The 282190-nt window shown below is 35.7% G+C and overlaps 8 protein-coding genes, 1 long non-coding RNA gene and 1 pseudogene across 9 annotated transcripts; 5 read left to right on the top strand and 5 right to left on the bottom strand.

Annotated features, from left to right (window-relative positions):
- Positions 1-33541: 33541 nt before the first annotated feature.
- On the bottom strand, positions 33542-42942 carry LOC144348124 (solute carrier family 28 member 3-like). The gene is made up of 10 exons (XM_078007618.1): positions 42811-42942; positions 42185-42468; positions 41629-41770; positions 39992-40183; positions 39598-39759; positions 39044-39297; positions 35984-36152; positions 35137-35313; positions 34363-34543; positions 33542-33645 (listed from the first exon to the last, which is right to left on the bottom strand). Exons 1-10 carry the CDS (start codon positions 42940-42942, stop codon positions 33542-33544), a joined length of 1797 nt encoding a protein of 598 aa, XP_077863744.1.
- Positions 42943-44326: 1384 nt separating this feature from the next.
- LOC144348128 (uncharacterized) lies at positions 44327-51727 on the bottom strand. The gene is made up of 2 exons (XR_013419784.2): positions 51548-51727; positions 44327-44378 (listed from the first exon to the last, which is right to left on the bottom strand). It is a non-coding gene; the product is annotated as an uncharacterized LOC144348128 (long non-coding RNA).
- A 6769-nt stretch (positions 51728-58496) lies between these two features.
- LOC144348125 (solute carrier family 28 member 3-like) lies at positions 58497-67305 on the bottom strand (annotated as a pseudogene).
- A 28918-nt stretch (positions 67306-96223) lies between these two features.
- On the top strand, positions 96224-99778 carry LOC146741516 (uncharacterized). Its single transcript, XM_085500569.1, has one exon. The coding sequence runs from the start codon at positions 96224-96226 to the stop codon at positions 99776-99778; it is 3555 nt and encodes a 1184-aa protein (XP_085356695.1).
- A 152-nt stretch (positions 99779-99930) lies between these two features.
- Positions 99931-101511, top strand: LOC146741515 (uncharacterized). The gene has a single exon (XM_085500568.1). The coding sequence runs from the start codon at positions 99931-99933 to the stop codon at positions 101509-101511; it is 1581 nt and encodes a 526-aa protein (XP_085356694.1).
- Positions 101512-112876: 11365 nt separating this feature from the next.
- Positions 112877-152538, top strand: LOC100375065 (kinesin-like protein KIFC3). Its single transcript, XM_006814044.3, has 19 exons — positions 112877-113024; positions 123392-123530; positions 124227-124344; positions 134003-134068; positions 134674-134762; positions 135270-135462; positions 135645-135889; positions 136352-136498; positions 137275-137475; positions 139047-139232; positions 141834-142112; positions 142391-142502; positions 142941-143122; positions 144597-144701; positions 145023-145153; positions 145540-145787; positions 146927-147124; positions 147278-147456; positions 148159-152538. Exons 2-19 carry the CDS (start codon positions 123510-123512, stop codon positions 148252-148254), a joined length of 2796 nt encoding a protein of 931 aa, XP_006814107.1. The 5' UTR covers positions 112877-113024; positions 123392-123509; the 3' UTR covers positions 148255-152538.
- A 4236-nt stretch (positions 152539-156774) lies between these two features.
- Positions 156775-165734, top strand: LOC100375208 (uncharacterized). Its single transcript, XM_002732796.4, has 5 exons — positions 156775-157021; positions 161860-162147; positions 162568-162804; positions 162977-163039; positions 164214-165734. The coding sequence occupies exons 1-5, from the start codon at positions 156979-156981 to the stop codon at positions 164243-164245; spliced, it is 663 nt and encodes a 220-aa protein (XP_002732842.1). The 5' UTR covers positions 156775-156978; the 3' UTR covers positions 164246-165734.
- A 3835-nt stretch (positions 165735-169569) lies between these two features.
- Positions 169570-227346, bottom strand: LOC102809630 (uncharacterized). Its single transcript, XM_085500567.1, has 45 exons — positions 227233-227346; positions 226060-226215; positions 225644-225729; positions 223674-223721; positions 216874-216993; positions 215670-215728; positions 215403-215491; positions 213064-214853; positions 212812-212907; positions 210849-210999; positions 210373-210561; positions 209708-209842; positions 208840-208941; positions 208632-208676; positions 207877-208068; positions 207349-207477; positions 202076-202196; positions 201662-201801; positions 201094-201246; positions 196860-196924; positions 196665-196746; positions 195839-196114; positions 192857-192946; positions 192052-192114; positions 191793-191854; positions 191225-191354; positions 190741-190877; positions 190222-190329; positions 189943-190053; positions 188720-188846; positions 186876-187010; positions 186262-186411; positions 184160-184264; positions 183459-183514; positions 182980-183108; positions 182697-182757; positions 182130-182194; positions 180083-180211; positions 179727-179799; positions 178819-178910; positions 178058-178288; positions 177511-177624; positions 176957-177113; positions 170584-170689; positions 169570-169763 (listed from the first exon to the last, which is right to left on the bottom strand). Exons 1-45 carry the CDS (start codon positions 227344-227346, stop codon positions 169633-169635), a joined length of 6900 nt encoding a protein of 2299 aa, XP_085356693.1. The 3' UTR covers positions 169570-169632.
- A 3636-nt stretch (positions 227347-230982) lies between these two features.
- LOC102808083 (M-phase phosphoprotein 6-like) lies at positions 230983-258471 on the top strand. The gene is made up of 5 exons (XM_006814046.3): positions 230983-231116; positions 249000-249112; positions 250348-250438; positions 252573-252667; positions 253785-258471. Exons 1-5 carry the CDS (start codon positions 231033-231035, stop codon positions 253906-253908), a joined length of 507 nt encoding a protein of 168 aa, XP_006814109.1. The 5' UTR covers positions 230983-231032; the 3' UTR covers positions 253909-258471.
- An 8011-nt stretch (positions 258472-266482) lies between these two features.
- Positions 266483-267421, bottom strand: LOC146741514 (galactosylceramide sulfotransferase-like). The gene has a single exon (XM_085500566.1). The coding sequence runs from the start codon at positions 267419-267421 to the stop codon at positions 266483-266485; it is 939 nt and encodes a 312-aa protein (XP_085356692.1).
- Positions 267422-282190: the final 14769 nt, after the last annotated feature.

Below are 282190 nucleotides of genomic sequence, written 5' to 3'. Positions count from 1 at the left end.
TGTTCAGTGCAATTAAAATGGCGTTCTTATAGCAAACTACACAAAGTGTTTTGTTTGTTAGCCAAGCCATGCTGAGAGGAGAACACGAGGTCATATATAATAGAGTACCATAAAATAAAATATTTCTGGCTTTGAAATCTACCACAATATTGACAAATGACATGAATTATGATAATGTTTATAACATGACTCATTTTTCCGTGCCACAGGAAATATCTTGTTATCTAGATATTAAAATTGTGATGTATTTTAGTTATTCACTTGGTGTATACATTTTAAAAATAAATTGAGAATAGTTTCCCCTACAAGCGATCACAATCGACTAAAATAAAATCTCCAAAATACAAAAGAATGTCATTTTTACCAATTTCATCTAAAATTAATATTCCATATATATACAAATTCATACTGTCTTATACGGCGATATCTACAAATGGCATTCATGGCCAATAACTGGAGCTAATAACCGAACGCCACCGCCCTATAATTGAACAAAGCAATTCCAACTGAATACAACAAATTCAATTCCCCACTAAAATCAGATTCACATGACAAGCCAGAATATACCCAGACTATAAAATCAAATGATATTTTAATTCAAAATGGCCACCCCAACACACTGCCTTGTCAATAAAATAAAAACGCCTAAATATAGTTTACATGATGAAGACAAGCCCCTCCCACTAATACATGTAGCATTTTATATGCACTAAATTATGGATTATAATAACTGCTCTAATTTCGTCATTATATTTGGGAATATTTACAATACAATACACAGAAATGAAGAAAAAATGTCAATTCTAAAAAGCTGCGTACATCATTTAAATGAAAATAATTCAACAGTTGCATCATTTACGCACTCCTACGATATTTTATTTTTTTGAAAAGAACAAAAAAACAAAACAAGTGACTGTATGCAAGTCTACTCATTAATCAGTGAGAAAGTTATCTTTTTAGCTAAACAATTGTTTAGCTTCCCGGTATAGCATCTCGTGACACAATGACACGTGTTGTAAACTCATAGAAGTAAAACTATGTTTTCCCTTTGACACCGGTTTCATTGTTGCCTTGAGGCAGTGAAATGACAGGTGTCTGTGGTGAACCCAAAGATTTACCCAAATCGGAAAGTTACGTTTTTCAAGTATAAAGTCTTACGTAAAAACACAACACCCCTGTTTTTGTACGATAGCCGATACTCAGCAAAAGCTCACCAAAATTCTTAAAATAAAGCAAGTTGTTAAATAGGTGTTAATAAAACTAAGGGCTAATTAATCATTAACTGCGACTGCGAATGAAAATTTACGAGTACACCGACCACGACGTTGAGTACACCGACCACGACGTTATTGGTGTGCAAGCCGCAGACAATGTATCATATGTGATTCCAGAACCGAAATGTTCTCTGAATATAGTCTCCTTTCATAAGTCGAGCGTCCTGAAACACTTCCTGTTTCAGATTGACTGAAAGTTGGGTCAGTAGGTATGGAAAATACACTGTCTCCATAGACAGGCACAGCAACTATCCATATTGTGTTAAAGGCAAAATTTTGATTTTGACCCAGTGCTATGTTGACAGATTGAGTCTGCACCATGTTTATGAAGTTTTCATGATTGGTGCATTTTGGGAGGGGGAAAGTCAATTGAAAAAAAAAGTTGTTGACCACTTTCTGCCATAAAGTAACTATCATTAACACGTAGTGCAGACTTCGTCTTTTAGCATAGCACTGGGTCAAAATTGAAATAAATATTAATTACCAAACTTGTTGTTTGAAAGGCTGATCTTCAATGTTGAATTAATTCTAAAGTGTCTCCAATAAACTCAGCACTCGGGAGTTCTTTCTAAGCCTTCTTTGATAAGATAATATTTGCTGTCACCTTTATGATATGAGCTTTTTTAGGTATATAGAGAAACACAATCATTTATTTATATATAATACCAATTATAATTGGAATATTCTTATTTACAAATCTGAGCATTTGTGATTCGCAAATCATTGATTACCTTGATCCTAGAAAATGAATGATACCAAAAAAAATAAATCAGGCATTGCTCTAAATACCCGAAAAATTGTATAAAATAGATATTTTACAGGTGAATCTTGATCTGAAGAGTGCTTCGTTGTTTTTGATGGCAAAAATGGCAAACCACAGAAAATGCCCGGATGTATCTGATTCAATATATATAATTTAAGAAAATACTTGTCTTGTTTGAATGTGTGTATTAAATTAAATATTTTGTTAAGTTCAAGTGCTGGAACTTAAAGTTTCATGAGGTCTGGTTATCTAACTGCTATTATGATTTAGTTGCGCACTAACTATATAAAGAAGTGATGCCATTTTTTAGCAAGTTTTACATAATAATTTATATCATTCTCAAAAATATGACTAAAAACCTTTTTGGGAATTGTATATTGTCACTGCCCAGCTATAGTATGAGTCATGTGACCTGATATATTATCATGTTTTCAACAGTAAATGTTGGCCAATGATGTTTTTATTAATATTTTGATTTTTCAAGTGCATTTAATCAGTATAATAAATGAACCAACAATAGTGTCCGTGGTTTTCACAATTAGATGTTCTGTCTGGCCTGGGACATACGCAAATTAACTGATTATTACGCATAAATAAGTATCAACACATCAGAATATGAGGCCTTTTTGTTATGTAGTACAATATAGATAAACTGATTTTTTTATGGTTGACATCATCACAAATACACATTGTAGGTATGTATGCCTCACTGTAATCAAATACAATAACAATTAGCGACTCTACCAAATAACAATACATGGTCATATACAAATATACCACAGTCATCGATATCTAAGGCTACGGTGGTAGACATACCAGTACTATGTAGTTGGTGTTAGTCGACACTTATGAAAATCAGCGCCTTGAATGATGGTGCTAATTTCTCTCTCGTACCTTATCACCAAGGGATGAAGTAGCGGGATTAACCATATATTTATAATGAAAATATTTCTCACATAGTGGTAACTAGCTTCGTTGATGAGTTGTTTTCAGTACAGAACATTTTCTGAGAAACATAATATATATCAGTGGTTACATTTTAAGACATATTCTATTGTCAGCCTTCAAACGTTTTCCTGTCGAAACTGCCCTGTGCCTTTAATTTGTCTGTGATTTCGTCCAAGGGATACAAACTTCAAATAAAGGCGACAATAGGATACTAATCGTATGTGTTTTAGAAGAAAAACACAATATGTTTTGTTTGTTGTTAGCTCCTTCTGTGGGTGATGTTTCGTAAAATGTTCAATATATCAAAGCTGAAAGAATGTTTGGGAAGAATACAGTGAATCAGAAAAAAGAATAGATCAAATGGCTGGAAAACAGAGTATACGACGACAAAAAATTGCCAACTCAGTGGAGGATTCAACACGTGATTCGGAGGAGTTGGCCAACAGTCACGAGAGTGTTTTGCAACGCATCGCCGATTGGATACACAGTCGGTCGCCTGGAATCTCGATTGAATTAAGTTTGCGAGGAAAACCTATGCCTTCAAAGGTAAAAATTGTGTGCAGCTATATGGTATTCACGGGTTTGTATTACAAATTATGCCGAACACTGAAACGTTCTGATCACATCGTGATTACTAATATTATAGCGCTGATTAAAGATTATTTAGTAGATTAAGACTGTTTTTAAAGGGTTAGAGCTGTTTCGTCCACCGAGTATACGTTCGATACTTATGCGTGTGGGAATTAGGATGTTTTTTTTTTAGGTTTGTATTATTGTTGTTTTTTTTTGCGTGTAGGGGAGTGTCTTTTCCTACTCCTTGGGTGGGTGGGGTTTTAGCGTTGTGTTTTTGCCGGGATGGCTGTTTTTTTTACTTATGTTAAAAAGAGAGTTTCAACATTTAGTCTGGTGATAAGGAAAATAACTAAACAGCTAAAATGCCAGAAATTAAAAGTATGAGGCCTGGGTGGGTACAAAAGTGGAAAAAGAAATATTTAAATGGATAAATGAAACAAAAACAAACATGCTACAATTATGCTACAGAAATCCATCACAGCTCCAAAGGGATGTAGGAGGAACGTCCCGGACAAATGCCCCGTAGGACAAATCAACCCCACCCACCCCCACACACAATAATTATTTGTTACTTTTCGTAGTGATTTTGACTATTATTATGAGGTTATTATGAGGATACCTCAAAGTATGCACGGAGACAGTACAGCGGAAGTATTGTCCGATGCGCAGCGGAGGTCAAACCCTTGTGGCAGCCATGTTTGTCTTTATTATTAGAGGACGTTTACGAGCGTAATCATTCTATATTTGGAATTCGGATTTCCTAATATGGTAGGATGAAAATACCCCCTAAAATACCGCAAAATTGCGGCACGCTGTAGCTTATGGCGTTACGGTGACAGATGTATAATAATGATGCTTATACACACTTTATTGTGAGTAGCTGTAGTTTTTGTATAAGCAGAGTACTCAAACTGGAGATTATGGGCTATTCCCCTCAAAAAGTCCAACACATGATGACGGTTCTCAAAATCATTCACAGTATCTCTGATTTTGCTGGCCGACTCACAGTATAGCTTTCGCTGAGGAGGCGCTGGTTTACCAGCTATTATTTGGTTAATTGTCACGTCATTTATCGCCTGCTCCCGCTTTAATACGTCCAGAAGATTGAATGGGGACTGGGTAAAATACAAAATTAAAAAATTCGCAATGAAATTTAGCAAACAAAGGCTAAACTAATGAGGGAGATAATTTTACGGTTAAAAAAATATGAACTAGAGGAAAGTTGACTATCAAATCTGAAAGAACTATGACGAATAAATGGCAATGTGCTGGGGATGATCTAGAAGCAGAGCTCGGTTATAAAATTGGTTAAATTATTGTAATGGCAAGGTGTAATTGGTATGAATACGGTGAGAAAAATAACAAATATTTCTTACAAGCAGAAAGGCTCAACCATAAAAATCACAAACTATTCAACTAATTTAAACAAAAAAAAATACTAAAAAATAAGAACAAGATTAACTATGAAATAAAGTGTTTCTATGGTAAATTATACACATCTAAATTTCAAAATAAAAATACCAAACAGGTCAATGTAGACATTTTATAGTAAACCCAAATATGCCGAAACTAACTACAGATCTGTTAGAAAGATGTGAAGGGAGGATAACAGAAAAAACAAGCAGATGAAGCTTTGAAAAAACGCCCGAAAATGATGGCATCAAAGTAGAATTCTATATAAAGTTTTGGTTAGTTCTCGGACCTGCTCTTGTATAGTGAGTGGATACTAAAAGAGAGAATTATTACCCTCACAGAAGCAACTCCATTGGAAAAAAGAAAACGATCATAAATTTATAGAAGATTGGAGGCCAGTTTCATTACTTAATAATGATTAAAAAATTGGTACAAAATGTTTGGCATTACGATTAGTGGAAGTAGTTTCTAAAATAATACATATAACACAATCAGCATTTGTCAAATATATAGGGGATTTAATTCGATTGACAGAAAACAATGAACCTACCCGGTATTCTCTTGACTTTGATAGCCTTGAGTGAGATTTTTCGTCAAAAACCATCTTTTATATTTTGGGAATGCTTTATCAAGTGGATTATCGTGTGTATAATAATACATACTGTGTTTTGAAAGAATATTTATTATGAGTCTGGAAATGGTTTCCTTATAGCTCTTTGAGACAGTAACAGGAATAACAATAGATGCAGTATTCACTTGCTTCCTCCAAGATGTAACGTCAACAAATCAGTATATTTCCTAGCATTTTCCCAGAGTTTATAATTATAATTATAATCACAAAATTTAATGGAATGTAGTACATGGTAGGGGTTTTCCACAGTCTTTTATATCTTAAACTGGTTTGGACTTACAATGAGTGCTATACCTGAGACTAAGAACGAGATGGGTCTAGGTGACGGTACACAATCTTTCTTACTTTTGGTAAGGAACCAGCCAGACTGGCGGATTGTACGACTTAATTCTTAACTCAAAAGTAATTGAAAACCCTCGATCTGAAATTCACTACATACACCAATATTTAACATCATCATTGTCTGTTAGGGATCTTTTTACCAACTACCACTAATAGTAATTATCGATACAAAGCTAAGAGAATTCCAGTTTAAGACCCTGCATAACATTATAACATTTAACATTTACAATGGCCTCTGGTCTCTTTTAATTGGTATTACACAAAAGCAGTGTTTGAATTTGGCATGTATTTGAATTTGGTATTTGAATGCTGTGGGGGTTAGTGGTAAGCTGCTGAATTTAACTTGTAATTGAGTGTAAGCCATTTAATTTATTACCATTTAATGTAATGTATTTCGTGACGTCACAATTTTGCCATTATGACCAAAGTAAATTGTTATTACATCAGAATGTTGTGAAAAAAGTTTCTGTCATACTTTCTTGGAGTAAATGTTTGCCATTCGGATTGTTGTATGATGGGCTTTGGTGACTTGAATGGTGGGTATGGAACATTATCCCACACAATTCGATATTGAGGTATCATTTTTGTACAATGTATATGTACAGTGCTTTATTACTACTAGTATATATTTTCACATATATATCTTCACTTTGTTCACATATACCGTACGGTACAATTTACAATCTACAGCAATTATAATGCTTATACATATACTCGTGCTTTATTACAACTTATTGTTGAATGGTCTTTCTACTCTTATTGTGTCATTATTCCAAACCTTTATAGAGGTATGTTACCTATGTTATTTTGAATTGTGTTGCTTTAATAGATCGAGGCCAAACTCAAAATTCCCCATAGTCATTACGTATGTAATATTACACTGACGGCCTTGTGATTTTAACACTGCATCATTTTTTTGTGAAATTCGCTGTCACAAAATTGAAGTGTTCTTGTCTTACTTTCGGAGAATAAAGAAATGCCATACAGATTGTTGTATATTTGTCTTTGCTGGCTTTAATGAATCGCATGGAATGCATAGAGATTTGGTGGAAAGATGACATCATCGCCATCACAATATAATTTCTCTTACTATTTTGTGTTTCCTTGTTGCACAGATTTTGACAATGCTACCAATATTTTGATTTCGGATTTGATAGTGCTGAACATACCTAATCGCCAAATTACACTGTCAATTTTTTACTGTAAATAGTTATAATTTATAATTGGTTACCTTTCCGCCAATTTAAAACGGGTTACATTTTCACCATTTATACTGTGAGTATGAAGAGTTGGTGTCGATGGTAACGTGTTCACAGTTTATACTGTGAGTATGAAGAGTTGGTGTCGATGGTAACGTGTTCACAGTTTATACTGTGAGTATGAAGAGTTGGTGTCGATGGTAACGTGTTCACCATTTATACTGTGAGTATGAAGAGTTGGTGTCGATGGTAACGTTTTCACAGTTTATACTGTGAGTATGAAGAGTTGGTGTCGATGGTAACGTTTTCACAGTTTATACTGTGAGTATGAAGAGTTGGTGTCGATGGTAACGTGTTCACAGTTTATACTGTGAGTATGAAGAGTTGGTGTCGATGGTAACGTGTTCACAGTTTATACTGTGAGTATGAAGAGTTGGTGTCGATGGTAACGTGTTCACAGTTTATACTGTGAGTATGAAGAGTTGGTGTCGATGGTAACGTGTTCACCATTTATACTGTGAGTATGAAGAGTTGGTGTCGATGGTAACGTTTTCACAGTTTATACTGTGAGTATGAAGAGTTGGTGTCGATGGTAACGTTTTCACAGTTTATACTGTGAGTATGAAGAGTTGGTGTCGATGGTAACGTTTTCACAGTTTATACTGTGAGTATGAAGAGTTGGTGTCGATGGTAACGTTTTCACAGTTTATACTGTGAGTATGAAGAGTTGGTGTCGATGGTAACGTTTTCACAGTTTATACTGTGAGTATGAAGAGTTGGTGTCGATGGTAACGTGTTCACAGTTTATACTGTGATTATGAAGTGTTGGTGTCGATGGTAACGTTTTCACAGTTATACTGTGAGTATGAAGAGTTGGTGTCGATGGTAACGTGTTCACAGTTTATACTGTGAGTATGAAGAGTTGGTGTCGATGGTAACGTGTTCACCATTTATACTGTGAGTATGAAGAGTTGGTGTCGATGGTAACGTTTTCACAGTTTATACTGTGAGTATGAAGAGTTGGTGTCGATGGTAACGTTTTCACAGTTTATACTGTGAGTATGAAGAGTTGGTGTCGATGGTAACGTTTTCACAGTTTATACTGTGAGTATGAAGAGTTGGTGTCGATGGTAACGTGTTCACAGTTTATACTGTGAGTATGAAGAGTTGGTGTCGATGGTAACGTTTTCACAGTTTATACTGTGAGTATGAAGAGTTGGTGTCGATGGTAACGTGTTCACAGTTTATACTGTGAGTATGAAGAGTTGGTGTCGATGGTAACGTGTTCACAGTTTATACTGTGAGTATGAAGAGTTGGTGTCGATGGTAACGTTTTCACAGTTTGACTGTGAGTATGAAGAGTTGGTGTCGATGGTAACGTGTTCACAGTTTATACTGTGAGTATGAAGAGTTGGTGTCGATGGTAACGTTTTCACAGTTTATACTGTGAGTATGAAGAGTTGGTGTCGATGGTAACATGTTCACAGTTTATACTGTGAGTATGAAGAGTTGGTGTCGATGGTAACGTGTTCACAGTTTATACTGTGAGTATGAAGAGTTGGTGTCGATGGTAACGTGTTCACAGTTTATACTGTGAGTATGAAGAGTTGGTGTCGATGGTAACGTGTTCACAGTTTATACTGTGAGTATGAAGAGTTGGTGTCGATGGTAACGTTTTCACAGTTTATACTGTGAGTATGAAGAGTTGGTGTCGATGGTAACGTGTTCACAGTTTATACTGTGAGTATGAAGAGTTGGTGTCGATGGTAACGTTTTCACAGTTTATACTGTGAGTATGAAGAGTTGGTGTTGATGGTACAGTGTTCACAGTTTATACTGTGAGTATGAAGAGTTGGTGTCGATGGTAACGTGTTCACACTTTATACTGTGAGTATGAACAGTTGGTGTCGATGGTAACGTGTTCACAGTTTATACTGTGAGTATGAAGAGTTGGTGTCGATGGTAACGTGTTCACAGTTTATACTGTGAGTATAAAGAGTTGGTGTCGATGGTAACGTGTTCACAGTTTATACTGTGAGTATGAAGAGTTGGTGTCGATGGTAACGTGTTCAGAATTTATACTGTGAGTATGAAGAGTTGGTGTCGATGGTAACGTGTTCACAGTTTATACTGTGAGTATGAAGAGTTGGTGTCGATGGTAACGTTTTCACAGTTTATACTGTGAGTATGAAGAGTTGGTGTCGATGGTAACGTGTTCACAGTTTATACTGTGAGTATGAAGAGTTGGTGTCGATGGTAACGTGTTCACAGTTTATACTGTGAGTATGAAGAGATGGTGTCGATGGTAACGTGTTCACAGTTTATACTGTGAGTATGAAGAGTTGGTGTCGATGGTAACGCTTTCACAGTTTATACTGTGAGTATGAAGAGTTGGTGTCGATGGTAACGTGTTCACAGTTTATACTGTGAGTATGAAGAGTTGGTGTCGATGGTAACGTGTTCACAGTTTATACTGTGAGTATGAAGAGTTGGTGTCGATGGTAACGTGTTCACAGTTTATACTGTGAGTATGAAGAGTTGGTGTCGATGGTAACGTGTTCACAGTTTATACTGTGAGTATGAAGAGTTGGTGTCGATGGTACCGTGTTCACAGTTTATACTGTGAGTATGAAGAGTTGGTGTCGATGGTAACGTGTTCACAGTTTATACTGTGAGTATGAAGAGTTGGTGTCGATGGTAACGTGTTCACAGTTTATACTGTGAGTATGAAGAGTTGGTGTCGATGGTAACGTTTTCACAGTTTATACTGTGAGTATGAAGAGTTGGTGTCGATGGTAACGTTTTCACAGTTTATACTGTGAGTATGAAGAGTTGGTGTCGATGGTAACGTGTTCACAGTTTATACTGTGAGTATGAAGAGTTGGTGTCGATGGTAACGTTTTCACAGTTTATACTGTGAGTATGAAGAGTTGGTGTCGATGGTAACGTGTTCACAGTTTATACTGTGAGTATGAAGAGTTGGTGTCGATGGTAACGTGTTCACCATTTATACTGTGAGTATGAAGAGTTGGTGTCGATGGTAACGTTTTCACAGTTTATACTGTGAGTATGAAGAGTTGGTGTCGATGGTAACGTTTTCACAGTTTATACTGTGAGTATGAAGAGTTGGTGTCGATGGTAACGTTTTCACAGTTTATACTGTGAGTATGAAGAGTTGGTGTCGATGGTAACGTGTTCACAGTTTATACTGTGAGTATGAAGAGTTGGTGTCGATGGTAACGTTTTCACAGTTTATACTGTGAGTATGAAGAGTTGGTGTCGATGGTAACGTTTTCACAGTTTATACTGTGAGTATGAAGAGTTGGTGTCGATGGTAACGTGTTCACAGTTTATACTGTGAGTATGAAGAGTTGGTGTCGATGGTAACGTGTTCACAGTTTATACTGTGAGTATAAAGAGTTGGTGTCGATGGTAACGTTTTCACAGTTTATACTGTGAGTATGAAGAGTTGGTGTCGATGGTAACGTGTTCACCATTTATACTGTGAGTATGAAGAGTTGGTGTCGATGGTAACGTGTTCAAAGTTTATACTGTGAGTATGAAGAGTTGGTGTCGATGGTAACGTTTTCACAGTTTATACTGTGAGTATGAAGAGTTGGTGTCGATGGTAACGTGTTCACAGTTTATACTGTGAGTATGAAGAGTTGGTGTCGATGGTAACGTGTTCACAGTTTATACTGTGAGTATGAAGAGATGGTGTCGATGGTAACGTGTTCACAGTTTATACTGTGAGTATGAAGAGTTGGTGTCGATGGTAACGCTTTCACAGTTTATACTGTGAGTATGAAGAGTTGGTGTCGATGGTAACGTGTTCACAGTTTATACTGTGAGTATGAAGAGTTGGTGTCGATGGTAACGTGTTCACAGTTTATACTGTGAGTATGAAGAGTTGGTGTCGATGGTAACGTGTTCACAGTTTATACTGTGAGTATGAAGAGTTGGTGTCGATGGTAACGTGTTCACAGTTTATACTGTGAGTATGAAGAGTTGGTGTCGATGGTACCGTGTTCACAGTTTATACTGTGAGTATGAAGAGTTGGTGTCGATGGTAACGTGTTCACAGTTTATACTGTGAGTATGAAGAGTTGGTGTCGATGGTAACGTGTTCACAGTTTATACTGTGAGTATGAAGAGTTGGTGTCGATGGTAACGTGTTCACAGTTTATACTGTGAGTATGAAGAGATGGTGTCGATGGTAACGTGTTCACAGTTTATACTGTGAGTATGAAGAGTTGGTGTCGATGGTAACGCTTTCACAGTTTATACTGTGAGTATGAAGAGTTGGTGTCGATGGTAACGTGTTCACAGTTTATACTGTGAGTATGAAGAGTTGGTGTCGATGGTAACGTGTTCACAGTTTATACTGTGAGTATGAAGAGTTGGTGTCGATGGTAACGTGTTCACAGTTTATACTGTGAGTATGAAGAGTTGGTGTCGATGGTAACGTGTTCACAGTTTATACTGTGAGTATGAAGAGTTGGTGTCGATGGTACCGTGTTCACAGTTTATACTGTGAGTATGAAGAGTTGGTGTCGATGGTAACGTGTTCACAGTTTATACTGTGAGTATGAAGAGTTGGTGTCGATGGTAACGTGTTCACAGTTTATACTGTGAGTATGAAGAGTTGGTGTCGATGGTAACGTTTTCACAGTTTATACTGTGAGTATGAAGAGTTGGTGTCGATGGTAACGTTTTCACAGTTTATACTGTGAGTATGAAGAGTTGGTGTCGATGGTAACGTGTTCACAGTTTATACTGTGAGTATGAAGAGTTGGTGTCGATGGTAACGTTTTCACAGTTTATACTGTGAGTATGAAGAGTTGGTGTCGATGGTAACGTGTTCACAGTTTATACTGTGAGTATGAAGAGTTGGTGTCGATGGTAACGTGTTCACCATTTATACTGTGAGTATGAAGAGTTGGTGTCGATGGTAACGTTTTCACAGTTTATACTGTGAGTATGAAGAGTTGGTGTCGATGGTAACGTTTTCACAGTTTATACTGTGAGTATGAAGAGTTGGTGTCGATGGTAACGTTTTCACAGTTTATACTGTGAGTATGAAGAGTTGGTGTCGATGGTAACGTGTTCACAGTTTATACTGTGAGTATGAAGAGTTGGTGTCGATGGTAACGTTTTCACAGTTTATACTGTGAGTATGAAGAGTTGGTGTCGATGGTAACGTTTTCACAGTTTATACTGTGAGTATGAAGAGTTGGTGTCGATGGTAACGTGTTCACAGTTTATACTGTGAGTATGAAGAGTTGGTGTCGATGGTAACGTGTTCACAGTTTATACTGTGAGTATAAAGAGTTGGTGTCGATGGTAACGTTTTCACAGTTTATACTGTGAGTATGAAGAGTTGGTGTCGATGGTAACGTGTTCACCATTTATACTGTGAGTATGAAGAGTTGGTGTCGATGGTAACGTGTTCAAAGTTTATACTGTGAGTATGAAGAGTTGGTGTCGATGGTAACGTTTTCACAGTTTATACTGTGAGTATGAAGAGTTGGTGTCGATGGTAACGTGTTCACAGTTTATACTGTGAGTATGAAGAGTTGGTGTCGATGGTAACGTGTTCACAGTTTATACTGTGAGTATGAAGAGATGGTGTCGATGGTAACGTGTTCACAGTTTATACTGTGAGTATGAAGAGTTGGTGTCGATGGTAACGCTTTCACAGTTTATACTGTGAGTATGAAGAGTTGGTGTCGATGGTAACGTGTTCACAGTTTATACTGTGAGTATGAAGAGTTGGTGTCGATGGTAACGTGTTCACAGTTTATACTGTGAGTATGAAGAGTTGGTGTCGATGGTAACGTGTTCACAGTTTATACTGTGAGTATGAAGAGTTGGTGTCGATGGTAACGTGTTCACAGTTTATACTGTGAGTATGAAGAGTTGGTGTCGATGGTACCGTGTTCACAGTTTATACTGTGAGTATGAAGAGTTGGTGTCGATGGTAACGTGTTCACAGTTTATACTGTGAGTATGAAGAGTTGGTGTCGATGGTAACGTGTTCACAGTTTATACTGTGAGTATGAAGAGTTGGTGTCGATGGTAACGTTTTCACAGTTTATACTGTGAGTATGAAGAGTTGGAGTCGATGGTAACGTTTTCACAGTTTATACTGTGAGTATGAAGAGTTGGTGTCGATGGTAACGTGTTCACAGTTTATACTGTGAGTATGAAGAGTTGGTGTCGATGGTAACGTTTTCACAGTTTATACTGTGAGTATGAAGAGTTGGTGTCGATGGTAACGTGTTCACAGTTTATACTGTGAGTATGAAGAGTTGGTGTCGATGGTAACGTGTTCACCATTTATACTGTGAGTATGAAGAGTTGGTGTCGATGGTAACGTTTTCACAGTTTATACTGTGAGTATGAAGAGTTGGTGTCGATGGTAACGTTTTCACAGTTTATACTGTGAGTATGAAGAGTTGGTGTCGATGGTAACGTTTTCACAGTTTATACTGTGAGTATGAAGAGTTGGTGTCGATGGTAACGTGTTCACAGTTTATACTGTGAGTATGAAGAGTTGGTGTCGATGGTAACGTTTTCACAGTTTATACTGTGAGTATGAAGAGTTGGTGTCGATGGTAACGTGTTCACAGTTTATACTGTGAGTATGAAGAGTTGGTGTCGATGGTAACGTGTTCACAGTTTATACTGTGAGTATGAAGAGTTGGTGTCGATGGTAACGTTTTCACAGTTTGACTGTGAGTATGAAGAGTTGGTGTCGATGGTAACGTGTTCACAGTTTATACTGTGAGTATGAAGAGTTGGTGTCGATGGTAACGTTTTCACAGTTTATACTGTGAGTATGAAGAGTTGGTGTCGATGGTAACGTGTTCACAGTTTATACTGTGAGTATGAAGAGTTAGTGTCGATGGTAACGAGTTCACAGTTTATACTGTGAGTATGAAGAGTTGGTGTCGATGGTAACGTGTTCACAGTTTATACTGTGAGTATGAAGAGTTGGTGTCGATGGTAACGTGTTCACAGTTTATACTGTGAGTATGAAGAGTTGGTGTCGATGGTAACGTGTTCACAGTTTATACTGTGAGTATGAAGAGTTGGTGTCGATGGTAACGTGTTCACAGTTTATACTGTGAGTATGAAGAGTTGGTGTTGATGGTACCGTGTTCACAGTTTATACTGTGAGTATGAAGAGTTGGTGTCGATGGTAACGTTTTCACAGTTTATACTGTGAGTATGAAGAGTTGGTGTCGATGGTAACGTGTTCACAGTTTATACTGTGAGTATGAAGAGTTAGTGTCGATGGTAACGAGTTCACAGTTTATACTGTGAGTATGAAGAGTTGGTGTCGATGGTAACGTGTTCACAGTTTATACTGTGAGTATGAAGAGTTGGTGTCGATGGTAACGTGTTCACAGTTTATACTGTGAGTATGAAGAGTTGGTGTCGATGGTAACGTGTTCACAGTTTATACTGTGAGTATGAAGAGTTGGTGTCGATGGTAACGTGTTCACAGTTTATACTGTGAGTATGAAGAGTTGGTGTTGATGGTACCGTGTTCACAGTTTATACTGTGAGTATGAAGAGTTGGTGTCGATGGTAACGTGTTCACAGTTTATACTGTGAGTATGAAGAGTTGGTGTCGATGGTAACGTGTTCACAGTTTATACTGTGAGTATGAAGAGTTGGTGTCGATGGTACCGTGTTCACAGTTTATACTGTGAGTATGAAGAGTTGGTGTCGATGGTAACGTGTTCACAGTTTATACTGTGAGTATGAAGAGTTGGTGTCGATGGTAACGTGTTCACAGTTTATACTGTGAGTATGAAGAGTTGGTGTCGATGGTAACGTTTTCACAGTTTATACTGTGAGTATGAAGAGTTGGAGTCGATGGTAACGTTTTCACAGTTTATACTGTGAGTATGAAGAGTTGGTGTCGATGGTAACGTGTTCACAGTTTATACTGTGAGTATGAAGAGTTGGTGTCGATGGTAACGTTTTCACAGTTTATACTGTGAGTATGAAGAGTTGGTGTCGATGGTAACGTGTTCACAGTTTATACTGTGAGTATGAAGAGTTGGTGTCGATGGTAACGTGTTCACCATTTATACTGTGAGTATGAAGAGTTGGTGTCGATGGTAACGTTTTCACAGTTTATACTGTGAGTATGAAGAGTTGGTGTCGATGGTAACGTTTTCACAGTTTATACTGTGAGTATGAAGAGTTGGTGTCGATGGTAACGTTTTCACAGTTTATACTGTGAGTATGAAGAGTTGGTGTCGATGGTAACGTGTTCACAGTTTATACTGTGAGTATGAAGAGTTGGTGTCGATGGTAACGTTTTCACAGTTTATACTGTGAGTATGAAGAGTTGGTGTCGATGGTAACGTGTTCACAGTTTATACTGTGAGTATGAAGAGTTGGTGTCGATGGTAACGTGTTCACAGTTTATACTGTGAGTATGAAGAGTTGGTGTCGATGGTAACGTTTTCACAGTTTGACTGTGAGTATGAAGAGTTGGTGTCGATGGTAACGTGTTCACAGTTTATACTGTGAGTATGAAGAGTTGGTGTCGATGGTAACGTTTTCACAGTTTATACTGTGAGTATGAAGAGTTGGTGTCGATGGTAACGTGTTCACAGTTTATACTGTGAGTATGAAGAGTTAGTGTCGATGGTAACGAGTTCACAGTTTATACTGTGAGTATGAAGAGTTGGTGTCGATGGTAACGTGTTCACAGTTTATACTGTGAGTATGAAGAGTTGGTGTCGATGGTAACGTGTTCACAGTTTATACTGTGAGTATGAAGAGTTGGTGTCGATGGTAACGTGTTCACAGTTTATACTGTGAGTATGAAGAGTTGGTGTCGATGGTAACGTGTTCACAGTTTATACTGTGAGTATGAAGAGTTGGTGTTGATGGTACCGTGTTCACAGTTTATACTGTGAGTATGAAGAGTTGGTGTCGATGGTAACGTGTTCACACTTTATACTGTGAGTATGAAGAGTTGGTGTCGATGGTAACGTGTTCACAGTTTATACTGTGAGTATAAAGAGTTGGTGTCGATGGTAACGTTTTCACAGTTTATACTGTGAGTATGAAGAGTTGATGTCGATGGTAACGTGTTCACCATTATACTGTGAGTATGAAGAGTTGGTGTCGATGGTAACGTGTTCACAGTTTATACTGTGAGTATGAAGAGTTGGTGTCGATGGTAACGTTTTCACAGTTTATACTGTGAGTATGAAGAGTTGGTGTCGATGGTAACGTGTTCACAGTTTATACTGTGAGTATGAAGAGTTGGTGTCGATGGTAACGTTTTCACAGTTTATACTGTGAGTATGAAGAGTTGGTGTCGATGGTAACGTGTTCACAGTTTATACTGTGAGTATGAAGAGTTGGTGTCGATGGTAACGTTTTCACAGTTTATACTGTGAGTATGAAGAGTTGGTGTCGATGGTAACGTGTTCACAGTTTATACTGTGAGTATGAAGAGTTGGTGTCGATGGTAACGTGTTCACCATTTATACTGTGAGTATGAAGAGTTGGTGTCGATGGTAACGTTTTCACAGTTTATACTGTGAGTATGAAGAGTTGGTGTCGATGGTAACGTGTTCACAGTTTATACTTTGAGTATGAAGAGTTGGTGTCGATGGTAACGTGTTCACAGTTTATACTGTGAGTATGAAGAGTTGGTGTCGATGGTAACGTGTTCACAGTTTATACTGTGAGTATGAAGAGTTGGTGTCGATGGTAACGCTTTCACAGTTTATACTGTGAGTATGAAGAGTTGGTGTCGATGGTAACGTGTTCACAGTTTATACTGTGAGTATGAAGAGTTGGTGTCGATGGTAACGTGTTCACAGTTTATACTGTGAGTATGAAGAGTTGGTGTCGATGGTAACGTGTTCACAGTTTATACTGTGAGTATGAAGAGTTGGTGTCGATGGTAACGTGTTCACAGTTTATACTGTGAGTATGAAGAGTTGGTGTCGATGGTACCGTGTTCACAGTTTATACTGTGAGTATGAAGAGTTGGTGTCGATGGTAACGTGTTCACAGTTTATACTGTGAGTATGTAGAGTTGGTGTCGATGGTAACGTGTTCACAGTTTATACTGTGAGTATGAAGAGTTGGTGTCGATGGTAACTTGTTCACAGTTTATACTGTGAGTATGAAGAGTTGGTGTCGATGGTAACGTGTTCACAGTTTATACTGTGAGTATGAAGAGTTGGTGTCGATGGTAACGTGTTCACAGTTTATACTGTGAGTATGAAGAGTTGGTGTCGATGGTAACGTTTTCACAGTTTATACTGTGAGTATGAAGAGTTGGTGTCGATGGTAACGTGTTCACAGTTTATACTGTGAGTATGAAGAGTTGGTGTCGATGGTAACGTTTTCACTGTTTATACTGTGAGTATGAAGAGTTGGTGTCGATGGTAACGTGTTCACAGTTTATACTGTGAGTATGAAGAGTTGGTGTCGATGGTAACGTGTTCACATTTTATACTGTGAGTATGAAGAGTTGGTGTCGATGGTAACGTGTTCACAGTTTATACTGTGAGTATGAAGAGTTGGTGTCGATGGTAACGTGTTTACAGTTTATACTGTGAGTATGAAGAGTTGGTGTCGATGGTAACGTGTTCACAGTTTATACTGTGAGTATGAAGAGTTGGTGTCGATGGTAACGTGTTCACAGTTTATACTGTGAGTATGAAGAGTTGGTGTCGATGGTAACGTGTTCACAGTTTATACTGTGAATATGAAGAGTTGGTGTCGATGGTAACGTGTTCACAGTTTATACTGTGAGTATGAAGAGTTGGTGTCGATGGTACCGTGTTCACAGTTTATACTGTGAGTATGAAGAGTTGGTGTCGATGGTAACGTGTTCACAGTTTATACTGTGAGTATGAAGAGTTGGTGTCGATGGTAACGTGTTCACAGTTTATACTGTGAGTATGAAGAGTTGGTGTCGATGGTAACTTGTTCACAGTTTATACTGTGAGTATGAAGTGTTGGTGTCGATGGTAACGTTTTCACAGTTTATACTGTGAGTATGAAGAGTTGGTGTCGATGGTAACGTGTTCACAGTTTATACTGTGAGTATGAAGAGTTGGTGTCGATGGTAACGTGTTCACAGTTTATACTGTGAGTATGAAGAGATGGTGTCGATGGTAACGTGTTCACAGTTTATACTGTGAGTATGAAGAGTTGGTGTCGATGGTAACGCTTTCACAGTTTATACTGTGAGTATGAAGAGTTGGTGTCGATGGTAACGTGTTCACAGTTTATACTGTGAGTATGAAGAGTTGGTGTCGATGGTAACGTGTTCACAGTTTATACTGTGAGTATGAAGAGTTGGTGTCGATGGTAACGTGTTCACAGTTTATACTGTGAGTATGAAGAGTTGGTGTCGATGGTAACGTGTTCACAGTTTATACTGTGAGTATGAAGAGTTGGTGTCGATGGTACCGTGTTCACAGTTTATACTGTGAGTATGACGAGTTGGTGTCGATGGTAACGTGTTCACAGTTTATACTGTGAGTATGAAGAGTTGGTGTCGATGGTAACGTGTTCACAGTTTATACTGTGAGTATGAAGAGTTGGTGTCGATGGTAACGTTTTCACAGTTTATACTGTGAGTATGAAGAGTTGGTGTCGATGGTAACGTTTTCACAGTTTATACTGTGAGTATGAAGAGTTGGTGTCGATGGTAACGTGTTCACAGTTTATACTGTGAGTATGAAGAGTTGGTGTCGATGGTAACGTTTTCACAGTTTATACTGTGAGTATGAAGAGTTGGTGTCGATGGTAACGTGTTCACAGTTTATACTGTGAGTATGAAAAGTTGGTGTCGATGGTAACGTGTTCACCATTTATACTGTGAGTATGAAGAGTTGGTGTCGATGGTAACGTGTTCACAGTTTATACTGTGAGTATGAAGAGTTGGTGTCGATGGTAACGTGTTCACAGTTTATACTGTGAGTATGAAGAGTTGGTGTCGATGGTAACGTGTTCACAGTTTATACTGTGAGTATGAAGAGTTGGTGTCGATGGTAACGTTTTCACAGTTTGACTGTGAGTATGAAGAGTTGGTGTCGATGGTAACGTGTTCACAGTTTATACTGTGAGTATGAAGAGTTGGTGTCGATGGTAACGTTTTCACAGTTTATACTGTGAGTATGAAGAGTTGGTGTCGATGGTAACATGTTCACAGTTTATACTGTGAGTATGAAGAGTTGGTGTCGATGGTAACGTGTTCACAGTTTATACTGTGAGTATGAAGAGTTGGTGTCGATGGTAACGTGTTCACAGTTTATACTGTGAGTATGAAGAGTTGGTGTCGATGGTAACGTGTTCACAGTTTATACTGTGAGTATGAAGAGTTGGTGTCGATGGTAACGTGTTCACAGTTTATACTGTGAGTATGAAGAGTTGGTGTTGATGGTACCGTGTTCACAGTTTATACTGTGAGTATGAAGAGTTGGTGTCGATGGTAACGTGTTCACACTTTATACTGTGAGTATGAAGAGTTGGTGTCGATGGTAACGTGTTCACAGTTTATACTGTGAGTATGAAGAGTTGGTGTCGATGGTAACGTGTTCACAGTTTATACTGTGAGTATAAAGAGTTGGTGTCGATGGTAACGTTTTCACAGTTTATACTGTGAGTATGAAGAGTTGGTGTCGATGGTAACGTGTTCACCATTATACTGTGAGTATGAAGAGTTGGTGTCGATGGTAACGTGTTCACAGTTTATACTGTGAGTATGAAGAGTTGGTGTCGATGGTAACGTTTTCACAGTTTATACTGTGAGTATGAAGAGTTGGTGTCGATGGTAACGTGTTCACAGTTTATACTTTGAGTATGAAGAGTTGGTGTCGATGGTAACGTGTTCACAGTTTATACTGTGAGTATGAAGAGTTGGTGTCGATGGTAACGTGTTCACAGTTTATACTGTGAGTATGAAGAGTTGGTGTCGATGGTAACGCTTTCACAGTTTATACTGTGAGTATGAAGAGTTGGTGTCGATGGTAACGTGTTCACAGTTTATACTGTGAGTATGAAGAGTTGGTGTCGATGGTAACGTGTTCACAGTTTATACTGTGAGTATGAAGAGTTGGTGTCGATGGTAACGTGTTCACAGTTTATACTGTGAGTATGAAGAGTTGGTGTCGATGGTAACGTGTTCACAGTTTATACTGTGAGTATGAAGAGTTGGTGTCGATGGTACCGTGTTCACAGTTTATACTGTGAGTATGAAGAGTTGGTGTCGATGGTAACGTGTTCACAGTTTATACTGTGAGTATGAAGAGTTGGTGTCGATGGTAACGTGTTCACAGTTTATACTGTGAGTATGAAGAGTTGGTGTCGATGGTAACTTGTTCACAGTTTATACTGTGAGTATGAAGAGTTGGTGTCGATGGTAACGTGTTCACAGTTTATACTGTGAGTATGAAGAGTTGGTGTCGATGGTAACGTGTTCACAGTTTATACTGTGAGTATGAAGAGTTGGTGTCGATGGTAACGTTTTCACAGTTTATACTGTGAGTATGAAGAGTTGGTGTCGATGGTAACGTGTTCACAGTTTATACTGTGAGTATGAAGAGTTGGTGTCGATGGTAACGTTTTCACTGTTTATACTGTGAGTATGAAGAGTTGGTGTCGATGGTAACGTGTTCACAGTTTATACTGTGAGTATGAAGAGTTGGTGTCGATGGTAACGTTTTCACAGTTTATACTGTGAGTATGAAGAGTTGGTGTCGATGGTAACGTGTTCACAGTTTATACTGTGAGTATGAAGAGTTGGTGTCGATGGTAACGTGTTCACCATTTATACTGTGAGTATGAAGAGTTGGTGTCGATGGTAACGTTTTCACAGTTTATACTGTGAGTATGAAGAGTTGGTGTCGATGGTAACGTTTTCTCAGTTTATACTGTGAGTATGAAGAGTTGGTGTCGATGGTAACGTTTTCACAGTTTATACTGTGAGTATGAAGAGTTGGTGTCGATGGTAACGTGTTCACAGTTTATACTGTGAGTATGAAGAGTTGGTGTCGATGGTAACGTTTTCACAGTTTATACTGTGAGTATGAAGAGTTGGTGTCGATGGTAACGTGTTCACAGTTTATACTGTGAGTATGAAGAGTTGGTGTCGATGGTAACGTGTTCACAGTTTATACTGTGAGTATGAAGAGTTGGTGTCGATGGTAACGTTTTCACAGTTTGACTGTGAGTATGAAGAGTTGGTGTCGATGGTAACGTGTTCACAGTTTATACTGTGAGTATGAAGAGTTGGTGTCGATGGTAACGTTTTCACAGTTTATACTGTGAGTATGAAGAGTTGGTGTCGATGGTAACATGTTCACAGTTTATACTGTGAGTATGAAGAGTTAGTGTCGATGGTAACGTGTTCACAGTTTATACTGTGAGTATGAAGAGTTGGTGTCGATGATAACGTGTTCACAGTTTATACTGTGAGTATGAAGAGTTGGTGTCGATGGTAACGTGTTCACAGTTTATACTGTGAGTATGAAGAGTTGGTGTCGATGGTAACGTGTTCACAGTTTATACTGTGAGTATGAAGAGTTGGTGTCGATGGTAACGTGTTCACAGTTTATACTGTGAGTATGAAGAGTTGGTGTTGATGGTACCGTGTTCACAGTTTATACTGTGAGTATGAAGAGTTGGTGTCGATGGTAACGTGTTCACACTTTATACTGTGAGTATGAAGAGTTGGTGTCGATGGTAACGTGTTCACAGTTTATACTGTGAGTATGAAGAGTTGGTGTCGATGGTAACGTGTTCACAGTTTATACTGTGAGTATAAAGAGTTGGTGTCGATGGTAACGTTTTCACAGTTTATACTGTGAGTATGAAGAGTTGGTGTCGATGGTAACGTGTTCACCATTATACTGTGAGTATGAAGAGTTGGTGTCGATGGTAACGTGTTCACAGTTTATACTGTGAGTATGAAGAGTTGGTGTCGATGGTAACGTTTTCACAGTTTATACTGTGAGTATGAAGAGTTGGTGTCGATGGTAACGTGTTCACAGTTTATACTTTGAGTATGAAGAGTTGGTGTCGATGGTAACGTGTTCACAGTTTATACTGTGAGTATGAAGAGTTGGTGTCGATGGTAACGTGTTCACAGTTTATACTGTGAGTATGAAGAGTTGGTGTCGATGGTAACGCTTTCACAGTTTATACTGTGAGTATGAAGAGTTGGTGTCGATGGTAACGTGTTCACAGTTTATACTGTGAGTATGAAGAGTTGGTGTCGATGGTAACGTGTTCACAGTTTATACTGTGAGTATGAAGAGTTGGTGTCGATGGTAACGTGTTCACAGTTTATACTGTGAGTATGAAGAGTTGGTGTCGATGGTAACGTTTTCACAGTTTATACTGTGAGTATGAAGAGTTGGTGTCGATGGTAACGTGTTCACAGTTTATACTGTGAGTATGAAGAGTTGGTGTCGATGGTAACGTGTTCACAGTTTATACTGTGAGTATGAAGAGTTGGTGTCGATGGTAACGTTTTCACAGTTTGACTGTGAGTATGAAGAGTTGGTGTCGATGGTAACGTGTTCACAGTTTATACTGTGAGTATGAAGAGTTGGTGTCGATGGTAACGTTTTCACAGTTTATACTGTGAGTATGAAGAGTTGGTGTCGATGGTAACATGTTCACAGTTTATACTGTGAGTATGAAGAGTTAGTGTCGATGGTAACGTGTTCACAGTTTATACTGTGAGTATGAAGAGTTGGTGTCGATGGTAACGTGTTCACAGTTTATACTGTGAGTATGAAGAGTTGGTGTCGATGGTAACGTGTTCACAGTTTATACTGTGAGTATGAAGAGTTGGTGTCGATGGTAACGTGTTCACAGTTTATACTGTGAGTATGAAGAGTTGGTGTCGATGGTAACGTGTTCACAGTTTATACTGTGAGTATGAAGAGTTGGTGTTGATGGTACCGTGTTCACAGTTTATACTGTGAGTATGAAGAGTTGGTGTCGATGGTAACGTGTTCACACTTTATACTGTGAGTATGAAGAGTTGGTGTCGATGGTAACGTGTTCACAGTTTATACTGTGAGTATGAAGAGTTGGTGTCGATGGTAACGTGTTCACAGTTTATACTGTGAGTATAAAGAGTTGGTGTCGATGGTAACGTTTTCACAGTTTATACTGTGAGTATGAAGAGTTGGTGTCGATGGTAACGTGTTCACCATTATACTGTGAGTATGAAGAGTTGGTGTCGATGGTAACGTGTTCACAGTTTATACTGTGAGTATGAAGAGTTGGTGTCGATGGTAACGTTTTCACAGTTTATACTGTGAGTATGAAGAGTTGGTGTCGATGGTAACGTGTTCACAGTTTATACTTTGAGTATGAAGAGTTGGTGTCGATGGTAACGTGTTCACAGTTTATACTGTGAGTATGAAGAGTTGGTGTCGATGGTAACGTGTTCACAGTTTATACTGTGAGTATGAAGAGTTGGTGTCGATGGTAACGCTTTCACAGTTTATACTGTGAGTATGAAGAGTTGGTGTCGATGGTAACGTGTTCACAGTTTATACTGTGAGTATGAAGAGTTGGTGTCGATGGTAACGTGTTCACAGTTTATACTGTGAGTATGAAGAGTTGGTGTCGATGGTAACGTGTTCACAGTTTATACTGTGAGTATGAAGAGTTGGTGTCGATGGTAACGTGTTCACAGTTTATACTGTGAGTATGAAGAGTTGGTGTCGATGGTACCGTGTTCACAGTTTATACTGTGAGTATGAAGAGTTGGTGTCGATGGTAACGTGTTCACAGTTTATACTGTGAGTATGAAGAGTTGGTGTCGATGGTAACGTGTTCACAGTTTATACTGTGAGTATGAAGAGTTGGTGTCGATGGTAACTTGTTCACAGTTTATACTGTGAGTATGAAGAGTTGGTGTCGATGGTAACGTGTTCACAGTTTATACTGTGAGTATGAAGAGTTGGTGTCGATGGTAACGTGTTCACAGTTTATACTGTGAGTATGAAGAGTTGGTGTCGATGGTAACGTTTTCACAGTTTATACTGTGAGTATGAAGAGTTGGTGTCGATGGTAACGTGTTCACAGTTTATACTGTGAGTATGAAGAGTTGGTGTCGATGGTAACGTTTTCACTGTTTATACTGTGAGTATGAAGAGTTGGTGTCGATGGTAACGTGTTCACAGTTTATACTGTGAGTATGAAGAGTTGGTGTCGATGGTAACGTGTTCACATTTTATACTGTGAGTATGAAGAGTTGGTGTCGATGGTAACGTGTTCACAGTTTATACTGTGAGTATGAAGAGTTGGTGTCGATGGTAACGTGTTCACAGTTTATACTGTGAGTATGAAGAGTTGGTGTCGATGGTAACGTGTTCACAGTTTATACTGTGAGTATGAAGAGTTGGTGTCGATGGTAACGTGTTCACAGTTTATACTGTGAGTATGAAGAGTTGGTGTCGATGGTAACGTGTTCACAGTTTATACTGTGAATATGAAGAGTTGGTGTCGATGGTAACGTGTTCACAGTTTATACTGTGAGTATGAAGAGTTGGTGTCGATGGTACCGTGTTCACAGTTTATACTGTGAGTATGAAGAGTTGGTGTCGATGGTAACGTGTTCACAGTTTATACTGTGAGTATGAAGAGTTGGTGTCGATGGTAACGTGTTCACAGTTTATACTGTGAGTATGAAGAGTTGGTGTCGATGGTAACTTGTTCACAGTTTATACTGTGAGTATGAAGAGTTGGTGTCGATGGTAACGTTTTCACAGTTTATACTGTGAGTATGAAGAGTTGGTGTCGATGGTAACGTGTTCACAGTTTATACTGTGAGTATGAAGAGTTGGTGTCGATGGTAACGTGTTCACAGTTTATACTGTGAGTATGAAGAGATGGTGTCGATGGTAACGTGTTCACAGTTTATACTGTGAGTATGAAGAGTTGGTGTCGATGGTAACGCTTTCACAGTTTATACTGTGAGTATGAAGAGTTGGTGTCGATGGTAACGTGTTCACAGTTTATACTGTGAGTATGAAGAGTTGGTGTCGATGGTAACGTGTTCACAGTTTATACTGTGAGTATGAAGAGTTGGTGTCGATGGTAACGTTTTCACAGTTTATACTGTGAGTATGAAGAGTTGGTGTCGATGGTAACGTGTTCACAGTTTATACTGTGAGTATGAAGAGTTGGTGTCGATGGTAACGTGTTCACCATTTATACTGTGAGTATGAAGAGTTGGTGTCGATGGTAACGTGTTCACAGTTTATACTGTGAGTATGAAGAGTTGGTGTCGATGGTAACGTTTTCACAGTTTATACTGTGAGTATGAAGAGTTGGTGTCGATGGTAACGCTTTCACAGTTTATACTGTGAGTATGAAGAGTTGGTGTCGATGGTAACGTTTTCACAGTTTATACTGTGAGTATGAAGAGTTGGTGTCGATGGTAACGTTTTCACAGTTTATACTGTGAGTATGAAGAGTTGGTGTCGATGGTAACGTTTTCACAGTTTATACTGTGAGTATGAAGAGTTGGTGTCGATGGTAACGTGTTCACAGTTTATACTGTGAGTATGAAGAGTTGGTGTCGATGGTAACGTTTTCACAGTTTATACTGTGAGTATGAAGAGTTGGTGTCGATGGTAACGTGTTCACAGTTTATACTGTGAGTATGAAGAGTTGGTGTCCATGGTAACGTGTTCACATTTTATACTGTGAGTATGAAGAGTTGGTGTCGATGGTAACGTGTTCACAGTTTATACTGTGAGTATGAAGAGTTGGTGTCGATGGTAACGTGTTCACAGTTTATACTGTGAGTATGAAGAGTTGGTGTCGATGGTAACGTGTTCACAGTTTATACTGTGAGTATGAAGAGTTGGTGTCGATGGTAACGTGTTCACAGTTTATACTGTGAGTATGAAGAGTTGGTGTCGATGGTAACGTGTTCACAGTTTATACTGTGAGTATGAAGAGTTGGTGTCGATGGTAACGTGTTCACAGTTTATACTGTGAGTATGAAGAGTTGGTGTCGATGGTAACTTGTTCACAGTTTATACTGTGAGTATGAAGAGTTGGTGTCGATGGTAACGTGTTCACAGTTTATACTGTGAGTATGAAGAGTTGGTGTCGATGGTAACGTTTTCACAGTTTATACTGTGAGTATGAAGAGTTGGTGTCGATGGTAACGTGTTCACAGTTTATACTGTGAGTATGAAGAGTTGGTGTCCATGGTAACGTGTTCACATTTTATACTGTGAGTATGAAGAGTTGGTGTCGATGGTAACGTGTTCACAGTTTATACTGTGAGTATGGAGAGTTGGTGTCGATGGTAACGTGTTCACAGTTTATACTGTGAGTATGAAGAGTTGGTGTCGATGGTAACGTGTTCACAGTTTATACTGTGAGTATGAAGAGTTGGTGTCGATGGTAACGTGTTCACAGTTTATACTGTGATTATGATAAGTTGGTGTCGATGGTAACGTGTTCACAGTTTATACTGTGAGTATGAAGAGTTGGTGTCGATGGTAACGTGTTCACAGTTTATACTGTGAGTATGAAGAGTTGGTGTCGATGGTAACGTGTTCACAGTTTATACTGTGAGTATGAAGAGTTGGTGTCGATGGTAACGTGTTCACAGTTTATACTGTGAGTATGAAGAGTTGGTGTCGATGGTAACGTTTTCACAGTTTATACTGTGAGTATGAAGAGTTGGTGTCGATGGTAACGTGTTCACAGTTTATACTGTGAGTATGAAGAGTTGGTGTCGATGGTAACGTGTTCACCATTTATACTGTGAGTATGAAGAGTTGGTGTCGATGGTAACGTGTTCACAGTTTATACTGTGAGTATGAAGAGTTGGTGTCGATGGTAACGTTTTCACAGTTTATACTGTGAGTATGAAGAGTTGGTGTCGATGGTAACGCTTTCACAGTTTATACTGTGAGTATGAAGAGTTGGTGTCGATGGTAACGTTTTCACAGTTTATACTGTGAGTATGAAGAGTTGGTGTCGATGGTAACGTTTTCACAGTTTATACTGTGAGTATGAAGAGTTGGTGTCGATGGTAACGTTTTCACAGTTTATACTGTGAGTATGAAGAGTTGGTGTCGATGGTAACGTGTTCACAGTTTATACTGTGAGTATGAAGAGTTGGTGTCGATGGTAACGTTTTCACAGTTTATACTGTGAGTATGAAGAGTTGGTGTCGATGGTAACGTGTTCACAGTTTATACTGTGAGTATGAAGAGTTGGTGTCCATGGTAACGTGTTCACATTTTATACTGTGAGTATGAAGAGTTGGTGTCGATGGTAACGTGTTCACAGTTTATACTGTGAGTATGAAGAGTTGGTGTCGATGGTAACGTGTTCACAGTTTATACTGTGAGTATGAAGAGTTGGTGTCGATGGTAACGTGTTCACAGTTTATACTGTGAGTATGAAGAGTTGGTGTCGATGGTAACGTGTTCACAGTTTATACTGTGAGTATGAAGAGTTGGTGTCGATGGTAACGTGTTCACAGTTTATACTGTGAGTATGAAGAGTTGGTGTCGATGGTAACGTGTTCACAGTTTATACTGTGAGTATGAAGAGTTGGTGTCGATGGTAACTTGTTCACAGTTTATACTGTGAGTATGAAGAGTTGGTGTCGATGGTAACGTGTTCACAGTTTATACTGTGAGTATGAAGAGTTGGTGTCGATGGTAACGTTTTCACAGTTTATACTGTGAGTATGAAGAGTTGGTGTCTATGGTAACGTGTTCACAGTTTATACTGTGAGTATGAAGAGTTGGTGTCCATGGTAACGTGTTCACATTTTATACTGTGAGTATGAAGAGTTGGTGTCGATGGTAACGTGTTCACAGTTTATACTGTGAGTATGAAGAGTTGGTGTCGATGGTAACGTGTTCACAGTTTATACTGTGAGTATGAAGAGTTGGTGTCGATGGTAACGTGTTCACAGTTTATACTGTGAGTATGAAGAGTTGGTGTCGATGGTAACGTGTTCACAGTTTATACTGTGATTATGATAAGTTGGTGTCGATGGTAACGTGTTCACAGTTTATACTGTGAGTATGAAGAGTTGGTGTCGATGGTAACGTGTTCACAGTTTATACTGTGAGTATGAAGAGTTGGTGTCGATGGTAACGTGTTCACAGTTTATACTGTGAGTATGAAGAGTTGGTGTCGATGGTAACGTGTTCATAGTTTATACTGTGAGTATGAAGAGTTGGTGTCGATGGTAACGTTTTCACAGTTTATACTGTGAGTATGAAGAGTTGGTGTCGATGGTAACGTGTTCACAGTTTATACTGTGAGTATGAAGAGTTGGTGTCGATGGTAACGTGTTCACAGTTTATACTGTGAGTATGAAGAGTTGGTGTCGATGGTAACTTGTTCACAGTTTATACTGTGAGTATGAAGAGTTGGTGTCGATGGTAACGTTTTCACAGTTTATACTGTGAGTATGAAGAGTTGGTGTCGATGGTAACGTTTTCACAGTTTATACTGTGAGTATGAAGAGTTGGTGTCGATGGTAACGTGTTCACAGTTTATACTGTGAGTATGAAGAGTTGGTGTCGATGGTAACGTGTTCACAGTTTATACTGTGAGTATGAAGAGTTGGTGTCGATGGTAACGTGTTCACAGTTTATACTGTGAGTATGAAGAGTTGGTGTCGATGGTAACGTGTTCACAGTTTATACTGTGAGTATGAAGAGTTGGTGTCGATGGTAACGTTTTCACAGTTTATACTGTGAGTATGAAGAGTTGGTGTCGATGGTAACGTTTTCACAGTTTATACTGTGAGTATGAAGAGTTGGTGTCGATGGTAACGTGTTCACAGTTTATACTGTGAGTATGAAGAGTTGGTGTCGATGGTAACGTGTTCACCATTTATACTGTGAGTATGAAGAGTTGGTGTCGATGGTAACGTGTTCACAGTTTATACTGTGAGTATGAAGAGTTGGTGTCGATGGTAACGTTTTCACAGTTTATACTGTGAGTATGAAGAGTTGGTGTCGATGGTAACGCTTTCACAGTTTATACTGTGAGTATGAAGAGTTGGTGTCGATGGTAACGTTTTCACAGTTTATACTGTGAGTATGAAGAGTTGGTGTCGATGGTAACGTTTTCACAGTTTATACTGTGAGTATGAAGAGTTGGTGTCGATGGTAACGTTTTCACAGTTTATACTGTGAGTATGAAGAGTTGGTGTCGATGGTAACGTGTTCACAGTTTATACTGTGAGTATGGAGAGTTGGTGTCGATGGTAACGTTTTCACAGTTTATACTGTGAGTATGAAGAGTTGGTGTCGATGGTAACGTGTTCACAGTTTATACTGTGAGTATGAAGAGTTGGTGTCCATGGTAACGTGTTCACATTTTATACTGTGAGTATGAAGAGTTGGTGTCGATGGTAACGTGTTCACAGTTTATACTGTGAGTATGAAGAGTTGGTGTCGATGGTAACGTGTTCACAGTTTATACTGTGAGTATGAAGAGTTGGTGTCGATGGTAACGTGTTCACAGTTTATACTGTGAGTATGAAGAGTTGGTGTCGATGGTAACGTGTTCACAGTTTATACTGTGAGTATGAAGAGTTGGTGTCGATGGTAACGTGTTCACAGTTTATACTGTGAGTATGAAGAGTTGGTGTCGATGGTAACGTGTTCACAGTTTATACTGTGAGTATGAAGAGTTGGTGTCGATGGTACCGTGTTCACAGTTTATACTGTGAGTATGAAGAGTTGGTGTCGATGGTAACGTGTTCACAGTTTATACTGTGAGTATGAAGAGTTGGTGTCGATGGTAACGTTTTCACAGTTTATACTGTGAGTATGAAGAGTTGGTGTCGATGGTAACGTGTTCACAGTTTATACTGTGAGTATGAAGAGTTGGTGTCCATGGTAACGTGTTCACATTTTATACTGTGAGTATGAAGAGTTGGTGTCGATGGTAACGTGTTCACAGTTTATACTGTGAGTATGAAGAGTTGGTGTCGATGGTAACGTGTTCACAGTTTATACTGTGAGTATGAAGAGTTGGTGTCGATGGTAACGTGTTCACAGTTTATACTGTGAGTATGAAGAGTTGGTGTCGATGGTAACGTGTTCACAGTTTATACTGTGATTATGATAATTTGGTGTCGATGGTAACGTGTTCACAGTTTATACTGTGAGTATGAAGAGTTGGTGTCGATGGTAACGTGTTCACAGTTTATACTGTGAGTATGAAGAGTTGGTGTCGATGGTAACGTGTTCACAGTTTATACTGTGAGTATGAAGAGTTGGTGTCGATGGTAACGTGTTCATAGTTTATACTGTGAGTATGAAGAGTTGGTGTCGATGGTAACGTTTTCACAGTTTATACTGTGAGTATGAAGAGTTGGTGTCGATGGTAACGTGTTCACAGTTTATACTGTGAGTATGAAGAGTTGGTGTCGATGGTAACGTGTTCACAGTTTATACTGTGAGTATGAAGAGTTGGTGTCGATGGTAACGTGTTCACAGTTTATACTGTGAGTATGAAGAGTTGGTGTCGATGGTAACGTGTTCACAGTTTATACTGTGAGTATGAAGAGTTGGTGTCGATGGTAACGTGTTCACAGTTTATACTGTGAGTATGAAGAGTTGGTGTCGATGGTAACGTGTTCACAGTTTATACTGTGAGTATGAAGAGTTGGTGTCGATGGTAACGTGTTCACCATTTATACTGTGAGTATGAAGTGTTGGTGTCGATGGTAACGTGTTCACAGTTTATAGTGTTAATGGTTGTATTGTCATTCATAATTTGTGTTGTTACACTTTTGCTTTCATTACTGTAAACGATTTTATTATCATAGTTAATAATCTTGTTAGTAATTACATTTTCACGGAGGTGAAATAAAGTCTCTGTAACTTCCTGTTTCAAGAACTAACTAAGACATGTTTGTGGTATACTAGTGGTATACAAACATAATACGAATAGCCACACACAAGTCAATTCACGAATTGTCTGCTCTCCCACACTGCGCCAAGTGACAGTGTTCAAAACATACCTAGACTGCCAAACTCGCAGATGCAGCAATACTCTTCTGTTTCAAACCTAACCATCTCTTTTATTCCAACTTTCTTCAAGGTGGGCATTGTAATCATTAAGTCTCCTCAGCAATCTAGAGGCTCTACTACCTCGACAACAGGTATACAGAGAATCATATCTATATACATATAACAATGTAAACTATATTTAAGCGTTCTAGTTTTTTTTGACAAGGCACTGTGTTTATGTTACGATGGGCATTTTGAATTAATTAATAGATAGTCTGGGTAAATTTGGCTTGTCACGTGAAAGTGATGTTAGTGGGGAATTGAATGTGTTGTATTCAGTGGAAATTGCTTTGTTGAATTACAGGGCGGTGGCTTTCGATTACGAGTTCCAGTTATGGACCCATGAATGACTGATGTACCAAATACATTGAGGTCGTGCCATTTGTAAATATCGCTGTATGACACAGTATACTAACCAGAATATACTATGTATGTATCAGTATGAATTTGTATAAATGCAATACAAATTTTAGACTAAATTGTTAAAAACTACATTCTTGTAAGTTCTGGGAAATTTATTTTAGTTCATTCTGATTTGATTTTTAAATAAATACAAGAATTGAATATTTGAAGTAGTTTGTTGTATCCACCTGCCTACCAATTTGGCAAAACACTTGTAGTGCTATATTTTCTCAAGTCTGAATTTACCAAACCCACTCTTATTTTTAAAGCATGGCAGAGTGTGCTGCCTGATTGATGGCAAGTACAATAATGAAACGTTTGTATTGTACTTATCTAGACCCTAAAAAGTACCATCTCATTGTGAGACAAAGGTGGTCAATATACTAGCAACTGACGACAATTTAACCTAAATGCAGCTATGTTATGTGGAGTCTCAAGCCATGGTGTCCTATTAATTTCAAGAATATGTGCAATGCAATGCCTGCTTATTGCTATGGAGAGGGGCACCCACAGAACTCAAATTAGACATTCTATCACTGCTAAAACAAGACAATAGTGCTGGAAATGAAATACACATACACCAAAATATCAAGTTAAACCTCTTGGTTTAATACATCTCAAAATAATTACAAGAAACGCACAGAAAAATACAATGAAAAAATTCACTAAAATATGGGGTTGCCTGGGGAAGTGTGCATTGTGCAAGTGCACTGAGGGTTCCAGGGTGTGGAAATGGATGACAGTCAATGGTTTCTGCAACACAACGATGAAGAAATACAGGAGTCTTGCTTGCAAAGGAACGCTGGAGGACACTTATTACAGAATAAGACTTCTCTCTGGCTAGCAATTTACGACTGGCATATGCCACTGGAAATTTTCCTTCCTCATATTATTGCAATAAAACTGCACCAAGCCTAACTTTTGGTGCAACGCTTCTCATAATAAAACTCTCAGTAAAATCAGGCAACCTTAAAATTGGTTGCTTACTCAATAAAACTTTCAAGTGATTAAATGTACGTTCCTGGCGATCTCCCCTGACTATTTTTTTTTCTTGGCTGACCTTTTCTGGTCAAATCACTGAGAGCAGCTGCTATGAAAAATGCTGAAAAATGACCTTACTTGCTTCACTGTTTCCGGCCGGGCTGCATACTATATGGCTTCTGTTTTATCTGGTAATATTTGCAAAATACCGTCACCTAACTGATGACCAGTACACTATACATTAGTAAAACCAAAGAAACATTGAAGGTTTTGTGGTTAATTCTGCCTTTCTTAAACGAGCCAACACGTCCTGTACTATTGAATAAATGAAAATGTCATCAATTAAATTCTCAACTTTACCATCAAGACCTACCAACAAAATTCGCATCGTACGGAAAAAGCGGCTGGTGCATTGATAAGCCCGAAATGCGTTCACATAAACTGAAATAAACCATCAGGTGTGAGAAAGGCTGTCTTTCTTTAGCCGCCTTTTTTAGATCAATTTTACCGACCCTCTTTTAATCGTGAAAATATGTCTTCGGGTGGTGGCATTGGTATTGCATCGAACACTGTGACGCCATTGAGTTTGCGAACATTGCAAAACCCAACAACCCCTTCTTTCTTATTTACCAAAAGAATGAGTGTGGCATAAGATGAATTTTGTGGTTCTTGTCGAAACAGTCTAAAGCCATGGTGTCCTTTGAGTTTCAGGAATATATGCTCTGTTCACCAATTACATACACACATACCATATACATTTACAATAATCGGACACAAAATATACTATTTGGGATATCATTTTAGAACTAATAGAGGTGGTTTCTACATGGCAGCATTACGGTGCGAGTTATTATTTACAGTGACATCGGTGTTACAGTCGTAAGCTTCCAGGTGACAGTGTGCAGTTATTTCTAAATGACAGTTGTAAGGCCCTGACTGTCCGTATTATTGGTAGCATTCAAAGTAATATTCACTATCACTGGAATAATGTCCATGTTTTCCTGATAAAGAATGCCTACAATTGATAATATAAACAAAATGTTATTAGCAGGTTACAAAGGTAAAAATCAATATTTTTAGCTTTTTCGCTAGCACGCTTAGACCGATTTTATTCAAATTTGGAATGAATATCATCCAACATCACCGACATACATCAGTTATTTTCAGATTTAATTTTATTTTAAAATGACTGACTAGTAGCATTTGTGATTTTTATTTTCATGTGTCTTGGTCCATTTATCTATATTAGTTTGATTTATTTTGTACAGAATAAGCACAAAACACAACATAATAATTTGTATATGCACACTTGCTTCAACTTGTTTCACAGGTGTACCTGGCCCTGTTGTCAGCACTACTAAACAAGGCTAACGCAATAGGAGTTGTATTTGACCATTTGCAAATGCCACAAATCAGACCCAGATGAACAGACTTCACAGATGGGGGCACGACAGTAGGGTGATGTTGTTAATCGTGATGCCCAATTGCTGAATTTATTTTTGACGCTCAACATGGATCACTCTTCGCGTGTTGACAGAGCCCGTGGCACTGAAAGAACCATCACTACATATTTGGACATGATTCAGTAGATGTACCAAATCTAGAATGTGCGAATTGACGATATATTTGACATAACAGAGCGCCCCATCGCCTGAGGATGGATTCTCTAAAAAAATCGACTATTGTAAGTACTAATATTCATTCATCAATATGTATTTCCGTCTTTCCTTACCTGCTATGCAAGCTGTCATAAAGTTGGCACAATTCCCGGCAATAAGTGCCCTGACAACGATGGCATTGATATCGTTCTTGCGTTCAGGACAAATGCTTATGAGCGTCCCCAATGCAATACCAATACCAGCCAGATGAGAATGCCCACACATAGCATATGTAGCGATGAGTTCAGAACGAGGCTATAAAGGCATAGTACATGTTATGTTAAATAATGGAGAAGATACAGGTAAACGTATGCATTTACAACTCGTGTTGATCCATTGTTATATCCTACTATGGGCTGGTCAGATGGCAGTCCTCCGCCGACCTGATTTCTAAGAAATAGTAGTTTATAAATAAATAAACGCTGCTCGGACTGATAAATATGATATATAGAAGAAAGTGTACACTTTCTTCTATGCTATCGATAAAGAGCCATTGCTCGAAACGTCTAGCTATTGTCAATAGTTATTTAGGACTACGATTACCAAATATTATCTTCTATATATCTGATTTCTGAGAAGGTGCATTGATAACCCAGGCGCATAAATTATTACCTATATGTGGTAAACATTTCATTGAAAAAGAGAGTTCTTCTTTTTTTTAAACATAGCATTAGCTTACATTAGATGAGGTAATTTCCAATTTAAAAATCACTAGTATGCGATAAAATGTTTTGTTATTTGTCTTACGTCTAGCTCGGTATCAACAGCGCTGTCAGAAACATGTGAATTTTCAAACGTATGAATGTAAATATCCCCCACCAAATGCTGTCCATTTTACAACAACTTACCGATATTGTCGGAGTCAACCCAAGATCACGGTTTGCTACTATGACAGAAAGTTTATCATATGACACCAATACACTGGTAAAGATCTTAATGCCGATGAGTTCAGCCACGATAGCACAGTCTTCCCAGTCAACTCCCATTACAAACGCTAGTGGTATGAACACCCATGAGCAAATTACCTAGAATACACATTTAAGTTAATTTAAGTTATGTACTACATACATACTACCATTGTTTTTTATGGAAAATCAGAAAAGTATTAATAAGAATTTCATCTTACAGTCAAATCGAAAATAATGAATTGCCTATAGAATCTCTTCAGTGGCAACTTTTACATTCAGTGACCTCTTTTATGAGTTCCTGCCTTTCAATCACTAAACAATTACTTGCACAATTTTGTTGCCAATGGTTCAATTGTTACTACATGGTGTGCAGTACATTTTGAAATATATTCAATTTGTAGTCACACAGATCAAAGGTTACACTGGTTCATTTGAATATTTATAAAATTGTGGGAGCATCATAATCATTTGTATTCCCACTCAAAGGTTTTGCATTTCTTCTGTCTGAAATGGACGTAATTTTATTCTTTCCAGTTTTCTAGTTGTAAATTTAGTTTACCATTATTACATCGCTGAACCTCACGTTCCCTTTACCTATACAAATCTGAGATTAACACAACTCACTATTATCGGCGGTGAAAATCTTTATCAGAGACTCTGCTTTATGAAACAAACCCTTAAGGGCACAGACAATAACCTAATGTTTATAGTTTGACGCGTTCTATTTTTTCTTGACTCAATGGTTGGCTTGTACCAGTAATAAATTCGACAATGAACTAGTACTAACCTCATAGCTCAGCTCTGGATAACCCACCATTCCACCTGCCCATGACAAAACAGCATTCAAAAATGCGAGTATGGCCAGAAACACAATGAAATTACAAGCAATGTTGACAAGAAGCGTGACTGCGGCCAATCCACCACTCGAAATAGCGTCGAGCACATTCTGGTGTTTTCTGTGATGTGAACAAATATAGTCTTGTCATAAGAGTTATGTATATATAATATGAAGAAAAGAACTTAATTTATTGATAATTGACAGTAAGTCGGCAAGTAAAGCATTCATGTACATGAGTGTTCAGTTCACTATTTTCATACTTTATATTTCTACAAAACTGTAAGGTATGTAAAGCAAAGCATGCAATACAGGTGTAGATAAGTCATTTGTATATAGCGCTCGTGTTTCATTTATTTGTAGCATTATTTATGGCAGAAAATTGTTACTCATAACTACAATCTCTTAATGAGACAGGTAATTCAAATCAAATGTTCATATGTGTGTCAAAAATATGATATCAAAACGGAGTCTGGAAAACATGCAGAATTTTATGTCAAATTTAATAATGTTTCTATGAAGCATCTTAAACGGAAAAAAGTTCGGAAAAAAAAATTCTCTAAAAAACCTTGGCTAACTAGAGGACTATTGAAGTCAATCATCACAAAACACAAATTATTTATTAAAATGAAAAATAACCCTAAAGATCTCCAAAATGCACACGAATATAAACAATATAGAAACGTCTTGACTAAGTTGCTAAAGTCGGCTAGAAAAGACTTATTACTCAAATAAATTTGTTGTTACCCGCGGGAACACAAATAAAACATGGCAGGTTATAAATGAGGTTCTAAATAAAACAAAAACAAAATCAGCCCCCCATGAATTAAATTCATCCAACGACAAACTCTTAACGAAAAGTTCTGATATCGGTGAAGAATTTAATAAATATTTCACAAATATTGGTCCGAGCCTTGCCGCTAGTGTAACGAACACGTGTGACTTTCGACAATATCTCACCGGGAGTCAAATAAACTCGTTATTTTTCCACCCAGTAAGTGAGTCCGAAGTTTTCAATCAAATCAAATCCCTTAATCCCAATAAATCAGCAGGACATGACAAAATACACCCTAAAACATTAATTCATTCAGCTAAAATTATTGCCCGACCCATTGCTCACATTATCAATTGTTCGTTAAGCCAAGGTGTTTTTCCTGATGACTTAAAAATTGCTAAGATAACACCCATTTACAAAAAAGGTACCCAGTACCCAGTAACTATCGCCCTATTTCAATCCTACAAATCCTTAGCAAAATATTTGAATCGATTGTGAATAAACAATTTATAAGTTTCCTTGAAAAAAATCACATACTTTCAAACACGCAATTTGGTTTTCGCAAAAAAAAATAACACTAAACTCGCCCTAGCTGACCTGGTCACCAACATCGCAGATAATATGGACACTGGCTGCATTACTTTCGGAATTTTTATTGACCTGAAAAAAGCATTTGATACAATTAATCACAAAATCTTATTCCACAAACTTGAACATTATGATATCAGAGGTCTTCCGTTACAATGGTTTGAAAACTACCTTTACAATCAGTCAATATTGATAACACACTATCTTCTTTCAAAGAAATAAAGTGTGGTGTTCCACAAGGATCGATTTTAGGCCCTATTTTATTTCTAGTTTATATCAATGATATTACAAATTCCAGCGATGTTTTCGATTTTTGTCTTTTTGCAGACGACATAACTCTGTTTAAATCTGTCAAGGACAACACAATCTATTTCTCGGACATTAAAGACGAATTCCAGAAAGTCTGTGAATGGTGTAATGCTAACCAACTAACTATTAACAGAAAACAAACTACATGATTATAAAGTCACCACAAAAAACAGTTACTACAGAGGGCAGTTTGATCATTAATGGGTCACCAATAGAGGGCGTTCGTTCCACAAAGTATTTAGGCGTGACAATTGACTGTAATTTAACGTGGAAACCTCATATAGATTTTCTAACTAAATTAATCTCCAGGAAAGTGGGTATTATCTCACAGATTCGACATTATGTTCCAAGATCAATTCTTCTTCTTCTGTATAATTCTTTAATATTTCCCCATATTTCTTACTGTTTAGAGATTTGGGGAAACACATACTCGTCTTTCCTTGAACCAATCTTGCGCCTCCAGAAAAAAGTCGTACGTCTCATCACATTCTCCGACATGCATGCTCACACTGCCCCCTTGTTTAAAAAACTTGGAATATTAGATGTTTACAAGTTATGTAAACTTCAAACATGTCTATTTGTTTTTGATGTAAAAAATTGTCGTTTTGCACATACAATAAATCATTATGCAACACGTTTAGCCATGGCTGATAGTTTTTATATCCCCAAAAGGAATCTAATTTTATGCCAAAAAACAATTAAATTTACTGCAACACGCCATTGGAATTCCCTTCCTAGCACAATCAAAAATGAAATGAACAGACACACATTTAAATTCAAATTAAAAAATGCTCTCCTAAGTCAGTGAAACGACGAAATGTCTACTATAATTTCATTTCATATGTTTTGTTTTGTTTTTTGTATATATATATATTTGTTTATTGTTACTATTCTAACTTTAGATGATTACGTTGTTCATTTTCTTTCATCTCTTTTGTTAATTTAAGATTTTGAATCTATTCAATTATTTAAATGTACAACTATGTACCTGTATATGACTTATTAATATTATTATTTATTGTTTATTTTGTTCATTCTTTATAAGGGTCATGGACTAGACTAGTTCCAGGGAACTATTTCCATGATCCTCACTATAAACAATTTATAAAAATATCTAAAAAAATACATATATCTAAAATTCAAATTATAGATTTATTTATTTAATTTTATTTACTCATCTGTTTATATATCACATTTATTTGAATATTATTATATGTATATATGTTTATAGTGAAATAAACTTCATTCATTCATTCATTCATTCATGTGACCAGATAATTCAGCGTAGGCCATGAATATTATACGATTGCTACTGTTGTAAAAATTATCCAGTCACTTACGGTATACTTGTTTGAATGGATATGTTGTCTGATGGTGATTTCTCTGTTTCTGGATAAAACAGCTTAGATATAGCTAAAGATGCAGGTGCTGACATAACTGAGGCAGTGATTAGGTATGAAGGACTGAGGCCAAATGCAATAGCAGCACCCATGACACTTCCAGAGATAGTCGCATACCCTCCAGTCGCCACAGCATGAATTTCAGATACCGACATTTTCTTTATGTACGGTGCTACCATGAGAGGTGCCTCTCCCTAAAAAAAATATTTTTAGTAATAATGACTTAGTATCCTGTATGCAACATATTTTAATGCAAATATTTTAATGCAACATATTAATTATTTGTCTATTAAAATTGTGGAAACAAACACGGGTTTTATTTTGAGTGAGGTTTAAAATATTCCATTGGCTATATTTAATTTCATTGGAATTTTTAGCAAAAATTTTACCTCTTACATTTCCTCAAAGCTACAACATCTTTACAATACATAAATACATGGACAATGGCTATAACATGGATATATAATTGAAATTTCTTGTATTTGGATACTAACTCCACTGAGAAAGATGTTCCCAGTCGCGTTTATAGATTCCGTCGCTGATGATCCCATTGTGAACTGTAGGAACCACGCCAGTTTACTGATAACCACCTGCATTATGCCCACGTGGTACAACAATGCAACCATGGAACTTAGGAACAGCATGATGGGTAGTATCTTGGACAAAAAAAAACAAAACAATGGACGTGACAACGCCATCTGTAGATTTCTACCGAATTCGTTTATTTGAATGATCTTCCTTTGAATTGTTTGTTAAAGCGTGGTTTGTTGTATCATTATTCGAGTTGCCGCTTGTTGAAAGTTTCTAGTGTTACATACAATCTTGATGACGTTAACTTCATCGACAAACTTTCAAATCAGAGAAAGTCAACCTAATACCGCTACTGACCTTGAAGGCAAATCTGTGGATATAATACTGCGGTCCAAATACGAACGTTGTCCCAGCGTCTGTGTAATCGAGGAATACACGAATTTCTTTTCCAAGGAAATTAAAAGCGTCAAATCCCCACTGAGTGCGTAAGATGATTATAGCCAGACAAAACTGGATCACCAGTCCCCATATCACTGGCCGCCACCAAATCTACAATTAAAGTGTATGATGTGTGGTTAATTTCGTAATTTGTTGAATGAAATAAACAAACAATAATATGCCTTATTTAGCATAAAGCATTGTTATGACGTCAATATTACGTATATCACAAGTGATCAGTTGCTACGTTAACGTTTGAGATTTCGGCACGTGCCGACATTGTTAATCATTCGTATTTGCAGAGGGTCACATCAGTTTCGTTCAAGTTAGTCGGGATCCAATCGGAAACAACTCGAATCGTGTCAAATTCGCGCCCTATTCGTTGATCTGTTATTTGACCCAATCATGAAAAGCATTACGCATGTGATGATAATATTAATTGCTATACTAGTACTTAAATTATATCCATTTGCTATTATGGTATAATTCATTACGTCAAATATATATTGTTATTCAATACGTCAAAGGAAGATTCGAAAAACAGTTATTTTTAACGTCGCTGTAGCATTATAAGAAAAACGAGTTGCAGCCTATACACATGCGTCACATACAACGTTGTGCATTTCATTTCTTTTCAACCATTAGTGTGGACTGTCGACAGTCCCCGAGCCTATTGTTTCCAGGAATTTCACGCGAGGGAATTTAGTCCCGAGAGATTGTCCCCGTCTACAGGCTTCTAGTTGATATGAATAGTTGATGCAGACGTCACGAAATAAATGATATTAACATAATGCATGCAAACTGATTCTTAATGACCTCTTAAATGCGTTGGTTGTTCACGTCAAGATTTGTTTGTGACATCAAAAACTGCTGTGGAAAGTGTCGTGACCGCGTATAGTACAGTAAAAACAAGCTTCGCATAATTCGTGGGCGATCCTAGTAGCCGGCGACCCCTGACCCTTTTCACGATTGGCCACGATAAAATGATAGACATCTGCGCGACTATTCATTTGCATATGAAAGTACCCGGATCTGGTAAGAAATCTTACCAGTGAATTGCAGCGACAGTCGTTCGTGCCTAACAGCACTTCATACTTCCTGCCCGGCGTTGGCAATTTATTCACGCCTATTACATTTATACAAAATATGTATTAATAATAACAGATTAATATTAGGTACGACCGACTGTCGACAGTCTACCGTTAGTGCAGCATCTGAACACATCTAGCTGCACTTCCCTAAATCGTCATGTCATACTAGTAGGAATCAGTATACGTTCTCTACAATTCACCACAGAGGCGTGATTCCGGTTCGTGTCAATTGTCCAGGCAGTACATTTCGGTACGTGCCGCGTTTCGGTCCCGAGCATCGATCGGGACGTGATCGAGTTTTTTTCAGCACGTGCCGAGATCTCAAATGTGAACGGTACTTGTATCAAGGCAACAGCAGTGTAGTTTTGTAGTCCTTTGTTATTTAGTTTATACTAAATATCAAAATTGTATCTCAGTGAAAATTACATAGGATGATTTGATAGTTTTTCGTTCACATATATATACCTTAGAGGGATGCTTGGAAAATATGAAACAGAATAAAATGATGGTAACTAGTCCGACTAGTGACAGCATATTTGTTGGATTCTTGGACGTGTCTACTGCAATCCAAATTATAAGTAGCACTAACACGACAATACCGCTCAACCTGCGAATGAGAACAAACTGATTTGTTACAAGTCATCGCTACTTTAGACGATCCGTCCCGGTGTTGTCACTTAGATAACACTAGGACAATGGTCTGGGGCAGGTCAGTGTGCACAATACACCAAAGACGACCGAGGAAAACCTTTCTTTCCGATTTCTGCTATAATACTGTACACATTAATGAAAAATTTGAAAAAGAAAAAGACTGGTCACTGCACCATCTTTTTAAACAGAATTGTTGTTTAGTCTTACATATGGTTTGTATTTGGGTTTTCCATTAATATTTTAAAAATAAAATGGAGTTGCTTTACCTTTATCGTACAAACAAATTGTTCAAGAATACAAACCTCTCAACCGACGCTAATTTGAGTCAACTGACACAGGACACACGTGACGCATTGCAGAAGCTACTCACCATCTCACTATGTTGTAATGTTGTATGATGAACCGTCTGATTGGCTTTATACATACACGGTACACGTTGTCACCGCAATGGTCTCTGATAAGAGCGTACATAACACAACATATCACGCAGCTTGTCAACACGACCAGTGACATGGCATTGTTTATATCATATTTCAGGGCAACCACGAAATAAACCACGAACATTGCGAGGAGGAGAACCTTTGTAGTTAACCACAGACAACGTCTGTATTTTGTGAACCACTTGTGTAGTGTGTCCTGGATCCTTTCTATTCCCTGGGGAAAAGGTGAGGGAAAAATTATTAAGGAATCTGCACGCCATAACTGTCCGTCAACCGATTCGATCAATGATTGATAACTTTGTGTATTTGTTACATTGTTTATGTAACTGTGTTTGATATTGTATTTTTGAAAAAAAAATATTTCTTGCTGTTAAATAAAAAAAAATCACAGAAGCATTTCTTCATCGCACGAATATAGATATGTTTGCGACCAATACATTTTGTATGGAATTCATACTGCTGTTTTTATAAAGATACAGAACTAAATAAAATAATTAAACAAATATTTTTATCTGTAGTAGCATTGTATGTCCGTGGATTTGATTTAAATGCGCACCCTAGTACAACAGTTTTCGGCTGGCCCATCGTCAAGCCTTTCTTCAAGCTCGAGTTCCATGTTCTCCATGACGTTCTCTATGTGTGCTCCAGTGTCGTTGATGCGTGTATCGGTTTTGTGTCCTTCTTCCATACTACGAATGTCTCCATCAGGTTGGTTGATATCCTAAATTCAAATACATATTCAACAATGTAGCGCAATAATCAAATCATATCACTACGTGTATGAGGGGACTGACAATACTAATATAATAATAACAGCAACGAAGCACCTATGTGGCATAAAATCGGCGTAGGAAGCAATGCCTTTTAAAACTATGGTCGTGATTAATTGTGTTTTCATTTCTAGTAAAATATAATTGATCTCTAAGAACATTATTTTATGGGCGTATGACCACACATCAAAACACTATCATGCTTTCATTACCGACAGTCATTCACAGCACAAAGCTAGGTGGCGCAAATGTTATCAGAATGTATCACGTTATCATTGTGATAATTGGTACATGCTCCAATAGTTAAATTATACATATACTAGTATAAGCCACTGTTTTGACCTCCAGCTTATCTTTTTTTCCTATTTGTTAAGATTTTGTGGTCAAGTTTAGGTCATTTTGGCAAAAACGTCCTTTTAATCTAAATAGTGACCAACGTAAATCGTTTGCAGTTTAGTTTTCAACTGGCTGCTTAGCACTTCCGCCAAAACTATAATGTTTCCTATATGTGAGTACAATGTAAGCGCTTCTGTATCCCATGTAAGCTCCTTCTGTATGCTGTACTTGAAATCTAGCAATCAAAGTATAATATTAATAAGTCATTGGGAATGTCACAGCACCCTCTGCAATGTCAACAATAATATGTCCCTTCTGATCAAGTGCATGTACCAGCTCTTCACTTGACTAATGACTCGGACTGCCTGACAATTTAACATTCATTGTAAATTATAGTGCATTGTGGGGTTAGATATGTTAGGTTGTTGGAGAAGACGCGCTTTATAAGTGGTATTGAATTGAATTGTGCCAACTATATCAAAAATCCACATACACATTCGTGAAAAATTATACTGCCTTTCTACCAAATCTGAATAAACCTATTGATCGTATATGAAAATGAACATAAATATGTTTTTTGATGAACAAAATGGCGCCAGTCGGCAAATTTAGTGAAAAACTGAAAGATAACTGATGTGCCTCAGTATCCAGCAATGCTAAGTTTGAACAGAATCGGCCAACACAGTCTGCAGAGTCTGCAGATAATGTTCGGCACATATAAAATGTTAGTTTTTAGGCTATTTTTGGGTCAAATATGGCCGGCAGTCGGCTTTTTGTATCTAAACAGAACAAATTTGAGGCATATGTATACCATCATGCATTAACCATGTACAAAAGGTTAACAAAAATATATCAACTTCTAATTCGGACAGATGGGCCAAATCCATAAGGCCCTGGAATGAATATTAGGGGTGCACGTAACCCAGACTTACTTGACCGATTTGTACATTCGCATTTCCCTCTATCTGAGGCAAAACACCATATCTTTCACTTGTCTTCTTCATCTCCATGTTAACAACTGAAACAGAAAACAAATGCAAATGAAAGTAACTGACATTGATGGAACAAATAGGCGAATATTTAATTAAGACTTCGAACAGGCTTGTGTCATTTTGCGTGTATCGCCCTCCCACCGAATCTAGTACACCATACCCCAAGTCTGAATGATTGGTCTCGATGGTCAGAGTTTGGTTGAATAAATGGTTTAAGTACACTGACAACATACACTTATTCAATATAATGATTCGTTCTATTCGTGGAAAGAAATTGAGAAGGTTTAAGTTTTGTTGAGAGCAATGTCCGAAACAACCAGTGTTGGACCAGGTCAATATAATTCCCATATTGACATATCCATATACTTGTACGTATACGTAACGTAATTATGGCCAGTAACACCATGGCCTTTCTCTCTTTACTGCAATAAATCACCAGTTGCAACACAGTCACTGGTTGGCTACTCACGTTGTACAATCCATTTAATTATATAGCCGACGATAATGTTATTGTCTGTCAAAGACAAAGTTACGATACCGTCCCCCAAAAGTTGACACAGACAAGAATATACAATGCCTTTTGCAGATTAACAGCTCTGTTCCTGACCAGGCTAATCAACGTTTCCCACGCTAATGAAAAATCCATTTGTCTTGTACTGACTTCCGTTCAGTCTTTGAGAATATGTAATTGCGATGTAGCGTAATTGACCATATATCGAAAATTGAAAGAATAATAATTATAATAGTGTCCGTCATTCAACGTGTTAATGCACAGGCCCTGGGGGTGTCCACACATAACTATTTTGTATTTCAAGAAAATAAACTGAAATAACGCATCAAATGCAAAACAAAAAGTAAATTTGAACTAACGATTATTATACTATGCAATGTATTGTTCATGGGGAAAATGTATTTATTCCCGATAGTTTGTTGTCATCACTTTGATAGGTAATTTATTAAATAGTCTTGCATATGATTGATTTTTTCATCATATTCTAGTGATACCAGAAACTGGTTCTATTTTCTTATTTTCGTCGAGGTGGGTAGGTTTTAACCACATATCATATAGGAACGCTGCATATGTTGGAAAGCTATATAGTTGGAAAGTTAAGTTGCCAACTTTGTTATGGCCCTGCATAATTTGGAAAACCATTTAGTTGGAAATTTGGTTGCAAAATTGTGGGTCCTTCATAAGCTAACTATGGGGTTAGTTGGTTGAAAAGTTGACGCGCAATGAGTGTTTGTTTCACATACTAGTCTTTCACACATCAATATGTCCGACATGAGGTCACGCTACCACTTTGCAAACAAGCGATTCTTGCGTTTTTATCTGCCGATTTTTACCGAAATATAGCCAGACTATGTACAAGCATAACATATTTATTGTCAGAAAATGATATAGTTTGCTGGGTATTTTTGTAGCCATATAATCACAACCAGAAGATGAAAACAATTATGCAAATAATGTTCTCGAGACCTTAAATCAGTTCATTAAAAGTGACTCCTCTCATTTATAATAATACAATGTCAAGATAAGCAATCGTGTTTACTCACGTTACATCAAGACTCTCGTGTTTATATAGGTAAACTAATTACATAACGATATACAGGTTTTAAAAGGTTTGGTAGCGCAATTAAACAAATAACTAATGCTTCATGCTTTGTTTTACCATTCACAACTTTCTTCACAATGTAGCAGGTTTTATAATTTTAATTTACACAATAGCTGAATTCACCGGGATCATTCTTTTAAAAAATGACAAATATATCAAAGTACGTTACTTAAAAGGAAATATTTGCAGGTCCATGAATGGGCCTGGGACCATCACGTGACCCCATCAAGTAACGAAACTGTGGTGAAACCGCATATACTGTATTGTTCTATCTTCCATGGTTGAAAGTTGTTGAAAATGAAATGAACTGAACAGAAATACAACATCAGTAAACATGATGATTTGGATCTTGAATCGCCCGCCAGTTGACAAATATGGGCATGTGATTTCTTAATTATTTAAGTGACTTTTGGTACTTACATACTGTCTTACATGATTGGATGCAAATTTATAGTTGGCTCAGGAATCGTATAGCAAATGTCAATCATTAGTATGTCACTAAGCCTATATTATTATTGTTATGTACTGATCATGATCTATAAACTAAATGTACAAACAATACATCATACTAACCCGGAAGGTTTTATGTTTTGCAATGCATTGCGTTTTTGTCACGGGCAGCCTGCCAAACTTAAGTTGGTGTAAAAACTACTAAACCCATATGCTTTCCCAAACGCAGTACATTTCGCAGTGTGTAAGTTACCTCATACCATATGCTGTTCTTGAACGAGCTATTGTATAATATATACTATATGATTTTTTTTTCATTTTCTGTAATCGCCATCTGCAAAATCATACAATAAAATGTCAGCATTGATATATCCTAATATTTAAATGTTGGTGTTTAAAAAACAAAACAAAGTGGTGAAATATTCCCATTTCATTATTTGCTCTCACCCTTTATGATATGTGGTTTTTATATGTATATAAATAAACAAAGTCATTTATTTATATACTAATACCGTCATTATTGGGATATACTTATTTATAAATCTGAGCATTCGTGATTCGCGAATCGTAGACCTTGATCCTACAAAATGAATGATACCACACAGAAAAATGTACATGGGACATTGCTCGAAATAACCGAGAAATTGTATAAAATTGTATGAAATAGACAATACAGGTGAATCTGGATCTAAATAATGTTTCGTTGTTTTGACCTAATTGGCTGTAACATTGGTTTGTGTCCTCACTAAATATTCCCAATCTCAATATATTCAGAAAATTTGGCTATTCAAAATAACAAATCACGGAAAATACTTCCAAGTTGACATATATTTCGTGATGTACGCTATCACATGAAAGTATATATTTAGTTTTTATGATTCACACAATATATCATATTTGCTCTTTATCGTGTGTATTAGTAGTTGTATTCTTGCAATTCAATGGTACATCATATGCTTTTACAGTGTTTTGCATTGAATGATGCATCATTTTGACATGTGTGTGTTCAACATTGTTTTTTTATGGCGACTATGCACTTTTTCATTGATGAAAAACAAAGTATCATCACCTGCACAATCTGAAAAATGTCTTTAATAATCAAAACTGTTTTGAAAATCTGAAAATTTCTCATGAACTTTTGTCTTCCTGATGCCATAACGTCACCAAATCGCTAGAATTCCTCGCAGTGAAAAATAATCAGTTTACAGTATATTAACCAAGTTAATCAGACACGAGACAATGTTCAATTCGTATGTTATCTTCCTTGGTTATTAATTATCCACGCATCAACTAAGTCAAAGTTTGTGAAGGACAAGGTGGACACAGCTTAGTCATGTGCATACTACTAAACTGAATATCTATTATTATTCCTCCATTCATACATATATACTGCATGTAAACATCATAATATTCGTTGTCAGAAACGTTTGCTCTTTTTGGGGGAAAAAATTGTAAAAATCACTGTGACTTCCTGGGGCTCATGCGTCTCAATGAAATATTCAATGCTTTAAAAGTCACTACATCCTCTTGTCTCAAAGAGCTCAGTTAATTATTCACTGTTAACATTCATTTTGATATTTTCACTAACTGTAACAATTTGAAAAAACTTTGTCTCTTGCAAAGTTAAAAAGGTTTAGAGTAATTTAATCAACATGAGGAAATTATTGAATTTACTGGAATAGTTTAAGGTAGAGGAGATTCAGTTTACCTGACAGATATTTAATTAGTTAATTAGGAAACGAAGATGAACTCCCTTGTCCACAAAACTATATATTTTCGAAAAGTTTATTGTATGAATTTTATGGACACTGTAGCTTGAAATATGAACAAAAATGTGCTTTTTTGGTCAAAGGTGATTACAAAAAATACCTTCTAAAACATGCTCCTGTTTCTTGTCAAAATTGGTTTACTGGTACATCTGTTTACTATGAAGAAAGTGTCGTATTGAAAACTGTCTACCAGTTGTCAATTTTGCAGGGCAGAACCTCACATTTCACTACTTCAAGTTTATGCATAAATTAACACTCAGGCTTGTTGTCTGTACGATTGTTGTAACACTGTTCAACCAAAAACAATGCTCCGACGGCGTTTTGAAGATAAATTTCAAAACAAAAGGTCAAAGCGTCTAGGAGGTATTTTTTAAAGTTCTGGGATGTGCACTAAAAAGAAGCTGAGATAATTGCTAATTTGCATAACAATTCACTCAGTGTGAAGTTTGCTAATGCTCATAATTAAAATAGATGTAACAGTTCCAAATTTAAATGTATTATCATTTTGTCAAATATAGTGCATCATATAGAGATCCGGTCATTTTTTTTCACCATCTTTCTTTTTTATTATTAATGTACAGCCTTGCTAAATCTAGCTAAGCATTCAAAAGGGAGAATGTTTGCACCTGTTATCTATATTTAAAATCGTCTTTTGAGTATGTTCCACTATTCATAATTCTACAAAATTGTAACAGTCTATAGCCAAGATTCACTCCCAAGTTCCTACGAACCTGCATCTCTACCTTAAGGGATGAGTTCTTTGTGAAGAAAATTGATTGATTGATTGATTGATTGATTGACTGAGATATAAGTATCTGGGTATCCAAACTCTTATCATGCGTTGATAAATTGACTTTCAGTTTACCCTATTTGTTGTTAAGAGATTCTACTCTACTACAAACAACACATATGGAGAATCCTAATATGGCACGTCATATACATGCAGTCATGCATCTAAGTAAAAACATCATTTGTCAGTAGTGATGTTGTGTGGTGCACAATAAACCTCTAATGCGATGCTGATATAAATAAATTAATTCTTTATGTGCTGTTCCACAAAAACCTTAATATTTGGATCAACCTTTCAGTATTTTGCCATGTTATGCGTAATCTAAGCATGTTTGTGTTTTCTTTGTAGGTTTTCAAAACGCGTGTGTTAAATACACTAATGGTAATGACATTTTAGTCCCAGATGGGATGGACGAGAAATGTTCATGGAAGAACTTGGATTAGACAGTGACTATGCAATTTAAATGACCTCCTATCTGAAGGTGGGCCACTATTATAGTCTGGTTTATATTCCGAGATCTACCTGAACCTCTGAAAACGATTTTAATATGGTTTTGCCGAGGGTGTACATGTAGGATAGTGATCTATAAATAGAACTCGTTTATATGTTTAATTATTTTAACAGTAATTTCATTCTACAAACCTTGCCCAGACTTAACACCAAGACCCCTATACTTCATAGACCCCTAACCCTCACTCAACCCCTTCTACCTCAGAACTATCGTAATTATTGTAATTGTTTCCAGTGCAATTGAAAAAAGCGTTCTTATAGCGTGTATGTATGTTAGCCATGTAAATAAAATACCAGCCATGTTAGCCATGTACCATAAAATAAAATACACATAAATTATCTTAGTAGCATGACACATTTCTCGTGCCTGGAAAGCCGGAGGTAATATCTTGAGATTTTAAAATTGCTTGACACGTTGGCAAAATAAGGACAACGAATTACATCAGAAATGCGATGGTATGCATTGAGATTATGGATCCAATAAATTATTGACCGGCATTGTGTGGGTGCCGTATGTAATCAGCTAGAGCGGCCCTGAACAATGTGAACAACCACATTATATATTCACCAGACAGGTTATATTGTTATTAATACCAGTTGCTCCCACGGTAAGCTTAACATTTCTATCTCTTTACATGTACGTACATTTACTACCAGCATATCTGAACATGTATAAGTATCTAAAATACACCCGGACAATGTGTTGACTAAGTGTTGTAAATATTCGTAATTGCTGTTTAGATCAGGGGAGGTACGAAGCCAAGTACAATACAAACGTTTCATTTTTAAAGGTGTTTCTTTCGTTTTATTTTATTTTATCGGTCATAAGTCAGGCAACAGGCGACTACTATGCTTTAAAAATAAGAATTTACTAAAAAACAAAAGTGGGTTGGGCAAATTAAGAGTACAGAAAATGTATCGCTAATATGAGTTTGGTAAATTGGTAAGCAGGGCTGATACACCCTGGCACATTTTATCCTATTCATGATAAATCAAACAATAGCTAACAAAAGAAAGTTTTCCACTTATTGGTAGAGGGAACTATACATCCATTACCCGAATCCAAAATTAAATGTGTGCCAGTCAGTTTCGATCAACAAAACTACTTGTATTTTAAAATAATATAAGGAATAGTTTTCCCTTACAGGCGATCACAATCAACTAGAACAAATAAGAATGTAGTTTTCAAGAATTGCATCCAAAATTTCATATATGCAAATACAAACATGAACTAATTAATACCATGTATATATTTTGGTTAGCATACTGTGTTATATGGCGATATCTACTAATGGCATAAACAATGACCCACACTACGACCTACATGTATTTGGTACAGCAGTCATTCATGGGTCAATAACTGGAGCTAATAACTGAACGCCACTGACCTGTAATTCAACAAAGCAATTCCCACTGAATACAACAAATTCAATTCCCAACTAAAATCACTTTCACATGACAAGCCCACCATACTATCAACTCAAATGATATTTTAATTCAAAATGGCCACCCCAACACAGCGCCTTGTCAAAAAAAATAGAACGCTTTAATATAGTTTACATGAAGTCAAGCCCCTCCCTCTAATACCTGCTGCATTTTATATAAACTATATTATGAATTATAATAACTGCTCTAATTCTCCATTACATTAGGGAATATTTGCAATACAATATAATTATACTGAAATGAAAAATATATTAAAAAATATATATAGGTGCGTTCATCATCCAAATGAAATTAATTCAACAGTTTGATCCAGGAGGCCCAGGTAAAGGTTTTTCCGGTGACCCGTGAGAAAGACATCTATTTCGGTATAGTACTCGTATAGTACAATGCGACATATTTTACCCATACTACAACGCTTGAACTTACCTTGATTGGCGTAACAATCCGATGACACTATGAAGATAAACAAATGTTTAGCTTCCTGCTGTAGTATATATCATGACACAATGGAACAGGTACACGTGAAATGACAGGTGTCCGTGGTGAAACCAAAGATTTTCGCAAATTTGAAAGTTATGTTTTTCAAGTATAAAGTCTTACGTAAAAATACAACATACCTTTTTTTTCGAATATTGTTAATACTCAGCAACAGCTCACCAAAATTCTTAAAGTAAAACACGTCGTTACTTAGTTGTAAGTTGGTGTTGATAAAACTAAAGGCTAATTATCATTAACTCAGACCGCGAATGAAAATTGACGAGTAGGCCAACCACGACGTTATCGATGTGCAGGCCGCGGAAAATGTTTCAGTTGTGATCCCTGAACCAAAATGTTTTCTAAATATAGACTCCTTTAATAAGTCGAGCGTCCTCAAACACTTCCTGTTTCAGAGTGACTATAGAAACTCTGCTGTCTACATAGACAGGCACATCAGCCGTCCATATTGTTTTAAATGTAAGATTTTGATTTTGACCCAGTGATATGCTGACACATGAAGCCTGCACTGTGTTAATGAAGATTTCTGATTAGTTTTTTGTGTTTTAGGGGGAAAATGAAAAAAACATTGTTGACCACTTTCTGCTATAAAGTCAAGAAAACGTAGTACAGACTTCATTTTTCTGCATAGCACTTGATCAAAATTGAAATAAATATTAATGAAAGGCTAATCTTAAATTTTGAATATTTTTTAAGGTGTCTTCAATACACTCAGCACACAGGAGTTCTTTCAAAATTGTCTTTGATAATATTTGCCCTCATCTTTTATGACATGTGTTTTTTTAGGTATAAAAGAATATACAATCATTTATTTATATATAATACTTCCGTTATAATTGGGATATACTTATTCATATATCTGAGCTTTCGTGATTCGCTGGAATTAATTTTCTGTGTTTTGTATGAAATTTATTTTTCACTGAATTTTGATTACCTTGATCGTAGAAAATGAATGATACCATCAAAAGAACAACTGTACATAGAATTCGTGCATTGCTCTAAATAACAACACGAACGTATGAAATAGATAACTTTCAGGTGAATTTGGATCTGAAGAGTGCTTTGTTGTTTTTGGATCTAGTAGTATGTGACATTGGAGATTGGTTTGTGTCGTTACTAAATATTTCCAATAGTGTTTTTGCTTGTACCAGTAGAATTCTGAAAATGTGGCTATTCAAAATTGCAAACCACAGAAAATGCCCGGATGTATCTGATTTAATATATATAATTTCAGATAATACTTCTTTGAATGTGGTATTAAGTTAAATATTTTGCTATGTTCATGTGCTGGGACTTAAAGTACAGAATGTGAGGTCAGTTGGTGAACACTTTGAAACATCTGGCTATATAACTGTCATTATGATTTAGTTGCGAACTAACTATATAAATAGGTGATGCAATTTTTTAGCAAATTTACATAATACTTTACATCATTCTCATAACTATGACTAAACAAATTAGCATTTTGGGCATTGTATATCGTCACTGCCCAGCGATAGTAATATTCATGTGACCTGATATATTACCATGCTTTCATATCGAGCCAATGATGTTTCTATTAATATTTTGACCTTTACAATTGTATTAATGAAGTTCGTAGCTTTTACAATTAGAGCTTCTGTTTACATTGGCTTGGGGCATATACAAATTAACTGAATATTATGCATAAATAAGTACCAAAACATCAGAACATGAGGTATGTTTGTTATGTAGTACAATATAGGTAAACTAATAACAATTCTCTAAAGAAAATTAGTAAAACTACAAAACAACATTACATTGTCATCTAAAATATACCAGATACATCGATATCGAAGACTACGGTGTTAGACATACTAGGTCTATGTAGTGGTTAGAAGTCAGCGCCCTGCATAATTGTGTTAATTTCCTACACGTACCTCATCAACAAGGGATGAAGTAGTGGGATTAATCATATATACAATAACATACAGTAAATTGTGAATTGAATTGTTTGTCTAAATTATATTTCTCAGAGTGGTAATTAGCTCTGTTAATAACTATTGACATTAATGTCATTCAAAGGCAGTAACGTGTATATAACTTCTATAACTTCTTCTTGCTTGCAGTACAGAGTCATCAATAGTTATAAAAGGTATTTATTCGGCAAACACAAATGGGCCATTTGTTTCTTAAAAGTGATGTAACTGGTCAGCTGGATATTTGGCATGTAGCATATAAGGCAATATATATATATATATATATATATATATATATATATATATATATATATATATATATATATATATATATATATATATAGGAAGGTAGTCGATTATTCCAGGTGAGAGTGCTCGATACTAAACGATGAGTTTGTAGAGCAGATTTACATACGTGGACAGAGAAATTAAGACACGACTACATGAGTAAAGTTCACTCTACAGTACTGTTTCGTAAGGTACATGGAGAATATCAAAACTAAAAGATGAAAGAATGTTTGGGAAGAATACAGTGAATCAGAAACATTCTGGTCGGAGTTGGTTGGCTTCCGTCCCTGTCTTCGTAAAAATCCATTATGACGGCCTGTCAGAGGTCACGAGCTTGAGCGTGGATCTCTGCGAGTTTGGCTCCATATGATCTGTAAAAGTTAGTAATTTACCGCAACTTACAAGTTACAAGTCTGTAAATCGCTTCATGAAAATAAGTCGAGTCAGCTAAAAAAAATTATATGTATAACGAAACATTTGTCAAATAAGAAACCAACAAAACAGGCGTCAAGCAGTCAAGTTGTTTTGTTAGCCAAGGTACACTTGACAAAAAAGCGTATGGAAGCCAGGCCACGACACACGGGAAAGAAGACTTCAGACAACTTCTAAGAACGACCATAGACGGCCTAGAAGAATGAATAGATCAAGTGACTACAGAACGGAGTGAAGCTCAAATATGACTATAAAAAGTTGAAGGAAAATGTGCAAACTCAGTGGTAGATTCAACACGTGACTCGGATGAAATGGGTAACAGCCACGAGGGTGCGCTGCAACGCATCGTCGATTGGAAAACACAATCGGTCGCCTGGAATCTCGATTGAATGAAGTTTGCGAGGAAACCCCATGCCTTCTGAGAATCGATGATGTCAAACAAAAAGAAAGGTAAAAATTGTGTGCAGCTATATGGTAATCACGGGTTGGTATTACACATTGTGCTGAAATCTGAGATTACATCGTGATTATTAATATTATGGCGTTGATTGTAGATTCTTTAGTAGATTATGACTGTTTTTAAAAGTGTTAGAGCTGTTTTGTCCACTTAGTGTATATCAAATGATGATGCGCGTGGGAATAAAGGTGTTTTTTTAGGTTTGAGAGAGAGTGTCTTACTGTTGTTTTTTCCAGCTCACTAGTGTGGGTGGAGTTTTGGGGTTGTGTTTTTGCCGGGATTGATGTTTTTTTTTACTTATGTTGAAAAGAAAGTTTACCAACATTTAGTCTGAATGATAAGGGAATTAACTAAACAGCTAATATATAAGTAATTAAACATAATAGGCCTTGGTATGTACAAGAAGTAGAAAAAGATATTTAAAGCGGGGAGTCATCACCTACGCCTGCGTCAGGTGGCCATAGCGTGTCATTGATTACAAACAAGCGTCTATCCATGAGCCTTTGCGTAATTGGCGTGTGTTGTTATCGTCGCTTGGGACTCAATTCCCGCGCGTGTGCAGGTGACGACACTCCCGCTTTAAATGGATAAATAAAACAAAAGCAAACATGATTAGTCTACGGAAACCCATCATAACCACCAAAGGGATCTAGGAGAAACGCCCCGGGAATGCCCCACACACATTATTATTTGTTACTTTTGGTAATAATTTTGAATATTAATAACTATTAGGAATTGTTGGCAAACACTCGTTTACAAGATTAAGAAATAAAGTGTTTCTATGGTAAATTATACACATCTAAATATCAAAATAAAAATACCAAACAGGGCAAAGGGGACATTTTATAATAAACCCAAATATTCTGAAACTAACTACAGATGAGTTAGGAGAAGAAAAGAAGTTTTGAGAAAACTACCTAATACAAAACGCCCGGAAATGATGGTATCACAGTAGAATTCTTTATAAAGTTTTGGTCAGTCTTCGGACCTGCTCTTGTATTGTCAATGAATAATGGGTACTAAAGGGCAGAATTATCAGCCCCACAGAAGCAACTCCACTGGAAAAAGGGAAACGATCACAAATTTATAGACGATTGCAGGCTAGTTTCACTACTTAATAATGATTACAACATTGGTACAAAATGTTAACATTACGATTAGTGGAAGTAGTTTCTAAAATAATACATATAACACAATCAGCATTTTTCAAACACATATATATATATATATATATATATAGGGGATATAATTCGATTAACAAAAAACATACGTAAACTGAAGCAATGAACCTACCTGTTATTGAGTGGGATTTTGTTGTCAAAAACCATGAAATCTTTTATTTTTGGGATAGCTTTATCAAGTGGATTATAGTGTGTATAAAATGCATACAGCTATGTTTTGAAAAACATTAAGACAGTAAGAGGAATAACAATAGATGCAGTATTCACAGATGATGTCACTTTTTTCCTCCAAGATGTAACGTCAGCAAAATTTCCTCAAATTTCCCAAGTGTTTTGTATATTTGGAGCAATTATATGGGGATGGTCACACAATTATATGGGGATGGTCACACAATTATATGGGGATGGTCACACAATTATATGGGGATGGTCACACAGTTTACTGGAACGTGGTACATGGTAGGGGGCTCCGCAGTCTTATATTTTAAACTGGTTCTGACTAACAATGAGTGTTATACCTGAGACTAAGAACGAGGTGGATCTAGGTGACGGTACAGAATCTTTCTTACTTTTAATAAGGAAGCAGTCAGACTGGCGGTTTGTACGACTTAACTCTTAAATCAAAAGTAATTGAAAACCAGTTTAGAAACCCTCGATCTACATATCTACACACCTATTAGAATTGCAACGATGCCCCACAGGGTACCGGTCAGTATACTATAAATCTTTTCTCTGCCTATTTTATTTACAGCTAACTAATTGTCATGCATGTACTATGTATTGCTCGTTTAATGATAGGTGGTGATACATATAAATTTTTATAACTAGGAAATGGTGTTCTATTAATTTCAAGAACATGTGCTCTGTTCTGTGTAATCTCAAGCCATGGTGTCCTGTTAGTGTCAACAATATGTGCTCTGTTCTATGGAGTCTCAAGCTATGATGTCCTATTCATTTCAAGAATATGTGCATGTAAGGCCAGTTTATTGCTATATAGAGGAGAACCCACATAACTCACACTGGACAGGGTGTTCTTTCACTGCTAAAATGGGTAGACAAGACAATAGTACTGGAAATGAGATACACATACACCAAGATGTCAAGTTAAATTTCTGGCTTTAATACCTTTAAAAATAATCACAAGAAACAAAGCACAGGAAAATACAATGAATAAATTCACTAAAATAGGGGATTGCCTAGGGAAGTGTGCATTGGTGATATTCGCAGTCCAGGATGTATAAATGGATGGCAGTCAATAGCTTCTGCAACACAACAACGACGAAATACAGGAGTCTTGTTTGCAGAGGAGCGCTGTTGTTCTGGAGTACATCTGCTGATAGCAGGAGATCGCAGAGTAGTTCATACAAATGACACAGAATTATGATTGAAGCCTGTATCACTTGTCTCACACTATCGCAGAAGCAACACACACACACACACACACACAAAGTACTCAGTTGAAATCGCAGAACACAATGGCACAGATTCAGGTACACAACCTGGGTTTCCACATGAGCCAATCAGAATGTTGTCTTCCTAACAGCTGCCTCGCGTAGGAAAGTCAGTAGTTCGTAAACATACTTGGTTATGTAAATCACAAGCACCCCTGGTAGATTCCAAAAGTCCTTCAAGAGTTGTAAATACCTTTTGTTATATAAAACACAAGCACGCCTGATAGATTCCAATTGTCCTTTCAGGGTTGTAAACAAGTATGACCTGTCAATCATCTTCATGACAGTTATCACACGGCAATGCACACGATTTCTTCTCATGATTCCATGCACACTTCTATTTGTAGGGTTTTAAGTAATATGAGTAATATGAGTAAAGAATGATGACATTGCCCCCTCATCAGTCCAATCATCAGAATCAACTGCCAATAAATTTACATTTCTCAAAATTGGAAAATATATTGTAACAATAATTCTAAGCATTCTCAATCCTGCTTAAATAGTGATTACAATCGTGTTCCTTGGGATCTCCCCAGACTATTTTTGTTGGCTGACCTTTTCTGAACAAATCACTGAGAGGCTATTTGGCACAAATTTGCGATAGTATCCAGCCATGTCTAAACATTACTCTACTCGCCTTACTGTTTAAGGTCGGGTTTCATGCTGCATGGCTTCTATATTATTTGGTAATACTTGCAAAATACCGTCACCGGCCTGGTGAACAATAAACTCTAAACTAGTAAAACCAAAGAAACACTGAAGGTCCTGCAGTTAATTCTGCCTTCCTTAAACGAGCCAAAACGTTATGTACATGCTCCTCTCAAGATGTTGAATAAATTAAAATGTCATCAATTAAATTATTAAAATGTCATCAAATGTTGTTCTTTTAGCCCCCTCATTCATAAAGTTCTGTCAGTACCCATTGGTTGGATCAATTTTGGTGAAGTGTCGGGCCTCTTTTAATCGTGAAAAAAGGTTTTCAGGTCATGGCATTGGTTCTGCATCGAAAACTGTAATGCGATTGATTTTGCGAAAATCCATGCAAAACCTAACACCCCCTTCTTTCTTATTTACCAAAACAATGGGTGAGGCATAAGATAAATTTGATGGTTCTTGTCGAAACAGTATAAAGCCATTGTATCCTATTAATTTCAGGAATATATACACTGCCTTGTTCACCAATAACATACACACATACATATACATTTTTAATAACCTGATACAAAATATACTATTTGGGATATCTTTTTAGAACAAAGGCAGTATTAGGATGCGAGGTAGTATTTACAGTGATATCGATGTTACAGACATAAGATTCCAGATTTTTACATGAAAGTTGTAAGGCTCTGATTGTTCGTTACAGTGGTAGCATTCAAAGTGATATTCGCTATCGCTGGAATAATGTCCATGTTTTCCTGATAAAGAATGCCTAAAATTGATAATATAAACAAATTTATATTAGCAGGTAACAAAGGCGTAAGGCAAAAGTCTTCCTCAGATGAATAATTCCAAAAATAATAATGATAATTGTTGATTATATCCTACAAAACACCAAAAATCAATATTTGTTGCTGGCACGCTTTGGCCGATTTCATTCAAATTTGGAATTTCCGACACACGTCATTTTAATTATAAAATGACTGTCTAGTAGCATTGTGTATTTTCGTGTGTCTTGGTCCATTTATCTATATTAGTTTGATTCATTTTGTACAGAATAAGCACAAATCGCAACATAATAGTTTTCATATGAACATTTGTTCCAACTAGTCTGCAATTGTACAGGAGTACCTGGTCCTGTTTTCAGCACTACTAAACAAGGCTAACACAATAGAAGTTATATTTGATCATTTGCAAAGGCCACACATCAAACTCGAATGGACAGACTTCACAGATGGATGGGGGGGGGGGTAACTGGATGGAGGGTAACTACCTTAGGGTGCTGTTGATAATCGTGATATCCAGTTGCTGAATTTATGTTTGATGCTCAACATAGATTACTCTACGCATATTAGCAGATCCTGTGTCACTGAAGGAACCATCATACCATATTTGGACATGATTTAGTTGATGGGCCAAATCTAGAATGTTAGAATTGATGATATATTTGATTGAGACTTAAACAATAAAAAGTTATAAATAATTGTTCAGCAATGGTAAAAAAAACTTCAAAACAACATATTCAACAACATTGCGAGTAAAACAAAATTAGTAGTCAACTACATAAACGCATCATTTTTTAAGTCATGATTTAATGACCTCAGTGTATGACAGGAACACCTTTCACAGCGTCGCTATTGTTTTGATATGTCTATTAATTACAACTGTCAACGTTATTTTGACGCACAGAGCGCTCACCTTAGGCTGGATCCCACATGATTCTCTATAGAATCGACTATTGTAAGTACTAACATTCATACATCAATATGTATTTCCGTTTTCTGACAACGGCTTCTTTTCGTACCTGCTATGCAAGCTGTCATAAAGTTGGCATAATTCCCGGCAATTAGTGCTCTGACAACGATGGCATTGATATCGTTTTTGCGTTCAGGACAAAGGACGATGAGCGTCCCCAATGTAATACCAATACCAGCCAGATTAGAAAATCCACAGATAGCAAATGTAGCAATGAGTTCAGAACGAGGCTATAGAGGCATAGTGTATAATACATAATGTGAATTGTTGTGCATATATTGTCAAATAATGGAGAACACGCGTTTGATTAATTATTTAAATCCTACTATGGGCTGATCAGAGGGCAATCCTCCGCCGACCTGATCTCTGAAAAGGTGGATTTATGACTCTGGCGCATATGAGGAAAGCATTTCATTGAAAAGGAGGGTTTTTCTTTTTTTAAACATAGCATTAGTTTACCATAGATGGCGTAATTTCCTATTGAAAAATCACTTGGGGAAAGGCCATGAAGTATGCGGTAAAAAGAAATGATTTTTTCACAGCGCTGTCATAAAAAAAAATAGTATTTTCAAACGTATGAATTTAATAAATATTCACCTCCAAATGCTGTCAAATTTACAACAACTTACCGATATTGTAGGAGTCAAACCAAGATCACGGTTCGCTACTATGACAGAAAGTTTATCATATGACAACAATATATTGGTAAAGATATTAATGCCGATGAGTTCAGCTACGATAGCACAGTCTTCCCAGTCAACTCCCATTAAAAACGCTAGTGGCATGAACACCCATGAGCAAATCACCTACAATACACATGCAAGTTAATTTAAGTTCTGTACTACATGCATACTACAATTATTTTTCTAGAAGACGTGTTTTTATGGAAAATCAAAAAAGTATTAATAAGAATTTCATCTTTCAGTCAAACTTAAGAATTGCCTATAAAATCTCTACAGTGGCCCCTTTTAACTTCAGTGGTCCCTGTTATGAGTCTCTGTCTTCCACCAACTGAACAATTATTTGCACAGTTATATTATGTACAAATGTTGCTACAGGATGTGCAGTACATTACTAACATTCATTGAGAAACATATTTAATTTGTAGTCACGTCACACAGATCAAAGGTTACACTGGTTCATTTGAATATTTATAAAATTGTGGGAGCATCATAATCATTTGTATTCCCACTCAAAGGTTTTGCATTTCTTCTGTCTGAAATGGACGTAATTTTATTCTTTTCAGTTTTCTAGTTGTAAATTTAGTTTATCATTATTACATCGCTGAACCTCAGTTTCCTTTACCTATACAAAACTGAGATTAACACAGCTCACTATTATCAGTGGAAATCTTTATCAGAGACTCTGCTTTATGAAACAAACCCTTGAGGAAGTGCACAAACAATAACCTAATGTTTATAGTTCAACGCGTTCTATTTTTGCATGACTTAAGAAAAAACTCAATGGTTGGCTTGTACCAGTAGAAAATTTGACAGTGAACTAGTACTAACCTCATAGCTCAGATCTGGATAACCCACCATTCCACCTGCCCATGACAAAACAGCGTTCAAAATGCGATTATGGCCAGAAATACAATGAAATTACCCGCAATGCTGACAAGAAGCGTGGCGGCGGCCAACCCACCACTTGAAATGGCGTCGAGCACATTCTGGTGTTTTCTGTGATGTGAACAAATATAGTCTTAGGAGTTATTTACATATAATATGAATTTATTGATAATGTCAGTAAGTCGACCAGTAAAGCAGTTCACTATTTGCATACTGTATGTTTCACCATTATATTCATGCAAAACAGAGCATGCTATACTGGTATAGAAGGTTGAGACCAATCTGTAATCAAGAAACGGGATAAGTCATGTGTATACACCGCTCGTGATTCATGTATTTGTAGCATCATTTATGGCAGAAAATTTTATCTCATAACTACAATCTCTTAATAAGACAGGTAATTCAAATGTTCATATGTGTGTCAAAAATATGATATCAAAACAGATTCTGGGAAACGTGTGACCAAACATTTCCGCTTTGGCTATGAATATCGTACAATTGCTACAATTATCAGAGTTGTGATATCGGTTACTTACGGTATACTTATTTGAATCGATTTTTTGTCTGATGGTGATTTCTCTGTTTCCGGGTAAAACAGCTTAGATATAGCTAAAGATGCAGGTGCTGACATAGCTGAGGCGGTGATTAGGTATGAAGGACTGAGACCAAATGCAATAGCAGCACCCATGACACTTCCAGAGACAGTCGCATAGCCTCCGGTCGCTACAGCGTGAATTTCAGATACCGACATTTTCTTTATGTACGGTGATACCATGAGAGGTGCATCTGCCTACAATAATAATTGTCATAATAATGACTTAGTACCCTGGACGCAACATATTTTAATGCAAATATGTTAATGCAATATATTAACCATTTGTCATAAATATCACCTCTTACATTTTCTCAAAGCTACAACAACTTTAAAATACATAAATATATGGACAATGGCTATAGCGTGGATATATAATTGAAAATTCGTGTATTTGGATACTAACTCCACTGATAAAGATGTTCCCAGCCGCGTTTATAGATTCCGTCGCTGATGATCCCATTGTGAACTGTAGGAACCACGCCAGTTTACTGATAACCCCTTGCATTGTGCCCACGTGGTACAACAACGCAACCATGGAACTTAGGAACAGCATGATGGGTAGTATCTTGAACCAAAAAAAAACAATGGATGTGACAACAATCTGCAGATTTCTACCGAATTCGTTTATTTGAATGGTGTTTCTTTCAATTGTTTGTTAAAGCGTGATTTACTGTGTAATTATTCGAGTTGCCGCTTGTTTCTAGTGTTACAAACTATCTTGAAGAGATTAACTTCATTGACCAATGAAACCTTCAAATCAGAGAAAGTCAGCCTAATACCCCTACTGACCTTGAAGGCAAATCTGTGGATATAATACTGCTCTCCAAATACGAACGTTGTCCCAGCGTCCGTGTAATCAAGGAATACACGAATTTCTTTTCCAAGGAAATTAAAAGCGTCAAATCCCACTGAGTGCAGTGCGTAAGATGATTATAGCCAGACAAAACTGGATCACCAGCCTCCATATGACTGGCCGCCACCGAATCTACAATTAAAGTGTATGATGTGTGGTTAATTTCGTAATTTGCTGAATGAAATAAAAAAAATAATAATACGCATTATCTAGCATAAAGCATTGTTGTGATGTCAATATTACATATATCACCAGTGAATCAGTTGCTACATTCACCTTATGGGATTTTGGCACGTGCCGACATTTTTAATTATTCGTGTTTGCAGAGAGATTGCAGTTGCGTTCAAGTTAGTCGGGACCCACTGGGGAACCACTCGACTCGTGTCAAATTCGCGCCCTATTCGTTTATCTGTTATTTGACCCAATACGCATGTGATGATGATAATAATAATTGCTATACTTGTACTTAAATTATATCCATTTGTTATTATGTTATTCAATACGTCAAAGAAACTGAATACATATATCCTTGCAACATTTGTGTTAATTAAACCCACATAATCAACTTGGATGCATAATATTGCAATAAAACTTACTGCTTAGGATGGCAGGAATGAGTTAACAATTTATCTGTGATTCAGACATTCTCTAATAGTTACTAAAAGCACAAGTAATTAAAGTAGCATGCTCAGTTTTATTTTCTCCTGGTGCTAAATCTAAACTTAACACCCAGTAAATATACTGAAAACATCAAAATTGTATCTTACATAGGATGATTTGATATTATTTCGCTCATATATATATATATATATATATATATATATATATATATATATATATATATACCTTAGAGGGATGCTTGGAGAATATGAAACAGAATATAATGATGGTAACAAGGCCGACGAGTGACAGCATATTTGTTGGATTTCTCGAAGTGTCTACTGCAATCCAAGTTATAAGTAGCACTAACACGACAATACCGCTCAACCTACGAATGAGAACAACAAACAGATTTGTTTCAAGTCATCGCTACTTCAGACGATCCTTCCCGGTGTTGTCACTTAGATAATACTAGGACAATGGTCCGGGGTAGGTAAGTGTGCACAATAGATCAAAGAGAACTGAGGACAGCCTTTCTTTCCGATTTCTGCTATAATACTGTACACATTAATGAAAAATTAGTTGTTAGTTGTTTAGCCTTACATACAGTTTGTATATTGGGTTTTCCAATAATTTTTAAAATAAAATTGAGTTGCTTCAACTTAATCGTACAAACAAATTCTTCAAGAATACCACCCCAACCGACGCCAGTTTGGGTCTACTGACATAGAAAGCACGTGACGGACTGTACGTAAAAGCTACTCACCATCTCACTATGTTGTAATGTTGTATGATGAACCGTCTGATTGGCTTCATACATACATGGTACACTTTATCACTGAAATGGTCTCTGATGAGAGCGTACATAACACAAAATACCACGCAGCTTGTCAACACGATCAGCGAAATGGCATTGTTTACATCATATATTAGCGCAACCACGAAATAAACGACGAACAATGCGAGAAGGAGAACCTTTGTTCCCAACCACAGATAGCGTTTGTATTTTGTGAACCACTTGTGTAGTGTGTTCTGGATTCTTTCAATTCCCTAAAAAAAGTGTTGAAAAAATATTAGGAAATCTACACGCCATAACTGATTCGATCAATGAATTAGAACTGTGTCTATTACAATGTTTAAGTGACTGTGTTTGATATTGTATCTTTGAAAGAATTATTTCTTGCAGTTATTTTCACAGAAGCATTTTTTTCATCGAACGAATATTGATATGTTTGCGACCAAGACGATTTGTATGTAATTCATACCGCTGTTTTTATAAAGATAGAAAACTAAATAAAATCATGAAATAACTATTTGATTATCCGTAGTGAATTTAAAGAAAGATGCATTGTATTTCTACGGATTTGATTTAAATACGCACATTAGTACAACAGTTTTCGGCTGTCCCATTGTCAAGCCTTTCTTCAAGCTCGAGTTCGATGTTCTCCATGGTGTTTTCTCCGTGTATTTCTGAGTCATTGGGGTGTGTATCGGTTTTGCGACCTTCTTCCATACCACGAATGTTTCCATCAGGTTGGTTGATATCCTGAATTCAATTACATATTCAACAATGTAGCGCAATAAGCGGACCATATCACTACGTGTATGAGGGGACTGACAATACTAAAATAATAATAACAGCAACGAAGCACCTATGTGGCATAAAATCGGCGTAGGAAGCAATGCCTTTTAAAATTATGGTCGTGATTAATTGTGTTTTCATTTCTAGTAGAATATAATTGATCTCTAAGAACATTATTTTATGTGCGGATTACCACAGATCAAAACACTGTCATACTTTCATTACCGACAGTCATTCACAGCATAAAGCGCTACATTGCTAGATGGCGCCAATTTTAAGAGCATGTAACAGGGTATCATTGTGATAATCGTTACAGGGGTACCCCGATAGTTAAAGTATGTTTTGACCTCCAGCTTATTATGTTACCCCTATTTTTTAAGAATTTGTGACTAAATTTAGTTTTTTTGTTGTTTATGCAAAAACGTCCTTTTAATCTAAAAGCGACCAACGTTAATCTTTTGTGGTTTAGTAATCAACTGGCTGCATAGCACATCCACCAACACTGTTATGTTTCATATATATATAGTATCAAGTGAGTAAATGTAAGCTCCTAAGTATTCCATGTAAGCTCCTTCTGTACTCTGTACTTGAAATCTAACAATTGAAGTATAATATTATTAAGTCATTAAGAATATCACAGCACCGACTGAAATGTCAGCATTTATATGCCCCTTTCTGATCAAGTGCATGTACCACCTCTTCACTGGACTAATGACTCAAACTGCCAGACAATTTAACATTCATTGTAATTTGAAATTATAGTGCATTGTGGGGGTAGTTATGTTAGATTGTGGGAGAAGGCGCGCTTTATAAGTAATATAATTGTGCAGGAAAATCGAAAATTGATAACTTTCGTCAAACAAAATGCCTGCTGGCCAGCCACGTCGTATACAATCTAAGAAAATAATCCACTTACATAGTGGTGAAACATTATACTGCCTTTTTACCAAATCTGAATAAACTTATTGATCGTATATCAGAACGAATAAAATTTGTATTTTGATGAACAAAATGAATAAAACATAACAAATGTGCCTCAGTATGTATTGCAGTCGTTTTAAGTTCAAAATGGACCTTACTGGAAATAAATTTGTACCAAGTTGAGTTTGGTATCATTGGAAGCGCAATTTTAAGCTGAGTAACATATCTAAAATCCACCGAAATCCACCGATGGGAATTTTTTTTTGCCTAAAATTAAATACTGGGTACTGAAAAATGGATCGATTTGAAGTTCAAGTTGGAAAAATATACAAACATCTGGTTGATTTTTTTTTTAAATGACTCTGCTGTTATAACTGTCTATTATTTGAATTTGTCAGCTATTATAAATTTTATGCTATTCCGCGCATGCGCAGTTGATGTTCTCACCCTTTAGCTGGATACCATCTTTTACGGAGCTCATAACACTAGAATTATTACAGTAAGTGGGCCCATTGTCGGAAAAGATGATCCATGGGCCTTTGGATTCTCCTTAGAACACATAGAATAGATTTAAAGGGCACCAGTCGTCCTGCAGCGCGCATTCGACTTTTGCACACGTTGTGCACGTAATAAGGGACCCACAACGCATGCATAAATTCTTATTTATATACACGTAATTTGAACGCGTGCTGCGGACGACCGTCACCGTTTAAAATATGCAACTGTAACCTAATCATGGCATACTAACGTATAGGAGCAGTACTGTGTCATTCTGTTTGTTATATTCTCTCAATTTTTATTCACACAATAATTGTGTTACTTTTTTATTCACAAAAAAAGTATTTAGTATTCCATCTCTATAACTGAAGTTATTATTTTTGCAGCTCATTGTGATGGCGTGCAATACTGAAGAAGAGAACTGCGTCATATGCCATGAGGAATTTTATAGTGTAACTGACAAAGTTGAACTTTTAAAAAAGGGACTTGCCACCCTCATCGAATATAGTCAAAAACGTAATGATACATCTCTGCCTTACATCTAAAGCTCATGATAATAGTTCTGTAGTGCAAAATACGAGGAGATGAATGGGCAACAGATGTAGAAACAAGGTTGAATGGATGTTTCGATTTACCTGCAGCAGATGCTGTCTATCATAAGCAGTTTATGCTAAATAGGCAGCTTCCTTCATCTGGGCAGGTTTCTGAGAGTAGCAGGGGAAGAAAACCAGATGCTACCATGCTACAATACTTCAATATGTTGTGCATTTGGCTTAAAAATGAAGCAGAATAGAAGCTTTACACATTAAATGAACTTGCGGTGAAGATGTCTGAATTTGCAGATGGCGAAAGTGTATACTGTGCTAAATGGCTAAAGCAAAAACTTATTGATCGATACAAGGATTCGGTGTACTTTGCAGAAAAAGAACATCGTATGTTTCAGGAGTACAACAATTTCGATTATCAATGAGAAATGGTACAGTGATAGCAAGAAAAAGGTGCAAGATGAGGCAGAACGTATTGTGGAGACAGCTGCTAAGATTATTTTGTCTGAGATGAGTGCCATGGAGTACAACAATGATCAATACCCTACCGTAGATGACATATCAAGGCAAGAAACACAGGAGTCATGCATACCACTGTTTGCTGAAGTTTTTGAAAGTTCTTGTAAAATCACCTGTGAAACAAAAACGCATTGGGCAATGTATTGTGTATTCTGTACGGCCAAGATCTATCATACCTTCAATATTGTTTGGTTTGGGTGTTGAAATGGACCATGTCATTGCTTAACCTACCGAAACTCGATCTTCCGATGTTCAGCGGCGATGTTATGAAATGGAAGAGTTTTGAAGACGCTTTTATCGCCGCTGTGGACAACAATATACACCTTGGTGAGGTTCAGAAGTTCCAATGTCTTCGCGCCAAACTGTCCAGTGACGCCCCACTGACAATTGAAGGATTACAGTTAAGTAATGATAACTATACGCATGCACTCGAACTTTTACGTAAACGATACGGCCAAGAACACAAAATTACCTCAGCGTATATGAAGTCATTGTGCGAGTTACCAAAACCGATAAATACCCGAGATAGTCTCCGTACCTTTTACGACAATTTAGAAAGTAGCATACGCGAACTGGAAGCGTTAGGGAAAACGGAGAACTCCTATGGTGATTTGCTTACGCCACTCATTATGGAAAAACTTCCTGGGAAACAGATGGCACGGGACCATGGCGATAATGAATGGACACTTCCCGACCTACGCAAAGCTTTGTTAAAAGAAATCGTAGCAATACAAGCCGGGTACGCGATCGACGAAAGCCAGGACGATTTTCCACTTGTAAACATCACGCCTACCGAAGTTCTCAATAATGACACTCACATGGACGTAACACATAAACAGCGAGGCACTACTCTACGAAGATCAACGCGAAATGCAGCAGCTATAGCCCGCTGTAAAATACAAGATTTGAACAACGTGTGAACTTTACGATGTGTTGTGTTAGACTATATAACGAACATTATTATATTAGTAGTTTTAATCTATATTATTTCGATATCCAAGTGATTTCTTTATTCTATATTCGATATTTACTTACTCATTACTTTGCGTGTTATTTGTTCTATGTTATGACTTTATTCGAATTCGTTATTTATCTATATCATTATATACGTATATCTATTGATACTGTCGCCGCCGGGAGAATGTTGGGAACAGATTTATGTGATTAACATATTTGGGGATACCGTATGATATTCTTTATCTTACATTACGTCACTGTAGTTTATAGCCTATCACGTTAATGTAACTTGAGATTGCCCGCCAGAATGTAAACTTGTCACATGTGTGAGTCAAGGCTAACACGAGGCTGTAGTGTTTAGACCACGGAATAAAGTAGTCGTGCTTTTCAACTCGAAGTAACTGACTTGTTATCTGATTCTGTAAAAGATCCTATACCCCACAATTGGTTCAAAGTAGGCCATTAATGAACTGAATAGACTAGGATTTTCCATTTCCTACAATGAAGTAACACGTTTTAAACAAAATGTTGTACAAAACATAAATGTGGAAGACATTTTTAGCTGCCATCCTTCCGGTAGTTTTACTCAATGGATAGCTGACAATGTTGATCACAACATTGTTACAATCGATGGTAAACATACTTTCCATGGAATGGGTATTGTGAGTGCCACATCAGGCACATTTGGGATTGAGAGAATACCTCAACGGCATTCCATACCTAGGCAGAAATTGTTGAAAGCAAATGAAGCTGTTGTCAACAAAAAGAGTCAAGATAGTCCAATATATCAGTTTCTGTAAGCCTGGCTTGTCAGAACCATATTTAGGCCCCTTGAAAACCTTGATATATTATACAGTCATCCAATTGGCCTTAAGTACGACCTAGTTTGGCATTCTGGAAATTACTTCAGAAATATGAAGGATCTGAGACCAGGTTGGTCTGGATTCATGCAAGATGTAAGCATTGGAACATATCCACCAAAAGCAGATGTCCATATTCTACCAATAATAGACCTGAATCCATCTGACCAAACATGTCTTTACTCAACACTGTTGTTTGTCGAATCTCAAGCCAGGAAACTAAATATTACTACACCGTGCATCACATTTGATCAACCACTTTGGGTTCAAGCTATTGATGTTATAAAAAAAATCAATGCACATCGTGTGCCGATTGGGTTGATTTCACACTTTAATGAGTTTCATGGGCAGTATTGGTACAATGATCAGAGGATCAGGATTGGAAGAAGCATTGGAAACTGTCTATGGAGAAAATGCTGTTCAGCATATGATGTCAGGTAAAGCCGTTTCAAGAGCACTAAGAGGACACTTTCTGGTGGAGGCTGCCCTCACCAATAAGCTTGTATCACATTTCCTACCCCAGCAACTTAAAGACAACCCTGTTCCAGAAGACGATACAGAACACCAAGAAGGTTCTAGTGCCAAGAAGGTTCAGTTTTACATTGGTTATTGATGATTCTGTAGCTGACAAGAATCAACTTTTCAATGAGGAAGAGACCGAAAATTTAACTCAATTATATGAATTAGTCAGAACTGGGAAAGCCACAGATGCTGATATTTTGGGATCTGCTGCACTAAAAAAACTGGAGACAAATTTGAGAGCTCTGAAAAATGACCTAGCTGGGAAGTCGCGTACTGCAAAACTCTGGCTTCAGTATATGGAATATGTTGAGTTGTTGAGACTCTTCATTCGAACTGAGAGAACTGGAAATTGGGAACATCATTTGATTGTAGTCAGGAAGATGATAAACCTATTTGCTGCTACAGGACACATCAACTATGCCAAAAGTTCCCGGCTGTACCTGCAAAAGAATACCAATCGCTATACTACAGGTTTGCAGAGCTTGGATATCACACGGTTCGGCGAAGTGACAGGTTCTGGGCAGGATTATGGACTGATTTAGTCATTGAGCAAGTGATGATGCGGTCAATAAAAAGTAGAGTTGGTTTGACTAGAGGTCGTGGATTTACTGCATCTGTGCGATTGATGTGAGTACACAGTGTTCATGCATGTGGTGAAATTCGTAATGCCATGACAATCCTCACAGGTTTCCAACAAACAACGAGTGAACAACATATTGAGCTAGGAAAATCACGGATAAAGCGAGACAATAGTGGTTTATTGAAGATCCAGAACTGGTTTGATAAGTTTGAACCTTTTGATTCCAATGAACCAAATTTGAGAAGTATATCATCAGGAATTGTTGCCTCGATTGAAAGTGGGGTTAATTGTGATAACATTGAGGAAATAGGAGAGACCATTCAAAAATCACTTGACAACATGGCTTTGCAAGATGCAACAATAAACAGAAATAAACTTGCCAAAACACTAGAAGGTCTTAAAGTCAGTATTACAATTGACAACGAAACAGTGCACATATATCCCATGGTTCTCTTCACTAGACTGATGCTTATACTTCAAAGGAAGGCTGATCCTTCCCCGTACTTTGCTTATGAACTAACATCTGTTCCTACAGCTCTGTTCAAAGACAACATGATGAGAAAAGCCAACAAAGCACTTCTGACAAAAGCTTTGATAAGTACACACTACCCGAAAATGCAAATACAGTAAATATGCTCCCGATGGTGGAGCCCTACTGCATAGAGTTCGTTGGCTACCAAACTTTATCTACAATGATATAGTTCAACAGTACCAAGCATATATTGACATGAAATTTGGCCACTGTTACATTGTATTTGATGGGTACGAAAGTGGAGCCAGCACTAAAGACCATGAGCACCCGGGCAGAGCAGAACAAACATCTGCAGATATCCAAGTACGCAGTAACTTACCAGTTTTCAATAGTCAGGGAGCATTTCTGTCTAACACTAATAACAAGGTACAGTTTATTAAATTAATTGGTCAAGCCCTAGCAAATGCCGGTCATCAAGTGGAATACAGTAAAGGTGATGCTGACACCTTAATTGCATCAACAGCATTACAATTAGCTGCTTCTGGTAAAAGAACTACTGTGGTGGTAGATGATGCCGATGTCTTAGTCTTGCTCTTGTGCCACTGGAATAAAGAAATGGCTAATATCTATTTCCGTTCAGAAGCTAGGAAAGACAAAAATTACATTGTTCCAATTTTCTCCATCGAACCATATCAGATTCTCGTGGTAACAATCTGAAGTCTTTCATTATTTTTGTTCATGCTTGGTCTGGGTGTGACACGACATCTTCAATTTTCGGTCAGGGAAAAACCAGTATGTTAAAAAGGCTAAAGAAATCAAAGCAACTACAGGAGACATGCTCTATATTTGGCAGTGATGCTGCTACACAAGGACAAATTTCTGAAGCAGGACTGGCACTGTTTGCGCTTAGCTATGGTGGAATTGCTGGAGACTCCCTGAATTAACTGCAGTATAAAAAGTATATCGATATGGTTGCTTTAAGTAAATCAAAAATTGAGCCACAGAGGTTGCCGCCAACAGAGAGGGCGGCATATTTCCACTGCCTGCGGATTCATTATCAAGTTCGAGTGTGGAAGACATTTGACAGTTTCATGAAAATCCATTGGAGTGGGGCTGGAGACAAATTAACAATCGGTTGATGCCAGTAATGACAGATAAAGATGTAGCACCGGAGAATCTGCTGATAATTATCAGATGCAAGTGCAAAATTAACTCGAAAAATGTATGTAATACAAACTTGTGATCCTGTCGCAAAAGTTGGCTAATATGTGTTGCAGCATGTGAAAGGTGCAGAGGTGATAATTGTCATAATGCTGAAGAGCCACTTGTTGAAGAAAATGACATTCAATAAACTATTGTATGACTAGATATTTTAGACATATTTGTATTAGAAGAATTGGTTGAGCTAAGGCTTCTATTTCTCAGGCATGTTGTTATTATCACTATACATCTTAAATAATTTTGTACACTATGATGTCGTGAATTCGGATCTCTAAAATATCATATGTCACATGATTTCTGGTTTAATTGTATGAGCTGCCAGCGATAACAACTTGTAGAAATGACATAAGCATGTTTCATCATTGTATATCTGTAACAAAACTTACATCCAGAGCTTTTACATGGATGACATGAAAATCAATCTCGCCACGGCATATATCTCGGTTCTAAACTTTGAGTAAAACGGGTGCCTTCAGTAAAATAGCCGTCATTTTTTTCCGTGGGTGGATTCCGGTGGGTTTTGGATATGTTACTCGCCTTAAAATAGCGCTTCCAATGATACCAAAATTCCACCCAACGACTACACTAATGCACCAATACTAAATTTTAACAGAATCGACCAACACATCCTCCAGATACTGTTCTGCACATATAAAATGTTTTTAGACATTCGGCCATTTTGTATCTGAACAAAACAAGTTTGAGGCATGTGTATACCATCATTTATCAATCATGTACCAAGGTTGACAAAAATAAATCTATGAACTTCTAAGGCGGACAGGTGGAACCAAATACATAAGGCTCTAGATTGTGTTAAAAACTCATCAGTCTACATATAAATGAATACTAGGAGTGCACGTAACCCAGACTTACTTGACCGATTTGTATATTCGCATTTCCCTCTATCTGAGGCAAAACGCCATACCTGCCACTTGTCTTATTCATCTTCATGTTAACAACTAGAACAAAAACAAATGTAAATGAAAGTAACTTACATTGATGGAACAAATAGGCGAATATGTAATCAAGACTTCGAACAGGCTTGCGTCATCTTGCGTGTATCCCACTAAATCCAGTACACCGTACTCCAGTCTGAATGATTGGTCTCGATGGTCAGAGTTTGGTTGAATAAATGGTTTGAGTACACTGACAACATACAATAATTCAATGTAATGAGTCGTTCTATTCGTCGAAAGAAATTGGTTAGTTTTAAGTTTACTTGTGAGGGCGAAGTCCAAAACAACCAGTGTTGTCTCCTCATGCACTGGCTAATTTAATGTGAAGTACTGGACCAGTTCAATATAATTCCCTATTTACATATACATATAAGTATACGAAACGTAATTATGGTCAGTTCTTATTTATATAGCTGCTGATGATGTTATTGTCTGCCAAGGACAAAGTTACGTTACGATCCCCCAAAAGTTGCCATAGACAAAAATAGACAATGTTTTTTTGCAGATCAGATTAACGCCTCTGTACCCGACCAGGCTAACCAACTTTTCCCACGCTAATGCAAAAAACTTTTGTCTTCTGATGACTTCGGGCCAGTCTTTGAGAATATGTGATCAGCCGTTGCGATGTAGAGTCATTGACCATATATCGAAAATTAATGAATAATAATTATACTATAATTAACTAATTAACTATTTTGTATTTCATGAAAATAAACTGAAATATCGCATCAAATGCAATGTACACAGTAAATCTCAACTAACGATAATAATTAAATATAATATTTATTGTTCATTGGAAAAATGTATGTATTCCCGATAGTTTGTTGTCATCACTTTGATAGGTTTTTTATCATATAGTCTATCATATGATTGATTATTTTCATCATATTCTAGGGATACCAGAAACTGATTCTGTTTTCTTATTTTCGTCGAATTTCAACGCGTTCGTATGTTCGTAGGTTTCAACCACATATCAAATAGGAAAAGTCAGTTTTCAACCATTGATACTTCTTAGATATGTTTCCAGACAGAGGTTAGTGGGACTGTGATTTTGTGCAGTTACACGGCTAGGTACAGTTATTAAACTTTATCATATCTCACTGCTGTTACGCATGCTTGATTGTGATTGTGATTGGAGATTCGGTCACATGATATTAAATAAAAATGAATATTACATGGTATATTTCCCGCCAAGTGGATGATACATGGGTATATCACATGGATGACGTCACTGAAACTACTGCGCAACGATACTGCGCATAACAAATTGTCGTTTGCTGCACTGGTGCTGCTTCGGCCGCTGTTGTTTTCGGGGTTGCTTTCAAGGTTTTGAAAGAATTTTAGACATCCGAAATAGACAGTGAACGTGCCAGAATGGATATTAAGTAAGATACTCTGTTTTGATGTTTAGGGTATTTTTATATGCAGCAAAAATGTACGGCAAAGCCGCCACTGAAACGTCGCTGTCGGGGCCGCTGCAGTGCGTTCTACGCTGTAAGCATTTCTACGCGTTCCATACCGATGCTAACTGAAAACGCTTTAAAGCTGTTTGGCTTGTGAATAGGTGTGGTACGTTCGTGAGAAGATAATTTCAGTCATTTCCACGGCACTATGACATTTTTATCTGTAGAGTGATCAAATAACTTGCGTTTGAGAATTTCTCAATTCATTTCAAAAATGTTATTCTCGATAATTTGAGTGGTTCACACTGCTGAAACATGGTTCAACTAAAAGAGTATTGGAAACAACATTTAATGTGTATTTCGTTTTTTTTTAGCAAACAATGTATGTATGTATGTTATTGAGTAATGTGAAACTTGTTATAATAGATAGAATAAAATATTGCATACTTCAAATATATGTGTTGTTATTTTGTGGGAGAGCGGGTGTGAATGATGTATGGTAGCTGTGATTGTCATGATGGATGTCTGTTCGATGTCATAAAATAAATAACACATCATCAATATTATGGTCATGACCACCTTCCCTTGGGCAGGCAATAAATCGTGATATTACCCTCACAAACATTATTATTTAAAGATAAAGGTAAAACAAATAGACAGTAAATATAACCGGAAATGACATGCAAAATACATGCAAGTAAAGAAGTTGAAAATCAAATTGCATAAGTTAGCTTTCTTAACCTGTTTCAATAACCCACCAACTTTGTTGGAACGCTGCATAAGTTGGAAAGCTAGTTAGTTAAAAAGTTGAGTTGCCAACTTTGTTATGGCCATGCATAGCTTGGAAAATTGGAAATTTTGGTTGCGAACTTTTTGGATCCTGCATAAGCTAACTATGGGGTTAGTTAGTTGGAAAGTTGACGCGCAATGAGTGTTTACAAACACTTCGTGGATAGTCGCCGCCCGTGTTTGTTTCACATTTTCACATTTCACTACTCTTTTACATATCAATATGTCCGACTTGAAGTCACGCTACCACTTTGCAAACAAGCGATCCTGGCAAATCTGCCGATTTTTACCGAAATATAGCCAGACCATTCCAATAGCTTCATACATTTATAATATTTATATATGCTCCTACAAATGTTATTATAGATTTTTACGTGAAAACGAATTGCATGAAAAATATAAGGTTTTAACAAAATATAAATTATGTTTATGATAGTCTGACCAAATTTTCACAGTTTTAAGTTGACATTGAGATGAACTTATATACGTGCGGGTATACTATTTCGTAAATAGTTTTTCAGCATCTGACATTTTATGCGAGGCAATGCTTTTAAAACTTATTCTTGAATTCAGCAGGTTACTTTTTACAATGCATCGCATGGATACAAGGTTTGGGACTCATTCACTTTAACAGACTACTGAACTACTTATGCACAAGCATAACTGTGTAACTTATTTATTTTCGGAAAAAATATTTAGTTTGCTGGGTATTTTTGTAGCCATATAGTCACAACCAGAAGATGAAAACAATTATGCAAATGATGTTCTCGAGACCTTAAATCAGTTCAATAAAAGTGACTCCGCTCATTTATAATAATACAATGTCAAGATAAACAATCGTGTTTACTCACGTTACATCAAGACTCTCGTGTTTATATAGGTAAACTAATTAATATAACAATCTACAGGTTTCGAAATTATTCATTAAAAAAATTACAAATATATCAAGGTACGTTAACTAAAAAAAAATATTTTATCTTCTATATCTAAAATTCAGTAAAATTGATAAACGTTTATAAGAGCAGCCATTTTTGAGGCCCAATTTTCCAACTAACTTCTCAAATGATGTAAGATCATAATGTCCCAATGCGCCCCAACTCTTAATCTACTGTAACTAACTTTTCAAAATGCATACTATTCAATTTTTGTGTGCCTGTCAGCATCCTTTCTCCTTTGTTTTTGTCATATTATCTCAAACCCTCCAAATATAAGTTGCATGGAATCATGGGAAGAATCTGTGTGCATTGCCGTGTGTCGCATACGACTTATTTACCACTCCCGTGTCACTGAGAATGTTCGTACTGTGTCTGGGTGGAATATTCTAGATTTTGTTTAGAAACTGGTTGAATAGGTAATAGAACACTGTAGGAGGCAATAGAAGGTAATGAAACATTCTAGAAATTTATAGTAAATTCCAGACTCATTATGTATGCTGATGTAATGGTCTATTTATAGACAGTGTGGGTATATATAGGAGAGTTGTTCAGCACTGAGATCAGATCGGAGATCTCGTTGAATTGTATTGGAGTTTAAGTATCTAGTTAGTGGAGTAGTGGGGTTTTACCGCGTTATTGTACTTGATGTTTGCAGAGTATAATAATACCAGTACCAGTTGAAACCTCATCTGTTGGCTCCGTGTTCGTATTTTATCATCGCCGCCAGGGAAGTCTTTTTGTTACTGTTGCTATTTTGGTATTTGAACCATCACACCTGTACTATACCAATTACGGTAATATTACGTTGCGTGTGACATCTGGGGGCTCGTCCGGGAACAGTGAAGACATATAGAAGACAACATGGCCAGCGAGATAAAAGACATGTCGAAACAAGAGTTGATGGAATGGGCGGATGAACTGGGAATGACTGGAGAAGACAAAAGGAAATATATTTTGGAACAATTGAGTTCTCAGCGGGCTGACAGACAAGCGGTGAGGGAAGAGAGAAAGGCAAAAATGGAAATAGAAGTAGAGGTGAGGAAAATGGAGATTGGGGAAAGAAAGGAAAAATTACGGCTAGAAGCGGAAGCAGGCGAAAGAGAAAAAATGCAAATGGAAGCAGAACAGCGAGAAAGGGAAAGGGAAGCAGAGGTAAAGAAAATTGAGATTGAGGAAAGAAAAGAAAGTTACGACTGGAAGCGGAAGAAAAGGAAAGAGAATTTGAGTTGAGGAGATTAGAGCTGCAAGAAGCAATGCCGGGGTTCCAACAGGCTGATTTTGGCGGTCAACGAAATGTGGTCAGTGATGCACAGTCACCAAAGTTGCCTGCATTTGTTGATGGTAAGGACGAACTTGATAGTTATTTATTGCGGTTTGAGAGGTTTGCAACGAATGCGAGTTGGCATAGAGATGGATGGGCCACAAAATTGAGTGCGCTGTTGACTGATAGAGCACTGGAAGTATATTCCAGGATGTCCGACACTGATGCAGTTGACTATGATCGTGTGAAGGTGGCGCTGTTGACAGAATACGATTTCACAGAGGATGGGTACAGGAAGCGATTCCGTGAAATTAAACCTGAAAGTTCCGAGAGTCCTGACCAGTTAATTGTGCGGCTGAAGAATTATTTTGTTAAATGGGTTGAGTTGTCAGGCACTGCAGCAACATATGATGGTGTTACCGACTTGATGGTGAAGGAGCAGTTTATTGGTGCCTGTACAAAATATCTTGCAGTTTATCTTAAAGAAAGAGCACCCAAAGATTTAGATGAGTTGGCAGTAATAGCAAAGCAGTGCCTAGTGGCACATGGTCGACAGTTATCCACAAAGGACCAGGTGAGACGTAACGATAATAAGACTGCCATTAGAAATACTGATGTGGGACAGGGTAGTAGTATCCGGTGTTATGTATGTCAGGGTGTTGGTCATCGAGCAGCACAATGTCCATCCCACGTTACTGATGTCAACCATGACAAAGGTGAACAGTGCCTTCAGTGTGGTGCCATAGGACATGTGGCTAAGTTCTGCCGTAGTGGACAACACAGGGGTCAAGAAAGAAAGAGTGTCAAATCCAGCACTACTACTGATGCAGCTGCAGTGGTTAAAGAGGAGTCTAATATCAGTGCTAGCTGTGCTGTTCAAAATAACGGTGATGTGCCTAAAATGGTTGAGAAGGACCATTTGTTGTTAGCATCGGGGGAGCAGTTAAAGGTTGTGAATGGTGCATGTATGGATCGAAGTGGCGCTGTGGAGGACAGGACTTTGCCTGTGCGTCAAGGGAAGGTTGGTGACACAGCTGTGACCATGTTGAGAGACACTGGGTGTAATGGCATTATAGTCAAGAAGAGCTTGGTACCAGATGACCAGTATACAAAAAAGAAGGGTCATATATTGATGGTTGATCGTACTGTAAGAAGGATTCCAGTCGCCATGGTGGAAATTGATACGCCATATTTGAGAGGCACGGTTGAAGCATTATGTGTGCAGGACCCAATCTATAATTTAATTGTTGGGAATGTGCCCGGAGCAAGACCACCAGATGACCCAGATCCAGTGTGGAACGTGAGTGGAGCAGTAACAACCAGAGCGCAAGCAAAGTAATCTGGTAAGGTGAAGCCGCCCTAAGTGTGTGATGTAAAGACTGGAGCACATGTAACAAAAGAAAAATTAATCGAGATGCAGCAAGCAGACACATCGTTGAAGAAATATTATAATAAGAGAGAACCAGAAGTGAGAGGACACCATACAACCGAGTTCCAGGTATATGGAGGCTTGCTATATCGTGTGTATTGGGATCGTTCAGTTCCAGGAGGCAAGACGGTACGTCAAGTGGTTGTGCCGAAACTGTTGAGGACTCGTGTTATGGAGATTGCCCATGATTCAATATTTGGTGGACACATGGGGATAAAGAAGACAGAAGACCGGATTGTGACTAGCTTTTATTGGCCTGGGCTACATCAAGATGTTACCAGTTTTTGTAGGTCGTGTGATGTGTACCAGAAGACTGTTTCAAAGGGATCAGTTGTGAAGGCCCCATTAGGTAAGATGCCTTTAATTGATATGCCATTCAAGCGTGTGGCTATAGATTTGGTTGGACCAATTACACAAGCCAGTGACGGGGGTCATCGATACATCTTAACTATGGTGGACTATACTACACGGTATCCAGAGGCCGTTCCACTTAAAAATATAGATACGGAGTCTGTAGCCGAGGTGTTGATTGACTTTTATAGCCGATTGGGGATTCCAGAAGAAGTATTAAGTGACATGGGGACTCAGTTTGTGTCAGAATGCATGCAAGAAGTATCAAGATTGCTCAGCATTAAGAGACTGACGTCTACATCCTATCACCCCATCTGTAATGGACTGGTGGAAAATTTTAATGGTACTTTGAAGAAGATGTTAAAGTGGTTGTGCCATGAACAACCAAGGCAATGGCATCGGTATATTAGTGCTTTACTCTTTGCGTATAGAGAGGTACCACAGGAGTCAGCTGGTTTTTCCCCATTTGAGCTGTTATATGGTCGAACGGTTAGAGGCCCAATGAAGATCCATTGAAGAGTTATGGACCGAAGAGAGCGATACTCCTGAGATAGTTAATAGTTACCAGTATGTGTTTGAGTTGAGAGATCGGTTAGAACAGACTTTAGAGATTGCTCGAGAGGAATTACAAATAGCACAGAACCGATACAAGTGTTACTATGATCGTAAAACGAAGAAACGAGTGCTTAAGGAAGGAGATAAGGTGTTAATTTTGCTGCCAACTGACAACAACAAGCTATTGATGCAGTGGAAGGGTCCTTATGTGGTGGATCAGGTAATAGGCGAAAACGATTATCGAGTGAGGGTAGGTGATAAAGTGAAGACGTATCATGTAAATATGTTAAAGTTGTATGTTGAGCGGGAGATGTCACCTCAACCAGATGGAAGTGAGACAAGTTACTCACCAAATACGGCTGTGCTGTGCGCGCAGCTACAGCGGGGTGCAACGAGTCAGATGAAGAGAATGCTGTAGACGAAGATGATCTTCTGGAGTTAGGAACTTGTAAACCAAAGGAGTCAGGTAAAGATGTTCAAATTGGTACAGACCTGACAGAACACCAGAGAAAAGAACTGGTGGGTTTAGTCAATACATATGATAAGGTGTTTACTGACTTGCCAGGAAAGACCAAGATAATCAGTCATAAGATTGACCTGACAAATGATACACCAATACGATCTAAGCCATACTCACTACCATATGCAATAAGGGAGAACCGTAGGCAAGATATTGAAGATATGTTAAAAATGGGAGTAATCAGGAAGTCCACATCACCCTATGCGTCACCAGTGGTGATTGTAAAGAAGAAGGATGGATCGAATCGCATATGTGTAGACTATAGAAAATTAAATAAGGTCACTGTAACCGACCCTGAGCCAATGGTAACAACAGGGGATATATTTCAGAGGCTACATAATAGTAAGTTCCTGTCAAAGATTGATTTAAGTAATGGTTATTGGCATATACCAGTAGCTGAAGAAGATATACCAAAGACAGCATTTGTTACTCCCGGTGGAACTTATGAATTTTTAGGAATGCCATTTGGAATGAAGAATTCGGGAGCTACTCTGGTGCGGGGAATCAGGAAATTATTGTCAGATATGGAGGGATTGGAAGCTATATAGATGACCTGATAGTTTATTCAAGCTGCTGGGATGAGCATGTTCAAGTATTATCTGAGCTGTTACGAAAACTAAGGGCAGCGGACATAACAGCTAGACCATCCAAGTGTGTTCTGGGTGCAACATCAGTAGAATTCCTGGGTCATGAAATTGGACACAATTGGGTGAGTCCGAGTCACGACAACATGGAAAAAAATCGAGAAGCGCAAAGACCAGCGACCAAGAAAGGTGTCCGATCATTCTTTGGGCTGGTCAATTACTACAGAGACCACATCCCCTTATTCGCAACTATTACAGCACCCCTGAGTGATCTACTAAGGAAAAGACAACCCAACAAAGTTGTATGGGGAGAGGCCCAGGAGAAAGCACATAACACTTTGCGGGAATACTTATTGGGCAAACCAATTTTGAAGTTGCCAGACCCACAGAAACTATTTGTGTTGTGGACGGATGCGTCTCAGGTAGGAATTGGAGCAGTACTTATGCAGAATCATGGTGAGAAGCTTCATCAAGTTGCGTATGCAAGTAAGAAGTTATCTGATGCAGAAAAGAAATATTCAACTGTAGAAAGAGAATGTTTAGCCATTGTATGGGGCGTGAATAAATTTCGCCTATATTTAGCCGGTGTGAAGTTCATTTTGCAGACGGATCATAAACCATTGTCTTATCTGGATAAAGCCAAGTTTGCAAATGACCGAGTGATGAGATGGGCGATGACTCTGCAAGGATATAATTACCGTGTTGAGGATATTCCTGAACGGGACAATGTGGTAGCGGACTACCTGAGTAGATTGATGGACTGAGGAACTTTTGAACAGTATAGTAGAATGTTATTCGTTTATATATATTTTATATTTTATTATATTCTACTGTATGTGATTTTCGAATTTATGTACTCAGAGCTTTATTCAGTTCGATTTGATATATTGTATTTGAAATTGTTATCGTATTCGTATTATTGACGTCGTTGCTAGTCATGTAATATTATATATTATAATATTCTTGAGAGGGGAGGCATGTCGCATACGACTTATTTACCACTCCCGTGTCACTGAGAATGTTCTAGAACCGTACTGTGTCTTGGTAGAATATTCTAGATTTTGTTTAGAAACTGGTTGAATAGGTAATAGAACACTGTAGAAGGCAATATAAGGTAATGGAACATTCTAGAAATTTATAGTAAATTCCAGACTCATTATGTATGCTGATGTAATGGTCTATTTATAGACAGTGTGGGTATATATAGGGGAGTTGTTCAGCACTGAGATCAGATCGGAGATCTCGTTGAATTGTATTGGAGTTTAAGTGAAGCGCTGCTTTGCAAGGTGGTAAGATACTCATATCAACTCCATTATAGTTTGACAAAACTGTACCCTGCTTTGGACTGAACTTTTGCATGAATAACTCAAGTCGAAGCTTGTTTATATCACATGATGCATATGTTCTCTTGTACAAAATACACGTGAAATGCTCCAAACTTTCAAATACACAATCACCTACATCAGGTGTGGTTCCTAATGTTATGAATGTCTCAATAAATTCTGGATGCTGCTTTAGAATTTTCAAGGGCAACAGTTTTCCTTTGCGAACAAAAGCACTGATTGTGTCACACCCAGAAAATGCATGAAGTGCGGGTAAAGCTGAACATATGTCTTTCCCTGTTTCTGCAATGACTTTATGAAGGTCTATAAGTCGTCTTTTGTTCGACACTCCTGTATCAAGTAATAGTGAATTTGTAATACATTGCCCAAATTTGAGTAACATTACAAAGATATCCGTATCAGGGGATCTTACAACAATTGTTTTATCTGGTGAACTTGAGGCAATGTGAAGGCAGTGCAAGACTATTCGACTATCAGCTTCTTCTTGTGTTGAGTGCAACTCTTCTACCTCTGCTACTTCAGTAGTCAGTCCATCTGTAGTCGACAAAGATATGCACATCTTCTCACACACAAACAGTACTTTTCTTCCCAGTAACCTATTTGCATATTTGTCCTTCTTCCATTCTTCTAGAAGCAGTTTAATCAATTGTCGCTTGTTTTCTGCATTTGACAAGAATGTCTTCCAGTCTTGTGGTATTTTTGTAAGGGCACCTTTGATCATGTATGATTTTGATATGCCTCTTCGGGTTCTCTCTGCATCTTTTATGGACATAGGGAAATATGTGTCGGTTACAAAATCCACACGTTGTACCTTTGGAAGCTGGGAGAACAATGTTTCCGGTAAGTCTCCAAACGTGCTTGGTAGACCTGTTTGGGATTGGAAAATTGCATTTCCATCAATGACATAATCTGTAATACTTTAATTTGGTCGTTCTGTTAAGACTACATTCTCCTCAAGTAGTGCATTAGTTTTGACTTGTCTGTCTTTGCAGGAACCCATCAGATGTGACAAGAGACCATGGTACAGGACCTAGTGGTTAGCTAAGTGCCTTTCCCAAGTTGATGTTATGTCTAGTTGCAAGCAATGCAAGTTGGCCAAGAACATTTCTTTCTGCTGTGATCTGTTTTGTTTTCTTCTGTGTTCCTTTCACTGTCATAGTTTTGGCAAGTGACGCAAATGTCTTCAATTTCAACTTCTTTATTGGGTCATTGAATTGCTTTGTTTTATTGACCATTCGCTCTTCAACAAAGGAATTATATGCTGTTTTTCCAAGACTTGAAGCTGAAAGGAGGTCCCGTTCTACATCAGTCGGTGCTGGTGCACCCGAGGAAAGACAGTAAAAAACATTTTTATTGTCAACTTCAAAGGGGTTGATGAAATCGTCAATCACATCAATAACCTTACTAACAGCTTCTTCACTGTGAAGTATTTCTGACGTTCTAACATCCTTGTGTGATGTGCTCTCAGGGCTATCCATCTCAGCTATTTCCATTGTGGCCTGAACATACGCTGCTCTAGTATGCCTTGTCATACACCATCTATAATAAGCTGAATAATTCCGACTGAAACCTACAATTCCTCCATGTGATTTAGCATGCCGGTTAATGATCTGTTCTATAGTAATGTCTACTGCATTCCTGGAGGATGGAACATCTGACTTATTCACGCTAAATACATTCTGCCTTAGAAGTTCTTCAGCACCAGGATGTGACTTGTCCAAATTAAGGAGTATAATCAAATATACTGTAGCATATCGGGTATAATTTACATGATTATAGCTCAAATACATTGGAATGAGCTCCTGGAGACAATTACAATGAAGATCAAAGTTGTTCTCCTTTGTTGCTCTGATAAATCGTAGGATGAGTCATACGTTATTCATATAAGTGATTCAATATTGAGCTGTTTTTCCAAGCTCTCCTCTGCGAATTTTATCTTTGAATGTTTCATATTGTGAAATCATCGTCAAACAGGTGTCACTGGCCATAACTTCTGACAGTGATTCATGGTTTGGAGCTTGAGCTAGAGTAATCAAATTAGCTTCCTTGTTTAGTATTCTACCCTCAGTTTCTTTATATGCTCTTAGAAGCAAACGTTCAAATGCTTCAAGCATTATTTTATGAACACACATGGATCTGTTATAATGCTTGCCTGACATCTCCTTTGCAATTGACCCACTTGCACAAATGTCTGCTTCAACCATAATGTCTTCAAAGCCACTGCACCGAAGGTGTTGACCAAGAGCACCAAGATATGAACATAGTGTGTGTAATACGCCTAATCTTACTAGAACATCACTGCAAAGCACTGGGTTCTGCCAGACAATTGTATAGGCCTTCTTGGCTACAGCCAAATCAAAAGTGACAATTGTATATTGTTGTCCAACTTCTCTTGATAAAGCCTGTGACAATCTGATAATGTGTTGTACTGTTGAATTCTCAGTAACAGGAGCATTTATGGGAGCCATATAATCTACAGTGGTTTGTCTATTTGCTTCATCGTTGTTGCTTCCTGTGAGAGTTAACCATCCTGCCCATCCAGGCACTGTTTGTGAAGAGTCCTTTAACAAAGTCATACAGATCACCTACAGACTGTCAAAAACATTGGCATAATTTACTGCCTCTGGGTGTGTTGCACTAGTTCTACCAATTCCCACGTTTGGATCTGTTTTTCCTTTTGCATAGCATGGTTCTATTGCAGTAGAAATGTATGCTACAGATCGTTTCTTTGTTTTTGCCAAAGAAATCTGGTCATGTAGAAAACTAACACTTGTGTCAGAAGAAACCTCTTGCATGATGATACAATGTGTTGAATGCGTTGTACCTGAACCGGTTGGTATTTCTTCATTGAGGTCAAAATTGTCCCAATATGTGTCACAATATTCTTGTCACGTATCACACTTGGCGGAAGAAGGCTTTTTCTTTCCACTATAGCATTACACATTGCTGTTTCAAGTTCAAGTATGAAGTGTGTATGAAGCACAATGACCAAATCTATTCAAAAGACTAATTAACTCAGCACTACCTGTGAGATGCCTAAGTGTCATACCAAGAAGAAGATGTTTTGGCATCACCCATTGAGACCTGGTAACAGCTTTACAAAGATCCTGTGAAAGGGAATTGACCAATCTCTCCTTTTTGCCTGGACCTTTTTTACCTGTTATCAACCATGAGAGAAATTCATATAAAAGAGGTGGGGGTTGAATGCTACCACTAAGTAGGAAACTTTGAGATGGTGGCCATGGCATCACAGGAGATTCTTTTTGAGCACCAATAATAATCCTACGTAACACTGTTGCAGCTTCTTCTAATCTCTTTCCATTGGAGGCTGCAGTTTCAAATGCGACCTGAACAGCCAAACCTTGTGGAACATCTGAACAATAAACGAGGTCACTTCTATAGTTCGGCTGCCAAAATTTCAATTTACTACCAAACTTCCTCGTGAGTTTTGCTTTCAACTTATCAGTTTTGTATTGTGGGTTGTAGAATTCTGGACTTGTCTTTAACATGAACTCCAAGTACTTCTCCTTTAGCATGGTTATTCGTTCCACATTGGAACCTTTGATAATACTATCCTCAACATACTGGCACAGGTATTCAAATGCCTTGTCATGAGCTTTTTGTTCCTCTGTGGCCTTTCTATCCTTAGTATTCCTTTCATGTCGATCCCCTGTACGAGTATAATCTCTACGACAAGAGGGATGATAGTGTGCTTCTTTGGCAATTAGGTCAACATCCTGCACTTTGACCAACACAAGTTCGTCTTGCTTTTTCATTGTAGCATCTTTAATGGACATCTCTGCACTCTCTGTTACACACTGAACCAGCTTTTCCTCTTTGCCTTGTTTTTTTATACGATTTTTGTGGCAGAACAGGCATTCATTGGCAGGAAACAATACTCATGGAGACTGTGTTGTTCTTCGCCTCTTTGAAGTACTTGACTCACCTTCATCCTCATCAGAGATCGTCGTTTCAATATCTTTGATACATTTATAAAATTGCTGTAGCACCACTTATGTGTTCCATGTAACGTCTTGTTGAAATTGGTTGGTACATTCGCGCAAATGTCATGCAATTTTTCATTTGCTGTGCCTCTTTTCTGGCAAACTTCAATAGATTTTTTGATTTTCTGAAAACTTGTTTTAGTCAATGATCTAATTTTCTTCTCTGATTTGTTTCTGGAATAATGGATTATGCATTGCAGAGCCTTGTTCTGTGTTTGTTTAGCTCTCAATCTGGAAGATTTCAAGTTGACAGGTTTTTCATCAGTGTTGTGCACATTAGACATGTTGAACTATTACTGACTGGCAAACTGGGAAGTAATGAAAGTGAATTGAACTTTACAATGACATTCAATTTTTTTTACTTACAATGAATGTTAAGAAAACACTTATATACTTATAAATATGTAAAATAATAAACAAAATAAAAATATTGTATTAAAAGTAATTCCATGCATAAGGGAAGTAAATATCACTTTTATATAACTGAAACAAATTACTAAGTAGATGAAATAATCATATCACTGAAAGAAAAATTAAATACATTACACATGAATGAATGAATGAATGAATGAATGAATGAATGAATGAATGAATGAATGAACGAACGAACGAATGAACAAATGAACGAACAAACGAACGAATTAATTAATTAACTGATTATTTAATGAATTGATTGTTCAACTTATAACTATTTATGCACAATATATGTACCTGACCGCGAATATTAGCTGTTGGCTTTGATTTATCTTTGTATTTTGACCAATGTCTTAAAAGGTGCAAACACAGTAACTACTACTACATATATGTATACTTTTTCCATAAGACTTTCAAATCTGTAAATATAAATAGATATGCAATCATTATTAAAAGATTTGCAAAGTAAATGACATCGTTTTTTTCTATTTAGAGTGACTACCATGAAGCTATAATTTAGCAGTGTTTAAGCGATTGTTATAAGGTGTTGGAGATAAAATGAGTGCCAGAGGAAGTACACTGACACATTTTTCACATGCATGTGGTTTGCATTAGTGTTACAACATAATTATAGAACAAATAAATCATGTGAGTTGATATATATCCCTCTACAATTCATCTTAATCGCCTGCACACACGTTTTCTCATTATAAATTCAAAATGGCGGTCGTGTGGCCACGCCTACCATTGGGCAGATGGCAGACAACCTGATTCTTGTCAGACACACCCTAAGGTATGTAAAAAACATCACCTTGAAAAATCCCCATAGGGGGGGAGGTGGGTCAAAGGCTGGCCCATGGTCTATATGTCACTAAGCCTATATTAATATTGTTATGTCCTGATCATGATTTATAAACTAAATGTACAGACAATGCATCATACTAATAGTAATTCTACTTATAGTAAATCAAAATACTCGTAACATAAAATACACCAAATATCACATCGACATAAAAACTCAAACCTCAACTCGGAAGATTTTATGTTTTTGCAATGCATTACGTGTTTGTCGCGGGCGGCTTGCCAAACTTAAGTTAGTGTAAAAACTGTAACTAAACCCAAATATTCTCCCAAATGCAGTGCATGGCAGTGTGTAAGTTATCTCATATCATATGCTGTTATTGAACAATTATTGTATAAGATATACTACATGATATTTTTTTCATTTTCTGTAATCGCCATCTGCAATATTATACTATAAAATGTCAGCATTGATATATTATAATATTCAAAGGTTGGTGTTTAAAAACCAAACAAAGTGGTGAAATATTTCAATTTTAATATTTGCTCTCACCCTTTATGTGTTTTTTTATATACTAATACCGTCATAATTGGGATATAGTTATTTATAAATCTGAGCATTCGTGATTCGCGAATCGTATATTACCTTGACCCTACGAAATGAATGATACCACACACAAAAAATGTACATGGAACGTTGCTCGAAATAACCGAGAAATAGTATAAAATTGTATACAATAGACAATACAGGTGAATCTGGATCTAAAGAATGCTTCATCGTTTTGACCTAGTACGTTGTGACATTGGTTTGTGTCCTCACTAAATATTCCCAATCTCAATAAATTTGGCTATTCAAAATAACAAACCACGGAAAATACTTCCAAGTTGACATATGTTTCGTGATGTACGCTATCACATGAAAGGCCTTATGTAGTTTTTATGATTCACACAATATATCGTATTTGCTCTTTATCGTGTGCCTGGATTTTGACCTCAGTCACACCTTTTTCATTTGTCATGTATCAGTAGTTGTATTCTTCCAACTTAATGACATATCATATTACCGTGTTTCTCATTGAATGATGCAAGTTTTTGTTGTTCATTCTCTGTAAAGATTTGTGACATTTCATTTCATTCCTCGCAGTAAAAATTAATCGGATTACAGTATATAAACCAAGTTAATCACACACGAGACAATGTTCAATTTGTATGTTATCTTCCTTGATTATTAATTATCCACGCATTAACATCAACTAAGTCAAAGTTTGTGAAGGACAAGGTGGACACAGCTTAGTCATGTGCATACTACTAAACTTAATATCTATTTTTTTACTCCATTCATATATATACTGTAAACCGCATAATATTCGTTGTCAGAAACGTTTGCTATTTGTGGAAGAAAATAATTGTGAAAATCACTTCGACTACCTAGGGCACAATAGTCTCAATGAAATATTCACTGCTTGAAAGTCACTACATCATAATGTCTTAAAGCGCTCAGTTAAATATTCACTGTTACAATTCATTTTGATATTTCCACTGACTGTAACAATTTGCAAAACTTTGTCCCTTGCAAAAGTAAGAAGGTTTGGAGTAATTCAATCAACATAAAGAAATAGATGTTTCCATAAAAAAATAAGTTATTTAATTTACTGGATCTATTTTACGGGATGAGTACTTTGTGTAAATGTATTGACATGAGTGTCTGGATCCTCAAACCTTTATCATGCGTTGACAAATTTACTTTCAGTTTACCCTATTTGTTGTTAAGAGATTCCACTCTACTACAAACAACACATATGGAGAATCCTTCCTAATATTGCACGTCATATACATGCAGTGATGCATCTAAGTAAAATACATCAGTTGTCAGTAGTGATGTTGTGTGGTGCACAATAAACCTATAATGCGATGCTGATATAAATAAATTAATTCGTTATGTGTTGTTCCACAAAAACCTTACCTGTGTAAATCAACCTTTCAGTATTTGGCCATTTCATGCGTAATCTAAGCATGTTTGTGTTTTCTTTGTAGTTTTCCAAAAAGTGTGTGTTTAGGACACCAATGACATTTAGTCCCAGATCGGATGGACAGAAAGCTAGACCGTCACCTTCCAGACGAGAAATGTTCATGGAAGAACTGAGATTAGACAGTGAGTAGGCGATTTAAATGACCTCCCACCTAATGGCGGGTCACTATTATTGCCTGGTTTATATTCACAGCTCTATCTGAACCTTTGAAAACAATTTAACATGGTTTTGGCGATGGTGTACATGTAGGATAGTGATCTATGAATTGAACTCGTGTATATGGTTAATTATTCCAACAATAATTTCCTTCTACAAACCTTGCCCAGACTTAACACCAAGACCCCTATACTACACAGACTCCTAACCCTCACTTAACCCCTTCTACCTCAGAACTATCGTTATGATTGTAATTGTTTCCAGTGCAATTGGAAATGGCGTTCTTATAGCGTGTATGTATGTCAGTCATGTAGAGTACCATAAAATAAAATAACAAGTTACACAAAAGTGATGTCAATAGCATGACACATTTCTCGTGCCTGGAAAGCCGGAGGTAATATCTTGAGATTTTAAAATTGCTTGACACGTTGGCAAAATAAGGACAACGAATTCCATCATAAATGCGACGGTATGCATTGAGATTATGGATCCAATAAATTATTGACCGGCATTGTGTGGGTGCCTTATGAAATCAGCTAGAGCGGCCCTGAACAATGTGAACAACCACATTATATATTCACCAAACATGTTGTATTATTATTAATACCAGTTGCTCCCATGGTAAGCTTAACATTTCTATCTGTTTACATGTATGTGCTGCACTACGTACATTTACTACCAGCATATCTGAACTGTGTGAAATAATCTAAAATGTATAGGTATATCAGGCATGCCATGCTTTAAAAATAAGAATTTACTAAAAAAAACAAAAAGTGGGTTGGGCAATTTAAAGAGTATAGAAAATGTATCGCTAATAGTAGTTTGGTAAATTGGTAGGTAGGGCTGATACACCCTGGAACATCGTGTCCTCATTCATGATAAATCAAACAACAGCTAACAAAAGAAAGTCTTCCACTTATTGGTAGAGGAACTATACTTCCATTACCCGAATCCAGAATTAAATGTCCACCACTCAGTTTCGATAACAAACTGCTTGTGATTTATTTCAGTTATTCAATTTTTTGTAGTTATTTTAAAATATTATAAGGAATAGTTTTTCTATACAAGCGATCACAATCAACTAAAACCCAGAACACATAAGAATGTAGTTTTCTAGAATTTCATCTAAGATTAGTAATCCATGTAGACAAATACAATCATAAAATTAATTAATAACATGTTTATATTCTGGTTAGTATACTGTGTTATACAGAGATATCTACAAATGGCATGAACAATGACCCACACTACAACCTACATGTATTTGGTACAGCAGTCATTCATGGGTCAATAACTGGAGCTAATAACCGAACGTCACTGTCCTGTAATTCAAAAAGCAATTCCCACTGAATACAACAAATTCAATTCCCAACTAAAACCACTTTCACATGACAAGCCCGCCTTACCAAGACTCAATTCAAATGATATTTTAATTCAAAATGGCCATCGCAAGGGAAACACAGTGCCTTGTTCAAAAAAAATAGAACGCTTAAATATAGTTTACATGAAGAAAAGCCCCTCCCACTAATACCTGCTGTATTTTATATACACTATATTATGAATTATAAAAACTGCTCTAATTTTTTCATTACATTAGGAAATATTTGCAATAGAATACAAATACACTGAAATAAAAAATAAATTAAAAAAATAATATACAGGTGCGTACATCATCCAAATGAATTTAAGGTAGCGGGACTATTATTTGCATACTTGTTTTCATCCTCTAATTGTGACTAAATGACTACAAATAGACCCAGGAAAGTATATATTTTTAGAATCGCCAGACTTCACGCTTTTCACAAGTGTGTTTTGCATGCCCGTATCTGCATTCTACGACGCGTTACTCAACCAAAAGTGAAAAATTACTTTTTCTGTAAAAAAAATAATTACGCATTGATGCTGGCGATAAGAAATATTTTTTTCACTTTTCCTAGTTGTTCAATAGTCTGGTAAATTGAATGTGTCTGGTCAGTTTTATTCAAGCAACGCGTTTTAAAAAATAGTGTGCTGAATTTCAATTACTGTTTTAGTCGCATTGCCCCCAACTCAAACCACAACTCGTTGGTAAATAATCGATGAAATAGTTTGTCTGGACACATTCAAGTTCCTCTCACTGTCACCTTAAAGCTGTGAAAATTTTGGTGTTAATCTGACGACAATAAGTATACGTTATTTTTTGTTAAAGACCTTGTATTTTGAAAAAACATAAACTCCTAGAAAATGTCCATGAAGAAACAGCAAAGATTTTCAAGCTTGTTTATCGGCACAATCAATTTGTTTTCCCATCAAGGTCTGTTTTAACATGTGTAGGGACATCCAAATGTGTAAGGCTATTGGAAACCAAAAAAATAAAGGAATGGGATAGCTATAATTGGATAAATTAGGCATATGAAAACACCAAAATCAATGATTTTTTTCAGTGGCTGTGTGACCTTGTGTCTGACACATTCATATGCAAATGACTAATCTTTGAAACAAATAGGGGCGGAGAAAAAACACTCAAATGTTTGGAAACACTAATTGTGTGTCAGATAGCTACTGATAACACATCCTAACATTGCTTTGTCTTGAGTTTAACTTTGAAACTTATATGCACACAGATTAAACCTGTGTTGTTGATTTTGGAAAACACTACTGAGGCTGCCTTGCTTCCCTTCAGAAAATCTACATTTTAACCAACTTACATGACATTCTATGTTATGTTGACTTTATCACATGAAAGTTTATAGTGCATTTCATCAATTAATAAATAAATGTGAAAATCGTAATTTTCAACACAAATAATATTCTCGCTACCTTAAGAAGGGAAATTTTCACTTTTTTCTTGATTTTTCAAAAATTGATTAAACGTTCACTTTAGACCTTGATACATCATCCCAGGTTTACAAAAGATCGAAATTGCGAAACAACGTCGCTCAAATCAGTGTTTTAAAACGCTAGCAGAAAAGACTACAACTGCCGTTTCGTGGATATTTGCACATTGTTTATCTTTGAAAGGGTTTAAATGATAACATCTTATCTGTATACTCTGTTGTTGACGATTCTGATATAACGGGTGATAAGCTTCCCGTCGCAAACAGTGCGTGTTTATCTAACGTCCATTGTCAGCATTATTGTCAGTCGAGACGTCGCCGGAGAAACATGGTCATACAGTACCCATTTCGCCCAACCTTTCGCTTTTACATCGACTGCTTAACGCTTAATTTCCGACCATGCGGTCTTGTCCGACCGGAAACCGACCGCATTTTAATCGCGTTTTTTTGGGGGGGGGCTCGCTCTCTCATTGAAAACACTGACCGCTCGTCCAAACACTGATCACTGGCGCAGAAGTGGTCGAAATGGTGGTTTTGATAGTAAAGTGTGAACATACAACTAACTCGTATTAACTATTATTAAATTCTGAACGGCACTTCAAATCTAATAGTTGTATAACACTTGTATCGTGAAAGCAACTGAACTGGGACCTCTTGTTACGTGTTTTGGGTGCTTGTTCTAAATGTAATATGTTATTTTAATGAGACAGTTACGTGAAAAAAACATAGGTAACTCATTTTGACAGAGCAGAGAAACGAGGAAATGTTAATGATTAATTCCAAAAATAACGATACCGAATCCACGTCGGTCCATGTCTGGTAAAATTTGACATTCAATTTTTAAAATTAAGTCACGATCATTGAATGACTTCGGTCTAAACCGTATACGTATACGTAAAATTGTTCCCACAAAAATATTTTCGACTAAAAACGGCCACATGCCCTGAAAAAAATCGAACAGAGCTTGACATGTATGAATAATTTATTGGGCTCAAAAATTTAGTTATAGCCATAAATATTTGGTGGCCTGTCGATGAACAATTTCGAAACTCAAGATTCACACGGCTGCGAAAGTAGAACATTCCGGAGGCGGTGAAACGGAAGAGCCAAACTTAACGCATAAAAATAGAACGCGTATTTTGACCTCTGTGTGGCCAACCAATGGCTGGATACGAAAACGTTTGCAGTCGTTGCCAAAGAACCCCGCGCCCATCGCCTGGCGATGCTCTTCACCCCCTCCGGAATGTTCTACTTTCGCAGCCTAATCGCAGGTTTTTCGAAAAACGTCGAAAAAACACAAGAATTAGTAGAAATGTTCCTATTTTGGGCGGATTATTGATAGAAAATAATGTCTTTATTACAAAAATGCCGTGAGTTTTTCCCTTAGTTATTTTTTATCGGCGAAAAACTGCGAACTCGGCAAATTTGGTTGCACAACTTCCCTCTATCCACAGTGGAGGGACTGTGCTCTATCATATACACCCAGCGACACCGATGCCAGCTGACTGTGGGAGAAACCAACGGGGATCGACATTCCAAACAAATTATTGGGACACGGTGTACAGACATTCCAAACAATCGAAATTATCAACGAAAGACGAGGTTTTATTTTAGGCTTAGAAATATTTTCTTTCCGTCAGCCCATGCATGGAACTGCCATTTAGCTTCATTGTCCTTCAGCTTGTCTTCGCCTCGGAACACATCGCGAAGACTCAATAATCAGGAAAGAAAACCCAGACAACCATGTCGTACTTGTGTTGAAATACATTTTGTATTTCACGTCAGAATATTGTTTAAAATAAAATATTCAGTCCAAGCCAAATCGAGGCCAAAGGGTCAGGTTGCGTGCATATAATTATAGATAGTTAAAACGAAAAGTATTTGAACTTTTGTCAGCTGTTCAACATCTATAAAAACCATAAAGACAATTATAAGACAATGTGAACCTCGGAAATTTTTCTGTTAGTCCGAATTTTAAATGCGTGCGAGCGAGCGGTGATATTTCGGAGTTTGTGCGGTCGAAAATAAAGCGGAAATTGTCCGGTCAAATTCAACAAGCGGTCAAAAAAGCGAGAAAATAGGTGATTGGAAAGCGGGAGCGGGCGGGAGGTAGTGCGAAATGAGTGCTGTAAATTTGCGCAACTTTTTTTTAAATCGTTTTATTTTCCAAGTCTATATTCTATTTTACTAATACCATGTTTTCTAACGCAATGGCGAAGAAAAGAAAGAAAGCGTCGACAGATGAGGCAAAGAAAAATCTGTCACTCAGTGTCGCACTCTGACACAGCAATTTTTTTTTCAAACATCGGCCATTTTGTTTCACCATGAAAACCGTTTTATTAGATCACTTATCAGAGACACTTGAAGGATTAGCTTGTTTGTAAACTGTCAGCGTGTACAGTGGGACAGTAATGTTTGTCAGAGGATTATCCCTCGTTGTTCGTTTGCATAACAATGGAAACCCGAAACGTTCCTGGAGTGGGGACTCAAATGCCAGCAGTTTTCTTCATTTTTCACGCTCGAGCTTGAAATTATTCATTATCTGACACTCTTTATGAGCTCTATGATATCAGTGGTTAATATGTTTGGCCATTTTTAGTGTATATATATAATAATGCAGCAAATCTACAGTGTTTTATTAACCAAGACTGTTTTTCGCGTTTTTCTCGAATTGAAGTTTCGATTGAGTACGACTCATTGGGACCGCCGCCAAATCAAGTGCGTTCGGACTAGGACATTCAAACTCGCAGTTATCGTTCAAAAGATAATGATGGTGCGAAATATGTCTGGGTTTTTAAAGAAAATGCTTTGTCACAGAATAATAGTCTGTTAAAGGTGCCAAGTATGAAATAATTTGAGGACAAAAAAACAAACCTGCATAGAAAATCGGAATAATAGGTCTTTGATTATCGGAGACGCATTTCAATGGACTTGATTACGGACAATGCATAACTTAAATTTCACCAGGAAATTCCGCAGTGTGCTCTCGCAATCGCGTACTTAGTCATTTTTACAAGATTCACCATTTTTGATGTCACGTGATAATTATGTAAACAATGACCGTCCAGTTTGTGCGAACTTGTACCTCTATACCTAGTCTTTTGAAATATATAAGCTAAATTACTCTTCTGAACAAGACAACAGACAGAGAATGATTTATTCGAAAACGTCACAAAACCCTGTGGAAAACCTGCTATGTAGTGCTGCTAATTTAAGTGGCTATTTTAGTAACACTGATGACCTGGGGTCACGTTCACCAGGAGCCGAGAACAAACTTCTTATTTATCGATTTTTATGTTGACATTTGTTCCAAAAGTCTAGTTATTATATTAGAGTCTCAATTATTGTTATGAACATTAGCGAAGTTCAAATATGAGAAATAATTCTTAGTTAGAACTTTCGGGTTTTCAGAGCGCATTACGAGAGTTGTTATGAACATCGTGACTGAATTATTATTATCGAACAACAAACATTCAGGATATATCATTGTACAAGATTCGTGATTTATTTGTGTATACACTCTGATATCGGGAAATCGTTTATTACAAAATTTATGCACCAGCTATTCTACAGTTATTGTCATTCGCGATGATTTCACTCTGATTTGTAAGATAAATTCTCCATACTCTTCCATTACCCATGATACTGTTCGAGCCTCGTTGGTAGGTTTTTCTAGAATGTTCAAGATGTCGCTGGTGTAACAAGTGTTTGTAAACCGTTCCGTTGAAATAAAACGGAGTTTGTGTTCATCGAGAACCGTGAGTTTCTTCAGTGTCACTGGGAATGGGCGAAAACCTGTATCAGAACATTAAACGTTCCCCACACTGAAAGGTGGCGACCACGAAGGGACTTACTGCACAATAGCGTTTGTGTTATACAGAACCGTGTAATACAACAGTGAGTATTATTGCCAGCTTATATAAAAAGAACTGAAACATTTGATGCGAAGTTAAAGAATACGTGAACTGTTCATACTACGCCACACAGAAATACACCAAACATGGCATTTACGGAAGAGAAATTTGCAAGGCAACTAACAATAGCCAAACTCAAGCTTGAGGAAATTACTGAATTATCACAGAGTGAATGTACTGCTGATATAACAATGGCGTATGAACAAGTAGGCGAGTTACTGAAACGGCTGGAGCATTCGAGAGATCAAACAACTGAATATCTGTTAGACAAAGAATCAGAATTAGAGTATGTGAAGCAGTGGACAACAACGCAGAAAGCGTCCATGCAACCAATCAGGGAGTCTCGTCAGCATATCAAAAAATTGGTTGATGATGCAACAGAGCGAGAGACACAAGGGAAACTAGAAAAGGAACTACATATCCAGCAAAGGGTGAGTGAAGAGCAATCCAAACACCGACTACGACAACAACAAGAAATTGAAGAGATAATTATTCGTCAACAAAAACAAGAGGAGGAGTGGTATTTGAGAAAACTTGATTATGAAAAACAAATACAAGCTAGACATGCTGAACAGGTGAGCAGTGGACAGTCTTTAACAGCGCCCTCTACACAAGCAGTGAAACTACAAAAGTACACTATTACTCCCTTCTCTGGTGATTACAAAGACTGGTTACGCTTTTGGAATCAGTTTACTGTGGAGGTGGATGGGTCCAATATTGCTGAAGTCAGTAAATTTAATTATCTAATTGAATTGGTGAAAGACAAACCAAGAGAGGACATCTTGGGACTGCCTCACACTGCTGCAGGTTATCAGGAAGCTAAGAAAATACTTCTACAAACATACGGTAAAGATATTAAAGTACACAAATCACTGATAAAAGGCCTTGAGGAAATTCCAACTGTTACTAACATCCACAAATTGAATGAAGTACATGACTTTTATAACAGGCTATCAAGAATTGTGCGTACACTCAAAACAATGAATAAACTGACTACAGCACAAAGTTCAGTATATACATTAATGGACAAACTAGGTCCTGTACGTGAAGTGCTTGTACAAAAGGATGACAACTGGGAAGAATGGGGTCTAGAAGAGCTTGTTGAGAGTCTGCGGAAATATGTGGAAAGAAATCCACAGAGAGTTACTGAGGAGAATAATACTACAAAATGGAGAGATGATAAGAAAAGAAAAGATGAAAAATTGCTGCTTGGGAGTAATGGAGATCACACATCGAATCGTAAAATTAAGTGTGTGTATTGCCGTTCTGAAGATCACTCCAGTTATAGTTGTGTCAAAGTGCTCGATTTGGCCACAGGGAGAGCCATACTCCGTAGAAATCGAATGTGTTTCAACTGCACAGGAGTTGGACATTTTGCGATTGACTGCAGATCAAGGGGATGCAGAAATTGCAAAGGAAAGCACCACACATCAATTTGTGACAGGGCAAAATCTACACTTAACGTTTCAGAGAGTGCAAAAGTAGAAAAGGGACTGAGTATCACTACACAGCATACAAGTGCGATTCATGCTACAGTCCTGAGCAAAGTTGGAACAGAGACAGTTCGAATCATGTTTGACACAGGTGCTGGTAGTTCATACGTGTGTACTGACTTGATAACACAATTGCACTTGAAACCTATAAAGAGAGAACAACGCTGTATAGAACAGATGTATGGCACTGTCATGAAAACTGTCGAACTGTACACTATTACAATAGAATCACTAGCAGTAGGTGGGTTTTCATTTGATGTCACCTGTGTAAATGCAGAAAAGGGTGTTTTAACCCACTTACCAAACCCAAACATCAAATCACTGAAGAAACGACATGTTCGGTTTCGCAGACTGCAGTTTAGTGAGGAAGAAACGACTGAGAATCTACTTGCTATTCACATCATCTTGGGAGCAGCCGACTACCAGAGGATTCGAACAACAGAACCGCTGGTGTTGGGCATAAATCCAGACAAGGATCCAGGTGCTGAGTTCACTATGTTGGGTTGGACAATTTCAGGAAAACAGTCATCAACAGAAAGTCAAACAGAGAAGCAGTTCTTCATGAAAACCGGATATGAAGAATTTGAGAAGCTGTGCTCACTGGATGTTTTGGGAATTAGGGATGTGGGTAGCAAAGTAACTTCAATGATTCATGAAGAATTTAGACAACAGTTGAGTATGACAGAACAGGGATACTACGAAACCAAACTGCTATGGAAGGAAGATCACATTCCTCTTCCTACAAACAAAGGCTTATGCACAGCTCGACTGTACAGCACATCAAAGAAACTAGAGAGAATGGGGAAATTAGAGGAGTACAATGACATTATGAGAGAACAAATAAATGAGAGAATTATTGAGCCTGCACCATTTCATCAAACAGGGGAGGTCATTCATTATGTGCCACATCAGGCTGTTATCAGAGAGAAAGCAGAAACAACAAAGATGAGGATAGTGTACGACTGCTCAGCAAAAGCCAACACAAAAAGCCCCTCACTCAATGACTGCTTAGAGACAGGCCCCTCACTACAGCCACTACTGTTTGACATTATGATAAGGAACCGCATGCGAAAATATTGCATCAGAGGAGACATCCAGAAGGCTTTTCTTCAAATTCGAGTACACGAACAAGACAGAGATGCAATGAGAATTTTGTGGTACAACAATCTACAAGATCGTCAACTGATGGAGTACCGTTTTACACGGGTGATCTTTGGAGCAACTTCAAGTCCATATATCCTAGGAGTAACACTGCAAAAACACATTGAAAACTATAGGGAAAACTATCCAATAACAGTCCAAACCCTATTGGATGATACATATGTTGACGATATTCAAGGAGGAGAGACAGAACGTGATGTTGCAGTATTCAAAGAAGAATCTACCAAAATACTATCAGAAGGTGGGTTTTCACTTCACAAATGGCACAGCAACATCACCCATCTTAGCTCCAAAAACAACATAAAACATGAAGGGACTGATAACACATCAACCAGTGACACAAAGATTCTCGGTATCCCATGGAACAAGATGGAAGACACACTGATTCTTGACTTTGAGCCAGGCTTAAAAGGCAGTGAACCAACTACTAAACGGAAAATGATATCGGATATTAACAGCATTTATGACATACTTGGGTGGAGTTCACCAGTAACTATCACTGCAAAATTGATCTTCAGTGAAGTTTGTCTCCTTCAGTTACATTGGGATGAAAGGGTGCCAGAGGGAATTCACAAAAAATGGTGGATGTGGATAAAGAGCTTGCAACTAGCACCAACCATAACCATACCACGCTGTGTGTTTACCGACACACCCACAAGTTTTGAGATTCATGGATTTGCAGACGCCAGCAAAGTAGCTCTCTGTGCTGCAGTCTATGTTGTGGCATGCCGGGACTCAAAACCAGTCAGTCAGCAGTTGCTAGTTGCCAAGTCCAGAATCGCACCAAAAGACAGGAGCATCCCAAGATTGGAATTGGCAGCTGCTCATACTCTAGCTAAATTGCAGAATAATGTTTCAAAGGCACTAGCTGCATTTCCCATCACAGCCTGGAATAGTTGGGTAGACAGCACAACAGTTTTGTATTGGCTTCAAAACCACGGTGAATGGTCAACATTCGTTCGCAATCAGAAAACCCAAGCGACTTAGGGACCAGAGGCACAACGCCAGACCGTCTTGGTACACTTTTGTTCAATGGGCCAAAGTGGCTTTCAAGTGAGATAGACAGACCAGTTCAACCAGAGATTTCTGAATCAGCAGGCACGAAAACAGAAAAGAGGTCAACGAAGTACAATAAAGCTATGCTTCTGACAGAAGATGAGAACGACTTGAATAAATGGGTACAAGACCTCCTGAGCCGATTTTCCTTCTGGAAGCTTTTGCGCATAACGACACACATAAAGCGTTTTGCAGACAGCTGTAGAGGGATGAGACGGATTGGGTCTCTCACTAAATCTGAGATGTCAGCAGCGAAAACAGTATGGATTAAAATGACACAACAAACAAACAGAATGACAGTCGACATTGCAATATCAGTAGATCATGACGGGATACAGAGATGCAGCAGTAGAATCCAAGGTTACAATCCAATCTACATTCCACGAAAGACAGCCTTAGCGAGACGGATAATTGAGCATTGCCATATTCTAACATTACACGGGGGAGTAGCCACAACAATGAGTAAGGTGAGAGAGAAATACTGGATTCTAAAACTGAGATCCCTAGTCAAATCAATACTACACAATTGCAACCATTGTAAAAAGTACCGTGCAAAAATGTTGGATGCACCTGTGACATCAGTTCTGCCTGCCTTCCGAACTGAATTTACTGAGCCCTTCGATGTGACAGGTGTGGACTTTGCAGGACCACTTCACTACAAATTAGGCAAGAGTGAAACGAATAAGTCTTACATCGCTCTCTTTACATGTGCAACTACCAGAGCTGTACACTTAAAGCTGTGCAGAGATATGTCAACGATAGAATTCAAACGTGGACTGAAGGAGTTTGTTGCACGGAGAGGATCACCAAGTTGTATGGTGAGTGACAATGCCAAGACATTTGTTGCGACCAAGATGTGGCTAACTAAGCTTCAGAATGATGAAGATATATTCAACTACCTCACAACAAAGGGCATTGAGTGGAGATTTAACCTGTCACGCTCTCCATGGTGGGGTGGTTTCTTTGAGAGACTCATTGGCATCACAAAAAGAGCCCTTTCCAAAACTATAGGACGAGCGCTGCTGACGTTCGAAGAACTTGAGGAAGTACTGCTGGATGTAGAAGTTTTCATGAACAACAGACCATTGTGCTACATGGAGGAAAACTTAGAACAAGTAGTTATCACTCCAAATATGTTGTTACGCGGACAGCCAGCACGTTACCTAGAGGACAATGTTCATGACTTAGATGATGACATATGCAAACGTCTAAAATACCTTAAGACCTGTAGAGAACATGTACGTAAACGTTGGTTGAATGAATATTTACATGCATTACAGGAGCGTAATACCAAGGGGTTAGAAACCAAAAAGCATGAATTGCCAGGAAAGAACTCTGTCATTCTACTGAAGGACTCAACAAAGAACCGAGCAAATTGGAAGATAGGACGCATTGTAGATACCATTGTTGGTAAGGACGGAGTGATCAGAGGATACAAAATCAAGACAGGCAGTGGCTACATCGTTGAAAGGCCACTCCAATTGGTTTGTGACCTAGAAATCAGCAATACAAATGATGAAACTCCAGTGGGTGATGATATTAAATCAGAAGAACCAGTTGGGACCCTCAAGAACCAGAATGTGAGTCGTCCAAGTCGAAAGGCAAAGACTGCTGCAGTGAACCGCTTAGTTGGTGTCATTGCAAACGAGATTGAGGACGATTAGAAAACCATGATATTAAAGTTAAGGTAACTTTAATAGGGGGAGGGTGTGGAAAACCTGCTATGTAGTGCTGCTAATTTAAGTGGCTATTTTAGTAACACTGATGACCTGGGGTCACGTTCACCAGGAGCCGAGAACAAACTTCTTATTTATCGATTTTTATGTTGACATTTGTTCCAAAAGTCTAGTTATTATATTAGAGTCTCAATTATTGTTATGAACATTAGCGAAGTTCAAATATGAGAAATAATTCTTAGTTAGAACTTTCGGGTTTTCAGAGCGCATTACGAGAGTTGTTATGAACATCGTGACTGAATTATTATTATCGAACAACAAACATTCAGGATATATCATTGTACAAGATTCGTGATTTATTTGTGTATACACTCTGATATCGGGAAATCGTTTATTACAAAATTTATGCACCAGCTATTCTACAGTTATTGTCATTCGCGATGATTTCACTCTGATTTGTAAGATAAATTCTCCATACTCTTCCATTACCCATGATACTGTTCGAGCCTCGTTGGTAGGTTTTTCTAGAATGTTCAAGATGTCGCTGATGTAACAAGTGTTTGTAAACCGTTCCGTTGAAATAAAACGGAGTTTGTGTTCATCGAGAACCGTGAGTTTCTTCAGTGTCACTGGGAATGGGCGAAAACCTGTATCAGAACATTAAACGTTCCCCACAACCCTTCTCGCTACCTTAATTCAACAGTTGGATCAAGAGAGACCCAGGAAAAGGTTTTTCCGGTGACCCGTGAGAAAGACATCTTTTTCGGCAAAACCATGGACTCGTATATTAAAATGCGACATATTTTACCCACACGACAACGCACGATAGGTTCGCTAATATCTTGCTTGAACTTGGCGTAACAATCCGATGACACTATGAAGTTAAACAAATGTTTAGCTTCCTGTTGTAGCATATCTCATGACACAATGGCACAGGTACACGTGCTGTGACCTTATATAAGTAAAACTATGGCAACGTTTTCTCTTTGACACTGGTTTCACTGATACTTTGAGGCAGTGAAATGATAGGTGACCGTGGTGAAACCAACGATTTTCACAAATTTGAAAGTTATGTTTTTCAAGTATAAATTCTTACATAAAACACAACATACCTGTTTTTGTACGAACAGCTCACCAGAATTCTTAAAGTAAGGCAAGTCGTTGCTTAGCTGTGAGTTGTTGTTCATAAAACTAAAGGCTAATTGATCATTAACTCAGACCGCGAATGAAAATCGACGAGTACGCTAACCACGACGTTATCGATGTGCAAGCCACAGACAATGTACCAGATGTGATCCCTGAACTAAAATGTTCTCTGAATATAGACTCATTTCATAAATCGAGCGTCCTGAAACACTTCCTGTTTCAGAGTGACTGAAAGTGAGGTCAGTAGGTATAGAAAATACATTGTCTCCATAGACAGACACAGCAGCTATCCATATTGTGTTAAAGGCAAGATTTTGATTTTGACCCAGTGCTATGCTGACAGATGAAGTGTGTACTGTGTTTATGTTTGTGTGTTTTGTTTCTGCTATAAAGTAACTATCATGAAAACGTAGTGCAGACTTTGTTTTTCTGCATAGCACTTGATCAAAAGAGAAATAAATATTAATGAAATGCTAATAAAAAATTTTGAATAATTTTTAATGCGTCTTCAATACATGTGAATCTGAATCTGAAGAGTGCTTTGTTGTTTTTGGATCTAGTAGTCAGTCACATTGGAGATTGGTTTGTGTCGTTACTAAATATTCCCAATAGTGTTTTTACTTGTACCAGTAGAATTCTGAAAATGTGGCTATTCAAAATGGCAAACAACGGAAAATGCCCGGATGTATCTGATTTACTACATACTTATAAAATACTTTTAATGTATTAAATTAAATTAAATTAAATTACATTAAATTAAATGCCATTATGTAGCGAGTTTTACATAATACTTTACATGATTCTCATAACTATGACTAAACAAATTAGCATTTTTAAACATTGTATATCGTCACTGCCCAGCGGTAGTATGATTCACAGTATACCATGCTTTCATATCATATTTCCAATGATGTTTCTATTAATTTTTTGATCTTTACAATTGTATTTAATCAGTATAATAAATAAACCAACAATGGAGTTCGTGGCTTTTACAGTTGGAGGTTCTGCTTACATTGGCCTGGGACATATTAGTATGCAAATTAACTGATTATTAAGCATAAATAAGTACCACAACATCAGAATACAAGGGAATTTTGTGTTATGTAGTACAATATAGGTAAACTGAGTTTGTTATTGTTGACATCTGTGAAACAAGTCACAAACACGGTATGTATGTCTCGTTGTAATAAAATACAATAACAATTCTCTATAGACAATTAGTGATACAACAAAGCAAAATTCATTGTCATATAACAGTATCGATATAGAAGACAATGGTGTCAGACATACTATGTAGTGGGTGGTGGTCGAAACTCATTTTCTAGGACACTTGTGGAAATCAGCGCCTTGAATAATGGTGTTAATTTTCCTCACGTACCTCATCGCCAAGGGATTAAGTAGTGGGATTAACCATATGTACAATAACATACAGTGAATTGTGAATTGAATTGTTTGTCTAAATAATACTTCTCACCGAGCGGTAATTAGCTCTGTTAATAAAATATTTACATAAATGTATTTCAAGGGAAGTAAAGTGTATATAACTTCTATAACTTTTTGTGAGTTGTTTACAGTACAGAATCATCAATATTTATACTTACCAGTGCGGTACAACTCAACCACCTTGATCGACCATATGAAAAAAACATGTTTTCACATGCAGTCTGCGAATTTCAATTTCTACAGACAAAACAGATAAAAGGAGAATGATTTATTGTGACGTGGCAAATACCGCTGCAGATTTACATATCATTGTTTGTTTGTTTGTTTGTTACTTATTTACGATATTCTTTACAAAGACAGTAAAAATGTTGGAAATACGTTTAACTAAATCTGTTTCCATATATGATTTTCAAAAAGTCTGTTAAAAGCTTATCGTGGCGTTCATGGTCAAGAAGTGCTCTCACAATATACAACTCGGAAAATATATTTTTTTAAACTTATTTCTATTTGCTTGAAATCTGAAAATGCAATATAATAATTGCTTACGCGAAGATTGTTCCATCGATAGATACGAGTTAAGATTCGCTGTCACAATCGCGGTTGCTTATGTTGGAAACTAGATTTAGATGGCAACCGCCAAAGTATGATTGTTGAACCTGGATATAACTCGTTGTGTAGAAGGCCCTGTTCCTCTCCCGTACATTTCCTCATACATCATACCAAATAAGTACCAGACAAAAGGGTAAGGATGCGTCGCCATCATATTCATAAAATCGATTTAGCTTCCTTCAGTGAAGAAAAGAGACAAACTTCACCCTCATTTAATATGCAACTATTCGGCGCAATACAAACTAACTAGCAAAGGTTTGTTGTGGTGACATTTCAGGAATATGTGCTCCGTTCTGTGCAGTCGTAAGCAATGGTGTCATATTAATTTCAAGAATGTGTATTAACTTTAAAACTATACCACCACATATTACATACACACATAACGTATAACTTGTATACAAAAATACTCTAATAATATTTTAGGACAGATGAAGGTGATTTCCACAGTTGTATGGTTCCAAATGACCGTGGTAATTTTCACGATGTTTGGTTCCACGTGACACGTGACAGTCGTAAAGTAACAGCTATCCATGGGAGCGTGCAGTGGTTTCTACATTTGGCTTTGGCTTTGGCTGTTCGTCACATTGGTAGCACATTTTCTTGATAAAGAGTACCTAGAATTGAAAATAAAATAAACAGGTTCGTTCTATTCAAAATTGGTGTTGTACATATTTGTTTCAAATCATCAGCAATTGTTTCCTATGTGTATCTGGTTCTAATTTCAGCACTACTAAACAGATCTAGCACAGTTGGTGACATAACAGATGGAAACACTGCAGGTGGTTACTGATGTTGATCGCGATGTCTAAGTGAGATGACACTGCACTGCAATATATTTGGAGATGGTTTAGTTGATCGACCAACACTAAAATGGCGGAATTGATATTATATATGATTGACAATTGGACAAATATAGTATTCATTTTTGTACCAATGCTAAATGGCTCTAAATTACTATTTGTATCAATGTTTTGTGAACAGCAATAAATAAATCCACGTCATTTGATTTAAAAGTGGTCAACAGGAATGCTGCTCACATTTGTTTTCGAAATGTAGTCTATTGATTACAACATCTATATCATTTTGATGTCATCGCCAGTGGGTGTGATATGATTTTCTAATACTAGATAATCCATTCTTTACACATATACACGTTACTATATATTAAGTACTAACATTCATTCATCGATATGTATTTCTATTTTCGATTGCATTGATATCTCTCTTGCGTTCAGGACAAAGACCGACGACCAGGCAGATTAGAAAATCCACACAGAGCATATGTAGCGATGTCTTCAGAACGAGGCTATAAAGGCATAGTGTATAATACATGTAATCGTCATGTAATTTATTGTGCATATATTGTCTAATAATGGAGAAGATGAATGTCAGGTACACATATGCATGTGTAACACGTGATTGATACATCATTACATATTACTGCTGAGCTGGTCAAGGGACATGCATTAAGTAAGCGTTTTCTTAGAAGAAGGGGGAAGGCGTAATTAATAATTTAAAAATCATTAGGAAATACACCCATGAATCTAGGGCTATCATATTTGTAAATAACACCCATTCCCTGACAGAAAGGTTGTGGTTTTGAACAATGCTATCTGTTTTTTTACTTGACAACTTGCCGATATTGTAGGAGTCAAACCAAGTTTACGGTTTACTACTATAAAGTTTATCGTATGAAACTAATACACTGGTGACAATCTTCATGCCAATGAGTTCAGCTACGATAGCACAGTCTTCCCAGTCAACTCCCATTACAAACGCTACCGGCATAAACACCCACGAGCAAATCACCTAGAATACACATGCAAGTTAGGTTAAATTATGTATTACATACTACAAATGTGTTCAAGAAGGCATGTATTTTTATGATAAATCAAAATGTATTAATAATAATTTCATCTTCAAATAGTTTTTCATTGCTAAAGAATCTTTTTAGTGGTCCCCTTTCTTTCTTTCACCCACTAAACAATTGCTTGTTTAAGTATTATATTGTTTTTGTTTGAATTGTTCTGACTTTTGAAACGGTGCCTAAAACAGAAAAGGCAATGTTTGATTCTATATTAGCATTATGGTAGTTGGTAGAAACTATTAATAGCATAGGACTTTTTATTTTGTGAGTATATTTGACTGTTGTGATTTATTTGAAGGTTTGATAACGGTATTTGCTTATTATAAATCCTGTCAAGGCGTTGCAATATGTGTCAGCTATATCAAAAGTTATTGTATTACATCCACATACATTTCCCACACCATTACAAGTATTGCATCCACATACATTTCCCACACCATTACAAGTATTGCATCCACATACATTTCCCACACCATTACAAGTATTGCATCCACATACATTTCCCACACCATTACAAGTATTGCATCCACATACATTTCCCACACTATTACAAGTATTGCATCCACATACATTTCCCACACCATTACAAGTATTGCATCCACATACATTTCCCACACCATTACAAGTATTGCATCCACATACATTTCCCACACCATTACAAGTATTGCATCCACATACATTTCCCACACCATTACAAGTATTGCATCCACATACATTTCCCACACCATTACAAGTATTGCATCCACATACATTTCCCACACCATTACAAGTATTGCATCCACATGCATTTCCCACACCATTACAAGTATTGCATCCACATACATTTCCCACACCATTACAAGTATTGCATCCACATACATTTCCCACACCATTACAAGTATTGCATCCACATACATTTCCCACACCATTACAAGTATTGCATCCACATACATTTCCCACACCATTACAAGTATTGCATCCACATACATTTCCCACACCATTACAAGTATTGCATCCACATACATTTCCCACACCATTACAAGTATTGCATCCACATACATTTCCCACACCATTACAAGTATTGCATCCACATACATTTTCCACACCATTACAAGTATTGCATCCACATACATTTCCCACACCATTACAAGTATTGCTTCCACATACATTTCCCACACCATTACAATTATTGCATCCACATACATTTCCACACCATTACAAGTATTGCATCCACATACATTTCCCACACCATTACAAGTATTGCATCCACATACATTTCCCACACCATTACAAGTATTGCATCCACATACATTTCCCACACCATTACAAGTATTGCATCCACATACATTTCCCACACCATTACAAGTATTGCATCCACATACATTTCCCACACCATTACAAGTATTACATCCACATACATTTCCCACACCATTACAAGTATTGCATCCACATACATTTCCCACACCATTACAAGTATTGCATCCACATACATTTCCCACACCATTACAAGTATTGCATCCACATACATTTCCCACACCATTACAAGTATCAGTCAATGCTCGCCACTGCTGATGAAGAATGACAGCGTTGGGGGCCAAAACCACTATCCTCCCACAACTAGATTAAATTTTAATTCTGTTGAAATACTGTCAAAATGAAAATAGCAAAAATTAAGAAAAGAATAACACTAGTCACTGCACCATTTTTAGTCAGAATTAATGTTTAGCCTAACACAAAACTTACATTACGTTTGGTAATATATTGGGTTTTGAAAATAACATAATTTGCTTTAACATTTTTACACATCCCCACCCGATGCCAATTTGAGTCCAATGACAGAAGACGCACGTGGCGGACTATACTAAACTCAACATTCAACTACTAGTATGTTGTAATGTTGAATGATGAACCATGTGAATGGCTTTATACATATACGATACACTTTGTCATCAAAATGGTCCCTGATTAGAGCGTACAGAAAACAGAGTATCACGCAGCTTGTCAAGACGATCAACGATATGGCATTGTTTATATCATATATAAGCGCAACCACGAAATAAACGACGAACAATGCGAGGAGGAGAACCTTTGTAGCCAACCACAACGTTTGTATTTCGTGAACCACTTAATAAGTGTGTTCTGGATTTTTTCAGTTGCCTGAAAAAAAGAACAATGATGAATCTACATGCCACAACTGTTCCGTCAACGTCCGTCAACCGATTCGATCGGAGATTGATAACTTTATCTTTTTGTTTTGGTAATGTATCTTCTAAAACTACTATTTGCTGTTATTACATTTTTAGATTTTCGCAGACTCATTATTCCATCGAACGAATATTGATATGTTTGCGGCAAAGACAGTTTGTATTATACTCTTTATATTAGAGAACTAAAATTATTTTAAAATATTTAATTATTTGTATATAGAGAAAATGAAAGAAGGGCGCAATGTATGACAGTGCATTTAATTTGCTTTGTATTCAACTTGCTGCCAGACAATTAAAAATGTGAGTCTATAATGTCTTTACTGGCAAAATTTAAAACGTATATCGCAATTCTAAATTATAGTGCATTTTGGGATAATTATGTCAGATTCCGGAAGCAAAGACACTTTTTGATGGACGAAGTTGTGTTTGATTCAGTCATACCTATCCCACAATACACTGTGATTTGCAATAGCGATATGGTCTATGGCAGCCAGTAAATCATCTTGGGTTGTGTTGTGATACAAATCGACTGTTATGCTAGATATAAGTTTCGATCTAATTACACAGTTTGAATATTAAAAAAATCAAATTGAACTTGAACTGTAACATGACATAATAAACTTTTCTTGATGTGCTAAGTGTCAGTTTCTATTCTCATAATAATTTATATATTTATGTGCATAACACCAAATCTCACATACACAACGTATGTAAAAGTCCGTTTTTCATGAATTGACAATTCACAAACTGACGAAGCCGGCGAAAATATTGCGTAAACATCGTCAAGGCTCTCCGCAATTTATGTAATATGATTGGCGAATCTACTGTCACTAGAGATCGTGTTGACATTGAAAATGATACTAGATCAGAGCTACGTGCGGAAATGCGCTCACTTGGGTTTATCGTCCATTGCCATACAATATTGGGCGATGCATGAGACTTGTTTTTATAAGGAATATAGTGAAACGTATTTTGGGACTTGCATTGATGTAATATATAGGGACACAGTCCCTTACTCAATTTCCGGTTTCAAGACGGGGTCGGACTGTAATGCGAGTTTCAATAACCGCCCTGCCAATACTGGTTTTGTATTAGGGTAGAGATGCAGTTTATTTGTGAATTTCAATCAAGATAGTTTTTTTCACTTTTATATTGATTTTTATCTAAAGAAAATTCTGTGAAAATTTGACTAATCAACTCTTATTGGAACACCGTTAAAATTGATGGTTATTTTCTGGTTTAAAAAAAACACTCACACGTGGTAATGTTTATGTCCAGTTGCCTAATTTGCATAAGTACGCAAATAACAGGACCTTTGATTGACAATATGCAAATCGAGATTGTACGGGTCATAGTTCATTCAATCAAGCACATGTGCAATTATTCTCAAATCAGTTCTTGCTCGCTTGCAAAGCAAACATTATATTTCCTCTGCGTTTTTCCTAATTTATATCATTACATTATGCGTGGTCTGAAAAGAAAGAGAGGTAGAAAGACGATTCAGATTCTTATTCGAAAAGTTCGAAAGATGGAAAACAGATGCTTATTGTGGGGCTACATTCTGGATTCGAACAAACTAAGTTGAAATGAGACCTCCATTTGTGACTCGATGATTCGCCTAATGTAGCTTACCGCACCTATACCGAATGACAGAGAACTCGCTTCGACAGTTCTGTATTAAGAATGTCGAGATCCACAAATCTCAAGTACTCTCAGAATAACAGGAATACTAGTAGTACATAGTCCCTAGATGTACTCGCCTTGATTGTAATGTCAAAAATAGCATGCCGAAATGAATAATTATGAATATAATAGTGAATCGTCCAAATGAACATTAAATACATTGGCTTTTGGGGAGCTTAGTCCAAGCTAAGGGTCCTAAAAACGGGCCGTATTTAGCCTTTCTTAGTCCGTGCTAAGCGTTCACGCACCTTTTCTTAGCATGGGCTAAGTTATCTGAATGAATACTAAAACATCAGAACATGAGGCATTTTTGTTACGTTGTACAATATATATATAAACTGAGTTTGTTATTGCTGACATCTGTGAAACAAGTCACAAATACACATTGAAGGTATGTATGCCTCACTGTAATCGAATACAATAACAATTCTCTAAAGAAAATTAGCGACTCTACCAAACAACAATACATGGCTATCTAAAATATACCAGAGACATTGATATCGTAGACTACGGTGTTAGACATACTAGTTCTATGTCATGGTAGTGGTTGTTGATCGAAACTCATTTTTGTGGATACTTATGAAAATCATACATTGACTAATGGTGCTAATTTTCCATGTGTACATCACCAAGCGATGAGGTAAGTAGTGGGATTACCGTGACCCATAAATGAAATAACGTACAGTGTATTGAGAAACAAAATGCCCAATAATGCAACTCTTTTGAAATAGATACAATGGGTTGTCTAAATTATATTTTTCACAAAGCAGTAACTAGCTTCATTAAAGTCTATTGACATAAATTTCCTTGAAATGCAGTAACGTGTGTATAACTTCTATAACTTTTTGTGAGTTTTTTTTTTTACAGTACATGATAACGATAGAAATCATCAATATCGTTTTCATGAAAAAATAAAAATAAACTATACTCACATTCAGTCTGCGAAATTTAATTTCTACAGAAAAAAAAACCCAGAAAAAATAGCAAATACCGCTACAGACGCACATACCATTGTTTGTTGCTTACTAGTATTTAAGATATTCATTTACTGGCTCGATAATTACAAACTTGTTTTAAATAAAAAAAAATAGTTCGGCGAGTTTTATTAATATTTATTTGCCATATAGTATCGACAAAATCACCAGAGGGAATCAAAATAAAACATTGTTTTAATTTGCATTTAGCGCAATCCGTTGATACAGCCATATAAATTTCTCAAGCAAGTAGATTGTATCACGGAGCTCCATGACTTCACTGACATCTTCTCGGTTTTCCCGACCACAGGCCGAACTTTCGCATTTGTCCAGTGTACTATCTGGATAGCCATTGGTTTCAAGGCTTCGTTTGCCCCCCCCCCCCCCCCACTCAGGATCCATAGGGGGCCGCATGCGCGTTCCCATTTTCTCGGGAAAGGGGTACTTTTTGACGATCTGTCTCGGGAACATTTTCCCGAGAAAATCGTAGAAAAGGGGGTATTTTTTGCTTGTTTTCCCGAGATTCTCAAAATAGGGGGTGTATTTCAAAACACTTCCCGAGATATACAAAAAAGGGGGGTTTAAAAGGAGTTCTAGACTGAAAAGTTCCCTAGATAGGGGGTGAAATTCATCGGAAAAGCCCGTGAAAGGGGGGGGGGGGTAAATTTTCTTCTTTTCCCTAGATAGGGGGGGTCAAAAAAATGAGGGAACAAGCATAGCCCCCCCTAAATATAGGGAGTGGGGGGCCGGGGTTTGGGAGCTTCCGTTATGACCTGCTCCCGCCATAGGACAATCTGCTCAAACCTATTAAAATATATAGACATTTGTCATATTTAGGTACTACAAAATCTCGACATGGTATATACTATTTCAGAAAACTATATTCTAGTAGGTATCTGAAATACAAGCAATATTCTGTACTCTACGAGAACGCCACCAACGGCAAACCTGGTCGATGCTTTAAAGGACTAATTCACTTGCCCTCTACAGAATAAATTATCATGAGTGCTTCAACGGATCAATTGGATATTCAAGGCCGTAGGAAGAAACAAATATGACCATGTCTGCTAGGGGGACGTGCAGAAGTGGGCCGGCCATAGCCGGTAAGGCCGGTACGGTCCCTACGACCTTGATATTTGGCATGTAGCATACATGACGATAGCTTCAGTTTCAACTGTCAGCCTTTAAACGTTGACCCCTTCTCATTTCAAATAAAAGCGAGACCAGGATACTACTTGTATCGTGTTTTTAGGAAAAGAAAATAAAAAACATTTTTTTTTTGTTTCTTCTGTGAGTGATGTTTCATAAAATTGCCGAAATATCAAAAATACGAGAAGAAAGAATGACCGAGAATGAAAAAGAATGTAAGTAGTATTGAAAAGCGACACCAAGCGATAACTGGAGTCATGCCTTTTGTTTTACTAGTATGTGACGTCACACATTGATTTGAATTCAACCGCGGCGTGCAGTGGTTTGTTGAGAGGCCGACTGAAGTTGTTGTTGTGATCTGCGTTTAGCTCGGCAAAAAAATCAGCCAAGTACAGTCGACTATTGGATTTTAAGAGCCTCGGGATCTGTATTGATGTCGTAAGGGTAAGTATAGCTTACGGTGTTGTTCTTGTTTGGGAAGAATACAGAAAATCAGAAAATTTCTGTCGGAGTGAGTTGGCTTTCGTTCCTGTCTGCGTAAAAATCCATTATGCTTGCAATCACTCGATGCGGGCCTCTTTCCCAAGAATGGATTGTACTGTGTCGGACGATGTGAATTGGTTTGTTTTCGTGTCTAGTGTTCGAGGTCGGATAGAGGATACCACAGTTTCAGTTTATAATTCATAATTCCAATTCCTTCCTTTGACTACGTCGTTCTTTATGGTCAAAATCGTCAATAACGCTACAAATGTATCCAAAGCTGGCAACAATCTCTTGGATTTAAAATTTATGTTTTGTTTTTTAAATACGTTTATTTGTATTCGATATATTGAAGGTTCCGCAATCCAGTGGAAAAAAATGCTTGTTTTTAAACTCTTGGTAAAAAACAAACAAACCGCTTTTTCTTCTGTTTTGTATTACTAGATGTACTGGTAAACTTGTTTCTTGGTGTGTACACTGTGGAAAAAACTGGCCCTTAAAATTAATTCATTTTACTTCCACCACAGGTACAGCATATCACTCTTGACTGGGACAGGAATATTCCTCATAATTCACTGGGGAGATGAGATTGATCGGTTTTAAAATTTTTATTGTGAACTTTACCATACTAGCTCCACCATGAGTTGACCCAAAATTTGACTTGTGTCCTAATGTTGCTCTCTAATCAACCATTCAAATACCTTAATTGGATATATCTTGAATCCGGGTTTTGTCACGTTCAACGGTCAATGTTAAAACATCAAATTAGTCGCTATTATTATCGTCACATATTCTCATACAACTGTATTTGACACTGCTGGGAAGATTGTAACCATCTTTGACAACCTGTCTAGTTCACTTCATTCAGCCTACAAAAGACTTTAAAAGTATATCAAATACGCCGGCCACCTAAAGAATACCCCTACCATAGAATGTTGAAAAGGTATTTTGTTTGTTGACAACTGGCATTCAATAGACAAATGTGACCCTGTGCAAAAGTGGTAAGGTACGGATAGTAGTTTATGTGATTAGATGTGGCCATATACTTGACTTCACACTACTACTAAATTTTGTATCTATAAGCTTGGACTGTCTAGCAGTTCATGGCCTATGCACAAAGTAATTCAATTCTCTGTATTGCAGAGTGTTTGCATATGTTAATACTTGGTTAAGGAACATGGTGTAGTAGTGCACTACAAGTTTCACCTAAGATCACTGGAAGAACAATCTGGAAACTATTGCACTGTCTTTTTCTGTCCTTTGCCTAGGGTTTTTTTTCCTTTGTCTAGATTTTTTTTTTCACAATTAAAGTCGACAATTTGTTTATGTGACAGGATAGTGTAGAACAAAACATGCCTGAAGATCCCCTCCCCAATATTGGTTGAAGTATAACCACCACTCCCTCTCTCTTATGCTCTGTATGTACCGGTATATTAACATGTACTCCTCTTTGACAGATTTGTTGATATCTCAGAATGTGTAGTACAATGATCAATATCAAACAGTTGTTTAATCCTATATTCAGAACACATAAAATATATGCATTTATAAATGTATGTCAAGGTACATGTGTATTGCACGTGTCGACTTTTTCTATTGTTATAATTTACTAGTTGTTATCCTCCCATGGTATTGTTTTGGATAAAAGCCTCTCATTCTGTTTATCAGTAATGAGCATTTAAATCATGAATCATTGTACCTTTAAAAAAACAAGTACACACATGAAAATGCTTAGTGAAATATCACCAACATAATTATAACTTAGTTCTAACAGGAAAAGTTAATTGCACTAACAAAACAGAACAGCAAATAAAATAACACTTGCATAAAGTAGAACTACGGTACAAAAAAAAAATATGCAGGTATATCACAAAGTAAAATACTCAGATCAAATGTTTGAAAATAATTAAGTTCCCCTTGAAAATGTTAAATGAAATTAAATCAGGGAACAGGTTTATTACTGCTGTACATGTACTAGGAAATTCACATGCCACACTTTTTTTTTCTTCTACTGTAAAATACTTTATTTTAGCTGGAATTAATTCTCACTGAAAAGACTTTTTGGGTGTTTTGTATGGAATTTATTTTGACTGATTTCTGATAAGTTGAATGTAAAGTATAGAAAAATATGGATATTCACTGCATTTTATTTTAATTTTTAGCGAAAATAAATTCCAAGCGAAAATATTTTGCACTATATTGTATTTGCTCTATTACAAGTGCATCTCTAACAGAAGCGCATATAAGCAAAAAATCTTTGAAATACTACTTACTTTCACCATAGAAAATTCTGTAATTTACGTAAGCACATGCACTACTAATAGAGCAAATACAGTAACTGGTTTTAGGATTCTGAATGACCAACAGAAAACGAAGTAGTGTTAACTTGTGTATTAAAAATAATAAAAGGTTGTTAAATCAAATTAAAACTTTATTATTTAGAAAACTCAGGATATTATCAAAATGCTGTGTAGTCTATAATAGCAAAAATAACACCTGGACACACCTCAAAGTGTGTGACAATTCATAAAGTTAAAATTAGTTGAACTATGTTAGTCGCTAGCACACCTGGCAACAAGATTGTGACAATTCCAATGTGCTATTGTATACAGTACTTCTAGTCATGGTCTGATTATGTGAGTTATAATAGTAGGGGGCCTATCTGCCATCATGACATAAATGGACACAGAAATCTACAATGGGTTTATGCTGCAGAACAAGGGTATTCAAATGCATAATGTCTCTCTATTGTCAAAACATTTTCTTTCACACACATGTTGTACTCAGCTGTACTCTGTTATTATTGGGGAGTAGAAATATGTGAAGCTGAAAAATAATCGTGCTTCTGCAGTTGTGTGGTTTGGTTCATGAGACAGGAAGAATTAGTTTTTTTTTCAAACAGTTTTATTGTTATAAATTACATCATAGTCCCTGTATATTGTAGGGTCTATGATTACATTCACTCAGACAGAACCATTGGAGTTAGCACAGAATTTTTTATTTGTTTTTTATTGTTTTGCAATTTGATACTTACTAGCTATCGGAACTACTGGTAAACTTGTTTACTAGTATTTGCCTAGACCTAAATATAAGAATACAAGATACAGTACGAAGGAATCGTTTGAGGCACTAAATTTTGTAGTAATAAAAGTTTCATGGCAGTATCTTTACAACAGAAAATCACAGCAACTTTTGTGAAATTTTATATTAAGGAATGCATTAACATTTCCAAAAACAATTCAAAAAAATTTATATCGACAAAAATAAAGCTAATTATAAAATTGCACTCTGAAATGATACGTTAATTTGTCGAGTGGACCACCATAATTATTCTTTTAGTGGTGCATGTCAAAATAAATGATACTTTAATAATCCAGCATATAATATAATTTTTAGCTCTTGTGAACTTTTATTGAAGATGCACTTAAAAAAAGTTCTCTGTCAGTATGTGATATATTGGATGATACACATGTACAAGAATTTCCCATAATTCACTCATATTGATATCCAATGTACCTGTATGTCACAATAGTGTTGAAACCTCAATAAATCTGAACATGCCATTTTAAATACATGTACACTTTAATAAGCTGCAGCAGTGTTATCTCTCACTTTCATCAGTTTCCAACGGTAACAACAAAAATGTCACTGAATTTTATACTTATCTCTTGATTCACTAATGAATATTATAATATCTGGTATGACAGTGCTTTAGGGCACATTTCTAGCCCCAAGGTGTAAAATCATTGGAGCAAATACAAACTTCCACTGACTACCTTAGTGACCATTGTTAACGTTTCCATAGTAACACAAAACAGGAAGAAACTTCAATAGTTTGTCTGCTTGTATACTCTATGGCTAAATGGCTGGATATTGAATTATACTCATTAAACATATAGTGGTATATCGCTGGGGTTGATTTAATAATTCAACTTGGTGTGGTTAAGGTGAGGAGGGTTTTCTTTCTTTATATTCCTTACGAACATATCTTCTACATGCTGTTGTAATTCCAGTCGGTGGGAGAGCAGGTTGTCTGATCATGGTGCATTAGGCATAAATCTAAAAATTGATATTGTATAATGTCTTGTTTAGCCTTTTGCGTGCCATCATTTTTCCAGTCCAGATTTTGCCTGCTTTTATGTATCTTTTTATTAGCTCTGCTGTCGACAAAGTCGACACAGCGGAGCTGTTCATATTACTGATTGTCCTTCGTCGTTGGCGTCAACTTTACAATTTCAACTTCTTCTTCGAAACCGCAAGTCAGAATGTTTTCAAATTTGATATGCAAGTACCTTGGATGGTTCTTTCTCAGATTTGTCAATTTCATGTCAAAATCTCCAATTCTCTAATTTTAGTGAATATTTTTGGTAAAAAATGATATTTTCGACTTCTTGTAAAAAAAAGGCAAGTCCGATTGCTTTGATATTACATATATAGGTACTACATGATTAAAAGTTGATTTTGACTACCGGTATATGCTACTATATTGAAATTGAAAGAAGTCAAAATTGTCAGAATGGACAGAATTTCATGGATTATGTACTCTATATCACTGTCTGATGTAATATCAACTACTTTCCAAATATGCTTGCCCAAGAAGGTGAATAAATTTGGCAATGTCATGAAAAGAAAAGAATACTATTTCTGGCAATATTAAGGTTGCAAAGACTTTTAAGGATGCTGTACACGTTTTTGGTATTGATTTTTTAAACTGATATTTTCAAATAAAATATTTACTGAACCACAGAAAGCTATATGGAAAGCCTATTTCACACTGGATATCGACAAGATCGTGTGTGTATAGTCACGTGATCTCACACAGAAAGCCATTTTCGGTAAAAAAAATAATTGAACCAATGAATAAACAAATTTAGTTAAAACATTGGCAACAAAACAGTTTTTCAGATGACGCTCGCCACCATTCCGCGTTGATTGAGATATATATCTACATGATAGTTGGAGAAGAAAATAATAATTTAGCTATCTTGAAAAAAACAATGTGATCTGTTTCTTTTCGGTATTCAGAAATTAGAACGTAATTTCGAAACAGATAGAAAAATAGAAAAATCCCAGCGCCGCTTGAAAGGGAACATATCGAAGAGTGTCTGTGCGAAAAATTAGTATAAATGCGTTCACTAGAACTCAAGATCAAAGGCCTGCAGTTGCCGTGATTCGTTGTTTTGTTTATTTGAGAAAACGACAAAAACAACTTAGCATCAACGTATCGTCGGCTAACTCCAATTGTCCTATGATTCAAAACAAACTCATAACGACTAGTCATGGTCAGGGTTCTCCCCAGAAAAAATGCATAGCGCCGGGGCTAATTTGCATAATAATTTGCATATCATTTACATATCTTTCCTTCATTGATTAACAGAACTTATTTACAATTATGAATATTAGTGAGCTCAGTCACAGGGCAAATATTTTTTTTAATGGAATCAACACATTATGTTTCACAATTTAGAAGAGTTTGAAACATTCTCGAAATACAAATGCTGCAGACTAAAAACAAACACAAATACATTATTGTTGCAATTTAATTGTTTTGTAAAACGTTGAAGGAAACGCATTCAAAACGTTAAGCCAGATTTATGTTCACGAATCTCATAATTTTATTCACTCCAAAAACATTCTCCTTCAAAAAATCGATCACGTAATTAATTGACGTATTGTTGTAATTTATTATTCGTACCATCAACTTCTAAAACGTTTACAATTACAGTAATGAGCGAACAAATAAAGCTTCAAAACGATCATCAAAGTTACGACGTGACATAACTTACTTGGCCATGTTATACACCAGTTATAGCAATAATTCCTCAACAAATTTTACTTCTTTTTTTTTTGATATGAAATGTAAGTAAAATCAGACTTATTTTTATCGGGAGCGATTATTTTTGATCACTTGATCGCTTTGGTAAAAAAAAAAACAGACCCGCCATGATGTTTGTGAAACATTAGCATGTGTCCTTTGACCCGATGGGTCAAGAATTCCATTAACCAATCAAAATGCTGCATGGTAATGCCGGTAGAACCCGAAGTTTTCCGAATGGTAGTGAGCATAAAAATTACATTGCGGAAGTAAAGCGATGTCGTAGCACGATGTGTTGGCATCGATTTCAATTGAAAACTGCATGACAGCTTTCGAAAGAGGTGATTTGCAATTTTTAAAAGGTAAATTAGGTCTTGAAAGAATAGTTTTTACATGATTCGCAATGATAACAGTTCAAATGTATTTTACCAAATCACGCAATAAACACATTGTTTTTTTCTTGAGTAGCGTGAACTGATCGTGAACTCCGATTTGACCATGTTATATCAAGGTGGAATTGATTTTGAAATAATTTTAGCTTTAAATCTAAAGACTGTGTCTATCGCAGAAAGTATTTACTTACAAACAAAGAGGTGCTAATTCCACAAATTTGACTAGCCGCTACGTATCGTGCGACTAGGTCTATTGTTTATAAATTATAATCCACGACTGGCAGGATGCGTGTCGGTCGGTACTTAATTATACCAACAATCAGACAATAGTCCTCGTCGGAAGCATTTCCGTGGTGGTCACTAATTTTGAGTGACGGTCGGGGCCGACCGGCGTGGCGATCAAAGCTTTTTCACATCTGATATTGGCATGTCAAATATGAAATCAAGCGCCGAGGTGGGAACACATAGCGCCGAGGTCCCAAGTGAAGCGCCGAGATTCACAGGTATAGCGCCGCGGATCTCGGCGCTAAAAAGCCCTGGGGAGAACCCTGATGGTATCTGTCTGTCATAATCACGCAGATGTGTCAATATACGTGGTCGCAATTGGTTATAAAGTACAAAATTATGCTCCCGAATCCAATAGGAAACACTGTTTCACGGCGTGACAAAGCCGCACCAAAATGACGTCATGATTTACATATTCATTATTAAGTTGTGGAGGAGACACTCCTTTTCTGGAAGATTCATTACCATACATTGCCCTCCATGGAAGGCCATTCTCTTGCTCCGCTGCTGAACCAATAACTGTGGCTGAACGCACCACCAGAGTCAACTACATGTAGTTTTCTTTCCAAGATTTTTTGTTTATATTTGCTATGGGTGGTGACTATTATGCAAATTATCTGTCTATTATGTCTTTTGCTGATTAATTAAACATAGCTTTCAAAACAATGACATGTGCTTTTGTTTTTAATTAAAAAAATATATATTTTTACACCCTATAAAAACATCCAATTCACTTTTTTCCCTACTGAGTGTTTGCTCCTTGTAGTCCAGCATTGAAAAATACAAAAAAGTAGAATTTTGTGTTTCAAAGCAAAAAAACGTGTACAGTATCCTTGTGTTTTTTTAGTTGTGGTCCACAGATGTTTCAATGTTAAGTTAGCCACTTTTGTTTTTTCAAAGATTTTTTGGATATTCACTTGAGGAATACACTATTCATGTTTGACATTCCTGATTTTATTTTAACACATCTTTAATAGTTTTGCAATTGAATTTTCCTAACACTGGAATGTGACTGGTGCCCCCCCCCCCCGACAGGTTTGTATATACAACAGGTTTGTATACACTACTGTCACAATAATATTAATCCTAGATGTGAATTCTCTACACAGCCTTGGCAAACTCTCTTTAATCCATTAGTGTTCCAGGGATAACAACTGAATTCTCAATCCCATTGTCATAGAGCACTATACTTGGTGAATAATCAAAGAATAATGTTAACTTTTGGTTGCAAAGCTCCTTTCACATTCCAAAGTTGCATCATGTGGTTCCAACGAAACATTCCATTTGCCAGACAAATAATTACCATGGCGATGGCTTCCAGCTGTGGGTACACACAAGGACTAATTATCATTTTACATGTGAAATGAACACTGGTCTCTTTTAATTGGTATTACACAACAAAGTAGGATTTGAATTTGTTTAGCCACATTCTCAAGCATTTCAGTCAAGGGCGCAATAGGACCCAGGTAAATTGTCACTATGTATATCAACATTTTGTGAAATTTGCTCTCACAAAATTGAAGCATTTTTTGTCATACTTTCTGAAAGTAAATGGTTTGCCATTCAGATTGTTGGAGTGGCTTTAATGATGGGTGTGGAATTCATAGAAAACATTATTCCACACAATTCGATATTAATAAGGTATCATTCTTATATGTACAGGGCTTCATTACTACTAGTATAGATTTTCACATATATATTATTGAGTCAATATTCCAAACCACTATAGAGGTCTGTTACCTATGTCTTCTTGCTGTTGCTGCTTTAGTAGATCAAGGCCAAACTCAAAATTAACCATAATCATTACATGTGTTATATTTCATACTGGAGTCCCTGTGATTTACTGTGAAAGACTGGTATATATACACTGCATCCAAATTTTGTGAAATTTGCTCTCACAAAATTGAAGTTTTTTGTCTTTCTTTCGGAGAGTAAATGTTTGTCGTTGTTGTATGTTTGTCTTTGCTAGCTTTAATGAATGGTATGGAATGCATACTAGTAGAGGGTTGGTGGAAAGATGACATTACCACCACAATCTATTTTCTTTGATCATTTTGTTGTTTACTTGTTGCACAGATTTTGACAATGCTATCAATATTTTGATTTGGAGATACAGAGATACATGTGTATTACTGTAGATCATTATGTGTGGGACATCTCACACTGGAAGACTTGTGATGTACCATTAAAGATTGCTATACAGCTGTTTATACAGTATTTGTACATTTTTATCATTTATATTTAAGATAACTTTATTAGCTCCGCTGTCGACTATGTCAAGCAGAGCTTATCATATGAGTGATTGCCAGTCATCGTCCGTGTCAATGTTTCATTTTTTCGACTTCTTGAAAACTACAAGCCTGAATGCTTTGATACCTGGTGTATATGTACCTTGGGTAGACCTCTCTCAAATTTGTTCATTTCATGATGATATCTTCAATTCTCCAATATTGGTTAATATTTTTGTCATTTTTGGTAAAAAGTGATATTTTCGACTTTTTGTTAAAAAGCGCAAGTCCAATGTCTTGGATATTACATATATAGGTACTACATGTACATGTTTTTTGTAGGCCTCTCTCAGATTTGTTCATTTTGTAATGATATCTTTAATTCTCTAATTTTGGTGAATATTTTTGTAATTTTTGGTAAAAAGTGATATTTTCGACTTTTTGTTAAAAACCACAAGTCTGATTGCTTTTATATTACTTATATAGGTACTACATGTGGACCTCTTTCAGATTTGTTAATTTTGTGGTGATATCTTTAATTATTTAATTTTGATGATTATTTTTGTCTTTTTTGGTGAAAAGTGATATTTTTGAATTCTTGTTGAAAACAGCAAGTCCCATTGCATTGATACTATACATATTGTTCATTTTCTAATGATATCTTCTGTTATTTAATTGAAATGTGCATTGCTAACAGCAGAGCTATCTCAGCCGACAGGCTGCTTGTAGGTTATATTTTATCGATAGTTAAATTTTTATTGTTATACTTTTGCCTACAATACTGTAAACAATTTAATTTTCATAGATAATCTTGTTACATGTTACATTTTCACCATTAAAAAGGTTTACAATTTAATAATATGACCCCGCTTCAAGGATGAAATTATATGAAATGTCTCTGTAACTTCCTGTCTCAAGAACCCCAGTGAGGCATTTTGTTTCTCAAATTTAAATAAATTGTTCTTAAAAATTACAGTACAGTAGTTTGGACTCAACAAGTGATAGTCATCAGGGTTTTTTTCTAGAAAAAAACTGCAAGAGGGAGCACTGCAATTCAGTGGCACCACTAAGTGGGGGAGATAGGGTTCTCCTTACCATGGTGTGGAGTTTTTGATAATTCTAAGTTAAAATGGAGCATTCTATGGCTTCCTTGGGGCCAAAATTACTGTCAGACAGGTCACAGTTGAAGACTGTGGCCAAATGTGATCCCTGGTCAATCAGAATTTTATGGTTGCCAGAAGATCTGCTCCCCAGGGTAAGGGGGCACATGGCCATGGCATGAGGGCGCTGCACCCCTGTTCCATTTAATCTAATTACAATAGTTTCTGTGATGTCAATGATTACTAATGTAGTAGATAGTTGTGAACTTTCCATGCAGCCAATGATTCATGTGAGTATAATGTGTTAGCAAAGCAGTATGGAATGTCCTCCCTAATGGTATACAAACACAACACTTATAGCTACACACAGACAAGTCAATTCACCAATTTTCTGCTCTCCCACAGTGCGCCAAGTCACAGTGTACAAAACTTACCTAGACTGTAAACTCTCAGATGCAGCAATATTTTTCGGTTTCAAACCTAACCATCTCTTATTTTCACTTTCTCCAAGGTGGGCATTGTAATCATGAAGTCTCCTCAGCAAATTTAGAGGCTCTATTACCTCAACCACAGGTATACAGAGAATCATATCTACGTACCTATAACAATTACAACGGGAAATCGCCAATATGATGCCCCGCAGAGTACCGGTCAGTATACTATAAATTTGTTATCTTCTCTCTTCCTGTTTTATTTACTGTAAATTAATTGTCATACATGTACATCACTTGTACATACAAATGTATGTTACTGCCCTTTTCACCACCAGACTTTATTGACAAAATTTTTCTTCAATATTTTTGGAAATGAATCCCAATTTTTGAGCCAACAGACAAAGTTTGAGTCAATTTTCTGTTTTGAATTTGGCTATTTGAAACAATTTGGCTATTTTTCTCCCATTCTTCTGAAGGAAAGTAGAGACTATAAACGGGACTATTTTGTGAATTTGTAATGTAAAGAGGGAACTGGTGGTGATATTAATAAACAAGCCTTAAATATTCTATATCACATGCCATCGCTTATTCCTTTTATGACAACCCCATGGTGAAGATAACTTCTGAAATGTCTTCAAACAACACATAAAGAGAATTCTTATCTGCATGCAATCAATGATCTAAGTAAAATGTTTGTTTGGTCGTTTGGATAAACAAAAGATCATTTGTTAGTCATGATGCTATATGGTACACAATAAACCTCTGATGAATGCTGATATCTGATAACAATATCGATAAATTATTTAATTTTTTGTGCGCTGTGCTGCAATTACTGTTGCCGTGTAGATTAACTTTTCAGTATTTGTCCATTTTGTGCTTAATCTAATTGCATGTTTGTGTTTTCCTTTGTAGGTTTCCAAAGAGCCTGTGTTCAGGACACCAATGACGTTTAGTCCCAGATTGGATGGACAGAAAGCTAGACCGTCACCTTCCAGACGTGAAATGTTCATGGAAGAACTGGGATTAGACAGTGAGTAGGCAATTTAAATGACCTCCCACCTGAAAGTGGCCCACTATTATTGCCTGGTTTATATTCAGAGCTCTTTATGAACTTTGAAAATAATTTTAACATGGTTTTGGTGATGGTGTACATGTAGGATAGTGATTTATATATATTGAACTAGTTTATATGTTTAATAATTCCAACAATAATTTCATTCTACAAACCTCACCAAGACCCCTATACTATACAGACCCTTAACCTCTTTTACCTATCGTAATTATCATAATTGTATCATAATGCAATTAAAAATGGCGTTCTTATAGCAAAACTACACAATGTGCTTTTGAGGGGAAAAAACAAGTTCATATAATAGAGTACCATGAAATAAAATATTGCTGGCTTTTGAAATCTACCACAATATGGACACAAAAAAATTACATAAATTATGATAATGTTTATAGCATGACTCATTTTCTCGTGCCTGGAAAGCCGCAGGCAATGTCTTGAGATTTTAAAATTGCTTGCCACGTTGGCAAAAACAATGTCATCGATATATTTATAAATAGGTCATACAGTAGTGTGCTAAGCTATAATAAGGACAACGAATTCCATCAGAAATGCAGTGGCATGCATTGGGATTATAGATCGAATAAATTATTGACTGGCATTGTGTGTGTGTGCAGTGTAAAAGCAGCTATAGCGGCCCTGAACAATGTAAACAATCACAACATATATTCACCAGACAGGTTATATTATTATTATTATTACTGTTTGCTCCTTTGGTAAGTTTAACATTTCTATCTGTTTATGCACTGCGCTGCGTACATTTACTGCCAGCATATCTGAACTGTGTGTAAAATAATCAAACATGTCCAGGTACATGTATATAATTAACACAAGCCCTGTCAATATTTTGAGAAATGTCAATTTTGATTTTACGATTTCTAAATCTGTCGACTACATGGTGCAAGTACTCCTAATTGCTGTTTAGATCAGGGGAGGAAAAACCTTTTCCTGGGCCTCTCTTGATTCATCTGTTGAATAAATTTCATTTGGATGATGTACGTGCATGTATCATATCTACATATCTTTTACATTTGGGATTTTTTTTTTCATGTCAGTTTATTTGTATTGTATTGTAAATATTCCCTAATTTAAATCAGGAACTTAGAGCAGTTATTATAATTCATAATATAGTGTATATAAAATACAACAGGTATTAGTGGGAGGGGCTTGTCTTCATGTAAACTATATTTAAGCGTTCTATTTTTTTTTTTTTTGACAAGGCGCTGTGTTGGGGTGGCCATTTTGAATTAAAATATCATTTGATTTGATAGTATGGTGGGCTTGTCATGTGAAAGTGATTTTAGTTGGGAATTGAATTTGTTGTATTCACTGGGAATTGCTTTGTTGAATTACAGGGCGGTGGCGTTCAGTTATTAGCTCCAGTTATTGACCCATGAATGACTGCTGTACCAAATACATGTAGGTCGTAGTGTGGGTCATTGTTCATGCCATTTGTAGATATCTCTGTATAACACAGTATACTAACCAGAATATAAACATGTTATTAATTAGTTCATGTTTGTATTTGTCTAAATGGAATACTACTTTTAGATGAAATTGTTGAAAACTACATTCCTGTGTGTTCTTGGTTATTTATTTTAGTTCATTGTGATCGCCTCAAATGTAAAGAAAAACTATTCTTAATTTAATTTTGAAATTACTACAAAAAGTGAATAACTGAAATAAAAGTAATTTGTTGACCGAAACTGAGTGGTGGACATTTAATTCTGGATTCGGGTAATGGATGTATAGTTTTCTCTACCAATAAGTGGAAGACTTTCTTTTGTTAGCTATTGTTTGATTTATCATGAATAGGATACAGTGTGCCAGGGTGTATCACAGCCCTGCCTACCAATTTGCCAAACTCATATTAGCGATACTATATATACTATTTTCCAACCCATTTTTGTTGAATTTTCATTCTCTAGCAAATTCATATTTATAAAGCATGGCAGTTACTACTGTGTGTTGCCTGATGTTTAATTAAAATAAATAAAATCCGAACAAAACTCCCCCTAAAAAAACAAAAAAAAAAACGTCTGTATTCTTAACAACAAGTTAACTACAATACAAACATATGTATACTGAGAGAGATGTTAATGTTAACCCATTTTTGTTGAATTTTCATTCTCTAGCAAATTCATATTTATAAAGCATGGCAGTTACTACTGTGTGTTGCCTGATGTTTAATTAAAATAAATAAAATCCGAACAAAACTCCCCCAAAAAAAACCGTCTGTATTCTTAACAACAAGTTAACTACAATACAAACATATGTATACTGAGAGAGATGTTAAGACAAGTACCTACAAAAATATTTTGCCCTCTTATTCTAAACATCACAATGTGAAACAAAGGTGGTCTATATTCTAGCAACTGATGACAATTTGCATTTTCAGTCTTCCTTGTTTTAACCTCAATGCTGCTGTGCTCTTAATCTTTTCTATTTGGCTCTATTCAATATTTTCATCACAGGCAAATATAAAACCTTGTATCAAATTTCTGATTCTTCCATTTTCGAAGTATTAACCAGCAAAATAGTTGAGTAGCAACGTCATTATTCTTGCTTGCTGGTTTTCATAGGAAATAATTCCCAGAGATGGACAGGCTTTATAAAATTACTGACCTAATGATATCTTCAAAACCACTCAACCATACACTGATTGTACTATTTATGCTCTTGTGGATATTAAGTTGCTTTACTTCTACTGTTTGTACCGATGCAGTTTGAATAGGCGCTCCACTAATGTTGCACTTACATTAGATTCTGTCTAAGAAAACACAAAAGCCCCATATTTCCGAGTATAGTGACTGTTGGCTAGCAACGAACAATTCCCATGGTCATAAACAATTGTTTGAAATGTTTATATCATATATGCTTGTCTTTCAATAAGATTTGTACAGGTTAGGTTAGAAAGGCACTGACTTTGGTATATGTAATCGGTTACTTTTATTTTCGTAACTTAAAAAGCAAATATATAGTTTCCAGACTGAGAGTGAAAATTCCTACAAGTTCTGTAATTTGTTGCTAAGATACAAAGCTGCAGCGTTAAACAATTATATTTTGAAGCGTTCACTCGATATGTCTTGCTAGAGCTATTTTACAATGGTGTATTTTTAGTTTAGCTTACAAGAATGTGTTTATTTCAAGGCATGGGACTATAGGCCGTATTGTTCCTCAATTTTACTATAAGCCATTGACATATTATTGCAAGATATCCAAAGCTGTCGGCTTTTTCACAGCTGAAAATTACTAAGCATTTCTCTAGATTTTTTGTGATTACCTGTTAGTTTTCAGCATCTTAGGGTGTCATCAAGACACTGCATTGTATGCTGGATTTACTGATCTATGATTTGAAAATGGCAAAATCACAAAATCAAAATTTGATGCAAAGCATTTCCCATTCCGATTCCGTCTGTGATGCATACAGACTATTACATTGTTTCCTATACATGTACATCCATTAGTTTACCTTCATCATAATTTATATTATGACTCCTTTGTTTACTTGTATTGCTACTGTATCCAGGCATACTCCGAACAGGTTAGTTGTGTTTACTGTGAATTAGTAGAGATACAAACATGTATCTGATGGATTTTTTTTACAGTGAATAGATGAACGTGACTTATTTTGATTAGGGTAGCTGGGTAAACACTGACTTTTAAATTTTGTTTTGGTAATATTCATTTTCAACAAAATGTATCTACCAATACAACTTGAAAATATGTACCTATTGATTCTGATATTTAACACGTGTACCTTGCTTAACAAAGAATATGTAATAGTGTCACAAATGTATGAAAACAGTGCATAAATCGCTGAATACTAGTATGCAAATTTATTACCATGACTCTTTATCTACTACTGACATTTACTTCATATGAATCAATATATTCAGATTCTTGGTCATTGTTTATTGTCAGAAATACTAACGAAAGTTTCAAGAAAAGTTGATTTTTTTTCTTAGGGCTATTAAGAAATATACTGTGTCAATTTATTCAATGCATGTGCCTGCAGGGTGTAAATGATAATAGAGGAAAAAAAAGAATAATTGACATTATAAATAATTATTGCTGGGAAAGGATTGACCAGCTTTGTTATTAGTCCAAGAAAATTGTTCAGCTTGGAATGTGTCTGAATCCCTCATTAGTATGCAAGAATGTAGGAATGTACCAAGAAAATTGTTTTTCTGGAGTAAATTGTAGTGTATTTTACTTATGAAAGGTCAAAAAGTGCATGGAGATTTTATGAAAATGTGTGGATGTCGTGTGCTCGCAGTTGCGCAATAAATGATGGACTATTTTGGGCGTAGCTATAAAATGTGTCACCGAAGTACGCACACGTGTGCATGATTCCAATAGTTTGTGCTGTGAAGAAACTCCACTAGAAAATAAGTATTGTGTAATTTGTAGTGAGAATGTATTCAAATAGATTTAAGTTTAAGAATCTTGTTTCTTTTCAAAGTGTATTTACCGTACTCGACCGCGTTAGCGCCCATGCCCGGGCAAGCGCCCCAACCCCCCACTTTTGCACAATTTTTATATTTGGGGTCACATTCGGCAAAACGCCCACCCCTTCAAAATGCAACTAATTTGAAACTTGGTCTTGCGTAACGAATCTTGGTAATCGTTTTTATATGATACAGCATGGATATCTACCGCTGTGAACATGTTGTGAATGCGTAGAACACGGCAACCGTGCGTAAACTACGCGTCGACAATGACCTGTTAATACAAGTACAATGCGGTAAATATTTCATGCCATATACAGTTTACCTCTCAAAAATGGCTAGTTACTAGTTTTTTGGAAAAACTATGTCGTTTAGACGCTGAAATCAATTCCAACAGATCGTACTTCGACATCGATAATTCACCGCTGCAGGTGAAATCTGCAAATGCATCTTGGCGGAAAGTGATTTTCATCGAGAGTTTGCGTACGATCCAACACCTTCGTCAGTGGAGATAATATGACAATTTTGACTTCGACTGTGTTCCAACAGACTCAAATGTTATTAATTTTGTAAATTCTGGTGGTACGTAATTAATATTGTAATAAAATGTGCATATTTTTTGTTTTCTGTTTCTTCATTGTGAAAATCAATGACGACTCAACTAATTTCGTAATTTGATTTCCCTCAAAGACGTAATCTGTCACTTGATGAATCGAATTTTTCATTTGCACTCTTTTTCGAGGGGGGATGCTCGGGTAAGCGCCCACCCCTAAAAAATCGTGATTTTCTGAGTTGAGGCCCCTGGGCGCTAACGCGGTCGAGTACGGTATATAATAAAAATTGTTTATAAAAATGTTTTTTATACTTTTCCGAGGAATTGAATTTACAAATGATGAGTAATTTTGTTGAATTATGTGTTACGAATTTCTGATATACGACTTGCAGTTCCCTTTTGATGGATTTTATGTGACTGGCCGTGTTATCGAACTGTATTATTATATAAATCTGCCCGGGAAATTCTGCAAGCAAAGTTTAAATTGCCATTTTTACGCTGCGTATAGCGTGGAGTCGTCATCTAAGTAAACACAATTGTTCGTCTCGTGTTCCCCGTTGCATTTAAAAATCCCTGTTGAATTTGGGGGACTTTGTGTGACTGACCGTGGTGTTTGTAAACTTTAGTCAAACTGTAGTAGTGTGTATTAAATTACGTTTGTGTCTCAACAAGGACTGAAAAGTGATATCCATTTACTTTGTCTGTTATAAATCAACTGTATTAGCTTCCTTCGAACTTCCTATTGCCATCGGGATTATGTCTACTACACTCGGCGGTGTAGTTCGTATCAATCTTCTTGTATGAAACGCACCCGCACCCGAACCCGGAAATCGACGGCAAATCAAGATGGTCTCGTCACGTTATTTCTTACCTTGTTCTTGACCGCAGTACGCTTGGCCATGAACTTCCACATACCCACGCATTGATCGAGGAGAAACAAACTTGGCTGCCGTAATGCCTGTTGTTCGTATACATCGCTCGTGTTTCTCTTCCTGTCTTAGAGTTCTCTGTTTTCTTTGATTTTTTTATTTCAATCAAACAGCGATTTGGCTATGGCCATGCATTTAGTCATTGTCGACTGTTTTTCTCGAATTGGTTGATTGTCATAGTAACATACGCTAAGTACAATTAAACATCCGGAGTTGAACAGTAGTCATTTCTAACATGATTATTTAATTTAGTTTAATTCCTTCAGTTAAAAATTGAGTTTGCAAAATAAATAAATAATAATACTTCAATTTTTTATTAAAACAAAGTCAAAGTTTTTTGAAATCGCTTTTCTGCCTGTTCGCCAATCCATTGCTCCAAAACACACCTTTAACTACTCTTATTTTCCCAGCATCGAGATGGCTCTGCCAACTCTTGTTAGTGATAGGTTAAGGCTAAGATACAAATAACAATCAATAATTAATTTTTATTAATTGCTACATTGAAGATCAACATAGAGTATCAATATAATCTGTTTCAACAAGTTTGGCTTCTGGAGACTGAATTCTTGAAATTAGCTTATATGTGTTTATTGGCTAGATATTAATGAATATCTTATTATATTGATGAGGCAAAATATTTAATATACAAATATTTTTAAGGCTATTGACCAAACTGTGACCTCCAATAAAACGTATGATATTAACATTAGCTATTTATTTTAACTCTACTTCTATTTACTTGTATTTAATACTTAAATGGTTGGTTGAACCATGTCAATAGCGTAAACTTGGGTTACGGTCTAATTGGAGCCGTAGCTATTTTAAGATATCACACAATGTAACTTGTGAAATGGGTCGACATCAAACCAAGCAGTAGATAGTATAGCTTACGAAAAGTGATACAAATGTGTCATGTTACATATGAATAGAAAAATTTAGTTTGAAAAAGTTGCACGTATTTTGTACATCAAAAACCTTGAAATTATTTTTAGCATTACACATTTCCATTCTACCATATTTCCTTTAAATTCCAAGTACATTTCTAGATGCAATGTTCTTACAAGCTAGTAGTGCACCCTCTAGTGACAAAGTACTTCTGTGGCATTAATAGATAATAGTCATCTGCCAATTAAATAACTGTTCTGTGGAATTTACTATATTCTAAATGACAAACGATTACATAATCTAAGAGTTGTTTATTTGAACCCCATTCTTACAAATGTATCTACATCATTTTGGTTTTGTCTCAGGAGGCCAATTGTTATTGGAAAGGTGTTTCACACTTGATCTATTTCCTCTATCAGAAGTGCATTCGTCCCTCTCTACACCACTATCAGCCACTGATTTTAAACATAGCTTTATAAGGCTAGCGATCACACTTGTCTATCTCACCCAAATCAAAGATCTGCTAATTATCTCTATCAGTTCATTAACATTTTTGAAGAGATTGTATTAGAACAGGTCCTCCACGTACTCTCATCACTGTGTTCAGGAGAGCCATTTTTAGCTCCCATGCTATTTTCAAAAGTACATGCGTGTGCTGTCCAACCTATGACCCATCACTGATGGAGCATCACTGATTGTCAAATAGGACCCCCTATTAGTCTTTACTCCATAGATCTTACCCTTGTACCCTTATAATTTACATAACATGGTCTTTTAATAGATGAAATATGGTTCACATGTTTGGAAATTCAAAATGCATGTGGCTAGCTATATAATGAAATTGTAAAAACATGTCAAAATAAAGACAATATGCTGTATAACAATTGCATGAAATACTGTAACAGCTGTTGGGTACGGGCAGACCGCACTGACCTGAGGTGTTGTAGTAATGTGTTACCATAGCAACCACCTCAATTTGAAAAGGACCACGCCACACTGATTTGTAGTGTGGGGAAACAGTAGTGCTGTAATGAGTATTATCAATTCTGACAATAATAGTTTTTATTTCTGTGTTTAAGTGACCACTTAATAACATCTGTTGCTATCTCCATAGTACTGTATTGTAAATACTGGGTAATAACACACTCTCACTAGCCAAACATAATTCACTGTTATAACAATGTAATATTTTTATCGGAATAAATTGCGCTAATTATTGCATATGTAGGCAGTGAGTTGCCATGGAAAATGGTGACATTTGAACAAAATTCCTCCAATAACATGACAATTTGATTTTATAGTATACTATATTGAGATATGCAGATGATACAGGTACTTGGGATGGCTTGGTATCAAGGAGAAGATGCTTGTTTCTATACATACATGTACCAGTACTGCCTGGTCTCCTATATTATACATCATTTGGCAACTAGGTATCTGGAATTAAAAAAAAAAAAAAAATTGGTCTTTTTAAGAATTGTCCTTTTCTTTTTGATCCTTGGGAACACTTGAGTGTTATCATATTGTCTTTGCATGTTGATCTTGTACACTCAATTTCATGCTTGACTGTCCATTGTGGGTTAAAATTCAAAGTGTTGCCAGATGGCATGTTAAAAGCTTGTCACTCCCTTGGGTCCATGTACAGTGATCTTCACCATGGAATAACTGTGCAGGTTGCCTCTTACAAGGGGTTTAATGTTCAGCAAGTTGTACCCATTTAAGCTTATTCACTAATAGTTTGTTGAAATGTTGATTTTGACCAAACTACAATAAAAGTGGGACACCTTTAAATCAGGTCACGAAATTCAAAGAGGCCATGGAGGTGATTCCTATGAGAATGCCTTGATGCACTTTAAAATATTTCCTTCACAAGTTCAATCAGTCTAAAGCCCTGCAAAATAATTCTGGTAAAAACTAATGATTTGACAATTACCAATACTAACTAAGCTGAAGTGAAAACATGTTCGTAAAATATTTGTTTTTGTAGCATTGGGAGTGACCAACGTAAACAAACAGCAAAATTAATTGTAATATTTATTACTAAGAGCATTTGATCGTGCTGTGATCTTAATGTCAAATTTCTGCAGCAATTAAATAAATAATTATGTATTTTGAAACAACTATCACAAAGATAAACAAAGAGATCAGAAGCTGTTTTGATCAGTGTGTTGTTTTCTCTTTATGAACCCCTCTGTGAAATTAGAGGGCAGTGTGTTTTTATTAATACCTCAATTGATTTAATTACAATAATTCAGTTGAACTGATAAAATAACTCCGAATTCTAAAATATCCCAGCTGTGTTTCATGTTTCTAATATATCTAAGATCATGAACTTTATGGTGCCATGCTGTGTGGTATCTTGTCACTGTATCACATGTTCTACCCATTTGACATCCGGAATTACATCCGCATCTCTTTGGTGGTTTCAATTTGTTGCATGTAGATTGGATAACTTAAACATGGTTTGGAAATGAATAAAATATTAGTGTGTCACTTGGTCTTTTATTATGTCATGTACAGTTGACTCAATTCTAATTTAGCACTATCTGAATTTATCAGCTGATTGTTCACCATATTGCATATTATGTTACGAGCATTGCCAGCCAGCAATGTTTCATAATGAATGCTGGCGTTCTGTTACTTTTTATTTATTTGCTTTTTTTAACAGTTAAATTTTAATTGATTTTTGTTATGATACTAATAACATAGACTTTAGAAGAAGAAAAAAAATTCTACTATTGCCACTAGAGGGCAGTATATACAAATAAGAAAACTTTATATATAACTCGTTGCTTTTACAGGTATATCTGATGCCAGTATTTCCAGTGGAGATGAAGATCCTGAAGCGGACCAGTTATCAGGCCCAAGTAAGTTGGAATCAATCACCATTAATTAGTTTTGTCATTGTTGATGATATGCATCTGAAATTCCTAAATTAATATGCAACTTATGGATTGTTGGTTTAGGGTATGTTGATTAATTCTACTGCTTATTACAGCCTTTGAACAGACTTCTCTGTCATATGTCAAACTTGGAACTCAAATTATATTCTGTTAATAAGCCTGATAACGTACTTGCTTCAGTAGTAGTACATGCACTTACATCATGGTAAATTACTTAAGGTGTATCTATGTTATGATCCAAATAAATCATATTTTACTAATTCAAGTATTCAACATGTGTAATTTTTTGGAAATGCACACTTTATAGAGCAAATACGAGCAAGTCAGTTAAAACTGAAGGGTGCCGATGCTTGTGGCATATTCATCAAACATTTACTGACATCTACCATTGAGGGCAGCATACAACAAACGTAAAGACAAAAAGTCCAACTCCATACAAACTGTAAATGTTCTAGGTGACAGCTGTAGTTGCTATATTTTTTCTGCATCATATCAAAGTTGACAACCTTAAATTCTTCTTTTCTGTCATCTATTTTTGTCTGTGTATTTATTGTGTTTTGTTATTGCAGGTCAGTGTTCATTGCTTGAATTTCAAGCTATGCAAATAGAGCTTGATGAAAGAGACAAACAGAGAGCAGATTTGATGTTCAGAATAAAGGTAACCATTTTGTTATTGTACTGCGTTTCAAGACTTGAGTATTTTTTTTTAAATATATTTTTGTTGAGGGCATCTAGTCCCAACATTGAATGTCATGATAGTATATACAGTGCATTTTGCTACAGAAACCACATTCCTTGTTTGGGACTGACAAGGGCTGTGTGACCATTTTGCAATTTAATGTGCAATCTTGGCATCAACCTGGACAAACCCCCCCCCCCCCAACTCCTACTGAGTCTGTGTGACACAGAGAGAGCAGTTAAACCCTATTCAGTGTTGAATCCCAGGGCATGTGATCTTACTCAATGGGTAAAAACTCACCGTGCGCACTATAAAAAAAACTACATTTCATTCACAAACTCACTAGTGTTAGTAGTTCTAGATAGGTCTTTGTCTTGTCACACCAGTTACACCTGTTACGTTCCCTTATTAGATCTTTAGCTACCTTTGAGGATTATATATTTCAAGTTCTCAATGTTCTTTATTGGCTTGATTTGTTCTTTGCAGGTTTTAACAGATAAGAACAAGTTGTATAAATCCAGTCTAGCCAAGGAAGAAGCGAGTAAAAAACAGCAGATCCTGATTATGAGAAAAACCCATGAGTCGCATCTTGATGAAAAACGAGAGCTCAGTAAAAACTTACAGGATGTTATAGAGGAACAGGAGGCCAAGATATTTGAATTAGAAGCTGAACTGAAAGGTAAATACGCTTAAAAGAATTATGTGTATGTTTCTAGTGAAAAGTAAGTGAGGTTGAAAAGATCTACCACGTTGTCCATCAGTTCTATTTTTAACAAGATTTTGGAAATGCGACAAACACTATACATGTATTGTGAAGTGTTGCTAACTTGTTTCAACATTATACCAAACTTCACTATGTAGGTGTTACTGCAAGTCCACGAAGTAAAAAAACCTCATCTGGTGTGCAAAGACTAGTGGAGGCCATAGAAAGATTACATGTAGAGAAAGCGCAGTTGACTGAGAAAGTGTTTTTAGCTGAAAATCAAATAGAGAATGGTAGACAAGAATGGCAGAAGACAGAGGAAGATTTGAGATCTCAATTACAAGATTTGAATCGTGACTATAATGAGGTCAAAGTTGAATTGATGAAGATGAAGAGTTTCCAGGTAAAATGAAACATAAAATTGGTAGCTGTCTACAAAACGTCTCACTTACTTTCAATTAGTCAGAAAAAAAGAAATTAAAAGAAAAACAATTTTTAATAACTGAATATAATTTTTAATAATTTGCACATCAAAAACATGTGCTATGACATATGCTCTATGACATCACCAACATGCTCTATGACATCACCAACAAGCTCCATGACATCACCAACATGCTCCATGACATCATCAACAAGCTCCATGACATCACCAACATTTGTTTGTTTTGTTAATTTTTGGAGAAAATGCCAAAACTGTTTATCAAACTTTTAGTTTGTTTTGGAATCATGGTATTCTGATACTAGCAATGAATCACGCAAATGACACAATACCATATTTACAAGAATGTTGCACATAACAAAGATGGATTGTGTTCACAAACCAAAGTTCTCTGAAATTTATAACATTTGTATTTATATACAGGGTGTAACAGACCATGAGAAGCAATTGAATAAGTTAGAAATTGCTAATGCTAGGCTACAGATGGAACTGCAAGAGACAAAGTCGCAAGTACATAATGGCAGTATGAGTAATGGTGTCGGGGAAACAAAAGATTCACTTGAGATCCAGGTACATGAATGATTATCTACTAATTTATAGTGGTTTCTAGTATACTAGCATAAAGTGTTTGGTAAACTTGACTCCAATAAAGACGTATTTTGTTGAGTAGCCGATTAACTGTAAATGTTTACCAATGAACTCAAAGAATCTGTATCATTTTGCCAGAGTTAGATAATCATAACCAAAGTAATCCAATTACCCTTTGAAGCTATAATTTGTCTTTCCAAAATATGATGCAATGGTTGTAAAATGTTTTTATTTTTGGTTTTTTTTTTGGTTAATTTAAGTTATGCATGATTTTAGATTTTGGTGACATCGATGATGTTACATTATATAGTGACATTATAAAGATTGAATTTTACTGCCTTGTAATTAATACCAGATAAGGGAAATCACAAATCACAGCTGCTTAAACTAGAAACAGTTGAACCAAATTGTACATATAATCGAAAATAATAAGTCATTTTTTACTGTGAAAACTATGATTTGGTTTTAGTAATGTGGGAACAGTAGTGACAATGAAGTGAGGTGTAACAAAATTAGCTTAAAAGTACTCTTTCAGATATCCTCTTTTTGTCTTTTTTTTTCATCTTCATTCCTTGGTGTTAAATTGCCAATCTAGTGTAATATAATATTAATATTATAATATTATATATAATATATATTAATATTATATTAATATTAATATAAATTAATGCATCACTTGAAGTTTACAGTATGTCATGATTTTTATTATAAATAATAAAATGAAACTAAAAAAAAACTTTTGATAATTATTTCAACAGAAACTTGAAGATGAGAACTCAAAGCTGAGAATGCAATTGAATGCACTTGAAAAAGATGTGTCAAGTCTTACAGACCAACGCAATGAGAAAGAGTTGGAACTCAAATCACTTGAAAAGAAATATAACTCTGAAATTCACTTGTTGGAAGACAAGCTAAGACAATCAATTACTGAGTTGTCAGAGTTAAAAGCAAATCCAAAGGTAATGAATTATAATAGTAAAACATGTGATGACCATGTGATGATTATGTGGTTACCATGTGATGATTATGTGGTTACCATGTGATGATTATGTGGTGACCATGTGATGAGTATGTGGTGACCATGTGATGAGTATGTGGTGACCATGTGATGAGTATGTGGTGACCATGTGATGAGTATGTGGTGACCATGTGATGAGTATGTGGTGACCATGTGATGAGTATGTGGTTACCATGTGATGATTATGTGATGACCATGTGATGAGTATGTGGTGACCATGTGATGAGTATGTGGTGACCGTGTGGCGAGTATGTGGTGACCGTGTGGCGAGTATGTGGTGACCGTGTGGCGAGTATGTGGTGACCGTGTGGCGAGTATGTGGTGACCGTGTGGCGAGTATGTGGTGACCGTGTTTAATACATGTTGACCATGTGATGACTGGTGACCATACAATGATAATGGTGACCATACAATGATAATGGTGACCATACAATGATAATGGTGACCATACAATGATAATGGTGACTATACAATGATAATGGTGACTTTACAATGATAATGGTGACCATACAATGATAATGGTGACCATACAATGATAATGGTGACCATACAATGATAATGGTGACCATACAATGATAATGGTGACCATACAATGATAATGGTGATACAATGATAATGGTGACTATACAATGATAATGGTGACCATGTGGTGACTATGTGATGGTTACTGTAGAATGAGAAATTATTCGCGGAGTAAAATGTTTGCTTATTTTGTGGAGGTAGCTCTCTAAGGTAAAATTAAAATGCGTGACAATTTTGTTTAGAGGTTAATATTTATTTTAATTTCACTGCTGGGGGTGCTGTATCACCGCCGATGTACACAACACACATCTTGCATTCTCGTCATTCAAGCAGTGAAAAACAAAGTACTGGTAGTGTTCATTTAATAGTAGTTAAAAACTTGAAAAATACTTTTCTGAAACTTGACCTCTTTTAGAACAACAATGATATTCATGTGACTGTCAACTTACTAGTCATCCACATGTTCGCGAAGTGGCTTTAGTCGATCTGTAATGCCAGCAGTTTGGAAGCCCTGTGTCCACAATTCTCTGCAATTTTGAATAGACTGCACGGCTTCCACTAACCATTTAGCATGAAGTGATTTTCATTGACTTTGACATCAGAAATATCAGCTCCTGTCTGCAGTTCCTTCAAAATATAGTCGGTGTATCATGATTGAAAGTTAGATTTCAGCGAGTCCTTGAAAGGTTTGTTGACAGCAAGATCAAGGGGTTGCAGTCGATTGGTACAACAGGACGGAACAAACACAGTGGCGATGTTGTTGTGTAGTTTTTTCAAAAAATCTTCACATCAATGTGCTCTGAATACTTCATTTACTGCCAGGGCTTTTTGTTCTTTGGGTAACTCCAGCTTCTGGCGTGTCGATTTTCTTTATTTTAAAAAAAATTAAGTTTAAGATGACTGTTAGCTGAACTCCAATCAATATTGAATATAAGGAACAAATGTTTTCAATTTAAAGCCGAGTTGCTCATCATTCATATTGTGTTACAGGTTGTTGAGGTGATGAAAACAGTTACTGTATCAGTGGAATCTGAAGAAACAAAGCAAGCTTTATCCAAAGCTGAATCAGATAATTCCACTCTGCGACATGAAATTGAGAAGATGCACAATGAAAGTGAAGGTTATAGACAGCAGTTACACGCTGCTGAAAACAGAATGAAAGAGCTTGAAAATCAGGTATGGTTCATGCACGTGGGTTTGAACTGTGGTGTCCTAGGCAAAAAAATGAAAAATCCCTTGCACTGATAGTAAAATAATTTTTTTTCAACTTTGTGAATTTTGAGTACAATGTACAATGGATATTTTAGAAACAAATTTATTTTTCACTGAAAACTATGATTTGGTTTTAGTAATTTGGGAACTGTAGTGACAATGAAGTGAGGTGTAACAAAATTACTGTTAAATACTTTATTTTAGCTGGAATTAATTTTCGTTGAAAAGACTTTTGGGGTGGTTTGTATGGAATTTATTTTTCATTGATTTTTGGCAAGTTGAATGTAAAATATATGAAAAATAGTATATTCGCTGGATTTTATTTTCACTGAATCACTATTTCAGCGAAAATAGCGAAAATTAATTCCAAGCGAAAATAAAGTATTTAACAGCAGCTTAAAAGTACTCTCAGATATCCTCTTTTTGTCTTTTTTAGTCCCCGTTCGGACGGAGTCCGAAAACGGGGACTTATGTTTTGCCCTGTGTGCGTCCGTCCGTGTGTCCGTGATCACCTGTATCTCGAACATGCATGGACCGATTATGTTCAAACTTCACTCATACATCACACATTATATGGGACATATGCACATGCATTTTTTTCATGATCCGATTAACGATAGCCGAATAGCGGCCATTTTAAGGCCGAAAATGCATCAAAATGGCACATTTTCACCATTCCGGACCCGGATCTCAGTTATGCATGGACGGATTTCGTTCAAATTTGGTACATACATTAAACATAATAGGACCTTGATGCACGTCATTTTTTTTTTCGGATCAAGTTCGAAATGGCCGACTGGCGGCCATTTTGTTTTAAAGAATTCAGTTCTGGATCCGTATCAGAGACATGTCTGGATTGATCAAGTTCAAACTTCACACACACAAGGTACATCATGTCACAAATATGTATGTGCATTTGTTTCATGATCCCATTAACGATAGCCAAATGGCGGCCGCTTTAAGGCCGAAAATGCATTGAAATCGCACATTTTCACCATTCCGGACCCAGATCTCAGTTATGCATGGACGGATTTCATTCAAATTTGGTACATACATTAAACATAATAGGACCTTGATGCACGTCATTTTTTTTCAGATCAAGTTCGAAATGGCCGACTGGCGGCCATTTTGTTTTAAAGAATTCAGTTCTGGATCCGTATCCGAGACATGTCTGGATTGATCAAGTTCAAACTTCACACACACAAGGTACATCATGTCACAAATATGTATGTGCATTTGTTTCATGATCCCATTAACGATAGCCAAATGGCGGCCGCTTTAAGGCCGAAAATGCATTGAAATCGCACATTTTCACCATTCCGGACCCAGATCTCAGTTATGCATGGACGGATTTTGTTCAAATTCGGTACATACATTAAACATAATAGGACCTTGATGCACGTCATTTTTTTTTCAGATCAAGTTCGAAATGGCCGACTGGCGGCCATTTTCTTAAAGAATTCAGTTCTGGATCCGTATCCAAGACATGTCTGGATTGATCAAGTTCAAACTTCACACACACACGGTGCATCATGTCACAAATAGATATGTGCATTTGTTTCATGATCCGCTTAGCAATAGCTGAATAATGGCCATTTTAAGGCCGAAAATGCATTAAAATCACGTATTTTCACAATTCCAGAACCGGATCTCAGTCATGCATGCATGGATTTTGTTCAGATTTAGTACAATGTGTTGTACATATGCAGGTGCATTTCGGTCATGATCTGCTTTGAATGTATATGTCACTCAAATATGAACGGAACGGGGACGTGTCATTGACAATGACTTGTTATCTTATTCATTCCTTGGTATTGAATTACCAATCTTGTATAATATTTATGTTAATGCATCACTTGAAGTTTGAATACTGTATATGTGCAGATGCATGATGCCTTTGTGTTGTTTTAATACTGGCTATCTTGCTTTAATTAAAGTTTCACTGCAATAGCATTCATAAATCTTTAATTGCGTCTTGGGATTATTATAAGGAATACAATTTGTGGAAAATAAATTGTCAATGCTTTTCAGCACTTCTGAAGACTGGCGATTGTTTTTGCTTCTCAGTTTTCTTTGCTATGGCGTTTAAATATTGTTCACTTCTGAATTACTGTGCAGTAAACAAGATAGAATCCTGGCATGCATGCAAATTCAGACCATCAAATATTTCCCAAAACCCTAAGAAAGCACTATAAATGCTTTTCAAGACCCATCAACTACAAACATACTATTGTATATGTATTAGTGGGTAGCTTCTATTAATGCTTTGAGTGCCTTGTTTTTTTTCTGCTTAAATTTGGGTAAATTTGTAAATAGTTTCTGTAATTTTTACTGAATCCTAATTTTGGACCAAACAGACAAAATGTGATATTGCTTTTAGTTTTTAATCAACAAAGTTTTTGCTACATTTCATGTGGAAAACAGCATTTTTATGAAGAACCATTTTGTGGATGGTGTCTGAAGTTTTCTTTGACGCTCAAAGGGTTAAGATACACACATGGTGTACTCCTTTATCCCTGAAGAATCGTTGCCACAAGTGTGACTTATTCGTGTGCTACTTTTCAGTTGGCTCAGACCGAGCATCAAATAGATACAGTGAGGGAAGAGTTTGAGCAAGAACTTGTGAAAATGGAATCTGTCAACGAGGAAGTGATTCGCAGAGTCCAGCTTGAATCCCAACAGAGCAGCAGTGTCATGAGTCGAAAACTGATGATGATGAAAATGAGATTTTCCCAAATCAGGCCAGGTTTGTTAGAAATTGCGGAAGAGTACAAGAGTCTACGTACAATATGCAGTCAGTTTCCTAACATTATTAGAGCCACTGTTCAGCACACCAAGAATGAGGTATATTAATACATCTTCCATCATGCATTGCAATATTTTTATCATACATGTATTGAGAATGCGGTAAAATATGATTTCCCTCAATTAACATACGCATACTACACATACATGCAAATGTATTATACACGTATACTGTTCCATTGTATTGTGGTCACTTTATTTTTGACTGAAATCCAATGAGTGAATTTATGTAAACCAGTAATTCAAATCTCAATGTTGTCATCACACTACATTATTTGTGGGCTATATGTTCACTTCCCATCATGTCTGTTGTATAGATTCAGCACGCCATATCAGAAGTCAGTGAACACAACAAGGAACTGGTTAGGAAGTATCGTAAAGAAATGTCACTGAGGAAAAAATACCACAATGAACTTGTCGAACTGAAAGGTAAGTTGTACAGTACACCTAACTGATCAATAAACATCAGTGGATTCAACACATCACCTGCCAAAAGCTTTAATGGATGGTTGATATGAATGGGAAAAACAGCATCAGACATTCTACACCTAATCTCTATAGATATTGTCACGCTTAGCCTCCACAATGGTTGCTTATTAATGTTAATAAATATATTCATGTGATGTCCATTAGCATCTACAAAAAGTATTTATAGTTTATGGAATGTGATGTTTATCACATACTTCTAGACATGTCTAAAACTACGACTATTGTGTTCATGTGTGTGCATATAAAATATAAATTATTGATGCTTGGTCTGATTTCATTGAACTAAAGTACAATATCATACTATTATGCACTTAAATATGCCTAGTCACACTGTGCATGACTTTTGGTCTGATTTTTAATTGTTTATTTGATGTGTAGGGAATATCAGAGTGTTCTGCCGTGTAAGACCACCCATCAAAGAAGACGGTGTAGGTCTTATGGCTAGAGTTGTTGTCACATACGATACAGATGATGATGGTATACTATATGTACATAACAAAGGAAGGACAAGTTCTTATGAAGTTGACAAAGTATTTACGCCAGCCTCTGTACAACAGGAGGTAAGTTAGCCTAACGAATGATATCATGTTGATGGTCATTTGAATTTATATTATGCGTACTCTTTGTTTATTTTTGTGAAGTTGCACTCTGTAATCATTCCTAAATCGTCATTGGGGTCTTGGGACAATTATATGAAATATTTAATGATATGAATATTTAGGAAATATTTTTTGTATTTTGTCAAACTTTACGTTGCAGTTATTAAGAATAAAGATAAATTTTTGTGATAATACATGTTTTAAAACATTGGCAAATGCAATTTGATCCAACAAACAAATGAGTAGACAATATTGTCTCCAACACTCAAACATGCAAAATTATTGGATGTTTAGTACATATTTCCTCCAATTCAAGGTCCCAAGACCTCAAATGAAACATTAGAAATGATCTCAACTATATGTAAAACAAAAATTGTTGCAATAACGAAATGTGACCAGGTGAATTTGGAAAGAATTTAAAATCCTAATACACATACATGTACTCGACCACGTTAGCGCCCAGGGGCCTCTACTCAAAAAATCATGATTTTTTAGCGGTGGGCGCTAACCCCTCGAAAAAGAATGCAAATGAAAATTTTGATTCATCATGTGACAGATTACGTCTTTGAGGGAAAATCAAATTACGAAATTAGTTGTGTCGTCGTTGATTTTCACAATGAAGAAACAGAAATGATCACAAAACATATGCAGATTTTATTACAATATTAATTACGTACCACCAGAATTTACAAAATTAAAAACATTAGAGTCTGTTGGAACACAGTCGAAGTCAAAATTCTCAAATTATCTCCACTGACGAAGGTGTTGGATCGTACTCAAACTCTCGATGAAAATCACTTTCCACCATGATGCATTTGCAGATTTGACATGCAGCAGTGTCCTTTGACCTAATGGGTCAAGTTGGTTATTAACCAATCAGAATACTGTGTTGTACCAACGCTATTCTTCGGAAATTCCCAAAGACTTTCCGGCAACGCAATGCGGAAGTGAATGATCAATGTCGAAGTACGATCTGTTAGAATTGATTTCAGCGAATAAACGACATGGTTTTTTCCAAAAAAATAGTAACTAGCCATTTTTGAGAGGTAAACTGAATATGGCATGAAATATTTACCGCATTTTACTTGTATTAACAGGTCATTGTCGAAGCGTAGTTTATGCACGGTTACCGTGGTCTGTGCATTCACAACATGTTCACAGCGGTCGATATCCACGCTGTATCATATAAAAACGATTACCAAGATTCGTTACGCAAGACCAAGTTTTAAATTAGTTGCATTTTGAAGGGGTGGGCGCTTTGCCGAATGTGACCCCAAATATGAAAATTGTGCAAAAGTGGGGGGTGGGCACTTGCCCGGGCATGGGCGCTAACGCGATCGAGTACGGTAAGTAATTTTTCTTGATTCACTGTATTCTCATGCCTTTGAATAGTCCCCACACAGTTCATCATACATTTTATCTTTCTGTTCATTAGGTATTTGATGAGATGAAACACTTGGTGATATCCTGTATTGATGGATTTAATGTGTGCATCTTTGCATATGGACAGACTGGATCTGGCAAAACATATACCATGGAAGTGAGTCTTGAGTACACATTTTGCTTTGCCATCCATCGTTTTCTGTCTAAGATCATGGATGATGTAAACAAGTGCATGACAAACATTATCATACTGGTGAACCTTCAAACTGCCCCCCCCCCCCCTCCTGCTGTAAAAAAAAAAATCTGCAAGTGTGAAAAATATATAGAAACTAAATTTTATCTTAACTTCAAAAACATTTGATTATTTTGCAAATTTCAGCAAGAAGAATGTTTCACTGCAACGCCTGTGACCACACTTGTAAAATAACTGGTATATTAAGATATTGCAAGTTATTCATATTTTTATAATAATTTGCAGGGACCAAAGAATGATCGGGGAATAAATCAGCTATCGCTGCAGTGCTTATTTGCTGAAAGAAAAGAAAAGGACAAAGAATGGAACTATACTATTACCGTTAATGTGATGGAAATATACAATGAAATGTTAAGGTAATTCATTGCATGTCTCTCTTCACTTTATTCAGAGTTTAGTTACCAAATCTTTATTGAGGGTCATTCAATAGCTTCCTTCAGTCAAGAAGATTGGATTACCTTTGTTGACATTTGAGAGGTGTATGTGCACAGACACCGGTAGTCAAATACAAACAGTATCCTATAATATTATTAATTGACCAACACACTTTGTTTGGATTTGGAGTTGATTGTATGCAAGACTGTGTGTGGAGCAACAGGCGAAGACACTATGTAACATGGAATCATTTCTGAATTCCATATGGCAACTGGGGAGTTCATTGTGAAGAATTTTGTTCTATACACTATTCCTTTTATGGTAGCAGTATGCAGTCTAATTTATTTTGACTTAATTACTTCAACAGAGATTTGCTAAGTGATGATCCTACCTTCAAATTAGATATTAAAATGAACCAAGAGGGTGGATTGTACGTGCCAGGATTGATATCATTACCTGTGAATTCTGTTGATGACGTCAATCGATTACTGGATACGGCAAAAGTAAATCGAGCCACTGCCTCTACTAATATGAATGAACACAGTTCCAGATCACATGCTTTGCTTTGTGTTACGGTGACTGGAACAAATAAAACAACTGGTAACAGAACTATAGGTAGGTAGTCATGCATCCCATTATTATTGATGTAATTACATGTTTCTTCTACCCTTGGGTTCCAAGATCAACCCACCAATCTCCATAATAAACCCATTGAGTTGCACTTATTTCACTATATTCTTGCTAGTATTCTCTATTCACCCTTGAGTGTCTATATCAACCCATATTATTTTCTACATTCAACTCTTAGGTTGAATCCCATATATTCCTGCTAGTATTTTCCATTCATCCACATCAACCCCTGGGCTCCCATATCAACCAACTGATTTCCATAATCAACTCATTGAATTAGGCCCATTTCAACAACTTTCTTGCTAGTATTTTCCATTCCTCTACTGAAAACCCTCAGGCTCACAGATCAACCCATCAATATTCATAATCAACCCATTGAATTACACTATTCCAATACATTCTTGATAGTGTTCTCTATTCACCTACTTTAAAACATTTTGGCTCCAAGATCAACCCTTCGAAGTCTGAAATCAACCCATTGAATTAGTTATTCCACTACATTCTTGCTAGTGTTCTCAATTTATTGATTTAAAATCCTTTGGTTCTTCATGTCAACTCATCGATGTCCATAATCAAACTATTGAATTACACTTATTCCACAACATTTTTGGCGGTGTACTTAAAACCCTTTGGCTCCCAGATAAATTCATTCATATTCAACTCATTGAATTATTTCTGTTCCAGTGAAACAATTATAGAAGGTATTATCACAGCATCTTGATCAAGGTCTATATCAGATGTAAAATAATAGATTAGTCTGTTTTTATCAAATCAAGATAGTACAGCACAGAGAAAAATAAATTAATATAAAAATATCAATAATAAAAATATCAAACTGAAATCAACGATCTGCTGATGATTAGACCCAAGAGATTCCCAAAGCCCCAAATCACCAGTGCCTTGAATATTTACTATGATTTGTAGGTAACAATGTTCTTTAATTTTGCTGTAATTTATTTTTTACAAAAAGTAATATATGGATTGACAACTGTAATTGAATTTCAATTATTTGTCGTATATTTTACTTGCAAACCACGGTTAAAATAAATCTACAGTTATTTGGTAATAGGAAAACGTCACTCAATTCTTTTTTCCAATCTAATCTGATCTATGTTTATTTGTAGGTAAATTGAATCTGGTTGATCTAGCCGGTTCTGAGCGTGTCAGTAAATCTGGTGCTGACGGAGCACGGCTTAAAGAAGCTCAGAACATCAACAAATCACTGTCGTCCCTGGGTGATGTCATACATGCACTGAGAAACAAACAAGCACATATTCCGTATCGCAATTCAAAGTTAACTTATTTATTACAGGACTCCCTAGGTAAGTGTATATTCACTGCATGTTATTTATGCTTCATGTGTGTCATGTTTTGCTTTTCAGACTTTATATAAAGACCACCTGTCTCCTAACAAAGGGTGGTTGCAAATGTATGACTGCACTACAATCTACTAACTATGTAATACTCATCATCAGGTGGGGATAGCAAGACACTAATGGTTGTGCAGACATCACCCGTTGAAAAGAATGTTGGTGAAACCATGTCAAGTTTAAGTTTTGCCCAAAGAGTCCGAGCAGTGGAACTTGGGCAGGCTACCAAGAAAGTGGAAAGCGCTGAGATTGCTACTTTGAAAGGCAGACTTGCACAGTATGAGGTAAGGAGCCCAACGCTCTCGCTCTATTTATCTCCTTGGTGATAGCAACTAGCATATTTGGAATTCTCATTTCCTTATATGGTAGGATGAAAATACCCAATGCAGTACAGCAAAATTACGACATGCTGTAACTTGTGGCGTTACAGTGACATATGTTTATTGATAGGAAATATGAAAACAAATTGTTATACCTCAAATTGTCTGCTCATAGTAACATCATTTGATCAGATGTTCATACATTTTACGATTACATAATAAAATCATGGTGTCATTCCTCACTACTTTTTAGTCCCTGTTCGGACGTAGACCGAAAACGGGGGACCTATGGTTTGTCCTGTGTGCGTCCGTGATCACCTGTATCTCGAACATGCATAGACCGATTAAGTTCAAACTTCACTCATACATCACACATTATATGGGACATATGCACATGCATTTTTTTTATGATACGATTAACGATAGCTGAATAGCGGCCATTTTAAGGCTGAAAATGCATCAAAGTCGCACATTTTCACCATTCCGGACCCGGATCTCAGTTATGCATGGACGGATTTTGTTCAAATTTAGTGCATACATTAAACATAATAGGACCTTGATGCAAGTCATTTTTTTTTGGGGGGGGGATCGGGTGTCAATGATTTGTTGAATTTGCTATATCCATGCAAAAAAATAACTTAATTATTATTCTTTCCCTTCTTGCAGGATGTACCTACTGTTAGTTATTCTTCACCTGCCAGCAAGGGAACAAATAGAGGCACACCAAACAGATCAACACCGCGAGGCACTCCTAGAAAATAACATTTAATCTTCAGATTTGTAACACGACTATGGAGCAATGAATTATAGTTACCTCAAATATGTGCTAATATAAGTTGAGTACGTAAAATTCAGGACCATTGGCTGATTCTGATCCTCTGATAAGCTGTGTCGTTATACCAATCCAGGTGTACAATTCACTTAATGAGTGCCTTCATGCAATGCAGATCAGTCACAACTTACAGATATACGATATGTGTGAAAAAAGTTGTTCTGCTGACAATATGATTTAATTATTTGCTAGCAGATGGAAAATCATTATCTTCTTTCAAGACCCTAGCAATTCCGTTTTTTCTTATATCCATGTCAATTTCACCTTTGCAGTATTGTGCTTATGATTGGTTTGCTTCATACATGCAATTCAATTCAAGATGGCATCTGATGTTTCAGAAAGGTGCCATCTATAGGCTATTTTTTCTATTACTCTGCATCTATGAATGGCTAGAATAAAATCTAGAAAACTATTTGGAAATAAGAAACCATAAATTCTATATATATATATATATATTTTATATTTATATGATATCTGAAAACATTTATTATAGCTGACAGAATTTTCCTATTGCAATGTGCATTTTGTAGTGTTCAGTATTTAGACGAACTTTGCAATATTTTTCGTCTACATCGTACATGTATCTACCAGTTTTGTAAATATTACAAGATATTTGTTTTCTCAGCAGGACTTTCTTCTATTTCCTGGTAGTTTTAACACAATCATTGCCGCAGGGTTGTGGTTGACAGAATGGTTTTTGTTAGCAATGACTTGGGTTGTTTTTTTGATTATGTATAGGTCTTATTTGTATGTTACCTCTTGTCACTGCCATTCTTAATAATACAATGCTTAGCAAGAGAAATGTGAACTTATTTGACTTGAATTTAAAGAAAGCTTTCTATGATCTCACTGATGGTACATTGTATATAACCAAAATTATGTGGCTGGCTTTTCTTTCTGAAATTCTTTTTCTGTAAAATGTGATCGCTGTACAGAGAATAGGATATATATTATGTAGCTATTGACAATCAAAAACAAATCCTGTGTGACTTAAGGATGTAGTAAACTTTTTTTGGCACATTTTTATCAAAATGAAAATTTTATACTTTATAGAATCCTTAGCTATCTAATTATTTCATAAAAATTTCAGTTCTCTATCATTAATGGAACATGTAGAAAACAGCAGTCATAATTGACTACCGAATCTCTCGTTGTTATGACTAAATTTGAGTTAAATCACAAATCAAATCAAATCACAAAACAAATCACACAGTTGAGTATGCGATATTAGTAGAACATTTTTATGGTTCCTAAAAATCATCTGTCCTTTACATGACTTTCAAAACACAAAATTTCATTTAAAATCTAATTGTAGATATTATGTAATTTACGAAAAAAAACAAGTGAGCATTTCCAAAAAAAAAAGTTATGCAAAATTGCGGTGATATATTTCTCATGTTTGACATTTTTCCCCCAAAAAATTGGGGTATTCCTTTTTAATTTCATAACAATACTTATTTGAATTTTCAATAAAGGTTTTATGAATTTATTTACTCAGCAGTCACATGACCATGTGAAGGTTGCAACTAACATAACAACAATATAGTCTAAAATATATAATTATATAAAGTATGAATCTATCTTAAGTGTGAATGAAGTATAAGTGTTAATTGTCTACTACATCCTTAAAACATGCTTTAGTCTAACAGTTGCAAGTGATTTGTCACAAGCACTGCAAACATGACACTTGCTTTGATTTGATTTGAAAAGAGTGCATTCAGATCAATGACATCACTTCATTCATCAAATCCCAAACAAATATGTCTGTTGAATGAATGCAAACAAACAAAAGTGAGAGGTCTGAGGAGGTTTGTTGGTTTATACAAGTCCTCTGATTTGTTTTGAAATTCTTCTGTCGACCCTTTCTGTCACAAGTAATTCTACAGATTCTCCAGACAAAATTAGAATACTGGCCTGTCGCACAGCTCTGTCGGGATCACTATAATTGAAATTATTAAAATTAATATATCAATTATAGTTGCCATTATTTTTTTTCCCTGTTTGAAAGATGTGTGTAAATAAAAGTATTTTCCTAATATGTCAGTTTATAATTGTACTTCTGTCAACATTTTATCTTGATTTGTATTCAGAAATTTTCCTTGAATTCATTGTCAAATATGTGACTAGTGATTTCTGGCAGCTGATCTCTTGTTGGTGTTTATAGATTGTACAGCTTTTCTTTTCTACGCATGATTTTGCAAAACAGAATTTGAACTCATATTTATAAAACTTTATTTAGTGTTTGATGTTGTATCGGAAGATCTAGTGTGTAGATGTTTGGTGTTACATTTCTCCAATTATGAAATACAAATTCTGTGGCAGTTTGTTCAATTAATCCCCCAATTTTAGTTTTGTTTTTTTATATTTAAATAGTCAATAGATAGTTTTTGTGTTTGTTTGTTTTTTTTTGGAACTTGTGTGAATGTTTTTCTTTTCTTTTACACTTTGATATTTTATACATCTTATTCCATATTTGGTGTGTCAACAATCAAAGGCAAAATCATAAAAAAAAAACACAAATATCATTTATTGTAAAAAAAAAAATGATATATTCCAACATTTTGTTGGTAGAATTTGAGTGACACCATAGTGATATCTTGTGTTAACATAACATTGTCTTAATCTTGGTTTAAAATTTGGATTGTGAAAGTGTAATTATTTAAAACTTACTATTTGTGTTCACCAAATCTTATAAACTTATAAAACTTAAAAGATATTTTTTAATGTCCAGTGATAAGCCCTTGTCTTTAATTGCTGTATTTAGTGATTTAATTTGTCGCCATCTAGTTGAGGTGAAAGTTTCTCGTAACTCCTAAATAATACGGTGTGGTTGTTTAAACGTTTTGAGCTAAATTGCTGAGATCGTGGGGTGGGGTGGGGTGGTTGTTAGTGTTGTTGATCTGGTGGAGTTATTACTATGGATTGTTCTGATTTTGTGACAGACTAATTTTGTTAATTTGGAAAATATTGCAGCAGAGAGTATTTCCCTGGCATCCTTAACACATTTGAAATAGGGATTCGGTGACTTTCACAAAGTTGTGTCCTTGCAAACTTTCCTCATATATAGAATAGCAAACATTGTTTTCACTGACAGGTTGAGATTGTCTCACGAAAACTGCTTTTTTACATGGATTCTGTTTCCTGTTAGCCAGTGCAATAGGACAAAACCAATCTGGTTGCAAGTATACAACTTAAGTGTATGTTTGCATTCGTCTACTTGGTAAATCTGTTAAATATGTTGAGTGCTTTCTCAAGTCGATTTTTATGTCAAGAGCCACAATTTACGATCAATTTTACATGTTTTATTTTTCAGTCAGCTGTCCTATAAAACAAAACAAAACACTAGACATGTAGCCAATTAAATATTCGAATAAAACACGCCCGTTGAGCCAAACATGTTGGCAGTTGAGAAAAGAATTGTAAACATTCTCAAATTCATGTGTAGTGTCTTCCACTTTTCATACTGAAAAAAATTGTGCCAATGTGTTACCATGGCATTGTAGTAGCATTATAAACTGTCACTGCCATATCAGTAAGTTTTCTTCATATTGTTTGTACTATCAATAAATTTCAGCATCCATTCCTTTATATTATATCATACTCACAATTGTATTGTATTGTACAGGTTTTGTATTTGCTGAACCGTGGCCACACAATGATTGACACATCAACTGTTCCATTAACACACTGCCTGCCTTTTTTACCATTTATTTCGGCTATCCACAGAGGCTTTTCAGATGATGTGTTGTCCATCATCAAATGAGATAAAAATGCAATCCATCACCTTGACCAGGTTTATGTATGTAATCACAATTGATTATGTATTGGTATATATTTAAGCAAACTGTGGTACAAATTAGATCAAATTAACCAGATAAGCACTAAAATGTTATTGCTCTAAACCCCCAGATATTTTGCATGCCAACGCTTAACGTGTAAAGACAATGTTTTCTTAGTAATTTTAAACAGCATCACTTCTATACTCCTAATACATCATAAACTGACTGCTGTTCAGGGTAACTATTAATCTGGTTCTTGTTTTGAATACTTTATTCCATCCATGTTGCATTTTCTTTTTACATAATACATATTAATTTTCCTGTACCTGCTTTACTTGTTATTTACAATACCAAAGAAAGACTGTTATCCTCCTGAAATACAAGGGGTATATAGTGAGTGGCCTTAAAATAAAATTGATGTACTTAGAACTAGAATACAGTTATCTTGTGTGTTTGTTTTTTCAAGGAGTTGTCAGAGTCTGGTGTGTTGATTGTAATCTTACATATCCATATCTTTTAATACATTTTTTCAGTGCAAACATTCTATTTCTTGTCAATTTACAATCTACATAAAATAAAGCATATCAGTCGTGTAAGACTTGCAATCTCTATATATACAGTTTAGAATCTTTATAGAGACATTCATGCATTTGTTTACGGGAATAAATGCACGGCCTGAACAAGGGGTCACATGACCAGTTTAAATGTGTCTTTGGAGTTTCAACTTTGTCGCTAACAATGGAAGTCCATGTGGATACACTGAGCTGGGAATCCTGTTCTGAATCCATGGTGAGCAAAATTCCTCCTTCAAACATAAAGACTGATTTTTAACTAAATGTGTGTAGATAAAAGAATTGGTTACTGTTAAATATTACCAGTATGTTGACAAAAGAAAGCTGCCAATTCTTGAAGCTAGTGTGTTTTATGTGTTAACCAATGACCAATCGGTATCCTGTATGAAGAGAAAGTTCTATTCACCAATATTGGATTTGGTGAGCAAAATGCCAGAGGGGAGAGGTACCCCCCCCCCCAACTGGATTTTATGTGTTAGTGCTCTGCAGCCAGTTGACACCTGAACCCAAAAAGATCGACGGTGAGGGCACTTTTTGGCTCAATAATTGGCGTTTTATGCCAATAAATTGCCTACATTTTACTAAAATTTTAAAATTAGGAATCAGAAAGATCGTCTCGACCGTTAAAATGGAAGTCAAAACAGCGGCAGTACCCAGCCGGGCAAAATTTCGTCTACCAGTATTTTGACGTAATATATGTGTCACATTAATTTACAGTATAGTATTTCGTCCGTACAAACTGTTCAGGACGTGTTTAACCCTTCATTTCGCATTTTGAGTGGCTTGCTTTAGACCTTGTATAGATATATAGTGTTAAAGTTGAACATGGCTAATTTGTAAAAATGCACCATCAAATAAACTGAGTGGTACCCAAATTTGTTTCCATGGAAAAAAGGGACTTTGTGATTGCCCCTAGCGCTGGACATCTCTATTGGTCCATACAATGTGCCTCTACTTGTGTCCATTTTCGTCATTTATGGCTCTTTTTCTGTGAAATTTGTGATTTTCGAAAAATCATAGAAGGAATCTCACAAGAAAGGGACACAAATGACAAAAATGTTCACAAGTGAAGCTATGGTCCTAAAGCATTAAAACACATGGGATACTTGGCTGGTATGTGTGTGTTCTACAAAAACAACCCCTTTTCATGCATAACATTTTATTCTCATTTTTTGATAAAATACGTACTTTTGGGAAAATAAAACAACACAAAGAAGGTGTGTGTTCTTGTTCTGTTCGAACGACTCCATGCTTTTGATGTATTTGGTTGTAAGTGGAACTTCAATAAATATTCTGTTTGCTTGCCCTCCTGCTTTAAAAAAGTTACCCATTTTTGGTTTGCTTTTTTGCGTACATGCGACTTCGATAAGTATACCCTTTGAAGTTTCTCCACATAATTAAGCCAAGTGACCCCCGCCCACCGGGTTTCACAAATACGCCGGGCATTTTGGGAAACAGTTCGATCCAGAATTATTAGAAATGAAACTTACCAGAATTATTATAAATTAAATTGTTTACCATATCGTACGGTGGTCCCAAAATGGAAAATGCAATGCAATAAATAATATCAAGACGGAAATTAGATAATTGACAGATTAATTTTGGCATTTTTGTCTGAAAAATTAATTGTGTTATGTATATATATAAATAAATACAATACATCCAAAATACGTAGTACCAGTGTTATAGTTATCCCAAGTGTGTGTGAATTTGGCTCTGTACTTCATACTCGACACGGTAGGTTCGTTTGCTATTTACGTTGTGAATGGCATTCTTTGCAACCGTTTATAGAGTCCAACGAAATCACTTTGTCGCTAGAGGGCGTGGTCTACAGGAACTTAAATTGCCTTTCTTTTTTGAATCAACGTATTAACTGAAGAATGCCATAAAGAATGCAAACAGAAAGTTAGTTCCACTACTGGATATGTCAATGCTATTCTTAAAAATAATACATGCATTGTGGAAACCTCTATCTCGGCGTTAAATATTCAGGCACTACTACTATTAATACTTGATTTGCAGTCTTCATTCATGCTATGCCTGTTGCCTGTAATTTGTTTGTATTTGGTGTAAAGGCCAGTTTCAGTTTAATATTAATTACACGTTTAGATTTAATGATACCATTGTAAAATACATGGGCCGTTAAGTTGCATGATTCGATGAATGGGTGTCTAATATATATATATATGCATGATCATGATTACAATTAAATTATATGAATGAAATAACAAACCAAATTATAAATTTACGCAGAGATTCGGTGGGTATAAAATATTTTTTTATTGCGAACGAAAAAGCACCCCAACCAGCAGTATTGCATTATATCTCACTGTTTTGTTAACAAAGTAGCAATATTGATAATGAGCTTTCCCACTATAGACTGTTACATTTGAACTATTATGTTGCTATTTTATTTACAGAACAGTAAACTATATTGCAATTCTGTCGATTGTTTTTTTTTCCGTTCACAGTAATATCAGCAAATTCGTGAGACCCACATGGCAACGTTGGTAAACTAAACGCGACTGACGTACAATTATTGAAAAGATCAAAACACACGCACAATGTATAAACGATTTCATGAAAAGAACGATTCACATTATTCAAGGTGCGGAAAAAATCGCACAACAAAAAAAGAACAATAACAACCTAGTATTGGGAAACGTACGTATTATTACTTCGATGGGTTCCTATTTATCTCTTAGTTTGTGATATGTGGGTCATAAAACGTAAACACTAAACATGAATGACATCCTAGGTTTAACTATTGTCATCTAACTACATATGCGCCAGCCAAGGAACGTTTGTTTCGGGTCACCTCTCCAAACTAGTCGGCAATGGGTCACACCAACAAACCGTGTGATTCGGACGATATCTAACTAGAGATTTTGTTAGTCTGAAGTTCAATTCCTACTTTACTTTTTTTTGCAACTGAGTCCATGATGTGTGATGAATGATTCATCCTTCATATATTTGGTTCAAGTGTTTGCAGTGTCTTCAGTTTTCTCACCGAATACAATCGATGAGGGAATTCACGTAGTTCTTGCGGGCTGATAGTGAATATTGTCCACAACTCAGCACCGGTATGTCGCCAAGCAAATGCTATCAGAGAACATTTGACATTATAATGATAATGGGTTTTCAATATTCGCTTTTAACTCAGAAAAGAAAACACAATTTTCCCAAATGTACTAGAATGTATTAAAATATATTTATAGATTTTCCACAGCGGACTGTCATGTCTAACACCTATTAACAACAGTTTTCAATTGCCACAGTAATGGGATTCTGTAAGGTAATCGTTTCCGTCGATATGTCTTTTTCAGTCGCAGTGTTGTGAATAATCGATCCCAATTTGTCACATTGATAGCATAATAATAGCGTCCGATCCAGAAAGACAGACAAACATTGCGCGTTACCATAGACACAGATGTCGGTGGCCATGGTAACGGGATAAGTCAGATGAATTGTTTATTGCCGGGGTTCTAGAATACATTGTATGCATCACATGTAAGACATCAGAAATCGATGGATACGTTGGAATATTTTTTTTCCAAATTTGAAAGATATGGGAGAGAGATTTTTTGTTCATTTTTCATCAATCAAATCCTAGCATGCAGGCCTGAAAACAGTATTATTCTAATAAATATTACTACTTTTATGTTTAATATGATAAAATACGACAGTACGACTACTATATAACTACTGCATTAGTATACAGTAGAATTAATTCAATGTCAACATCGAGCTTTACCTGGTGCTTGAACAAAAAAATGTTTACTTTAAACTTATTCTGGCGTTTACGTTTCTCTACGCACTAATGGGTGTGTAATAAGTATTGTGAACTACCATTGTGAGACGAAATCGTTGCTGGTTCAACGGTGTTACTACGATCGAAGGATCCGGGTCACGAAGAATCCAATCTTACGCGGGACAATGTCGAAATATCTAGTCGTCAGATGTTCGTACAACGGCTAATAAAAAACATAGCCACAAAAGTAATTTCAATTATGATCGCCGTACGACCAATACGTATTTGAATATATATAGGAAAACCCGTACACAAAATCAACGTAACGACTGTTGCCTTGTTGGACCTTATTTGCATATGATTACACAGCTCGACACACGCCGGTGGACACGTCTTAACGCTACTTAGAGTTATTTATACTGTAGCTTGGTAGGTTTGTACCTGTGCTGGTGTCACAAGACTTTGAACTTGTGGCTGCCTTGGTACATTATACATGGCGTGTTGAAACCTAGTTCCCGACCGCCTATATATCGTTTCAACTTGCGAGCCACCATGGCTCCCGGCAGCTCTGGTGTTATGACAAACCTCGACAAACGTGAGTATGCCGTTCACTATTTCAAGTTTACCACTAGGTTTTATTATAGACATATACATTAGTATAAGGTACACACAGACGAATTGAGAGAGACGCGCCTACGTACGTACCCCCACACACAGATACGCGAGTTGTTTACCCGTATATTAGTGTCCATTGTTATACGTGTATTCTTATAAACGACTCATCAAGTTTGGCCCTCCCTTCACAACCTCCGAGTCCGATCGTATATGTGTGTTAATTTCCAAGCTTCGGCACACATTTACTGATCGTGGCTGAATTGTATGTTAACTATACACCATTACGTCCCTTCTTATTTTAATGAACCTAAGACAATATTGTGTTGTTCTTTTGTCTTTCACCCCTACAGTATCCATTAAAAGTTCCTTGGTAACAAGCCTTGTCACGATATCATACCAAGGTTGGGTTGCTTGCATGCATTTATGGCGGTACAGGGTCAAAGTGCTTGACTCGATCGATAGGAAGCCAACACACACACGGGATAATACAGTCGTTACGACTGAAAACTAAAACGTTGTCACGTGGTTTTAAGCTCGGGCAGTTTATTGAGAGTTTCGCTAATAATAATAATAATAATAATAATAATAATAATAATAATAATAATAATAATAATAATAATAATAATAATAATAATATATGTACCGTACAAAAACAGTTTTTTTGAAGTTTAAATTTAAAATCTTGGGTTATATCAAATCTGCACCCATTCATTGTCTCAGTGGACCGTTAACTCTTTTCACTTTGGTGTTTCTTGCGATGACACCTGTTGCTATGACGACGCTCCAATAACAATTGAGACAGCGATTCTTTTAGTATTCAGTAGATAATTAAACTGTTTAATCTACAAGACTGATGTACGAACATAGACTGACACGACTGACTTTGTGTGTTGTGAAGTGAATGTTATTTTTACAATCAAATTAAAATAAAAATGCAGCACATCTTGCCGTCCGAGCGATAAAAAAAGCGACGAAGATAACATTAGGACAGGAAGACTTTGACGTAATACATATCTTACCGGGGTGATCACTGATTACAAGTCATCTTTGTAAAACAAAAACTCGTAATTTTAAACAAAATATGCAAACATGCAAAATTAAGATTTTATGTTAAGCTCGGACAGTGTATTGAATTAGTTACAGTACTAGTATTGTTTTTGTATCTGGCTATTTTGTAATTGACTGACATTCATCGAATATCAATTGAATTCGGACATTTTGCAAAAATGTGGGAAGGCCGGAATTTATAAAAAAAAAAAAAAGATCACTGATATGAAGAAATCGACAAGTATGGCAAGACAAAAGCTTGACGCCATGTTTATTGTGTCGTCTATTAATTTCTAATATGCGGAATATGATCGATTTAATTTCACGACACGGGTCTTCTTTTATTTCGCAGTACACTCATGTGTATATATACACATCGCAGACTAATATCGTTATCGACGTGACGTGAATACTAATATTTGCAATATTCTCAGATGATCGAAATTAGTTTTCCGAGTTTAGAGGTCGATCAGCTGCAGTACTACATTGCGTCAAACCTGTTTACTGGTGTATTTTTTTCTTTATAACACATTTATAACATTTAAATTCCTATGGGCAATCAACTTTGTAAATTATTCAGTAGCATTCCGAAAACAGAACCGGGTTCTTAGATTTCCATGGAAACGCACTCGGTCAATGAGTCGAAAACAAACACCAGACTCTAACGACCAAAAGCAAATCGCTTAGGATTTCATGAAAGCAATTCGTCACCTAGTTGATATAAGGTACTAATTTATTAACGCGAAGTAAAACGTGGTTATAAAATACGAGAAATTGTGCTTGAACAGCGATGTTTACATCGAATAACGCAACGATGATAACATCGAAGGTCCCAAAGATGGTTCCATTAGTAATGCTCTGAATAATGCAGGAAATAGTATAATTTGATTGGCAATTGAACACAATTGTTATTTTCTTACTTGAGGATTTATGACAATTGATCCCACTAAAGGGAAAATATGTTAAAATGACAGTTACACTCGGGACATATCATTGCCCAATAAACAGCACAATGCTCCACGAGAATAAATTGCAAGTGCACGTGCAAAATAAGAAAATGTGTATTTTGTAAACTTCTGTTTATGGAGTCAGTTAAAAATATCACCTGAACCGCAGGTCATCAACCTTTAAACTTATACAGAGCAAATAAGAGTCTTGAAACAAGCACAAACTTGCCAACGTAAACTTTAGTGATTGTTCCGCGGAGCAACACAATCAGATTAGAAACTAACGTGTGTACAGACTCCGGACGCTTTCAATAAAAGACTGTATGCGAGAGTCTGGAGGCGTGTACACCGGTGGTCGTATATCTCAAAACCACTGGTGCCTCCACCTACACTGTGACATCATCATGCAACGCAAAATAATGCAACGTCTTACTGAACTTATACATTATCATCAATCGTAGAATAAGTACGTTTTTTGGCAGATCTATTGTGACCGGAGACAATGACGGCCCCACAGATGTCGTGCATTATCTATAACCAGCGGAGGGACGCCGTTATATTGAGTAAACTTGAGACTTATATTTCGATGTGACATTTTGGTCAACCTCATTTGACTGCCAATGCTCTTCGAGCAAGCACGCCTTCTGATAATTGCCAAGCGGAAAAGTAAGAGTCATTGTAATACAATACTGTTTTTGAAATATACTACGCAAAACATAGTATCAAAAGAAATATATAAAATATATAAAAGTACATTCACACGCAAATAACAATCATGAATTCTGTTTTATATTTCACGTAATCCGCGAAGGGTAATTCGAGTACGGTGTCGGTATATTGTGCAAGTTATAGTAGTAGTCGAGCAGCACTATATAGACTAATGCACATTGTCACGTTCAGCTATGGACGATATATTGTATACAGTCCACGGTTCAACTAGACCTAAATAGGCTTAAGTAATTTGTTAAGTACCTGTTGCATTCTCTAATTTTATGCTTGCCTTCGTATGTTTTGAGAAATATCGAAGCAGGGTGAAAACAGGTGTTTACGGACAGAATTCAGTGAATGTGCACGACCAGGAAGACTGGCATGCCGCCATTCATTGAAAGGAACGTCTAATATCCCACGAGTTAATAACACAGAATCGAACCCCACTGTCACATGTGACAACTATGCGAGCCACTATTCACGTTTACCTATACTGTGTAATACACACAGGATGTGCCCTATATATCTTGCAGTATAATATCCCAACGGGCGGGATAAGTTGATATGAAATGAACCATTAAGCGGTCTATTATGATAATTGTAAAAGTATTGTGTCTGCCTTTAGTGTGGATGGTATCGTTAAAGCCATTGTACCGGTTACTGGCATTCAATGAATACAGATTAGTTACAACAACAGCAACAGGGACCCTAGGGACCCCACCTTTGGTTACCCATGGAACTATAGTTACCGAAGACTCGTTGCATGCATACATTGCCTGAAGTCATGTCAGCGTCATCGTATATACTGGGCTAGCAAATAAAATAGCATGTATTCGTTGCATGTAGCCACATCACGGATACTCGTCCCGCAAAGCCAATCTATGGTACGATACAACAATGCTCGGCATACGCGTAAGTGGCGCGCATGTCTCATCAAGCACACCTGGCCAATGCTTGTTTGTTGTTGCTACACAAACAACTCACTTATTACTATTTCACAACTGTGGTCGTTATTTTTTTCAACTTAAAGCTATATAATGACGACAGTTTCGCGATTGGCAACGGCACAAACGTGTTTGAGATAATATAAGCCCCGTGTAACGTCAACAGACATTCACACTACTTTGCGTGACAACAGTTTAAGTATCGTGTCGGTTTCATGACGCATGTCCACGGCTACATGACACCGTGAAGCTGACTTGAGATACAGGACCCAACGAGAAATTGAATAATAGTAAATATGTGGGTTATATTCTATTACATGCAAGTATAACTAGTACGTAAATGGTATCCCTTGGGAGCACGTCGGTTACTTCAGTAACCCTAACGCACAGAGTAGGTTGACGTTTGAATATTCTCTCAAATAATACTGTAGAAACGCGTCTGTCGAATATCAAGTTTAATATTAAACGTAAATATTTCACAAAACTTCAGAACAAAATCATCCTAATGAGTTCTGCGACCGGAATAGCAACCAGGCGTAAAATTAACGATCTAATTATAAGTAGCGTATTTTCAGACGTTATTAGAATGAAAGTATTACTATCTGTATAATAATATATGCTCTTCTTATGATAGGTTGCCAAGTGGAGCTCAGCTTTAAATTTAATAAAAAAAAATGCAGACAAAATATCCGTATTCCTGCCTTGACTAAATAACTGAACAAAGAATGAATCTCTATATCTGCATTATGCTCCGGGCAGTCACAGTAGTTTTACCACGAGATTAATGAACATCTAATGAGCTAATTACATGTAGCAATGCAACATAGTTCCGATACTGTGACTCTGAATTGAAAGGACTTGAATTTCAATCAAACGTGCAAACTAATATCCAGGAGACTCTAAATATTTTGTGTGTTGGTACTTTTGCCGATTAAAGGGTTTTGGTTGAATAAATAACGCATATAATTATAAACTACAAACGCAGAATATTAAAAGTACCCGGATACATGTACAGCGAAAACATTTCCGTTAAGAAAAGAGATCTTCCCAAAAAATAATTTCCATTTAAAGCTTGTGACTGGGTAAAACATAACACCAAACTTAATAGGTTTTATATAAATGCAGTTTTTTAAACCTTAAAAAAATATAACCATATTGTTTATTCTTTGCAGTTACTCCTGAGATATGTCACCGTCTTCTCTTGCATCACCGCGATGCACTGGTCAGGACACTGGGTCCTCGTTCCACGCTATATTATTTATTTCAAGAAAGAGTGTTCTCTAAGGAGATGGTTGACGACATCAGGAAGAAGGGGAAAGGAAACCAGGAGGATACGATGAATGAGGTCATAGAACAACTTTTACAGAGAGGCGTTCGTGAGTTTGAAGTGCTGGTGAAAATACTCCGTAAACTGGATCATAATCTTTTGGCTGATATTATGGAAGAGAGGAGACTATCAGGTGAGTAGTTGTGATGATGACGTCATAAGTTGAGTTACATAAATAGGCACTGCACAATACTGGCACCCGATTCACGATGCCAAATGATTTATTCACGACTAGCGTTTTATCGATGTTGTTCACCAGCGTGTCGATTACATACAATAACGAACGCATGGAGTAGATATTAGGTTACAAACAACTAATCATGATAAGCACGCGACTGGTGAAAATTTATGCGAGCAATATATATGCCTTTAATAATTCAGCCTGAGTGCTAATTATAATGTACTAAAACACACAGTCTTGTTTGCGTCTCAGACAACTATTATTATTAGTTGTCCGAGTTTGCATTACAAGCGACAGGTAGTGTCCATTTCCCATCGTTCAAAGACAATAATCTGATACGTCGCACTATAACAAAACGCATATTTGTTTCAGGTTTGATACACGTGACGGAACCCACGAGTCGAAAGTTAGGGTATCACTGGAAGAGAATAGCCACCGATTATCTTGGTCTAGGACCGATGATTCCGCTCATACAAGACAGATACCCAGAGAAGCTCCGAGAGCAGGCGTTGTTTATGTTATTGATGTGGGAAGAACAGGACGGGATCGGAGCAAATCCCAAACGGCTTATCGAAATACTAGAATCGTGCAATATGCGAGCGGCAGCAGGTAAGTATTCATGAGCTCACGTTACATTACGCCATCTGCAGTTGTATAGCAACATTACTTTGTTTTTCCAAATATCCCCAACCAACACGAGAAAGCTGAAAACCCGGCTGTTTGACCTCGTTCGAATAAGTTAATTTAAAGCTAAATCAGTTTTAATATAATTCTATTTCAGACAGTGCAGACACAATCATTGGAGGAGGTAAAAAAAAGAAGAAGAAAAAGAAAGGAAAGAAAGGTAAGATTTATGAAAAAACAGAGAGGCTAGCACGACACCTTGTTTAAGCCAGTGCTTGTTGTAATGTATTCAAATTGTTTTAAGCACAACAAATGTGTAACTGTGAACCCTTTAAGTAAGCTATGGCAAGAGCGAAAAATAACCGAGAAAAAAATATTAACAAAGCCGGCAAAAAACTTCCTTGCACGCTACACGCCAAGCTATATGATAGAGGGCGTCATTGTCTGGGCACAGTCAGAGCATTCTCTATGGCTGCTTATGTGGTGATGAAAATTAAATTTCTTTTGATATTTCACCATATTTTTATTTAAAGAGTGTCATACGTAAACAAAAATAAACCAAATCCTGTATTAATTGCTCTATTAGAAGCACATGCATGTAAATGACAGAGTGATGTAGCATGCAATAAATACAACCCAATATTTATTCTGAATTAACAGAGAAAGAAACAAATGATCTATATATTTTGTTTATACATTAGCTCACAGGAATGCTATGCCAATTACGACGTATATTGCCAGAATATTAAGGCTGTATTCGTATACATTTTCATTTGAAATACAAGTAGTTGTAAATAGAAGTATGGCAAAAATCATCAAAATTCTGTCTGTCATTAATTTTCATGAGTAAGACTACCTAAATTTAACATTGGCACTACCATGGACAAAACAAGGGTTCACTAGTCACTTTGTGAAAATTATGTGAATGTTAAAAAATTACAGTATTAGAGTTTTCTGAACTAATTTCGAAACAGAAAAATTGAGCAATTTTCAATTAAAAAAATCGTGGAATGGGGAAAACCTTGACTTGATTCCAAAATAGATGTAAAAATTAGCTATCCCGCCCTCTGCATAGAAAAGGGGACACAATTTGTTGCACTTATGGCCAAACCACAAGGCTGGAGGCGGTTTAGATGAACTCACATGGAGGTCAGACACTATCTGATTAAAATAACACCATCACCAAGTCCATGTAAACATTGTCATCAATTGTAATGAGTAATGTGACAGGCCTTGGAAGAACAATATAATAAACATTGCTGAGTAAACCACTTATATTTAACATTAAACACTCCCACAGTCAAGGAATGTAGTTTTTCAATAGAAAGTAGGCAGTAAACCACATAAATGTACAGGATAAGGAATATACCACAATTTTTATTTGTACTTCACAGGAAAGAAGAAAAAGAAAGCCAAGTCAGCCTAATGTTCCAATGACATATTTTTATGAGAGCACAAATCAGCGATGAATGACAGTCATCCACACCTATGCAACTTCAATCACAAGTGCTCGTCAACCAAAACCGTTTGAAAATTGCAAGACATTTCAACAAGAAAACCAGTAACAATTTTGAAGGCCATGCCAAAGATTAAAACAATAGTTTTGTCATCAGCCGAAATGCTCTGGACATTCGATTACATATTTCACAAAATATACAAGGCAATTATCTAAAGTTCACCTTTCAATGAGTTTATTTTCAGCTAGATAGAGGTACCTTGATCCAGGTTAACAAACTAAGATAGGGGGGTTGTCTGAATACATCTAATAAACAACTGGATAAGGGGTTTTCATGGCCTATCAAGCTAATATAAAACTAGATAGGGGGACTGTTTGAGTACATCAAGCCAATATACCTTACTGGGTAGATAGGGAGTTTCCATGGTCGATCAAGCTAATAAACAAATATGGGGTTGTTTTTGACAGATGTCGCTATTCAAAGACAGTTTTATCCATGACAGTTTAAGAGCATTTGCTCTATATTTCTATTCAGAAAGAGTTTCAATCAAGCACAGTTAACAAGCAGCTGAGCCAGCAATAATCTAGAGAATATAATGTTCTTGCCATTTTGTCAACGAATACCACAGACATTGAATAAGAATACAATTATGAAAACATTACTCGAGAAGAATACAGTTTTGAAACCAAACATTGGAGCAGAATAGGGATTGAGAGCAGTATTAGAGTAGGTTTTGTTCAACTCCAGATGAGAAGATTCACATGGTTATTATTTCATGTGGTTATTTCTTCTTTTACAAAATGAAAATATCTGGATATTATGATGGCATAGCAGACATTAAAAAATTAATTTTGTTTCTTTGCATCAAGTATATTTTAATCTTTATATGTTTACTGTTGAGCCACATCTTTGTTCTGTATATTTTAATCCATTCAATATGAATGATTAATCACAGAATAATATGCCACATATATTTATTACAAGTACTCGTAGCTGTTTGCACTGCTAAAAGTGTGTGCTCTTACGTTAATGACAGTGGTCACAATTCATATTTTAACGAAACAGCATACAGTGAATGCACACTTCCATAATGTAGTTATTTGCTGTATTGGGAGTACGTCTCTGATATGTAAATGAGTAAATGAACAAGTTCACTTATAGCATACTGGATCATTTAGACACGACTTATTATGACCACTGACACACCTGTCATTTACGTAATAGAGCGAATACAGTAGCTAGAAATGAATTCTTAGTTCCAACCTGAATCTCTTGTTTACTTTTGCAGCTTACCCTATGTATTGGTACCACCAGATCACTTTTCTCAGTATTATACAGTAGATGGCCCTTTAATAAAGAATGGCTTCTCAGTGTGTAAAATTTATAACAATATCCTATAAATCTAATGACTATTTTTCACAAAATTATAATTAGTTATTAAAGATTTAATATATTGCACTCAGGAACTGTTTGATTACTTAGTCTGACAAAGTCAGTTTTAGCTTTATATAGAAACGGGTCTGAAAAATTATTACACAAATGCTCATGTATATGCATGATATGTCTTGTGTGGTTTTGATGCATTCTAGCCCTAAAATGGTTGCTATTCGGCCATCTTGAAATCCGATCAAGACACAAATGCACATCTACGATATGTCATCTGATGTATGTCTAAAGTTTGAACTTGATTGATTCAGACATGTCAGAACTGCATTCTTCAAAACAAAATTTCAAATCGGAAAGATAAAATGCCTTGCATCAAGGTCCCAGTGTGTTCAATTTATGTACCAATAAAATGAAACAAAACTGGGATCTGGTTTCGTAATTGATTAAAGTAGAAAAAAGATTAGTAAAATTTCCACATTCTCAGTATAGTGTTTTTTCTTTACTTTATTTGAAATTTAAAGCTAAGCTAAAACAATTACACTGGTGTTGGTTTCATATTCCACTTGTGATTCCATTCTGGAAAGGACATTGTTACATTCTTCAATTACAAACTTTCTCCACTCTTAAGCCAATGAGGCACATTTTCATGAATATCTCCAAAAATATATAAGCCAACCACACAAAAACTGAACTGAAATACATAGTATAAATACATAGAGAACATTTCAAAGTTTGAGAAATGATAACTTGAGTAATTTGTATGCAACCTAACAGCAAGAAAGTGTTAACAACAATGTCAGTCATAGTCATAAACTATACCAAGGAACTACATTATCAAGTAGCTGTTGACTTTTATTTGCAATGCCATTTGGCGTCGCACGTTTGTGTTACACAAGTCTATGAGAGGGACCATAGATATTCTGTGCCAATAAATATCCTACTAAATTTAATGACACCACAAAGACTAAAAAAAAAAAATCAGAAATAAATGTTTAATGGAGGCACACTATGCCAAACTGTATTTGTTTTGCTGTGATTTTTAATTACTCTACACAAAACTCGAATCAATCTATGTATGTAACGTGTCATTTACGTAACATTTTTCTAATAGTGCAAATATGCTACAAGTCACATATACATGATTTAGGTTACATGTACATTTTAAATCCAGAAAGCTAACTACTATATATTTTTAATATCAGAAATTTGTCATCAAGTGTCTGGGACATTTTCAGACATGCAACATGATTATTTGCAAATTCGAAACATAAATATATAGATTTATTATATAAACTGATGCTATTTTTCTGTAAAAAAGCTCAATAAAACTCAATTCACTTCAAAATATAAATGCATAATTAATGTGATTAATTTCACATCTTTCGGTATAAATGTTTTATATGCAACAATGAACGATATAATGTTATCAACAATCATTATAACTAGTAGACAGTTTCATGACTACAGTTAAAAAATATGGTGAGCTTGCCCTTATGAAATTGTTTTTCAATAAACTGTAAAACAAAACATGCTTACACGACATACGACAAGCAGTTTTTATGCTAAAAATTCAATTTATCGAGCATGATTTAGTTTTTCTCTTGCAATAGCCACCACTCCTTAATTTAGTGTGTTTTATATAAGAGGTCAATTGTTATTTACCAATGAAATTGTCTGATACAAAGAACACTTTCAAGATTTCAATTTCAAAACAATCTGAAGTCAATCTGTGTTTCATTCATATATGAAGTCTGATAGTTGTGGCTATTTCAGCCATGCATCAAATTTAAATTTATTAAACTCCAATGATTAGAATTGGAAAAAAAAAAACCATTGATTCAGTGTAATAAGTAATATTAATGGCTGAATAGTTTTGAATCAATACTGCAATGTAACATTGGAATGAATCAAAACTAGGAAATTTTTCATAAGAACTGTAAAGCGCATTACTTTCATGAGAGGCAATGTTTGTTTTTGTGAATTTGGTATGTCAAGGAAACCTGCAAAATGAGGTAGCAGAAAACTTTATAATTATGATCTTAAAAAATGATGACTTTTGCAAAAGTTCTCATCCATGAATGTAGTCAAATTACCATGAACTAAAAATTTACAATTTACTCTTATACCGTATTAATCCGGGTAAGAGCCAATGCCCGGTCAAACGTCCACCCCCCACTTTTGATACAATAAAGGAATTGAGGTCATGTCCTGGCATACGCCCAGGGAATCTTTTTCTACAAAAAAAAAATAACAAAAAACTATTTTGTTTTGTTGTATTAAGAGTTGATCTCCTTGCAGTCTGATTCTGATAAACATTCTTGACAAATAATTGTCAATTATTGCTGTGACAGCAAAATGGTAATTTTGTGTTCTGCATTCAGGGCAGTGCACCGCTGTTTACGTAATTTACTTCTCATTTTCAAGTTTTTTATCTGAATTATATTAGTCAGCAAGTCTTCAAAAATGTATATTAAAGCAGCAACGGTAGTTCTCTTTTTAAAATATGCCGTGGCCCTGAAAAAAGCTGTTGTTTGGTTTGTGCTTCCTTTGAAATGATTCAAGAAAATCTTACAGTAAGCAAGCAAGTGTCGCACTCGTTGGCTTTAGCATCATCGACAATGAAACCAATGTTGCAATATTGTAACAACCCATACCTGGGAGAGTGGTTGAAATCATGTTTTGGCTTTATAACATTTTTGGTAGCAGCTTGCGAATCCACAACTGGGGCTAGTACTTTTGAAATGTCACGCCGAAACTGCCATTTTTTTAACACCTTTCATCACAGCTATTGCATTTCTGTCATGAAATTATTCTTCTGTTGTTGGAGAAATAAAAATTCTTCCTATTTCAAGCCCACCGCGATATCCATATAGTGAGACATTCCAACCTCTGGAACTTGCTGAATGAAAACTTTCACCACGATTGATAAGCGCCTAGTCTGATAAGAAAGCAACGTTGACTTGACCTTTATCATGAAACACTAGTAGTGATGTCATTCTTAGCCAATTCAATAAAGCAGATGCTTAAAGGTCAAAGATGATTGACAGACTGTAGACAAAAGCATCGTGTGCCATGGCAGTCGTTTGCCGCAATCGCATTTTTCTTGTCTCTTTAATGTGTTTAGATATGAATGATATTAAAGTGCCAAGGTGACAGACATCAACAAACTTTAGGACGAAGCTGAAGGGATTTTGTTCAACGATGATAGTGTCGCCGACTTGGACTTCGAGGGTTTTAACTTTGACGAAGATAGAGATGAACTTACAAATAGAGATCTGAGATTTTTCCTACAAACTTTTGTAATCTTTACTGTGTAAATTTGTAAATTATCGTTGTTCTTGTCTGACTATTTGTCAAAACCGGAAAAAAAGTTTACGTTGTTTAACCCCTGACATTTTAGTTCATTTTGAGTTCACGCGTATTGGACATGTTTGTCGAATGATTCTTCACTGTCGAATATTACTATTTCTGGTTTATTTGTCACATTATAAGTAACACATTATATTGATTTACTTATGATGTTGCATATTGTTCATTTTTTTCTATTGCATGGTTTGTTTGTTTTTTTGCCAGGGGATGTCCGGGCATAGGCCCACCCCTATTTTTTGGCAATTTACCATGTTCAGGACCCTGGGCTTTTACTTGGATAAATACGATAGTAAGATGAATGAAGCCACCAAAATAATAAATTGAAAAGTAATATCTGCTAAATCTTAAACATTATGCAAACATAATAACACATTGTATGGAAAAAGAAAACAAGTTCAATGTCCCATTTTTGAATAAGCACACCTACTTAAATTACTAAACCATAAAGTTTGTAAATTGTGATTTAACAACAAATTAGTTGCCATTTTAAGTCTTAATTTGAAAATGAAAAAACAGATTCTCTAATTGATCACTATCGTTAGTATAACAAGAAATCAAATTGTAGATTTTTATTTAACAAACATTTATTGATATTCGAATTTCACCACTCCAGATAAACATCCCCCATGCGAAGATCATCAAATAACACTTTTTCTTCCCGGTGCCCACTGTATGAACAACTATCATCGCTGTCTGTGCTGTCATCGGAATCGCTTTCATCTAACAGGGAAGCTGTCAAAACAAAACAACATCATTACTGTAGGGGCATCACAGATATATATACTATATTCATTCCATTAGAAGCACATCTCCAAAAGAAGTGTACGTAAATGAACAAATAATTACATTTATTATGTGGTTAATGTTAACAAAAGGTGCACCCTCTATTGTGCACACAGAATCTGTGCAATACAGAGTCAATATGACAGACAATATAAACATTACACCATCGAGTCACCAATATTTTATTTCAAAAAAGTATTTTTGAAAATATGTCGTGTGAGAAAATCAATATCATAGAACAGTACCACCCCAAACATGGCCAGTCATATATCTGACATCAAACAATTCTATTATTGGTCATAGAGGGCGCACTTCTTCATGATTTGACTACATTATCTCTCAACCCACCACTCTGCTGTAATGTGCTATCTAATAGAAACAAATACTGTATTGACAGTGAACACCAATTGCATGCATTATTATTCATCTCCAAAAATAATGCACTTTTTCTCTTATATCAACTTAAGTTTTGAAACACATCCGAAAAATTTGCACCATCACTTTTTTTTTAAATTGAAGGCGGGCACATCTATCAGCAGTCTTAGAAATATTTCATCATCACTTCTGATGTAGAATGTGCATTCCTAGTAAGTTAGGATATATCTGTCTGCCATTTGGGAAATATTGCTTCATCATTACTTATTTGGAAATTGTGTTTCCTAATAAGGTAGGATGAGATGTATAATTTATAATTTATTATTGAGTATTGGTGCAACATGACAAATGCTAGTTTGTTTCTTAGATCATACTGCAACTAAGAAATCTTTACCATTCAGTCTGCGTCGTGATTTCTCCAATAATTCTCTTTGAAACACCTTTTCTGTATCAGAATCATCATCCTGCCATCTATCAAAGTCAATAGATATATAAGGTACCTAAAAAGCAATACAGTATTATTCATATAATTCTATTGAGAAAGTTGGTAAGGGTACAAAATACACACTTTTAGACAATGCAAATTACTTACTTGTGGCAACATCTACATAATATGAGGTTATTACGAGAATACCTCAAGTATGCACGAAGACAGTTCAGCGGGAGTATTGACCAACGCGCAACAGAGGTCGATGCAACGGCGTACTGTCTGAGTACATACTTTGAGGTATCCTCGTACTAACCTTATTATTAAACATCTTTTCCTTCCAAGGATACATCATGGGAATGCCGAAATCCAAAAAGTTTAGAACAGAATCAGCGAACTTCTTTGTGTGGAGTCCAGTCAAACCCTGGTAGAAGCCATGTTTCTTTTTATGATTAGAGGATGCTTACGCACGTAATCATTCCATATTAAAAACTAAAATCAAAGAAAGCTTAGAAAGAACTCCCATGTGCTGGGGGTATTGGAGACACATTAAATAAAATTTGAAATTACTTAGCTGAAAACTAATTATGCAAATCAGAAAATTAATATGAACAGATTTGAGTGTAAAACTTATGAGGTCTGCGCAATGTAACAGAAAATCTATGTACCAAGTTTTATTGAAATGTGATTAGAACTAAACAAGTCATTGACAATGACACAGTCAATTATTATTTAAAGTTTTGAAAGTTCTCTTTGTGCTCGTAATATTAAAGCAGAGGGGTTGTCGCGAGCATGTCCTTGAAACTTGAGTTCCAAGTGGCGTATACAACAGATTGTTTATTTACATCAAAACATGTGTTCCGTGTAGTAGTAATATGGCCAAAAATAAAAATAGCCGTTATTTGGCCATCTTTGATCTGATTATGAAACACACTGACATGTATGATGTATGTGCCAAATACAAATGAAAATGGTGAATAAATTGTGGAAATATAGCAGTAAGGCCAAAAAGTCAGATGGCTGTCAAACGGCCATCCTTGACCTGATTTGAAACAAATTGTCATGGACATGCATCCTAACATGTATAAAGTACATGTATGTGCCAAATTTGAATGAAAACTGACAGAGCACGTCTAAGAAACTGCATAAAAAAACAAAAACAAGATGCCTGCCAGTCGACCATCTTTGATCCAAATGCGAAATAAAACGTCATGGACATGTATCCTAACATGTATAATCTATGTACAAAGTTTGAATGACAACTGACAAAGCATGTCCAAAATAGACAATTTTTTGTAAATACAAGATGGCTGCTAGTCGGTCATTTTGAATCGAATTGCTAAACCACTGCATGTGCATATGTCCCACATAAGGTACTAGGCACATGCAAAGAATGAACAGAATCGGTCCACAGGATTCTGAAATATGACTCTGGACAGACTGACGGACAGACGGACGGTCGGATGGACAGACTCAGGAACTCACAGACACTCGGGACGTGCATCTTAACATATATGATCTATGTATTAAGTTTGAATGAAAACTGACAAAGCATGTCCAAAATACAACATTTTCAAAAAACAAGATGGCTGCCAGTCGGCCATCTTTGATCCAATTGTGAAATAAATCGTCATCGACATGTATCGTAACATGTATAATCTATGTACCAAGTTTGAATGAAAACTGACAAAGCATGTCCAAAATACAACATTTTCAAAAAACAAGATGGCTGCCAGTCAGCCATCTTTGATCCAATTGTGAAATAAATCGTCATCGACATGTATCGTAACATGTATATAATCTATGTACCAAGTTTGAATGAAAACTGACAAGGCATGTCCAAAATACAACATTTTCAAAAAACAAGATGGCTGCCAGTCGGCCATTTTGAATCGAATCACTAAACCACTGCATGTGCATATGTCCCACATAAGGTACTAGGCACATGCAAAGAATGAACAGAATCGGTCCACAGGATTCTGAAATATGACTCTGGACAGACTGACGGACAGACGGACGGTCGGATGGACAGACTCAGGAACTCACAGACACTCGGGACGTGCATCTTAACATATATGATCTATGTATTAAGTTTGAATGAAAACTGACAAAGCATGTCCAAAATACAACATTTTCAAAAAACAAGATGGCTGCCAGTCGGCCATCTTTGATCCAATTGTGAAATAAATCGTCATCGACATGTATCGTAACATGTATAATCTATGTACCAAGTTTGAATGAAAACTGACAAAGCATGTCCAAAATACAACATTTTCAAAAAACAAGATGGCTGCCAGTCAGCCATCTTTGATCCAATTGTGAAATAAATCGTCATCGACATGTATCGTAACATGTATATAATCTATGTACCAAGTTTGAATGAAAACTGACAAGGCATGTCCAAAATACAACATTTTCAAAAAACAAGATGGCTGCCAGTCGGCCATTTTGAATCGAATCACTAAACCACTGCATGTGCATATGTCCCACATAAATTACTAGGCACATGCAAAGAATGAACGGAATCGGTCCAAGGGATTCTGAGATATAAGTCCGGACGGACGGAGACCGAATTATAAGTCCCCGTTTTCAGACTTCGTCCAAACAGGGACTAAAATTTATGAATTATTATGCTAATTAGGGAATGATATGAACAGATTTTTACCCCAAACTAATTAGGTTTGTACATTGTCCTAGAGCATCTTTGTACTAAGTTTCATTGAAATTAGTACATTCGGTATCAGTGTGAAAGCTAAAAATTAATTAATTATGCAAATTAGGTAATTATATGTACTGATATTACCATAAAAACTATCAGGTCTACGATGTACCAAGTTTCATTAAAATATGATGATTAGTACTTGAGATATCAGTGGAAAAACCGAAAATTGACTAATAATTATGCAAATTAGTTAATTAGTATGCACGGATTATTACCAATCAAAGAAAGCTTAGAAAGAACTCCCATGTGCCGAGAGTATTGGAGACACATTAAATATAATTCGAAATTACTTAGCTGAAAACTAATTATGCAAATCAGAAAATTAATATGACCAGATTTGAGTGTAAAACTAATGAGGTCTGCGCAATGTAACAGAAAATCTATGTCTCCAAGTTTAATTGAAATGTGATTAGAACCAAAAAATTATGAATTATTATGCTTATTAGGGAATTAATATGAACAGATTTTTACCCCAAACTAATTAGGTTTGTACATTGTCCTAGAGCATCTTTGTACTAAGTTTCATTGAAATGGAATAATTAGTACCGTGAAAACTCCAAAATTTCGACCCCTCTAAAAATTCGATTGGCTATTTATTTGCCGGGTTTCGGTGTTTTATTTACCTCCAAATTTTCGACTCCACTAAAAATTGCCGACTCATTCTTATTCGAAAATTGCGACCAGTTTTAGTTTTGCCCCAAACGAAAAAAAAAACCGATGTGAGCGTTCAAACGGGACCTTCCTTGAAGGCATGAATCCGGGTTTCTGATTGACTGAGAGATTTTTATTTTATTGGTAACGAAAATATATTCTAAATAAACGAAGTTTCAAATAAAAACGAACACAAAAATCTCGGCATACTGCGTTTCTGAATTGTTGATTATTACTGTACTCAGTAGTGATTATAATAATGTACACAAAATAAATTTGTTGAATGGTTATGAAATACAAATAAAAGTCAACTAAGTTTCATCGTAAGCGAATGATTCCGGTCTCGTATAAACGTTTGATGCTGTAGGATATCCGCCATGTTCTCTTAGGTCAAATAAGTCAAATCGCTAATTAAGCAATCAAAAAGCTGGATGATGCCAACGTGTTCAAATTACCATAGCTTATTTAAATATGTTAATGTTATTGAACGCAATGCGAAGAGATTGATGTTGTAGTACGATATTTTGGCTTCGATTTTGATGCGAAAACGGCATGATTTTTTTTTAAATAAAAAAATTAGTTGTTTTTAAAAAATAAACTGGTCATCTGAAGAATAATTTAACATTGTTCACAGTGATAACAGCTCATTCTCGAAAGGAAGCTTACCCGCTCACGCTAGTCACGATAAAAATCATACACGTGTACTCTTGAATAGACAGACGTCAATGACTACGGTAAAACTTAGACTCTATTTTAGCCGGCAGGATTGATTGAAATGTCCGAAAAATGACGCCAAAATACACCTTAAAAGTCCCATTTTATTTTCTTAAATCCCATTTTATTTTTTAATCCAAGGGCGAATTTACGGCAGAATTTGGTCCCTCAAATAAGGGACACGTGAGCTTTGATTCTAACCGGATACATTGCACTGGGTCGGGGAGATAGTTTGCTAAACTTCCATGTATCTTTTGTCCAATGGGTACCTGTACTTCGAACATTCGCAAGTTTTCCTAGGTAGTGCGAGACAGCTTTGTCTTTTGACCTATTAGTTTTGTGCTGACCTCTTCTGCGCGTCTTGATGTTTTGTTTTGCTTGTCATAATACTCACTGATTGATGACTTTGTTTAGATTTTGAGTTACAACTCGGCCACGACTCTAAAAACATGTCACATTTCTAACGCCAATTATTTAAAACCGGTCGAAATTTTGGAGTTTTTACGGTACTTTAGATATCAGTGTGAAAGCTTAAAATTGGTTAATTATGCAAATTAGGTAATTAATATGTACAGATTGTAACCCACAATTATTCAGGTCTGTCTATTGTCCTACAGCATCCATGTACATTCATTGATATGTGATGTATAGTACCTGAGATATCAGTGTGAAAGTTGGTTAATTATGCAAATTAGGTGATTAATATGCACAAATATTTACCGGAAACTAATTGGGTCTGCATAATTCTAGATTCATTGAAATGTAAATGATTAGTACTTTAGATATCAGTAGAAAAGCTGAAAATTAATTATGCAAATTAGGTAATTAATATGCACAATTATTTACCCTAAAACTAATCAGGTCTCTGCATAGTCCTAAAGGATCTATGTACCAAGTTTCATTGAAATGCGATGATTAGTACTTGAGATACCCATGGAAAAGCTGAAAATTAACTAATTATGCAAATTAGGTGATTAATATGCACAAATATTTATCGAAAACAATCAATCTCTGCATAGTCCTTGAGTATGTAAGTACCAAGTTTCATTGAAATGTAATGCTAACTACTTATATCAAATGCTGAAAATTAATTAATTATGCAAATTAGGTAATTAATATGTACTGATATTACCATAAAAACTATCAGGTCTGTGCAGTGTCATATGACATCTATGTACCAAGTTTCATTTGAAATGTGATGATTAGTACTTGAGATATCAGTGGAAAAACCGAAAATTGACTAATCATTATGCAAATTAGGTAATTAGTATCCACGGATTATTACCAAAAACTAATCAAAACCTAGCATTAGTTCAGAGCATCTATGTACCAAGTTTCATCAAAATCCAATGAGTGGTTGTTTAGATATCAGTGGAACAGTCATAGAACAGCTAAAAATTAGCTAATTATCATGCAAATTAGGTAATTAACGAGCATGGATTTTTACCAAAACCTAATCAAATCTGCGCATTGGCCCAGAGCATCTATGCACCAAGTTTCATCAAAAACCGATGTATGGTTCTTGAGATAGCAGTGGAACAGTCGGACACACATACATACACACATACACACATACAGACACACTAACTGCAAAGACTCCCATTTTGTGCTTCGCACATGGGAGTCAAAAACTAATCAAAACCTAGCATTAGTTCAGAGCATCTATGTACCAAGTTTCATCAAAATCCAATGAGTGGTTGTTTAGATATCAGTGGAACAGTCATGGAACCGCTAAAAATTAGCTAATTATCATGCAAATTAGGTAATTAATATGCGCATATTTTTACCAAAAAATAAACAAATCTGCGCACATGTTCAGAGCATCTATGTACCAAGTTTCATTAAAATCCAATGAGTGGTTCTTTAGATATTAGTGGAATAGTCATGGAACAGATAAAAATTAGCTAAACTTATCATGCAAATTAGGTAATTAATGAGCATGGATTTCTACCAAAACCTAATCAAATCTGCGCATTGGTTTCATTAAAAACCGATGTATGGTTCTTGAGATAGCAGTGGAACAGTTGGACACACACACACACACACACACACACACACACACACACATACACATATACATACAGACACACTAACTGCAAAGACTCCCATGATGTGCTTCGCAAACGGGAGTCAAATAATAATTGAACTTGTCTGTATGAATCAAAACAATGTTGAAATTTAGTGAACAAAAATGGGCAGGAAAAATATTTTGTTAAAACAACTTCCCAATAGTTGCAATAATTGGATACTGACCTTTTGTTTAGTTTGGAGTAATCGTGGCCACTTGGTATCTTTCTGGTGTTTGATTAATTCCACTAACACTTCACATCCAGTAATCTTGTATTTGTAATTTTCAATAGTGCAGTACAAATCTACATCAACGCAATAGTTTCGTCCATCTAGTATTGTACTAGAAGTCAACAAAACTTTAATAAATTCTCTCCATTATAACTTAAATATATACACCTTTACATTGCATGGTGATTTCTAGTGTTTTTGGGGCAAAATAATGACAGGGGTTGAATTCATGTTGTTACCAGAGGCCATGGATCTTAGCAGACCATATAGATGCTCAATAAAATAAACAAGAGCGAACATCCTAATACAAATTTGTCGTGTGTTCACAAGGCACTGTTTCAATTGAAGGCAATAAAGAGAAGCTGTTTATTCAGTTAATTGCCAAAAACTAATTTTAATTTTGAAATAAATTCACTAGGTTAGAGTTATTCAGTGATCAAGCCTGACTAATAATTCAAAGTGAGTATGCCCTCACCGGTCAAAAACTCATTCTCGTGACTCATACATACCTAAATTTAAAGACATTATCTTTTACGAGCAATTTCATATCTTTGACTCCAGTTAACTGAATACTCAACATTATTTGATCTTTTCTTTGGGACCAAAGTACCTTGGGGTGAACACTGAAATAGAAACACACATGTTTAAGTATATAGTTACAGAATGACAATCACCCTATACAGGGTTTTGAAGCCGCTATTAACAATGCATTTATCTCAGGTGACTTTTGTAAAGTTTTGCAACTTCACTGTCATCTTACCATTGATACTGTTATTTTCAGTATCAGCGTTGATTTTGATAGCAAAATATATATATACGACACAACTTTGGCTACAATTACAACAAGAGAATGAATTTACACTTTCCCAAATTCCTTCAAATCTTTCTATTGATTACAGCATTGCCATTCTGTGATGTAATTAGCAAAATGGCTCAGCCATGTGCTAGAATATTCTGCCTTGATATTCGATGTTCCAGTGGTTAATTAAAGTCTTTGAAAATATTTGATAGTGGATTAAAATGGATAACATAATTGAAACACGACATAATTCTTACCAAGACAGATTTTCTTCAATGGTGCCCTCTAGTGGTGGCAAGTCAATCATGTCTTCCTTAGCTTGCACAAAGCTTGGGCGCTCTAATAATGGTTTTCTCAGGGTAACAGGACTGTTTATATCTCCAGGATGAAGTGGTCGTTTCATTTTAGTAACATCTCCTCCAAACTCGGTCATCAAAGAACTGCACACACGCCTTGTCTTTGGATCTAAAACCATAGCATCTATGGCACTACAAAAGAAAATATTCATCATTTCAGCCTTTATTATGAAACAAACATTTTTACTCTGGAATAAGCATGATGAAATTTGTTGCATCATTTGTGTCAGTTTTTAGAAAGTGAATAAACATCATTGGCTGTTGTCCAACAGAAATATCTTACAATGTCTCAAATTATATTTGATCCTGTTGCATTTGTGTCTGAATGAAAACACTTTTCTTAAATTTTACAAACATTTCTTAAAACTTTTAAACTGGAACCAAGATGCCACCAGCATGAAGCTGATAAATTGTAAAATATCTGCCTAAAACATCATTATCGTGAAGTGTACCATGGTTGATCACATCATCCCTCCTGTCAACTTGGCATGATGACCACACCATTCAAGCATGAACCAAAAACATGGCAATTGCCATCACACTCACAATACTGACAAAGTAAATACATTCATATATTTTGTATGGGTTCTATTTGGCTGCCACTGAGGGCACCAGTTATTACCACAAGAGCAGACAAAGCCCAACACTTTTGGATCATTCACCTTTGTATTATTCGATAGATGTCTTGTTCATTTCTAACAGTCTTTGCCATAGGAAAAATTAGTTTCAGTAACTGCATTCCCGATTTTAATAACTGTAAAGAAAGAGAACAATGACATCCAGTCAATATTTATACAACTTAGTCCAGCATAGTTGCAAATTTCATGAAACAGAAACAGAAAAACATTCAAAATGTTAGTGTCATAGTTCATCATTTAGGATACAGTAAATCTTTCCAGAAACGTATTTTATTAACAGATGACTATGCCATTACTTTCACCCCACAACATTTGTCATAAGCATTGACAGTGTGACATATAGAAAAGATGTATTGTACAATGCTAGATATAGTTATCCTTCATATCACTTCACTGCTAAACACGTTTTCTAAATACTGTAAAATGACTAATTTTCACTGGGTTTAAATTTCACTGATTTACCATTTCAGGCATAATCAGTGGGTTTTAAATTCACGGTTTCGTCATTTAGATAATGTGTTCTATGCTAAATTTTACATATTCACTGGGTTTTAATTTAGCGCATTTTTCCAGTCAGCGAAATAAGCTAAATTAAAACCCAGTGAATAATTAACCCCTTTACAGTACCTGGTTGAAACACTGACCCACTCTATACACTGTCAGATCTCAGGTGACCCAAAGCATATATTCAAGGCAGAATTTGATACGTCAACAAATTAACAAGCTGCCCTCTGATTGGTCTGACTGTTGGATGTTAAGGTTGGGTAGCCAATCAGGTACAATCTTGTAAGTAGCTTCACATTGACTCTAAATACTCCGTCTCACATACAAGTTCAACAAAATAAAACTATCTTTGATTTTCTATTCAGGGGTTGTGAAATTTATTTAGAAATCCAGTAGTGTAAAAAAATCTTTTGTTTGATATAACTCACCAGTTTGGGTCTACTGCATATCAGTTGTATTGAAGTCTGTATGACTTCATCAATGTTGATACAGTCTTCAAAACTGAAATAACAAATATAGTAGCAACTTATTTCCAGTAATGTAAACTGGCTACCAACTCTGAACATTTGGTGGCATGAATACAAATTGAACGCTTATTTTCGAAGTTGTCGATTAGTGATCGAAAAAAACATTTTAGCTACTTTTTTTAATAGCATTGGTGACCATATTTTTGTAGCAATGACATAAGAACGACAACATCAGTCATTGGTATACCTTAATCAACATTACAAGCAAAGTAACAACTGATAAAATGTCAACGCAGTTGTTATGGTAGATAACAAACCTGTCCAGTTTTGGCAATACTGTGGATAACATCAGCAATCCTGATACAATACAAGTAGAAGTTTTCATGCGAGGTAATAACACTAAAACTGCATGTACACCACCCTCTGCTAACACTTCCTGGCAGTATCTGGAAAGAGACAAAATAAGAATTATTAGAATACTGCCTTTTGTAAAAACTAAAATTAAACGCAACTGAAAGTGTTATGGACGTCTAATATTCATGTCATATTCAAACAGATCTTGTTGTTTACATTGGACACAGCATTATTGCAGTACTTGATATAAATGAAATCCCATCATGTAAATGGGAACAACATCGCAAGCTGGCCCTAATCTCAATTTCAGCATTGGTCGAAACAATGACCTTTGTTTATACTTTGCAGTATTCACACAAATAATACAAACAGCTTGGTATGTGAAATAATACAAGCAAAATTCTTATTATGTTAATTACAAATTATTTAGAATAAAAACTTTATACACTCAGCAAAAAGTTGTTCCCATAAAAAATGTAGTAGTAAGATAGTTGTAGAGAAGAAAGATTACAACAAGCAAATATAAATGGGAGACATGCAAACTTTTGATTGTTGCAACTGCATACATTCAAAGCAAATTGGGGTATTATATTGATAATTACAAATACAATATGCAATCGATCCAAACAAATACAAAGACAAAATCAAATCCTCCTGTTAAACAGAGCAAAAAAATCATCCCAACAAACAGAGCAAATCAAATCATCCAGTGAAATAGAGCAAATCAAATCATCTCGTCAAACAGCTAATCAAATCGTCTCATCAAACAGAGCAAATAAAATCTCCTCGTCAAACACAGCAAATCAAATCATCATGTCAAAAACACAGCAAATCAAATCATCATGTCAAAAACACAGCAAATCAAATCATCATGTCAAAAACACAGCAAATCAAATCATCTCGTCAAACAGCAAACCAAATCATCCAGTCAAACAGAGCAAATAAAATCTCCTCGTCAAACACAGCAAATCAAATCATCATGTCAAAAACACAGCAAATCAAATCATCATGTCAAAAACACAGCAAATCAAATCATCATGTCAAAAACACAGCAAATCAAATCATCATGTCAAAAACACAGCAAATCAAATCATCATGTCAAAAACACAGCAAACCAAATCATCTCGTCAAACAGCAAACCAAATCATCCAGTCAAACAGAGCAAATAAAATCGTCTCGTCAAACACAGCAAATCAAATCATCATGTCAAAAACACAGCTAATCAAATTGTTCTGTCAAACAGCAAACCAAATTTTCCTGGCAAACACAGGAAATCAAATCATCCTGTCAATCAAAGCAAATCAAATCATCCAGTTAACAGAACAAATCAAATCTTCTCATCAAATAGCTAATCAAATCGCCTTGTCAAACAGAGCAAATCAAATCATCCCGTCAAACAGAGCAAATCAAATCAACCCGTCAAACAGAGCAAATCAAATCATCCCGTCAAACAGAGCAAATCAAATCGTTCCGCCAAACACAGCAAATCAAATCATCATGTCAAAAACACAGCAAATCAAATCATCCCGTCAAACAGAGCAAATCAAATCGTCCAAACAGAACAAATCAAATCTTCTCATCAAACAGCTAATCAAATCTTCCAGTGAAACAGAGCAAATCAAATCACCCAGTCAAACAGAGCAAATCAAATCGTCCCGTCAAACACAGCAAATCAAATCATCATGTCAAAAACACAGCTAATCAAACCGTCCCATCAAACAGCAAATCAAATCGTCCTGTCAAACAGAGCCAATCAAATGGTTCTGTCAAACACAGCAAATCAAACACAAATCTCTGAGATGGTAATTTACAGCATTGTTTTCTATTACTAAATATAGCATTCATTAAAATATATCAAACATATAAAATTTATACTACAATCAGCTCAAACATAATTATACAAAATGAAAACATACAAAACCAAATATTATTTTGCAGCCCATTATTCTGTCTCTAACATGAGATTAATGGTTGAAATGGTTCTATTAAAAACATAATAACAGACATCACCTTTTTTCCACTGCAAAATTTCTCAAAGTTTTCAACACTAGCTCTATAGTTGGTTCTTCACATCTCTGTAAATACATAATTAATAAATGTACATTTCACACATCTGAAACAGTCTATCAAAAACATGTACTTTTATTGCAATTTGAAGACAGTACAAAGGGAGCCAACGTGCAGTGGAGGTTGATGCAACTGCTAACTGTCTGAGTGCATACTTTGCGGTATCCTTGTAATAACTGTGTTAGTACACATCTTTTCCTCCCAAGGATACATCATCATGACCAAAATCCAAAAAGTTTAGAACAGACGCGTAATCGTTCAATATTTGAAATTTTCATTTCCTAATATGGTAGAATGCAAATACTCAGTGCAACACCGCAAAATTACGTCACGCTGTAATTTATGGCGTTACAGTGACAGATGTATAATAATGAGATGGTATATTACTGTCCCATACAGATGCTTCAATCACACATATTTCATGAAACAGAGTCGGCACAGAGATTGGACCAGCAGCATACCGGTTGTTGCTAATGTTCGTATATGGTGACACAAGAACAAAACACTTACCCGCAACAGCATTCTGCATAATGCCTTTATTCCACCTTCATTGGATATTTCAAAGCGTACACTGTAAATGAAATTTTTATATTCAGAAATAATTTAAGAGGTTTCTCCACAACACAGCTATTAGCTATCACTACAGTGCCTTAAAACTCAACAGGTAGAGGAAGAGATGTCCAACTACATTACACAGTACCGGTATATAGAAAAGCTACATTTTCGCAAATCTCAAAAAATATGCTTGTTTATATTTGACATTAAATATCTCAAAACATAGCAATGATCATACCTTTCACTATGCATGCTGAGATGCTCCAGACATGTTAATAATGACTCCTGTACTTCTGGCATTCCGCAGTATCCCAGTACCTGAGTGAGTACTCCTAAGTTTCCATGTTGTAATATGCATTCCATATCACTGAAAGAAAACAACATTTATTTCATACACATGTCCAAATTTAACACACAAACAAGATAGGATATTTTAACCTCCTGTATTAGTCTGGCACATAAAAACCCTTCAACAGTGAAGTTTCGCTTTCCATTTTTGTACACCTTGGCAGAACATTCCAAAGCATACAAATGATTCTGTATTACGTAAATCAGATATCCTTTGGCCATTCTGCATATCATATTTTCAAATTGTTTTGTTTGTAAATGTATGTGCACAAGGTAACACAAACAACGTTTTAGTTTTATGCAAGGTGACAAGTAGTATATACGGCAAAACAAACTACAGCAGAAAAGAAAATATATTCAACAACTCACCTCTGCAAAATGGTTTGGCGAATGAAGTTAGCAGCGGATACTTTCTGCTGGATGTCCTGGAAGAATGGAATAGCCATTAAAAGCATGAATACCACAAACTCCATTGTATAACAAAAAGGGGAAAATACCCAGCAGTTTAAAGTTGCACTCTGAGAAACATTTACAAAGTTAATCTTTCTAAAGCAGTGATGCATCACAACAAGAGCACGAATTGATAATAGAACATACCAAAACATGGTATATGACATTGCTATTTGATCTCCCCTTCAGGTAATACAAACTAAATTTTGTAACTGAATCACCAACAGATTCAGACATAATATTGAGATCAAAATGTTTAGAGGCAGATATTTTGCACATATTCACACACAAATATACACATAATAGCTTTTTCACCACCAGACCATCTGACCAAAATTATTTTGCACTTTTTTCATATTTATTTCATATTCTTCAACATTTCTTGAAAGGATTCCAAATTTTCAAGCCAACAGCCAAAATTTGAGCAAATTTTCAGTTTTTACTCAAAAGATTTGGCTATTTTTTCTCTATCTTTTGAAGGAAAGTGGAGACTATAAACTATTTTGCGAATTTGTGATGAAAAGAGGGAACTAGAGGTGAAAAGACTAGACCATCTGTAAGTAAATCATAATGCAAGTAATAATAGCAATAACTAATATGACTACAATAATTAGACATACCTTAGAAGTATAGATAATTGCACATAAATTCGGCAATGCCGTTGGTAAGGAGTCAACACTCAGATTTAGAAGTAAATTCATATCATTCATACCAGGAAATATCATCTGAAAATGATAAACAATTTACATCAGGTTTTTACAAATTAATTAACAGACTGTTGGAAGGAATCCCAGGTGATCAACCATCAACCAATCAGATTTTGTTTTACGGTTCATCCACCTGGTCTGGTCATATCCTCCACAAGTTTGACCCTCTTATTAGAAACCAACATTTTTCCTGCCAACATTCAGGTGTCACATTTTGTTTATTTTTCTGTAATTGTGGACACAATTCCTTATTGGTAACCAAATATTTGAAATCAAAGAAAGCTTAGAAAGAACTCCCGTGTGCTGAGAGTATTGGAGACACATTAAAAATTAATTCAAAATTACTTGAACTTGAGATATTGATGGAAATGCAGAAAACTAATTATGCAAATAAGGTAACTAATATGAACACATTTAAGTGTAAAACTAATAAGGTCTGCGCAATGTAAAAGTAATAAGATCTGCGTAATGTAATATCTATGTACCAAGTTTCATTGAAATGTGATTAGAACCAAAAAATTATTAATTATTGTGCTAATTAAGAGAATTAATATGAACAGATTTTAATCCAAAATTAATCAGGCTGTCTATTGTCCTAGAGCATTTATGTACCAAGTTTTATTCAAATGTGATGATCAATACTTGAGATATCAGTATTAATTAATTAATTAATTATGTTAATTAGGTGATTAAGAAGCATAAATATTTACCAAAACTAATATGGTGTATAGTCCTACACATGTAGGTTCATTGAAATGTGATGAGCACTCTTTAAAAGTTTCATTAAAATTCAATAAGTGGTTCTTAGGACAAATTAACTAATTAAGCAAATTAGTAGTTAATAATTTAATTTAATAATTTATCCTAAAATTAATCAAGTCTCTGCATAGTCCTAGAAGATCTATGTCACAAGTCTCATTGAAATGTGATGATTAGTACTTGAGATATCAGGTGAAGGGCTGAAAATTAACTAATTATGCTAATAAGGTGATTAATATGCACAAATATTTCTCCAAAAACTAATTAGGTCTCTGCACAGTCCTCAAGTAACTATGTACCATGTTTCATTGAAATGTGTTCATTACTACTTGAAATATCAATAGCTGAAAATTAATTAATTATGCAAATTAGGTAATTAATATGTACTGATATTACACTAAAAACTATCTGTGCAGTCTCATATGACATCTATGTACCAAGTTTTATTGAAATGTTATGATTAGTACTTGAGATATCAGTGGAAAAGCCGAAAATTGATTAATCATTATGCAAATTAGGTAATTAATATAAACAGATTTTTACCCAAAACTAATGAAATCTGCGCATTAGATCAGAGCATCCATGTGCCAAGTTTCATCAAAATCCAATGTGTGGTTCTTCATATATCAGTGGAACAGTCATGGAACAGCTAAAAATCAGCTAATTATCATGCAAATAAGGTAATTAATATTCATAGATTTTTACCAAAACCTAATCAACTCTGCGCATTATCCCAGAGCATCTATGTACCAAGTTTCACCAAAATCTGATTAGTGGTTCTTGAGATAACGGTGGAACAAAAAAAGTGACATACATACATACATACATACATACATACATACATACATACATACGAACATACAGACATACAGACATACAGACAGGGTAACTGCAAAGACTCCCTTTTGTGCTTCGCACACGGGAGTCAAAAATCTAAATAAAAGGTTTTATTTTGTGAATAATAACCAAGACTGACAATGTATCATAGTGAACACTAAATGTCCAGCTTACTAAACTGTGTGATGGTAATTGAACTATAGGCAATATATCAAAGCAAACAGGCTGGTAACAAATGCTTGATGCCCATCATGATTTATACACATGCATGAGTTTCTGTGCAACACATTCCTTAGCAAAGCATATCCACAAAGATTTTCTTGAAATCATACTTTCATTCGTATCTTACTGGTAATGAAGTCATTATAATAATGAATGTCTGCAATGATACATCTCTATGTTGCTACACTGTCACTTACCTTGGCAGAAGGTTTGGAGCCCACAGCATGCCCCATAAATGCAAGCTCTTGACTAATTACAATGTCATATTTTGTACTTGTATCGTATAACTCCAAGTTATAACAGCGCACAGTAGTACCACATACTCTAGACGTCTCTTTAGAATATACCTATCAAAAATACAATATATATTCAATCACGTAAATCTAACTTTACCGGGGTATAAATCATTAAGCCAGCTTTGTACGTTTCCGATGTGTCAATCACTAATGGTCAGTCACTGAACAAAGCACATGGGCTGAAATAAGTGATTTTCAGTTTCACTGCAAGATCTCACGTGAAAGACACAAATCAGACATCTACCGCAAAAATCAATTATTTGATTTTGTACTAGATATATTTTAACGTCAAAATATGCTGATCTTTGGCAAGAATATGGCGTTGAGATATCCTTACTTTATCAAAAATGACTATCATCCAATGTGTATAGCACCCAAAAAAAAGATGTTTTGCGAGTCATCTATTAACCATGCTACATAGAAAATTATTTGATATAGCCTGAATTTTTAGTCATAGAACACATGGACGAAGAATCACTGTTCAACTACGATATTTCTACATCAAATAATCATACCTTAGCAACCATCAACTTTTTATTGCCTTTATTGGTTGTTAAGTCCCACAATGCATCACCAGCTTCCACTGTCCAACCATCACCTTCTGATGGAGTGATGCACCATAATTTACATGCAATGGCTTGAAATGGCAGCTGTACAATAAGAATCAACAAATTAAATATTAAATGCAGATATTTGCATTTTTTGATTTTACATGTCTAACCATACAGCAAACAACACAGCAGCCTTGGTGTGTGAGCTTTAAAGCATACAGTCAGCATGTATAAGAAACTGTCATAAAGTACTTGTGTGCATATACATGACAGGCATTGCCACTGTCATTACATAACGGGAAATAATCACAGTATTCTGTCCTTGTTGATGAGAAATGTTATTCATGCCAAAAATAAGGTAATATGGACAAAAGCATAGTTAGTAATTGAGAGCAATTAATTGGCTGGTCTAGCATCAACAGAAATTAAAATCAAAATCACAAGCCATGCATGGCACAGTCTCCTTTAGTTAACAAATCTAACTTGTATGATTTTGTTTATAGTGACATAGTACAATACTTGTCCATATTGAGAGATATTGCGCTGGAAAATCATTAATTAAAACAAAATGGCCACCGGTCGGTTATTTTGAATTGGATCGTAAAACCTATACATCTGTATATCAATGAAATGATGTATAATGAATAAATACAATTTGAACATAACCAGTCAAAGCATCCAAGAGACATGGCTCTCAAACAGCATTCATTAAAACAATATGGCCATCAGTCAGCCATTTTTAATCCGATCTGAAAAACAAAATGATGTGTATCAAGGTCTCATAATGTCCAATGTATAAACCAAGTTTGAACAAAATCCATCTGTAAATAGCCCAGAAATGCTTGATTTTGATGATTTTACAGTACAAAAATGGCTGACATTCCATCAGATCATGAAATAAATTAATGTGCATATGTATAATAATATGTATGATGTATGTGTGAAGTTTGAATGTAATCGGTCCAGGCATGTCTAAGATGTAGGACAGTATGCAAGCACAGATGCATGGATACACAGGGGTTGATCAATTCATAAATCCCTGTTTTTGGACTGTGTCAGAGACTAAAAATATATGGTCAGAAATTAAACAGGATATGCTATTCATGCATTTTTTGTATCCAAACTGGATTTCTGGATTGCTCATGTACAAATATAGAAGAATGGTCAAAAAGTAAGATTGCAGGGAGTCAACTGTCTTTGATCCAATTGTGAAACTAATTGTCATGGTCATGTATCCTAACATGTACTTGAAGAGAAGAAAAAACATGATACATTTTGAAAAAACAAGATGGCTGCCAATTGGTCGATTTGGATTTGAACCCAAAACAAATCATGATGGATATGTATTTCAACATGAATGTTTGTATCAAATTTGAACGAAAACCGACAAAACAAATCATGAACAAATCAAGCAAAATGGCAACCAGACGACCATCTTTGTTCTGATTATGACACAAACTGACATGGACATGTATGAATGATATGATCTCTAAGCCTTGGAGATATAGTAGTATGGTCAAAAGAAAAGATGGCCGCCAGTCATCCATCTTTGATCGATTGTGAAACAAATTATCATAAACATGTAATCTAAAATGTAAAATTTATACAACAAATTTGAATGAAAATGACAAAGCATGCACAAGATACGATATTTTCAAAAAACAAAATGGCTGTCACTCAGTACGAGGCACATGCAAAGAATGACCAAATTATAAGTCCCTGACTAATAAACAAAGACTGGTTAATAAAACTAAACAGATGACACTCAAGTATTCTTTCAAATAAAGTGAAATAAAGATTACCAGTACCTTCAAAAGTTCATCAGTGATTTGCATTATATGATTTCTAGGTACTGTTTCTTTATCTCCATAGTCTACTGAGTACACATTAAACTGTCCATTATCACATCTAGAGATTATCATTCCTCGACACCATCTGTGAAAAACATGTACAAGAAGAAATGTGAACCAAATAAATTAAAATGCATAAAACAATGATGCCTTAAACTTCAGAATACTAATAAACAGACTGGCAATGAAGGTATTTCTTTTGATCTAACGCGTGTCGCAGGCTTACTTTTGCAATAACGTTTTAATCTTATAAACTTGGGGAGATAAGAAAATGCCTACAAAGTCACGCGTTAACACACAACTTCGCAAAAAACTGCGGTGTTTCAACAGGAAGTGACGCGAAAGGACAGACCAAGGTTTCATATTTTCCATACAATAGTGATTATGGCGATAAAAATAAAACAGAAAGTATAAAATAGCAGTGGAAATAAATCACGTGGAAGTAAGTAAAATGAGTGTTATCTCAACGTGACGCTGCTATACACACATGTACAAAATCAAAACATTGCGTAAGTACCATTTCAAGATCATTATATTAATTTTGCCTCGATTTAGTTGACTGGTACAGTTTTTGTCCTGATGTATCCTATTTTCAAAAGCTTTTTAATACACGATCGGCAAAACATAATAACATAAAAACAGCTTTGTAGTAAACATGGTGACAAGAACTATCCTAGAAAAATGGAATAACTATTGGAAAGAATTGTCATGTTATGGAAAATGTCATTCCTTTTTCTTCATTAAACATTCAAGAACATTACTATACAGATAGTCTATACATTCAAATAATCTTTACTTTCTTAAAATACGGTCAATTTTGGCTAAAAAATATATTATTTGGCAACTCAATGTAAAACTCTCACTCTGGGTGATCTGATCTGAACAGAACTGAAATGCATGCGAAACCAAAGTTTCCCTATTTGTGTACTCGCCATTAGGCAAAATTCGGCAAAATTTAATGAAGCAATTACAGAAAAATATATAAAAATGTAAAATTGATACTAATGTTCTGGGAACAAAAGAGAAAATTGTGATGAAAAGGTTGAATATCAATTTTTCAAAAAACTTAGGCTCAATACCATACATATCCTTCCAACCATATGAATAATGTTAATATGAAAACCAAATTAAGAAATAAGATTTATTTGTATATACAGTTATGCATATGTATGTTAACATACCTGTTATCCTGTACAAACTTAGCCAGACAAAGTCTACCTACACTACACTGGTTATCTGTTAGTGGTAGCATATTATTCATTGAATTAATAATATCCATCATGTCTTCCAATCTGAGAAAAAAATATCAATAGTATAAAACTAAGAAATTAAAAGACTGATGAGAAATATAAGCAGGGAGTTTGACAACTGTAAATAATACAAACACCATATAAGCAAACAAACAGTGAATCAGTAAACTGAACAAACTACCGGTACTCGTTTAGAGATATTGTACTTACCTGCTAACATTGTCTCTAAGTTGTACATAGAATAGCGACGGTGTATCAACATATGTAACACAGACATCACAGTATTCATCATCTGGCATGCAAGCAGTCTGTATTACACTGAGAAACGAACAGTAATAATACTTTAAAATAATTTATTTTAACTGGAATTAATTTTCACTGAAAAGACTTTTTGGGTGTTTTGTATGGAATTTATTGTCACTGAGTTGAATGTAAAATATAAAAGGTATATTCACTGGATTTTATTTTCACTGAATCGTTCCTTCAGCAAAAACAGCGAAAATTAATTCCAAGCAAAAATAAAGAATTAGATGCAAAATGTATAAATTTATGAACAAAACAAATTGCACTACATGCAGCTACCATGTGCCTGTTTTCAGATATGGGTTAAGAACAGATACTACAACAGTAAGCAGAAATAACATTAATATTGCATGTAATAGTTTTTTAAATTTTTATTATTTCTCGTACCCTATTGGTGCTTATCTAAATCTTGACTTCATTACTTACTATTCCTCAGAAGCCACTTCATCACTGTCACTGCTGTCATCATCATCATCATCATCAGTACTATCTATTTCAGCCTCTGTTTCATACTCGCATATTGGTATCTGTCCCTTACATAGAGCACTCAGTGTCACCACATGCTACACAATAGAAACACTTAGAGTTTAATAACACTCTCACCAAATTGTCAACTCTCATCACAACACATGTATATCTATGGGTCCCAATCATAATATATTTGAATATTTAATGCAATTTTTGGTTTATATGCGTTTTCTATTACAGATACACTTCTACCAATTCGAAATCCACACAAGTTCATCTGACACTGCACAAGATATCAATACTTGAAGCTGTATACACTTACATTGATAAATTTGTAGTATACCGCTTCATGACCTCAGTATTTGGTTTGCATTTCAGTGGCTGTGTTTCTCACAATTATTTCAACGAGTCATTTTTCAGTGATTAGATTCATGCACCTTACCTCAGGATTTTGTCTCGCAAATGCATTTTTCAATAATTCCATTCTGATATTAGTAGCATTGGTGACAATATGGAGGGCATCCAGTTTACATCTTTCAATGAGAGGATCCAGCCACAACGTCTTGCCCATACTTAATGAAATGACATAATAATATGTGGTTATCACTGCACAAAGGGAATATGCCGATTGTATTAACAGACATGTAGCATATATTATTGCGACCCCCCCCCCCCCATACTGGAGTATTCCCATGATAACCTTTATATAAATTCATCCCTGCTTTTATAGTGATATAATTTAAACATTTTGTGTTGTGCAAACGTTTCTGTTTCATCACATGTTCTAATGTTAACAAAGCAAAGTGTTCAAATGCTCAATGTTTGTGATGTCATTTACTACAAATAAGGAACAATTGGAATGAAAATATAAGTGTAGTTACATTTTGGAAAGAATACAGAAATATGAGAATAATAAAAACTATTCAAAGTTATAAAGTGCAGAAATGCATTTATTAGGCAAGTATGGTTGAGAAATTGATAAAATAACAAATTCTATTTTAAAAACATACCAGAGAACTATCTTGCCATCTAGTATTTTCCCATTGATTTTCTCATAGACGTGATATGATGCCTAGAAAAGAAATATTATATGTTGCAAGTTGGCAAAAACTCAACACTTGCGTGCTAAAACAGTGCATGTTTGATGTGGTCCCCATATAACACATGGCAACATATATACACACCTGCTAGTTCAATGTGTTGTTTACTTACACACAATTTAAAAGCACCTAGATAAAATAGACATGATTTATAAAGAAGTCACCTAACCTGTACTGTCCAATCTGTATCTTTGTCTAATGGCTTCACTCTACAGGCATATACTTCAATGACCTAATTGCAGGGAAACAGTATAAATACTGAATGATGAATTGGTGAAGACAAACTAACAGACAGAATGACAACTATAAGTGAAGGTTTTTAGACATTTATCAAGGCCCATGATGTTCTACATTCAATACAAAGCTCTCAGATACTATAAACAACTAAAATCCATTGATGAAAACAACATAGCATATTATGCACTTAAAGAGATGGAGAATACAGTGTTGAAAAACAGTTGGTTATCAAAACTACATGATTTGAAAAAAACGTACAACAAACCTGTTGACATACAAACAACAAAACAGCACTTTCAAGAATTGTGTAAGGAACACTATACAAATACATGGATGTCTAACATGAACAGTACTGATTCAAAACTAAGGACTTTTAAATTATTCAAAAATAACATCCAACAGGAAACCTATTTACAAAAACTCAATGACAGAAAAGCAATAGGGACACTTGCAAGATTTAGAATGAGTGGCCACAAACTGAAAATTGAAACTGGTCGTCATCAAAAACCTAAAATACCGCTACAAAGCAGAATTTGTCAAAACTGTCTCAAAATTGAAGATGAACAACATTTCACAACAGAATACTGGAATGATTGTTTAATATGTGTTTGAAAGTTTCAGAATTCTTCAGTTCACAGGCAGAAGCTCCCCTTTAAACTCATCAATTCAAAAGTGAGAGCAGCAATTATAAACTACAAAATAAATCCTGTACACAAATAATTTATATGAATACAAACCTGGGATGGTATTTTCTGAAACTGCTTCGGTAGAACTAACAGCTGGTCCATTTCAACTGTTGCACTGGTTCCTTCATCAATGTAATGTACCTATAAGACAATAATATTGCAGCATTCAAAACATCTTTTTTGCAAATCAAAATATTCTGTGTCTGTTTATAAGAACCAACACTCAAAGTACAAAACGAACAAACAAGTCATAGCGAGAATTTACTGTTAACAATGCAGAAATGTTTCTTAAACATTGAAAATCATAAATATGTATAAATGAAGCAACTTTTAACAATAACTAACTAAAATAATCAACAAGTCATTGAAAATGACACACTCCCCGTTAAATTAAGTTTTTGTGCTCGTCATATTAAAGTGGAGGGGTTGTCGCGAGCGTGTCCTTGAAACTTAAGTTCCAAGTGGCGTATACAGCAGATTGTTTATTTACATCAAATCACGTGTTCCATGTAGTAGTAATATGGCCAAAAATAAAAACAGCCATTATTCGGCCATCTTTGATCTGATTATGAAACACACTAATATATATGATCATGGAACTATAAACCCCAGGAAGAACAACGAAACTAAGAGGATTAAAAAAACCTTTGTCTTAGTTTATCCTACAGTGCTTTCGCTTTTGTTTTCACAACATTAGTCATACTCCATGTTAGTTGCCGTCGATACGCCCGTATCAACCGCTTTGCTGGAAACGGAAAACTTGAAAAAAAAATATCTGCGCAGTAAAATATTTCGTTCACTACGCATGCGCAAACAAGTCGGTCTGCAGGGTGACCTTCAGTGTACCGGAAATCATGCAACGGGTCGAAGTTCTAGCGAGTTTTCATAATTTTCAATGTCGTTTTTAGACTACTTCTTGTTTTTTTCAACCCTCGAAAAAATAAGGTTGCGAAAGTTTGCGAAACATGGGGTTTGGTATGCTGTTTGTTGTCGACTCCGAAAATGACCGATAGTTGGAGATAAACGTTCATTTGCGTAAATCGGCTTATTTTTTAATGCGACGAAATAAACAGTCAAAATAAACATTCGACATCGCGGCAACTATCATAGTTCAAACGAAACAAAGTGGTTGTTCTTCCTGGGGTTTATAGTTCCATGATATGATGTATGTGCCAAATACAAATGAAAATGGTACATTAATTGTGGAAATATAGTAGTAAGGCCAAAAAGTCAGATGGCTGTCAATCGACCATCCTTGACCAGATTTTGAAACAAATTGTCATGGACATGCATCCTAACATGTATAAAGTACATGTATGTGCCAAATTTGAATGAAAACTGACAGAGCACGTCCAAGATAATGCATAAAAAAAAGAAGATGCCTGCCAGTCGACCATCTTTGATCCAATTGCGAAATAAATCGTCATGGACATGTATCATAACATGTATAATCTATGTACCAAGTTTGAATGACAACTGACAAAGCATGTCCAAAATACAACATTTTCAAAAAACAAGATGGCTGAATCGCTAAACCACTGCATGTACATATGTCCCACATAAGGTACTAGGCACATGCAAAGAATGAACAGAATCGGTCCACAGAATTCTGAAATATGACTCTGAACAGACTGACGCACGGATGGATGGACACACGGACGGACGGATGGACAGACTCAGGAACTCACGGACGGTCGGGGACATATATCCTAACATGTATGATCTATGTACTAAATTTGAATGAAAACTGACATAGCATGTTCAAAATACGGCATTTTCAAAAAACAAGATGGCTGCCAGTCGGCCATTTTGAATCAAATCGCTAAACCACTGCATGTGCATATGTCCCACATAAAGTACTAGGCACATGCAAAGAATGAACGGAATCGGTCCAAAGGATTCTGAGATATGACTCCGGACGGACGCACGCACGGACCACAGAGACGAATTATAAGTCCCCGTTTTCGGACTTCGTCCAAACGGGGACTAATTACCAATCATTAAGACCATCCAATGCAATAAATAATAAAGTTTAAAAAGAACTCCCGTGTGCTGAGAATATTGAAGACACATTAAAAGTAAGTCATAATTTAAGATTTGCTTTTCAAACAATAAACTATTTGCTTTTCAAACAAGAAGCTTGGCAACTACCGTATTTGAGATGCATAACATGAAAAAAAACCATTATCAAAATTTATAATACATACAGAAAATACATTCAATTTTTCATCCATGGTTTTAGTCTAATTAGTTCCAGAGCACCACTGCGATGAATTCAATCTGATTTTTTTTAGATGTCAGAAATGGGCTAACAATATATAATCAATATGCATATTTATCAACATTAAACTAATCATGTCTGTGGATTACCTCAATGAACCAAATGAATTATTATACAAATTAAATAATTATTATGCATAGATTTAGGTCTGTATATTGTTTCAGGGCACACATGTACAAAGTTTCATTATAATGTGATGATTAATGTATGGATTTCAACCAAATCTGCGCATTAGCCCTGAGCATCTATAAACCAAGTTTCATTAAAAACCAACATACTGTTCTTGAGATATCAGTGGAACGGACGGACGGACAGACAGACAGATGGACGGACGGACAGACAGACAGACAGACAGACAGACAGACACACACACACACATACACAGACAGGGTAACCACGAAGACTCCCATTGTGTGCTTCGCACACGGACGTAAAAAATTCAAGCAGACATTTTTATTTATTTATTTATCTGTACATAACTTAACAAGTGTATACTTCAGACATCAGATCAAAGTTAGATTGAAATCAGCCTAGTCTTCTTTGAGGAAACCGACTGTTCACAGTAAAGTATAAGTATTCAATAATTTTTAATAATTAATTTTTTTTTAGCAAGTCCAACAATTGTGCTGGGTGCTGTATACACAGTGAAAGGTTGTAAACTAAAAAAAACAAAAGAACTGCACAACATAATTCAATCAATCAGTAGACATATGCCAACTGAAAAGTAGATCATTTTTTAAAACAATTCCTACCTCCACATCATCGCAGTTGTCTTCATTTTTGACTGCAGTCACTATGACTCTTTGAAATGTATGTTTTCTCTTGTCTTCGATAGCATACATACTATTAACAAACACAGTGGATACCACTATCTTACGACTTGAAGTGCCATACCACAGCGTAAGCTTTATCAATAATTGTACATACTGAGATGCGATGCTGTCCTCACTTGGACTGTTCTCAGTCTCTCTGTATTCTAGTACTCTGGCATAGAAATGAGTGGCGTCTACGACATGTGTAATCAACACCTAACATTTGCAGAGGAGTAATGTATACATAAAGGCTAAATGAAAAGTTGATGTTAACAAGTTATAATCTGTACTGTATGGGTCTACGTTAGAACTTTTAGATAGTTATGCTGATGCATTCTATCCTTAATGAGAATTTTATGTGTTGTGGATTATATCACATAATGTCTGTCATAAACCAGTTCATATGAGAGAAAAAGTTCTTCATGTGTACACAGGTGCAGTGACTGGTTGACCAGAACCATCAGTTAGCTGGTGCTGTTATAGAGCTAGCAAGTGCTGATCCATGTATGCTATTTTTTGCTGAGCATGATCATACTGATTTGTGAAAATGTTATCTAGTATGTCAGTCTTATGGCTTACACATACAATAGATGCAATGCTAAACTCCCACATGATAAATCACACAGGACTGTACATGCACAACAGTTTTCACCGACATGTTCAACATGTAGTTCTCCCCCTCTGTTCATATTCATAAATAATACTTATGACTTAAGGTGACTTGTATTCAAAATACATTGCTAACAATCACATTTGAAATATGTACCTTGACATATCCTTTCACTGGAAGTTTTGGAGCTTCTAAATCAGCAAAAACTTTGTGTCTAGAGTTACACAAAACACCATCTCTAGAAAACAAATATTTGTACATTGGTAAATATATTTCATTGGAATATTACAGGTTTATCTTGCACTATAGATCAGACAGCTTGTTCACACAGATTACAAAACAAAAACTCACCTGCAAAACCCATATGCTTTCAACTGTGCACAAATATCTTGATCTTTCTTCTCTTGTTCTCTCATCTGTTGTACACAAGTTGACATTTAAATGTAAGACATCATATGTTATATGTCTGTGAAGTGAAATCATCTAATATGGCTGCTGTGCCAAGTAAGCAAATGAAGTCATTTAATACATCACACACCATATGTAATGTGTATGGAGAGCCCAATCAAATATGGTTGCCATGCTAAGTGATCCTTCATGGTCAAATGATTAGTCATGTAATACAACATATATTACATGCATGGAGAGTATAACCCAATATGCCTGGGCCACCATGTCATGTGACCAATCAATGAAGACATATAACACATCAAACACAACCGGTATATACAATGTTAAAGGAGAACTAATAGAGCTTATTTTGGTGTTTGTATTTATCAAGTTATGTATATTGATTATAAATTTGAAAAAAAAAAATTAAAAAATGATTATCTTCAGAGTTATGATAAACCTGCGAAGGACTTCCGTTTGCGCCATCTTGCCATAAAAAAACGCCCCCATGAGGTATAAACAGGTAAGGTAACAAAGCATGATGACGAATCAGTATCTGATTAAATATAAGCAACTTAGGGAGCCATAGTTGGCTGGACTGGTGAATTGACTTCTAGTCTAGGTTGTTTCGACTTTTACGTTAATGTTATTTACAAGCATATCAACATACAAACATTATGGATGTGCGATTGATCGAGACAGGCATTTTGTTTTGATTTTTGTCTAACTGTCTAATAAATACTGTTTCCAGTACTGCACTGTGCGGCGTGCAAATTATTCAAAGTATGGATGCTGGAGTATGCAATCTTGAGTTCGTAGGGTGGTGGTGGAAACATTTTCGTCCATGTATTCATGGGACTGCACTGGCAAATCATAGGAAAAGTGTCACAGGAACACCAAGCAGATTGTTCACAGACTTCCGTGTAATTTGAAATAAAACTATCATCCGAACAAGGGGCATCGTCGACGATATAACTCTCATCACTCACACTGGACTGATCTGAATCTTCACAGTATACCGTACTTCCCTGATCATAAGCCCGGAGGCATCAACACGTAAGGGAAAAGTAAGGGATGAGCTTGTACTCGAGGACCAACTCAGAAAAAATGATTTTGTTTTGGGGTTAAACACTGTAACCATCTTGCAAACAACGAAATATTATCCAAAAAAATTATTTGTTCACCACGCCAGGCTCGGAAAAATAATACTTATTTTTAAAAAAAAAAGCGTCATTGATTTGAACGACACTTACAACGAAGAAACAAACAAGTTCATAAAAAACACATACATTTTATTACAATACGATTTACATACCGTCTGAATTTACGGTGAAATAATGGGTAGGGTCTGTGAGGAAACAGTGGACGAAGGCATTTATCAATATCTTTGTTTTGGTATGTTTTCGATCGTACGCAAACTCACGACGCAAGGCAATATTCCACCATGAGGTTTTTCAGCACGATTTGACCTGGAACAACTTTGACATAACAGGTCATGTCTTTCATTAACCAATCAAAATGATGTGTCGTAATGATGAAATTTTACGATTATTGACGATGATTTTTTAACGCATTGCGTAAGTGAATTACCGCAATGTTAAAATGCAATCTGTAGCACTGATTGCAACGAAAAAACGATGATTTTTTCCCTAAAAACTGGCGATTTGCAATTTCCAAAATATAAACGACGGTTAATAGTAACCGTGGGTAAACTGAGTGTGGAGGAAGAATTTAAGCACCTTTCTCGGTCGCCAACATGTCTCATTGTTCAAACCTTAGGTCTTTCATGGTAGTCTCAAAGTAAACCATGCCCAATATCCAGGTACACGCCTTGACGATCACATTTTTGGCTTTTCGAAAGCTACTACTCAAAGAAATATGGATTACTCCAGAATTGTAACACCGGGGTTCATATTGAGTAAATGACAGAATAGAAAGGATGCGAACCACTCTGAATTTAATGCAAGTTTTCTCATAAAACTAAAAGCATGAACCAAACTAACATGCCAATCACGATTATTATGAAATAAAACACAGTAAAACGCCCAGTAAAAACACTCTGGGCTTATAATCGTGAATGCTCTCAACTCGATAAATACCAAGTAAAAATATAGGAATGGGCTTCATACTCGGGAGGGGCTTACGATCGGGGAAGTACGGTACTTTAACGTAATTGGGCTTTCACTCTCAGAATACTGTGGTTCAAACGCATAAGGCTCTAACCCAAGTTATAAAAAGCACATTGTGCATATAAAAGTTGAGTTTATATAGTAGTATACAATGCTTGGCAGCATGAACGGCTATGTACAATGGCGTATACGAATGCGATCAGATACTAAAACGTCATAGCTTTGAAAAGTACCGGATGTTAAATATGTTCGTTCGTTATTTATTCCCTCCATGAATGGCCTCCATGGTGTTTAATTGCAAGCACTTCAAATGCCTATCCAAGCTACAGTTATAATTAAAACAAAATTGAACCACTGCAATATTATTTCGAATACAGTTTAGAATATACACAACTATAAATTAAGACCGCATTTAGGTTCGCTTTAATCATGGTCAATACATTACAACGTTTATTATATGCAATACATAGGGAGAGAAGAATGAAATATACGTGACCAATGTGAGAGTGAAATAGTTAATATAAATATCTAGTGTCTATTATTACATATGTACTGCAGTTTATTTTGATTCGTCCCTGAAATCAAAATCGGTATTTCCACAACCCATATGCAAATGAGGTCTGAGAGCAAACAAAGTAGTCCTTTCAGGAGTACAGTTTTTTGGAATAAACAATATTTAGAAGTACGATATTTTCCCCTTGGGGTACATGAATATACTTGCCGAGTGAAATGAAATTTGAACAATAGTAATGGTACTTTTAGACAGTCACTTATTTTGGCCCAAACTAATTTGCATATCACCCATGCAATAATGTTTTCGGTATTTTCACGGTCTATATGCAAATGAACATGGTATTTTCATTGGCTACCGAACTATTTTTATTTTGTAAACACATTTTCGTCTGCTATTTTTATCCAGTTCAAATCGTCCAACAACATTTTTGGCATGTCAGGTGTACATCACATGGAATACTACGATTGGGAGAACTTAATGTATATTGACCACCTGGAAACTGAGTTTTATGAACCTTGAAGGGCTCTCAGAAGATCCACCAGCAGTAAAATCAGCGATTACTATGCAGCCATCAACATCGAGATACCAGGTTTCTGCTGGTGACGTTGCGGCGTTACTCAGTTCCAAATAAAAATTACCAACGCCAAAAGAGCAACATTTTAACCGGTAATCAAGACTCAGTCAATCCACGACCAGCAAGCAACATCACACACGAAGTTGTAGCGTGCAGCTAAGCGACAACCGCTGTCGACAAAAGTCATGCCATCTGTGGAGTACCGCAGTTGCACGGCATGTTTGCCAATGCACAGTTCTGTGGCGGAACTTTTAACTTCAACATAAACTGTGTATCATAGTCGTCCAGTTCAAGTTCTGGTTCTGCCGTGGTCCCAACTAAACGTCAACGAGTTATTTATTCGGACAGTGACTCAGATTAGACGTCTGATTATTTTAATTTCAAACAAACAGTGACTCGCGTTCTACACTGACACGCGCTGCTAGGGTGTAACATATATATTGGAACATATTAATGGGCAATGGGATTCCCCGACCTAAATTCCATCCCGGTTTGCACGTTCTTTCTTTAATACGAAATAATCAAGTATGGAACATATGTAATAATAACAGAACCCCACACCCTCCCCGTGGCTTTCGTTGCCTATGGAAGTTATTTTCACTCGAGATGCGGTGTATTCTGCTGTACTTTCACTCGCTTCGCTCGTGAAAGTACGGCCGCAGGATACACCGCATCACTCATGAAAATAACTTCCATACGCAACGAAAGCCACGGGGAGGGTGTGGGGTTCTGTCATAGTATAAATCAGTAAGAAGCAACTTTGTCTACTCTCATTAAACTGTGTTTAACTAATTTATCATGTGGAAAGAATATTTTTGTAAATTTCAACCTAATGTGGCAGCTATTCTGGAACCAAAAATCAGGCATTTACTTTTGCCAGAAATTAGAGTGATACCTACAGGTAAATATATTGTATGATGAATAATTAAACTAGCCACATAATGGGTAAATTTAGTTAGTTATGAGCACTAATTTTACCTCGATTGCTTGATGGAGTACATCTTCTAATTGCTTTGGTATGCACTGTTTATCACCAATCCTATTCAGTAAATATACCAGTGAAGGTATATGCCTATCACATGTCTCAGTAACAAAAAGTAAAGACATGCATGGGTTGTCCAGTTCAGCATTCTGAAAATAAAAGAAGCTTAGATACAAACAACACACTAATATAATCCATCACATCTCTTGCATATTTACTAAAATCAGAAAGTTAAACTTATTGTCACAAAATTAGTAAATCTGTCAGGCTCCACCCAAGGTGTTGACATATGAAATATCAAAGTAATTTTGCAAGCCATTTTAAAGTAGTTGTTGAAAATATCTATTTTTACAAAAAATATATTCACTGAAATAACAGAATTGAATTTATTGTCACAAAATGAGGTCCATGCACCCAAGGTACATATATACCAAGTATCGAAGCAACCAGACTTGCCATTTTTGACGCAGACAGACCAGGATGTTGATGAAGGAGGTGATACATATACTAGAGCACATACCGGTAACACCAAGTATAACAATCATGGATGAAGTATACACTCACTTTTCTGTGACATTCTCCATAATTGTCTGCCATGCAACCCAGTCTATTACCAAACTTGTATTTATTAGGTGGGAAATCAAAGTGGATAATACAGTTTGCATCTGTTATACCAAGATCAAGTATTACATCATCTGTCATCACTGTAAAAATATACAATAATGAGTAAATATATTAGACTTTGCCAAAGCTCTAAAAACTGAATCAGAATAGAAAAATGGACATATAATTATGTATTCATGTACTTGGCAAACATCTCAGACATATCTTGATAGGTTTTGTTCAAAGTTTTTATATATTACACACATGTACATATTCGCAAAGTGGGAATGAAATTTGACAAACAACTGCATCTCTACAGCTTCAATGAACAAAGACACAAATTATTTTCTGTTGTTTACATCAATATCTTCTTACCTAATATTGGATTAGAATCATCTCTGTGATTAGACTTCCATTCATGTCTAATCATTTCCATTTGATGGTCCATCAGATCGCTGTGGGCAAGTAAACTGAAATGACTGTAACTAGAAAACAACTGAAAACAAAGAGTATGCATCATTAGCTATGTGACCCAGAGTTTAGCAGAGTTGCAAACAAATTGAATAAATAACACTCAGTGCTGTATTTGTGATGCAACAGATTAAACAAGAACAACTTATCCAAAACATATTTTATAATCAGTTCTTAGGCCTTGATAGATCTCACTTGCTGTAACACACTGCATCAGACATATTTCTGACTTACTTGCTGTAAACACACTGCATCTGACATGTTTCTATCTTACTTGCTGTAAACACACTGCATCTGACATATTTCTGACTTACTTGCTGTAAACACACTGCATCTGACATGTTTCTATCTTGCTTGTTGTAAACACACTGCATCTGACATGTTTCTATCTTACTTGTTGTAAACACACTGCATCTGACATGTTTCTATCTTACTTGTTGTAAACACACTGCATCTGACATATTTCTATCTTACTTGCTGTAAACACACTGCATCAGACATATTTCTGACTTACTTGCTGTAAACACACTGCATCTGACATATTTCTGACTTACTTGCTGTAAACACACTGCATCTGACATATTTCTGACTTACTTGCTGTAAACACACTGCATCTGACATATTTCTATCTTACTTGCTGTAAACACACTGCATCTGACATATTTCTGACTTACTTGCTGTAAACACACTGCATCTGACATATTTCTGACTTACTTGCTGTAAACACACTGTATCTGACATATTTCTGACTTACTTGCTGTAAACACACTGCATCTGACATATTTCTGACTTACTTGCTGTAAACACACTGCATCTGACATATTTCTATCTTACTTGCTGTAAACACACTGCATCTGACATATTTCTGACTTACTTGCTGTAAACACACTGCATCTGACATATTTCTGACTTACTTGCTGTAAACACACTGCATCTGACATATTTCTATCTTGCTTGTTGTAAACACACTGCATCTGACATGTTTCTATCTTACTTGTTGTAAACACACTGCATCTGACATGTTTCTATCTTACTTGTTGTAAACACACTGCATCTGACATATTTCTATCTTACTTGCTGTAAACACACTGCATCAGACATATTTCTGACTTACTTGCTGTAAACACACTGCATCTGACATATTTCTGACTTACTTGCTGTAAACACACTGCATCTGACATATTTCTGACTTACTTGCTGTAAACACACTGCATCTGACATATTTCTGACTTACTTGCTGTAAACACACTGCATCTGACATATTTCTATCTTACTTGCTGTAAAAACACACTGCATCTGACATATTTCTGACTTACTTGCTGTAAACACACTGCATCTGACATATTTCTGACTTACTTGCTGTAAACACACTGCATCTGACATATTTCTGACTTACTTGCTGTAAACACACTGCATCTGACATATTTCTATCTTACTTGCTGTAAACACACTGCATCTGACATATTTCTGACTTACTTGCTGTAAACACACTGCATCTGACATATTTCTGACTTACTTGCTGTAAACACACTGCATCTGACATATTTCTGACTTACTTGCTGTAAACACACTGCATCTGACATATTTCTGACTTACTTGCTGTAAACACACTGCATCTGACATATTTCTATCTTACTTGCTGTAAACACACTGCATCTGACATATTTCTGACTTACTTGTTGTAAACACACTGCATCTGACATGTTTCTATCTTGTTGTAAACACACTGCATCTGACATATTTCTGACTTACTTGCTGTAAACACACTGCATCTGACATATTTCTGACTTACTTGCTGTAAACACACTGCATCTGACATGTTTCTATCTTACTTGTAAACACACTGCATCTGACATATTTCTGACTTACTTGCTGTAAACACACTGCATCTGACATATTTCTGACTTACTTGCTGTAAACACACTGCATCTGACATATTTCTGACTTGCTTGTTGTAAACACACTGCATCTGACATATTTCTGACTTACTTGCTGTAAACACACTGCATCTGACATGTTTCTATCTTACTTGTTGTAAACACACTGCATCTGACATATTTCTGACTTGCTTGTTGTAAACACACTGCATCTGACATGTTTCTATCTTACTTGCTGTAAACACACTGCATCTGACATATTTCTGACTTACTTGCTGTAAACACACTGCATCTGAGATATTTCTGACTTACTTGCTGTAAACACACTGCATCTGACATATTTTTGACTTGCTTGTTGTAAACACACTGCATCTGACATATTTCTGACTTACTTGCTGTAAACACACTGCATCTGACATGTTTCTATCTTGTTGTAAACACACTGCATCTGACATATTTCTGACTTACTTGCTGTAAACACACTGCATCTGACATGTTTCTATCTTACTTGCTGTAAACACACTGCATCTGACATATTTCTGACTTACTTGCTGTAAACACACTGCATCTGACATGTTTCTATCTTACTTGCTGTAAACACACTGCATCTGACATGTTTCTATCTTACTTGCTGTAAACACACTGCATCTGACATATTTCTGACTTACTTGCTGTAAACACACTGCATCTGACATATTTCTGACTTACTTGTTGTAAACACACTGCATCTGACATATTTCTGACTTACTTGCTGTAAACAAACTGCATCTGACATGTTTCTATCTTACTTGTTGTAAACACACTGCATCTGACATGTTTCTATCTTACTTGCTGTAAACACACTGCATCTGACATGTTTCTGACTTACTTGTTGTAAACACACTGCATATGACATATTTCTGACTTACTTGCTGTAAACAAACTGCATCTGACATATTTCTGACTTACTTGTTGTAAACACACTGCATCTGACATATTTCTGACTTACTTGCTGTAAACAAACTGCATCTGACATATTTCTGACTTACTTGTTGTAAACACACTGCATATGACATATTTCTGACTTACTTGTTGTAAACACACTGCATCTTACATATTTCTGACTTACTTGCTGTAAACAAACTGCATCTGACATATTTCTGACTTACTTGTTGTAAACACACTGCATCTGACATATTTCTGACTTACTTGCTGTAAACAAACTGCATCTGACATGTTTCTATCTTACTTGTTGTAAACACACTGCATCTGACATATTTCTGACTTACTTGCTGTAAACAAACTGCATCTGACATATTTCTGACTTACTTGTTGTAAACACACTGCATCTGACATGTTTCTGACTTACTTGTTGTAAACACACTGCATCTGACATATTTCTGACTTACTTGCTGTAAACACACTGCATCTGACATGTTTCTATCTTACTTGTTGTAAACACACTGCATCTGACATATTTCTGACTTGCTTGTTGTAAACACACTGCATCTGACATGTTTCTATCTTACTTGCTGTAAACACACTGCATCTGACATATTTCTGACTTACTTGCTGTAAACACACTGCATCTGAGATATTTCTGACTTACTTGCTGTAAACACACTGCATCTGACATGTTTCTATCTTGTTGTAAACACACTGCATCTGACATATTTCTGACTTACTTGCTGTAAACACACTGCATCTGACATATTTCTGACTTACTTGCTGTAAACACACTGCATCTGACATATTTCTATCTTACTTGCTGTAAACACACTGCATCTGACATATTTCTGACTTACTTGTTGTAAACACACTGCATCTGACATATTTCTGACTTACTTGCTGTAAACACACTGCATCTGACATATTTCTGACTTACTTGCTGTAAACACACTGCATCTGACATGTTTCTATCTTACTTGCTGTAAACACACTGCATCTGACATATTTCTGACTTACTTGCTGTAAACACACTGCATCTGACATGTTTCTATCTTACTTGCTGTAAACACACTGCATCTGACATGTTTCTATCTTACTTGCTGTAAACACACTGCATCTGACATATTTCTGACTTACTTGTTGTAAACACACTGCATCTGACATATTTCTGACTTACTTGCTGTAAACACACTGCATCTGACATGTTTCTATCTTACTTGCTGTAAACACACTGCATCTGACATATTTCTGACTTGTTGTAAACACACTGCATCTGACATATTTCTGACTTACTTGCTGTAAACACACTGCATCTGACATATTTCTGACTTACTTGTTGTAAACACACTGCATCTGACATATTTCTGACTTACTTGCTGTAAACAAACTGCATCTGACATGTTTCTATCTTACTTGTTGTAAACACACTGCATCTGACATGTTTCTATCTTACTTGCTGTAAACACACTGCATCTGACATGTTTCTGACTTACTTGTTGTAAACACACTGCATATGATATATTTCTGACTTACTTGCTGTAAACAAACTGCATCTGACATATTTCTGACTTACTTGTTGTAAACACACTGCATCTGACATATTTCTGACTTACTTGCTGTAAACAAACTGCATCTGACATATTTCTGACTTACTTGTTGTAAACACACTGCATATGACATATTTCTGACTTACTTGTTGTAAACACACTGCATCTTACATATTTCTGACTTACTTGCTGTAAACAAACTGCATCTGACATATTTCTGACTTACTTGTTGTAAACACACTGCATCTGACATATTTCTGACTTACTTGCTGTAAACAAACTGCATCTGACATGTTTCTATCTTACTTGTTGTAAACACACTGCATCTGACATGTTTCTATCTTACTTGCTGTAAACACACTGCATCTGACATATTTCTGACTTACTTGTTGTAAACACACTGCATCTGACATATTTCTGACTTACTTGCTGTAAACAAACTGCATCTGACACATTTCTGACTTACTTGTTGTAAACACACTGCATCTGACATATTTCTGACTTACTTGCTGTAAACAAACTGCATCTGACATATTTCTGACTTACTTGCTGTAAACACACTGCATCAGACATGTTTCTATCTTACTTGCTGTAAACACACTGCATCTGACATGTTTCTATCTTACTTGCTGTAAACACGCTGCATCTGACATATTTCTGACTTACTTGCTGTAAACACACTGCATCAGACATGTTTCTGACTTACTTGCTGTAAACACACTGCATCAGACATATTTCTGACTTACTTGCTGTAAACACACTGCATCAGACATATTTCTGACTTACTTGCTGTAAACACACTGCATCAGACATGTTTCTGACTTACTTGCTGTAAACACACTGCATCAGACTTGGTGTTTGCGAAGAGAATAGTTTTCTTTGACCTGCTTAACACAGAATCTAATTCATCCAGTAAGAGAGCAAAACGCTGACTTGACAAACACACATGCACAGTCTGAAAACAAAGTAAAAACAGCAATGTCAAACAATCTCCAAATAACAAATCAACAGTTTAAGTTGGACAACAGGTTGTGTGTGAACAGATTAACACAATGACGGTACAACAATAATCCTCTATACAGCACTCAGAGTAGGTCTCCCCATGAGATATCACACTCAATTTCTGGACTTTTAGGGTTTGACACTGTCTTTGATTCAATGAAAATTTGAAAAAAATTGTCAATGCATATGTTTGAGAAATAGCTTTGGATGGATGCATAGATAGAGGAAAATTAATAATAACTTTTCCAGAACTGTTTCTAAACAGGAGATTAAAAACAAAACTACTACTGTACAACAAAGAATCATCCAATTACACTTTACTAGTGATATGAGTGCAAGGCGACTGAGTTACCTGTATTACTTTGCTATATACAGCAGCTTCTACTTTTGATGTTAATACAATGAGTGGATCAACTTGGTATGCTTTCATCAGTGATTCTATACCTGCTGTCCAGACTGTACTCATAATGATCACCTGTCTTGGTGAACATCTACCACGGTGATTGGATAAACATACAGCATAGGATTTCATTATGTCATTGATCTGAAATCAAAGAACATGATTGGACAGAACCATATCATGTGACATTGCATACATTAGGTATTTTATAACCTAACATTGAATAGCTCAGTAGATTCTACACATGTTGAACCATAGATGGATCAAAAGTCAGGTGATATCCATTATTTTTACAGGTCCCCCACCCCCAATACAGGGCCAAATGTTAACCCATTGTGCAAGAGTTGAAATCAGGTTTTTCAAAAAATGCAAAAACCCATAGTACCAGCATTGCAAAATATACTCATTTGCTTTAAGTATTTTTCAAAATGGAAGTTTGTCAGCGACTTTTGGGATCATCTTGCAATTTGTTTGACTTTGAACTTCATCACATATAACACAAGATGCATACCCTTATACATTATAAATTTCATTCTTTTGGTGGATTGTAACAGTTTAACTTGAATGATAATTTTATGTCTTCCCATTGATAACACCATGGTAACACGACTTCCCCTATAACTTGAGTTATTCATATACTAGTAGTACACAGATCTGTGTTCTACCAAGAATACTGTACATCAGAGAAGTTCATACCGTGCACCTACCTGCGAGGGAAAATCTTCCATCAACAAATCAGCATCATCAAACACCTAACAAAACATAGTGACAACATGAATTATATGCATCAGTGATGTTATATTTGGGAACAGCGCCCTCAGTGTTTCAACTATAAAGTCACACAAAAAAAGCATTTATTTTTGTCCACCTACAGACTTTATCTGTAATGCAATTCATAACATCAAATATACTTACCAGATGACACAATCTGTTCAATAGTGTGTAGCTTTTCTCTAATAATCTTGCCAAACAACTTGGGGTAGCAATTAGGACTTCACAACCACTTAAAAGAGAAAACTATGAGATGGAATAAAAAAAACAAATTATTATTCTCAACAGTAGTGTGCATTACATGCATGATGCATAGAAGATATCACATGCAAATCACATGAGTGATATACTGTTGATACTACCGACAACTGACAGTATATGCCCTCCAATTCTTGAATCTATCAAACAACTTGACCACACTTTTATTAATGTGGATATTCAGTAAATTCAAATTTGGAAATAAAGGTGAGCAGTGCATTGTGGGAGGAAACTTCCCATTGTAAATAATAAATAGAAAAACATTATCACACTGGAGCTCGCTAGATTAAATCAGTTTTCTACAAAATGCAGAATATCAATAACAATACAGTATTTGCTCTATTACAAGCGCATCTTCTATAGAAGAATACTCAAACCATAAATTGTATTTGTTACACACTGCATATTAAATAATGTAAGTTATTTCAACAATTTCTGTCATTTGTGTAAGTTCATGCGCTACTAATAAGGCATATACAGTTTGCAACGAACACATACACATATGTAATATTAGTATAAAAACATACATATCTTGCTCAAAACATACGTCATTAATCAACATTTTAAGATAATGAAGCAAAAATGTCACCATAGAAACCAATACAAAAAGGATTCAATGTAAATCGTCCATGACATTTTATAACCTTATTGTACTTCTCAAAACATTGTCCGGTGATCTCAATCATTTTTGAAGTATAAAGAAAATTACATATAATCATCAATTCATTTCTTTAAGACCTACATTTGTACTTACAATTTGAGTGTCTTCTGAACCCGCTCCAAACAGTAACAGTGTTCTTGTGGATTCTGATTCTTGTAGAAATATTTTACAATTATCATAAATGAACTGGGCTCTTTTCCACGATGGAGACAGTATCAATACTAACGGCTACAAATGAAGGAATTTGAAAAGCAAACCATTTTTATTACAATGGATAATATAAAGCTACAGCATGTTTTAATTTAGCGAGAAAATGTTTTTTTTGTAAATTTTGCGAAATTTGGTTGCAGATAACATTTCTGTCACAGCGACTTTCATGAAAGTTGTCAACACCAATGCCAAATCACTACAACTGATTTCTGTGAGACAAGCTTCTGACAAACATGAATGTACTGATAATTATTGGCTGCTGAATGTCAAATTTTATATTTCCTTTGAGTGCCAGATATTTTTCCCCTAAAAAATCAGTGCAAATATTTTCACTTTTTTATAAAATTGTCACCAAATTTCATCATCATTTTGAACTTTAAGACAGTTTCAGATAAAATGGCTTCTCAATTTTTCTTAACATTTCATGTGGGAAGGAGCAGTCTGTACATTATAATTTTGCAAAAAGCTGACAATGGTATTCAAAGGATTAATGCAACATTAATGCATGCAAGAGCAGTTGATGGTGAACTCAGCGAGTTGAAACTTACCCCTTCTCCTGATGGCAACTTAGAGTAGGTGCTGGCCTGCAATAGCTGTGTCAATGCAGGCAAGAGATATGCTAGTGTTTTACCAGTGCTTCTAGCAGATATACCTACAAAGTCTCTGCCTCTCAAAATAGATGGCCAGGCATAGGCTTGCACTAAAGTTGGGCCTGGAAATCCCTGATCTTCAAGTGGCTGCAAGTAGAACATAGTATACACACTGTAGTTAACAAATACTTGTGGAGATAAGAATTAGAATATAAATGAAAATACACATGCAAATTAGCTAATTGATATGCAAGAATGCATACATACACAATTAAATGCAGGTATTCTGTTTATACAGACACTGCAAATGACAAATGTATGACAAGAATTATACCCAAATGCATACGATAATAAGTATTTGATATTTACCAACACTGAACAGCTACTTTTATACAACATTGACAATATTTAAAACCAAGTAGAAAAAAAGTAACCTGTTTGAGAAGATCAGGAAAAGGAGTTCTGTTGATATCAATGATAGGCTTGGGTTTGAGATCACCATACACTGATACATGTCCTGCTAAAGAAGAAGATTCATTTTGAATTGGTCTGTCATCAGTGGCACCAGTCAGCTGCTTCATGATCCTACAGTGGTAGATATGACTATCATTAGACTATCAATGACTCCAATTCATATATACTGAGTTTGGGGTGTAAGCCTATATGTTCAATGAAACACTCATATATTGACTGATGTAATCCACTTTGACTAGCAACATAAAGAACTATATAAGGAATAGTGTTTTTGTTAGTGCATAATCTTGCATATTTTACACATTTTTAATCTTGATTATGCAGAGTATTTTACAGGTCTGTTCATACAAGTTTGTTTCAGCTGTGTTGTATCAAAAAGATAAATTCACAAGGTCACTCATCCAGGTAAGTTTCCCTGTGGCTGTGACTTGCACCAATGTACAATGTTCATTGCAAGCAAGTCAGTAGCAACAAATAGCAGCAATGTTTTGGTTCCTTGTCAATCAAATTGCATGCCGTGAAACGCATAAGTGTCCATGTACAACGTTGGTCAATTATGATTGTATAGTGACTAATTGAATTTTCAGAAATGAGAACCAATAAAATTTATCAATTAATCAAAGAAATCTTAGAAAGAACTCCTATGTGCTGAGAGTATTGGAGACACATTAAAAATTAATTAAAAATTACTTGAACTTGAGATATTGATGGAAAACCTTATGCAAATAATGTAACTAAGTGTAAAACTAATAAGGTATGCACACTGTAAAAGTAATAAGATCTGCGTAATGTAATATCTATGTACCAAGTTTCATTGAAATGTGATTAGAACCAAAAGATTATTAATTATTATGCTAAATAGAAAATTAATATGAACAGATTTTAACCCAAAATTAATCAGGCCGTCTATTGTCCTAGAGCATTTATGCACCAAATTTTATTCAAATGTGATGATCAGTACTTGAGATATCAGTATTAATTAATTATGTTAATTAGGTGATTAAGAAGCACAAATATTTACCAAAAACTAATATGGTGTATAGTCCTAGGTTCATTGAAATGTGATGAGTACTCGAGCTTTAAAAGTGTCATTAAAATCCAATGAGTGGTTCTTTAGACATCAGTGCAACAGCCATGGAACAGCAAAAAATTAACTAATTATGCAAATTAGGTAATTAATATGCACAATTAATCAGGTCTCTGCATAGTCTTAGAAGATCTATGTCGCAAGTCTTATTGAAATGTATTGATTAGTATGTAGATATCAGCTGAAAAGCTGAAAATTAACTAATTATGCTAATAAGGTGATTAATGTGAACAAATATTTAGATTAGGTCTCTGCACAGTTCTCAAGTAACTATGTACCAGGTTTCATTGAAATGTGATTACTACTTGAAATATCAAAAGCTGAAAATGAATTAATTATGCAAATTAGGTAATTAATATGTACTGATATATCCTAAAAACTATCAGGTCTGTGAAGTGTCATATGACATCTATGTACCAAGCTTTATTGAAATGTTATGATTAGTACTTGAGATATCAGTGGAAAACCCAAAAAATTGGTTAATCATTATGCAAATTAGGTAATTAATATTAACTGATTTTTACCAAGACCTAATCAACTCTGCGCGTTCAGAGCATCCATGTGTCAAGTTTCATCAAAATTTGATTAATGGTTCTTGAGATAATGGTGGAACAAAAAAAGTGACATACATACATACAGAGAGACATACAGACACACGGGATTCAAAAATATGTTGTTTTTTTGTATTATTATTCGCTTACTTCAGAAAGCAATGTGTTTAAGAATATTCTCAGTTTTTAATGAAAACATTTTTTAATGTTTTATAAAAACGTACTGACTATTGACTGTTCCCAGAGCTGCATTTTATTAACAGGAATACAGTAAAGAAATCTTACCTTTGACCTATCAATGTACTAATATCTGTTGATGACACATCTTCTTCATTGAAGGATCCATCAAGAGCCCAATTTTTACTACTTACAGTCGGTGATCTGAAAAATACAACACACTATTTAAATTATGAGATATAAATGATATGTATAACATTCATACCTAATTTTAACAAAATCGAGCTTGGCATGCCTGAGTTATGATTGATGATATAGTGATTCTATTATATTCGATAAGAGCAAAAAAAAATGGCTTACTTGACTGTATCACTAGTTGTCATTTGCTTCTTCTCAGCACACCTTGGTAGTCTAGAAATCAGACCTCTTCCCTTGTTCAGTACTAGAAGTGGACTGGTTAGGGTTAATTCTTTGCCTTTATTACCTAACAACAGTTGCTGGTCCTCTGGAGCTTGTCTGGAGAAGACAGTTTCTGGTCTTGTGTTCTTTTTTACTATTGAGGATGGACTGGTTGCAAGGGCTTTCAATCCTCTGCCTTTGGAGAAGACCGTTTCTGGACTTGCGTTCTTATTTACAACTGAAGAAAGACTGGCTCCAATGGCTATTCCTCTGCCTTTGGAGAAGATTTTTTCTGGAGTTGTGTCCTTCTTCACAACTGAAGGACTGGTTCCAAGGGCTTTCAATCCTCTGCCTTTGGAGAAGATTATTTCTGGACTAGTATTCTTCTTTACTATTGATGGACTTATTCCAAGAGCTTTACCTCTGCCTTTGAAAAAGTATGTTTCTGGACTGACATTCTTTGTTACACCTAGAGACGGACTAAGTCTAAGGTTTGCTTCTTTTTCTTTTGAATCTGGTAACAGTGCCTGGTCCTTCGTAACCTGTTTTGAAAAGACTGCTTCAGGGCTTTCATTCATCTTTAAAACTGAGGCTGCATTGATTCCAAATTCTTCTTTCCTATCTTGATATCCAGATAAATGCTTCAGATCCTCTACAGCCTGTCTGGTGAAAAATGTTCCTGGACTGATTTTCTTTACAACTAAACCTTGACTGGTGTTAGGATCTTCCGGTGTACCTTCATATTTTATATTCTCATCTTCCACAGGCTGTCTAAACTGTCCAAACTCGGGACTAGTTTGTAAACCTTCTTCTCTTCCTCTATGATGGGTTAGTTGATCCATCAGAGATCTAGATGTTCTTTTAATAGAAGGTGGTAAATGGTCACCTGGTTCTCTGAATCTTTCATATTCTGAGGATAGAGATTTCATTTGCCAGCTCTTTATTGATTCAACTGGCATCTTCCTTTCATCAACAAAATACAAACGTTCATCTCTCATACCCTTGGATTTTGAAGCTTCCGCTGAAGGTTTATTTGGTGACTCCACAAAACCAGGAGTTCTTAGAGAATCCGGCTCTGAGGGCTGTGTTTCCACCATCTGCAACATAGACTTCAACGTACTAAGACGATAGCTTGTGCCTTTATTCAATGATGTAGATGAGTCATGTGTCTTTTTCAACAAAGAGTCTTCAGCTTGTCTCACTGATGAGTACCCAGCAATAAACCTCTGGACTAGAGCATCTTGTTCCATGTCTCTTGTCAGCATTATAACATTATCAGAACTTGCCTTTTCTAGCTTCTGTCTCTGCTTGAAAGCATCAGTGTAACTGGAGCCAATCAGTGATGATGTAGATTCGTGCTCCACGTCAAGACTGCTAGCTGTGGCACACTCTTTAGACTCTCTTCCATCGCCTTTAATTTCATGAGTCACATCTACTTCTAATGGAGATGTGTAGGAATCTCTGAAGCCAGGTTTTTGAACTTTTGAATCACCCTCGTACATTTTCTGGGAATGCATTAAAGCAAAAGCTTTGTTACCAGCTTTCTCTACAGAAGTTAGAGATTGAATTGGTGATACACTGCATGATGTGTCTGGTGTTGTAGACTGACTAGTGTACTCTGAACCCAGCACCGTTCTAGTTCTACCATCTGGAGTGCTGGCTGTTGGTAAACACTTCCCATCAAGTGAGCCTTTGATATCATCAATAGCAATAGCATAGTCTTCATTTACTAACAGTTGATTTAAGTTGATCTGTAAACCAACCAACAATCATACATTAAAGATATTATCACCACAGAGACAAAGGTATTAATCTATACAAATGTACATAGTCATCAGGTAATAATTATTTATCCCAGCTTTACTCAGAAAGGCGACAGTTCATTATTTTCCTGATGGAGTGTGGTGATATCCAACTAAGAGATAGTAATCCAGGAATGCCTCAGATACAATATAGGTAGTAGTAGATCTGGCTCCAGAAAACGTTATTGATATTCCATTTCGAGATGTACATCACCTCTGATCAAGGAGAAATATACAATGAGCATTCAGCAGCTTTCCTCTGTTGAGATTTGTGAACCATTTACTAGAAAAGGACCTTCATAACACGTAAGTTCATAAGTTATGATTGGTTGCTGTTCCCAAGAGATCTGAACGTTATCTGCTTAAGTAGTAGTAGAGGCATGCAAGCAGAGTATATAACATATTATTTATGGTTCACTAATTTTGTATTCGCAAACAAATTAATAATAAATTAATCCAGCAGTATTGTACAGTAACAGCAGATTACTAAATACTCACCAAACCCTTAGCTGTGTTAAGGTATAGTATAACATGGTGTTCTTTGTCTTTGTCTATATGGCAAATCTCTACCATAACATCAAAGGTCTCTGTACAACAAAAAAGCAATGAATTCACACTAAAGTTCCACATCATACTTTACATTTACAATCAGGATATATGAGCATATAACTTAAATTATGCTATCACATTAATGAACCAGTTATAAGAAGAATTGACAATTTCTGGAAGACTAACATTATTTGTATGTACTTGCAGTTAACTTACCCATTTTGATCAAAGCAGAAACATACTCATTAGCAGCTGTGTCCCATTTATGAACCGGCCTAAGATATATATGAGTTAGAATTAGTTAAAAACTCAATAATGATATTCAGATTGCAATATTACTTTTACTTTAAGTTTAGTCAAACAAATTTGCATAGCATATCATCCATTTTCTCCCCCCATGAAGCATGTCAGCATTATCAGCCCACATCAGGCTACATGGTTGCTGACTCTACTATCCAAGGTGAGTGATTACTCCACTCAGATATGCACATGTTTGATAAACCTGATATCACATGGTCATAAAGTCTATGTATCTGTTTCACAGCTTTTTGTCGCCACAAATAAATACAGCATTACAAAATCATGAACTCTGTGAGCTTGTCACATTTGTCTTAGTGCGTTCCATATCTCATTCGTATACAGGAACGCCATTGCTTGAATAAAGTTTACTGACAATTTATAGTCATCGCTAAACGATTTTGCTGATTTTTTTATAAAGTTAATAAATTTACAGTTTTTAGGACACATTGCATTTTAACTTATTTCTATCAGCAACTTTGTACATATTTTATGAGAATTTGGCGATCGATACATCAGTGAAACAAATCCTGTACACTGCAAGGTTGAAGTTGGAAGAATTTGAAACAAAGTACGTATATGCAATATTAACACTAAAATGCACCTCATTGAATGTCTGAAATTACCCATATATACCAGAAACATTTTTTTAGCCTATTTCAAACAATTGTTCAAAAAAAGCATTGCCAAGTTGTCAAAATCAAATTGCGTATATCAATCAGATCATCAATAACCCATTGGACATCAGGGGTGTTTAATAGCAAAAATAACCAATGCATTGTATCACATGAAACAGGCATCATAATACATTAACAGGATATCTGAAAACTGATTGCACATTAGGACAGCCATGAACATAAGTACAGACACCAATCTATTGTAGCATTATCATTGTACTTATATTTTGCTGAAAAAAATAGTTATTACAATCATTATTAAAACTACAACATTTTGAGCAGTTGTTTGAAAAGTCATCTTTTAACATGACTAATGTTGTAGCCACCAGGTTATTTTTTTTTATTATTTTGACCCATGAGCTCACATTCAACTTCTCTATAGTTCTACTGCTTACCAAGAAAGTGTTCATAAGATACAGCCAAACTTAATAGACTAATTAACTTACTGCATTGTGGTAGAAAAATCTTCCATAGATGTCAATAGTGTAACTGGTTGAACACCAAATAACTGATACTTCTTAGCTTGATGTGGACATTTCAAAAACTTCAATGGTGCCTTTCTTAACCTATGATAGTAAATCTGATGTTAATAAACTATTTGTGGTTGCTATGACGGCAATCATTTTAGTAAATTATCTAATAATAATCTAATGAGAAAATAAGCATTGACAATGCACAGTATTGTATTTAATGCCAAAATCCATCACTAGCATTCAATCGGTGATGCAATCAGTTGTTGATTGTTAGGTACTGTAATTGGCAAAGTCATTGTTAAAGACTCAGTACCTGTCCAAAATCTTGTGATCTAACATATCAATTTGATGCTGATGAAGTCATCGAGATTAGATTGAAACCATTAATAGGAGATGGATTTGTAAAAAATTATGATTTAGTGCTTTTACACGAGAATTGGACATCGGGCAGTCATATTGAATCAAATTACAAAAATAATGTTCATGTTGATGTATCTATTGGTATACTGTCTTTGTAAAAAATTTAGACAGAAATGTTCATTGCATTCATGGGAAAGTAGGCATGGGTATCATGAAAAACAAAATGGCCACCAGTCAGCCATATTAGTTTGAATCACAGATAAAATATGACATGCAACTACCGGGGTATAACCCAATATGCATGATCATCAGACCAACTTTGATCCAAATTGGCCTAGTCATCTCTGAGAAACAGCCCCGGACATGTTAAAATGACGATTTATAGTGCTTTTACAAAAGAATTGGGCGTCAGCCATATTGAATTGAATCACAAAAATAATGTTGAAGCAGATGTGTCTCTTGGCAAACTACCTTCGTATAAAAATTTAAACAGAAATGTTCATTGCATTCAAGAGAAAGTAAGATGGGTACCATGAAAAACAAAATGGCCGCCAGTCAGTTATATTTGTTTGAATCTAGGAAAAAGTATGACGTGCTCCTATAACCAAATATGTATGATCATCATACAACGTTTGATCCAAATCGGCCCAGCCATCTCTGAGAAACAGCATCGGACATGTAAAAATGATGATTTAGCGCTTTTACATGAAAATTGGGCGTTGACCAGCCATTTTGAATTGAATAACAAAAATCATGTTGGTGCAGATGTATCTCTTGGTATACTATCTTTGAAGAAAATTTAAACAGAAACATTCATTGCATTCAAGATGGCCTCTAGTCGGCCATATTTGTTTGAATCACGAAAAAAAAATGACGTGCACCTACAAACCAATATGTATAATCATCATACCAACTTTGATCCAAATCGGCCCAGTCATTCCGAAAAATTGCTGCGGACACAATTAGGTATCAACAAGCCATGCATAGCACAGTCCCAGTTAGTTATCAAATTTAAGATCTATAGTTTTGTTTATAGTAATATAGCTGGAATATAACCATGTCAGGAATATGATTTTTTTAACATTAAAATGATTGACATTTGTATCTGATCGTCAAACAAGTACTTGTCCATATTGAGAGATATTGCTCTGGAACAGCATTCAAAATCAGCCATTTTGAATACATGTATGTATATATATATATATATATATATACAGTGGCCCCTCGCTAAGTCGCGGGTGTTGGGATCCAAGTAAAAACCGTGACTTATCGAGGGCCGCGACTTACCGAGGGACGTCGTGAAAGAGGGAGGTCGTGCATTGAAAAACATATAAAAAGCACATATAAACCCTCGGTTTAGTTAATTGATGTATCATCACATGTGTCAGGCAGTATTCGAATAAAATCATGATTATGTTTGCTGTAAACATTGCGTTGATTATTTTGTTTGTGTCTGATATTATGTGGGCCGCTTGCTGTTGCTTGCGACTTCTACGGTAACAGCTTCCAAAATAAACCAGTTTCATCGCAATTATAAACATGTTCGTCAAAATAACCACCTTCATAGATAATTTCTCTCAGTTTTTCTGGAAAAGTTCTGACAGCGTCAAAACAACAATAGAAATTTTGGGAGCCATCAAAGTACCCGCGACTTAGCCGAATCGCGACTTACCGAGGCGCGACTTAGCGAGGGGCCACTGTATATATATATATATATATATATATATATATAACATGATGTATAACGAATATATAAAATTTAAATATAATCAGTCAAAGCATTTAAGAGATATGGCTCTAGAAGCCCAACCATTAAAACAAAATGCCCGCTAATCAGCCATTTTGAATCCAATCTGAAAAATAAAATGATGTGCATCAAGAACCCGTAATGTCTAATGTATGTTATAAGTTTGAACAAAATCCATCCATAAATGCAAGAAATGCTTGATATTTGAGGATTTTTTAGCACAAAAATAGCCACCATTTGGCCGCTTTGAAAAGGATCATCAAACCAATATATCCGTATATCTACGACATGATGTATAATGAATATTAAATATTTGAAATAATCAGTCAAAACAAGTCAGACATATGGGTCTGGAAACCCATTCATTAAAACAAAATGGCCGCCAGACAGCCATTTTTAATCTGATCTGAAAAATAAAATGACGTGCATCAGGAACCCGTAATGTCTAATGTATGTACCAAGTTTGAACGAAATCCATCCATAAATGCCAGAAATGCTTGATATTTGATGATTTTTTAGCACAAAACTGGCCACCATTCTGCCATTTTTAATAGGATCATCAAACCAATATATGTGTATATCTATGACATGGTCTATCAAGAATATTTAAAATTTGAGCATAATCATTCAAAGCAAGTCAGAGATAAGGCACTAGAACCACATTCATTAAAACAAAACGGCCACCAGTCGGCCATTTTGAATCTTATCTGAAAAACAAAATGGTGTGCATCAAGGTCCTATAATGTCTAACGTATATACCAATTTTGAACAAAATCCATCTGTAAACAGCCTAAAAATGCTTGATTTTAATGATTTTTAGCACAAAAATGGCCGCAATTCGGCCATCTTGAATCAGATCGTGCATATGTATAATATCATGTATGATGTATGTGTGAAGTTTGATTGTGATTGGTCCAGGCATTTCTAAGATACAGGTCCGAACGCACGCACGCATGCACACACGAACAAACAGAGGTCAAAACACAAGTCCCTGTTTTCGGACTGCATCCGAACGGGGACTAAAAATAGCAAATTTTACATCCAAAATGACCACCAGTCGGCTATTTTTTCTCCTGATCATAAAGTAACTTGACACGCATATGTAAGACATTATGTATTGTCTTCATGTAAAGTTTGAATGAAATCCAATGGGTGTCCAAGATATAGCTCCGAAGGTACGTACATACGGACGAACGGAACGAACCCATATTAATAGTCCCTGTTTTCGGACTTCGTCTGAACGGGGACTAATAGCTTGAAAACCTAATGTAGAACCAAAATTCACTATGCAGATTCAAGAAAATCATGCAAGCAATCTAAGAGAAACAGATGTTAAAAAGATGTGCATCTGTAATCCAAGATGTATGATCCTGATACAAAGCCAAGTTCCTCTGTGAGAAATGATATCAGATACATTCACAAATAAAAAAAATACATTCTTTGGTATTACCTATATTAATAATAGTACTTGAGTACAAACTTTCAACTAAATCAGGTGATATATTAAGCGAGAAATCAGCATAACAATTAATAATCAAAGAAAGCTTAGAAAGAACTCCCGTGTGCTGAGAGTATTGGAGACACATTAAAAATTAATTCAAAATTACTTGAACTTGAGATACTGATGGAAAACCTTATGCAAATAAGGTAACTAATATGAACAGATATAAGTGTAAAACTAATAAGGTCTGCACACTGTAAAAGTAATAAGATCTGTGCAATGTAATATCTATGTACCAAGTTTCATTGAAATGTGATTAGAACCAAAAAATTATTAATTATTATGCTAATTAGAAAATTAATATGAACAGATTTTAACCCAAAATTAATCAGGCTGACTATTGTCCTAGAGCATTTATGTACCAAATTTTATTCAAATGTGATGATCAGTACTTGAGATACAAGTATTAATTATGTTTATTAGGTGATCAAGAAGCGTAAATATTTACCAAAAACTAATATGGTGTATAGTCCTAGGTTCATTGAAATGTGATGATGAGTACTCTTTAAAAGTGTCATTAAAATCCAATGAGTGGTTCTTTAGACATCAGTGCAACAGCAATGGAATAGCAAAAAATTAACTAATTATGCAAATTAGGTAATTAATATGCACAATTATTTACCCCAAAATTAATCAGGTCTCTGCATAGTCCTAAAAGATCTATGTCGCAAGTCTCATTGAAATGTGATGATTAGTACTTAAGATATCAGGTGAAAAGCTGAAAATTAACTAATTATGCTAATAAGGTAATAAAAATATGATGATTTTTAGGATTTTAGACAAAATGGCCACCAATTCGACAAATTTGATCAAACCACAAAATAACACATCCTATGTATGATATAGCTTAATAGTATAGTACTTGTGTACATATTAACAGCCCCCAATTTCAGACTTTGTCTTCCTGTCACAGCTGGGATGATTTTAGTTGGGAAAGGTACAAACTGTAAATGTGGAAAATGAATATATGTTTTACATTATACATTCAGATTTGTAAAAATCCACTGGAACCATAAAATGAACATGATGAACCAAGAACAAAACAAAATTTTTATTTCATATGTCTGAATTTATCTTACAAGGGTCATGTTCATCATCAATAAGGACAGGCACTTTTTATTCACTAACCAGTCCGATTGGCTGGCAGTCAACCCTTGGTATCCATTAAACTGGTTTTGACTGTTCATCCAAATAGGTCTTTCATGACAACTACTTGCATAGCAAGCAGTGCCCTTCAATCACTAAAATGAGTCGAAAATGCTTGAAGCATTCAACTCCAGCAATATAATGGAACAGCACAAATTAAGAGGAAGGCGCGACATTGCACTTTGTAACGTTATCCGATTTTATCGCCTAAAAATGTTAGACAGGTCTGTCTGGGCAACTATTGGGACAGTTCGTTTTTCTCTGATATTATCGATAAAATCGTCTAACAATGTACAGCAACGTCTACATTAGACAGGTCTGTCTGGGCAACTATTGGGACAGTTCGTTTTTCTCCGATATTATCGATAATATCGATAAAATCATCTAACAATGTCTAAGTTAGACAGGTCAGTCTGGGCAACTATTGGGTCAGTTTGTTTTTCTCCATATCGACAATATCGTCCAATAATGTCTAAGTTAGACAGGTATGTCTGGGCATCTAATAATGTCTAAAAATGTCTAAGTTAGACATCTCTGCCACATTTCATTAAATTTTATTAGACGATAATTATCCGATAATGATTTACATGACATTGTTGCGCCTTCATGCAAATTAACATAGACTTCATATACAGTCAAACCTGTGTTAGTGACAACTTTTAGGCAGTCTCAAGACATAACAGAATAGAAAGCTGTGTATAAAGACCACCTGCCTATAGTGACAACTTTTAGGCAGTCTCAAGACATAACAGAATAGAAAGCTGTGTATAAAGACCAACTGCCTATAGTGACCACTTTTAGGCAGTCTCAAGACATAACAGAATAGAAAGCTGTGTATAAAGACCACCTGCCTATAGTGACCACTTTTAGGCAGTCTCAAGACATAACAGAATGGAAAGCTGTGTATAAAGACCACCTGCCTATAGTAACCACTTTTAGGCAGTCTCAAGACATAACAGAATAGAAAGCTGTGTATAAAGACCACCTGCCTATAGTGACCACTTTTAGGCAGTCTCAAAACATAACAGAATAGAAAGCTGTGTATAAAGACCACCTGCCTATAGTAACCACTTTTAGGCAGTCTCAAGACATAACAGAATAGAAAGCTGTGTATAAAGACCACCTGCCTATAGTGACCACTTTTAGGCAGTCTCAAGACATAACAGAATAGAAAGCTGTGTATAAAGACCACCTGCCTATAGTGACAACTTTTAGGCAGTCTCAAGACATAACAGAATAGAAAGCTGTGTATAAAGACCACCTGCCTATAGTGACCACTTTTAGGCAGTCTCAAGACATAACAGAATAGAAAGCTGTGTATAAAGACCACCTGCCTATAGTGACCACTTTTAGGCAGTCTCAAGACATAACAGAATAGAAAGCTGTGTATAAAGACCACCTGCCTATAGTGACCACTTTTAGGCAGTCTCAAGACATAACAGAATAGAAAGCTGTGTATAAAGACCACCTGCCTATAGTAACCACTTTTAGGCAGTCTCAAGACATAACAGAATAAAAAGCTGTGTATAAAGACCACCTGCCTATAGTGACCACGTTTAGGCAGTCTCAAGACATAACAGAATAGAAAGCTGTGTATAAAGACCACCTGCCTATAGTGACCACTTTTAGGCAGTCTCAAGACATAACAGAATAGAAAGCTATGTATAAAGACTATGTGACCACCCTATCAGCAATAATTTCGCTGATTTGCCTTTGTTTAGAGACAAAAATAATATTAGCATACAGTTTTTAAAACAATTATTAATTTCCTCAAGCCAAACTTTTTTTAATTTTGATCAACCCAAATAAAATGTGTTTTTGTTGCAAGAGTACCATCTCGTTATTTTCTGTACAAATATTAAGTCAGATGAATGAGATGGCAATCCATAAAAAAAATAATCCAACCTCCATATAAAGACCGCCTGTCTATAAAGACCATTTTGATGAAGTTTCTTAGCTTGTCACTATACACAGATTTGATAGTACATGCAATAATATTCACATAATAACACATCTTACTTGGAATGTGGCACTAGGAGAGTTTCAGCAAAGTCAACAAGGTAACATCTGGAACATAAAATATAAATCACTTCATTACAATATGAATCACTGACTACCAATATTTACTTACTTAAGTACAGTAGAACGTCGATTATCCGGAAGTCGATTATCCGAAATGTTCGGTTATCCGAACCTACTGTGTGTCCCCTAAAGTTTGTATGCATGTCTGGCCGTGTTCCGTATAATAAAAAAGTCAACTGTGAACAATAAATACTACAGTCGTCTTGTGTGATTTCCTAGTGCAACACTTTCAATAAAGCTATTATCAACATGTAATCCGACGTCTTTCACGTGTACGTTCATTGTTTACAGTGTCTGCGCAAACAATGACACGAATTACATGTACTGTATCCAATAATTTCCTAAATTCAAACAAGCCTATTATGCAACACCAGTGTTCCGCTGTAAATAACAAATGTCCTAAAAACACAAACTTCATCAAATGTCTTCTCCACTGTTTACAGTCAGATCCTTAACTTTACCAAGCTGTAAGTTACCGCAGTTCGGATGAGTTTCCCGGGAAAATTGTACGGGGTTCCGCTGCCGTCAAAGAAACGCGGCCATGAGCCAATCCCATGTTTTTTTTTCGATTTTTAATTTTAATGTCCATTATCAGAAGTCACATCCCCTTCGGAATAAAAAAAGAAAGAAAATAACTTCTGGGATGTCTTGCCACAGAAGCGACGCCAGTTTAATAGTGCAGTGAAAAAGAGAGACGAAACGATAAAACCTTGGTGTGCCTCTTTGATGGTTTATCAGCAGACAATGGCAACCAATGACCATAGTCGGCGGGCCGTTTGATGGTTTCACAGCGTCGAAGTGTTTATGTCCGGTGATCACAGTAGCCAACCTGGATTTTTACAACAATTTATTATGTCAATCGTTCTAGGTGTTAAAAATAAAATCGGGACATCTTGTAGCAGTTTACCATTCGAAAATCCACGAGCAATCTGGTAACATCGAGCAGATCTGTACACAGCGAATACGAAGCGACCTTTCACCTGTACACTTTATCAGCGTCTTTTATCTAGCGTTGACATGGCTACCCCAGTGAAACGCAAACGCTGTGTGCTTGATTTGGACGCGAAGGCGTCAATTATAAATCGACTAGAACGTGGCGAAACCGCAAGCAATCTATCTACCGAGTAATGTGTTGGTAAATCGTCGATATCCTATATCAAGGCAAAACAAAAGCTGCTGGATTTTTCCAGCAAAATGGATTCAAGTGCAGGACTGAAACGAATGATAATGAAAACAGCCAATGACGATCGTTTAGAGAAATCCGTCTTCACTTGGTTTCAGGGCTTGGTTTTCCCAAGAAAGAAACAAAGGAACTTTATTATCGCTACATTTTACGGACATTTTGAAACATTTTTTAACATTCCAGCGTGCAACATTTTTAATACAATATATTACTGATTAAATAAAAATGTTTTTAATGACGTACTCTACATGTATTATTGTTTGATTTCATTACATTCATGTATGTTAGAATTTGTGTGTACGTGAGCCTGTAAATTCGACCCCAGCCACATAAGATCGCATATCCGAACTGTTTGCATAACCAAACAAAAAGCATGTCCCCCTAACAGTCCGGATAATCAACGTTCTACTGTAGTTCAAGCTTGAACAAAATAACATGTTTGTAGAAAGTTTAATTTTAATGCCACTAGCTGCCAAGATACTTGCAAAACATGCTGAATCTGTTAATCATTCTGAGGTGTGAAGATAAATAATGTTATCACAAGTAGCATAGCAATGGAATCAGCTAACAAGTGGTCACCCAGGGTTAGTGTACAGCAAGAGTATACACATAATTTTATTTCAAAGACTGGAAGACGAACCAGTTGAATGATGTAGCAAATCTGAAAAAGCTACGAAATAATCTGTGAACTAAAACAGACTGTTTTTCATGCAATATTACTTACTTTACTTGTGGCCCCAATGTGGTCTGCATTACACTTAAAACTCGAACACGGTACCATCTTTTATCAGGTCCCATAGCTAAGCACATCTTAGATGAGTAAATTGAAACCAAATAAAATATAGTGTGCAATATCAGATACATTGTAATGTAACATACAAATAGTAGAACAAAGTTACACAAAATCACACACTGTGGATTGGCAATGATGGTCAAAGAAAAAAGGAAAATGAAAATGCAGCACAAGTGGATAATGTCCATATGATTGACACTGTCATAAATTTCAATGAATCAATCATAATTATGGTCAATAATTGACAGTGACTTCATTCACTGAACGTATTGTCTGAGAGGTTTTGCAGAACTTTTGGGGATTCTTTATTTAATACTTTTAAATTTTCACTACTGTTATGTACTAACCTGTCCAGCTTCAGGAAATCTTACATAGACTGTAACCACCTGAGCTGAATTGCAGAAATCATCTATTTCGTTACAAAGCTCCATAAACCGTCTAGCTTCACTAGACATTCCAATACTGGGATTCTCTTTGCCCAAAAACTGGCCTGCATTCACCACCTGTAAAGAAAATGTATACAGCTATCAATGAGACATTTCAAAAATATAGTTATCAGTATTTTTCGCTATAAATACATTCAGACAGCCGGCAGAAGGTAGAAAAGTGTTCAAACAAATATTTTTCCAGCATTTTTTGTTACAAGCAGGCATCTATGCTAAATCACTTCCTTATATAGTAAGGTTTCACGTCAGGGGCGATGCCAAACTTAAAAATCATTTTTTGCCCATTTTTGGCCCCAAAACCTACATTTTCGAGTCAAAATTCAAAAATGGCCAAATTCTTTTAAGATGCATATCAATTTACTTGTCTTGACGAGTAGAGTTCAAAAATATATAGTTTGACCTATTTTTGACCTTGCGTTACGACACTTTTCATGAAGGGTAAAATTCATAAAATCTGTTATAATGGTCCTATTTTGACATTTTTGGTGTCTAATTATATGTTTTCTTGCATGAAAAGGCCAATAAGACAACTTTCATAGACCATTATGCCAGTCTTAGCTATGAAAATACAATTATGTCAGACAAGATGGGTTCTGAAATGGGTATGTCATCATAATTATTCATACATATTAACTGGCCTTGATTACATCAAGAACCTGTATTGTACATACAAATTACTTAATATTGAAGTATATTTTGATGAATATGAAACAAAATATAATAATAATAATAATAACAATTGTATTGATTTTCAGAAAAACATTTTGCCAAACACAGTTGATACACATCAAAGTATACCCATCTTTATCTCTTGCAGCTATTTAAATGGCAGATACCGTACTTCCCCGAGTATAAGCCCCTCCTAGAGTATAAGCCCACCCCTCTGTTTTTAGACATTTGACAAGTTGAAGGCATCCCGAGTATAGGCCCAGGCTGTTTTTACCGAGCGTTGACGACATTTATTAAAATATGCATGTAAAAAGTGTATTTCATTGCTTTATAATAGTGATTGGTACGGTAGTTTGGTTCCTGCTTTGGTGCATGGTCGGCAAACGTATGGAACATGCTTCGCACCTTTTCTATTCTGTTATTGATGAACCCCGATGCTGCAATACTGAAGTAATCCCTATTTCTTTTGAGTAGTAGTTTTAGAAACGCCAAAAATGTGATAGTCAAGTTGTTGGTCATTGAACATCGTTTTACTTTTCTAAATACTCAATAATCGTGTCCATTGAGACCTTCGTGAATGGGATGCGAACGAGCACACTATTCTTCGACATGAGTTGTTGACGACAGTGAAAAGTTTAAATACTTCCTCCGCCCTAAGTTTACCTTTCGAAAATTGCGAATCAACAGCTTTAGGGAAAAAAAATCACCATTTTTGGTCAAAATCAGATCGCATTTTATCATCGCGCTAATTCACTTGTGCATTGTGTTGGAAAAATTACTTCGTCAGTAATCAGAAAACTTCATCTGTACGACACAGCATTTTGATTGGTTAACGAAAGACGTGACCTGTTAGGTCAAAGGAATTTGTTCAGGTCAAATCATGATGAAAAACACTATGGCGGAAATTGCTTTGTATCGAGAGTTTGCGTTCGATCGAAAACAATCCACAACGAAGATAATGATAAAGATCTTGCCTTCGACTGTTTTCCCACGGAACCTACCCATTTTTGCACCGTAAATTCAGACGGTATGTAAACCGTATTGTAATGTTGTGGAAATCAAAAAGACGCTGTGAACGAAAAATGTAATTTGGATAATTTTTCGTGGTTGGGAAGATGGTTACAATTTTAACCCCCCCCCCCCATTTATCTTTTCTGAGGTCGTCCTTGAGTATAGGCCCACCCCCTAATTTTCCCAATTTTACATGTTCAGGCCCCTGGGCTTATACTCGGGGAAGTACGGTATATCATTTTGAGCTAGAAACCTGGTCATGTTTAGTTGCAATGTAATTCGCAACTGTTTGTGGTGAATAAGGCTCATTTTGAGTTTATGACTTAGATTTAATGTCTTTAAGTTGTTTCTTCTTTTACCAATTCATGCATGTTATGCCCACGTAAGGGCAAAAGATTAATAAATGGCTTTCCTACATCCACTGACAATTACAAACTAGCATTCGACCTGTTCAACAAGAGATATGGTCAATCCCTGTGGTCACCACCGGATTATAATGTAGCCAGCCTGAGAAAATACCACGACGAAATTGAATCCACACTATGAGCATTAAAAGGTCTGAGAATATATTAATTCCAGTATTGTTATCAAAACTATAACAAGTTTGAACAAAATCCATCTGTAAACAGAGCAATAAATAAAATGTTCAGGAAAAAATAAGAAACAATGAAAAGGAAAAAAAAAAATTTTACCTTTAATATAGTGATATCTGACAACTGCTGCATTCTGAAGTCTTTAAGATATTTCTAACTATTGTCTCTAAATTACAAACACATTTAGTCTTCTGGAAAGAACTGAAATGAAATAAAATACATTTAACAAAGTTTGAAATTTTGAAAAGAATAGAATACTTGGTAGAGTAGTTGTGGTGTCGTACATATCATATTCAATTAACTTAGTGCCCAGGGATTGGGTGCTTGTCGAAAGCCCCTTTAAAACATTATCAAAATGGCAATTTTTGTTGTTGTTGTTTTGTTGTTTGGTCTGCACCAGAAATAGAAAGGATGAGGAGGGTGCTTGATACGATACATGAGCTAAGATGGGCAAATATGGTAAATGCTTAAAGCGAGTGAGCCAACACCTATGCAAGCACGAGAATTGAGTCCCACGTGTTGATAACAACGCGCGCTAAAAGCGCAAAGACTCATGGGTAGACGCTTGTTTGCAAACAATGACACAATATGGCCGTCTGACGCATGCGCAGATGACAACTCAACCGCTTTAAGCAGGTCAATCTGATTTAATTAACACACTTAGATTCAGCTGATTCAGTTGAGTTTGCTAAACCATGTACCGGTATATTTTTATCTGAAATTTTGACTCTAGAGCGAGGCCACCAGTTGGAACTCTCGGAGGGAGAGGGGATGGCAGAAAAGCATGCAAAAGATTTCAGTCTTTTATTTAACCCAAGCTTGAGCTTATCTTTTTTTTCAATCAAATTTCTTTTTTTCAAAAAAAACAACAGTTTTTATTGTTCTTTTTGCTTTTGCCATACTGATTTGTTTTTTATACACCAAAAACAGCAACAATAACAGCAAACTAGCTGACTGTTTTGTTGTGCAAGTCTCAAGATCGTTATGTGATTGCAACTGGTTGGGTCAACCCAACAACAAAGAAACACAGAATATAAATAGAAGATCACAGTCTGTCCTTTAAGAGATTGTGAAAAATATATATTTCCTGTTAAATTTGTTTCATTTATGAAAGGTCATGCATACAGTGCAAGTTCTATGTAACATGGTTGTTTCTGTGGTCATTCTATTACATTCCTTATACGTTCTACATTTAATGTAGTCAGTGATTCCAGTGTTTTATAAAAAAAGGCTATGTGATCATCTTTGTTGAATCTATATTATTTGAAAGTTACCAGTTTCAAGAATAAAAGAATAAAGTATTTTCTCAACATAAGCATATGTAACACTACTCAGATTTATTCGAACGGCACACCTTTGTAAAAATGGTTTGATCTAAACAGGTCCTATTCTTTGATATTTCTGGCAATGTGTCTGTTTTGGTGTATGAAACACAGCAACACTAATTAAACTGTGTTCAAATGTATTCAAATTTATACACAAGTAGAGGGTATAATGTTGTAGAGTTTGATGCAATTGTGGTACTTGCATTCCTAGATATTACACAACCCAGCCCAGCACAGCTGTGTGCAGGCTATGTTTCAACACAAAACAGTAAAAACCTATACACTTGGGCAGTGCAGTACACTGACAGTACGCAAGGCACTCCTCCAAATTAGGAGACATTATCCCAATCGGTATTATATGGTGTTCATTTCTTAGAGAAATTTTCTATGTGTCAACAAATTATGTTGATATATTGGGAGAATATCTCTCCATCAGGAGACTTTTACATATTTAATATTTTTTGTCCGGTATAAACTCACAAACAAACAAAAAATGTCTCTATATGGAGTTGATTGTCCCACGTACATTTGTCTCCCGATCTTGTGAATTCTCCTTATTCACAGAGAGTCTTCATATCCGAGAAAATTACCTTGCTGGTAATTTATACCAGGATTATATGTTGAAACCTAAGACGTACACATTAAAAAGCAAGAGTTGTTCACACAGTTGAAGTACTAACGACTTTACTGCATCTATGAAGTAATCGGAAAGGCGATTCTGTAGCACCAGTTCTGTAGCAGTGTCACCACGTTAAACTGATGTTCTGTGTGTACATAATTTGTAATATCATATAGTATGTGCAATTTTCATGAATCTCAAAAGTTTTACATTGTTTGCCATCTTGCTGTTCAGTCTAAATTCTCTTACATCAATCTGTACAATAATCTAACATGTTATACCACATCTAACTCAATAAAAGCGTTATTGCCCCCTTTGTGTTGTTTATGTACCATCCGTTTGCATCACATCTTTCAACTTACCAGTATTTGTCGTCCTTTATAAATGTATTTTACAGCGCGCACGCTACCACACTCAAACAAAATTGCGCCCTCATTCAAATTGAGCCTCGTTCAAGAGATTTACGCATGATTTTAATTCGAGTGTGATAATATGTGTTGTAAAATTCATACAATTCCCACGCCATCTATTAATCTTTAGTTAGATTAAGTAAAAATGCAAATAATGAGAAGTATGAGAGTTATTGTAAAATTATTATACAATCTACTGTGACCGAGGTTGTACAAGTTGCAAGCATTCGAGATATCAACATTCAACATGGCAGCAGGCATGGGAGAAGGTGTCCACAGCGAACGTGAGAGCGGAAGAGCACATTTGTCAAAACATCTCATGCAGATGAAGGTAATGTGATTTGTATTACATTAATGATGTAGATCGTTGTGTACCCTTAACGTAGGAAGAATTTTTTCAATATTTTGCGCTCTCGCCTTGCCCCGGTCGATGATCTTTTTTGTTTCCCCATGGTGCCACAAACCGGCTTCGAGCCTTATTCAGCCTATGCAGTGTCTAACGAGGGCTGGCGAAATTCTATGTAATATTTTAGCGAGTGTACCCTATATATCATATCATGGATATATTGCTATCGCAACAGGAGATCGCGGCGTGTGCGGTGAATGTAGATAAATTCCGTGCTAGACTGCAAGTGCAGGCAGCGTATATACAAAATGTAGCTCTATGGCACAATGTAAAATAATTTAAAATAAATGTACTATACCTACCAACCTTTCAAAAAAAACAGGATAGTGACAATTATAAAAAACATAATGTAATATGTTCAATTAATTAATTTGCTTAGTATATTAAAAAATGTTCCAAATGCTAATGTGGTAGTACAATTAGTTGAATTACACTGATATAACCTACTTAGTTTTGTAAGTTATTTATTTTGGCAGTTTATTTTCGCAGACCGATTTCTGTGCATAGGTACAGTGTAGCTGCAGTGAAATTTTTTTTATTCCTTCAGTGATTATTGGCAGTGGTGTAATTCACTGAAGATTGCAAACTTACGTTCATACATTCTGTCCACAATACATAAAATGAGGGTGAAACATGATTTCTTTTAAAAACTTGCTTAGTGCACTTCTATTACATTACGTCCATCTGTATATGTACTTATATTATATATTTCTATGATGACTGTTTCGCTATAACTTTCGAGACTATGAATTTTCACGATTTAAGAATTTACTAAGATACTGTATGTTATAGGGCCCAAGGGAAATTTTCTCTGCTGTAAAATTTTGTGATTTCCACTAAGTTATGAAATTAGTACTACGGTAGTATTAGTCAACAGCATGTGAACTTTTTTGGTTCACTGTCAATATGTTTTTGTTGTTGAAAAAAACAGTAAAATAATACAAATAAAATGCGATGTCATTTTAGCAGCGGTTTCCATAAACTACCGGGACAATGAAAAAACATTTTCTTGATAAAACCCACTAAAAATATTGTGAATTTTTTAATACTTTTAAACATCAAAAATTACCTTGTCATCGAGCAAAATTTTGAGATATTTTTGTTCTAATATTTACGAAATGTACTAGCCACAACAACATGTTTGAATTACAAGTTTGAAAAAAAGTTGATATAATAAGAAATCTGTCAATCTTTTGGATTAAAATTATATTTTGCTTACATTAGATTTCTTTTAATATAAATTTAAAAAATATTTTTACAAAACATTCTCCCTGAAAGACCCTCATGCTTCATTGAAATTCAAAGATAGCCTGACGAGAATTGTACCCTCCACGGTGCTCCAAACCCAACACATGCCTGACAGAACGATGTAGCTTTTCACTTCCCCTACGATTTTTTGTCGGTACCAATCAAATTGCAGGAACGTTAGATAGTGACAGCCATTGAAGAATAAAGAGTTTATTTCCGCCCAATGTTTGTCATCTTGCTGAAACCAGTTAGATTTTTGCAAACACAGCTTTGATCACCCAAATTCATTGCAAGAAGGTGTGAACTTTGCTAATTCGCAGTATTGATCTTTCCAACGAGACATACTCTACCGTATTCTGTCAGGCGTTAGTGAGGTCTGATACTGTTCGGCCGGCGAGGGCCTACTCACGCCTACATGTTAGGCTAATCCAAATAGTATGCTTTTATTGGCAAAGAAGGCATTTGAAAATGCCCATTACCCATGAGCCCTTGCAGGTTCCCTTCAATCATTGGTCGATTTACTATCCTGAATCTGTTGTGATTGATCAAGTTGTTTTTATTCGTCATTTGAAATTAAATATTCATATAAAATACATTTACATCTTCAAGAAAATCACTGTAGAGTCAGTAAAAAAAGCTATTTTCATTAAAATGTTGTTTTGACTCCTTGTTGACTATTTATGTTGCAAATTTATAGAAATACTAAATTAAGGTAAAATCCCTGTTTGGAAATTATATAGCAGGGTGTAGGTATTTTAAAACCAGACTGCTTTTATCAAATAAAATTTGACAAAATTGCAATTTAATTTATTCAATAATATATACTTCCCTTGTGGAAGGGAGTATGTTATTGTGAAAGCTTATCTGATGGCTGTTTTCGACCATGAAATCAACGTATCAATTACTTTCTGAGAATAACAGCCCTTGACAGTGTCTACAAACAAATCAATCAGCTGTCAATACTGTATAGAGTGTACTGTGCATAAAGGAAGCAATTGTATACATGTATATATTTTTATTTTATCAAAATTTCATGTACAAAAAATGTTTTGTTTTCCATATTGTAACTTTGAATATTAAATGCTGTTTTTATCATTTTGAATTAAGATTTAAAGTGGAATAAAATTATGGATAATTCTCAAAGGCCACTGAAGCATATAATGATTGTATTACTTCAAGCTTTGCAGTGTGTTGCCATGCATATGTACTTGTCACAACAACATTGCTCTGTTTACTTGACGACCTTCTTGAGATATCTCCTCAAATTGAGAACCAGCATTGATTTTTATTCTATACGTAATATGAGAAGTAATTATGTCCCTTTTTCCCCAAACACTTCAATCAAAATAACAAGACACTCTCAAAATGAATTATGATAACTGCATGCTGAATAATCTCCATCTGCAATTATCCATATAAGTAATATTTTATTACTTGGGCTATTGTTATACATTACTAGCCATCTCAGTTACATGTTTACATAAATCATTGGAAACTCTGGATTTTAATTTATATATATTGAGAGATAAGTTCTCTTTGCCAGAATAGTACATGTACCTTGCTTTAGGCCAAATAAAAAAAATGTTGTGATTTCTGCTTTTCAATAATAGATTAGGTAGGCACATGTAAGATTATTTTTTTCTATATACACGTCTTTGTTTCTGGTTATAACTGCGTTTTATTTTCTGTCTTGCATACAAGCACTGCTTTGTCATACAAGTGTCATAAATCATATTTACAGTAATTACCCCGGTAATGCTGTACACAGTTTTGCAAAGTTTTGAAATTTCATAATATTCTTCCAAAGTCTTACACATTTTTGTGATGTTTTCCCCGATATGTTAAAAAAAAGTTAAGGGTCTGTCAGGCAGTAAAAATAGTATTAGTTGGGTTATGGGAACCACAAAATTTTTTTTCTCTTGGCCTCACCTTACTCTCTTTCTAAATGTTCTTTTTAGAGGTAATTGTAATTTCCCCTACATGCATTAGGGTAAATCATTATATTGATGTGACAGTGTGTTTCATCTTCTGGAGATATTTATAAAAATAATGTTGTTTAATTAAGAGAGCACACAATTTGATTAAAATAAGATCCTAGTTTGGGCTTTATTTTTGACTCCCGTGTGCGAAGCACAAAAACGGAGTCTTTGCAGTTAGTGTGTCTGTATGTGTGTGTGTGTGTGTGTGTGTGTGTGTGTGTGTGTGTCCGCCTGTTCCACTGATATCTCAAGAACCATACATCAGTTTTTGATGAAACTTGGTGCATAGATGCTCTGGGCCAATGCGCAGATTTGATAAAAATCCATGCATATTAATTACCTAATTTGCATGATAATTAGCTGATTTTTAGCTGTTCCATGACTGTTCCACTGATATCTAAAGAACCACTCATTGGATTTTGATGAAACTTGGCACACAGATGCTCCAAACTAATGCACAGATTTCATTAGTTTGGGGTAAAAATCTGTCCAATATTAATTACCTAATTTGCATAATGATTAATCAATTTTCGGCTTTTCCACTGATATCTCAGGTACTAATCATCACATTTCAATAAAACTTGGTACATAGATGTCATAGGACACTGCACAAACCTCATAGTTTTTAGGGTAATATCAGTAGATATTAATTACCTAATTAGCATAATTAATTAATTTTCAGCTTTTGATATTTCAAGTAGTAATTGTCACATTTCAATGAAACTTGGTACATAGATGTCATAGGACACTGCACATACATGATAGTTTTTAGGGTAATATGAGTACATATTAATTACCTAATTTGCATAATTAATTAATTTTCAGCTTTTGATATTTCAAGTAGTAATCATCACATTTCAATGAAATTTGGTACATAGATGTCATAGGACACTGCACAGATCTGATAGTTTTTAGGGTAATATGAGTACATATTAATTACCTAATTTGCATAATTAATTAGTTTTCAGCTTTTGATATATCAAGTAGTTATCATCATATTTCAATGAGACTTGCTACATAGATCTTCTAGGATTATGCTTGATTAGTTTTAATTGGATATTAATTACCTAATTTGCATAATGTTCCACTGATATATAAAGAACCACAAATTGGATTTTAATGAAACTTTTAAAGAGAACTATGCAGAAACCAAATTTTTTGTAAATATTATGATTATTAATCACCTAATTAATATAATTAATTAACACTGATATCTCAATTACTGATCATCACATTTGAATAAAATTTGGTGCATAAATGCTCTAGGACAATAGACAGGCCTGATTAATTTTGGGTTAAAATTTGTTCATATTAATTCTCTAATTAGCATAATAATTCATAATTTTTTTGTTCTGTTCTGTTCATATTAGTTACCTGATTTACATAATTAGTTTTCAGCTTTTCCATCAATATCTCATGTACAAGTAATTTTAAATTAATTTTTAATGTGTCTTCAATACTCTCAGCACACGGGAGTTCTTTTTAAGCTTTCTTTGATTTTTATATTTTTATAATATTTTTTCTTTTGTTTTACATTTGTATATGACTTGATTTTATTTAAATTTATTATTTATTTGCTGGCAGTTTTTTAAAAGTTTTGATAATTGTGAAAGCCCACAAGGAATTAACCCAATTGTCACACACAACGTAATATTACCGTAATTGATATAGTACAGGTGTGATGGTTCAAATACCAAAATGGCAACAGTAACAGAAAGACTTCCCTTGCTGCGATGATAACATACGAACACGGAGCCAACAGATGGGGTTTCAACTGGTACTGGTATTAATTATTATACTCTGCAATCATCAAGTACAATAACGCGGTAAAACTCCACTACTCCAATAACCAGATACTTAAACTCCAATACAACTCAACGAGATCTCCGATCTGAACTCAGTACTGAACAACTCCCCTATATATACCCCCACTGTCTATAAATAGACCATTACATCAGCATACATAATGAGTCTGGAATTTACTATAATTTCTAGAATGTGCCATTACCTTCTATTGCCTTCTACGGTGTTCTATTACATATTCAACCAGTTTCTAAAAATCTAGAGTATTCCACCCAGATACAGGACGGTTCTAGAACATTCTCAGTGACACGGAAGTGGTAAACAAGTCGTACGCGACACCAATGCATGAAGAAATCCCACTCAAATCATGTTTACTGACAAGCAACAGCCAATCACAGTTAGTGTTTAGTATACTTTAGACTGACAGCTTGCTCACAAGAGGAAATAATTAACAAACAAGTACATGAAGATGATCATGTTGTGTTGAAAACTTGGGCATGGGTTTTGTTTTGAAGAAGATTTTCCTTAATAAAAAAAGACAAATCGTCGAGTACGAATATCATAAAAAGGTGGTTATATACTTCTGACAATTTTCAAGTGATTTTGGAGGCTGAAATTCCTGTCTGTACATGTTTGTGCCAAGGGCAAGCCAGAGAACAAGCTCAGGATAAACACATGCACAGACTATAGCTGTAAATTTCGTGTTATTTATTTGACGTATTGCTTGGTCATATTTTGTTATTTACACTAAATAAAGCCAGACATGACCCAAATAAATGAGTCTCTTGATGTGAATATTTGGTTGGTTGCCGAATCAAGGTATGGATTAAAAATGATGAAAAATCAAAAAAATCTGCCATTGCTTCAATTCATGCAGTTTTTGTGTCAATTGAACAAAATACAAAAAATACATTTCTTAGGTATGATGTATATATTTATTATGAATGCAATTATTGTGCATTTTTGTTTGACGCATGCTAAATTTCAATCACAAAATTTACATAGTAAAAGTGTTAGAAGCGAACATTTCTCTTGCTGGGACTTCGTATACAATAACATGTACTCACCGATGAAAATTGATTTTTTTTATGTAGTGGTAATTCTTCATAGCATTAAAACCCAATTTATGTTGACCTCAGATAATTGTCCACATTTATCATCAACAATTTTAAGTGGTGCTAGTGAATTGGAAGAATTTAGATTTTCCCAATTAACCCGTTTAAGTATACTCCCAGCAAAGTAAAAATTTCACACTGTCACAATAGAAAACCTCACCATTATTGGCGAGGATAATATCAAGCTGTGAGAAAGTATATCTCACTCTACTAATTGCACTTTTGCCACAGGTAATTTTCCTGTGTTATATTTCTCTCACCATTCTTGTCCAACTTAATAAATGAATTTGCATATTTAACCGTTACTACATGTAGTAAATTGTATTTTCTATTTACAAATCAGATTGAACAGTTGTTGTCATATAAGTGATCAAGATTATGAATCTACAAGAATATACTGTAAAACATGTCTTTTTCGCAAGCATGTCTTTTCAGTGAATTTAGCGAGGGAACTGATTCGCTAATTCAAGATGTCGCTGATGACTTTATTACAAATTCAAAATGGCCAAGGCTTGGGGATTTGTATACAGTAATCCGGAACATAAATATCTGGGTCGCTACCTAATTACGCTTGATAGTTTTTCCACAATTCGCTAAAATTGCATGTCACTTTTTCAACATGTTTTACAGTAATATAGATATGATTTGAGCAAAATAAATTTTGTTCGAGTAATGACACGCTCTATCGAAAAATTGATAACAGTAATTTCCCAAATCCCGCTGTTAATATGTACAAGATTTCATTTTGGCCCAGCAAATGTATACACTTCCAGCTTCAACTTCACCAAACTGCTGAGCATAATTCCTAGAATAGAAACAAAAGTATAAACAAGATAATAATAAAATCCTGCACTGATTCAACCCTACTAGTAATCGTTTCATTCGTAGTTATCAGCACACGATTACACTGATACAATAAGCCAGTTTGCTTCACTGACCAATCGCGTTGCCGTGTTTGCATTCTGGATAAGGAGAAATATATTGTTGTATTTATATTCAATCAATTTCTTGGATAAAGAGTTTGTGTACATTGTGTTGAATAATTTTCCTGAAGAATCAAAATTTTCAATCAGAGCTTCATTATCGACATTGATTTTGGCCTGATTGGCAACAAAACATCACTTGTCGTCCTGTGTAATCAACCACAAACAGTTACCAGTATTTTGTCGAATACATGACATATATCGGTAGCTCTCGTAGTGTGTTTTGAACCAGATTTTGTACTGTAAATGAGGTATATAAATGTACCAAAATGAGCCAAGTACAGGACATACTTTTCAGAAAACAGCGAGTACGGGTGATATTTGTATTTGTAACGAGTATGCCATGCTCCAAGATTACACTTGTTCCGGTCAGTTACGGGGCACTTTTGTTTACGAGGTCACAAGGCTCATTTATATATATGTTTACATAAATTTGTTGATCATGATCTGATTTAAGATTTGTACTGAAATCAAGCATTTCTGGCATTCTGGAACCGGATATCGGCCGCTTACATATGGATTTTGTTAAAACTTGGTACATACATAGGGCATTATGGGATCTTGATGCACGTAATTTTGTTTTTCAGATCGGATTTAAAAAATGAATTCGATTCTAAAGCCATATCTCTAACATACTTTGACTGATTTGTTTATATATTCATTGTACATCATGTGATAGATATATACATACAATGTATGTAGATGTATTCAAAATGACCGACCAGTGGCCATTTTGTTTTAATTATTTCTGCTCCAGAACAATATGGACCATTTTAATGTTAAAATATTATCATAATCAAGCATCAGCTTCTGGATCCATATCTCTGACATGTTTAGGTAACTGCAAGGTATATTTACTACCTTATAATAAAATATATTTGGATATTTAAAGTACTAACGAATTCCAACTTATGGTCCGGTTAGACTTAAAATACACCACGAATATTCACTTTTGAGATATAATTTTTGGTATGTGTTGGTTCTTGGATATCTAAGCTTTGACGTCCTGTACTTCGTTTAGTAATTCGTACTTCCCAGTTTGCGTAAAAAAGTAGAGTTCGAATTTGACATCGAAAATGCCTTTGCTTTATTATTGCAGAGGGTATGTGCCTCCATTTTACACCATGACTTGAAAAAATCTTTTTTGCTTGATGTGTTCATTTGCCTTTAATTGCGTTTCAGTGGCTATCACAGTCGTATTCTGAGTCTTGCCAATAACATTTGGTTCAAATTCACGTAGATATTGCCGAGAAAACTCAAATTTTCAACTTAAGCTAATTTGCATAACAATGGACACTGGGATACAATTAGTTATTTAAGTATATGACCTTGATAGTACTTAATAAGCTTAAGTGTACACATTCAAAGTCATTATATGCAGTGACAGGAAGTTGTAATTAATACCATCTGTTTTAATTGAGCAAGTGCTAGGCAGACTCCAGCCACAGTTACTAAAAAAGACGGTTAGAAATGCTATTGTTAAAAGGTGTGAATCTGCCTAATCCCTCAAGGATGCGTGTCGCGCTGTGTGCGCCCTCTATCGCTTGAGATTTCAAGGCCCACCATTTTGTTTCATTTTTGTGTCGATCACTTGATGTTCCGTGAATTTGAAATTTTAAGCTCGTTTTCGATAGAATATCCACGTTTAGTAAACAAGCTCTACGAAGAACCACACGTACAATTCGGATGAGTACTCTTTGTGACTGTGATAACATTCTGAATCGAGAATCGTCATTTATCGTTTTCACTGTTGTCATGAAAGTAAGCTTGGGTCCCGGAAGAAAAAGTGACGAAAATTCTAACCCCTGAGTCACTATTTTAAAATACATTATATTATAAAAAATACTTCCAAATGAATTTTTAGTATACTACTGTGCGTACTTATGACGGTTGTATGCGTTTTGGGGGCTTATTAGAGTAAATTTTATCACTTTGCTTTCGCGTCACTGTATCAGCCATTTTGTTAAATTTTTTGTAGACACCGTAGAAATCATTGAAAATGTATTCAACATTTTCCGCCAGTTCCATAAAATGCCTGTTTAATTGTTCTTGTCTGTCCTTGTTTCAGTTTTTTGGTAAATTTTTCATGTTGCAATATTCAGCGTGCCATTAAATGCGGTTTTAGTCCACACTACAATTTTTGAACACATTGAACTGTTGGTACAACTTTCTAGCAGTCTCTTCGCCAAATAAATTTTTCGAACCCTTTTTAACCGTTCTTAATTTCATTGGAACTGCCTGTTGTTGCATATTTGGTCTGCTTAATGCATTTTGTAGAGCATGGGCGGGTTATTTCAGTTATCTTATCGCATATTTTGTTTATTTCCAACAAAATGTATGTGGTATCATGTCTGTTCATTAAAGCTTTCACATGGCTGAAATATAAACACTTGCATGGTTTCTTTGACGTCTTTTTTTCTGATCATGTTTTGTTGGTTTTTAGTTCCCGTTCGGACGAAGTCCGAAAACGGGGACTTATAATTCGGTCTCCGTCTGTCCGTGCGTCCGTCCGAAGTCATATCTCAGAGTCCCTTGGACCGATTCCGTTCATTCTTTGCATGTGCCTAGTACTTTATGTGGGACATATGCACATGCAGTGGTTTAGCGATTCGATTCAAAATGGCCGGCTGGCAGCCATCTTGTTTTTTGAAAATGTTGTATTTTGGACATGCTTTGTCAGTTTTCATTCAAACTTGGTACATAGATTATACATGTTAGGATACATGTCCATGATGATTTATTTCACAATTGGATCAAAGATGGCTGACTGGCAGCCATCTTGTTTTTTGAAAATGTCGTATTTTGGACATGCTTTGTCAGTTTTCATTCAAATTTACTACATAGATCATACATGTTAGGATACATGTCCCCGACCGTCCATGAGTTCCTGAGTCTGTCCGTCCGACCGTCCGTCCGTGTGTCCCTGCGTCAGTCTATCCAACGTCATATTTCAGAATCCTGTGGACCGATTCCGTTCATTCTTTGCATGTGCCTAGTACCTTATGTGGGACATATGCACATGCAGTGGTTTAGTGATTCGATTCAAAATGGCCGACTGGCAGCCGTCTTGTTTTTTGAAAATGTTGTATTTTGGACATGCTTTGTCAGTTGTCAATCAAACTTGGTACATAGATTATACATGTTAGGATACATGTCCATGATGGATCAAAGATGGTCGACTGGCAGGCATCTTGTTTTTGTTTTTTTATGCGGTATCTTGGACGTGCTCTGTCAGTTTTCATTCAAATTTGGCACATACATGTACTTTATACATGTTAGGATGCATATCCATGACAATTTGTTTCAAAATCTGGTCAAGGTTGGCCGATAGACAGCCATCTGACTTTTTGGCCTTACTACTATATTTCCACAATTTATGTACCATTTTCATTCGTATTTGGCACATACATCATACATATCAGTGTGTTTCATAATCAGATCAAAGATGGCTGAATAACGGCTGTTTTTATTTTGGCCATATTACTATGACATGAAACACGTGTTTTGATGTAAATAAAGAATCTGTTGTATACGCCACTTGGAACTCAAGTTTCAAGGACACGCTCGCGACAACCCCTCCGCTTTAATATGACGAGCACAAAGAGAACTTAACGGGGACTGTGTCATTTTCAATGACTTGTTTTATTTCAGTTTTCTGCTGATCTTGTTCTTTAGAAACGAAAATGCCATACAAGACAGGCAAATTTGTATTGAGTTTAAACCGAGCGACAGGTTTTGTCAGGATTCACTGGAACAACTTACACTTTAGTATTACTGAAAATATCTTCAGAGACACAATAAAATGGCGTGCAGTTGTTGATTGCAATGAACTCTGGGGAAAATGACGTCATATTTGCGTGATTTCCTGTCTACATTTTATGTTAATGATTTATCACAGATTAGTACGTTTCAAGTTTCAAATGTTTGCCCGCGACACGCATCCAATGAAAAGAACATGGTTTGTTTCCTAACGGTCTTTTTAGCTCCGCTGTTGACTTTGTCGAGTGGAGCTTATCATATGAGTGATTGTCGTCCGTCGTCGTCCATGTTTTACTTTTTCCACTTCTTCTTGAAAACTACAAGCCTGAATGCTTTGATACTTGGTGTGTATGTACCTGGGGTAGACCTCTCTTAGATTTGTTCATTTCATGATGATATCTTCGATTCTCTAATTTTGGTGAATATTTTTTTATTTTTTGGTAAAAAGTGATATTTTTGACTTCTTGTTAAAAACCTCAAGTCCAATTGCTTTGATATTGCATATATAGATGCTACATGTGAACCTTTCTCAGATTTGTTCATTTCGTAATGATATCTTCAATTCTCTAATTTTGGTGAATATTTTTGTAATTTTTGGTAAAAAATGATATTTAGCTCCGCTGTCGAGTTTGTCGAGCAGAGTTTATCATATGAGTGATTGTCCGTCGTCGTCCGTGTCAATGTTTTACTTTTTCGACTTCTTGAAAACTACAAGCCTGAATGCTTTGATACTTGGTGTATATGTACCTTGGGTAGACCTCTCTTTGATATGTTCATTTTATGATGATATCTTCAATTCTCTAATTTTGGTGAATATTTTTGTCATTTTTGGTAAAAAGTGATATTTTCAACTTCTTGTTAAAAAACGCAAGTCCAATTGCTTTGATATTACATATATAGGTACTACATGTTGACCTTTTTCAGATTTGTTCATTTTGTAATGATATCTTTAATTCTCTAATTTTGGTGAATATTTTTTGTCATTTTTGGTAAAAAGTGATATTTTCAACTTCTTGTTAAAAACCGCAAGTCCAATTGCTTTGATATTACATATATAGGTACTACATGTTGACCTTTCTCAGATTTGTTCATTTTGTAATGATACCTTCAATTCTCTAATTTGGGTGAATATTTTTGTCATTTTTGGTAAAAAGTGATACTTTCGACTTCTTGTTAAAAACCGCAAGTCCCATTGCTTTGATATTACATATATAGGTACTACATGTGGACCTCTCTCAGATTTGTTCATTTTGTAATGATATCTTTAATTCTCTAATTTTGGTGAATATTTTTGTCATTTTTGGTAAAAAGTGATATTTTCAACTTCTTGTTAAAAACCACAAGTCCAATTGCTTTGATATTACATATTTAGGTACTACATGTGGACCACTCTCAAATTTGTTCATTTTGTAATGATATCATCAATTCTCTAATTTGGGTGAATATTTTTGTTACTTTTGGTAAAAAGTGATATTTTCTTGTTAAAAACCACAATCATTTATGGTGAAAAATGATATTTTTGAATTCTTGTTGAAAACAGCAAGTCCCATTGCATTGATACTATGCATATTGTTCATTTTCTAATGATATCTTCTGTTCTTTAATTGAAATGTGCATTGCTAACAGCGAAGCTATCTCAGCCGAGAGGCTGCTTGTTGGCTGTTGCTATGGCCAATTTTTTTTCACATTTTTCTTATTAACTAGGGTGAAGGTGTGACCTACCCGCCAAGTTTGTAAGAAATCGGCCAAGCCAAAAAATCACAGAAGAAATAATACGTGAAAACACTGGAAATCACACACACAGACACAAAACGACAAAAGTAATTATAAGGGCAATCCTAGCGGAGCGGTTCGCCAATAATTAATATTTCATTTTTGTTAGTGTATCTTTAATTTATTTATTAAAATATGTTCACATTATATCTAATTGGGGTGGAAATTGCCAAGCTAATTTATAAAATTATAAACAAATATTTTCGTAAATAATACTGACCGTGAAATACACTCTTGAGAAGTGTTACTGACGGAATATTTTATATTGCAATTTTTTCCACTTACCGCAAAGCTACTAGTACTATAAACAAAATTATATATCCTAAATTTGATATTAAACTAACAGTGACTGTGCCATGCATGGCTTGTTAGTCCCCGTTCGGACGTAGTCCGAAAACGGGGACTTATGTTTTGCCCTGTGTGCGCCCGTCCGTCCGTGCGTCCGTCCATCCGTGATCACCTGTATCTCGAACATGCATGGACCGATTAAGTTCAAACTTCACTCATACATCACACATTATATGGGACATATGCACATGCATTTTTTTCATGATCCGATTAACGATAGCCGAATAGCGGCCATTTTAAGGCCGAAAATGCATCAAAATCACACATTTTCACCATTCCGGACCCGGATCTCAGTTATGCATGGACGGATTTCATTCAAATTTGGTACATACATTAAACATAATAGGACCTTGATGCACGTCATTTTTTTTTTTGGATCGGGTTTGAAATGGCCGACTGGCGGCCATTCTGTTTTAAAAAAATCAGTTCTAGATCCGTATCTGAGACATGCTTGGATTGATCGAGTTCAAACTTCACACACACAAGGTACATCATGTCACAAGTATGTATGTGCATTTGTTTCATGAACTCATTAACGATAGGCAAATGGCGGCCGCTTTAAGGCCGAAAATGCATTGAAATCGCACATTTTCACCATTCCGGACCCGGATCTCAGTTATGCATGGACGGATTTCAGTTAAATTTAGTACATACATTAAACATAATAGGACCTTGATGCACGTTATTTTTTTTTCCGGATCAAGTTCGAAATGGCCGACTGGCGGCCATTTTGTTTTAAAGAATTCAGTTCTGGATCCGTATCCGAGACATGTCTGGATTGATCAAGTTCAAACTTCACACACACAAGGTACATCATGTCACAAATATGTATGTGCATTTGTTTCATGATTTCATTAACGATAGCCAAATGGCGGCCGCTTTAAGGCCGAAAATGCATTGCAATCGCACATTTTCACCATTCCGAACCCGGATCTCAGTTATGCATGGACGGATTTTGTTCAAATTTGGTACATACATTAAACATAATAGGACCTTGATGCACGTCCTTTTTTTTCCGAATCAAGTTCGAAATGGCCGACTGGCGGCCATTTTGTTTTAATAAATTCAGTTCTCGATTCGTATCCAAGACATGTCTGGATTGATCAAGTTCAAACTTCACACACACATGGTACATCATGTCACAAATAGATATGTGCATTTGTTTCATGATCCGCTTAACAATAGCTGAATGATGGCCATTTTAAGGCTGAAAATGCATCAAAATCACGTATTTTCACAATTCCGGAACCTGATCTCAGTCATGCATGGATGGATTTTGTTCAGATTTAGAACAATGTGTTGTACATATGCAGGTGCATTTCGGTCATGATCTGCTTTGAATGTATATGTCACTCAAATATGAACGGAACGGGGACGTGTCATTGACAATGACTTGTTTTTCTTGACTTCTAAAAAATCACGATGCCAATTTATCACTACATGTATATAGGTACCTTGGGTGAACAGATACATGCATTTCAGGATGATAAAGCATTCAATTCTAATAAATAAACACATGCAACAGCTTCAATACTTTCTCCCACAATTCACTGTGATATTTAATTGTTATTGCCTTTTCTAATGAATTCCACATGAATTTGTGTGTTAAGTGGCATTCTTATTCATTTTGAGAAGTTAGAATTCACCTGTTGTGTAGTGCACGTTCTAGATTTTTAGTAATTTTTGACTCCCATGTGCGAAGCACAAAATGGGAGTCTTTGCAGTTAGTGTGTCTGTATGTGTGTGTGTATGTGTGTATGTGTGTGTGTGTGTATGTGTGTGTGTGTGTATGTGTGTCCGACTGTTCCACTGCTATCTCAAGAACCATACATCGGTTTTTGATGAAACTTGGTGCATAGATGCTCTGGGCCAATGCGCAGATGTGATTAGGTTTTGGTAAAAATCCATGCTCATTAATTACCTAATTTGCATGATAATTAACTAATTTTTAGCTGTTCTATGACTGTTCCACTGATATCTAAAGAACCACTCATTGGATTTTGATGAAACTTGGTACATAGATGCTCTGAACATATGCGCAGATTGGATTAATTTTTGGTAAAAATCTGTGCATATTAATTACCTAATTTGCATGATAATTAGCTATTTTTTAGTGGTTCCATGACTGTTCCACTGATATCTAAACAACCACTCATTGGATTTTGATGAAACTTGGTACATAGATGCTCTGAACTAATGCTAGGTTTTGATTAGTTTTTGGTAATAATCCGTGGATACTAATTACCTAATTTGCACAATGATTAGTCAATTTTCGGTTTTTCCACTGATATCTCAAGTACTAATCATCACATTTCAATGAAACTTGGTACATAGATGTCATACGACACTGCACAGACCTGATAGTTTTTATGGTAATATTAGTACATATTAATTACCTAATTTGCATAATTAATTAATTTTCAGCATTTGATATAAGTAGTTAGCATTACATTTCAATGAAACTTGGTACTTACATACTCAAGGACTATGCAGAGATTGATTGTTTTCGATAAATATTTGTGCATATTAATCACCTAATTTGCATAATTAGTTAATTTTCAGCTTTTCCACGGGTATCTCAAGTACTAAATCATCGCATTTCAATGAAACTTGGTACATAGATCCTTTAGGACTATGCAGAGACCTGATTAGTTTTAGGGTAAATAATTGTGCATATTAATTACCTAATTTGCATAATTAATTTTCAGCTTTTCTACTGATATCTAAAGTACTAATCATCACATTTCAATGAATCTAGAATTATGCAGACCCAATTAGTTTCCGGTAAATATTTGTGCATATTAATCACCTAATTTGCATAATTAACCAACTTTCACACTGATATCTCAGGTACTATACATCACATATCAATGAATGTACATGGATGCTGTAGGACAATAACATTAACATATTTAAATAAGCTATGGTAATTTGAACACGTTGACATCATCCAGCTTTTTGATTGGTTAATTAGCGATTTGACCTATTTGACCTAAGAGAACATGGCGGATATCCTACAGCATCAAACGTTTATACGAGACCGGAATCATTCGCTTACGATGAAACTAAGTTGACTTTTATTTGTATTTCATAACCATTCAACAAATTTATTTTGTGTACATTATTATAATCACTACTGAGTACAGTAATAATCAACAATTCAGAAACGCAGCATGCCGAGATTTTTGTGTTCGTTTTTATTTGAAACTTCGTTTATTTAGAATATATTTTCGTTACCAATAAAATAAAAATCTCTCAGTCAATCAGAAACCCGGATTCATGCCTTTGAGGAAGGTCCCGTTTGAACGCTCACATCGTTTTTTTTTTCGTTTGGGGGAAAACTAAAACTGGTCGCAATTTTCGAATAAGAATGAGTCGGCAATTCTTAGTGGAGTCGAAAATTTGGAGGTAAATAAAACACCGAAACCCGGCAAATAAATAGGCGGTCGAATTTTTAGAGGGGTTGATATTTTGGAGTTTTCACGGTACTAATTATTCCATTTCAATGAAACTTAGTACAAAGATGCTCTAGGACAATGTACAAACCTAATTAGTTTGGGGTAAAAATCTGTTCATATTAATTCCCTAATAAGCATAATAATTCATAATTTTTTGGTTCTAATCACATTTCAATTAAACTTGGAGACATAGATTTTCTGTTACATTGCGCAGACCTCATTAGTTTTACACTCAAATCTGGTCATATTAATTTTCTGATTTGCATAATTAGTTTTCAGCTAAGTAATTTCGAATTATATTTAATGTGTCTCCAATACTCTCAGCACATGAGAGTTCTTTCTAAGCTTTCTTTGATTAGTTATTGTACCAGGTTTTCCTGTTTTGATCAGTTGATCACACATACGCAATCACTATGAACAGTACTCAGCCATAAACACTTGATTCAGTTTGATATTCAATCCAATCTATCTGGGGGATCACAGTTATAACACCTTGCTTTCGGCAACCAGATTAGCCATGTTATAAATAATCCTGTATTATATTATTTATATGTGCTTTAAGGTTGATTTGCTCATTCTCATGTTGGTTATTTTTAAAATTGTCACTGTTGATTTACAGCCATTGCCATGGTTACAGTTCTGTGCCAAACCATGAAAAAGCCATGTCAATTGGTTCATATGTAAAATGAAAACAATTGACATGGCTTTTTCATGTTTTTTTCAAGGGAGCATAACTACAGGTGTATGTCATTTCTGTTACTTGTAGTTTCACTTTTGAGCCTGTTAGTGCTTTAATGTTCCTGTGTTTCGCACTTTTTCCATAATTATACAGCAATTATACCACTGACTCAAACCCAGCATAATTTTTCTAACAATTAAATCATATTCAAAAATATTGTTTGTTCATGGTAAATTAAATAAACCTCCATGATTACATAAAATGATTGGAAAACAAACTCTCATAGAATTTTGTAGTGCTACAGCTATAATGTTCAAGTTCTAGTACAAATAAATTTTTAACCCTGGAGGTAATAGCTGAATTGATCACAGTGGAGAAAATTAATCAAAACTGGATAATACCTACTTTATTATACAGCGCATGGCTACTTGCTGTTCTTCTGTTGTTAATTGGAAGCATTATGGGATATTACAGATTTGGGAATAATGTGTAGGCACATGAGAGCTGTCTTAATTAATATGTACATGTACAACCACTGGGTCTGTTATACATGTAGCGTAATTGTATGTACACTGGAATTTGATATGAAGTGGTTTTCAATTGTTTTTTGTTCTGTATGCCAAGACAAAATGTTGAACATGCTTATTAAACTTGTCTACACAGTTCATGCAAAGACGTCAAGATAATGAAAATAAAGTAGAATTTGAAGAGTCTCAACAAAGAAGAATAGATGAAACACATTGGGTTATCGATGTTCCCGAGCTTACTGCTAAACAGTATGTATTTTATCACATTGATTTGTTAAGGGAATTCAGTAGTTTTGGCCAAAAAAAATATATACTGTAAAATCTGTATTAGAAACCGCGACTTATATTAAAATGGTACAATGCAACAGAGGGGATGCGGCTTCTAATAGAGCATCTACACATATGAGAAATGATGAATTTTTGGTTCTCAATTATTCAAAAAAAATGGGTGCGACTTCTATTAGGGATGCAGCTTCTAATACAGATTTTACGGTATTTTGACTTCTGCACTAGCATTCATATTCAGTGTTTCTACAATGAGTGAATGCCAAAGTCAGTATTTGTCACTTTTCACAAAATAAACGAAAATTCAAATTTTTTTCATAACGTTTGATCAAGAATTACAGCCTATAAAATAGTATGTCCCTTTGGTCCAAAATTAACAAAAAATTATTGAAAAATACACAAAAAATTTGTACCAAAATGATGGCCTTTGATAACACTCTTAGAAATGTTATTGCATGTAAATTACTAAGTTTTCAAATGATAAAATTTTTGATTTTTAAATTACATTGTGTATTTCAAATATCAGGTGAAAATTTGTGTTACTATGTAAACAAAGAACAACATTGAGAGACGTGTCATCTTCTGGTATCAAATCATTAAATATTCATACGTGAGTTGTCATGGAGACTGCATTCTATCTCCCAGGGCTGCAGTTGCTGATTGCTTTTTTGCATGTACCCTGGATTAATCATCACATTCTTTTTTTTTTTGGCATATTGTTTAGTTTATATAAAACAGAGTCATATGAGAAAACAAGGTGTGATATATCAGTTCTGATGATTTGTACTTGTACATTATGCAGATGAATGGAAATGATCAAATTTGCAGCTGTCTGTCTCATTTCAACAGTTTACCATGTGTTTGTTTCCGTGGTATCACAAATGACATTTTTGTACAGTACAATGTATCAGTATTAAAAAATGGGGGAAAGAAACTGGGCTTTCAAGTGCCTGCATGATGAAGGATCCTGTGCTTATACACAATTTAATTTGTAATATACTTATACATGTACATGTATACATGTAGCTCCTTCCGAGGCCTTAGTTTTTTCCAGTCTTCAGTCACAAGACTACAGTTTGACTACATGTTAGATTTATTGCACCCTTGTGGTGTATGTCTGATAGCCAGGGAACATTTATTGTCTCCCCTCGTTCTTGATAAATTTAATTTGAAAATATTCTGCTTGTTGTCTTTTTAAGGAACAGATACTCGTTAGAACCAAGCCATATTGCCTGTGAATGTCTCAAATTTGGTAGAATGTCTTTTAAAGGTTTCAACCCAGCAATAGAGGTAGGTGGTGATTTGATTTAAATTTATATTATTATACATCTGTCACTATAACGCCATAAGTTTAATACAGTGTGCCGTAATTTTGCGGTATTTTACGGGAGATTTTCATCCTACCATATTAGGAAATTCAAATTCCAAATATGGAGAATGATTACACTCGTAAGCGTCCTCTGATAATAAAACAAGCATGGTTTGACCGGCCTCCACAGAAAGAAGTTCGCTGATTCTGTTCTGAACATTTTGGATTTTGGTATAATAATAAGGTTATTACGGGAACTTTGAGGTATCCTCATAATAACCTCATATTATGCAGTGAAATACTTGACATCGTAGAAGAAACTTGTGTTAGTAACCACATCTATATAGAGACGACTTCTGGGCAGTTATAAAACATGATATATGAGCATCCTGTCACATGTGACCATGCTTTCAGAAATATGTTTGTTTTGAAATATTATTGTTATATTTATATTATTTAATTACATGTATAAGTTTGCAATCCATAAAATTATAATCCAACCACTTTTAAGAACAGCCTGTATATAAAGACATACTGGTAGTACAGGTTCAACTGTATGTGCTGCTAAATTTATTACAACCTTCTTCATTTCTGTAAAATACTTTATTTTAGCTGGAATTTATTTCACTGATTTTTTACTCCTGTGTGCGAAAAACACAATGGGAGTCTTTGCAGTTAGTATGTCTGTATGTCTGCATGTGTGTGTATGTGTGTGTGTCCACCTGTTCCCCTGATATCTAAAGAACTAAGTTGGTTTTTGATGCTCTGGGCTAATGCACAGATTATATTAGGTTTTGGTTTAAATCATGATAATAATCAATCGTAAGCTGTTCCAGACTGTTCCATTGATGTCTAAAAAACTACTCGTTGTAGTTTTGGGTTTATATCCGTGGATATTAATTAACTAGTTTGCATAATACATTTTGGCTTTTCCACTGATATTTCATGTACTAATTATTACATTTCAATAAAACTTAGAACATTGATAATATGTGACATTGCACAGACCTTTTTAGTTTTACATTCAAATCTGTGCATATTAATTACCTGATTTGCATGGTAATTAGTGAGTTTTCCCCAATACTAACCATCTCAGTTTAATAAGTTTTGGTGTGTAAAAACTCAATGCAACAGTCTGATTAGTTTTGGATTTATTTACATCTATAATAATTTGCATAATAATTTACTTTTCGGCTTTCCACCTTTTTCTTTAAGAATTAATTATGACATTATAAAGGAACTTCTCATTATAACTACTCATTGTATTTCAATAAGATTTTGTATGTAAAAATGCCTGGGAACAATGCATTAGTTTTGGATTTAAATTTGGATATACTCATTGCAGATTGTTACACAATGTGCAAAGATGCTCCGGGGTAATCCACAGATGTAATTAACTTAATAATAAAAATCATGCCCATTGATTATCTAATTATTATTAGCGAATTTCTGATGCATGTATCTCAAAAAATCAGATTCAAATTGAACTTGTGGTAGTGGGGTCCTGGAATAAATTAGACTGAATACCACAAATGTAAAATCTAATGTATTTTCTAAGAGTATTATAAACTTCAATAATGTGGATCACATTGTTTTCATGTTGTATATCTCAAATAGCAGACAAATATTAGCTTTTTGTTTGGAAGGCTAATGAAATTTTAATACTTCTCCAATACTCTTTAATGAGTTGAATGTAAAATGTAGGAAAAAAGCTGTATTTGTTGGATTTTATTATCACTAAATCATCATTTTACAGTATTCACTCAAGTTTTATATCACAGCTCATTGGCTAATTTGCACATGAATGATGGCTAATTAGCATATAACTGTCTTTAAATGTTTCAATTAAATTTAATATCAGTCCACATTTTTATGGTGGTAATGCAGAGCAGTTGTCGTTGCGCATTGTGTTTTCGAATTTCGTGTAAATAAATAATGTATTTTACACGCGTTGTATACATCACTGTGAGTCCCATATCAACAGGTTTAAAATGTCATGGAGAGACAGTCTTTGCTATATCAATCTTTCATCAACACAATTGTCATGTATGGAACAGTACTGCACTGTGTATTAATATTTCAGGTACTAGTTCTAATCCTTACTCTTTATTGCAGAAAATTATGAAAACTTATGATACAGAACAGGAACTAGAATTAGCCGAAGAAAGAGAAAAAGAAATTGCAGTGTCCGATGATGAAATGGCAAAAAGGTATTATACCGTACTGTAGTAACAATACTGTAGTAATCATTAATTATTCATGTGTCTTTATTTTGCAAACAAGACAAAGATATTTTTACCACTTGTTGATAAAAATCATGGTTAGTACAGGTTTTTAGTGGAAATGAAATGCATGTGTTCTTTCATTCCAAATAATTATACAAATTTTGCTGGGCATGAACTTTTGTCGTGTAGATGGTGTTAAGATAAGATTGCTTTGATGTAAACATGGAAGTCCATGGTGTAAAGGAATGATCTGTATTTTTTTAAGTGCACCATGGTATAGTCCTAAGGCATCAAGGCAATTGCTTTCATGACACTCTTAAGTTAATGCTCTGGTCCGGTCGTGCATCTTTGTCATCATGCTAATTGCAAACCACAACAGTTCTATTCATATGTAAATGAATAAATCACTCAAGTTAACTGTACATAAACTGCTATAATTGTAAATCAGACTTTGCACCTTGGCTGAGGCTGTGCAGCTTTAGTTTAGGCCCAGCATCTGGAATTGATGAGATCAACTACTGAACAAGTTGTTTAAGGGAGGGGTTCAAACCTACAACTAAGCTATTTCAGATTATGATGGAGGTTTTCAGCAAATAAAAGCATTAGAAAGTGTCATTCCAATGTCACATGATATGATTGAATTTTTATTGTGTAAATGACATATTGTACAATAGATCTTTTATATTTATGTAGATTAACCTCAGTTTGGGGCTGTGTTTGATGCAAAGCAGCTGATTTTGGCCTAGTGCAGTTTCAAGATGCTGACAACAACTGCAGTGTTGCAATTATAAAGACTCTAACCTATGCAATTACCTGTGCTTGAATTTTAATTTAATAATTGGTCAGGTTTAACCCCAGCTTAAACTTATTGTCAAACGATGTAGGAAACTGAAAAACAACAGAACAGAAATGTATCAAGTCGTGATTACACTGCTTGTAACAGCTTGAGTCCAAGGGCAATTTCTCTTCACTTTGATGCTACAGTTCTCATGTACTTAAGGGAGTTTTAACTACTTGCTTCATTGCCATTCATTCTATGTATCCCGCTACTGTAATGACCTTTCTACTGAGCCTAATGCTATGCTTTACTTTCATTTCTCAGATACGACTCGTTAATTGGCACAGTGGGTAAGAAATTTGTCAAGAAAAGACATCGATCATCTGCCGATAACGAGGTAGAAGCCAAGAAAAGTAAATTGGGTTTTTTAAAGCCATCCGACGACTAGGTTTGCACCATAGAGTGTGATTTACGGAAGACTGTCAACTTATTGTCGATAAATCATTTTTGTAATGCAGCTAGACTCAATCTCAAAGGTTTTATTAAGGCAGACCAAGTCTAGGTTATACATGTATAGGACATGTTAGTCTGCATATCTTTATCCTCAGTACCCTGCTTTTACACATTTACAGTGGTAATGACAGAATCTTTCTGTATATGTATGTCGTCATATGCACACACTGTTTTCCCTAAGATGTGTTGATGTCAACGCAGTACTCTATCCAGTTATTGAGGCTTCTCATTTTTTGTTTCCATAACAATCTAATCAATTCCATTAGGCGGTAAACAAAAACACCCAGGAGTGGTGCAGTGTCACTACCCTGGGGAGAACACAAGCATTTAATCAGAGTGCTTTGATTTGTATTTTTAGCGGGGAATTTATTTTCAGCAGATTTTCTGTTCGTTTAATTAACCAAGTAAAAATCAAATAATGGATGTGTTTTCTCCAGTACTATACAGAGGGGGGAGGCAAGGGGGGGTAGCTGGTACGGTTTTACGGGAAATAAAAAGGGCTTTTCACAATTTATGAAGAAAAAAAAGACGTTTTTACAGTTTACAGTGTTAACAAATGGAACATTGAATGGTCCGAAGAGCTCTCCGACTCAAATTCTCCACTATTGCTGCGCCGTGTGAAAGGACGCATGCGCATATTACCCTCGTAATGCTCTTCATTTGGTTAGAGGGCCTTTTACGTCTTGACATTCAATTTTGTAGGGAATTGTGTCATCTAGTCGTTTTACAGTTTCTAAAATGTAATTTCCCTGGATTATTCTTTACGATTTTTTTATTTGGATGTGAATTTTTGTACGTACGAGAAAAAAGACAGTGTACGAAAAAAATATTTGATTGATTAGGTTGAACGTCTAGCCTGTGATTACAGAATTATGGAATTTATTTTTTCTATTTATGTTGTACGAACAAAAAAATATTGCAATTACGTTGAACGAAAATAACCCTTGCCCCCCCTCTATACACATTAGCATCTTGTGCTTTCCCACAATGCAGTTCAGGTCTAAGCTATCACTGCCCTGGTAAAATTATAATAACCTTGACCTACTGTATGAGGCTTAATTATTCACTGGGATTTATGTTCATTTCGCTGATAACTAAATGCATGAAATTAAAACCCAGTGAATATCCAAATTGAACAATAGTTTCACCTGATTTGCATAATTTGTTTGTTTGCTTTGGCATGATCTGCTGAATCGCGTGTACTACCATGATTGACTTCTCTGAAACCACTTCATCATTTACATGCATTTTGTTTTATTCAATACCACAATCTAACATTCACCATGTATTCTACTCACGGCTAATGAAATAACAAAACAAATATCTATTTTATATTCTACTATAATATTCAAATGTACTGCACATATTTATAATCAGTGTGGAACTGTTACGTAACGGTGTCCGCACTATAAATTTTAACAATGAAATGTACAATGAATTTTAGATCTATTTGTAACTATTAAATTTTTGCCTGAAATATTCTGATTAATTGTTCTTTAATTATTGTAATTTGTTGTTGCATTCTGAGTAAATTGTGGAGAGGTGTCCACTTTTAAGTGTTTGTCAGCACTTATTCTGCCACTGTCAAAATTGTATAATTGATAGTTAGACACTGCTTGCATGAATATACATTATCACAATCTACTTTGAAAACAAGGTTTGCAATGGTTAAACAATTGTCATTGAAACCTGATATCAAATATTCATAATTGTATGGAAGGTGCATCATAGTATTATGGTAGTTACTAATCTCTATTCCTTGTACTACAACCTAATTGGTTGATATATAATTGCATTGTAATTACTGATGCATATTCAAAACAACTGGAATTGTATTGGATAATTACTGGTGCATATTTAAAGCAGTACTATTACCTTATTTGTTGTTATAATGACATGGTAATTAATAATGCATATTCAAAGCAGTGCAAATAGTTATCGACTATAACCTACTCAAATTGAGAGTTCACAATTTTATTATCACATTTGTATTGAATGTAAATGCTTCACATTCATTATATTTTTAAATTGTCAGAAAATATTTGGTCACAGATTATTCTGGTGGAAAATCAAGTCGTGTCTTTAAACTTGGTATGAATGAAACTTGTTCAAAACTGGCCACCTTTGATAGGTTTTGTTCAAAAACAAGACATAATTTTCTATTTAACCATCCAGTTATTGATGATATACAAGCCCATATATTTTTTGTTCATAGACTTTTATGCTTTTTTGAAAGTTTCTCAAATATTTCACATTTAAGTTATTTAAAATTAAGGCTTACCATGGTGATACAATTTTCATGAAAACGAGTTACATGATATTGAAGTTTTGTCTGAAATATTCTGATTAATTTAATTATGGTAATTTTTTGTTGCATCCTGAGTAAATTGCAAAGAGTTTCTCACTTTCATGCATTTGTCAGCACTTATTCTGCCAGGTGTCTGCGTCAAAATTGTAGACTACTAATAGCTAGTTGGTTAGTTTGACACTATTTACATTAATATATTTTCTCAATCTACCGGGGTATATTGAAAACAAGGTTTGCAATGGTTAGGAAGTTTTCAATGAAATCTAATATCAAAATATTCATAATTTGTATGCTTTTTTAAAGTTTCTTAAAGTTTTTTTAAGGTTTACCATGGTGATAAAATTTCATGAAAACTTGTTAAATGATTATTATATTTTTTGCTCATTTTCCAAAAATAGATGATAAATTATCATTATTATATTGTACTTAATGTTTCTGATATTATTATGCTTCCTTTAAAATCATCCCACCAATAAAATTAATGGTTTGATTGGACTAAAATTTGTTGTAACTTGTATGTGATTCAGTAACATCATTTGATATGAGGCAGATTCTAACTAAACAAATATCAGTTAGTTCCAAGTAAGTTATTGTTAATAAAACTGCTATATGTTGTAAGTTGAAAATAAAAGTGCCAGCAATTTTTTGATTATTTATGAGTTTCCAATATAGCTTGGATTGCATGCAGTTTTCCATACTATTAAAACTGTTTTTATAATGCATTGGTTCACTATAGTATATATTCTGAGCATGTTTCAGCAATCAACTAGTTCTTTATGGTATCTTAGAAAGTCAATGACTATTTTTTTACTGAGTCGTCTCATAGATTCTACAGAAGTGTAGTAAACATAGGCAAAAATGAAATCAGAAAGTGTTTCAGTGTTTTGTCAATCTATTATAAGAGCCTATGGCTGCCCTCTATGTTCAGAATATTCATAGATTTGGTTGAAATTTTGTTGTGACGTATGCTGAAATTCTAAGCGGACATGTAATTTATCACGCAGAGGACTCTTTAATGTATTGACCTTTTGTATAATGTGTTTTGTAAATTGTTATTTCCACATCAATGATATCCATTTCCACTTGGTGTTTTATTTTATTTTTTAGCATTATTATTATTTTTAAAATCACAATGGACATTTAAAGCAAGTACAAACTATTCCTCATAATCGATTTCAATTTAGAAATTCCATTGAATTTTACATTGATGTGCAATTTTTGTGCTTTTCATTTTGAAGATTATGCTGCTATTATTTGAATTTTATTTTTTCACACAAGAGTTATTAATTTGTATTGTACAGTATACATTCTCAGATTTATCTTCGGATATTAGAATGTCAATGGATTCAAGGATACTGTGTTGGATTGTTTTGATATTAGTGTTTGTTTTTGCACATGAACAATGGTTGTGTATCTTACTGTTATATCAACTATACAGATTTGAGCTGATGTGTGTATTTTCTTTTCCTGCTGTCAAAGAGTATATACATGTATTAATAGATAAGGCATGTTAATTTATACTGCATTTTTATCAGCCTATTTGTATACTGTAAAGTACTTTATTTGCACTTGGAATTTATTTTTGCTATTTTCACTGAAGGGATGAATCAAGAAAATGAAATCCAGTGAATATACATTTTTATTTATATTTTACATTTGACTCATCAAAAATTAGTAAAAATAAACTCCAATAAACACCCACAAAGTCTTTTCAGTAAGGATTAATCCTAATTAAAATAAGGTACAGTAAGCTACCGTATATAGCATTATGTCAAAATGCTGAAAAAAAGAACTATTGCGGCTATTACCATATGGCAACTAGTAAGACTAAGTGTGCAGAATTTTTAAAGTTTGATGGGAAACGGATTTCTTTGTCATAGAAATGAAGCGATCACTTTCTCAATAGTCAGTACACGCAAATTGACTGGAGCTTTGTAAGAGCAATTTACTGTACCATAAAATATGTTAAAACCGCATATCTAAGTCATTTTACTTAATATTTATCAATTGTATAATCAGAGCTTTCAGTCCATTTCACACATGCAATTTATTTTCAATATTACAATGTATGTGTGGTGATCACTTTGTCATAGTTAGTGAGCATGAATGTGTAAGTATACTGGTTAATTAATGATGTCAATCAAATTACGTCACATGCATACAAGTATAATTAAAATGATCCAAATCTGATTTGTCTTGTCTATGCTATCCTATTTATGCTGGTATGTATTGGTATCTCAACTATTCTTATTGTGTGCTCTTTTCTGCCAAGACCTGTCTAATGCACTGTAAAAGTAGGAACTGATTGGTTAATAATGATTTAGTACCCAATGTCTAACATTTTGATAAATGACATTTGACTAGTATTGATGTTGATCACTGCTATTTGATTTATAAAAAAAGGTGCACAGATTGTTGTGTTATTGTGGGTATGTGTGGGTACAGCCATTTTGATTTTTGAAAATGTATCTTGGACTAGCCTGACAAGTTGGCGTAGGTGGCGCTCTGATGCTGTGAATCCCACACGTAATCTGAATTCTTTTTTAGCTGACTAAAAAAGTTCAATATAGAGATTTAATGGCAAGTTTAAAAATGATTATGTAAATTTGGCATCAATAAAAAAACTAATAAAATGGTGACCAATCATAACATTCTTTTCAAAAATTAATTGCTTCCCATATAGATGCTAAATATTTCAGATCAATGTGTTTGGTGGTTTTAAAGAAGCTTTTCAAGTGTATTTTTTGCCGCCTTTCGCAGGGAAAAACATTGTGGAGTTGTTAAAGTTGTTATTGCTGATACCTATTACACATGAGTTGTTACTATATTCTATAAAAAATTTGATCACCTACCCCCAGAAGGTGGTCAAATGGTCGAACCTACGTACCATATCAACAATTCAGTTGCACCAGTTAACATTAGGGAGTATCATACCGTTCAGCGGTTTTCTCAAATGGCTTGTCTTTTACATACTAGTATCCAATGTGATTGCGTACATGTATATGATACATGTAGCGATACATTTTAACAATTTAATTTGTGATTGGATAAAAGACTGAAGACATGCAGCCGTCTTGCATCTTAGGCATGAATAACATTTATCTTAACAGTAAAGCTCTGTAAAATGAACAATTAACCCATCAAATAGTCTCTTTTATCATTTCTACTGTTCAACGGAAATGGAAGTGTCGCGGCTCTGTCGATCGCAGCGACTTTCGGGGTCATTTACTTCTGAGGTATATTCTTTCAGTTCGAGCAAATAAGTAATTTCGTCTATTTTAATGCCTCAGATATGTTTATCATTTAAAATCGATACCATTTGCATCTTTGCAAGTATTTTTTGAAATGTGTGTATGTCTGGGAGAATTATCTTTATAATAAAGAATCTCTAGTATTAGTTTTAAATAGTGTGGAAAAAAAACGTTTTCCTTTTTAGAAAATCAGCTTCAAATTCTAAAAAATTATAATGAAAAAGAAAATGGAAAGGGTCGTCACAAATCTGAAATTGACACTTATTGACACTTGAAAAAAGGGAAATAGGAAAAGGAAACTGAGGCGAAGTGTTGAAATGACTCTTGTATTTCACGCAACTGTCAGTCAAAAGGATACGTGCAACAACTATGTGATACTGTGATACGTGCTAATCGCACCTAGGATGAATTAACATAACCAAAAATATTAACGTGAAAACACAATGAGGCCAATAGTTGTAATTTTAATGACAAAATTAAAAAAAACATTCTTCACTAACTGAAATTATGAAAAGTGAATGTTGTCATAATACAAGTGAATCGCATCGGTTCAACGTAACACTGTTTTAAAAAACAATGGGGTGGCAAAGTATTTTATTCAACAGGCTGATAATGAGAGGTGCTGCAATTCTGAATAATGTTAGTTTCAATTTCCATTTTGAGCATGTGCGAAATGGCAATGGCCGTGTTGATATACATGTAATTGATGTGGACCCTTTTTACAAAGAGGTTAAACAGTTTGTGGACAATTTTAACTTTCAAGAAAGTGACCAGGACTGTAACCATATTAATTGTGATGAACTTGGGAGCGAAATTACAATCGAGGAAGTTAACAAAGTAATTCATGACATGAAAAGGGGTAAAGCTACAGGGTATGATGGCATACCAGTTGAATTGTTAAAAAAATGTCCCACCGAATTTACAGTTTTACTAGTTAAATTATTTAATAAGTTATATTCTGCTGGTTACTTTCCGAGTGATTGGGTATTGGGGTTGATTGTACGGCTACACAAAAAGGGTGACATTCAAAATGTTAATAACTATAGGGGAATTACATTATTATCACTGCTGGGTAAAGTATTTGCTTCTATAATATATATCAGATTGAACAAATGGGTCGAAAGAAATTGCCCTTTGAACGAAAATCAAGCTGGATTTCGCAAGTCGTATAGCACGCTAGATAATATGTTTATATTAGACACCATCATAAATAGATATTTCACTCTTAAGAGCAGACCTTTATTGTGTGTTTGTCGATTTTGAAAAAGCGTTCGACCATATTGTGACGTTAAATGCGGGGGGGGGGGCTTTATGGGGCTACACCGTATTCAGGACTGGGGAGTCTGTCTTTAATGCCGGTCAAATAGTCTTCGTCTTTGGTAGCGTGCTTATCTTATAAGTCTCCTCCCTCTCAGCTCGTCCGCTGTCACAGGGTGGGGATCGTTTGGTGAATGTATATCACCACAACTGAGACTGTGCAGAGAAAGAAATATACCAGTAACGATTATAACAAATTAACACAACACAATATATACGGTTTCCTGTACTTTAATGAACAAATAACAACAGGGGGTGGGGGTATACAGTACATAAATAGAATTAAAAAGACTTGATCGAGGCTGCAAGGAACACTCCACTCTCCGGTGAACAGCAATGTACCTGGTTGCGTTCCTTCGTATCTGGCACACTGTCACAGCAGCTGCACTACAATTTAAACTCGTGCTCTGTGTCCAGGGAGTATCGGCAACTTCACTGCTATCTGCTGCTACTGGTAGCACCGGTACAACGGGAGTAGTTCAGGCAGTGAGCTTCAGTGGTTCCTGTTGATCAGCAGGGGTTACTGCACAGCATGTCTGCATGTGTACCACAGTATAGGGTACAGCTCACTGGAGTCAGGAATCAGCGTCTCAGGATGTTATGGGACCAAGTCAGGTTACCTTCCTGACTAAAGATTTTCCCCTTATGTCTCAACTTAAATACCCTAGCTAATTTATGGCCATGCAAATAATAAAATGTATATAACGAAATGATTGGTTATCTCGAAATAGCCAACAAATCAGTGTACAGAGGATGCCAATTTTGGCAGTGGAATAAACCACGCTTAATCCAAGCTCTACCAGTTTAAAGTAGGAGACTCGGGTCAATGATGTCATATCTATTTTCATTGCCAACAACACTGGGTTCAGCACATTCCAAGGTATTTCACAATCACCATGTCACTGTCTGAGCACAGGGAGCCCAGGAACTATAATCAACTGTTTTAAAAAATGTGAGCTGGCTGGAGCCTTCTTCCCTTGTCTATTTCTTACACTAGATACCAGCCGATACCCCCCCCCCCCCCGCTCATAGAGACTGCGTATTACAGTTGATTATAGTTCCTGGGCTCCCTGTGGTCTGAGACATACCATTATGCCACAGGGAGAGACAGGATGTATGTATCTCAACTTCTGCTGACAACACAATCCAGTGACTGTATCAGCAGTCTTAAAAATAAACATGTGCAATGGGTTGTTGCAAAGTATCCAAACATGTGCGCTTTTCATTCACAGAGCCAGGGCTCTGTACTTTTAACTTACAATTTATGTCACAATATTAATCATTATATGTTAATCTTTAAATTGCTAAAAAATGGTCTTCATGGTCGCTTTTTCAAATTGTACAGTCTATGTATAGCAATATAAAGTCTCGTTTTGTCACCTCTTCTGTTTGCATTGTTTATAAACGACCTTGGTGACTATTTGGATCACAGACTTTCAGGTGTGTATGTTGGTTTACTTAAATTGTTTTACTTACTGTTTGCTGACGATTTAATATTATTTAGTTCGAATGCAGTTGGTTTACAAAGACTGCTGAACGGTTTATCAGAGTATTCAGGCAAATGGAAACTTAAAGTCAATATTAGTAAAACAAAAATTGTAGTTTTTAGAAATGCCGGCAAATTGAGGCATTATGAGAAATGGCACTACAGTCAGGAGCAAGGTTTATTTTCGTTCAACGTAATTGCAATATTTTTTTGTTCGTACAGCGTAAATTGAAAAAATAAATTCCGTAATTCTGTAATCACAGGCTAGACGTACAACGTAATCAATCAAATATTTGTTTCGTACACTGTAAAAATGTGTCATTTTTTTCGGTATGTACAAGAATTTTCTAGGTTTTCTTTTTTTTAATTTTCCGTAAAATGTAAAATAACCTTTATTCTCTCTGTGAACTGTAAACATTCAATTTTCACTGTAAACTGTAAAAACGTCTTTTTTCCTTGTAAATTGTAAAAAGCCCTTTTTATTTCCCGTAAAACTGTACCAGCTACCCTCCTTGCCCCTCTCATACAATGGTGAACAACTTCCGGTTGTGCCTCATTTTTGTTATCTGGGTATTACTTTTTCGAATAATGGTCGCTGTTTTAGATCCCAAAAAGTGATTGCCGAGCAGGCGAGTAAAGCAATATTTGCTTTAAAAAAGATACTAGCAAAATACAGTGATATTGATGTACAAATGTATTTAAAGATTTTTGACTGTAAAATGTTACCAATATTGATGTATGGCAGTGAAGTTTGGGGTTTTGACAAAGGGGTAAGTATTGAGGAAACACATCGCAAGTTTTGTAAATTCATTTTAAATTTGCTTACAACCACAGCAAATCCTGTAATTTATGGAGAATTAGGCAGACTACCACTAATCCATTTGCGTTACATACGTACTATTAAATTTTGGTTGAACATTTTAAAAATGCAAACACAGCGTTATGTTTACCAATGTTATCTTTTCCAGTACAAAGAAGCGGAAAACAACGGTAAATGTTGGGCTTTCCAAGTTAAAGAACTACTATTTTCGCACGGCTTTGGTTTTGTTTGGTTAAACCAAGGCGTGGAAGATAACTGTTCCTTTTTGTCTCTATTCACCCAAAGAGTTCATGATATGTACAAACAAACTTGATTTACAGATCTCAACAATTATCCTAAACTCGATAAATACAGAGATTTTAAGATCGATTTTGGATGTGAACAATATTTTCATTTAATAAAAGACAACAAGTTACGTTCTGCGCTATGTCAACTTAGAACATCATCCCACAACCTTCGGGTTGAATCTGATCGTAAACTAAACATACCGAAGATTATGAGAATCTGTAAATTATGTAATTTAGGGTTGGCTGAGGATGAATACCATTTTTGCCTTGTATGTCCACGTTATGTAAATCTTAGAAAAAAATATTTACCTATATTTTATCTGTCAAATCAGACTTACGAAAATTTTTTTCGTTTAATGCAGTTTGACAACTTATCTGTACTTCAAATTTCAAAATTTGTATTCTACGCTTCTAAACACAGAGTCAATCTACTTAACCAGTTGTGACTAGTAGATTCAACAATTATTTAAAGGAATCCCTCTGTATGTATTTTTCTATTTTTTTGATTTATTGTACCATAGGCCTGAGGCCATTGTACTGAATAAAATTCATATCATATCATAATTACTAGTAGTTGCCATGGCGACATTTCATGGTCATATGAACCAAATGCAATTAAACAAAAGCAATAATTTATCACTATGCTAAAGTTCTGCAGCATTCCTACATATGTTAATAATGATAATAACTTTATTACACAGCTGCACTATTGGTGGGCGATGTATGACAAGGCTACAGAGTTAATGCTATATGTTAAACCTTGTCGATATCTGATCTTTGTCAATTCGGTGAATTTTACAAAGCGTAGATTGAATTTATCTCCTACACTGATATTATTGATTAATATCCTATTTCAAATAACGCTACCAGAGAAACTACGCTAATGTCTGTGATGGAGGACACAATTTCACCAAAATGTACAGATTTCTTTGAGGGCGCTGTGAATAAATGAATTGAAATAGAATAGCTGTGATGGCCTTTTACGCGAGTTTTTTTTTCAGCATTGTTTGGAAACGGGGATATTTCAGACCATATTGTGGTTCGGTCAGTTGTGTTTTATTTTGAAATTCAGTAATTTTATCATTAATCTGCACGTCACATGTTATTAATATATACAAAACATTATATAGACGATTGCTCATTTTTATAAAAACAAATGACCTCCAAATATGCCAAACTTGTGTACAGTTATTGTATAGCAATATATGAAGTTGCCTGTAAAATAAAATTAATGTTCCAAAGCCATACTTCCTGTCTCAGTTGTGTTTAGATCATTTTTATTGTCAACTAATAAACAAAATAAAAGTCGACAGAGATCAGTGATTTATTTTAATTTTATACAAAATTGCATTTCATTGTTACACTGCCATTACTCACCGAATATTACCTGTAGTAAGCCAATTAGCCAATAACCGAATTAAAATGTATGAATTGCTATGAAGTGTATGAATAATTATAAATCACCTGGTAACAGCGGTCTGGCAGTCGAAAAACACTGTTGGCCACTGTTTGGCGCCCTTCTGATCAAACGCTATTTTGAATGTTACAAAAGGCGAGCTTTCAACAACACATTGTAGAGTATTTACTTTGCTAAAAAACAGTAAACGATTTACAACACTATTTGAAAACGTTTCAACAGCAACACTCAACGATTATCAGAATGAGTGGTCACTCTACTGAACGAGCTAAGTAGACGATATGGAATACATGTCATACTATGATACATAGATATATCAGGTGCGATATAATTCCTTTATACAGTTTACATGGGCTTTGAAACAACGCCAGACGAGCGTGCATTAGCCATTTGGTGTGTTAATGCATTGCTACTTCCATATCAGCGTAGAGTATTTAATTGTTTTATATTTCTCCCGCGTATAGGGGGCCTTAATTCAAATTGCAGACGTGAATAACAGATATACTTCTGTTACTAGTTCACTGTTTTTATTTGTATATTTCATTCAGACATTTGATCATTATAATCTTACATTCGATCATCTATTCAAACATTTCGTTATAATACATAACGCCAGGCCAACTCGCTTTCGCCATTTGCCGTATCATGCATTCCATGCGAGTGTAAGGTCATTAATCTTTTTTCCCAGGCATATGAGGCCATAATTGTAATGGCAGACGTGACTAGTTAACATGATTCAGCTGTTCAAGCGGTTATGTTATTTTTAATACGAACGACACTGATTTATTGGAATATAATACTCATGCAAGTCGCAAGAAAATACAGAAACAGTAAACAAAGCTTATTATTAGAGATCTGATGTTTTTGTTTGTTTGCTTTTGTTTCTTTTCTCAGAAATGCATCCATTGGGAAAGACCATCGGCAAACATTGATAGTCGGCAGTTATTCTACTGTGTTTTTTAGCACTACTGGTCGGAAAAACAAATATGCGTAAACTATTTTTTTTGGAACTCTGAATATTAAAGCCGTGAATAGCATGACAGGGGTCCAAGTTTTACATTGTGACCAATTGTTAAAGAGTTCTCAATAATTATTTAATACACTTCGCCCACCAACACAGAAAACCAAATGTCAGATTTAGTGAGTTTAGTAATTCTGTAATGTGTGTCACTGAGACCCAATCAACATCATCAATGTTTCCTTCATTGGGCAGTAGATGATATTGTCTAGAGGTTAGCATTTGGGGGGGTGGGTGGGGGTGCTGACGTCGAATCGGGCAATGTCCAGCCGTATTTGCATTATAATAAATACCAGGAATGTATGCAAAGTTCAAGTCTTATATTAATATCAACTGATAAATATTCAGATAGTCCATTACCCTTTACTAACAATTTTATTAACAGGTAAACTTTTGGACATTTTTTCAGATATTAATTTAAGGATGAGACCCATATTCATATGACATTTTTGATCAAAATTTATTTTTTGTACTTCGGTATGAGGTACCATAAAACACATTAGTCCGTATATTGTACATTTTACAGAACATAATCCACATGTTATATTGTTCTTATTGCATTTTGAACACACAGTGATTACAGTAACAGTATGAAAATATACTTGTCAATTGCGATGTTTGCCACATAATCTTTCAAATTGTGTTTTTTCAGCTATTTTTTTACAATGATGAACATCATAGCTAAGAAATTTACAAACATGTTCTTGTGCATTGTTTTCACGCTCACACATGCCATTAATCTCTGCCCGCCGAGCACGAAGTAAACGTAAATCGTTGTCAAAGTCGCCGTCATAGTTATCTATCTTACGCCACAGTGTCATGTTAAAGTGTTTATATACAGTGACATCTTCGACTAATATTTCGGAAAGCACTCTTTCCATTGGCCTCGTCATAGGTTGCCGTTCTCTTGTGGATACTTTGTTTGAATGGTATATGACGTCATCAAATGTCCAACACATCATCTTTTTCAATAACACGAGAGATTCATCCATATACTCTGTTATCATGACTAAATCAAATTCTTTATCTAACTCCTTCAACCCGTGGTCAGAAGTCATACTGAACCAGCGTTGAACCCTGGAGTAGATTACACTATTGAGAAATTGATGATATGCACTGTTGGTTAGAAACGTTTCCAGGGGGTTGGTGTAATTTTGCAGTGCAAACTTTTTGTCAAAGTGCTCGAAATAAAACCGGGATTCCAGCTGTCTAAATGGAAAACGAATGATAGTAAAAAATTTAGCCTTTGGTATTAAACTCTTCAGCAATTTGTGGTTGTACCCGTGCATGTGATGCGCAATATAATTGTATCCTGCAAAGGTTTTGCTACATGGATATTCTGTAACGTGTACTTTATACTGAGTGATATGTAACATCATACTTGTCAGTGGGTCTGGAAGTGCAGCTGTCAGATTATGCTTAATACCGTATCTGTAAAGCAGGGCACCAACTGTGCTGCCTCCTGTTTTAGAAGTTTTAACGAACACAAACTCATTGTAGGGAGTACACTTCACCCCGGACTCATTCGATGTATCGTGTCTCATCCATCTGTTGGCGGAAATAAGATATATATTATAAAGTATTTAAGTAGAGTAGAGATGTGGAATTCTTAATAACATTTAACCATAGACAGTATACTGTCAATGATTTAACCAAGTGTCACCGGATTATGTATCCTGTGGATGAATGTCGGGCTTGTGGATACTGGAAGAGACTTCAGGTATAGATGACTGTTGGGTGTGTGGCTTTGGGGATTAAGACTCTTGGCAGGCAGAGGCACGTCGGGAACTTAATCGATACACATATACACGCACGTACAAGTGGAGAGTCGCACACTAGGTAGATTCGGTATCAAGATAACAGGGTTCATTTATTGTCAAACCCCACACTGCGAGCCACGATGTTCACGTTACAAGACTCTGGACAGAACTCCCCTGGCCTGCCCGTTACCGAACCCAACCCTCACTGCCTTAAACCAATTACCATACACTCCGCTGAGGGCGTCGTGTATAGGAGTTAGCCAATCAGTTGGGGTCAGTTGGTGACACGAGTAAAGTCAATTCCTTTTGTGCTCCATCAATCAAGTCTAAAATCAAATTGTCTGATAAAATAGAAACAATGGTTCATGTAGAGCCGTGGAAAGTTGTATTTACTTGTAGATCTAGCATTGCTGGATGTTTGAGAAAATCCTTGATTTGATGACTACTTCCTGGTGAGGATAGTCCGGCACCGAATAAATGACGAAATGACGTTGCAGTTTTTAAATACAACACCGTGTCACCCAGAGTCAGTTTTCAAAAGATTCATAAAGTTAAAGGCAAAATAATTCGCTTTAATTTACAGGACTTTATTTCTGAACGAGGCAAGTCTCACCAATAAACTGTCTCACGGAAAGTGAGAAATCAACTGAACACAGTGACAGTATGACACAAAATCTCGAAGGAACTGCGTCAACCAAACCAGCGAAAACAGTTTTCACAATGATTTATAATTACTTGTAATATATAATTATAAACAATCACAAATTCATTGCCCGTTGGTTGCGCACAAACGTCACTGCAATCTCAAAGAGAAATTAACAAAAGATGTTTTAACAAAAGACCACAACGGCCATAGAACATTATCAAAAACGGAAATATCCGCCAAAACGGCTGTCTTGAAACACGTCAAAAACCCCGATGACATAACAAACCGAAGATTCTTTAATGAACAATCACAATAATAGCAGATCACAGCTGGCGACGATACGTATATTTTTGTTACAACTATTTATATCTCCTTCTGTATGTGCACTGTCCACTGTATTCACAGTATTTACTATCTGGACTTTTCTTAATTTATACAGTTTTAAAATATTCACAATATTAAACAAATTCAACATACTGTATTAACAACAGTTAGGTGTTAGAAAACAAGTACAAGTGCAAACGTCAGTTGGGTCCTTTTGTGTGAAATAGACAAGGTACAATACTATGATTGACTGTTATAACATGGTTAGTATAAGCCTAGCAATATGATTTGCAGGAACAAGATCATATTTCTTGAACTAGAAGACTTGTGATCCAGCTCAAATCTGAACGAGCGTAAATATCTAAATACATTGAGATTTTACGACTGTGAGCACTGTTTGTAGTAATTGCGAGTGTGTTATACACTGATCCCATCTGAGGAACCTGGTACACGTAATAATACGAATAACGAATATTGCGTAAAAATGGTATTATATTGCGAATTTTGCTAGAACACTCCCCGAGAGGAACGTGCGCGTTCATCGCGACATACTAGTAGTATTTGATGCCTGTCGTCTGTTTCGTAAATCGACGTAAATGCGAAGGATCAAAACTAAAACATTGTATTTTTTTTACCGTTTTTGCCTTATTCATATGTGGAAATACTGTATGGTGGAGTACCGTTAAGTATGGAGTGCCGTTAGACCTCGTGTGAAATACTTCGCAATTTCCCACTAAACGCCATCCACGTTTGAATGTTTCGGATACACAATTACATTCGACCCGAGAACTGTCGAGATTCTACTGACCAATAGAAAAGCCGCGTTTCTAGTCTGTTTTATAGTAGTCTGAAATCTAAAGAAGTGCGTTTTAGCTGTGCAATTTAAATCTAGAACGCACACAACACGGCGGTAAGTTCTAACCCCTAAAAATGAAATCATTCATTACTAAATAACAGTTACAAGGGAGAGTCAAGGGGATTGTTTTTTATTTTATTTTTAGGCTATTTATGACACAAATATTACTCACATTTCAGGTTCCGTATGTGTAGCTTGCAAGGAGTTGAACTTTATGTACATACACACAATGGCAACTGTTGCCCAGGTCAATAGAACTGTCTCACAGTGTTTAAATTTCTGCATGCCTGTAACGAATTAGTGAGTATTACTTTGAGAGGAAGCACAATGTGTTAGAATGCTTGGAAATTGGTTCATTGATTTATAAAATGTGGCACCGATCTGACGTGTGTTAAAGCTTTGACACGTTACAACGGTATACAGTGTTTTCAGAAATATAGTGACATACGTGATTTTAAAAACTGGTGTCATATTGAATACAATACTTCACCGATGCTGAATGTAAGGATTCATTGACTCACAATCACGAGGAAAGAGTTAATGAAAAAAAACCTGTACTTACCGCTTAACTACTGACATATAGAATAAAGCTGAACTATGTCACAACATTTCTAATCTACTATAATAAACCCGTACTAAAAGTCGATTACATAATGAAAGCTGCGCACATTTATGCCAATGGGGTATAGTAACAGCTGCATCTGAATTATCAGGGATTCCATGTTGGACACACTTAACGTACTGTATTATAGTTTTGATACATTACAATGAGAACTAGTTTTTCTTTTGAAAACTATACTTAATTATCGTAACATATGTGATTTAAAATCTGATATTATATAATTGTTCGTCGGTTTATGTACATCTGGCCAACTACTAGTACTTAGACAATTTTATAACTGCAATTCATTCACGTACAGGTCCCAACTTTTATACGTCAAAACTACCTTTTCATGTGACTATTAGCTTATATTATCCGTGACTGTTGATTCCATTTGTCTACACCATTGATGGTAGTTCGTGAAAATCACATATTTTTGTTGTATATGTCTCAGTATGCTGACATAATTGAAATCACTAAGAACGCATGACTTTTTTTGTTTGAAGTCCGTTTCTTTTGAACAATTTTTTGTTTTCGACTCCAATCTGATTGAAATCCGATGTAGGTATGAGGCTCCATTTTTTTAATATTATAATTTTTTTTATTTATTTGTATTTTAGTTTGAATATGTTGATTTTTTGTTTTTTCTTTCGTGTCCCAGTCGCCTCTAACTATATCTGACTCAATGTCTATCCTCGGGGGCGGAGCTACGTCACAAGATAGTCCATGTTGCTAAGACGCGCACCACTGTACCATGCATTTCTATGGGCTCTGTGCGCGCTGATGTTGTACGCCGGTCGAGCTGGTGAAAATTCGAGAAAACAACAGAAACTTAACTTTGAAGTAATCCTGAACAATCAAATTTATATGCGTTACACACGCAGGGGGTAATCTTGTTAGACTGTTCAGGGGAGTATTAACAACCATCCCAAAGTATCGTTTTCAGAAAGTTTTTGGCCTTTGTTTTTCACCGTTATGATTGCCAAGCGGTGAAAATGCCCGGATGTCCGCCCCGAGAATACAAATCTCGTACTACGAGATCAGTTTTGTCGACCAATCATAGTGCGGCTTACAAAAATAGCTGTCTGACTTTGCGCATGCGCCAGACTCATCGGTCCTGGTTATTTCAAGATGACTGCAAGTAATGTTAGAACCACGGTTACTAAAAAGATGGTTAGGAAACGCTATTGTTAAAAGGTGTGAATCTGCCTAATCCCCCAAGGATGCGTGTCGCGCTGCTATTGCCTGAGATTTCAAGGTCCACCATTTTGTTTCATTTTTGTGTCGATTACTTGATGTCCCGCGAATTTGAAATTTTCAGCTCGTTTTCGATAGAATATCCACGTTTAGTGCACAAGCTCTACGAAGAACTACACGTACATTTCGGATGAGTACTCTTTGTGACTGTGATAACATTCAGAATCGAGAATCGTCATTTATCGTTGTCACTGTTGTCCTGAATATAAGCTTGGGTCCCGGAAGAAAAAGTGACGAAAATTCTAACCCCTAAGTCATTATTTTAAAATACATTATATTATAAAAAATACTACCAAATGAATGTTTAGTATACTACTGTGCGTACTTATGACGGTTGTATGCGATTCGGGGGCTTATTAGAGTAAATTTTATCGTTTTGCTTTCGCATCACTGTATCAGCCATTTTGTTTAAAGTCTTAACACTTTTTTTGTAGACGCCGTAGAAAACGTTGAAAATGTTTCATAAAATGCCTGTTTAATTGTTCTTGTCTGTCCTTGTTTCAGTTTTTTGGCAAAATTTTCATGTTGCAATATTCAGCGTGCCGTTAAATGCGGTTTTAGTCAACGCTACATTTTTTGAACACATTGAACTGTCGGTACAACTTTCTAGCCGTCTCTTCGCCAAATCAATTTTTCGAACCCTTTTTAACCGTTCTTAATTTCATTGGAACTGCCTTTTGTTGCATATTTGGTCTGCTTACATGCATTTTTTAGAGCATGGGCGGGTCATTTCAGTTTATCTTATCGCATGTTTTGTTTATTTCCAACAAAATGTATGTGGTATCATGGCTTCTCATTAAAACTTTCGCATGGCTGAAATAATATAAACACTTGTATGGTTTTTTTGACGTCTTTTTTCTGATCATGTTTTGTTGGTTTTTTTATTTCAGTTTTCTGCCGATCTTGTTCTTTAGAAACGAAAATGCCATACAAGACAGGCAAATTTGTATTGAGTTTAAACTGAGCGACAGGTTTTGTCAGGATTCACTGGAACAACTTACACTTTAGTAACTGAAAGTATCGACAGAGACACAATAAAATGGCGTACAGTTGTTGATTGCAATGAACTCTGGGGAAAATGACGTCATATTTGCGTGATTTCCTGTCTACATTTTATGTTAATGATTTATCACAGATTAGTACGTTTTTTGTTTCAAATGTTTACCCGCGACACGCATCCAATGAAAATAACATGGTTTGTTTCCTAACCGTCTTTTTTAGTAACCGTGGTTAGAACCGATGTGAAATCAATGGAGGGTTCCGAATTTGAGGTGAGTTTTAGTCACTTTTACAAAACACTGAATTATCTTTTGTGAGCAATCACGATTGATGTATGTAATTCATTCGAGATAATTCGGATTTCAACTTTGATGATCTTGTATTACTACAGGTGAGCCGCAGGTGAGGCGGCGTTACTCGATCATGTTAACTAGTCGCCTTCGACGCGATATAAGCCATACGTGCATGTTGTTTCGATTTTATACTGATACAGTCATCACGATCTAACTATTGCATTATGAGTTAATGTATTACGACCAGGCAATGTTTTTGTGAGTCTATGATAAAGCTATGGCTTTCATGTCAGTAATTTTCATATCTGTATTTAGCCTTTCGACGACATCCCCCACTCCCGTTAAACGGTCCGAGCGCCTGTGCGTAACAGTAACAGTTTTGTCTTCATGCCGTGACTGGAACCTATATGCATGAACAAGTAACGTGAATAATTTATTTTCCGAGTCAATTTTTTTTTCATTGCGATATATTAAATGTGCACATTTCTTTTTTTATTTAAGGTGTGCAAGAAGGAGGCATTAACACATATGTTATCAAAAAACAATGTCCTAGCCATCCCGCCAACTGGATTTAGTGAAATCACTAATCTACCCATGTATAATTCAGGAACCTGGTTTTGTTATTAGAGTTTAATATGTGGTTTCATTAATGAAAGTTCAGGTAAGATTTCCACTCAACATTAAAATCATAGTTTGCGTTATGTGTGTTATAAATTGTAGAAGTTCATGTTGAATGGTCGAAGGAATACGGTTTTAAAGTGGCTTAGTCACTCATTTCCTATTTTTTGATAAAATGTGATTATTTTTAATGTAGGATATCTTCACCCACCACTACATGTGTACAGAGCTGTGTTGGTTCATTAAGTTATTTGGGCAATTCATTATAAACGTGCTCATTCTAACAAAATGTTTTATTATTTTCAAAATCAGGAAATGATTAGATTTCTAACTTGTACACGTTTACCTTCAAATGATAATTTCTGTGATCTTTTTTGTAGTGGTGAAAAACAGATGACAGACAAAAAAGCAGGTGCAAGACTCAACAAAGTGCATTCAAGAATTTTTTCTAGCATGTTGGGGAACTACACTGTTTTACCTGATGTTACAGTCTTCACACTGACCACAACTGTCATAAAGTCTCTACAGACCCAGTTGAAAGACATCCTCATTACATTATTCCAGATTGCAAGACTATAAACATTTGCTCAAATAGGGAAAATTGGATTGTCAGTCGTAAAGACTCCTAGGGACAGTACATCCATATTTTATTGGATGGTTGACAAAATAAGAGAAGAGAAAGATACTTTCCCACAGACAATTACTTATTGTTTATTATCTCTTTATCATTATTTCAAAGACGAGTATTCTCAGTCAGTTTTTATATGGAAATGTACTATAGGGAAACTGATAGTATTGTACAAGAATCGCATCCAAAAGAAATAGCTGAAGTCTCCAACTAAAGTTTGAGATTAATATTCTGCCACACAGCCTTTGGTATGGGCATTTTTATCAAAACAACTCATGTACTCCATTTCGACCCCTCTTTCGATATTGAAAGTTATAATACAGGGGTCGGGTTGAGTTGGTAGAGACGATGAACCATCTCAAATGTATTGTTTTATCATGTAAATTAAAAAAATTATATAATAAATGTAACAGTATGTAGGAAGGTTAATTTATTTGAAGATTTTGCATCAAAATATAGGCACACAATATAGGCGGTTAGCATAAATATTATGTAAATTATATAAATAAATATATACTATCGACACGCGAATACTATTAGTTTGTTTCTAAAACTGAATCCACAAACAATACATTCATCTGCCCTGGATAACTGTTTCTGTCACCTTCTTCCTGAAAAAATTGATAGCATTGTTGGCCCGATCGTAAACATGCGTGTTGGCGGTGACCAATCTGTCAACCGAGAGAAGTAGAAAAAGCATCCATACTTCATGAATTCTTAGCTTAGAAACGCTCGACTAAAATTTTCAAGTAAAGATCGTGATTGGGATAAAACGACTTGAAGTTGATACTGGATCACCGACGCCGATCCAGAGGCAAAACAAAAGATAGATAAAAGTAAATGATTAGTACTTGAGTAAGTGTGAAGAACAGTGATCAACGCAAGCTAGCTAGTCCCCTTTTTCGAACCACCCATACCCACAGCCACCACCCCACACCTAAATGGAATAGTCCGGCACGCAAGTTGTTGGTGCTTAAATTGACAACATCCTTGTTTTAGGCTGTGATAAATGTAGGCTGTGATAAATAGGTAATTGTTTCCATGCTATGTCTATTGTTTTTTTGGCTACAGAGGTAGGGTTATATTTTCTGGGGAAATTAAAATCCTGTATGCTGTTGTGTTCTATTGAGCACAATGGTAATACGGGTAAACTTTATTAAAGGATAGACTCTGCAAGACACCTGTTGTTACTTGCTATTATTTTTGGTAGGTGTGCGTGTCTTTAAATGATTATCGACACAAGTTGTAAGTCTGATCTCCTGGAACTTGTCTTGTTGCAACTTGTGTTGTCTTGTTAGTTATTGCTTGTTTCATGCACAGAAGACAATTAGCTTTAATGTAAGGGGGTTAAGAATTCAGATTTAAAACGGAAAGCAATTTTTAAATTTATTCAAAATCAAAAAAGCAGATATTGACTTGTTACAAGAAACTCATAGTACCTCTGAAACTGAGAACCTTTGGGAAAAGGAATGGGGAAGTGAAATTGTTTTTGTCCATGGAACCAGTAATAGCTGTGGGACAGCAGTTCATTTTGTAAAAATTTACAATTGACAATTAAAAATAAGACCGTTGATTGTCTATGTCGATACATAATTTTTGATTTACAGGTGGCAAATTTATCTGTAATAATTTTAAACTTTCATGCACCAAATGTTGAGAAAGAACAAGTTGAATTGATACGTGGTATTCAATCTGTATTAATATCACAGGGAAAATTCTCGTCTGGTCTTGGGGTTCTCCAACATGTGTCAGGGGGAATTCTTGTCTGTATCTATATCATGTCTGCTTGAGGTACTGGACCGGGAAAGTCACTTAAGCTTTACAGTCAAATAGACTCACCCAACGAAATACGTTCAATAGCCAGTCTTTAGCCACGTCGAGAACGCCTCGAGACAAACTGCCTCAAGACAAACTGCCTCGTCGGGGTCTCTGCCCAGTACTGACCAAGACTCTCTCGTCTCGTGGAGTTCTCTCTCTCTCTCTCTGACCAAGGACTTAGACTGTTTATTACCTATCAAAACTTAACCAATTACAAAGCAGTTAAAACACTGTAAGGCGTAACCTTCACACATACAGCCAATCACACTAAGTACTGGACATGTCATATTTTTTGATTAATCGTTCGCTATATTACTAACTGCGAATACCCAACTGTCAGAAATAGTGATCCGGATGAAGATGGTTATATCGTACTTAGTTCCAAATCACTGAGTCAAGTTCAGTCCAGAACCTCGCATGAGCCTAAATGATGATAGATATAACACAGCCATTCACTAGTAACTAGCTAAATAAGTTGGACAACATATACGCGAAAACTAATTCATGACACATCCCTTCACCCAAAGTGAGATTATGTTTCCAGGCATAACACGTTCATAAATCAAAGATGCCGTCATCTACTCATCACTAGTCATACGGGTTAAATACAATACTGATAAAAGGTATAAATCTAAAGAGTAAAACACACTGATTAAATACAAATAGTTAGGAAATCACAAAAATCAAAAGAGTAAAAACAATGATTAAGTACACTGTTTAGAAAGTCACAAATATTTATGGTTATAAATCTAAAAACAAGGTAAAGTCTATCAATAGGCCCGCTTGTCTCAAACGGTTCACTGAGGTAACCCTTTGCTGCACTGTCTCCCGTTACTAAGGTTACACACTCTATATCAAAAGGTCAAAAAACTAAGGTGTGGCAGTGTAACCATGTGAACAGCTAATCGCTGCAGTCGACAGAATGATCACTTGATTACCAGGAATGTGTCTCTCGGTTAAAGCATTGCAAAGCGGTCACTAATAAACAATGAATAAACAATCTATTAATCAAACTCCTGTCATATACGCTTATAATCTTCACAAACTGAACTCACAAGTCGTTAATCTAAATAAAAGTCATTCGGCGTGGAAACGGAATGCAAAGTCGCTATCATAACACATTACTCCTCTGACAAAAAAGATGGGAAAAGGCTAAAACAAATACACTACTAAGTTACATATAATCCTGTCAATCATGAACAAAAGCTTGCGCCATCAAACAATACGTACATGGGTGCACCACTTCTATTTCAAAAAGACATCAAAAACGTTACGAAAGTGCTCTCAACTCAAATCAACTCACAAAGCGTCAGAAGTATTCTGAAACAACACGTACAAATCGATTATTCTGAACATTGATACTCTTAAAACGTCAGTAACTCTTTACATCGACAACTCTGAAAACTCTTTGGGGCATTACTTTCCCCATCATAATCCTTACTCATAAACTCATTAAAACACCATAAAACTTCACAAAACTCATAACACTGTGTTGCAAATACTTGTCCACTGAAACGCGCTTAAATCTTTATAAAGGACCTCGCACGTCACTAAATATCAGTTCAAAACAAAGATCTGGGAGCGCACATAACATACAATTCAATATCACAAAAAACGTTAAAAAAGACGGTAGTAAAAAGCAAGAAATATGTTACATTACTGAGCAAAAGAGCCGGGATTCTGAAAAAAAGGTTAACATCTTGAGTTACAGTGTCCTGCGAGCAGTTCACTATACAATACACAAATAGCTAAAGTTCTAATTCAAAGTCTAAGCGTCTCTTCTTATTCATCGCATTAGTCCGGGTCCTTCTTTTTTTCATCTTGTCTTTAATGTCGCTCAATTCACCTTGATTATTCAGTCCTATTCAATACTCGTCTTTCCTAAGGGGTTTCGAAATCTTCATCTCTTTAGCGTTGTTCATCGGTGTGATTCGGGTAAAGGCATTAGTCGTCAAGCGCAGTTTCGTCTGTGCCATCGAGCTGCTGGTTCAGTTCACAAGAAAGACACACATTCGTTCGTTCTTTTGACATATCACAGTTCTTCACCTGATGTCAATGTGTAAACACCTGCTCGGGTTCTCCACCACGTATCACGGGGGAAATTCTCGTCTGGTCTCGGGGTTCTCCAACATGTGTCAGTGGGAATTCTCGTCTGTCTCTATATCACGTCTGCTTGAGATACCGGACTGGGAAAGTCACTTAAGCTTTACAGTCAAATAGATGCACCCAACGAAATATGTTCAATTGCCAGTCTTTAGCCACATCGAGAACACCTCGAGGCAAACTGCCTTGTCGGGGTATCCTCCCAGTACTGACAAGACTCTCTCGCCTCGTAGAGATCTCTCTCTCTCTCTCTGTGATCAAAGACTTCTGGATATAATAAAAGGAAAATGTCAGTAACACAGAAATAGGCAATTATTGCTTTATTACCAAAATCAGAAAAAGATCATATGGAACTCAGAAATTGGAGACCAGTATCTCTCCTTGATAAAGATTACAAAATAGCAAGTAGGTGTATTGCCAAAAGACTTTTACCAACACTAATTCATGAAGACCAATTAATAGATTATTGTGATAGTAGAGAAAACCCAGGGGCGGTTCTCTTCGTCGATTTTACAAAGGCGTTCGACACTCTTGAGTGGTCCTAAAGCACTTGGTCTATAGGTGAAATATAGGTAAGGCTTTGGCGAAATTTGAAAGAGCAACTGGTATTTTTTATAGATTTTATTTTTCAGTCTGTTCGTCTGTTGTTTCCAGTTTAAAAAATATGAGCTGGCTGGAGCCTTCATCTCTTGTCTATTTCTTAGACGAGATACCAGCCGATACCCCCCCCGCTCATTGGGAGTGCCTATGTCTAGTATTATCATCACTTCATTCAAAGTGTGGGTAATCTTACACGTTTTATAAAAATAATTCTAAAAGCAGACGAAAACAGTCTGTGAAAAATAATAAACATTGGTTTAATACCGAATGTGAAAAGAAAAAAATGAAATATAGACTAGTTGGGTTGAAGCACATTTCTAATTGGTACAAGTATTTTATTAAACGACTTGTTAAAGAATGTTAAGAGGCTTAAGTGTCAATTACGGAATTTTGAACTGAATAATCTAAAACGATAATAGATTATCCCAAATAAGTCAAGTAACTTCAAGAAATGAAATCCGGTAATATAATCCTAAATACATTTAAAGATCATTTTCGATAACTTCGCAAAAACTTCGACCCGAAACATGCCACCTACACCATTGACGAATTTACATTGACACCATTTGAACTCCGGTGTTGTTCCCACTGACTGGTGTATTGACAAGATTAGCCCAATATTCAAAAAACAAAGGTTCCTGCGATTATCCTAACATCTATAGGGGCATACCTCTTATGAGCTGTCTTGGTAATTTATTCACAGCTACAATTAGTAACAGGCTGTCTAATTATATTGAAGGTTTTAATATTTTGGATGACGATCAGACAGGTTTTAGAGAAGATTATTCTACGCTTGGTCACGCCTTTGTCCTACATTCTTTAATAGAATTGTACTATTCCGGTCTTAAGCAATTTTACTACGCCTCGTCGATTTTAAAAAGGCATTTGAACATATTGATCGATCTTTCTTTGGGTCAAAGTCATCTCGCATGAGATCAATGGTAACATATTTAAGGTATTTTGCAAGATGTACTACACTGCTAAAGCGTGTGTTACAATGGTGTAATATCTGAAGAACAACTATAAATAGGTTAAGTTGTACGATTTAGGTAATTAGCAAGCACACATTGTCACCCTATACTAAACACATATATGACTGACATCTGATGAGTAGTTCTAGAAATATTGGGGGAAAAATGCAAATCGGGTGATTAATATGCACGATTACAACAAAAAATAATCAGGTTTGCTTATTGTCCAAGGGCATATACGTATGAAATTCTATTGAAATTTTTCGGGCTGGAAATCGGCTAATTATTATGCAACTTAGATAAAACATATGTACTGTTAGGTAGGTGTATTTCCTCAGTGCATCTGAGTACCAAGTTTCATTGAAATGTAATAATTAGTTTTGGAATAATGGTGGAAAAATTAATATGTTTCAATTAAAGGGCGGTGGTCCTCGCGCAGCGCATGTGCGACATTTGTGCTGATGAGCATTTATTTTCCCACATTCCAATCACGCTGTCCATTGTCCTTGGCCATTTATACTTGTTTCATAAAAATGCAATACATAGTTGTTGAAATGTCAGTTGTGCAAATACAAAGGCTTAAATTATTATTATGCAAATTGGCTAAATAATTTTGATACCAAACCGTTAACAACTATTACATATTACGTTACAAGATATGTTGGGAATTATTACATTATTATAATTACACGATATACAAGAACTGTTGTTTTGAAATTTTGACACATTAATGACGTCTGTGCATTGTACCAGAGCATATATACGCTAAATTTCACTGAAATGCCAAGATTGGTTCACGAGATATCTGTAATGTGGCTCAAAGGGGAATTTCGGGGATTACTCGCTTCTGCAGTGTAGGGATACCATAAGACCTTGTAACGGAACACTGAAGTCATTCACACACCCATGTAGTCAGACACAGTCAGTTTCTGGAGTTGAGCTTCGATGTTCTTTAATGTAATAGTTGCTTCACAAATTTAAAATACATTAACGAATATGGTCATTGCATTGCATTACATTTGTATGTGCCAACACTAACTATTATAGGTTATTACGCAATAATCCCGTGATATTGCGCCACAAATACTATGACTGGTACGACGGGATATCACAGGAAACAATGTAATTGCAATTTTAATTGCACCATCCCCTCGTAATACAACCTGTACATCACAGGGAATTGTTTTTGTTATATGACTAGGTATTATGGTAGTAATGACGATGATGCATCCAATATACATCGTAATATTACACGGTATCTCTGGGATTATAGTATAAATATAATATTGTGACCCATGTACTACATCATGTAATGTAATAGTAACGTCGGGATGGAAGGTATCATGTGATAGAATACGATGTCATGGCGATTGTAATAATATCATACAACCTTGTTCACTGTGTTGCTCGTATTATCAGGGGGGAAATTCTTCTCTATGGGGTTCTCCACACGTGTCAGGGGGAAATCTCGTCTCGTCTCTCTATTGCGTCCCCTTGAGGTACGGGATCGGGAATGTCACTTAAGCTTTACAGTCAAATAAGACACACACAACGAAATACGTTTCAGCTCTCGTCTTAGTCGGTCAATTCGAGCACACTATAAGACACAGTGCCCTGGGGCAAAATCCCCAAGACTATCGCAAGGCTAAACCAACTCTCTTAGACTGTGTCAACACTCGCCCCAAGGCTCTCCAGGACTGGACTCGACTGCCCAGGACTGCGTCTATCGTGGAGTACTTGCCAAGACCAACTCAAACTCTCTTTATTCATTTTCAAAACTCTAACCAATTACAAAGCAGTAAAAAGACTCTAGGACATAACTTTCAATCATAAAACCAATCACACTAAGTACTGAATACGTCATATCTTTTGATTAATCGTTCACTACATTAATAACTATGAATATAAACTGTCAGAATGAGTAGTCTGAATAGCGGCGGTTATCTGGTAATTAGTTCCAAATCACTGAGCCAAGTTCCGTCCAAAACTTCAAATAGGCCTAAACGATGACAGACATAACACAGCAATTCAGCTAATAATCAGCTAATTAAGTCGGTCAACAGATATGCAAAAACAAATTCATGACACATCCCTTCACCCAAACTGAGATTGTGCCTCCTAGCATAACACGTTCACAAATCAAAGATACCGTCCTCTACTCATCGTCATACAGGTTAAATACAATACTAAGAAAAAGTATAAATCAAAAGAGTAAAACACACTAATTAAGTACAATGATTATAAAGTCTAAATACAATGGTTATAAAGTCTCAAATATCAATGGTTATAAATCAAAAACAAGGGAAAGGCTACCAATCGACTCACTTTTCTCAAAACGGTTCGCTGAGGTAACCCTTCGCTGCCCTGTCTCCATTACTAAGGTTACAAACTCTATATCAAAAGGTCAAAAAAACTAAGGTGTGGCGGTGTAACCAAGCGATCAGCCAATTGCTGCAGTCGACAGCATGATCACGTGATTACCAGGGATGCGTCTCTCGGTTAAAGCATTGCAAAGCGGTAACTAATAAACGATGAATAAAAAGCTATTAATCAAACTCCTGTCATATACGCTTATAAACTTCAACTGAACTCAAAAGTCGTTAATCTAAACACAAGTCATACGGCGTGGAAACAGAATGCAAAGACAAAGTCGCTTTCATAACACATTACTCCTCTGGCAAAAAGACGGGGAAAAGCAAAACGATAGAAACTACTGAGTTACATATAATCCTGTCAATCATGAACAAAAGCTTGCGTTATCAAACAATACGTATATAAGCGCACCAAGCTCCCATCTCAAAAAGATATAAAAAAACGTTACAAAGTGCTCTCAACTCAA

This window comes from Saccoglossus kowalevskii, chromosome 6 (genome assembly GCF_978046115.1).
Source record: "Saccoglossus kowalevskii chromosome 6, keSacKowa6.1, whole genome shotgun sequence".
NCBI lineage: Eukaryota > Metazoa > Hemichordata > Enteropneusta > Harrimaniidae > Saccoglossus > Saccoglossus kowalevskii.
Note: the sequence above shows the minus strand (reverse complement) of the source record. Positions and strands in the feature narration are given on the sequence as shown.

What these genes read in the sequence shown, in the direction of transcription:
- LOC146741515 (XM_085500568.1), top strand. Translation starts at nt 99,931, where the DNA reads ATGCTTCTGACAGAAGATGAGAACGACTTGAATAAATGGGTACAAGAC.
- LOC100375208 (XM_002732796.4), top strand. Translation starts at nt 156,979, where the DNA reads ATGGCTCCCGGCAGCTCTGGTGTTATGACAAACCTCGACAAAC. An exon ending in TATGACAAACCTCGACAAAC is followed by an intron (nt 157,022 to 161,859) that starts GTGAGTATGCCG and finishes TATTCTTTGCAG; the next exon opens with TTACTCCTGAGATATGTCAC. An exon ending in GGAAGAGAGGAGACTATCAG is followed by an intron (nt 162,148 to 162,567) that starts GTGAGTAGTTGT and finishes TATTTGTTTCAG; the next exon opens with GTTTGATACACGTGACGGAA.
- LOC146741514 (XM_085500566.1), bottom strand. Translation starts at nt 267,421, where the DNA reads ATGAGACACGATACATCGAATGAGTCCGGGGTGAAGTGTACTCCCTAC.
- LOC144348124 (XM_078007618.1), bottom strand. Translation starts at nt 42,942, where the DNA reads ATGGAAGAAGGACACAAAACCGATACACGCATCAACGACACTGGAGCA. An exon ending in TTTCCAAGCATCCCTCTAAG is followed by an intron (nt 40,184 to 41,628) that starts GTATATATATGT and finishes CTTTAATTGTAG; the next exon opens with ATTTGGTGGCGGCCAGTGAT. An exon ending in GGTTGACTCCGACAATATCG is followed by an intron (nt 34,544 to 35,136) that starts GTAAGTTGTTGT and finishes ATGCCTTTATAG; the next exon opens with CCTCGTTCTGAACTCATCGC.
- LOC100375065 (XM_006814044.3), top strand. Translation starts at nt 123,510, where the DNA reads ATGATGCCCCGCAGAGTACCG. An exon ending in TGATGCCCCGCAGAGTACCG is followed by an intron (nt 123,531 to 124,226) that starts GTCAGTATACTA and finishes TTTCCTTTGTAG; the next exon opens with GTTTCCAAAGAGCCTGTGTT. An exon ending in TTTATTACAGGACTCCCTAG is followed by an intron (nt 147,125 to 147,277) that starts GTAAGTGTATAT and finishes ACTCATCATCAG; the next exon opens with GTGGGGATAGCAAGACACTA.
- LOC146741516 (XM_085500569.1), top strand. Translation starts at nt 96,224, where the DNA reads ATGGCATTTACGGAAGAGAAATTTGCAAGGCAACTAACAATAGCCAAA.
- LOC102809630 (XM_085500567.1), bottom strand. Translation starts at nt 227,346, where the DNA reads ATGACCAACAACTTGACTATCACATTTTTGGCGTTTCTAAAACTACTA. An exon ending in CTCCTAGTGCCACATTCCAA is followed by an intron (nt 216,994 to 223,673) that starts GTAAGATGTGTT and finishes TTACTATCATAG; the next exon opens with GTTAAGAAAGGCACCATTGA. An exon ending in TTCAGAAAATACCATCCCAG is followed by an intron (nt 192,115 to 192,856) that starts GTTTGTATTCAT and finishes CCCTGCAATTAG; the next exon opens with GTCATTGAAGTATATGCCTG.
- LOC102808083 (XM_006814046.3), top strand. Translation starts at nt 231,033, where the DNA reads ATGGCAGCAGGCATGGGAGAAGGTGTCCACAGCGAACGTGAGAGCGGA. An exon ending in GTTTCAACCCAGCAATAGAG is followed by an intron (nt 250,439 to 252,572) that starts GTAGGTGGTGAT and finishes TCTTTATTGCAG; the next exon opens with AAAATTATGAAAACTTATGA. An exon ending in GATGATGAAATGGCAAAAAG is followed by an intron (nt 252,668 to 253,784) that starts GTATTATACCGT and finishes TTCATTTCTCAG; the next exon opens with ATACGACTCGTTAATTGGCA.